The sequence below is a fragment of the Paramisgurnus dabryanus genome, chromosome 20 (genome assembly GCF_030506205.2).
Source record: "Paramisgurnus dabryanus chromosome 20, PD_genome_1.1, whole genome shotgun sequence".
Classification (NCBI taxonomy): domain Eukaryota; kingdom Metazoa; phylum Chordata; class Actinopteri; order Cypriniformes; family Cobitidae; genus Paramisgurnus; species Paramisgurnus dabryanus.
The window spans coordinates 20,614,582-20,902,939 of NC_133356.1; the positions used below are offsets into that span (position 1 = coordinate 20,614,582).

Consider the following 288,358-nt stretch of genomic DNA (forward strand, 5'->3'; position numbering starts at 1 on the left):
ATGGTAAGAAAATAGGAAAAAACAATGAGAAAACAATTCATAAAATAAAACAAAAAAGAAAGACGTGCCACAGACACAAGACACAAGAAACTATTTATATCTTTATAACTATCACAAAAATAGACATTCGTGATGAAGGCACAAAAAAAGCTGAATTTCGTGCCATGGACACCAGTAAATTAATCACATTTTGCGTGACTATAACACGACTTTCCGTGAGATCAGTCTGTCTCAGGGGGCTTTACACAAAGCCATAAATACAATAAAAATATGGTTACAAAAATTCAATAAAAAAACAGGTGAAAAGGGTAAGGGGGGACATTATTTGCTCCTCCCCCTTTTAAAATAGCCAATAGTGTTATTATACAACCTAGAATCTGAGAAGAATTGCATAATGATGCCACAAAAATCCTTGAAACCTACTGGCGAAAGTGACAGACTGTTATTTTGTATGCTACAATCTTCTAAATCTATAGATGTTTTGGAGCCCACCAGTTTATAGAAATCCTTAAGACTAACATATTCATAATATAAAAATGTCACACAAAAAAAATTAATTGTGATATTATGAAGACTTTAATGGCAGAATTCCACCCCATTCACTCCCCCTGGCTTCCGATTCCATACATGTTAACCTGCAGGTAGCACATTAGACCAACACAGAAAAATCATTTATCAAAAGCTTATTTTAAAGCTCCATGAATGTCAACATGTGTTGCCATACTTAATTGAAATGTAGTCTGCTAACTGAAGAAAATATGTAGTCATACAGATAGCGTCATGGCCTTCATGTTTTATGGTGATACTAGCAACACCTGCTTAATATTAGCCAACCCCCCTTACAGTATATTTTACATTCCATACGTCACTCTGACTTTGATTTATCCAAGGAAGGTCAAGCATAGATAAGATGGCTTATTCATAAACAATGAATCATTGGTTTTTCATTTGCTTGCTTTGTTCCAACGCACTTTGTTTTGAAGGCAAGCAATGCACTAAAATAAGTCAACTTTAGCATTGGCAAGATGCTACATTAATGATAAATAAACGTTTTATGACGCTTCGTCATCTGTGAGTGATTCAGGTTCAAGTGCTAAACCATTTCATGTGCTGAAGATCTTCAGAGGCACGTTTCATAAAGTAACACCAGGCCACAGCACCAGCTGCAATGGCGGAAATCATTAGCCTGAACCGCTGGTGTCTTTTGCCCAGCTCACTGTCAGAGTTATATTGCAATTAAATTGGGTTAATCACCAACCCTTTCTTTGTCAGTTACAAAATTGTCACACATTCTGTGAATATGTCAGTAACTGTTCTTGCTATCTTTCTGTACTTCTTGAAACCTCAATGTCAGCGATTTCAGATTCCAGAACTGGGACAAAGTGACTGAAATTGCAACCTGTGTAATTTTTTATCTCCATCATTTTATTTCCCATCCTTTCGACTGCAGTATTGGAGTGGAGGTCGCCCTTCCCCCCCTCTGGCAACCTTACCATAACCCCAGGCTCCTGAACTCACTTGTACATTTTAGTCCTCCATAATAAACCAACATCTGCAGAACTTACAAGTGCTTTACCCCAGTTAATTGAGTAAATTGAAGCAAGCTGTGGCGCAGTGGTGATCTATGAGCCCCAGTCCAGGGCCCAGAAAGGAGACAACAGATTTACTGCTAAGACAGTGGGCGGCCTTTTGTTCAGGCCCTGGTTCACGGGAAGTTTGAGGTCAGGACGGATTAAAATATCTAGAGGAACAAATGGAGTCATTTTGAGTGTAATATAAGAAACGCTGTGCCAGTTTCCACCAGCCAACAGGTGTGATTTATTTGATTTTAAGCCCCTTTTATTCTATCTGATTTTCACCATTCCCACATTCTCACCTGACCATTTCCTTATAGTCAGGCACAGATAAAAAACTAATTTTTTTATGCCTTTCTTCACAAAACATTTTAAGTTTAGAGGACAATTTTGGAGAATTACATTCAGCTTTTAAAAATAAAGTTGCTTTACAATGCCATAGAAGAATCTTTTCTGTCTAAATTGTTCTTTAAAGCACCTTTAACATCTAAATAAACTTTTCTGTTTTATAAAAGGTTATTTAAGGTGAAAAAGGTTCTTCAGATTATTATGTATGAAGAAAATTATTCTTTAAAGAACCTTTGACTAAATGGTTCTTTGAGGAACCAAAAAGGGTTCTTCTATGGCATCGCTGTGAAGAACCTTTTAAGCACCTTTAATTTTAAAAGTGTACAATTAATTTAAATATAATAATATAAATAAAAAACATAAATAAAAAACATCAAAGACTATAAGGTGCTTATTAACAAGAAACATTTAAATAAAGAAACATACAAGTTGTGATAACTGTAAAAGACTAAGTAGGTGACCAGATTTTTTAAATGAAAAGCGGGGAAATTTCCTGATTCAATAGTCAAAATATAATTGAAATTGTATTTGTTATTATCTATGAATTAAGAAACTAAGCCAAAACCTTTTTGAATGTTTTTGTTGTGGGTTTGTGGAGGAAAAAACACCAAAAAATGGGACTGTTCCCGGAAAACGGGGACATCTGGTCACCTTAAGAATAATGCACATGATTTGTTGCACTGCTTTCTGCAAAGTTCTTCAGGAGCAGTTTCCATGCAGACCTACATATTATTTAGTATATAGATAACAAGAAGATTTGACTTTATTAACTTTATTAGGCACTCAAGCTATGTTTACCATGACTAAAAGAAAGGCAAAGCTGTGTGTGTTTGTTTGTGTGTGTGTGTGTGAGAGAGAGAGAGAGAGAGAGAGAGAGAGAGAGAGAGAGAGAGAGAGAGAGAGAGAGAGAGAGAGAGAGAGAGAGAGAGAGAGAGAGAGAGCATAAGTAAATATATAGCAGTAGGGGATAGATTCCATTGAAGGATTCAATCCAGCTATTTCCTCTTGTACTTATGCCCTGGGGGTCCGTACATGGACAAGGAGTATTCATTTAAAACCATATAGACAATGGAGAGAGCATGATCTATACAACTTCCATGTCTAATGTGGTCTACTTACAGTGCATTAAATTAAGCATGCAAATAAGGTTTTGGTAAAATGTGTCTGTAAAGTGTGCATGAGATAAAAGATACATGCTAAGATTAAGTAGGTCAGATATTTTTCAAAGTGCACAGAAGTACATGGTAGCTTCTATATATTCGGACATTTACCTTCAATGAATGTCAGATATTGATTAAAAACGATCTAGCCTTATAAATATTCTTCCAGGAACATTTAGATTCTAGAGATTCAGATCTTAGTCATTTATGTGTGTTTTATTCATTTATATCATCTAGACTAATAAATATTCTCAAATCAATTCAGGCAGACAGACTGCCAAACCACACTTGATTTATCTTAAACAAAAGTGGAGGATTTGTGTCAACATGTGTCTCTAAAATGTACTTACCTATCAAATGTCAAATGGCTTGTTATTTATGACCTTCATGATCTAGGTGCAACTGAATTTAAAATATATCTTGTTTTTTAAATTATAAAATACAGTGCAAAAAGGATAAAGGAACAAATACATAGCTATAAAATGTATTTGATTAATCGCTGTTATGTGCAACAATTCCATGCAAGAAATCCATGCATAACAGCAGTAAATAAATCATCATTGATGTGTGTGATTTTGAATTTCTGCTACACATAAATAACAATTCATCATTTACAATATGAAATACATAACAATCAAGATGCAACATTGCTGTGATTTGCAACTTACATTCCATCCTACACACACACACACACACACATTCAAATAGTGACACGCACATTTAGGCTAATCTGTTTTATGAAAAATAAACTACCATTACTTACAATCATTAGCATGTTAGCGTTTATGTGACAGCACATTTCTGTATAATGATTGTCTATATAGAGAACACTAATGAATCTGGATGGCATGGATAAGATAATTATCTTAACCTGAGTAATGCCACTTAAATTCTCCTGTCTGCATCAACACTCACAGCCAAGACCAAAGATCTGTTTCTTCTCCACCTCCTCTCTCTCTCTCTCTCTCCCTCTCTCCCTCTCTCTCTCTCTCTCTCTCTCTCTCTCTCTCTCCTTTGTGATCAAGTATGAAGTCTCCCACAAAGAGAATATCAGAATGAAAGGCAGCAAGCAGGAGGGAGGGAAAAACAGTGGGCCAACCTCGTTTTCAGCTTGATGGGTTAGCTGCAGAGAATGTGCTTCGACGAGGTAAATGATTAAGGAGGGAGAGAGTAAGAGAGAGCAACAAAGAGAGAGAGAGAGAGAGAGAGACAAACCCTCGCAGCTCTGCCATTTTGCACTTCAAAGATCTAGCCAGGCAGGTTAAATGAAAAGCAAATGTGTTGCCCTGCCGTGCAAATACCTCAAATGTTTTAGCAGGTGCAAGCAATGAGGGAGGTGGGCAGTGACGGAGTTTTGACTGCACCTTGCTACAGGAACGAGAAAAAGAGACATCCACCTCCCTTCATAATGGCCATCAACAAAGGCTATAGAGAGGTCAGCTCAGTGCAGGTCTCAAAGGTCAATTGCTACAGGTTACCAAAGGATAATATGCAGCCGAGTAAATAGTGTGTGGGAATATGTTTTGTACTTACTTACATGAGCTAAAATATGCATGGTGACTGTGATATTATCCAATATCGTATGCAAAACTTTCACTAAGGTGTCGAAAAAATTGAAAAACATGAATTAAAATGCATAGTAAATTTAAGGTGATTATTCTTCTGACTTTTATAGCAAGTCACCAACAGTTGGCACTGTTTCTCTGGCCAAAGTCAGACCATGACAGCATGAGGTCCTAATGCAATATCACATCTGCGCTTGCAATGCTTTGCATTACAGCCTTGTGTAAACATGTAAATAAAACTACATTAAAGAAGCAAAGAAAGAAACCCAATTAAATCGACATCTGTATGGCAAGGCATTTATAAGGACAGCACAGATAATGTTGTTGTTTATATTTAAGTCCTGCTGCCATTTGAAAATCCACGTTCAGGGTTTCCAGGTGTTTGCAAATCCCTCGACATTTTAGCCAGACATTCTTTACTTCTCAGTGACATTATACTCATGCAGAAGAGGATGGGGGATAGTGGGTCTCTATGCTAAGGGTTTTAGGAACATCTCCCAGGGCCTTCATAAGGAGTATTGTTGGTTAATGTTTAGCGACCTAAACTTAGTTTGTTAGCACTTTGGACTGACAATTCCCACATAGAAAATGTTTGGTAGGCACTATTTAAAATGGAAAATGGTGTTATCTCACAACATTTGGAAAAATGCGAAGGTCTTGCAATAAATTATGTAAGCATTTATACGTTTATTGTGCAAAATAAAAAACTGACACGGAGATTATATTTCACAATAATAACATGATGATTTTACGTTATGCTTATTATTATATTACATACAGACCAAACTTTAAATGTAGACATGGAGTATTGACTTGCTGAGTTAATATTAGTGATATAAGACTCATTATAGCCAAGCTATTAAATTGATGCTATGGGCGGTTTGTAATGCAATGTTTTAAAGTTATACAAAAAAAAAAAACATTTAACTGCAAAATGATACAACTTTTCAATCCAGATCAAGTAGTCCACAAAAGCTGTTTGATAATAAACATATATTATGAACAAGTTCTTCAATTATAGGTATCTGTGGGGAATAAGATTATTGTTGTAAGGTTTTAATAATTACCTAAAATATATTTAAATGTATATTTACATCTATATTTAAACACATTTTCACCCTTCTAAAAGACCCATAATAAAACGTCTTCCCACTTTACAAATGATTACTAGTCCCCTACGGGACATAAGAGACAATTAATACACAATTAGTGAAAATGTTTGTCAGTTGTTCACATGCATCTCAAAGCCCAAAACAATGATGCTTGTTAATTAATTTAAGCTTAATTAGTCACTGTTGCTGGATCAGCATAAAAATGATATGGACTCAATGTAGGTTTCAGCCATCACTATATGTAAGACGATATCTTCAGATCAGCTACTACTAATGTTGGGCTTTTGTTCATGACATGGCGGTTTGTGTTTCTGTAATTACAAACTCAGCTCAAGTGTTCCCTGCTGCTGGAAAAAAAGCCAAAAAACTCAAAACGAGGGGCAAGGCATTCCCAGCACGCCTACATTTGATCTGCATTACCGCCAGATTGCTTAACACCGCACAGCTCTACTGTCAGACAGTTCAAGTCTATTTTGAGGAGGATCGATTATATTTTCCTGAGAAAATTGGGTGCAGTTGGAACCACAGTGTAGCTCCAGGCTGAACATTATGCAAAGAGGCAGTAACCCAACAAAAGAGGGGTTTTTTTCTTGTTTGAAGGGTCAGGTTGGGGAGCTCTCTGATGGAGGAGAGAGAGTGGAGAATCTTGGCTTCTGGATTTATCTGGTGAGCGAAGCGTAAGGCACTTCTCTCTCTCTCTCTCTTCCCTCCATTTTTTTCTCTATCTCTGGCACCAAACTTATCACAATAATGTTGAGTAAGATCGTTTTTGGCTTGTGCCTGACAAACTGATATAAATTTCAATCTGACTCAGACAGAAGTTTTCATTTTACCACGAGTGCAAAAAGAGTTAAGGGGATAGACCACAAGAAGCGCTAACATTGGAAGTGAAGAGGGATTTTTATGGATGACGATTTAAAGTGAACTGCGGCACTAAAATGTGACTTCTTGTATTTATAAATGTTTGGTACTTACTAACATACTTACTAACATAATAAAAAACATTTTCTGTGTAAATAAACAATGTCACATTTATGAAATGCATAACAATTCTCAAAGCGGTATGCATGTTTTCTTAGCATTCTTTAACCTACCTCTAAGTATCTCCTGACAATTCTTCTCTCCAAAAACTACAACAACATTAAATTGAATTTTTCACATGTGTTGTCTTTGGCTGTTGCATGATGGGCACCTACAGCCAGGTCCAGTCTGGCACAAACAACAGAAGGAGGAATCTTGCACCCTCATTACACAGCAGCCACTCTAATTACAAGCTGCTCAAGAGATGTTATTCTACACCTGCTGGTGACAATGACAGCACCTCTGTCCCGCGCTCGTCTTTGCTTTTGTGTAACGGGGCGCTGGGTGCAACACAACACCGTTTTAAATAAATGAAGCTTCTTCAGAAGGAAGGGCCAGCCAAGGAACAAAACAACTTCTTCAGTTGAAAGGAAAGAGAAACAAGCTCGACTAGACAAGTTGAGAAAGCAGGTGATAATTTCACCAATCAACAATTTTGTTAAATTGTGCATTTGCTATTTTAAATGGTCTGGATGCAAAAACTAGCTAAACTGTTGCAACATAAGTTTATTTAAGTATTTTTGTGAGGGATTTTTTTGCCAAAAGCTTGCTTGCACTTAGAGGGTTTTGCAGTGAAAGACAGTCAATTTGGTTAAATACCAATACATTTACTAAAGGGACATTTGTGAAAATAAGGCATTTCAGTTACTGCCCAATAACCTTTTCATTGCCATTAAAATGAAATTACTGAACCTAAACATAAATGAGCCTGATAAAAGATGACAATTTATGAACATGTTAGATCCACTTTGATGCTTTGCTATTTTAACTGGTCTTGATGCAAAAACTAGCTTAACTGTAGCAACATAACAAATTTATTTAAGTATTTTTGTTACAATAAACTAAACATCATTATTGTTGATTTCTTTCTTTTTTTATTTGATCAGTGATTCTCAAGTCCAGACCTTGAACCTAAATACCCTTTTCATAAACTCTGTACCTATCATTCTCACATTATATCATTACTAATCCAATGCTATTTTTTAGTACAATAACCTAAAAATTTAAAGAGTGACTTTTTAGTATTGAGATTTTGAACACAGAGTGTAAATTCATCATGTTGAAATCATTTAGTTTGTTCCTGCCCAATTTATATCAATTTGTGTACGCCATGAGAGATTTTTAATAAACTGCAGCATGTCCTACGTGATCGGTTTAAAAAGTGAGGACCCCTTAACCATTGTTATGCCAAAGGTTCCCCCTCAGTCTAAATAAAACATCAATGTATTACAGTGCTGAACACTTTTACACAAGTACACATTAGGCGGCATGTCTCTTAAAAGGTTTATGACATCCATTTAGCATCAGTGAAGCCAGCTTAACATGGCCATGTCAAGATAACATGCAAGCATCTAGTGGGCATTCACTGGCTGTCAGATGAGATTTTACAGTGGCCTTGAGGAAACGGAGCCTACAGTATGTTTCTCCGACAGGGATATGCGACTTAAAATAGCACCTCAGAAAGAAAGACATAGATGTGGGTTAGAGTGAAAGAGAGAGAAAGATTAAGAAACATGTATACTGTATAATAAACCAAAGTATGTTTTAAAACAGACAGTAGAGGCAACACTTTAAATCAAATTACGATTCAATTAAAATGACTTATCGTGAAGGATGTCTAATAATTGAATTTCCACTGAGTCTTTAACTTTGAATAATATAAAAACCTATAACACAAATCCAGAGCAACAAAGTATTATAAAAAGAGTCACTATTAGCATAGCATAAAATAAATCCTTTTAATGATCTTAAGAGCTATATTGGTGTATATTTTGGTGCTGGATGACTGTAAGCAGATCAGAGTAAGTATCTGTGGATAAACCGGATATTTGAGTGTGTCCAGGGGTATAATTTGAGAGGAGAGTCGTAAGAAGACACTGTGTGTGAAGAGGAGAGCGTACATGATGAAGGAAACAGAATATGGAATAGTTCTGCGCTCTATAGAACACAACAATCTTTAGTCTTAATTTATCTCATTAGCTCCGTTCCAAGCCCCAGAAGGTGAAACCAAACTGCTTATTATCTCATGAAAGCCTGTGTATTAGTGATTGTTGGGATGAAATTCACAGACTAAATAATTACTCTCTGTTTGTGTCTCTCCCTCCATCCTCCGTGCATAATAAGAGGCTTCTGGAGAGATGAGTAATCTGGTTCCAGCATGCCTCTCCCGGCGCACTCCCCTCTTCACGCGATCGTCAGATGGCAAGGCAGCTTAGTCAACCCCTCGCTATAGGCCAGGATAATAATTGCTGTATTAATTGGTGTTGTCCAAGCTCGACAGAGTATAAAAGATCCCACTGGGGCTAATAATTAATGTTTTTTCGTTCGTAGTTCCTCTGTCTCCCGCTTTTCTTTCTCGTTTTTTTCCATGTCTCTATCTCTCCCTCGCTCACCCCCATACCCCCACCGCTCCTGACTATACTGATGTATTATTAGAAAGTGGTTAGATGTTTAAGACTCATTTAATGGACTGTTGTCTACTGCCTTGCTGGTGCAATACCATGTTTATTTCGATTTTCTAACATTCCCATTAGAGATACACATGCATGCATTGGCAGAACTACATAATATTAACATTTTGGTTCTTGATTCTCAAAAGGATCTCTCTAATAAAGCCCATTGTTGAAATTTGCTCTAAATCTAGAATTGCCCAAAGAAAGTATGGGTATAGTTGCAACCCAAGATAATATCCATCATAGGTTTTTTTGAAGAGCTCCGATGCAAAAGCCACTAACACCACCTCTGTCAAAAATGCTCTCGGCTTATTTTACCTTCTTCAAATACTTTCACTTCAAATGCGCTTAATCCCAATTTGTTGGCAAAATGCATTAAACGCAACACCTTTTTTGTCATAAGGACATCCAAAAAGCCTCCAAGTAAACGGAAACAAAAATGGATGAACAAAGGCGTGCGTATGTCAGATTCCAATTGCCCAGCTGCAAAAGGTTTTACCCAGCTAATGACCAAATATTTGAGCCTTTTATCTTTATGCAGAAAGGATAGTGAAGAGTGACTAGGGATTTTTTTCCATTTAAAGATTTTTTCCCAAAAGCTTGCTTGCACTTAGAGGGTTTTGCAGCGAAAGAGTGTCAAATTAGTACCAATAAAATGACTAAAGGTGACATTTGTGGAAATTAAGGCGTTTCATTTACTGACTTATAACCTTTTCATTGCCATTAAAATGAAATTACTGAACCTAAACATATGAACCTGATTTTTAAAAAAAATGATAATTTACAATAAAAAGATGCATTTGCATCTGAGCTCTTTATTTATAACCAACCCAACAATTGGTTCTGTTCAATATTTAACCTTACCATGGGTTAAACCAAACCAATATTTTTTTAGCGTGTAGACTTTACAAAAAATATTTTAGATGAATCAACCCACAAAATATAACTGTGTGTGCATAATAAACTTAAAATAAAGTTTTTTTTAACACTGAACAAAAATTACACGCATCACCTTAGAAATCAGGTTAAAGGTTTACAGAATATATTCAGATATTGAATGAATATTTGAGCATTTTATCTTTATTCAGAAAAGATAGTGAAGAGTGACTAGGGATTTTTTTTTTAGATTTCTTCCCAAAAGATTGCTTGCACTTAGAGGGTTTTGCAGCGAACAAAAGTAAATTTGGTTAAATACCAATAAAATGACTGAAGTGACATTTGTGAAAATAAGGCGTTTCAGTTACTGACCAATAACCTGTTAATTGCCATTCAAATGAAATTACTGAACCAAAACATATATGAGCCTGATAAAAAAAATATAATTTACAAACGTTACAGTAGATGCTCTTAGATGCTTTTGTATCTGAGCTCTTTATTTATAACCAGCCCAAGAGTTGTTTGTTCAATATTTAACCCAACCATTAGTTAAACCAACCCAATATATTTTAGGGGGATCAACCTACAAAATGTAACTGTGTGTGTGCGCATAATGAACTTAAAAGAAAGTTATTTTAACATTGAACAAAAATTACACGCATCACCTAAGAAATAATTCGCTCTTAAACAAAGCCATCAAAGTTCTGTAAAGTTTTGCATTTCCTTGTGAAGGCCCTATTTGAGGTGATTCTAGAGGCACAATACAATTTCAACCCCTGTGCCAGTGTCAGGGACAAATTCACAATGCTTCATTATAACATACAGAAACAGATCCCAGAGTCAATCTCAAACATGTACTTCTAATTAAGTTGAAGTGCTTAGTGGCTGTCAATAGATTAGCCAACAGCCTTACGTCTGTATAAAGGCTGGTAATGGTCTTGACCCCCTACCCTTTACCCCCCTCTGAAAGACAGCAGTAGGACAACTAGTTCATTAAAAAGCCTCATTAGTCTTTTTCTGGTATGGAGGTTGTTCTCGAGGTAACACATTTTTGGAGGTCCATTTAAGAGCCTCTAACTGAGCGTTCATAGCCTAATCAACTGTAGCCTAAGCCTTTCTACGGATCAGTTCTTGGTGAGCACATAACTGTTTGTCTATTCTCTGAAATGACCAGATGACACATTTGTCAGTAAAGTCATGCTCTTTGTTAATCTCCCATCTGCATTGAATGTTCTCCTTAATTGTGCCCACATCCCTAGTGAGGAGGGACACGAGTCCTGGTGTTAGCAACGGGACTGTAATGATCTATTAGCGGAATAAATCCAGAGTAACAGAAGCATGTCTGACCTTTATTTTTAAAACAGGAAATGAATTGCAAAGCATTGACACCTTATGACTGGACACCTGATGATCTGTCTGATTACAGGTGCTTTCACACTTGTGAAGAAGAAGAAGGTGTCACCAATGCCAGAGTGCATGAAGGGCAGAAGAACGGCAGTCACAAAGTGGCGCAAATTTGATGCTAAAACCCTTGCAAATCACCATATAATTTTTTATATCTGATACATGAACTTTTATATATAAACTGGGATTGCAGGGTAGACAAATGTAAACACTGGCACTGGTAATCCAATACTTACTTTTTAACTGCATATTTAGGACCATTTGTGCAATTATTAATGTCTAAAGAATGGTAGAAAGATATCTTTGAGACAGACACAGATACACAGACTTCACAATGTACAGGTGTACAAAAAATGTACTCTAATTAAAAAATACACATTAGACAAACAGCGTAATTTAACATACAGATAAAAGCATAGACATAATATTCCCCTTAAGCCTCACAGAAAAAATTTACTTAACGTTCTCTACCAATTTAAATTAGTGCAATATTTTTTAGAGGTACTGATGTGGTGGACAAGGGGGAAAATAAGGGATGTTTCTGAGAAAACTGCATAAGATGCCCACAGGGCAAATCAAATGGCTGCCTTCCCAGCATGCACTGCTGCGTGAGATACTGGTAATTAACTTAATAGGGGCTTTAATTATACTGGACGGCTGATTCGTGGCATGTGTTGATGCTCCCCCACTGGCCTAAACAACCACTTGCTGCCTTGTTAAAGACAAAAACTAATGAATCTGATAGCAGGCTGCTGTCTGAAAACAGTGGGAAGCATATTTTTTCAAATGCCGCGACTGTGGCTCTCTGGTCATGTGTCATCAAATCTTTGTTTATGTAACTCTTGTTTCATGAACTCTAAAAATGACTGGGTTGCTTTTTTACCAATAATAGCTTAATATTGGACAGAACACATGCTTGGTTAAAAATGGGGTATACTATTACTTACCCAGCAGTTGGGTTAAAACAACGCATTGGGACAAATTAAACCCAGCGGTGTGTTCTGTCCAATATTTACCGATTATGGGTTGAAAATAACCCAGACATTTTTAGAGTGAATGTTCATTACTTATTGTTTGTGTATTGCAGTGGTCTTGCACGTGGACAGTTACTAACAAACTTATATTGTACATTTAAATATAGCGTAACGGTAGCTCAGCTGTACAACGAATGGATACAAAAAAATTATTGGAGTCCCTGCACAGCATTTTGGATTGTTTTTGTATATGCTGCTATTCATTATTGTTTTTGTCTCAGTAATACAAGCGATATAAGTAATAATAAGCTTAAGTGTCCTGTAGTTTGTTAGATTTAACCTATTTAGTGTAAATGTGTCATTTTATCAGATTAAATAAACAGAGGTTTTTCATTCACTGAAAAGTCCTTATTGTTTTTGTGCCAGAGACTAGGCCTTTGGTAAATTATAAATTCCATAATTGAAAAGGTATAAGCAGGATTTCGCCACTCTATTTATGGAGTGTAATTAACTTGCCAAACCCTTACATATTCATATTTTCAGCAAAATAAAAACATACTACTGTCTAAGTTAACAGTTCAGTGTCATGATTTGCTACCACAATCATTGAATCACTGCATAGCAAATGAATACAGAAAAATAATGAAAGAGACGGGTATCTTCTTCTGGGCATGTTAAAATATCACTAGCAAAATAAAAAAATAGCTGTTAGTAATTGTGGCAGATTATTTTCTATATAAGAGAATATCAAAAATTTCATATATATTCATGCATTTTAAACTATTTTTAAGTTATGAACTAATTACCTAAATTACCTAAAATCAAGTATATGAAATTGCTATTAACAGTAATATGATTTACATGTGACACAAAAAAATATTTTTTAATAATTTCAATGTTCAAACTATTAAAGTGATCCCCCAAAACATTTTGACATTATATACCCTCATGTTGTTCTAAATCTGTTTATTCTGCTGAACACAAAAACAATCATTTGATAAATGATGGTAATCACACAGTTGGCAGTACCCATCGACGTCCATAGTTTTTCCTACTATGGACGTCAATGGTTACGTCAATTGTGTGCTTACCACCATTAAAAAAACTAATACAGGTTTAGAACAAAAACAGGGTAAGTAAACAATGACAGAATTTTCATTTTTGGGTGAACTATCCCTTTAAGTGTATTTTGTGGTGAAAAGAGCATAGTAGTTAATACTTTATGTGACACTAAAAAAAATAAATTCACAAGATGTTACATTTTGTAGATTAGATAACTTCTGCTGTTTTGCGGATTCTTTGACAACAATGAATAATTGCAAGAAACGTTTTGTGTGTTTTGAGACGGTTGACAATTTAGGAAGCTATTGAAGCCGAATATGCTGTTAGTTGCCCAACCCAAGCAATAACGTGTGTTAATTAGTCTGATAAATTACGTTCAAAACAATGACGTGTTTAAATAACCCAATTTAGCTTGAATCCTAAGTGAGATATTACATCAAAAGCCATCAATTTCCTCCTTTTTTGCTCATTTGAAGAGGCGTGTTGCTTCCTGAAAGCATTTTAAAGGTTACGATTTTCTTTGACGATAAAGCAGTACCTTTTAATGAAATTCTAATTAGGAATTTCATGGACTTTGTTATTAAGCATATCTGATTAGTGCACATTTTTACAGCACAGCCCTAATGAAGAACACTTACAGTACGGTTTCTAACAATTCTAGTTTCAAAGATGGAGCACATTTGTTAAAAACCTATTTGGTAAACAATAAATGTAGCAGTTCAGAGTCCTAATTAAGTTAAAGTGTGATTTCCCTCCACATCCTCTCGTTGCATTAAAGTGTGCATGCAGTTCTCCAGAAATGGGTTTTGCTTTTGATATTTAGTCACCCTGAAACTTAATTTAAATTCTCTTAATACTAAATAAAAAATACAAAATGCTGAAACAATATTCGGAATAATTGTGGTTATGCCGTTACAAGGCCATTAAGACATATTCATGCAGTATGATAATTTGCATAGTTTTTATGATATTTCAACATGACAGCAGGTCTGGTTAAAAACGGGCACACTCTTTGTTTTATCAGCTTAAAGCGTTTCAGACATCCTACTTTCATTCGTAGATAATCTACACTTTTAACAAATGCAACAGTTTCCTGAGAATATAAATAAACCTACAAAATTTCAATTATTACCATGATTGCATGTTGGAATTTGTAATAAAATACTGTATATATTGCTCCAAAAACTACACAAGATTGATTCATTGATTCTTAATGCTACAGATCTGACATTAACTTTCCAAAGCACCGGCACTTGTGGGACTCCCATGGTCCCAAACTGCCAACGTGTTTCAACAGTGGCGATCTGTTGCACCAATGATGGACACCCCGGTACAGGAGAGCCCATTTAAAGTCCACAAAGCCCCACAGACCACCCCTCCAAACCTAAACCTTACTCCCCCTTAACATGAAGTCTACCTTGTCAAGTCACAAGCAGGACCCGTAATTTGGTCTAATAATTACCAGACATCACCACAATGAAACATCAGTGTCTGAACTTCTTTGGGCCCAAATGAATTTTAATACATTTGGAAAAGGTTGGCCGGAGGTGGGAAAGGGCCTCGCAGAGGAGGGGAGGGCTAAGCTCACATGTGGAAGCACTTTAGGAAGTGATAAATGATTTGAAATCCATTGCGTCCCCCTGAATGAAAATAAGGGCGAACAGGTGTTAAATGCTAACTGCTGGTGCATTTTTAATCGGGATGGAAAGCGGTTCCCTGGTCTTTTGGATCAGATGTGGCAAGAAAGAGATGAGGTGTCAATCTGTGAGTGACATGTTTGAAATGTTTTGCAGTTTCGCAGGCTTTACGTCTCTGCCCCCAAGACCTGGGCTCTACCTATCACCACTGCTTTTGAAGAGCTGTACTACTGTTTAAAATATCATTCTGTCCCCTAAGCAGTGTGCTCCTGCTGCTTTACAGTAAAGGGCCCATTATACTTCCACGTAGGACGTAGGCTACGCATCAGTTTTCATGCATAGTGCTTCATCGCCCGCGACAACGTGCATTTACACATGCAGACCGCTAGTAGGCAGTATCCACGCGTGTAACCCACAGTAGCAGTGCGACAGACGAAGCAGCAGCAGCTCGGCCAGTAAACCCACAAAAGAAGCATCAGTAGCTTGTTGTGAATTTTATTTGAGAATGGATGGAGGTAAATGTACAGAGACTATTTTTGCAGCTTGAGTTAAATATCGCTCCTCAACTTGGCCCATCTTCATTTTTACCATCGAAAGCAGAAATTTGTATGAGGAAATGCTATGCAGATCTTTTTGACCTGATGGGAGTGGTTCTAGCGAACCAATCGTAGCGCTTGTGGGCCGCATAAAATGGACACACTTTCAAATTTTTGTAGAGGTGCGCATCAGGCTAGAGAGAGCTACGCACAGCCTACACATAGCCTATGGCGTAGCTACGGCATAAATTGCGCTTAAGTGACAAATGGCCACTGCATACTGTATGCTACAGGTCAACCAATGAAAAGTGAATACAAAAGTAAGATGATGACACTTCCAGCTCCATCAGCTAATGTGCACACAATTAAAAAAGTAAATGTTTTTGAAGTATTTGAAGCACTGAGTCACTTAAAAAATATACAGTACAGACGTCTCTGCATTATATAATAAAATACCAACAAATTGTGTACTTTTTCAGTAAGTTTGTTAGGTTTTAAAGGGGACATATCATAAAAATCTGACTTTTTCCATGTTTAAGTGCTTTAATTGTGTCCCCAGTGCTTGTATCAACTTAGAAAAAATGTGAAAAATATCAAACAAGTAACTTAGTTTTGGTAAACGATTCTCTGCAAGTATGTGAAAAGGTCATTGAAATTTGACTCCCCTTGTGATGTCAGAAGGGGATAATACCTCCCCTTAATCTGCACTATCCAACCACGACACTGCCATTTAGTGCAGAGTTTAGCTCAAAAGGACACACCCAAAAACGGCACATTTTTGCTCATACAAATAGGCAATTTTGTCATGTTATAAAATTATCTATATGGTATTTTGAGCTAGAACTTCACATACGTACTCTGGGGACACCAAAAGATTTATTGGACATCTTAAAAAAGTCCTGTGAAATGTTATACGTATAAATGTTTTTTTATATAAAATAATAAGATGTATTTAAGAACACTTGATTTAAAGGAATAGTCAATTTTCTTAAAAGAAAAATCCAGATAATTTACTCACCACCATGTCATCCAAAATGTTGATGTCTTTCTTTGTTCAGTCGAGAAGAAATTATGTTTTTTGAGAAAAACATTGCAGGATTTCATTTTAATGGACTTTAATAGAGCCCAACATTTAATACTTAACCGGACCGGACCTAGACGAAAAGTTGTGGTTTAAAGGTGCATATTTTTTATTTTTCTTGTCAAAAATGACAATTGTTTCGCTAGATAAGACCCTTATGCCTCATTTGGGGTCGTTTATAGTCTTTTGAAACTCCATTGAAAAAAACTGTTACGTGTTGAGTTAAGTGTTAATTGTTGGTGTCTATTAAAGTCCATTAAAATGAGAAAAATCCTGCAATGTTTTCCTCAAAAAACATAATTTCTTCTCGACTGAACAAAGAAAGACATCAACATTTTGGATGAAAATTGAATATTCCTTTAAGTTGTTGGCATTTTTTAATAAACATTAAACAGATACCTAAGCAACACACTCTGCTGGTGCTGTCATGTGAAATATAAAAAAATAAAAAAATATATTTCTAGAATCCGAATAGGTTTGGCGGCTACTATATTTCAAAATGGACGCTGTGTACAAAATTAATCCAAAATTGTATGTTGGTTAACAATATCTTGTGTCCGTTTGTTGACTGTATAAAAAAGGTTTCTAAAATACTTCAACAGATACGGCTATGAGTCAACATGTATGGTAATGACACATCACATTCAGATACCAGCAGAATCTTTACAAGCACAAAGCAAAATTATCTTTTATAATAAAAAATGTCCCCTTTCAGCAATGAATTCTCTCATAACTGTAATTTGTCTGACTCTCTATCTGTCTGTTTGTTTGTCTGTCTTTTTCTATTTTCTATCGGTCCGCTGACTCTCACACACTCTCGTCAAACACTTGATTTTATGCAAAGTTTGGGAAAAGCGGGTGAATTGTCCACTTGTTTTAAGTCGAAACACTCCGGGCTTGTTTGGTGCCAGCTGTCCAAACATGAGAGGCAGAGATGATGATGGTAGTTTAGGGGGTTGAAGAGAGGGCAGCGCAATCTGATGACGATGTGTTATATTTCTCGGTGACCCCAACACATCCCAGAATGCATTATAGCCTAGCACACACTAATCAGGCAGCGCACAGTGGGAGATGTACAGCTGGTGAGACTATTCATTGTAATTCAAGTTAATTTACATCATACCTATAGGCTGGCCCTGAGCCCAGATGGAACATAATCCTATCTGTTCTCTAACACAAGTTACCGTTTCATTAGGCCCCCAAAACACTGAAGCCTTCTATGTTTTTGTTTTTTTGATTGTACCTCCCCTGCTGACAAAAACATCTCAGAACAGCATGAACTCACTGGGTTGCGCTGCATTGGTGTTGGTCTCTCTGGAAGACCAGCTCAGCCAAGATATTCACTAATAATTCAACCAGCATGGTATTTATAATAAAACTGGTTGATTTGGGTCAAGCCACAGTAGCGTACATACATGATCAGGACACATGATGCGCCGATGATCGGCTACGCTGTTCTTTAACTCGGATTTATCCATGTGATGCTTCAGGAGGCTGAGCCACACCATTGTTTTGCCTCGTTGCAGTTTTATGGGAGTTTTATTGGCTGTTACATTAATAACATGGACAAACTAATTTACCAGATCCTGTCTGCTTTAAAACTGCAGGAACAAAGGCCGGGAGGGTGGAAATCAATCTTAGTCTTGCGGCAGAGCTGCTGACCCGTTTACGCTTTGAAGACGGTCGCCTTAAAAAAGCAGAATGGGAGGGAGGGTAAAAAGAAAAGAAAAAGCATCTAAGAAGTTATTTAACTACAAACAACGCCTACCTTCCCCATTCCACCTGCATAATCAAGCATAATAAGTGGCCTGCAAAGGTCCACTCAATGTATTTCTAACACGGCAGACCAGCTAATCCTGTCAGAGAGAATAAAATGGAAGGATGTGTGTGTGTGTGTGCATGTGCATGTGTGTGCGTGTGTGCGCGTGCGTTTATGTGTGTGTGTAAGCTGTAGCATGGATTTGAATGTTTAACTCCATGAAGCCTCATATTTCTGTCCAAGTGCGGATCCATTTTTCCGCTTAAGTGGCCATCAAGGAATAGAGAAAATAACAATAACAGCAGGGGCAGAGCAGCAGCTCACGGTGGACAGAAATATGTCTGTAATGACTGCTCTTATTCGGTCTCTAAATAGAGACCTTCTCTGTCAAACATATCTGAAACTCTGTGTAATATTCATGCAAAGAGTCAAGGCATAAAAACAAATCAGAATTTTGAAGCAGAAATGGAAGAGATTCTCGCAAAACGTTTATAACTCACGTTAGTTATTTAGATGGTTCCCTTACTTAAATAACTTCTTAGATCTGCTATTTTGTTTGAGCTTTACACTCTTACTGACCTTGGTTAGTTATTCCTAACTGTTGTCATTGTATCGTAGCTTGTGCTGTGGAGCCCGAAGAGTTTGTTAAAGCGTGAAATTTAGAGATGCATGTGACGCTAGGCCAGTCAAGAGGCAAAACAAACAAAGACGTCACGGAAGACAAACAGAGATTTGAGTGCATCAGATGCCTCATTCTCTTCCCTTGGCTCTGTCAAAACACCTTTCCTGGGATCTGTGAAACAGACAGGGTCCATTAGGAGCTCAAGCATATAATCACATCTCTGTAATGAGTTATTAATTAAACCAGGGGCATTCATTGTCCCGCTAACAGCCTCATAAACAATTGACTGGAGATTTGTGATTTTTCACTCGCTGACACCATTAAACAAATCAATATTGGGTTTTGCAGCGAGCGCTTTGCCCGACTCTCCCTGGTTTTTGCCAATCAGCCGCTCTGAATACTAATAAGGGAATTAGTCGCCTCATATTCCGCATGTGTCCCATCAAACAGATCCTTATCAAGAGGGAGCAGAAGACTCATTTGCATGGAGGAAGACTTTGCTTTGTAGGTAAAGATTTCACAATATGTCATTCATTTCGCTTCGTTCTCCCATCCTCCATCATCATCCTCTCTCTTACTCACATAAACATGCGTTTAGCTCTGCTAAATGATGAAAAACCCGGAGTGCAATCGTTGGCCCCTAGGAAGCGGTTTATCCTTCGGTGACAACACTTGAAGGTTTCTTTAAACGTGTCTGCTTTCATGTGTGCACAGTGTTTATCCATTTTTTATTTATTTCTGAAGGATCCCATTTTTCTAATGATGTCCCTGTCCTTTCTTTGAAAATGCTGCCGCCAACGAGCACAGGCCTAGCCAACCCAAGCCAGCGCCCGGTTCCTTTTGATAGCAGCGCCAATCTGAGTCGATAAACATTGCACTTAGCGCACCTAATGATGTTTACCATTCAAAGCGTGGAAAGAGATGCTCTAAAGTCTGCTTTTATGCATGTTGCCTTGCATTAGACAGCTAGCTTGAGAAAATATCTTATGAGATTAGGCTGAAGCAAATCTGCACCAGAAACACATCCATAAAATACTTGAATATAACAGCACTTGAGAAGATAAATGTATGAAAATTAAAGTTCAGTCAATACTGATTTGCTTCGCCCTTATCACATAATATATTTTAGACCCAGGCTCCCTCGCCATATGTATGTATCTCTGCCTATATTTCTAAATAACTGAAATAGGTGTTTAGTTTTTTGTCCGTTTTGACGTGGGATTTTTAAAAGTACAAAGCAGACAAGACAAGTAAATCTAAAAAAAAGATACGAGTGTCATGCCGGAAATAGTCAAGTTACACTGGCTTCCAATAGTAGCCCGCATCAAATTTAAGGCTCTGCTCCTGGCCTTTAAAACCACCACTGGGTCAGCACCCCCTTACCTTCGCTTGCTTATAGCCTTATGTACCCTCTCGATCACTGCGCTCTGCCACCGAGCGATGGCTTGTGGTACCATCTCAAAAAGGGAAGAAAACACTAACTCGTACCTTCTCAGGAACTGTCCCACAACTGTGGAATGATCTGCCGGTCGTGACACGATCAGCTGACACTGTAGCTGTCTTTAAGACTCGGCTAAAAACCCATCTCTTCCACCATTACCTAACTTCCTAATTACAGATTTACTATCTTTCTTTAGTTACCCTTCTCTTTATCTCTTTCTCTATTTACCTTCCTCTTTATCTAAAAAAAAAAAAAAAAACTAACATACCCTTGGCTATGTATATTGTGTTGGACTTGATGAGACTATTTCCAGTGCACTTATGTATTGCTGTTCTTATGTTGCCATAATTGCTTCTATTGTTTACCTCACTTGTAAGTCGCTTTGGACAAAAGCGTCTGCTAAATGACTAAATGTAAATGTAAATGTAAATAGAAAGAGAAGTTGTCCATCAGTGTTAACTTCTCCCTTCTGTCGTCCGATCTTTTGCAAAGACTTCTGGGTTGGTAGAGTGCTTCGCTGAAGACCGCATTAAAGGAATAGTCTATCCATTTTCCATATTAAACTATGTTATTACCTTAACTAAGAAGAGTTGGTACATACCTCTATCACCTTAGTGCGTGCACGTAAGCGCTGGGGCGCGCTGCGACACTTCGATAGCATTTAGCTTAGCCCAATTCATTCAATGGTACCAAACAGAGATAAAGTTAGAAGTGACCAAACACATCAACGTTTTTCCTATTTAAGACGAGTAGTTATACGAGCAAGTATGGTGGTATAAAATAAAACGTAGCACTTTTCTAAGCGGATTTAAAAGAGGAACTATATTTTATGGCGGAATAGCACTTTTGGGAGTACTTCTACTCGCCTGAAAAATCCGCTCCCCTTCTCCCTCTCATAATGGGAGAGGGAGAGTGTTAAGGGCGATTTATAGTCGTGCGTAGGTGCTACGCCGTAGCTACGGCGTAGGCTATCCGTAGCCTGTGCGTAGCTCTGCGTAGCCTGACGCGCACCTCACAAAATTCCTAACAGCGCGTCGGACCTACGCGGACCGCAAGCTCTGTGATTGGTCCACCAGAACCCCTCCCGTCAGGTAAAAAAAACTGCGTCATAGGTATTTCCGGTTGAGACGGTGAAAACAAAGATGAGCCAAGTCGAGGAGTGATTTAACTAAAACTGCAACATAAGTCGCTGTTTATTTACTTACATCATTGCTGGTCTTCTCAAATTATACACAACAAGTTGCTATTTTTTCTTCGTTTGTGGGTTAACTTGCTTAGCTTCTTCTTCTGTGACGACTTCTGCTGCTACTGTGGTTACACGCGTGATTACTGCCAACCAGTGGTTTCGCGTGTCTTTGCACGTCGACGCGGACGGCGACGCACAAGTATAAATGAAAACCGACGCGGAACGTACGCCGTCGCTGCTACGCCGTAGGACCTACGCACGAGTATAAATCGCCCTTTACTGCACCGAGTCAATTCCTTTAAGGGTTCAAAGGGGGCGCTGATGAGACATCAGAGCGTAAAAGTGACAGATGGGACACCCTACGGACTCGTAGACTACGTGAGCACGCGCAATTTAAGGCCACAAGATCGAAAGTCCACATGAAGTGCACCATTTGGGACAGGGCCATTGGTGACTCTTTGGACCTTGATTAGTTGTCAAGTGTGCTTGATTAGAGCTGAAGCTAAAATCTGTAAAACAACAAGTTCTTGACAAACTTTGGCCGAACACAATCAGTTCTGACAGTAAAGACTTTTATCTGCCACATTCACACAAGCATGAACTAAAGAATATACTCCAATAATGTTCAATATTGTCTGCTTTGTAACCTTAAATAAACCCACATCAAAACAGAGAGAAAACAAGCACCTCCAGTGCCTCTAGTGGACAATCCAACCGAAAGATGCAGCGATATGTACCAGGAGCAATATATTGCACAACTTTACACAGAAATATCTAATTCCAATGAGCCTGATATTTTCTCATGTACAATTTCATATACCTAAATGTATAAATAACATTAAAAAGCATTAAACAGGTCATATATTATATATTGTGAGTGCACCTCATTACCTCATCTTGCAAAAGGAATCTCTCTTGCCCAAGTCTATGATTAAGCAATCACTCTGCACTCATTTACACTTAGTATTCAATAAACCACTCGCTTAACTCAAGTTAAGGACATAATTATGCTCTGCCTCCCCCACTTCTCTGATCCTGAAATCATTATCAAGGCCCAGGTTTAAGTTTCACCAGGTGGGCAGGGGAAGGAGAGAAGCACTCATTTACTCAAACTCAACAGTGATACTGGGTCCATCCCTCCTCTTCTCACCTGAGTGCTTCAGAGAAAGCAGTTGGCTGGGGGGAGGCTCTGCGCACTGGACCCTCGTGTGTGGTCGTGGAGAGGATCGGATCTGTGGGGCTAATGGAGGAGATTGACTCTTTAATTGAGGCAAGAGCAATGCTCATCATCTCTTATTAATGAGGCCAGTTAGAAAAGCAAAAGTGTGTGCGCGTTTCAGAAAATTAGAGAGCAAAAGAGGAAAAAAATGAGGTGAAGAGGCTTCGAGACATGCCTGGCCATCTCAGGGTGGTTATTAGTCACCGCGCCGAATCGAGCTTTTAGTCTACTTCAGAGCATCTAATGAGGCAAAAGAGAGGCTCGCTTATGATATCAGGTATCAATCACAGTCAATATGTCCAATTAAGATCAAAGCACCATGTTATTTTGAACTTCCCTGAAAAGAAAAATGATCTCCTAATTAATATAGATTATCCAGAAAAGACTGGAAGAATAGAACGAGGCCGGTCTAGACATAAAGCAGTTTGCACTTAAATTCACATGGGGCTGGTTCATTTCTCATGATGCATAACAGCAAGGGATTATGGGGACGGAGTGGGCGCCATTGAGGAGCCATTGAAAACCATCTCTTTTAGGTTTCATAGAGAAATGATTGGCGATTAGGCTTTTGAAATCCGCCATGGACCAGCATTCGACAGAGATGGGAAACTCTATCTGTACTGCTTATGCAGTCAATTTTCCTATTCTTTATCCTACTTACTGCACTAGGTTGTGTGTTCCCAGCTCGCACAACCCGCCGAGGTTGCCAAACTCATTTCACCTTTTGGACCTCAGCTTGACTCAATGCCAGACAACTCAACATGATAAGACCGCATTAAACCGTCACTCTCCTAAGGGAGGGTTATTATACAGATACAGAGAGATGCTGTTCTGCATGCGAGAACAACATGTAATGCTAAAGTACGATATCAATGGCTAAATGCATACAATCTACAACAACAAAAAAGAGAACGCTTTAGAAGGAAGTGTGTCTATATAGGCCGAGATAAAATGGTTTCTTCTGTGCACGTGGTATTTCAACAACAGACCTCAGCTATAGCAGTCTGGAAATACAAGGATACCATCTGTGACCTAAAGTTCACACATGTGTCCGCTTTCATCTCTAAAGTTAAGTCATCACCATGGCTTTTGCAGTGAAAGTGCTGACAGGTATGTTTTCACACTTACCTGCAGTACTTCATAATGACCAGTCATGAGAAAACCTGACTTCGGCCTCATCTGGCAAACTAACAACAAACTTTTTTTCTACATGCATAATGATCACATTCATCATACTTAAGCTTAACTTCGCCTGTTAAAAAGCTAATCAGATTTTGTTAAATATGTGTCAAAGTAGAGAGGAATGTTTGGTGTGTCAATGTGCATCACAATCCAGATCAAAAGAAAACCACATGTTGCCATTTCATGAAGACACTGTTGCAACTTTGTTTAAGAGTGGTAAGAGGACCTGTGTTGGGGGTATGCGGATATGTTAAGTAGTCTGTGTGGTATTAACTAAAACCTGTGGGGTGAGGCGGGTGAAGAGAGAGTCTTAGTCCACTAGACAGGTGTAGGTAAACCGATCCTGGTGCCACCCAGGTTCAGGATGAACTTGAGACGTGTCTTCACCGTCCCTCAGAAGTGGAGGTCAGGAGGATCGCCCAATCATCTGCAATCAGAGAGAGAGGACACCCCTCTATCCCTTCTCTGAACCAATGAAATGAAGACAGGTCACTGTGGTCCAATTAAGAGTCATAAAACACAATCAAAATTCAAAGGCTAGTCACTCTGGACTCCATTACTGGGCTTGGTCAAGCTTTAAAGCCAGCACTGATATCTTTGACCATGCATTAAACAAATGCATTTTGTTCAACTCTCATGTGAACTTGACACAATGGCCTGAACCTGACCATGAAAAGTGACCCATGCATGCCTGATCAAAATTCAATCAAATAAAGAAAATGAAAGGTGAAGGGTTTATCTAAACATCCTTTTGATGTTAAATCAATATTTGGCCTAACACAGAACTGACTAACCCTGAAGAGTTTATTATCTTTTTTGAAGATTAATTTTGGATGCTTTAGTTACATAGTTGCGTTTGTGTTACTGCATACTAGTGATAACTATTCTACTATTCTAAAATGTGTAAAAAAATCAATGAAGAATGACTGAAATGATCCTAAAGGCTTGGCAACAGCAACACTAGACAGCCAAAATGACAGTAAACGAAAAAAATGTTTTTTTTTGTCATTTGTCAAATTACATAGAAGCATCAAGCATTAACATTTGACATTTTTCTACTACACCTCAAAACAAAGAAATATTCTTCCGGCCCAGAGGGACGTTCTGACCTGGGGCAACACCTGTGGTTGACATCTTAACTTAAAACCTGATTAAACCTGCCCATCAACGCTGTAGGCCTCTACACCTGTCCAACAGCAAACATGTCAGGGCTTTCAATCTGTGCTTGGGGCGATTCTCTCTTGACACACACGTGTACAATTAAGATGATGTGTGACTTAAATCTGTCTGATTGTGTGTGTGTGCAAATGTGTTTGTTTGGACTGTACGTTTGCAAGTGTTTACTTGTAGAAAGTTGCAGTATGTGTGTGTGTGTGTGTGTAGTGCCTTACAATGACAGTAAAAGACTATAAAGAGTTTAAAAAGACATAAAACCAATATAAAAACGTCAGGGCTTTGTTTTTATTGATGCTTCCTTTTTCGGGTTGTGACATGTCCACTAATGACCAAACACAGGGATGGTTTATAGCCAGTGGCATTGGTTGTTCATAAAAATAGAGCCGCGTCATTACTGTTTCCTCCCCCTGCAGTGTGCTCAAAGCATATGAGGCCAGAAGGAAATTGGGTTGAGATTTGTAGTATTCCTTTCATGTATCTGACGGCCATGTTATTGTTTCAGTACAAGCTGTATATAACTTTTCTAAAGGAAATGCCAAGATATTGTGTTTAAATGTCTTGGTGAGTGGGTTGAAAGGACACTTTAGTTAAAGGTTTATGCTTCAAGCTAGCATTGTGGATTTTTGTAAAATTGAGCATATGGTGGACTTGTTTTATCTGTTTTCTTACACTGAATGGGATGGTAAAGCATAGGTGTAATTTACACTACCCAGTCTCACAAAGTTTCGTGATATAGTCACGTATTTTTTTGATTCTTTTTTCGTGCTATTATTACGAAATTTCGTGTTTTTTCGTGATCGTATAACGAATTCCTGTTTTCGTGTGATTATCACGTATTGGTTACTCAACTGCTTTTTCCTATTTTTAAACCATTGTCGCTTCGGTTTAGGGTTAGATTTGGTGCTTGCATTAGAAAGTCACTTTATATATTGGTTTATACTATTTTTTCTGATTTATTTTTTTATATGTCGCCTGGCGTTGGGGTTAGAGTTGGGTTTGGTTAGGGATGTCATTTTATGTAAATCTAACCCTAAACCGAAGCGACAATGGTAAGAAAATAGGACAAAACAGTTGAGTAACCAATACGTGATAATCACACGAAAACAGGAATTCGTTATACGATCACGAAAAAACACGAAATTTCGTGATAATAGCACGAAAAAAGAATCAAAAAAATACGTGACTATATAACGAAATTTCGTGAGACTGGGCTGAATTTACACTGGGGACGCTGGGGACATGTCCCCACCACTTTTTGAAATTGCTGATTTTGTCCCCACCACTTTTTGAAAGCATTTGGTTAAAATGTTCTGAAAAAACAAGTAATACGTGTGCGACTTACACTGCAAAAATGACTTTCTTACTTAGTATTTTTGTCTTGTTTTCAGTAAAAATATCTTAAAATTCTTAAATTAAGATTTTAGACAAAAACTATACAATTTAAGTGAATTTGTGCTTAAAACAAGCAAAGAATTCTGCAAATGGGGTGAGAAAAAAAATCTTAAAATAAGATTTCTTTTTTCTTAAACACTTAATTTAAGCAAAATTTTCTCACCCCATTGGCAGATATTTTTGCTTGTTTTAAGCACAAATTTACTTAAATTGTATATTTTTTGCTGTCTAAAAACTAGACTTATTTTCTTGCGTCATTTGGCTCATGAAGAAAATACATCTTGATTTAAGAATTTTTAGATATGTCTACTGAAAACAGGACAAAATACTAAGTAAGAAAGTCAAATTTTCAAGAAAAAAATTCTTAGTATTTTTGTCTTGTTTTCAGTAAAAATATCTAAAAATTCTTAAATTAAGATGCTTTTTTGATGAGCAAAAATCTAGTTTTTACACCAAAAGTATCAAATTTAAGTAATTTTGCGCATAAAACAAGCAAATGCCAATGGGGTAAGCATTTTTTTCTTGAATACATCTTGAATTTAGTGTTTAAGAAAAAGTTTCAAGATATTTTTGCTTACCCCATTGGCAGATTTTTTTGCTTGTTTTATGCACAAAAATCACTTAAATTTGGTATTTTTGGTCTAAAAACTAGACTTATTTTCTTACGTCATTTTGCTCATAAAGAAAAGCATCTTAATTTAAGAATTTTTAGATATTTTTACTGAAACAAGACAAAAATATGGTGTGTTTTCTTTTACATATGTAATGAATTTCATTGTAATCATTGGCTTAACGTGCTGCTGTTTTCTGGCACTGTTCGGTTGAGCTGGTGTTGCAGGGACTGTTACATGTGTGCAGTCGACATTGTTGAGGGTTTAATGCTGAGTATTTTTGTGTTGTTGACCGGCCTGCGCTATGCCCATTTTTGATGCGCCAGTATTCAATATTTTCCCGTCCTGCTGTAATGTTTTTTCATCTGATCTTTTGTCCCCACCACTTTTCAACACAAACTGACGCCCCTGTGGTAAAGTAAATTGTATTTATTGGGATTCATCCAGCCTGATCTGACAAAAATTTGTATGTATTTTAAAAAATGGCTAAAGCCCGGTATACATAGTTTAAATAGTTTTTTAGTTTTAAATAGACTTTTAGCATTGTTGCCTGCCACACCGTGTGATCAAGATCGTAGTTTAGTCCATGTCACAATATGTATGATCTCAGTTTCCATCAATGTCAGACTGTACGAGTTTAAAGACTTTTAAAAATCGGACGCGAACAAACGCGTCCGCAGTTTTACGTCATCGATCGACGACAGCTGGGCGAACACACGCTAAAGCGAAAGCTGGCAAACCGAAACAACATCTACCGTTCATTTTAATAATGACTTGTCTCGTGCATAAAAAGAAGAAAAAACGGAGTAGACGAGTACTTGGAATTTGTATTTCCAGCACGCGATATCTCCAGGCTGCTTCAATTTTATCCTATCATGGTACATTGGCGATGACACAGACACACTTTATCTTTCCATAACTCCACAAGTTTTTCCTCTTGCTGTGAAGTCTACCTGGCTCTTTTTGACATGTCTGCATTAATTTGTTGTTGTCACCGCACTAATTGCGTCATCGGGTTATGTGCTTCTATTGGTTATTGATATGCCAGTTGTCTTAAGGGAGATGTTACACAGCAGGATTGTGTCTCAAAATTTCTGACACTGCCAGAATTTTGTCTATGGATAATTTTGATCACAACGGTCATTAATCGGCTGTCTGTGAACATTTCAAACTAGTGAATAAAGACGGCAGATTTTAGCTTAGGATTCCAGAAATCTTTTAGGATGTGCACCGGGCTTAATTCGTATTATTTGTGAATCTTACAAAAATGTAGAATTATTAGAAAAAAATTATGAATCCCCGCCCCTAACCCCAACGGCAGAGTGACAAAAGCAAATCGTACAAAAACTTACAAACTTACGACTTAATGTGATTTAAGCCCTGTAGTCTGTTTTTATACACATATGTGAGGGTACCCGCACAGTCGAATGGAAAGCCTTGCAAAGCATAGTTCACTTGACTCGCATTGCAACAAAGTGCAATAACTATCATGGCCTACATAGTACATATTCCTGTACGCGCATACGCAACCTGTGCGTACTACTGTAAGTACGTGAGGTTTCAAAAATCTGGCGGTGTGCGTACATTACACGCGCACTCTTCTGACGACAAAAATTGCATCATGCGCACTGTACACGGATGTGCAAAAAACAGACAATACTTCGGCCTTTATAAATTACGTACGTTGTCATGAGATTGTGTTGGATTTATTTAGTTGTTTTTTTGCGGTTCATTACCATTGATGAACTTAGAAGAATTCAATTTGATAACATTTTTAAAAATAAAGCTGTGCAGTTCGATAAAGATCCTTCAATTACATGAAAGGTGCTTACAATTTTTGAAAAACGCTTTGGAAGAGGGAGTCGGGCTGAGTACCAAAACACACTTGTAGCCAATCAGCAGTAAGGAGCATGTCTACGTTGCCTGGTTTGCATATGTGTGGGGCGGGTCTATCAAAAGAAGGTCCAGATTCTATTGGGGTAGGGGCGTGTTTGTTTAGGTGACTAAAAATATCAACATTGGCTCTCAAAGATCATGCACCCCACCTTTAAGTGAATGGTTCTTTGGGTAACCAAAAAAAGGTTTTTCTATGGCATCGCTGTGATGAAACTTTTCAGAAACCTAATTTTTAGGAGTGTAGAGCTTTGAATATGAAGTATGAATTTGATTACACCAAAACGATTTTCACGCCAGCCATATCCCTTCTGCTTGGACATTAACTTTTAGGTTTTTCACACCATATAATTTCAATTGTTTTATTCCCCCATAAACTGAATTTCTAAAACATTTTCAGGTTTTAACCACATTACACGTGCTCTGCCGTGAGAGTGTGACTGTGTCATTTTTATTTTCTCTCTTACATTCCACCAGCTTAACACTGTCATAAGTTATTTTCTGCTTCAGCGCAAACCCTAATTGATCGCCCTCAAAATCAGCTTTACATTCTATGGGAAGATGACGCTATCTGATACCAATATTATGCACTGCACTTGCCAGCTAATGCTTTTTTTTTCTGCTCTGTTGGAACACGGCGTCTAGACAAAGTGTATGTACACAAGCACGCAGTAAGGATAAATGTTTAGACAGTCATTATTGTAATTTAAAAAATTTTAAGGTTGACTTGCTCTCGGATAGAGTTGACACAGATTGTTCGAGTGTGTGAAGCTGCCATGCCTTGGCTTGCACTCACTCGACTTTATTGCCGTTTTGCTTCAGACAGCTGTGTCTCTTTCTAACAATGGATGATCTAATTACATAAATAAAGATCTGTTTGAGCTGTCAATCATCATGCAAGCAAAGCTACATCAGAACTTTTGTTTGACAGGAACGTGTACTTTGAGACTGGCAAGATTTTGTTGACTAAATCTCGTTTTTGTTTGGTCAATATGTAACAAATGTGCCAAATGACAGCACCCAGCTTTCTTGCGTGGCAGATGGTACGACTGTAAATATTATTGCAAGTATGTCAACACTAACAGTGCGGTGCGAAAATGTACTTAATTTAGCTGTAATACCATCCCTCATCTTCTTTAAAGAAATTAATTACTTTGTCAAAGCTCTATTTAAGTCAAATACATTGTAAGATATGACTAGATAAATGGCATTTTATTCCTTTTTACGTCTTTGTCAAATCTGTTTGCATAATCTCAGCGAATGTTAATTTTTATAAATACAAACCATATTTAGACAGATAAAAAGATACTGTAGCTACAAAAATCAAATTTTGTTTCTTATTATTGATATAATTTGTGTGCTTAGCTGTGCCTTTCATATTTTATAATAAATCTTTAATGTAAATGCATAATATATATAAGACAACTGTTTTAACATACGTTTTTCAGCGATTAATCAAGTTGAAAGCAATAACACAATTTAAACATCTGGGATGAAAAGTAATTCACATGACATTAAACAGCACATGAAAATATAAAGAGCAGTGCTGTAAGATCCCTTCCAGGCTTGTAGTGGACATCTTTGTGCTATTGAAGGTGATTCTCTTACTGGTTTCCTCACTTCTCCGGTGGATAAGATAAAGGGAACCGCTAGCTGAATCAATCCAGCTTATCGCCATGAGCTCATAAATGTCCAAGAGGATGTACTAATGACAATTTAGTGAGCGGGAAGTCAGCTGAGAAACCCTAACATGCACGGGCGCACATTCTTTTCCCAGTGTGGTAGAGAGGTCACGGAGAGCCGAGGGGCGGATGGACTCACGGCTGTGAATGAAAGCTGGTTTGGGACAGCGTCTGTCGGATGGATTGAGCTGATCACTAAAGCACACCGCACAGGATGTTGTCCGGCCTAAACGACAACTGAATTATTGAGTAACAGGAAATTAAAAAATTCCTGCAATGCCGATCCACTACTCTTAGCCGCTGTGCTATGACTCGGACTGCCCCGTCTCTGAACTTCAGCCACAGAACAGGTTCTTTTTATTTTCTTTATCTATTTTTTTTCCTCATAGCCCTTATGTGGGATCTATTAGAGCAAACAAAGGATTAGTTGTTTTTTCCATCTGTTTATTCCAATCTTTTATATATATATTTCAATCAATTGCACAAAATTTTCAAGTACTACACAGATAACTAAACTTGACAATTTGGGGAGTATGTTTAGAGTAAGACGACTCTGATAGTTGCTATAGCTTCAACAGAAAGCATTTAAATGAATCCTCCAACTCTAATTCCCTAATCTGAAGGAATTATGAGGCACAGAAAACTGATCACTCATGAAAACCCTCCAAACGTAATACCTAGTCAATTACTGTCATTGCGCAAAGTGCTCGGGTTTACGATTAATACTGGTACATAAAAGTTGTGAAAACGCGTATTTGTCAAAGCTGTCATTTCGAGTCAAACCGTGAGTGGCAAAGGAAAACCTAGCCTCACACGCCGATCTCTTGAAAGCATATCTGCAAGGAGAGGAAAACCATAGGTACATTGTTTAAATATTTTTAACAGCATATGGAAGTTGTTACAAGAGTGTTTGTACTGCGCTGCTAATACAGCTAATATAGTCACTTATAGGCCCTTTTGCTATCAACATGGTTTGTTGCGATTAGCTGGAATTGTTGGGCCCATGAGTAAGCAGGAGCAGAATTTGCCAAACTTTTGAAGCAGAGATCTGCACGTGTATTTATGGGCTTGTGGGCACATTGAGAGTGGGGAATGCTCTGATGACCAACACAGGTAATGAGGTATGACTGTATTACACACACCAGCTTGAGCTGAAATCCCAATGGGACCACTACACTGATTGGCTGAAGGGGCCCTTGCCGTATTACGGTTGGCGATTAGCAATAAATATGACATCACTTAACCATAAGACTTCAGAAGTCATAAGTCATACGTTTGTGCGGTCCATTGAAGTCACGAAGAACACATACAGGTTGAAACAGATGGCATAACATACTTGTAAATCTCACAGAGTTTATATACTTTCTATATTGTAATCTACTACAAATTTGAGTTAAACATAAATCAAGAGATCAAGGCTTTCGTTTTAGCTGGGTTTTGGGTTGTCAAACAGTCTGGATGTCACACACACACACATTTCCAAAGTCACTATTATAACTCACAAAAGCTCTGTATGTTTACAGTTCGCTCATGGTAAACCCATGGCAGGTGCTGTAGTTGAACTCCTGCTCTTTCAGATGAAGGATGTTCAAAAGACTGTGTCTGGCATACGGAGTGATCACCCTCCACACTTTTATCTCTCTCTACCCACATTAGCACATAAATGAAGCTTCACTTTGTCTCTGCAGTGCTAAAACTCACTCCGAATAAACAACACTTCCTCTTATCGGTCATAGACAGATTCCTGACATCCCTCATACCATTAATATCCTGGAATTATAATATTCCGACCATGCGTCTTTGAACATCCTGTTTATCTCGGTATTAGGTGTACGCAAAGAGTTAGTTTGTTTGTTATATAAGCACAGATATTTGTTAAACTGACAGTTTATTATTCTGCTTGAAACTCATTTTCGGAAAGGTAAATTACATGTACACCTATACAGCACAACACAACAGAATTTTGTCAAAATAACTATTTTTTGGCTTTATGGTTCCATGAGGAAATTTTAACATCCCTTTTTCTGTTCCCAAAAATGGTTCTTCTATAGCAATGCTGCAGTAAAGAATCTTTTAAACAACTTTGTTTTTTAAAGAGGACATATCATGAGAATCTGACTTTTTGCATGTTTAACCTATTTGTGCCTGATGCTGCGCCGAAACATTCCATCTAACACCGGTACCATCAGGCGCAAATGGGTTAAGTGCTATAATTGGGTCCCCAGTGCTTTTATTAACCTAGAAAATGTGAAAAAGATCAACCCAGTAACTTGGTTTTGGTAAATCATTCTCTGCGAGCATGTGCAAAATAGGTAATTGAAATATGTCTCCCCCTGTGATGTCAGAAGGGGATAATACCGCCCCTTAATCTGCACTATCCAACCCCGGCGCTGCCATTTAGTACAAAGATCAGCTCATTTGGATTTTAAAGGACACATTTTTGCTCATATCTACAAAGTGTCAATTTTAACATGCTATAATAAATTACCTATATGGTATTTTGAGCTAATACTTCACATACGCACTCTGGTCACACCAATTATTTATTTGACGTCTTAACAAAAATCCCCTTTGCTGAGTGCACATCGTAGACCCACAATATTCATACAATTTCAAAATCAAAATTTTCATACATTCTTTGTATCAAGACGACTTATTTTATTAAAGTATGAACAGTCAGAGTATTTCCATTCAGTCATTCGGTAAAGTCTACTGCTCAGCGACGTCCAGTGTGAATTGCATTTGGCACACTCACACATTTTCTGATCTACATATGAGTCTGTGTTATAAACAGCATTCAGCAGGGGGTTCCTGAGCGTCAGATATATAAACACAATTTCGGGAGTGTGTCGATAATGAGCTGAAGTGCGATATAGCAAGTGGGTCTTGATAAGAGGACGGACATACGTAGATGCCTGTTGAGGGGTTAACGCTGCAGTCTGGAGACACCATTGTGATTTCAAACTGAGCTTATCACAAGGGAAGAAGCTGGCAGCCTCTTAGAAAGCATTATGTGGTCTCTGTTTCTCTCTTACTATTCAACTCTTTCTGTATGTCACTCTACTCAACATGTGGAGTATAATGTCATAATATTCAGATACATTCTGTTGCAAATATCTGTCTTGTCCCTTTGCAAGTAATTTCTTTATTTTATTTGCATCCGTGCTATGTTTTTGGCAGGATAAAAAAGACTTTCTTTTAGATATGTTTTAAAGGGGACATATCATGAAAATATGATTTTTTTCCATGTTTAAGGGCTATAATTGGGTCTCCAGTGCTTCTATCAACCTAGAAAATATGAAAAAGATAAACCTAGTAACTTAGTTTTGGTAAATCATTCTCTGCAAGCATGTGAAAAAAATAGGTAATTGAAATTCGGTTCCCCTTGTGATGTCAGAAGGAGATAATACCGCCCCTTAATCTGCACTATCCAACCACAGCACTGCTATTTAGTGCAGAGATCAGCTCATTTGCATTTAAAAGGAAACACCCAAAAACTGCACATTTTTACTCATACCTACAAGTGGCAATTTTAACATGCTATAATAAATGATCTATATGATAAACACAACTCAATTCAATGCACTGTTTAGTGTTATTGCAGGAGGCTACAACAAGGTTTCAAAGCAGTGGTGCCTTCAGAAGTGCCTTAAACACATCAATCCAGCGGAACGCGATCCATATTTTATACACAATCGCTTGAAATGCATATAGTGATCTGACTTATGACAGCATGAGCACGCAGCTCTTTGCACGTGCGAGCGAAAGAGAGACAGAGAGCGGCGCCATGATGCAGATGCTTATATTTTAAATGCGAGGGATAGTTAGTTTGCCTCAGCTCGCTTGAAATGCATAAAACTGAACAAATACATGAGGATTTGTGTTCGCACTTCGGACAGATGCGTGAGCGCGTGCACGTATGAGAGGTGCAGTGAGACAGACGTGGATGAGAGAGTGCATGTATCTTTGCGCTCACAGTGAACGGAGTGTTGACAAAACGTACAAAATAACAGTTATCCGGTCACATAAAAGTCATGTGAGACCTGCTCGGAACTAAGTGCTTAGCGTCGAATTTCTTAATTTTTTCGCTGACGAAAGCAGAGTCGTGGAGAGCCGCTTCGCCATGGTTTTAGTGTTTTGTAGGGGGTATGAAACGACGGGAGGGGGTGTGTCGCCCAGATTTACTTCCCCCGGTCTGCATTTTCCCCAGACATAAGTTCGTCTCCCACACAAAAAAAGAATTTTATTCAAAATATTTAAAATTCCGCAAAATTCCGCGTTAATACTAGATTCCCTGTTAATTAGCCAATTCCGCGATTCCGTCCGCGATTCCGTGATCGCGGAAATTATAGGGCCCTAGAGATAGCTAAGATTTATTTGACATCTTAAAAAGGTCTTGTGAAATGTCCCCTTTAAGTCTATTTGTAATTTCGGTAACAACACTACTGTGTAACATCTGTTATTGATCCATGCAGACTAGGGCCTTCATATAGTCCTTTTCACACAGAGATTATGGAAAATGCACAGACAATACGTCTGGGATTTGTCTGGGATCGTTTTATTTTAGTTCATTCACACTGCCAATGATTTTGTGGAATCTGTGTGTGCATTCACACACATACCGTAAAAAGTCTGTAAAGACAAGTGACATATATAAAGTCCTTCACTTGGTAGGGTTTATCCACAGCGTCTGAAGTTTCACACAGAAAATCACACACGTGCTTATAGAGGCTGTTTACACTTGGCATTAACATGCGTTTTCGTTGATTGGATCACAAGTGGACAACGTTACTGCCAGGTGTAAACAGTGTTGAAAAGGTTTCGAGCTCGTCCACTTTCAACCACTTTCAACCACATTCAGAGGTAATCAAAAACCCTTTCGATCGGATTGCTTTTGTAGGGTAAACGCACATGTTGTTGAATGCCTTCTCTCCGCCCATCTCCACATAGTTTAATTTCGCAAGCGTGTGAAAGTTGCGCAATCTTATTTCATCAATTACGCTGAAATATCAGAGAAAGCTCTAAAATATTCATGTACAAAACACTGTTCAGCATGTTTACTTACTTCACAAGCAGGGGACTCTGACATAATTTTAGTTCGCGTCCATATAAACGTGTCATTACTCCCGCTCGCGTTTAAATGACAGCAGAAAGGCTATTTACACTTGGCATTAACATGCGTTTTCGTCGCTCGGATCACAAGTGGACGACGTTAATGCCAGGTGTAAACGGGGTACAAAACATTTTGAGCTCATCCACTTTCAACCACATTCAGAGGTAGTCGAAAACCCTTTTAATCTGATTGCTTTTGTAGTGTAAATGCTCATGTGGTTAAATGTATTCGAACAGTCAAACGGACCACCTTCTCTCCGCCCATTTATCTAATCTGAGGTACTGAACACAATGTTTTACGTCTTTTCTGACTTCTGGTGCGAACACAAGGTCCTTTCATTGATAAAACTAAAGCGGCTGATCTCCGCAGTTTCATTTTATATTTCATATATATTGAAACTTCCACTTCATTGTATTTTAGCTATTTCAAAGCACTGGATTAATTATTTTACACACAAAGTAACGTGCATTAAACGTCCATGAAGAAATTGCACTAATGAAGACAACATTGCTTCATAATTGGTGTATGAATCATTATAAAAGTACAACACTTTCTGGAGTAAAGTTAATAGATTTCAGCTTAAATAAAAGCCTTAATTAAAATGTGGCTCTAAATCTAGCACTGCCCATGTACAACTCGATTCTTTTAATTTAAGAGAAAGAATGTGTTTAAAAAACTACACACATTTTATACGAAAGATCTCAAATCAAATTTGTTACTCTGTCTATGAAATCCAGGCTAAAGTCTCATAATCTAATTATGAGATATGCATCAAAGTTTGATTTTAATCATTGATTCTACTTTAATATCCATCTTTGACATGACCTTACTCAGTCAATATTAAAGCGATCAATGTTATATTTTCACAAAATGTTCTTTATTATAATATAGGATGATTTTATGTAAAAAAAACTCAATAACAACATGGGTTTTTAAGGCAGCGTGATATTTAAGAAAGAGATCAAGAAAAAAAGATTTAAGGAGGTATAAAACAATGTTTTAAAGGAGGTTTGTCCCAACACCTGGCACAGTGGAGATGCAAACTGCTGGCATAGAAGCAAACGAGAAGGACCTGTGCCAGAATGAGACCTGTGCCAGTAGTGGAGAGGCACAGACTTTATAACTCTTTCTGTCTGTCTGCCTCTTAAAGTCTTTCTCTCTCTCTCTGTCTCTCTCTTTCATGCATTCTTGCTCTCTCTCACTCTTTCCAAACATTGCCAGAACCCACAGATTAGATGGAGAGAGAGACATTATATAGCATTAAGGAGTTAAATGGGTTGTAGTTGGAGAGCACTGGACTGATCAGTCCATTAGAAACAGCTTCAGTTTTGAAATAATTATTGGACCCTGACAAGGTGCTTAAATGTTGACAGCAACTCTTTACAGGAATGCATTTTAAAAAGCTTTCACATGTCAGTGTTATCTTGGGTAACCAATTTAAGGCCAAATGAGAAAAGTTCATATGGTATTTGCGAGTATTGCAAGAGCATAGCTTTATAAATTATCTAGAATATGTTTGTGTGTGAGAGACGACTAGCAACTAGAATTGTGGATAAATCCCTGAAGGAAGGCACATGAGGAGGAGGCTGAGGGCTCGTGGATTAAAAACTGATTGTTTTGTTTCTCTCTCTGTGTATAGAAGCATGAGAACAACTTTACAGGCAGATTAACTCCAGTGAGTTAAACTGTTTGTGCAAATGCACATTGACTGATTTAACATGCATGGAAAAGCATGAGGTAAACTGATTACAGCTGACCACCCATGACAAACATTCAAGAGTTGAAAGAAAAGAAGCGAATTAATAACTGCAATGTTTCTCTCTCTCTTTTCAGCTTAATCATAATCATCACCTTGCGTGTGATGTGGTTAAATACAGACTGGGTTTATTACTGCAGTCATTAGGACTTGAAGTATATCTATGAAACTGTAGTTATAATAAATTCAAGGTGAGGAGCGTCACGCTTAAAGCTTGGAAAGAATCTGAAAAGACTTGATCTTGGCACTAAATATGATGAAAAAGAACTGTTGTAAATTATGATTTCAGCTTTATCTTTACAGTAAAACTGCTCAGGATTGAAATGAATTGGGGTTTTTGCACAACAAACTGCAAAACAGGTTGTACCAATTTAGTTGAGGTCTGCTGTACACTCTATATTGATGTTTTATTCAAGATGGCTTCAGTAACTAATTTTTTCTTCTTTTAAGTAAGGGATAATATAGAGGCAGTCAGCTGTTATCGCAGAAATAAGCCAGACAGTAGCTGGGTTTCCATCCAAACATGAAGTGAATCTTTAAAAAATGTGCAAAAAAAAGAAAAACACACAAATGCAAATCAGGTGTCCATCAAGTTGTTAGATTGTATTACGGTGGTATTGGCAACCTAGTAACCTAGTAAGGTTAACAAAACAAGGCATGCTTGGAAATGGAGACAGGACTGCATGTGGTCACGGTGGGGCAAGTTATTAATTTATTAGCAGTGCAGTTTGTAATTGCCAAATTAAATGCTTTGCATAGAAAAAGGAATGCGGCCTTTTAATGCAGGTACTAGCAGCAAGGGCCTTAAGATGACATCGAGCCCCATATATGGTAAAGACAACTTCAGCGGAAAGTTTGGAAACAGACGATCAGTCCCTTGGGTTTAATGTTTGCTACGTCAGAATTTATATGGCTAATGTGCTTCCATTTCTCATTATTCGGATTATTTACTCTTTTTTAAGTCAAAAACCAGTTTTTTATTCTAAATGTGGCATTTCCATCACTTGTTTTTGATGTGATACTTCAAAATACGTATAAAATCATGGTGATGGAAACATGGCTATCGTGATGGGGCTTATTTCGCCATAACAGCCGGCTGCCTGTATATTATCCCGCTTATTACACGGCTATTTACCTCATAAGTAAGGTAAAGAACATTAAATATTCATTTGAAATATTTTATTTGTTCTTTTTTTAACGAAAGCAGACCTTCTGCAAAGAAAAGTGTTGCAAATTAGCCTGAGCCACAAGCATGCATGCATCGGATGTCTGTCTTTTCAGTTTCGTCACTGTTTATTGTATCTGTCCCTATACAAATAAACTTAAATAAATAAATAACCTGTTTCCTGATATGATACGATATTAAGCAGTGCCCAAAAATAGTCCTCAGCTATTGAAAGCTACCAAGTCTATTTTTAAGACTATTTTTGGGTACTGGGTAATATCATTGTGCCTGCTGCACCCATGTTACAGCAGCAAAGTCCTTGATTTTTACGCCAGACTGAGAGTAAAGTTCCTAGTCATATCGGCCTTAAAAAAAAAATCGCAACTTTCATTTTCGATCGATCTTAGTACACAATGTAACTACAGAAGAGTCAAGTTTTAAATAAGAAAATAATCGAAACTCTTTGGTCATTTTTAAGCGCGATGCTCTAATCAGATTTAATGGATTATGCTAAGATACGCTAAAAGTGGTACCACCAGACCCAGGGATCAGCTGAATAGATTCCAAAACTGTAAAACTCATGTTTAAAACATGTTTAACTCTAGGGGAGATCTAAACAGCCACATGAATAATAAGGACCATATTATCATCAATTTTGTCTGAGATAAAACAATAAGCAGTAACCCTTTAACTTCTATTATCCATGAAGCCACAAACAGTCTGTGATCTCATACTTATTATCTTCTGTAATTTTCAAATGAACCTAGAATGTGATCCAGACACAACAGCAAAGAATTGACATCTAAATAAAACATGTTCATCGGTATAGTAATATTTACATTTTATGGCAATGCGCAAACAATTGCTTTGAAGACGGACAGTTAAGGACTTCAAAAGAAGCAGGATCAGGAATGCCAAACACTTGAAAAGCAATTGATCTTTAAACTCCTTTGATCAGATGTGTTTACCTAGGATAGTCATCTCTATTGTTCCAGGTATTGTGTTGCTTAGGGCTACTTTCAGTGACAAATTTGAGTACTGTGACAGGTAATGCAGCAATGCTTAAAACAACTTTGTTACGTGCCATTTGTCTGTGCCCCTTTGGACATACACACTGAGATGAGATACAGATCTGACTGAACTTTTTGTTAAAACCCATTTGAAGGAAAATAACTACTGCAATCACCACTTAAGCTCACTTCCTCCCAATGATATGGTCATTTTTCCACTAAAAACTTTCTTATTCACTGATAAATGAATACATAAAGAAATTCACAAGCATGCAGTGCTTTTCTCTAGATGCAATAACATCCATAGAAAATGGGAAACAAAACTGATTAAATTATCATCACACAAAGCATTATGAAGACAGCAGGAGAAGAAAACCTGAAATCATATAGAAAGAGGGCTGAAATGCCCTTAATTACCTTGAAATGAGGAACAGATGCAGGTATCACCAGCTATGCTGTCATGCATTAATCGCCTTATCAATGCTGAAAAATAACATAGATTTGTGGAAAAGAAAATGATTTAATTTCATGATCATAACAATTGAAATTATGCATGTTCACCTTAGATATTAAAAAATAATTGAAATGTTGAAACCATAGTTGATATACATTAGATCTGGCAACACTGATGCGCTGGAAGCTTTCCCTCCTCAAACAAACATATCCAATTACATCATTCACATTCAGCTAACTGAATAGTACAACTAAGTACATCCATAACTGCTGACCAATTCATTTAATCTTGTTACATTTTATACAGATTACACCTATTACGGGTGTCAAATGAAATCATTTACACAGCTAATTTCCACACCGACAATTACTTACAAAAAGTTTTTGCAGGCTGAGCCTACCGCGTCGATCGGAAAGGGTGTATAGGAATCGCCTCTAGTTCATGCATCTCATTTTGCACGCAATTCCTGTAGGTATAACAAAAAACATATAAAATTATGCATTTCACATGAAATATAACAAGCATTTACACTGACTTATAGCTTATAGAAATCTAACTAGTGTATCGCTTCCTTTCCCTCCTTACTGCTGCCTTTTCCTGAAATGAATCATTAATCTTTGTACAGTACTGTTAAAACTTAAGGATAATTTACCCAAAAAATTGAAATTCTGTCATCATTTATTCACCACAAAGAAGATATTTTTGATAAATGATTGTAACCACACAGTTGATGGTCGTCAACTGTATGCTTACCATTATTTATCAAAATATCTTATTTTGTGTTCAATAGAATACAGAAACTCAAACAGGTTTAGAACAACACAGGGATGAATAAATGATGAAGAATTTCCATTTTTGGGTAAACTATTACTTTAAGCATACTTATTATGAGCTCTGCATGTCAAACCAACTGTGAGGAAAGCACTATATCAGGGGGGGATGCAGATATATTAGGATGTGAGAACAAATTGTTTTCCAGAGTGCTTGACAAAACATTCATTGAACTAATAAGGACAATTAAGTGATTTCAGAAGTGAATGAGTATGTCAGTCTGATCAGACCAACCCTTCATTTCCTCTTTCCCTGGGGGTGTGTCTGGACCTGCCCCCTAGCCAACCAGCAGCTGTACAATACATGCCCAGGAACGCCCCTCCGTTCAAACACAATAGTTCAGAAGAAAGCAATGAAAACATTAAAGAGCTGAACAGACCGTATTTTGTGTGTGTGCGTGCGTGCGTGCGTGCGTGCGTGCAGTAAAAAGTATAAATTAAATACTTTTTTCCAATTATTACTTTTTTTAAAGGAAAGGCTTTATGCTTTATACTAAAATAATGTGTTTATATTAACAAAAAAAGACTTTCATCCCACATTTTAGTGCGAGTGATGAACATGGCGAGCACAATGATTGCTATAGGTAATAAGGTCAAATACATCTACTTTTAAAGAACAGCACAGAAACAAATGAATTTATATATTCACTCCCTCTAGAGGTAACATCAAAGGGTTTGTCCTTACTTGCGTGTTCAATTAAAAGTGAACATTAAATTAAAAGAAGCTTTACTGCATCATCACTTTTACAAATGCAGCAAAAAACTTTTCTTGAGTGAAACATTAAAATATTAAAAAATGTATCAAAAATGCTTATAAAGTATTATACTTAACAATTGTGAATGGTGATACAGAATATTACATTTCCTTAATTCAGACAAATGTTTGCCTATATTTATTAATAATAAAATTTCAGTTTTTGATGATATAGCAAATATTCAAAAAATTGTTGACAATAGTGACTAGAAACTGTCAGCCAGACACCAATTAAATGCATGTATAAAACAAAAAAGGCCATCGTTTGGATGTCTAATAATCCAAAAGCTATGTACATATACTGTGTACTGTGTATAACTATATACAGTACTGTGCAAACGTCTTAGGCTACCACCACCAAACTTGTTGTTTTAGAAGTTTTAATGTCCTTCCATATTTATTTTTTAATCTATTTTCTTAAGATACAAACAGAAAATACAGGAAATATGTACAAAAATGTAGACTTCTTTAGGCATTGTCTGTGTTTAGTGTGACCTCTCTTGGCACTTAACAGATCTTGAGAGTTTTTGAGCAGAATGAAGTAAAAAGACTAATTTCTTTAAAATTTGAATTAAAGGATGGATAGGATTTCATTTTATTTAGGTTTAAAAGATCCTGCAGTTTCCTGCTTTTGCTCAAGTGGAAGAGGAGTTTACACTTAAAACTTGACACATCAGTTTACATTTTTATACAGCTTTTAAAGGAATAGTCTACCCTTTTGCCATATTAAACTATGTTCTTACCTTAACCTAGACGAATTAATACATACCTATCTTTTTTCAATGCGTGCACTGTGCAGCGCGTTGTGAATGTGTTAGCATTTAGCCTAGCCCCATTCATTCCTATGGTACCAAAAAAAGTTTTATTTTGTGGAACTATACTTACTGGTATAACTCCTCATGTAACAGTCTTTAAATAGGGAAAACACGGAAGTGTTTGGTGGCTTCCCTGTTTGGTACCATAGGAATGAATGGGGCTAGGCTAAATGCTAACACATTCACAACGCGCTGTACAGTGCAAGCATTGAAAAAAGATAGATGTGTATTAATTCGTCTAAGTTGAGGTAATAACATAGTTTAATATGGCAAAAGGGTAGACTATTCCTTTAATACTATATACACATTTCCTGTATTTTCTGGATGTATTCTATTAAAGAGACTAAGCATCAATTATATATGATCACTATAACATTGCAAAAACAACTAATCTAATTATGGCATGATGGCTTAAGACTTTTGCACAGTCGGGCTACTGTATATTATTTGTTACAATAATGTCTACTACCTTATGATCATAAAGATCAAATTATGATCATGATCAGTATTATAGTAATAATTCTACATTTCACAAACCTTTACTGTTAAGATAAACTTTAGTGCATTTACAGATCAGCTGCTTATATACCTTCTCACTTCTCACTGTACCTCCACAATCAACCTGATCCCACGAAAGGGTAATTATATTACAAAGAGATGATGTTTTATGAATTTGTACGATGTGAATCACACAAATGCGTAAGATTATCAGAAAGAGGTTACTCAGCGTTACTGGGGCGTTGATTTCATTGCGGGTTCTCTTATTATTGCATATGCAAAAAATATGGTCAACAAAGGTAAATGTTACCGATTGTAAAGTGCAATATTCTTGAATTTCATCAACCAGAAAAACAGCTGTTGTTATTTCTTTTACTACCAAAGGTGAACTCACTGATCAGAGGGATGCATATTCTGCAATCTGAAGAAAAATCACAGCCCTGAAAGCCCTAAGCAAAGACGCATTGCTATTGCACCATCTCTTTAACGCACTACAAAACACCAGTAATTGTCTATCTATTCACCAGAGAATCTCTCGAGAATACATTTATTCCACCACAAACTCAAACTCTTTAAAAAAACACAGTTGCAGTGCATCATTAAATGGCCGTTTTTAAAGGACTCGAGGTGTGCTCCAGTCACAGAGGTGTCTCCTTTGGGAGGGTGAAGTGCTTGGGGTGTGAGTGCAGTAGTTCACTCCTTTCCCCCCTGGCACTGCAGTGGCCAGCAATAGTGGGGATAGCAGGTTTTAGCCCATTAGCCGAATGCAGCTTAATGAGAGGAAAAAGTGGGATGGAGAGAGAGTTATGGAGAGACAAAGAGAGAGCAGAGCTGGCTGACTCTTTTTAATGAGCAAAGTGTGAGTCAATAGGCGATGGACGGCCTCTGTGATTCACGGATGCTTAATGACACTGCTAATCCCTGAAGCGGGAAACAATCGGTTTTCACCTTTGTATGGTGAAATAACCCAGCAACACCTAACATCACCCAAGGCTGTTTCTCAAACAGGGCAGAGGTAGTACTAATATACCACTAAAAACATTTGATTTTAATAATAAATACAAATGTGTATCTGTTTGCAATGCCCACATGCATATTACCAAAATTTACTTCATTTGCGTTGTATTGTAACATTAAGGCAAATTCACCTATACTGAGTTGATAGTTATTCACTGCACTGTACTTCTCTAACTATATTTGTTTAAACATACCAAGAGCGTACTAAAAAAGCCAAAGTGTATTTGAGTTTATGTGGTGCTGTGCAGAGCATACTCGTGAATACCGCGAAAGCAAGATCGGTTTGTGCAGCACGGCATGAAGTCGAAGTTGGATGAGGTGCTTTCGTCTGTAGCGTATTAATACTCTTTCTTTTGAAATATTTCTTTACCTGCAGTGCAAAGTCGTTCACAGCTGCACATATCTCTCCATCTCTGTCTGGAAAACGACATATTGTGTTTTGCTAGGTAGATATTCCGCTTTATTGAGCGCTCTTTTTGTTTTCTAAAGTTTCCGGTTACCGCGCCAAAAGATATCAATCCGCGAGTGAGTGGGTTGCCCAGATGATTATAAATGAATCGATTCATATTTTCCTTCTATAAAGAGTCGACTCACAAGAGTGAATCATTCTTGAAGTCTGATTCTAAATATCGTCCAGTAGAGAGTAAAGACAACGTGAAATGTTTGAAGTAAAAGTTTTATTATCGGTATTTTGTTGTTGTTGTTGTTGTTGTTGTTGTTAGATTTTTCAGTAAAAATTAAAAATACTGGTATAAATAATATAATGATACATAATGGCCAAAGCTTTATATTTTTACACATAAATTATGCAGTGAATACACACAAAGTATTCACAGTAAAATAACCAGACCAGAGCGTAATTTTTTCATATGCCAATCTTTTATTGTTATATAATCTATTTAAACCACTAGAAACAAAAACACTGATTGCTTGCTTTATGTCCATCCGACCTTTAGACAGAATAATCTGCAGTGTAGGACACAAGTTTTGGAATTTTTTTATTGAAGGCCTTCCTACAAGGTCATATCAGACCAAGCTAAGCATTTACAATATTTAGTGCTTGTTACTTTTTACATTTGTTATTCTGTCTCATTGTTATTCATTCATTCGCACATCCAGATGTTCTGTGCCTTCAGCCCAGTCTGTCTGCCAGCGAAGGCAAGAGATGTTCCCTGGCAGAGAGAGAGATGAAAGGGAAGGAATGGACGCAGAGAGAGTTGTGAAGACATGGGAAAAGTGAAGCGGAGGAGAAAGTATGAAGATGAGATGGCAAACACAGAGAGATTCTTTGCCTCCAAGACAAATGTTTGTATCATGTCCTGTTTAAACCTTCCCATGTGTGGAAGAGGTCTGCTGGTAAGACAGATATACACTGCATCTTCAACCCAACTTTGCATTGGGCAGAGTTTGGCTGAAGTGACCTACAGTGCATTAACTAATCAGTTTGTGTGATCCTGGTAGTGAAATCCATGACGCATGACATTTAAGTGTAATTTTCTACAAATGGGCTATAGGAATACTGTATAGTGAACACACACACAGCAGGTTTGTAAGTATATGAATGTTTGCATAATTCAGGTTTATAAAGCCCCATATTATATTATGAATATATAAGGGCTGTCAAAGGATTCATCGCGATAAATTGCATACAAAATAAAAGTTTGTTTATGCTTTATATAGGTGTGTGCACTGTGTGTAATTATTTTGTATATATAAATAAACACACATGCATGTATTCTATTTCAGTGGTTCTCAACTCCAGTCCTCGGGACCCACTGCTCTGCATATTGTGCATGTCTCCCTTATTTAACACACCTGATTCAGATCATCAGCTCGTTTGGATAGATTACATGAACTGAACTGAGTGTGTCAGATAAGAGAGACATCCAAAATGTGCAGAGCAGTGGGTCCCGAGGACTGGAGTTGAGAACCACTGTTCTATTTAACAAACATTTACATGTGTATATACATTTATTTAGATTTTGATATATTTTAAATTATATATAAATAAAAACATACATAAATAACAATTTCCTTTGGGGGGTGCGAAGGAATGCACCATACACAAGGGGGGCCGCACGCTGAAAAAGTTTGAGAACCACTGTTTTAGACCACTTACTTATTCTATATTTTTTATCCACATTATAGAATAGGAGTAAACTTATTAAAACTATAGAATAACAAAAATTTAACTATATGATTAATGCTGTGACTAAAAGCATCCAAAATAAATTAAAACTCTGATATATCTGAAGTGTAGTTTACCTTTACCTAGAATTTGCTCATTCTTACTCGTGACAAATTTTCAAGCAGCTTTTTATCGAGGTCACAAATAGGGATGAATTTTAAAAAATATTGAAGGATCGATATCTATCTCATCATTCAGTTAAGTCATTTAAAAAAAATAATCTAAAAAAAATAGTTTATTGTTAAAATTGTTCATATAAAACTGTTATTTTGTGTTTTTGGTATTATACAACGTGTTCGCCTTGGTTTATGCTTAAAAAACACATTATTTTCCACATACCGTACATTTTTGTAGCTCCAGATTTCACTTTTTATCCTGAAATGCATGGATTTGAAAAGCTCTGTGTCCCTGATTGGCCGGCTAATCTGTACGTTGTGATTGGCCTCTGATGTCTGCCGGAAATATGACGCTCCTTAAAGGAACAGTATGTAAGAAATTTATATCAATGAATCATAAAATGGCCCTGATATGTTACTAGACATTAAGAAATCATTTTCATTTCAAATACTTATATCACTGACAACAGTGGTCTGGCCAGGATATTGTCATTTAAAAAGTGGAGTTGCAGCCCTCAACTGATGTTTATGTTGTCAATTTGTGTATTGGCCACCAGTTGTGTGATTGCAGTACCAGTTTTAGCCACAAGTTTTGTGATTGCAGTACCAGTTTTGGCCACAATCCTACATACTGTTCCTTTAATGACCATGTTTGAAAGATTTCGCTCACAATGCAATGCTAATAGGAGTTTACTTACAGGCTGTAAGGAATTATGATAATGTCGGTCTTGGCTACATCACCAATCCCAGGAAGTAAACTGTTGCCTACAAACGTGTGTGTTTGTTGTAGTCCAAGAAAAGAGATTTACGTTGGAGACGATAATTTGCGGCAGTGTTTACTTTGGAGTATGTACCTCTTGCATATCGTTAACATGTACTAATACACCCTTATACACAAAAGGATATTTAAAAACATGGATCGGACAATAGGTGCTCTTTAAATTATTGGTCTTTTAGCAATGTGATCACAACAGTCATTACAATTGTGACCCTGCCTGTGAAAACCAGGCTAAAGTCTCGAAATCAAATTTTGCGTTAATGAGAATTCTACTATGATTTCAATCTTTGACGTGATCTTACTCAATCATTATTAAAGATATCAAGGTAATATTTTCACAAAATGTTTTTACATTATGTAGGATGGCTTTATGTATAACAGTAAATCTAAAAAAATACATCTTTCAAATGAAATGACATGTCATCTTTAGTTACAATAGATGGACATCCACTGCCAAACACCTTTATAAGTGAGATGTTACTTACACCTTACAGGTGTGCCTGATCTTTCACCCACCCCCTGAGTCTGATTTCAAGTTTTTATCTCTTCTTCCCTTGCACGTGTGGTGTCTAGGGTGCCTAGCTCGAACATTTGGAGAAGCCTTGCAACTATCTACAGATATACACGCATCCCTCCCCTCTAGCCTTTTTCTACCCAGCTAATACATCTCCTACAACAGAGGAAATTAGGGCCAGTTTAATAGATCTCAGAGGCCAATAAACACCACCCAAGATTGCTCACTGATTGCCGGACCCGGCTCGCTGTCCACACACGTTCAAACGCACAATCTAAACCTGCACACCCTTCCAGTGCTTATCTTTGCCTTTGGCCAAAATCAGCTTATTTACTCCTCTTCACTTAGAAGGAGCTGTCCAGAGAAAATATATAAGCACTCAGCTTCTCTACAGAGCTAAGAGATTGTATCAGATGTGGGAGTTTCCCTGCTCTGGAATCAGGGTCTTGCGGCTTTTTAAAGAAACACACACAATTGGTCAGATGATGCTTTTAATTGCTTTATTGGCCACTCCGGCTCTGTTTATATAATGATGAGGGAGTACATTTCGTTTGTTTTACGTTGTTTTAACTTCTTTAACCAACAGCTCCTACACAAGCAAAGGATTATCTGTTGCTTCTTGACTAAACAAAGAAGACTTGTTATCTTAAAGCTGCAATCTGTAACTTTCTTTGATTCAAAATAAACAAAAAACAGTTGGAGCAACTATACAAATCTCAGTTACCTTACCCCTGTTCACAATGATAAGCTTATAATGATGATTTATAAGTTGTGCTGTTGGGTACGATCTCGAGGGAAATGTCAGTTTGACGTCATTTGACTTAATCCACATAAATCCACATAAAGATAAGTAATCTGCAATTTTATGTTTAAACAGAGATGTTGAAGGCAAAGGTAATAGCCAAAGGTAAAGGAAAACACATTCCCTAAATTTAAAATATGTGTATTATCCTCGCTAATCTTTTGTGTTTCACAGCAGATTTTTAGGTACTCAGTTTTTGTTTTGCAAGCACCCATTGGGGTCGACCAACCTTGGGGTAAAAATGTCAAGCTCCTTCAAATGATTAAAACTGTTATCGATTGTCTTTAATGTCAAGTTCTTGTTTTTCCTGATGTACTTTTTATAAGGGTCCGTGACCTAAGAGCTCTCCCTCCCGAGAGCACTCCTTCTTTCCGAGCATGCTCTGCGGAGATCGGGGCCAGGTGCAGTTTGCTCAACATGACTATCAAAGCAGAGTGATTTGTTTTGCCTGAGATGCAGCCAAGAGAAGAGCCCCTTTTAAATAATTCTTTATTTTTGAGTGATGCAATGTTGTTATGTGTGAAACCGCGGAAGGCAGTTCTGGCACCTGACCAAACCTTTACATACAGAGAGAGAGAAAAATATCAGCCCAGACAGCAGTTGAGGAATGCAATACATGGTGCAATTTATGACACGTATCAGTGAACAGGTTATACGCTGTGTGCCTGGGGTATGATTGCTTTGTCTCTGAGGTCTTTTTGTTTTTTACCGAACTAACCTTTATCTTATGGAAAAGGTGTATTCTGAAAGATGAACATGACACCAGGCTGTAATTTAGCAATTTGTGTCTATATTAACACACTCTGACTGGAGAGGGATTAAAAGCCTTTATATTGATGTTATTATAAACAAGACGTTGAGAATAAGCAGGCTTTCTCTAAGAATGTTATTTAATGTGATGGCTATAGGACTAGTAGATAAGAGGGGGGGGGGGCGCAGTAGCTCAGTGGGTTGCACTGTTACTTTAGAGCAAGAAGGTCCCCAGTTTGAATCTCAGCTAGGTCAGTGGCCTTTCCATGTGGAGTTTGCATGTTCTCCCTGTGTCAGCGTGTGTTTACTCCAAGTAGCCATAGATGCTGGAATGGCGAAGGAACTATATAGCATGTCTGCAAAGCTCTTTCTTTAGCATTTTTTATGTCTAAGAAAGTATGTAGAAATAACACAGATGTGTAGTTCCCAAGGTAGTCTGTATTTGTAAAGTCACAAATATACCATTTCCATTAACTCAAGGGGACATTAAAACCTCTATTAAAGATACAGACTAAATCAGCTTGCTTTCAAAGATCAGATGTTTTTTTAGATGATACAAGTGAATTTAAATTTACCCTGAATGTTTACTAGAACCCAATATTCCCTTAAAGAGATAGTTCCCTGAAAAAATAAAATGTTGTCATCATTTACTCACCCTTGAGTACTTCCAAATCTGCTAAATACAAAGAAAGATACTTTGAACAATAATTGTAACCAAGGAGATCTGGGGCACCATTGACTTATAATAGGAAGAAATAATGGCTGGGTTATTTTTGACCCATAATGGGTAAATATTGGACAGAACACAACGCTGGGTTAAAATTGACCCAATGCTGGGTTGTTTTAACCCAACTGCTGGGTTATTATACCCCATGGTTGCATAACAACAAGCCAACATTGGGTCATTTTAACCAAGCATGGGGTAATTTTTAACCCAGCATGTGTTCTGTTCAATATTTACCCATTATGGGTAAAAAATAACCCAGTCATTTTTAGAGTATATGGAAGTGAATGATGCCCCAGGTCTGTTTGGGTTATTAACATTTTTTTTTAAAACATCTTCGTTTTTAGCAAAACAAAGAAATGTATACAGGTTTGGAACAACTTAAATGATGACAGAATTGTAATTTTCAATGAACTATCAATTTAAACACAGTCTGCTGTATTTCACTGTTAGGTTGTCAGATACTTTTCAGGGCAGAAAATAATCGCTGTGTTTTTCAAAGCATTTTTGTTTTCTGGTTTCCCAGCATTTAAATAAATGTCTCCAGCACTAGATCTTCGTTCAAAAAATATGTCTAAAAACGTATATTTGCATGTATGAATACATGTTGCACCTTGTGTTCATCAATGAGTGGACATTGGCAAAAAGGCTTTTAGCTGTGAGTGTAAACAAAGGCTTTAATTCTAGATAATAGTTCACTGCACATGATGCTCTGGGAGCAGCAATGACCAGTCTCAATGGCATCATTATCACTCTAATTTGTATTAGTGAGGCCTATCCTCTGAGGAATAATTATGTATCTTGTGTGTGCTCTTTTAATGAGGTTAAACTTAAGACTTTGTACTGAATGGGGTCCAGTCGTAGCAATTTGTGAATAAAGCATGCAGCCTTTTCTGTAATTACTGTTTGTTAGTTTAACACTATTATAGCCTGTAATAGGGTGCCAGATATAGTAATACTGACCTTATTGATTTATGCACATGTTTGTAACTACAATGTTTAAGGTGCGGTTATATTTATATAATGTATGCCTCACTTTAAATCATAGGTATATAACGTGTATTTATCTCCATCATGCCATATCATATATTGTGTTGCATGTCTAGTTTTACCTGCACTAGGGAGTGGCCTTGTATCTGCTATCACAGTAGCTTATCAGTGTGTTAAGTGCATGTAAAGATCACTGCTTTAAACAGCCTGATCCTGCTCCACAACACAGTTAAACCCATTTAAACACTCTGACCTGAAGGTGATACAATCAAAGAGCAGTCTTATCAAATAGATGGGCTCCTGTCGTCAGCCTCTCTAACCTTTTCTCAAGAAGTCACTACCAGCTTACAGCCAGATCAATCACTGCATCGATGTTTGTTGCTATCTGGATTATCGGATGTCTTGCAGCTTTCTTGAGCTTAAATATTGGCCCTGTCAGCATTACAGACATCTTATACAAAGATGTAGCACAGTTAAATACTTTTGTAGTTTTCAAATAAATATGTGCTTTTTGAAAATAAATAAAAAAACAAAATTTTCAAACATCTTAAATTGACAAATATATGAAAAATAATGTCATATGTGTATGTGTTTGTGTAAAATATATATTTTGAATCAAAATGAAAAATAGCTAATGTAATAAATTAAAAATAGCTATACAGATGGGTGATTCTCATGAAATCCAGTGTCCATGCTCACGAAATCCATGTCCAGCATCAGAATAAAAAACTTTTTTGCACATATAAGATTAAGGTCTGAACTTACTATAACCATTATTTGTAGAGGATTTAAAACATATTCCTTGTAAAATTATTAAAATTTTTTAGATTATCATTATAAAAAATTATCATTGCCGCAACATGATATTACATTAAATATATGCATTTACAAACTCATGTTTCGGTAATGAGAAATAAAAAGTTGTCTAGGTACGAACAAAATTTCAACTTTTATCTGGAGAGAAAAAATACAAACTGCTTACCTGTAGCAATCTTGAGTGTCACAGTCAATTATGTCCCTTCCAACAATTGATTTATTTTTTTGAAAATGTTAGTTCTTTGAGGGCTTAAACAATGATTGAAAATTGTTGCGGAGGATGAGAACATTTTTCTTGGACACATTTATATTCCTTATTATTGTCTCTAGATTTACCAACCATCACCAAAACCACATGTTTCTTTACTGTAAATGTTTAAAGTATAACATGCACTGAAGCTTTTTATTTTTTAATTATAAATATTTCCATGTCAAAGAACCCAAATCCAGTCATGGGCACGTTGCGGTAATGAAAATGTTCCCCTTAAATGTGGAAAAACAACATAATTGGTTTGTATGATGTCATTTGAAATCATGTACAAAATAGTACATGAAGAGATGTTTGTAACTGTATGCTTCTTATTTTGATACTCTTACTTTGCATTTAAAAAGGTTCATGACACCTCATAAGTCTAATTTCATGATCATCACCCAGATGCTTAATTAGAAGAAGCTCAAATGCAAAATGCACCTTCATCATATAAGACACCAGACAAACTCTTCAACACCACCAGCTGACCCAGCCCTCTTCTGTGCCTTCACCACCTCCTTCCCAAAACACTTCTTTTTTTCTTCCTTTGCAAGGTTAGGGAGGGAAACCACCTTATCAGTGATAGAGAGGGATTTATTAGGGAGAAAAAGATAATAGCTACCCATAGGGCCATAGAGGCCTGATTTACTGCCACTAATATTTAGGATTCCTATAGCCAGACAGGCCAGGACTCTTTATCTTCCCCCCTGCCTGTAGCGCTGAGAGGTGCGGGGTCGAGGCCGGACGTTGAGGGATGAACACACGCGAAACCGATGCCCTCACTCGCTCACTCAAAGTGGTTTTGGATGCAAGAGGAGGAAGTTAAAGAGGCTGCTGGAGGCATCTGTTTTAGCACAGCCCAGGCAACTGTCAGGCACCTGCTGAGAAAAGAGACAAAGTTCTTAAAACAGCCTCTATTTCAAATCTTTCAAGCAAAGTCAAAACAGCTGACCCTGATCTTTATTTTAATCTTGACTGTGTTTATGTAAGCAGCGGAAAATTAATATAAATGAGTTGTTATTCTTAATTGGAAAGTTCTTTTATGTGCTATATAGAGCATATACTGTTCAAATATACAAACTCTATGCAGTTTAGTAGTTTTAAGTTTATTCTATTGTTTTGCTTTCAATTAAGCATAGTTTATTTCCATCAAAAAGCAATTTTTATAATCAGAGTTTAAACGTAATGCATTCACAGTGTGCGCATTTAGAAATGGATTGAATTAATACAATTAATACAATTTCTTTATTAGATTGTTCGGCCCAATATTCAAATTACTTTTTTTTACTTTTGTTATTTAGGATGTTGTTGTTTTTTAATACGCCACTAAGCTGAGCTCATGTCAATATTCTTCATGTCAAGCATCTTAGTGGAAAGTTGACTTTGTCAACAAATTGGATGGCACTTAGCCACTGTGCAAACAGCATAAGAGGCAAAGTACGCTCACACAAGCGCTTGTGTACCCTTGTCTTTTAGTTCTTGAAATATGAGATAATACAATGTTTGTGTCAAGAAAGGCAAGTATTCAGAAATAAAACATAGCACATATCTGCACATATCTCATTACAGTTGTCCCTTATAGGCTTGATTTTGAAAGAGTGTTTGAATGCACACATAAATGTGCCTATACATTCACACTTCGACTATTAAGAGCACTGCCCTTACCTGAGTGCAGGTGACATATCTTCAGGGCTGGATACAGAGTCAAAGCTAACAGGATATGAGGAGTTATGCAGCTGTCTGTCCATGCTGATCCCTGCACTGACCGGGAGGCAGTCGCACTCAGATGGGAGGTCACAGGTTCAAACCACAGGTGTTGTGCCCTCCAGCAGGACACTTCCAGTCTAAACAGTGTAAATGGTTTTCAGGAATGCAATAGTGCATGACCGGATCAAAGGAGCCAGCCAATCAGGATCTCGTTTCCACTGTATCTAAGAGAGACTTTGGTTAAGCCATCTTGGTTTAAGTGCTGAGCTGTGACAAAGGAGATGTAAGCTGTGTTATTGGTTGGGTTGTCTCAGTGTAATGAGATAATGATAACTAAAGTTTGGGGTGAAAACAATAAATGATGCAATTACCCTAACTGAAGGGTTTCTTGACCATCAACAACAGTAAAAAACACTCTTTAATTCTTTAAGACTGCATTGTACAGTTTATGACCTTTAAAACAGTGAAGGGTAATATTAGTGCTTTTTTATGTCTTTATTAACACTTTAACACTCTTAACTTCAATTAACCTTTGTGCGCTCCTATTAGAATGTGGCTAATGTACTAAAACTGTGCATTAAAACCCGTGCCACACGCTATATGTGTTTTTCCTTGTGCATCAGCTGGTAAAAGCATTGCCTCACACCCTTTAGTTGCACAAAACAGCAATGGAGCAGGTGTAGCATAGGTAACTGTTGAAAAGTGGATGTCAGAAAAAAACATATTGCCATAACAATACAGGATGTAGTTATATGGCCAGAGCCATATTTCAAAATCATACCAACCCAATCGCATGGCAGTTTGTAGGTATTTTACGAGATGGCTTATTTGTATTAATTCATATGACCAAATTTGTACATTTGCTTTTCCCCTTTTAACGTTGGGCTTGGTCCAAAGAGGGGTTTCTTTATTGTTTCTTTACACTTTTGTCGTATAATCGTACGCTTTTCACTTTGTACAACCTCATTAGCCAACTTGTAAAATATGTACGAATTCCCATGAGATCACGCTGATTATACAGCATGGCTATACCAAAGTCATCCTCAATGGAGGTTTTACAGGATTATAAGTAAATAAGTAAAGCATAGGTAATAAGTAAAAAAAAATAGCTGTTTATCCCTATTAATCTTGTAACACTAAATCACTGAAACATTGTAAGATATAAAAATAGTGTATATTAATATTTATATTATAATAATTATAATAATAATAATTATTATTATTATATATGTATAATATCTTTATAATATATTACTATTATTATTATTATTATTATTATTATTTATTAAAAAATTATTATTGTCTGTACATTTTTGGAATTCTCTTGTTGGATTTCAATCAATTAGTAAATTATATTTAGGCTTTATTTTCATTCAAATCTATTAACATGCATTAACTCTCAGGAAAAATTGGTAAGAGCACACATCTGAGTTTGAAAAACCATTTAGCTTCACTTTAAACTCTTCTTCAGTTGATTCAATTTCTAAATCTTTCATTTCTTTTTTTTTTACTCTGAAAGACATCACGTCTTCAGAACATTCATCTCGGCCGCATATCCCCACCTCTTTAAAATAATCTCTTTGCCCAGGCAGAAATCTTACCGACAGATAATCAGAGATAAATATGCTTAATTGAGGCCAAGTGAACTTTCTCTATCCGCTCCACAGTCAAGCAATCTAAAGTAAATGTGCTAATTAGAGCAAAGCTCTGTTCCTGCAGAATGCTGAGTGGGCCAGGATGCGCTAAAGATGCTTCACTGCTGCTCAGTCATTTACATACTGTAGAGAAGCTTCACATAGCCAACCTTGAAGGGTTTTTGTGGTTAGCACACACAATATACAGCACTGTGCTATATTATAAATGTTTTTTATAATAACTTCACTGTCTGGGTGAGAAAACAGCCGATGAGTGCTATTGCAAAGCAATGCTGTATTGTGGCATTTCATGCATCTTTTATTTTACCAACAACCGACCATGTGAAAACGTCTCACATGTGCATAGAGACAAAATGCATAGGTCGAATCAAACTACACCTGGTTCTTTTCTCGATTTGCTAACAAGTTTGTATCACAGCTACTGAAATTCAGAATGTGAAAAAAATGGCTGAATTGCAAGCAGGGGAGATATAACAGATTCAGGTCAGGCGGAGGTGAAAATTAGCGTTTCTCTCAGTTTTCCTAAAGGGTCTGAAAGCCCAGTGTCTCTGGTCAGACCGCAGGCCCTAGCACTGATGAGACTGGACCACTAACACCCAAGGGAAGCAAGTTCCTAATTACCCATTGTGCCTGACAGAAGCCTCTTAATTACCAACTTCATTAGCTTGCTGGTCTTTGTTTTTCTTCAGAGGAGGCCAGAAGGATGGGGGGGAGGTTGTAGAAGGGAGAAACGAGATGCAGTTTTAGCACCTTTACTCCCCTTTCTGTACAGTTCTTCTTGGTCTCTCTCTCTCTCTCTCTCTCTCTCTCTCTCTCTCTCTCTCTCTCTCTCTCTCTCTCTCTCTCTCTCTCTCTCTCTCTCTCTCTCTCTCTCTCTCTCTCTCCTCCCTTCAAGGAAATGTTAAGACCTCAGTCAAGGATCTAATTAGATTCATGGTGAGAATCAGACACCTTTTAACTAGCCTCTGGAGTCCCTAAAAGGACAGCAAGTGACTGGGCAGGAGAAAGGAAGAGCTTCTCACACGCACACACATGTATACACCACCCTTCATGTGTGAAGTGGCCTGCTTTGCTCTATTCTTCACCTAGATTAAAAAGCAACTGCCGGTAAACACAGACCTGCAAGACTATAATACAGGACCTGTACACTAAGTACACTTTCGAATATATTAACGGGGGGCTTTTCTGAGCTAATATTGGTAATTTATTATTCATTCAAACAATAAATTATAAAAGGTCATCATTTGCCTAAATGAAATGTTAATTCCCTTAAATAAAGCCTAGATGTTTGAAGGTCCTTGATGAAAGCCAGATTTTAATGATAAAATCACAGATGTTGAAATGAATGGAAATCATTCAGAATAATTTATGTCTCTCTGAGAGGAAATAATAATCTTCCTGTTCCATTCTTAATTTTTGAAGCGCATTCCTCTGTTTAATCAAAACATTTCTTTGTGCATTGTTTGAGGTTTTCTCCTTCATCTGCCACCCTTTCATTTGCTTACAGCATCCAAATATTCATAGCAGAACTTACAATATTCATTGTAGTCACTACCTAAACTGTCTAAGGGACTTCTAAATATGAATACAAAAGAAAAAACTTCCACATTCACACCTTCCCTCTAAACTGCATTAATCAATTAATCAGTAATTCATTTAAGAATGTGTTTTCTTTTTGTTTTATGAGTGTAAAAACTACTGGACAGAGACAGAGTGGTCCAGGCAATACACCAGCATATACCAGACCAGGTTAGCCAGGGATATTTACCTCTCACATTGACATTGTGATGTCACATGAGGTGGTTCTACTGTTTGTAGGCTGCGTGGGAAATGTTATTATGTAAAAAAATAAAGAAAATTTGTTTTTAAATAACATATTTAAAATATTTTTAATATCCAAGCAGGTTGAAAGTGAAAAAAGTTTCAAACTTGGGTGATGTTTCACCACATATGACTATTAACTTGATCAAGTCGTTATACAATGAAATAATCATCATGTCATACTTGAATCAGTTCTAGCATGTCACTACAATGTTCATGACACTTTGTCCATTGTCACTGTTTTTACTAAACAAGGTTTTCACTTTCAGAACTGAAGTTAAATGGTTTACTCACAGTAAGTATGTGTGTCTGCATGTATTTTTGTGTAGCCTAACTCAAAACATAGTAGGCTATCACCCACAGGCTTCCCTCAAGGGGTTATGTGTCAATCTTTTGTATTAGCCTACCTTCTGATCATCCATAAATTCTGTCTATCCTTGCATCTGACCTATATATTCTTTCTATGTTTGTTTCACCTAGAAACTCAGCAATTTCAGCAACAAGTTTGTATTTCAACCTGTAATGTATTTCTTTAAAATGCATTTTACATGAATTACAAGAGACCACCAGACAACACCATCAGACATTGTTGGCACTGCAGATGTTTTTTCTTTGTGATAGACTAAATGATTTCTGTGCGCGCAAAGTATGTTGTCTAAGTGTAAAAACTGACTTCTGTAATGATGTCTTTTCAAAGCACGTACTCTCAATGAACTAGTGTTTGAAACCATACCGTCAGTGTAAGCCACATATGAGAGGAAAGAAAACGAAGGCAGTTGACGAGGCGAATCAATATGGTAACACATGTGATATATTTAGTGAAGCCATTGTTTATTTGATTTAGGGAACGAATTGAGGATTTTCCAAACAGCGAGGCCCCAGAGGTATTTTATCAGGTGTACAGTCCTGTCATATTGAAGACATTAGTACTTTAAAGGGAAAGCCAGACAGTATTTTGTTGTTATTATCATTATTATTATTATTATTATTATTATTAAAATACAAATTATAAAAAGTTCAACAACCATAAACTAACAGTAAGTAAAAGCGATATGCATGTTAAGTTTAGAGGTATAATTTTCACAACTTCTTGTGAAGCCCTAAACAAGCGTTTGTTTTGCGTATTTATTACGGTCCACATAATTTCGGTTCACAATATAAAAATCATAACATTTTATGGAACAGGATAAACAACAGAACCGATCTGATGTAATTCTTGTCAAGGTCGTGATTGTGAGTGAACCCCAGTGTAATATAATTAGGTTTTAATCCAAATTGTGATCAGGTTCGAGGAAAAGCTAAATGCCGCATTGAAAACATTGTTTTCTTTAAACAACTACGTCTAAGCTGAAATAATCATAATTTATAAGAAATGCGATCACTATCAAATTTACAGCAGATTAGGCTATATACACTACATTGTCGTGATATGGTCCTTAAGTTATTTATATACATTAACATTATGTAGATTAACATGTCGTTGCCTATAAAAATGAATGCAGGACCTACTGTTTGTGTTCTATTTTTATGTGTTTAGTATGTTCAATCACCAGAAGTGGGGGGGGGGGGTCACAAAGCTAGAGCAAGTTTTACAGCGGCTGTATCAGTTACTAATTTTGGGATTAAATTGAGAACACAAGAAAAACGTCTGTTTATTATTGCATTGGTTTTGTATATTGGTTTGAAACCCACACTTTAAATGCAATTTTTTTTATCCATCGAATTAAAGTTATGTTTTGTTTTTTGTTATAGCTTTCTGGTAAACAAATGTACATTTTCCGTCAATAATAGTGGAGATGTTAAATAGCTTATAGAAATTGACTTTAAAAAAATAAAACAGCCTAAAAATAATTACTGCATGGGAGTAAAGGTGTGACAACTAACTAATGTCCCAAATGTTTGACGTATACATCTACCTTTCTGACCTTCCCATTGTTCTCACTCTTATAAAGAAAGCTACTCAGTACAAATTTGTTATACATTTTACATTAATGAACTTTTTGACTTTGAATCAACCTCTGCGCATAAACCTAAAAAACTAGCATGTTATGTTAACCACAGCAATGGATATTAACACATGGTAGCCTTTCTGTATGTAATATTTTTGTGACGATGTTAAACCTCACTGAACTTCACAAATCCTGTCAGATTTGTCAATGAAGTGACTCTGAAAGACTTCATTGATATTTGTTTGTTAAGTGGAGATGGGCGAAGGTGGAGATTTTATGCAAGCAAGCTAAGGTAGAAGATTTGACAGCTGCCAAAAGATACAGTGTGCTTGACAAGAACTAATTTACCATCAAAACTACACAAAAAATGTCGTTGTTTTCAATAAAGTCCCATATCTTTTCTTTATGTATGTATGTAACTTCTAAGAGTTCAACGTAAACACTCTTGTAAATAGCGATGTATCAGCGCCCCTAGACCTGCTTTATTAAAGAAATTGACACTCACAAGCTTTCCCTTCATTAATAATAAAATGAGAACCTGGATCTAAGATGTGACATTTAATTTCTAATGAAAATTATTTGATTATATTGTAATTTCTCATTAGTCTTGTATATTTATTGGTGTACCTTATGGCAAGGCCACGGGAATTGTTAGGGAGTTCATTCTCCTATTACAAGGATCAGTTTCAAAAGCAATTTGTGAAACTGGATAGATTGTGTTTGTCGTGACGTCATATTACAGTCCATCCCATAAATACAGTTTCATCTCAAACAAAATCCAGTATAGCCAATTGCAAAGGCTTTGTGAACTTTATGGAACTATAAAGCAAAAGTATAAATAGATATAAATAGACAGGTATTATTATTATTGTCCAGATGTCAGTACTTTAGTGGAACCGAGACGAAATACAAGCTGCACGTCTTACATTAAAATTATGTCATAAATTGTGTGCATTTGCAAGCCTATATTTTCCTGATCATGGCATAACTTTTTTTGCATATAAGTCCAGACCATCCACCGTTCTTTAAAACAGCCTTTTAGTAGGATCAGCGGACGTAATTAACGCTAGTAATTGCAGATTAGAGGTTTTGGGTCAGTGGGGTTATTTGATAGGAGGCCGTTTTAAATGAGGGGTAATTATTTAACATCACTCTTATGTCTCATGTTTTACACCTTAATTTTAAACCCTTAATTTCTGAAACCACTGCGAGCATTTGGAAGTTACACCAACTTTTCCGACTGTATGATGAATCATTGCAATGGCCGTCTGTGATTGATCGTTTTCCTTTTGCATAAGCGTGGCGTTGTTTAAGTTAATGTTGCTCTGAAACAAGTTATCGCACTATGGGGTTACTTAAGCAGGTCAGAAGGTTCTCAATACAGCCCCGTCCCATGGCCGATATATGGCTATTTAGAAAAGCAATTCAATTAATAGGCCTATCCAATGCAAGGTCATAATCTGCACTTCAATTTTTATGAATAATGACATTTTTGTCAAATGAGTTAGGCTTTTTATTTTTTTTAAAGTTAGGCTAATGAACAGTTTTAATAATTGTATCTTACGAATTAACTTTAAATTTCTACTTTAAATTTAGTTTGTCCACTATTTAATCCAAAACACCATGTGCATGTAAATCTGCAATGCAAAATTAATAAAGGGGTGAAAGAGGTAATGGGGGGTGTCCTGTCTTTTGAGCCACAACGAAGGGAGAAAGTGCGCCAAATTTGTTTTCAGCGGATCAAGGCTCGCCGCCTTCCCTGCACTTTCTTTATCTTAATTCCAACTTGAAAAGATATAATTATCTAGTTTGAACAGGGCTGCTATCAAATCCTTCTTTAGGCAGGGTAGGGAACAGCTCGAGTGGATTGTGGGCTCTGAGCCGCTCGGTGTTGCCCGAGATAGGAGTAATGAAGTTGTGGAGTCCGGAGATACAAAGGGCATTAACCTCATTAGCATGAAACCTTTTCTTCTAACTATTGTGGGACCCTTTCAGCCTTCTAATCCTTCTATTTCAAAGCTGGGTTTGTAATAAAGCTTTTAGGGGTTTTTCAAAGCTAATGGTATTCTCCGCAGATTTTTATTACCGTTATAGTCAACCGACTGTTCAAAAAATCTCTTTATGTAGCATGTGTATAGAAAGTCTTCTAAAAAAATTAATATTTATCAAACTACACATAAAATGTTTGGGGGAAACATGATGACGTTAAAAATAACAATTTTTTCCTGTTATTTTGATATTTTTGTCACATAATAATAAAGTACATCACGCATTAACATATTTTGTTGTATAAAAGCAGTCGAAAATTCGTGTGCAGTCCCATACTCACCGAAAATATATTTGCATACTATAATTTATCTCATCTAAAAATAAACTGAAATCGGAATGCAGGCAAGACACTTTGCAGCCGTAGCTACCGACAATGTTTTAAACAAAGCTCCTATTTTGCGGCACATTGCAAACCTCCTCTTATCGCATGTGAGAGGTAGTCAGATTGTACTAAATTATGTCCAACCAGGCCCCCTTGGATCCACGGATTAACAGATTAAAGTGGACCACTGGGCAATGCATTCCCTTTCCCCCGCATATTACTCGTATGATAATTGCCTAAACTGATTTGCACTTTCACAAAAGCTCGCAGGACTCTTTGTAGCTTGAACAGACCAGACGCTGCTCTTCTACCAATAGAAATTAAACTGGTTAATGCCAGTCTATCAGAATGAGAGGCAAGAAAAAACAAGCACTTTGCTTTGGAAAATTGAGCTTAAGACCGTTGTCAGAATTCTGTTTGTTACATTTTAACGAGCCAGTTTTCCCGTTATATCATCAGATTAATAATACATCTGGTGAAAAAATCAACTAAATAAATAAAATAAAATAAGAATAATTATGATAACCCTCTTGTTCGTCCTAATCGACAATGACACAAAGGACCCAATCAAAAGACAACTGTCAAAGCAGTTTATAGCTGTCCAGTGATGTGACTATTCGAAACAGAAATACTGCGATGCAGCCTAAACCCGGCACAAGTTTAATTTTGGCCTCTAATTGTAAAATAAAAAGCCTGTGATTTAATTCTGAGCAACATATTGATAAAACTTTATTGACAAAATATTGACAATTACATACTTCTTGGAAGTATACTTTGTGTTAAAATTGTAGCAAACTTAACACAAACACAAAATTATTTACATTCTTGTAAAAGACGATTTAACATAAACATTAGCTTTATTATCTCTATACATGGAATACGCTCAGTGCTTGAAGTTTTGCTGCCTAGGCGGCCGTCAATTCTTGCATTAATCCTTCGAGGCAACTCATTAAAAAGAGGGGCGAGTCCCGGTAATATATTTGCACCAAGATTTCGGAGTCATGGTAAAGCTTAAATTTTAAGGAATGTCATGAAAATGTTTTTATTATAATTACTATTGTCTGCGGTAAACTTTAATAAAGTTTTTTTTATATAATTTGTTTTAAATCGGTTTACTTCTTAAAAACACTAAAACGCAGAACTGCTACTTCATATTGTTGACACAATCACTTTAACACGAGAATCATAAATTCAAAGACTGCACACTGTTGTAAAAAAGGAAGAAGCACACAACATTTTCTTTTTAGAAAAAAAATCAAAACAAAGATACTTTGAAAAAAAGGTCAAATTAATTAGCCTACCAAAAAATTAATAGCTCTACCATGCAATTCAAGTTTTACAAAAACAGTCTTATATTTTGGTATCTTGATGTGGAAGGTTCACGTCTTGAAAAAATAAAATTAGAGAAAACCCCTCAGAAGTGCAAATGTCCTATGCGCATTTGAGCTATGTTTCGTTATAGTGGTGATGAGGTGGTGCGGGTAGTGTTGTGATGGGGTGGGGGCTGAATGTAATACCTGTCAATCACCTTGCCTTGGCAATGTGAAAAGTATTGACAGTTCCCTGTAGTGACAGCAGTGCCACCAACAGGATCTCTCACCCTCAAGCTGCCGATCTCGAAGAATCAAAATGTGATATTGGCTTTACCCTCTCCCTCTTTCAGTACATAGCATCCTTATCCGTGACATCCTTCAAGCCACGCCGCTGTCCTGGGTTCAAACAGTTTAAGTCTTTTAATCGTCTGAGGTGACGTCGATTTCCTCAGGGCTTCCTTGTTTTGTGGCCAATCTCCATCGGTTTATATGATGAGTTCCTTTCTTTTTCTGTTGTGAATCCGACCCTTCCTCCTCCAATTTCTGTCGCTTAAACTTCGTCCTTCGATTCTGGAACCAAACTTTTACCTGCAGGGAGAAAAAGTGTAAATAGTTAGCTTAAAAAAACAATGAAGCGAAAAAGGCTTATGTCCTTTGTCTATAAACGAGAATTAAACAAAGAGAGTTGGCCTAACAGAAGGTATCACTAACGGGCCCTAAAAATAACTACGACTGGATGGACAAAGAACTTCCAGGTATCTCACAATCTGTTCGCCAGAGTATTGGCCGTCCTTCATTCACTCTCTGTATAGACTGTATAAATTAAAACACTCCGAAGAATTTAGACGACGTAATAAATACATGCGCAAGATTAAATGTAAAGAATAGATTAAAGCATGAGCGACCCGGTGGTGTGGCTTCTCTTTTAGACTGCACCTGTTTACGAGCGGCAGGTTGAATCATCACCCATGCGCAGCTGTTACTTCACGTTCAAATGTAACTTTTTTGGAGTGAATAATGCACTCGGTCGGTACAATAGCTGCAGCCTGATGCTCTACATAATACCGGGGTAGCTTCACCGATACCGTCGCTTATTATCATAGATCATATGCTAACTGGCATATAACACCCTTATTATAATACATCGCAGAATAAAACCTTTTCTATTAGCACACATTGGAAGTTCAGTCATTAGCCTAATTCATCACCTTTATTATTCATATCATCCGTAAAGCTCACAGCAGACAACTTGGCAAGTCAGGCACATTTAATGTGCTTTAAGAGAGCTAATTGAAGCATTGAAGTGGCTCGTAGTCCATTTCTCTCATTTGCTTTTCTGAAAGGCGCAGTTCAGAAAAGGGCCGGTGCTGTCACCGGGACAATAGGCTCCGACCGGGCCACTGAACGATACGCGCAAATTCGATCTTAAATATAGTTGGGGAAATTCATAGAGTCTGTCTCTTTCTTTCAAGTGTCCATTTAAACAGGTTAACTAGTTAATTGCCAAACATTTTGCACAAGAGCCTCTCTGTCTAAAACGGAATCGTTCAACCTCACCGAAATCGCAGTGAAATGGAATGGTGGATTTAACTCACTCCAGACCATTACGCTTGAAGAACAATGCTCAGCTCTTTACGCATGCAGTGCTATGTGCTGAACAAAGCACCAACATTTTCGCATATCAGTGAACGAATGTGCAAAAAACGAATTATGTATACACAGTGCACTTAGGTACAAAAATAATAATCAATACATAAAAGTGCAAACAATGTTAAAGAGAAATAGCCAAACATTTTTATGTATATGTAAATAATCACTAATTCAAAAAGCATTTAAATGGTTAAATTCAGAATTGATTTTTACTACAAACATATATTTAAATTGAAGCATAATCATCACAACGTTTAGCCATTTAAAGACGCTTTCTTATTTACTGATATTATATAACCTACTGGTTTTAGTAGTCTAATTGTTTGGGCCGAATTATAATCATAATTATAATTAAAATCATGCAGAAATCTAAGTAAGCTCGTAGACTTTAATGGAGGCAGGTTGAATTCTTCTTACCTGAGTTTCTGTGAGGCTAAGGCTGTGAGCGAGCTGTTTTCGTTCTGCACCGACGACGTAATGATTTTTTTCGAAAGCATGTTCAAGTCGTAGTAGCTGTGATGGTGAAAAAGCTGTCCGAATCCTTTTGGGCTTTCTTGCTAGTGCATTGTGCAATAGAAAGCTTTCCGGACTCGTTTCGTTGCCTGTAACGAAAGGAATGCTAAATGTTAATCATTTGTATTACAAAATGTTGGCATTCATTCTCAATTGGTTAGCGGCTACATCCGTTGTTTTTTTTTACGAATTAATTTCAGGCTACAAGGCCTAACGTTTTTATAACATTAAATAAAATGCACTAATGATATCATATTCGGTGTGTCTCCCCAATTAAAATAATTTTGAATAATAGTAATACCGTTAAACTTTTAAAATTACACCTTTGTTGCAGGATTAAACATATTACATGCTTATGTTTGAACGTACAGTAATATGACAATTACGTTAATATGACAATTGCAGTATTATTATTCCCTGCAAAAATAAAAACATCCCACTGGAAAATAGTACGCAGATTATTAGTATTTTTCTCAAATATGTTCATGCTCTCCGTCAGGCCAATGGCCTGGAATGTCTTTTGAAATGGCGAACAAGTGTTCCCAGGACGAGTGTTTCGTTTGAATGAAAAAATATTTTCCGTCTCTTATGTTCACATTGAATCATATAAAATGTTTAATTTGATTTGCTGTAATAATATGTGCGTTATTAAGTAGTAAAAAAGTATGAATTAGTACGATAAAATGTCTACTTTATTTTGATATTTTTAAGGGAGAAAATATAATTCTCAACAGCATACGGAACCAGTAAAATTAACTTCAAGATAAAAGCTAAATTTTCTACCTACACGAAAAAACAAGCGAACTAAAATTAAACGTGTGTTCTATTAATAAAAAATGTAGGCCTATATTATAATTGTTTTCCATTAATGTTATGTGATATTATTTAAATATAAGTTTTCGTAAATATATACTACAAAATTCCATATTCTATCAAATTATTTAAAAGACAATGTTTACTTTTAAAGAAATCAAAGTAGATAATATGTACATTAAACTTTTCTAAATGTTTTAAAAAATACTTTAGAGCAATTAGAAGTAAAACTAGCGTCATGGAAATAAGCTAGACTATTATATTTGTATTTTGAGTACTTGTTTAGAATCGTTGTGTAAGGTCAAAAAATATATTTTATAGATTTAAATGGCCGTAAAAGTTTTTCGGCAGCATAGACTAATTACATTTTATCTTATCTAATAAACAACAAAAATGTATAATTTTAGCTCATTATGAAAGGAAAATATGTCTCTCCTTGGGACGTACTGTCAGCTAATATATAAAGAACAATTTTCTCCAGAATAGACGAATGGTTAAAAACATTGCCAAATATATTTTTAATTAACCTACCTTGAAATCTGTGTCCCAAGTATCTATATCTATGTATCAACCACGGGTAAAAAGTCGAAGGGTCCCTTTGCTGGCTTGCGAAAAGAGGGTGCGGACTGTGAGAGGACGACAGTGGGTGAGCAGCCAAAGCGTGAGGAGGAGGTACTGAATGGACCGGGACGGTGGAGTTTGCAGGATGTGAAACCGCCTCAGCGAACATCAAGTCCGGGTTTGAGTAGACACCCCTGCCGCTGGAATGAAAGCCGTTTAAAAATGGATTCATCTGGCTTGAGTTTGCATAGCTGAGAGCCGCTGGTCGTATGGGCTCCTCGGATCTCGACGCTGGCAAAGGACTATCCTTCGCTACCAAAGACTCTATGGTAAAACACCTCTTCGGTGTGGGTTGAAACATGGTTCACCGGTCAAGATTCCCCAGTTTAAGTGAAATTGGCACACGAGTTAGCACTAAAAAATACTCCACACCCAAGACGAAAGTTTTGTCGGCAAGTTAGTGGCAGCTAAAAGAGTAAAAAATCTTTTAAAAGCACACAGAACCACACATCGTGATGGAGGTTGCCCACTTCTCCAGACAATCCATGAATGTGATCGGTTCCTCACCAGTTGTGCTAGCGATTTGTTAGTTCATGAGCCTAATTAGCTCTGGAGTCACATAAACAGTTTCCTCTGAAGCCTGTAATGGCTTGGTGATTGGTCGCTGCCGCTCGCCTTAAGGTTGAGGGAAGAGTTTTTAAGTGCGTCAATACGGACGAGCACGGAGAGGCGGATTCAAGCAAAACGGAACGGATTCGCTCAGAACCAGACCCGTGGAGCAATTTACATACGCATCTGATCCCATTGAGAGACTTAAGGTACTTCAACATACATTTTTGTTCAAAGCAGGGGTTATTACACGTTTTTACTGCAACACAATGCCTAATCAGTGCACGTTTTGGACCAGCCTGTAACCTACACATGCTGATTTGATTGTCTACTACAAAAGTGTGCACTTGTTTCAAATAAATCAATGTAATCAATACATTTCAGTTAAATAATGATTTAAAACGGCAAATACAATGCATATCAAACTTTTATCATTTGAAGGTACTATAGCTTGTAGTCCAGTAAGGCGCGTCTAACGCACAGCTCTTCTTTCTCTCCGCGTTTTCATTTTCTCCGATGGGTTTGTGATTAGTTTAGGGATGAGAGACTCTCCTTCTCTATTGGCCAGAAGATAAGGATGAGGCTTATTAGACACAGACAATATTTTCAGCTCTGTTTGTTTGTCGTATGACTACAAGAGTCTATTACCCGCTAACTACTCATTAAGTTAGTTGAGTTCAACCACATTATGGGTTACTAACATGCATACTACATTTCAAAAGTGCAGCAATGATCAGTTATCAACACAGTCTCTGGGGTTTAGTATGTGTATTGCATAAGGCATTTCAGTTATGTTTATTAACATTTTGATTTTTAGATAGGCTATTTAAAAAAATGTACAGCGAAATATTTACCACTTATATCCTGGGCCTAAACAAAGAGTTTTTCCCCATTTCCCTTTACAAATTTAAAAGCATTATTCGTTTTCTGGAAAACAGCATAAGACTACATAACCTCTAAATTTAGATTTTTTTATTAGAGTTTAATTACACTGCAGCAAACGCATGTGTACATATATTTACAACATACTTTTGCCGAATTTTCTTGCGTTCATTGTTTACGTGAACAAACATAATATTGAGGAAAAAAATGTTTTCATTTGTGTTTTTCATGTTTCATTTTGGCTTAGTAATACAATAGAAATATTTCGAGATTGTACGCCTTACATCTTAGGACGTTTGTAATGGGACCTTTACTTAGAAGTGTTTTATATTTTAGTAATATTGTTTACTGTAATAATTGTTTATAATAATAATAATAGCCACCATAAAACAGAATTACACGCCTATTTTATTATGATTTTTGTGTTTTTCGGTTGCAGCTATTTGGTTTGCGTGGACTGCTGGATTCAAATATACTTACTTTATTATTTTTACCTCATCTCAGATATTCAAGTGATTGATAAAATATTTTTATCTTAATCCGTAGGACAAAAAAATAACAATTATCTATGCCGTCAGGGTCACACTAAGATTAGTTTCATCTCGCCAATACGCTTTAAAAAAAAAACGTTAATTATAAAGACACTAATATTTATTCCGACCTCACACTTTTAAATATTACCTGCAAAACTAGGCTACAAATTAATAAACAAGCCAAAATGTAGATTTAATCATGATAGTGGCTTTGCTATTAATTTCCTGATGTGTATACATTATAATGTTGGAGAGAAACCGCTAAATAAATTGATAAATATATTTACAGCTGTCTGATTTTATATTAGCTGCAGAGGCATTTTATAGAAGCTATAAAGACATTTTAGGTTTTACGTTATGGTTTTGATTGTGCTGCGTAAAGAAATCAGTGAGGTGTATGAAGTATAAACGTTCTGCTGCTCGTTGAAGGGGTTCGAAATGTTCTTGGCGGCTATGTGCATTAATGTGTAAGGATTGTGCGCCACCATCTGGTGTTTAAACAGAACGCTTTATAATCAGTGGTCGTATAAACAGCGTGTGCTCTTACACATTTCTATATTGATAGCCTACTTTATTTGTCGGTAAAAAAAATTACTGTGCACATTCATTATGACCTGTTATCAATATTTGCAACCCTTAGAATGACAGTCTTCCTTCATCTTTGGCTACATGTTACAGTTTAACTCGCAGTTAGGAGATTTTCCTAGATACCGTCCTTCCGCTGACACAGATGCATAAGCTCGAAGTACATTATTACCTACATTATATTTTTTGAGGTCTAAAACGCGTTTAGCCCAACACAGCCTCAACAGCATCCTATTTAACTTTTCGGCTTCTCACCGCTTGCACTTTTTGTTTACGTACGTCTAATATTTTTAATGATCTTGAACACAAAATTAAGAATTAGCAGTAATTTGTTATTTGATTAATCAAAAGAACGATTATATTATGTTATAGGAATATGAATGGCATACATTTGTATAGGTCATCCAAAGTAGGTTACAAATCTACTTAACGTAAATCGTATTTTAATCCCCCAAACCTAATTTTGTTATTTCCTAACTGTCAAGTAAAAATAATTATAAACAAACAAAAAATATATAGTATAGGCTACCTCTATGGAATCAAAATATCAAAAGCGTTAAGCTTTATTTATTTGGTCTTTCGTTCGTTTCGGATAGGCAGTAATAATATAGACTGCTTTTGAAAAGATGTTATGAAATGTAAGTGACACCCATGAACAGATCTTCGAAAGCATTGCAACAGACATGTCAGCTGAATTATGTTACACCAAACTGCAGGTTTCACATGTATTCAGTGTGCAAGGACTAGGCTATCAAATCCGGGAAATAGCCCATCATTCAGACTTATTTTCAGCCATGTAAGCAGGCCTTGATAGGCAATACATGCGGCGTCCAAAATATTTGTACATTTTATATTAGCCTTTCTACTAGTTTGTTAAACTATTTCGGTATTATTTTTCCAATGTCTCCATTTGAATTTAAATGTAATCACGTTTCACACATTTCAAAAAAAGTTAAACTTTGTAGATCATCATGCAAACAGGAATTTAATTTGAGCGTCACCACCCACATTAAAATACTTTAATATTTACTATAAACTGTAGTAAAATATCAGATACTATATTGTTTTCAACCTATAGTAAATATTAAAGTATACTACAGTATTTACTACTGTTTACTAGATTAATTACTATATTAAAAACTATCTTACTACAGTTCTTTTTTATGTGAGAACGACTGGATTAGCTTCAGGTGTTTTTTTTTTTTAAATTTTCAACAGTTTTATTTTTCATTATCAATACTTCCACAACAGTGTAAGTTTTTCTTGGTGACGAAATAAAATCGAATTCTTGCTTATTAAAATGAATTTGATCAAAATCAATGATACATTTAAACATTTCAAGTTTTTATGTGTTTTTTTTTTAAAGCATGTAGCGTCAATGCTTTAATAAATGTTTTAAGATTATTTCCTGACAAACAACCTATCTTGTTAGTTCAAAGTGAATGATACTTTAAAATTAAAAACACAAGTGATTTTTTTTCTTGGTTTTTGACACGTTCCGCATAGTCTACAAATTGTAGGTTATTATATATTGTGTTTACACGAGCTAATGATGAAATTACACCTTTTTAAATATTCATCTCGTGTTTGTTATTAAAGAATGAGTTTTTCACGTTTTAACGAGAACTTTCGTTTGTTCTGATTTAGACTTTAATATAATCAGATATTTGTGCGTGAGATTTAAATCTGTTATACTATCGTTAATATTATTATAATTGCGTTTACGAAAAATGGTCTTAAACATATGTGAACACAGCCTCTGAAACAGCATTTAAAGTAATTTTTTGTGATTTACCGTTTTCTAAAGTCGTTTTACATCATGTGCAGAACATTGCGTAAAAAACAACCTTGACAGGCCTATAGCTAGAGCATGTCAAATATTGAAATCAATAAGTGAAATCAAACATTAATGCTCATAATCTCACAATTAAATTAAAGATTTCACAGACAGGGTCACATATTTCCTAATCTTGAGTTACTTTGTGACATCAGACTAAAACGTTACGCGCTCCGTCTCTTTCGTCTGACAACTTGTCAATATTTCTAAAAAAAATCAAATTAATAAATGGCACTGGGTAGATGATGAAGAGATTCAATTAAATTCGTTCCTTTGTGAAAGCACACATACTAAATTCAGTGACCACACCGCTTGAGATGGAGGTCGCAAAAGTTTACACATGTTGACCCGTGGTCAAACTACACAAATCAAGTCTTAGCAAATGTAAGGCTCTAATCTAGTTTGGGAGTTCATAACCTCTTGCGTGGGAATTTGAGCTCCAATTGTGGGATTATTGGCCTTAATTGTGGATTTTCCACCAGAATGCAACAAAGAGCTCAAAGATAATTGTTTCTTTTCTGCATAACGATATAATGCGAGCAAAAGTTCATCACGCTAGCAGCGAGGTGAATCAGGATCCAAAAAAGCCCTAAGAAAGAGCTGGCATTGATGAGGTTTATAGAGGATTAACTCTTATCAACCTGTGTGTGCGCGTGCGTGTGTGGTCCTTCTGCCCCAGTTTAACCAAGAAGCCTATAACTTCAGTATTTTAAAAGTGTAGATTCCTGAAACTTCTGATAGTTTTTATATAATCATAACCTTGCTGTACTGAATACTGTTTTTTTAGCAGCACAAAATCCCTTCATCTAGATACAAGAAAAATGACAGTAGATTTTTAACAAACTTACTTTAGTAAACCTTTTTAAGCCTCAATGAGCATCATTAAGGACCAATATCAGATATCTCTTGTATTGAAAAAAAAACCCACCTACAAAACAGATGCTCTTGGTCGAAGTATAAAGCAGCATTTGAAAATGTTGATGAGATTTAAGTGACCCCTAGAGATGGAAAAAAGTAAAAGAGAAGGTCTAACACTTTTTGTGGTACAAAGTTCATAACACAATGAAGTAATTTTATCGAGCAAACGACTTTATTAATAAAGATTTTCATATTTCTAGAGGGCATACAACCATAGTGTAAGCAGCAACTACAGCATGGAAACTTGCTGATTGGATCTCAAAGCCTCACCGCAACATATGAGATCATGTCTTTAATGAATTTAATATCTTCGGAACATGCCTACGATGTTTGCACCCCAAAGAAAAAAGCCTACATAATTTTGTCTGACCAATTGTAATCTAAGCATGCATAACAAAAAAAAAAAAGGAATGAACTACTATTCGATGGAAGTTGAGGTTTTTAAAAAGGGACCATAAATATATAAATTGCAATGTTTGAAATCCCATTCATTATACATTTTGTAAATCTATGGCAAAGCTGTATGTATTCCATGTTAATGTAAGCAGTGACCTTACAACTCCATATTGATTAGTGAACACATCAAGGCTTAATACGACATCAAGCAACACATGATGCTTAAGCATTAGCGGCGGACAGTGGTCCATCCATCATCATCCGTCTCATTCTTGGTCCGGCGTGGGATCTCTTTATCTTTGTCTGAGCGCCAGGTGCTCTTCTCGCCACCCTCACGGTCACGTGGTCTGGGAGGAGCCTCTCTTTCATCCTTGCGCTCCTCTCCACCACGACGCCATGAACCACCTGAAGTTAAGAAATAAAATATAAAGGGGCATGTTTAGTGGTCTTTTCTTGTTTAATAGTATTGGGGTGTATACTGGCATATCATATCAGTGTGGATTATCGTGAGGTTAACCTTGCAACACTTACAAATATAGCCAACATAAACACATCCCCCTTGGAAAACCCACCACGTGTCTGATAGCTACACCTTGTTTTGGCCACTGACAATAACTCATCCTCATTGAGTGTGCTATGTAGTTATTCTCAAAAGTGTTACATTTTAAGATGATGAGTGAGAGGTGAGACTCTGACCTTCATCATGGTCTCTTTGAGGGGGTCTGTGGTCACGTTCACCATCATCTCTGCGGTCTCTCATGTCGCGGCGCTCACCACGGTCCAAGTCTTCACGGCGTGAGTCTCTCCAGCTGCTGGTCTCCTCACCGCCACCTCTTCTCCAACCACCCCCCTCTTCCCTGCAAATGCACAAACCAATACTTTCAAGTTAACAAGCTACACCCAAAAACCTGAGCCTTGCTTCAAAGGAAATAAAAGTTTTTACGTTTCAGATCTAGCACAAGAAAAATACAAATTTCACCAATGAAGTATAATAATAACAGTTTAAAGACTCAAACACAATGGTATATTATTCATTACAGAAAGCATTTATAGAAAATCAAATGTGTCAAATTTTTTCTGCACCTTGGAGGGCGGCGATCTCTGAATCGATCCACGTCAGTACGGTCATCTCCCTCACGGTCAGCATCATCATCATTATCATCATGACCAGCTTCTCGAGGAGGTCCCCAGCTATCCTCTCGAGCCTTCTCTCTCTCCCTCCAACCACCTGCAAAGAATACAGTAACACTCAAGTTTACAGGAGGAAAGCAAATAAGTATTAAAACAATGTGAATGGTAGCTGTAAATGCATTGACAGCAAGCAAGCTGTTTAAAGGGCTCATATCAAATGCTTTTTAAAACATTTGTTTATGTCTGTATATGTTAATCAGCTTGCTTCAGGAAAGCTGCAAAAGTACAGAATGAGGCATTTTGGCAGCCAAGCGTTGAAAGTTACAGCATGTTTTCATAGAAAAAAATTATTAATTTCTCCTGATCATACGCATTTATCAAGCAAGATGCATACATGGGTGATTCTCACGAAATAAGACTTATGAGGTGTCATGAAACATTTTGATAAATACAAAGTAAGAGTATCAAAATAAGCAGCATAGAGTTACAAACCTCTCTTCACGTACTATTTTGCACATGATTTCAAATGACATCAAAAACCAATGTTCATTACCGCAACGTGTCCATGACTGGATTTGGGTTCTTTGACATGGAAATATTTATAATTAAAAAATCTAAAAAATAAAAAGCTTCAGTGCATGTTATACTATAAACATTTACAGTAAAGAAACATGTGGTATTTGGTGATCATTGGTAAATGGAGAGACAATAATAAGGAATATAAATGTGTCCAAAACCAATTTTCTCATCCTCCGCAACAATTTTCAACCATTGTTTAAGCCCTCAAGAAATGAACAGTTTCAATTTCATTTTGTTTGTCATAGTACTTTTTAGTTCTCATTACCGAAACATGAGTTTGTTTAATGTAATATCATGTTGCGGTAATGATAATTTTTGATAATGATAATCTTAAAAAAATTTAATAATTCTAAAAGAAATATTTTTTAAATCCTCTAAAAATAATGGTTATAGTACGTTCAGACCTTAATCTTATATGTGCAAAAAAATTGCCTTCCTAGGACTTTCAAAATTCAGATGCTGGACACCTTCCAAGTCTGAATTTCGTGAGAATCACCCACATGTATGTACAACATAAGTTAAGTACCGGGTCTTCCCAGAGGTTTCCACGGTTTAAGGTCATCTCCACGACGTGGTCCAGACTCATCCATACCTCTGCGGCTACCCCTCTCATCATCCCCTCCTCTTCTGGGACCCCAGTCATCATCGGCCCCACGTCGAGGTCCTCTAGGTTCATCCATGCCTCGACGGGGCCCACGGTCATCATCAAAGGCTCGTCTTGGGGCACGGTCGTCATCAAAGCCTCGTCTTGGGGCACGGTCGTCATCAAAGCCTCGTCTTGGGGCACGGTCGTCATCCATTCCACGCCTCGGCCCGCGATCATCATCTCCTCTCCTGAACCCTCCTCGATCATCATCAAAGCCTCGTCTGGGCCCGCGATCGTCATCAAAGCCACGCCTGGGTGCACGGTCATCTTCACCCGCCCTGCGTGGACCTCTGTCATCTTCAAATGCACGACGGGGTCCCCTGTCTTCTGTACCACCACCACGACGGGAGCTGTCAGGTCCTTTCCTGAAGGGCATTTCCCGCTCGCGATCTTCCCGTTCAGGTTCTTCACGTGCTTCCTGACGCCATTCCCTGGTAGAGAACAAATGAGGTTAAATTCAATGCCAACACAACAACAATGCTAATGCAATCTTATTTAACCGAATTTCCACTTTTAAAGGGCCACTAATCTAAGTGTTTTCAGCAATATAAAAATATGGCATCCCTAGAATGTTTCTGTAAAGTTTTAGCTCAAAATATACCATAGATCTTTCATTATACAATATTGAACATGGCCATATGTGGCTACAATGAAAAACGTGCTGTTTTTCTGTGCGTTTCTTTAAATGCAAAGAAAGCTTCTGTTCCCCTCCCCGTATGCAAAGTATGGAGTAAAGCGCTTACACATGTGCTTTGAACTACATCAAAACATGTGTCTCCGGCAGAAGGTTGAACTATGCGCTCATAAGGCGGAGTCTGTGAGCGGTTATGGTTGGGGCGTAATCAATGTTACATCACATTGATAGGGGATCCCCAACAGGCTGTTTTGTGTGACTGTTGCAGTTTAAAGAAGATTACACAATAAAAGAATAGGTGGATTTGTATAAAAATATGATGTTTCTGCACACACAGGTGACTAATGTTTTGCTAGAAACACATTTAAAAGTGCATTTTCTAGTTTAACCCAAAATCTAAAGATTTACTTGTTTTCAGCAACAGGACGTCGCCATTCTGATTCTCCTTCAACACGCTTCCTCCAGCCACCTTCCTCTCGTTCACTCCATTCCTGAAGAGAAGTACATTTTCAATTATTTGAACCAAAATTATATCTGTATATCTTGAAACTGAACAATGATTTTAATCAACATCTCATATTTGAGTTACCTTGGCGGGCTTCTCTTCCGGCACCCTCCTTTCCTCCTCTTTACGGCGCTCACGCTCCTCAATTTCCTGTTGTCGGGCACGCTGCTTTCTTTCCTGCTCCTCAAGCTTCCGTAAACGCTCCTGGTATTCTCGTTCTTCCTCCTCTCTCTGCTCTTGTTCCAAACGTTCACGCTCTTCCCGCTCTGAAACAAAAAAAAAACACTGATCAGCCCTTGTAAGAATGAACCTGTAATTTTGGCACATTTAGAGTTCCTTTTATTGTCATTTGAATTTTGAATGTTGTAAAACGGCAAATATACGGACCTTTTTTGAGCTGTTCCTCATGGATTCTCTGAGCCTCCTCTTCTTTCTGGTTATAGTAGGCCTTTCGTCTGTCCTCTTTGCGCTGCTTCTTTCGTTCCTCGAGGCGCTTTTTCCTCTCTTCAACTAAACGTTCCTGGAATTGCTTGAGTTTTTCCTGTGCAGGTAAGAATTGTTTTAAGGTTTTTTTCTTAGTTAAAATGTCTTTAACATCCAAAAGCATCCATTAATAATTCTCATTATTAAAACATCTAATTGGATCTATTAAAATATTCAAATTTAGGGATCAACTACAACAAATTTATCATACACACATACTAGCGATTACATTAAAGGGAGAGGTCGTCCAAAAATGAAAATTCTGTCATCATTTACTCAACCTCATATCGTTCTTAATCTGTTTGAGTTTCTTTATTAACACAAAAGAAGATATTTTGATAAATAATGGTAAGCACACAGCTGACGGTACTCCTTGACTTCCATAGTATTTGTTTGTCCTACTATAGAAGTCAGTGGGCCAAGTCAATTGTGTATTTAACATAATTTATCAAAATATCTTATTTTGTGTTCAACAGAATAAAGAAACTCATACAGGTTAAGAATGACATGTGGGAGAGTAAATTAATTGGAAACTAACTCCGAATGAATGACATGTGAAAAGAAATGCTGAAAGTTTTCCTTACCTCATAGATGAAGCTTCGAGCAGCTTTGATTTTGGACAGGAAGTTTTCCTTGTCCTCCATCATCCTGGACATTCTTTGTTTGTGTTCTAGTGCCTTCTCGCGCTCCATCTTCATATTGCAGATCTGAGCAACGGACATGAACAACAACTTTCAGCTCAGACTACACTAAGCAATATTGTATCTAGACGTTATTTCATTTGGTAAAATATATGTAATTCACATTTGAGCATAATTACAACATGGTAATTCCTCAATAAATTAAAAAAAGATTGCTTGCCTTTTCACTGGTTATAACCAGTTAAAGTACAATTCATTAAGTGAAGGATTTAATTCTTTTTAATTCATAGTAAAAAAAAACAAGTGAAACAAGAACCAGCTGGTGAAGCATCCCATGCCATGTAATTTAGACAAGTGAGTAAAGAAGAATTAGGTGATGATTACCCTCTCCTCCTCCTGCAGCTCCCATAACTCCATGTCTTTGATGCGCTGCTCCTCGTAGGCTTTCTTAATCAGAGGAATCTCCTCAAGGCGCTTGGCCCTCTCGAAGTAGTCGATCTGGAAGATGCCATAAAACACATAAAAATATAACTTCATGCATATTGCATTTAAAACATCTTTTTACATAATTGTTGACAACAATAAAGTTTTAAAATTGAAGAAATAGTTTAATATGTAAGGAATGCTGTACCTTCTTTTCTTGGTTCTTCAGACGCTCCTGAAGTTCTTTCTTTTCCTTCTCCAGTTGTTCTACTTGTTTGGCCATGATGAAATCAGGATCCAGTTCCTCCAGATCCTACAACATACATAATGTATAATACGATAAGCGACAAGTAAACCTTTCAAACCTAAGGATTAAGTAGCAATTGCAGATTTAAACAGCAAGTTTAACTTCAGTATCAGGGTCACTCATTTTCTCAAATTGCATGTTCCGGTGCTCTACAGTACCTCAATATCAATGTCTTTGAAGGCCTTGGCTCCCAGTTCAGTCTTCTTGATCTGCTCCAATCGTTCACGCACAGTCTTCTTTTTAATCTGCTCGTGTTCTTGCATGATGCGCTCTTTCTCTCGCTCTTTGGCCTCCTGTTTGAGACGTTCCTCTTCGGCTTTGCGTACCTTCTGAAGCTCCGCCTCGCGCTGCTCAAGCTCTTCTTTCTCCCGCTGGATGTTGAGGCTCTCCAGACGCTCCTTTCGCTCTTCGATGGTCTGTCGGCGAGCAAGGATGCGCTGATGTTCCTTGCGGGCATTCTTCAGGTAGGCTGTGATGGCCAGTTGGCTCTGTTCCTCTTGTTCTTGCTGTGGGTGAAGTGGAAATTTAGAAATGAAACAGAAAAATGAAAACTGACTAGCAAAGAAATCTTCTGTGATAGAAAACAGCTGCTTTCTTACCAGCATGGAAGCAGGTTTGATGACTTGGATGGCTTTGCCCAAGGAGGATGACATGGCGGTGAGCTGATTCCGGATCTGTTCGGAGGGCATGTTCTGTAGGAATGGACCTACTGGGGAGTCCTCTTTAGTGGAGTAGTTAAGATCTGAACCGAAACTCAGTGTGCGAGATGTATGATCGATGCGTACCTTCAGGTTAAAAGAATATAAAGTGAAATTTAACAAAGCAAATTACAAGTCACATTTAATAACGTCATAAAACAAATTTACTTATTTTGCCAAAACACTGCACAAGTAATAGGTCTGAGCATGATTTGAGAAAGGTTATATTATTTCTTTTTTTGCAAAATTTTATAGTAAAAATTACACTAGGATAAATTATTAACATCCTTGTTAAGGAACATAAATGCGAAAATCGCTGATCAATAACCAAATTTGTTTAATTACTGTACCTGCAGGTCACAGTGGCGGGCAGCATCAACAATGGAACGTTCCAGTTGAAAAGCATCTACAAATGGGATCAGAGATGCTAGCCTGCTGAAGTCAATGCTCTGGTAGATCTGAGCCACCTGATTAAGACCAAGAAAAATGCCATGAACACACTGAAAATCTGCAGAGCCATGCATAAATTCTTCTAATTAATCTCACTCTGTGAAATCTATGGGCAGATAATGAGACTGACCTGTTGTAGCAGCCTGAGGATGGTGTTGTTCTGCAAGTGTGGCACATACTGCTGCAGGTCAGATTCCTTCTCAGCTTGATCCCTCACCCAGTTCAGCACCTAAACAACAGCAGCACAATCACATAAACAATAAACAAAACCTATCGAGGCACCACATTTTCACAACAATAGTAAAAAAATGTAAAGAGTTTAGCAATACAACATGTGTTTCTTTAAATTAGAACAGAGATGCCCTTTCTCTTATTTTGCATTATCAGATATTTGTGCAAACCCAGCTAATCAACGTGAAGTCACATTTTATTCAGTAAGAATGGTACGCAATATGGATTAACTCTTTCCCTGCCATTGACGAGTTCTCGTCAATTAAGAGAAAACATTTGCCTGAAAAAACTGTTGTGATAAGTTTTATGGTAATCTGTAATACGGCAATTATCTACTGGATGGATATTACCCAATTCATAAAAAACTGAAGCAAATTTGTTTTGTTAATTTTACACTCCATGTATGTTTAGAAAAAATTTCTGAACCTGATTTCAAAGAAATTATTATGTCTGCAATTATTTCAGCTTTTTGCTTAAAATATTAAAAATAAAAGTTTATCAACAGAGAAAAAAATAAATACAGGAAATGTTTTTTTTTTTAAAGCAGAGGGTCTGTTCTTTCATTTGATATATTTGTATGTTTATATATTTTTAAAATAAAATTTTCCTGGAAGGCATTCTGTGAAAAGCTACTTTTCAAAACAAAGCTGGCGGCGAATGAGATAATTAAGAGGTAAATTTGCAGGCTGATGTGTCAGATCATTCTCCGCTCACCCGTCAAGAGATGGACATGAAGGGTGAAGCACGCCCAGGGTTTCGGAGTGCTCGACTCGCATGACGGAGCGATTACAGAGGAAGCTAAATGTTTGCTAATATTATCACTAATACTTATTTGTGTTTTATGACATATAACTGAGTAAGCCATTAAACTTCATTATCAGACTACACAACAAAACATGTCACAATTAAAAATCAAATTAACTAATAAAACATCTTACATTTTGAGATTAAGACAACTGTAAGGTTATCCTACCTTTAAGATGTTATTTAAGACAAAATAAGAACTTTCTAGAAGCTTTTTTGAGAATACAAAATACTCTTAACTTGTTTCTTAAACTTGAATTTAAGATAAAAATAGCAGGTAAGAAGAATTTTCTTATGAATGTTTTGTAAATCTGGCCCCTGATTTATATTGGCCTTAACTGATATACATAAGCAAATATATACTGATGTCTTGTGTATGTTAAATACGGTAATAATAAGGTTATTATTTTCGGTGATTATTTCAATGTTGACTTGTTTATATCTGACTGTGATTTGTTGATTGTATTTGTTGAATGCTTACGATAGGTCAAATATGTCAAGTGTTTCTCACCTTTGTCACTCTTCCACAAAGCTTAAGAGGATGGAAGTCCACCTCCAACAAGTTGTACAGCTCCTTGACTTCAGGGACAATATACTGAAGCAGATTGAACCTCACCTATAATAAAATCAAAAGCCCAGACAATAAACAAATAGAAATGTGATGCATCTTTGAAGTATCAAAATAAAAAAAACTTCATAAAGATTTATTTGCCATCTCTTGCCAGTGCCATTAAAGGGGATTACCATGTCATTGATGAGACTCTGGCGGGTTGGTGGTGACTGTACACCAAGCAGAGTAGCCAATCGGCGGTGTTTCTCCACAATAATACCATCCATGTCCAGCAGACGAGCGATATCAGTGCGTTCAGGGGTGATGGGAATAGAGAGCGTGGCCAAGAGCACTCGAGTGGACATTCTAAACAAAAGAAAACATGGCAGTAAGATACCAATTTTAAATGTGATAAAATGCTAAACGACTATATGATTTAAAAAAAACTTTAGCCTACCGTAAAATGTCAGCAAAAACATTCCACAAAAGATAAACCCCAGAAATCCTTCATCTATAAGCTCACCTCTGCATCTCCTCCTGGGTAAGGTTCTTGCGCATTTCCCTGGAAAGGTGATAGAGTCTGTGTAGTGTACAGGCATGAAACAAGGCATTGCCAGACTTCCAGAAAACAGTGGACACCTTATTGTAATAGTTTGCCATAAGTTGAGGCTTAGGGGGCTTCTTAGACAGTGCAAACAATCCATGGATGTCTTCAACTGCTTTGAATGCTTCCTGTGTGTGGATAACAAAATATGTAAGCAACAGGAGTAATTTGTAGGCAATAGTACAGAAAGACAATGTCAAATAACTGTCCACCATAAAGGTTTATTGTGTTTAAATAAAATGTATCCTTTAAAAGAGTAAAGTACTCTCCTTTGCACTATAATAACAGCTGAAAGTTTCAAAAATGCAATCTAATGTGAACTAAATACAAATACATTGAAATCTAACAGTCTACATAACAATTCCAAGCATTGAGCACAGAGACCTGCCACAACTCCATGCTGATAGCGCTGTCCAACTGAACCAGACGTGTCTCAAGGTGCATAGACTGGCTCTCAGGGTTGTTCAGGTTAATGGCGGTGCTCTGGTTGTGATGCCGTTGGATCTGCCCAAGGTGCATTCGCAGGTTATCGCACAGCTTACGGAACTCTGCTTTACGGGTGTACTGTAGGCAAAACTTGAACGCTGCCAAAAAACATTTAAAAAAATGAGCCTGAGTACAATCTAAGAGCAGTAATATAACACACAATGCTTTTATAATATTATCGAGGAGTGTTCAAGTTAAACGCAGTAGTTTTACACCTTATCTCTACTACCAGGGAACTACACTGCGACCATTTTGGTCGCATATGCGACCTATTGAAATGCCATTGGTTCGGTGCGACGGGAAGCAAGTAGGGCTGAACGATACATCGAATTTTCATCGTCATCGCGATATGAACTCACGCGATGAACACATCGCAACAGACAGCCTTGACGCGATGAATGAAGGGAAAACAGTAAGCGCATGTAATAAACGTTTGATCTATCACGTTTAGTCCTGAAGACATGTGCTGCGTCCGAAATCGCCTACTACCATACTATATAGTATGCAAAAAGCACTACTTTGCCTACTATATATTATGGAAGTAGGCGGTTTCGGACGCAGCGATGGTTTGCGCGTTCATGCTATGAGGCCAATCAGGGGAACCCCCAAGTCAGCTACGCTCAGATTGATTTGGGAGGTGTCAGTTGCGACGCTGTGCCTGTTAGCAAAAACTATGGCAGAGGAAGGAGAGAAGAGTGAGGAAAATGTGTTGTCAGACGAAGACCTTGTGGTGAAAATGAACAGCACTTCAGCTATATCATGGAATTATTTTGGATTTAGGAGAGATGACGCCGCAAACACAGGTACTGTGGAAGCGGTGATTCTCATATTGCGTTTATTGCGCGCTCAAGTTCATTATTTCAAATGTATGTGTGCTCTTGGAGCGCCGCGGTCGCGACACGCTCGTTTTTCCAGGTATTTCAAAAACATTTTAACTTTTCAGAATGACACAAGCGCAGCGTGCAGTTCATGTGACAATAACCTACGTGTCTAGTGTTTTCCACGTGTTTTAGGCGCGACATGTGAATGGCCCCTAAAACATGAAAAAAAACTATATATATTTATCGCAACTCACATCGTCATCGCAACATTAAACAATGTCATCGCACATCGCAACTTTTCCTCACATCGTTCAGCCCTAGAAGCAAGTGTCACATTGTATCCTTCCATGTGTCTGAACTTGAGCAGAGGTCTTCACGGAATACCCGAGACCCATGCGGTTCCGGGTTTATTCGCGTCGGGGTAAAATTAAAGTAAAAGCACATCTGTATGCAATACAGTTTCATTATTGTTCATTATTATCCATAATATAATATAACTAATTTGTGCGACCAAATCATGTTTTGCACCAGTAACTGAAAAAGTTAGTAGCACAAGTGCCACCAGTGGAAAAGGTTAGTGTAGTTCCCTGACTACCTAAATAGTAACTGTTTCTGTAACACAGCCTGACTTTGTTGATTTTTTTATATGGACTCCACACTGACCTTGTTGAGCAATGTCATGGTAAAGGCGCTCTACTTTGGAGTTATTCCTTAGCAGATCCAGGCACTGGCGGTACGACTCCCACAGAAACTTGACCCAAGGGGTGAGCAGAAGTCTATCAGTACGGTCTTGGGTATCTTCACCACTGACTGCACTCAACAGAACACTGAGGAAAAACATATTTTTATTACATAAACATTTTCTTCTTAACACGCTTATAAGGTCAGACAAATGCAGACTGCTTATAAATAACAACAAAAACAAGTAGGGGTGCAAGGGGCAAAAACTAACACTGGGTTAGTGGTAACACAGACTGTTTGCATTGTTGCACAAGGTTGAACGTTTTGTTTTTCCGGCATTTTTTTACGCTGCCAAAAGACAATCTCCCGCAAATTATAGAAAATGTATAATGTTTTTCCAGAGAGTTATTGATGAACGATTGTTTTGGTGGCATGCAAGTAAATTGATCCCAATTTAGCTACAAGTGTGTACAAGGCCAAGCGGTCAGCAATTCTGAAACATGTTTACACTAAATTGCACAGATAGCATTCTGAGAAATCTGTAGTAGAGATATCATTAGAAAGCAACAGTTTAGACATTTAGGGTCCTGTACCTCTCAGGGGTCTGAATGTTGTCCAGATCTTCGATGTCCAACACCATCTGCTGAGACTCCTCTTTGGCCGTCTCAGTTTTCTCTTCGGCAAGTTTCAGGTAAGCACGGACCACATCTTCCAGTGATTTGATATTCACCTGAACAAAACCAAGACATTTGATTAAAATAATATAGACACACAACTTTTTTCCTGACATTATATGACATGTAAAATCGATATGAGGACATACCTGCTGACATATGTTCTTGTACTGATACAGTCCCTCCTTTGCCAAGTGACTCTTGCGAAGGTCCACGCAGAGCTCCAGATACTTGAGCATAATCGGCTCGTGTATCTTCTGCCATGTTCGGTGTTTTTTGCTCTTGATGACATCATAGAGCACATCCAAAGCTGGCTGCTTTTTACCAACTTCGAGAAACTCTAAGAAAGACAAAAAAATGGTGATCATGCCCCATACATATGCGGAAAGTGACTATTTCTAACATGGCACATTCTACATCCAGGTAGTTAAAACATGAACCTTTCTTAATGTTTAATGATCTCTCTGCTTAATCCAACTTAACACATATCCCCAACCAAGTTTAAACTTGGAACACAAAGACAAATTTTACAGCTGAAACACAAAGACAAATTTACAGCTGACAGCTAGTTTAGAGTACGCCTCATGTCAGGTCTACAATTCTGCTTTTCGACTAAGTTGAATTATCATTCTATTAGTGAACAAATTAAATGAGATTTTTAAAGTACAAGCTGTTCACAAATATGTCAGTTGACATTTCTAGTCGAAAAGCCGATGTCACAAGTTGCCACTGCTAAGCTAACGTACGGAATACAGCGCAACAGTGTAGCTGGCTAACGCGATTTGCTAGCATTGACAAAAGCGGCATCGCGCCTTTTCGAAAAACGTAGTAGATTATCACATTTTCTTCAACGTCTGCTTTATTGCTTTATTCGACGTTTTAACCAAAGAAATGCAGATGCTACAATATTAGAGAAGGTTTGAGATGCTGCATCATACATGACACACGCAGGCCCATTAACTGTGACATACGGCCTTGCACGGCAGCCAGTATGAAACATGGCCACTCCAGCACGCGCCATGTCAAGCTAGCAGCTATACCTAGAACTACAGAGGAAAAGGAGAGCCAACTGCGATATTTACTCACCGTTTGCTCGTTTAAGAGCATTCTCCGGTCGCTGGAAATATGCTGGCATTGTTATGGCTTGCTAGCAGGCTATTTTCTAATAGTCGAGGCTGTTTTATTGGCTCTGTATGTCCATCCGAGCCGTGACTCCTCGCCGCCCAAGCAAGAAAGGACTAGCGCACGTGTACTGCGACCGAGAGCGAGACTAGAGTTCCCGTATGTGCGCGTACACACTTCCTCCTCAAACTGATCCAGGATCTGCGTTTCGTGCAAAATAAATGAACAAATACATTTGTTTAAAAAAAAATTATCATAAATACTCAAATGGACAACTTTTCCGAAATAACTTTGATTCTTGGTTATTTTGATACGCTCTCAATTTATACCAAATGCACAAATAAAAGTCAATTTATTGCTGAACAAATAAATTAGTTATAGTCACAACTATATACAGAGGAAATTAAAATAATTAAAGTGAAGGAGTTTTTAATTTTAAAATAAAATTATATTTATTAGACAGTAAATTTAAAGTTTTTTTTATTATTTTGAAGGTTTTACTATTTTTTATTATTTGTTTATTTTTCAGCACTGCACTGCAAAAAAAATGACTTTCTTACCTAGTATTTTTGTCTTGTTTTCAGTAGAAATAAAAATTCTTAAATGAAGATGCCTCTTCTTGATGAGCAAAATGACCTAAGAAAATATGTCTAGTTTTTAGACAAAAAATAAAAAAAATTAGTGAATTTGTGCTTAAAACAAGCAAAAATATCTGCCAATAGGGTAAAATAACTTTTCTTTTTTTTAAAACACTTAACTCAAGCAAAATTTTTTCACCCCATTGGCAGATATTTTTGCTTGTTTTAAGCACAAATTCACTTAAATTGTATATTTTTTGTCTAAACACTAGACTCATTTTTATTTTGCTCATCAAGAAAATACATCATAATTTAAAAGCTTAAAGATATTTCTACTGAAAACAAGGCAAAAATACTACAAAAGAAATTCATTTTTTGCAGTGTGGAGAAACCTTCACTTCAGTTTTGAAACATATCAAAAGAAAAAGCAGTGTGAAAAAGGTCCACATTTACTAAGAAATTAAGAAAGAACTACCCTGTAACCTTCCTAAAGACAAAGTTGATGAATTTAACTTTAAATAGTACATAGTATTTCAAAAGACTAAAGGCATTGTCTTGTCTGATACTTTTATTGAATAGTTTCATAGACCCAGTTCTTTTTTAGTTCTAGACCCAGCTTTTGTTTATATCATTAGTATCAACAAATGCTTTTTTTTCTTTTTTTAGAATTTATGTTTGTGGTTGTTGGAGGATTTGCAGAATAAGAATTTCATTGTATGTTGTATAGGTTTTTAAAATGTATAGCACTTTGGACAATTGAAATTGTTAATGTGCTATACAAAAAAATAAGTTAACTTGAAGTTGTAAAACACACTGCTTCAACATCTATATGACAATAAAACTCTTAAATGTTGGTGTTTTTTTGTTATTTGTTTACACATTGAGATTATAAGCTTTTTTGCCTCGAATCCTCTCAGCCATATCAATTGTTGATTTTTGTAGACCTTCAAAAGAAATAATAACAATTTACAGCTTTTTCAAGACTTTACTTGGGTGTATTCTCCTTGACCACTCATGAGATATGGGTTCAGCTCTATATTTGCCATGCAGTCTTCTGAGTGGTTTCAGTAGACGAAAGCTGATCTCTAAGCTGCTTTTGATTGATAAGCAACAACCTACATGTAAAGACCAGATGAGAAATGGTAGATAGTGTTAAGCCACACTAACACTAGTACCTCTGTCACACGAAACAAAAGCTTTGTGCCGGGATCTCCTGTGAGCCAAACACAATGCGTCTGGCATGGGGGAGGTTGCATGATCTCTTTCCGGGGGAAAGGGAGGTGCAAGGAATGTGACGCATGACAAAGAACTGGTTCATGTCACCACTCGCTGACCAATCCCAGCTTCCAGAGCCAAATCTGCTTTGCATGCTGTGTAGTGAGAGACTAGGGTGAGAAACACATTAATATCTATAACAAAATGGTTTACAAAATGGTTAATTTTTGGGTTTTAGCTAGTGTCCCAACAAATGGATGTTTCCACCATCAGCACTAGGGGGTGCAATAAAATATATAACAGAGTATAATATGGGCTCTTTCCACTTACCAGCATTCAAAAATGTATGTGGGGCCCCATACTATAAATATACGTCTTCCGGGCCCTCAGTTCGTGCTTGCTCCGGCAGCACATATACTAAAATTGGAACGATACAGAGAAGATTAGCATGGCCCCTGCGCAAGGATGACACGCAAATTCGTGAAGCGTTCCGTCTTTTTGTTTATTATTCATAATTTGTTTGTTTTATTAATGTTTTGCTGACTTCAATGCATGCCATTGTACAATATCAACAAAATGTGCAACGCGCAAGTCAACCACTAGATGGCAGCCTTTACACGCCCAACAGCGTGCCTGGCCACTGCAGGAAAATGTCTCGATTTGTTTAAACAACATTATATTAGATTTATTCATTAATATAATCCTGCAGATACTTGCAAACGAAAACTGCGAAGCAGTTCCCAATTCTACAAATTACGAAATTTAAACATGAATTTTCAATAACAGTACTTTTAGCATTAAAAAATCGCGCAGTACTGCTAATATCCGGTAGTGCGCCCTCTTCTGTTATTACCTTCAGGTTTCGAGCAAACTAAACATGACTTCTGCTATTAGGTTTATAGTTAATTTCTGTAAACGGAAGACATTTATATAACAATACAAGTTTACACTATAAAACCAGTGTTTCCCAACTTTGTTATACAACTCCAGGCCTATGAGTAAGACCTGTCGTCAACTAATGTAAAGAATCGGGTTCCTTTTTTGCACTGAATTTAATGTATAATAATTAACTTGATTGACACACAGTACATATTTAATAAAAAATCAATAAAGTATGACTAAAGTGAAACATTTAGGGCGAAATATCAGTATTAAAGCGTGATACCACCAGGGGCGAAAATCTCATCTAAATGTTGGGGGGGACAATAAACATAAAATTTTTCAAGAACAATTTTTGAAGGGGACACCAATAATACAGGCAAAATTGTACTTGCAAGGAAATGGGTACAGATAGAAAACGTTTCTCTTTCTCTATGAACGGACGCAAATTTAATTTTAATACATATGAATGCAGAGGTGAAAAGAGTAATACAATTTTCTACTTAAGTAATAGTAAAGTTACTTTAATAATATGTTACTTAAGTAAAAGTAAAGTTACTTTAATAATATTTTACTTAAGTAAAAGTAAAGTTACTGGTCTAAAAATCTACTCAAGTAAAAAGTCATTTTAATTTTAAGAGTTACTTTTTTACAGCGGGGAGAGGTTTCTAGTATAGTTCACAAAGGAAGGATATATACATCTCAAACTATGTTTTTAATTGTAAACATCTCTACAATTAAAGTGCAATAACAAATGTTAATAAAATAAAAAGCTTTTTATAACTAAGAAACATTTATGGAATTATTTAATGATTTTTACAGGTGAGTTATGCACTTTTGAAGCAAAAATAATATGAGGTCAGCAGCTAGTAAATACAATCATTATATGAAGGTTGTAATTGATGTATTGCTGGTAACATACATTGTTATTAAACTATATACATAAATGAACATATAATGAGATGAGTGCCATGGCTATACACTATACATCCTTTACACGTTTATTAGCTCCCAGACCTGTGTACCTGATGTCTTTCAATCTATCTCTCTCGCGCTCTCTCTCTCTCTGCAATGTCTAATGATCTGCGCATTCTCGAGGACGTTCTCAAGTTGTTTGACTTGACGCGAAGCTGCTAGACCTCGGAAGATAATGCGCATGTATTAAAAATGCATCGTGCAAATTAGCGGTTAAACACGGTCGGCAATTCTCAAACTCCGTACTCAAGAGCATGAACCCTACCTGAATGAAACAATCGCTTTGCGTCAATGGCCAGGGGTTTCTTTCGTAAGAATTGAATTGAGGGTCTGCATTAGCCTGCGCCTGTCTCGTCCCTCTCCATGGTTCTTTTTGCGCGTTCCCCCGCCCATCAATCAATCATCCGACCGTGGCGCGTCTTTATCACCTTACTTTTTTATTTATTTTTACTCAGTAACGGATATGATTTAACATGTAGCGAAGTAACCAACAATACTTTAAACATACTTAAGTAAAAGTAAAGTACAGATTTTAAAAACTACTCAAAGTAAAAGTACACAAAAAACTCAGTTACAGCAAGGTGAGTAAATGTAATTTGTTACTTTCAGCTCTGCCTCACCTCTGCATGAATGCATAAAAATGTTTTCTTGATCGTTTATCTGCTTCTGTTCTCAGAAAACGAAATATGTTCATGTTTATATGTCAAAATAGTCCAGTTTTAAAACATATGAGGATAAACTGATAAGTGATGGGAAACGTTGTATTGTATATAGCTTATTAACGCGTCGGCTCCGTACACTTCTCTACCACCGGAATGTGTGGTGGTGAGGTAAAAGGGGCGTGGGCAGTGGACCAAACCACTGTGAGGCAAGGGAGGGGGAATCCAAATATTTAAAACGTTTTTTTGTTGTTGCTCCGTTTGCATTTGTATTGTTTCACTTCTTACACAACTAGTTTAAGTATTATAAATCATTAAATTATTTTCAATACACATATTCTAATGATAATTTAGGGGGGACAACCCTCAGATAGGGGGGGTCCTGTCCCCCCCGACCCCCCCGGGATTTCCGCCCATGGATACCACTGCAATTCAAGGGATTTGTACGGTGGGTGACTTGACTTCTGGTGTGACGACTGACAGGCCAACTTCATGTTCACCTGAACCGGTCCCTCCAAAAACCTATAAGACAGTTAAAAAAAAAAAATATATTAGTAATTTGCTAACAACCTTAACAAAACTGAAGGCATAAATATGCTTGGCCCGTGCAGTTTAAACAGCCATAAAGTACTTTTGCTGCTCAAGTGACGAGAAAACACACATTTTAAAAACATTCAACTACAACTTACCTAACTGATATAATGCCAAAAATAGTAAGTTGGTTATCTTCCTTTAGATATTAGCGAAACATTTGACACAAAAACTACATTAATAATCACCAGTGACACATAAAAAATGTGCATCACGTCGTTAATCAAAAATAGACCATTAAAGCTAAAAAAAATCCGTCAGGTTCAATCTTCGAAGTGATGATCTATTATAGGCCAGCATGTTTTGGCACCAGAACACTAGGTGGCGCTGTAAACGTATATATGTTTTTCAGTTGCAATAATCATGCGGAAGAATCTAGTTGATCACTTGATCAGTAGAGTACGATAACTTTCTCGTTTTATGTCTTTATTACTTTTCTCTGATAAAGATACCCGCGGTACTGATTACAACGGTATTATATAACTATATTATCCTAAACTATATTATAGAAAAACATTATTTAGTAGCACAAATATTACAAGGGTCTTAACTGTAACAGCTCAATGTGTCATTTTTCATCGTTAAACTTTTACTCTGCGAGAGCAAAAGTGTCACGCGCTTTTTGACATTTTCATGGTTTCCTGGATCGACTGTCCAGTCTTTCTTCTCTGTGCTGACTACACACACACACACACACATTTAACGTTACAAGTTCATGCCCGTTGGCAACAAAACTGTTCACAAATTAATAAACTGAACTTGGTTCTTTAAAAACGAACTATATGTGAAAACACCCTTGGAGACAGCTTAACGTGGACCAGGAATGGGAATATGGCTACATCTGAGCTGATGCTGAGTATTGGACTTATTGGTAAGTTCAAAATACATTATCAAAATAATCCCTATTAATAAAACATTTTAATGAGACATATACTTTTGATTATTATTGCAAGTAATTTTCATTGTCGCCCATACACAGAGAAAGACGTAAATGTAGACACACTTTGGGTTTGGTGCTACCCGTCCATCAGTGCTGATCTGAGAGAGGTTCTGATGCGGAAATGTTGCCTGGCTCTGGAAAATCAGCTTTTGCACACCTTTCTGTTCGGCCAGTACTGTCGAACCTGGTACTACATCAGCAGTGTAGAGGTTCAGGAGCCAACTGCCCTCAAAAAGGTCCTTTATGATTTATATACTACCAATATCAAAAAATCATAACTTACTTTTCATACACTTTTTGTGTTCTGTGATCTATATATTTTATGGAAACCTTGCCATCTTACGGCTTACTTACTGATCTTTATCACTTAAAGGTGACTCATCTTTCAGTAGCTATTACAGCTAAAGACTTCAATCCTGAAAAGTATGCTGCGTTTGGTAGAGTTCTGTGCAGGTACATTAGTATATTTATGTATAATTTATATTATATATAAATACTTAATATATAAATTATGTATTTTTTCTTAAATTATACATGCATGTGCAGATATATATATATACATACATAATTATTATACACAGCTCACACATTTATATAATGTAAACAAAAACTTTTATTCTGCTATAGATTCATCACAATTAATCATTATGCATCCCTACTTCAGATTGTTGTACTGTATGTTTGTGATGTTGCCTTCTAAAACAATGATCTTGTTCAGGATGTATATGAAACATGGAAGTCCTGTGAAGATGATGGAGGGCTACATTGCTGTTTTGACCAAAGGCATATGTCAGAGTGATGAGAATGGCTCCTTTCTCATTAAAGATTATGATGTCAGGAAAGCCTATCTGGCTGGATCTTTGAAAGGTTAACAATGCACCCACAAAAATTATATTTACGGCACCCAAGAACTGTACAGCTGAAATCCAGCTTCAATACACAATATTGGTAGCATAGCCATTTCTACATTTGCATGTAGTCATTTAGCAGAAACTTTAATCCAAAGCAATTTACAGAAGAACATTATGGTTGCAAAGTTTATGATTATTAAAACCCTTACCCTCACTGAATAAGCTCCAAGTTTGCTATATATTATTTCAGATGTTGTGTCTCAGTTTGGTATGGAGACCATTATCCTTTACACAGCACTGATGCTGAAGAAGAGAGTGGTGGTCTATCACCCACGGATTGAAGCGCTTCTGGAGTTCACAAGGTAACAATTGCAATGCCTAAATGCATCTTGCTTATTTGCAGAGCTTTTGTGTTGACCCACATGCTGTGTACTTTTTTGCACATCATCTTGAGGTTTATTGCCCAGCAATGGCTCTGTCATTCCAAAATATGTAAAGGGGACATTTCACAAGACTTTTTTTAAATGTCAAATAAATCTTTGGTATCCTCAGAGTACGTATGTAAAGATCTAGCTCAAAATATCATATAGATAATTTATTATAACATGTTAAAATTCTCTAAAATTCTACTTTGTCATTTTAAATGCAAATGAGCTGATCTCTGCATATTAAGGGGTGCTATTGTCCCCTTCTGACATAACAAGAGGAGCCAAATTTCCATAACCTATTTTTTCACATGCTTGTGGAAAATGGTTTAACGAAACTTAGTTACTGGGTTGTTATTTTTTACATTTTCTAGGTTGATAAAAGCACTGGGGACCCAATTGTAGCACTTAAACATGTGACAAAGTCTGATTTTCATGATATGTCCCCTTTAAGTTCAAGACACACATCTCTGCTATAAATGAACACTAAAAGTTTGTTTGTGGGACCTACCGTTATCATACAGTTACACCGAAAGTGACAGGAGTGCAAATGTTACAAATTACCCCATAGGTGGGGTTAATTGTAACAAACAGAGTTCAGAAGTATTTCCTTACATATCGCACCATTGGTGTAGGCTTCAAACATGAAGAATCCTAACATTCTTCCTACGCTGCTATAACAAAGATGAACTTGTGCTTTTAAATGTTTTTTTTATGTCTTTTTCTATTCAAAACCAGAGCTCTTCCTGCCTTGGTATGGCATAGGAAAGACTGGTCCATCCTTCACCCTTTTGTTCATCTGGACAATAATGAACTGGACAATCTCAAGCTATGTACAGGTATGGAAAGGCCTGTTTACTGGTGTTCAGAGTCATTATGCCAGGAAAATTGTGTAAATTTGTAAAAGTGTACTGTTTTGGGACCTGCAGTTTTAAATAAATCTCTGTTCTCTGTAGGGTATGTTGCAGGATTTGTGGATCCTGAAATTAGAGACAGATCAGACCTGTTTGATGTATATGTCAATCTTCCAGAAAGTGAGATTACTGTATCACAAAATGCCAAAGGTGAGGGAGGCAACTTTACTGGTTGATGGAGAGTGAGGTGGTTTATAATGTATCTTAAGTAGCCTAACCCCAGTGCCTTTTATAGAGTCAATGGCGATGGGGAAATTCCATAAAGAGATCGGACACTTTATTGTCCAGACTGCAGAGGATGCCGAGCGCACAGATGTGCAGGTTATTAAGGTAAGTTATGAATAAGAGCAAGTATGAAGTATGAATGTATAGCTGTAGTATTGAAACCTTAAACGGACATTCCACTTTTTTGAAAATGGGCTCATTTTCCAGCTCCCCTAGAGTTAAACATTAGATTTTTACTGTTTTGGAATCCATTCAGCCGATCTCCGGTGGTACCATTTAGCATAGCTTAGCATAATCTATTGAATCTAATTAGACCATTAGCTTCACACTCAAAAATGACCAAAGAGCTTCGATATTTTTTTATTTTAAACTTACCTCTTCTGCACTTACATTGTGTTCTAAGACCGACAGAAAATTAAAAGTTGCGATTTTCTAGGCCCATATGGCTAGGAACTAAACTCTCAGTCCGGCGTAATAATCAAGAACTTTGCTGCCGTAACATGGCTGCAGGAGGTGCAATAATATTACGCAGTGCCCGAAAATAGTCCCCTTGGTAACTTTCAATAGCAGGGGTCTATTTTCGAGCACTGCATAATATCATTGCGCCTGGGGGTGGTTTCCCAGACAGGACTTATCAACTAAGTCCCAGACTAAAATGCATGTTTGAGCTGACTTAAATTAAAAACCTTGTACTGACATATCCTTAAATATTTAAGTGCAATTTTTGTCTCAAGTTGCACACCAGTAATGTTTTTTTGTAAACTTTGTTTGTAAAAACAACTTAAATGTCCTAATATAACTAAAGCCAAGTTCTGAAATAATCTAAACCCTGTTCGGGAAACCGCCCCTTAAGGCATTTAAGAAGTAAATACCGTACTTTAAAATGTTTCTTTTACCAGTAACACATTGAAGTTTTGATAAAGTTCAAATGTCTTTCAGGATATTTCAGTAAAAACGAAAGAGATCCTGAGTAACCTGATGTCTCTTGCTGGTGAAGCAGAGAATTCAAAGTTGACTTTGGAGACATTGAAGCAACGGCACTACCCTCCAGCAACAGAAAACTTCCTCTTCCACTTAGCTGCGGCTGAGCAACTCCTGAAGATCTGACCAATTACAGCATCCCATTATGCAGCGCAACACTCACATGACACACAGCTGTCATTCTGTGAGGAACATTAACATTAGCTGTGGAATTACAAAATGAATTTATAAAAGACTTAGGGTTGTAATGGGCCAAGAGCTATGTAATACATATTTTTTATAAGGATAGGTTACATTTGTTTTTTACAAGTTGTGAATGAAACATTGAATGTGATATTCGATATCAGATTTCACGCTCAAACGTTAAGAAGTACCTTGACCCAACAAATCTAAGCTTTTCAGCGAGCATTCCTAAGGTATCCTATTCCGTTTTATATTAGTTTAGCTACAAGGATTTCACAGTGAAAAAGGACTGATAGCTGCCTAACTGAAACATGTTTGTTTAGCTGTGAAGGCTAACACTGTTACGAGGACTTTTTTCTATACAAAGTTAAACAGTGTTGAGATAAAAGATCAAAAAACCCTGAACAGTGTTACTAATAGCATTATTATTGAGTGCCAAATGATTATCTTAAAGTTATGCTGTTAATGCACAAATATATAGTTTATTCATCTAATAATACTTTATATGATTATATTCTCAAATATGTCTTTTAAAGGTCTGCACATGATATTGTTATAGGTCTTTATTCATCTCAAAAAACCCTTTTATCAAGGGCTATTCTCTGTGCCTAACCTGCTCAATAAAAATACTGATGTGTGCAATATGATGTATGGAAAAACTTGATGTTCAAAACTTTTTTATTGTCAAATTTTAAACTACACTACATGCCCTTAGAACAGACTCAGAACTACACATACCTTGGTATAAGCATCAGTAACACAGGATATCAAGATACTGATGTGTGCAATATGATGTCTGGAACAACTTAGCATTACATTTTTGTAATCCTTTCCAAAATGCTATTTTATCAGTTTACTTCATATATTCTATTTGCAATGCCATATTCCAGTCATTTTAGCATGATGAAGTGAATTTCTTAAATGAATATAAACTTATCATAACCTTATGTCTTCCTGTGGTGTTACTTATAAAAGCAAAAAATATCAATACAATGTCATCAAATGTAACACTGTTCTAATGGCCATAATCATTATGAAATTTATTTGCTTAGTATTGATTTTTATTGTCATATGTGTGAGCACAATCTGTGTCAATATACATCACACTGTAGATCTGAATTGACAACATCATAGTCCTCTGTGGTAAAACAGTTCATCAGTACTGGCCTGCGACTGAAACTCCTCTTCTAAATTCTCCTTCTTAATCTGCAATCAGAGAAATAAAACACTTATTTGATTTAGGTTCTTAGCTTTGGTGAGTGTTACTGATATTGCAGATTATTCAGAGACTTGATGTGTATTTACATAATTATTTTTTACACTGTATGCCAACCTGGCTTGTAAGCACTTTACAATTATAGAGGGCCGTCTCATTACACCCTTAAAAATGATGCCACAACTAAATAGATCAATACGAACAGCAAGTCCAATGCATATTACCTTGCCAAGCTGTGGATAAAGACTAAAGGACACAGGAATCATCAGACCAAAAACGATGGCAGTAGTGATGTGTCGAACAGGTGCGATTATCATTGGGTTTCTTTGGACGAACTTTGCCCTAAGACAAAAGCAGAGTTAATGTTTTCACACTATCAAAACTTTGAATAAAGTGTTGGATGACAAAACTTTTAAAAGGTACCTTTTGAGAAGAACTAACAATAAACTTGGAACAGTTGCAGTGGTGCCAAAGAGAGTCGCTCTTGAGAGGGTCGTCTCCTTTACAGCCTACAAATGATGCCACAATTAACATAAAAATACAGGTACATCACATGTAAAATTGAGGATTTCAAGTAGATAGGACTTTAGTCTTGCATGACTACAAAAAATGCATGAGGCATTGCCATACGGAGGGACTTCCATAAAGGGACTTTATTTTTTTTGTCAAATTCCTTTTTAATCAATTCAACAAGAAGTTTTGCTAACATGTTGTACATTCACCTTTGAACCAGCTTTTTTGGAGACTCCGACAGGATTTCCCTTAGAATCAAACACTCGTATTCCATTTTCTGCTTCTTCACTTCTCACCACCATTACACTAAATGCAGCTAGACAAGCTGGAGACCAATGTGCAAATGAAGTAACGGGTATTAAAAATCAATTGACATTAAACATACCATGTACTAACACATTACAAAGCTTGTAAGACTACTTAATACTTTGGTCAAAAGTAGTAAAACAAGTAGTAACAGTCAATGGACTACCAATAAAAATAAACTCTAAGGGGAGGTTTCCCAGACAGGGCTTATTCTAGTCCCAGACTAAAATGCACGTTTGAGCTGGCTTAACTTAAAAACATCTTGCACTGGCATATCTTAACATATACTAGTCAACATTTGAAGTGGATCAAAACCTTTAATAAAAGTTGTCTTCAAAATTTTAACAATACCTGTTTTTGTCTTAGGACCACTTTGATCAACTTTTTTGATCCACTTTAAATGTTGACTAGTGTATATCAGTGTCATTGTTTTGTCACAAGATGCAAACCAGTATTGGTTTTTGTAAGGTATGTTTATAAAAACTACTTAAATGTCCTAATGACTAAGGTCTAGTCCTGCATTAATCTAAACCCTATCAGGGAAACTGCCCCTATTGTGCAAACTGCTGCTCATACCTGAGAGTGGAATGGGCAACACAGATCTAGAGAAGGACTCAGTCACAGCACTGATCAGTCTAAAACGCTTAAGTAAAATCTGAGGAAGAGCCTGAAAAAGAGAGTCCACACAAAAAATACTGTTTTATTCATTTAAATCAGATTAAATTAATTGCTGTAATTCCTACCATCATATCATTCTCTCACCCCTGCACACGTTGAATAAGCAACTGTTCCAGTAATAAGAAGAGATTGTTTGAATGATGTTTTGTTATCCTGAGAAAAAAACAGAAATTTGTTCAAATTTGTGGTTAAAACGGACAACTTTTGAAAAGTAAATTATTTAAAGTATGTAAAAAATGTTTACCACAGTCGCTGTTGCATTTCTGTTAGCATGATTGAATCCTGCACAGTAAGTGTGTAGTAAAAACTACAACAACAAAGTCAAAGATTCTGTCACTAAAACTGTTAGTGAGTTAACATAAAAAAAAAACATAAATGAAGGATGTCCTTACCTGCCAAAACAAGGCAGGTTTAACACCTTTGTGGGGTATTAAACTTGCAACCACCTGTTGAATAAAACATATTTCATTGTTTCATGTATTTAATGTGTTGCTTAGCATAATTTGTATATTAAATATGAAGACTCACCAAAGGAGCGGATATAGGTAGAAAAACTAAAAAAAGAAATAGATAATGTAATCAGAGAACGACAAATTCAATTTATATTTAAAGTATACACAAATTGCTGTACACAATAAACAGTTTCTTAAAGGTGACATAGAATGATTGAACGGAGTATTTATCCTTGTTCTGTGATGTGGCATGTAGACAAAAATTTTTTTGTTTGGGTCTGTAATGCCTTAGAAGCTTCCTAAAACCCTCTCTCAGATAGCTCTATTAGGGTGGGGGATTTTAAACAAGTGGTTTTGCACCTATTTGGCTCCCCCTACTGGCTTAACTTGCAATCTCATTACTGATTGGCTGACTTTGCTGCCACTCAAAAAATGTAGCCAATTATTTTAAAGTGGAGGGGCAGTTAGATGCCTGTGATGTCATAAGCATCAGTTTTTCAGATTGGGCCGTTTTCTGGCTGACATTTCTAAAAGAAGAATTTCTATGAGACTGAGATGTTTAGCACTTTTTGTATGTTTGTGAATGTGGGTAGACTACCATTATTCAACAAAGACAAGGTAAAAATGTTTTTTCATTCTCTGTCCCCTTTAAAAATTACCAACAAAGATACAGTACATCAAGTGTGTTACCTTGTGGACGGAAAAATGGCGAAATGAAAGATCCAGTATCAGCATGGACAGATGACTATAGATGCAAACAACTTTTTAGTTTCATGCTAAATCAATTTGCCTACACCTTATCTGAAACTTGTCAATAAAAAATCTTATCATCTGTAGGGCATACGTAGTTTCAAAGTAAATATTTATGTAGTAACTGCAAATTCAAAGTAACTTACAAGAGATATTAACCAAGCATCAGAAACCTAGAAAGATATTAAATCATATTAATGTATTAATTCTTAAAGCCTTTAAATGGGAAGGGGAAAAGTCAGCCTACTTTGTCACTTTTACGTTGATGTCCTTCATTTTGAAGCAGAATGCGGGCTTGTTGAATTTCAGCCTATGAAAGAAAGCAAAGGCATTTTATCCAGGTCTTTTGCTATGCAGTAGGTAAAGGAGCGATGATAATAACATATGTTATACACCTGTGAAGTGCACGTGCCACTGTCAGGTTTGCAGAGAACAAATCTGACATCACTAAGCTTTTTACTGCAAGGGGATTGTTTGTGTGCACTACAGTAAACAACGGGATATACGCGCTACTCACCTCTGATGATAACACTAAACTGGGATCGAGGATTTTGAACCACAGACGAAGGCGGCTCAGAAAAGACTGAAAAGGTATAAAATAATTTGAAATGTCGCACATAAAATGATTCAAATTATGTTTACTGATAATTAACCTGTACCTTGTCATTGTTCTGCCAGTACTGCAAGTTGGGATCCATTTCAGATTCGAAAATAAAGATTTATTAAGAACATCACCGATTCATTTTCTGTTTTACTCAAAGATTAATATTTTAAGGTCAGGCAGAAAACGCATACACATGTGTGCGACACTTCCGCATGTCACGTGTTACTCAGATTGCATCCAATGACAGGCAAGGTTTTGAGCACACAGCATGATTAGTACATTTGCAATGCATTTTTTAATTGAAACATACATTTAAACATTTTGTCATATTACTATACCCCTAATTTGTCAATGCTCTTAAAACAAATATTGCTATTATGCTCTATATCTAAATTAATAAAAAATTTAAATGTTTTAATGCTCACAGTGTTGCCATGACAATTAGGCAATTTATATTTTAACTTGCATCGAGTTTTGTTCATCGAGGTTAATCTTAAAGTAAGGTGGTTTTATTTGTTAAAGCAGACGGTGTTAATTTATTCTACTATTTATTGATTTTTAAGATGAAATTGAAATTGTGTGGTATGCGCAACAATGGCAGTACATTATGTAAATATTTTAGGTGGCATATTTTTTGCTTTGTTTTGGGCGCGTGACATTGGGATGGTTTTTATTGGCCATTTGGTATGGTTTCGTTACGCAGATCTGGCAACTCTGATGCTCACACGAAGGTGCACACATACAGGCAAGATGGCAGCCACCATTGGGAGACTTCTCGCGACTTCTGTAAGTTAAACTTATCAGTATGCCACCTTAACCTCTTTCTCGAATAGTTAATTTACCACAAATAATAAACTCATTTACACTGAAGCGCATGTCTGTGTAAAATAAGTTTAGGTTTACTGCGCCATGCCGCCGCCACTGTTCGTTCGTATTTAACCTTAACGTTACCTCACCTGCCTCTTATACAACGATAATGACGGTCAAATGAACTGTCATACGCCGTGTTTCCAGTTACCAGTGCATTTATAGTTACGCACAAGTTGTTTGAATTTGTTTGTCATTAATAAATGGGCACATCTATGCATTGCAGTGCGTTATTTGACAGTTTGCACGATGTCAGGGCGTTATCTTTGTAAAACTGATAACAGCTTCTGTACAACAGACACGAAGAGCTGCAGTGAATGGACTGAGGGCCTTCATCCCTCACACTGGAGCTTCAGTGATCAGAGCCCCGAAAACCCTGTCTTGCACTGCCACACAAAAGGCTTGTTTCTCAATCAGTGAGTGTTTGAAAGAGTAATGTATTGTTCACATTTATTAAAGTTAACAGTTAAATGAAAAGCTTTACCTTTTATTTACAATAATCAATGGTTTGTACATCAGGCACGGCTAAATGGGCTCCAGCAGTAACTCAACCAGCTCCTCACTTCAAAGGCACTGCTGTTATTAATGGAGAGTTCAAGGAAATCTGCCTTGAAGATTTTAAGGGCAAATATTTGGTCCTTTTCTTTTACCCACTTGATTTGTAAGTTATTTTTTGGTTATTTCTTATTCTGTTCAACTTCACAACTTGGTGGATATTTAACATATTGGTTAGGTCTGGTATTTTGGTAATGAACTTGCATTTTGGATAAGATCATTTTAGGGAGTGTTGTACAAAAGCCTGCACATGCTTGTGCAGCATTTCATTGAAATTAATATGAGCTGGTAATGCATCTTACATTATTATTGCTAAAAAAGTAAATATATTGCTCTGCAGTTATTTTTAATGTTTGGTTTCTGCCCACTCGGCAGCACGTTTGTATGTCCCACAGAGATCATTGCCTTCAGTGACAAAGCTAATGAGTTTCGGGATGTAAACTGTGAAGTAATTGGAGTGTCTGTGGACTCTCATTTTACCCACTTGGCATGGACTAACACCCCAAGAAAGGTATATGCTGCCGGTCAGGTTCAAACTCAAACCCAGTTCAGTTTACATGTGCATAGGCAATATAATTGCAGTTTAAACATTCAGAGCAACATTCCTGATAAGTTACATAATTTATTCTCAGTCCTCTAAAGAAGATCAGGGATCAAAACTGCCTTAACTTTGCTAATATGCGAACTGAACTTTGTCCACTGTGTTTTTTTTCCTGTAGAGTGGAGGATTAGGGAAAATTCACATTCCCCTGTTGGCTGACCTAACAAAGCAAGTGTCCAGAGACTATGGGGTCCTACTGGAGGGCCCTGGCATTGCTTTAAGGTAAACCAAATAATGCTGCTAAATGTGGCCATTATGCTAAAAAGCAATGGGTATAGTAAATTATTTTATGTGTCTTTATTTTAATTATTCTTAAGGAGCTACTTTGCAAGGCTGGATTGTTTTCTTGGTTTCTACAGAATTTTCTTGGGGGAATCTATAAGAAACATCACCAAATGTTTTACTTTTTAGGGGGCTTTTCCTAATTGACCCTAATGGAATTATCCGACACATGAGTGTAAACGACCTGCCAGTTGGGCGCTCCGTTGAAGAGACTATTCGTCTGGTTAAGGCCTTCCAATTTGTGGAAACCCACGGAGAAGTCTGTCCTGCCAGCTGGACCCCAAAATCACCCACGGTAAGGTTGAACTCTTTTTAGGATTAACCCTGCCTGTGAAAACACAGTTAAAGGTGTAGCAGAGGATTTTCTCGAATTTTAGAAAAGAACCGCCTTCTTCACTTTCTAAAAAAATGCAATTTCGCAACACTCCTGATTGACAACTAGGAGGACCAATAGTTTTGATGATCCACCCAGAAAAAGAAAATCCTCCGCAATACCTTTTAAGTCTTTTATTTTGGCAATTTACTGTTTTCTACATTAAATCTTTCTACCTAAAGAACATTCTGCTAAATATAACCTTTAATGTTGACTAAGGTAATGTCAGAGATTGAAATCAAACTTTGATGCTCCAAATCTCAAAATTAGATTGAGACTTTAGCATGGATTTCACAAACCCGGTCACCAGTGGCGATTGAATAGTAAATCATTTGTAAGGTTTTTAGTTGTAGTTTTGTAGCTTTTATATAATTGCTGTTTTTTGTCTTTGTCTGCTGTTTTAGATCAAGCCAACACCAGATGGCTCGAAGGAATACTTTGAGAAAGTCAACTAAATCCCCTGAAACTACTGATACAGACAGATCATACAAACTCCAAAACAAATCTACAGATTTCATGTATGAGTATAATGACAGTAGAATCTGTTTTGATTTGATTTGCCAAGCGATGTAAATAAAAATGACATCTGTGTTAAAACACTCTTAATTTCTTGCCTTTGAAGATACTCTACATAAACCGTGCTTTACTGTCCGATGCAACATAACACTGTTTGTTTGCCATTATCAGTGTCTGCCAAATGCATAACTGTAAGTAATATAATGTTTAAGGGCAAATAGTACAAGAGGCCTTCCTTTGATCTATAGTTGGGTTCCCTGCAGCAAGTTATGATGATAAAGCAAGACTTTGATATATTATTAATTAACCAGAAGACCTCCATTATATTATATATTTAGATGTTTCAAGTTATGACTGTTGCATCTCTCTAAACATTTCCTAAGAACACACTTAACATGTTTGAGACCGACGAAGCTGCCGTCAAACCATTTGTTTATTCTATTGACCGAAATGTGCAATCATTTACTTTTGTGTGATTCTCAAAAACAGCTGTCCATGGGCAGAAATTTTTAATAATGGCAACTTACTTGCCTTCATCATGTATAAACCATGCCTACATAACCTCAAAAACAATGTTTATTTATTTTTCTCCTTTTTACAGCAAGTTAATAATCGCATTTAAAATGTCTTTTTAGACTTCACGCGAAACATGACATGAAGAACCAGAAATCAACTTCAAACTGGGAGGAATGAGGTTTAGAAAAAGGCTTTGCCACTTTCCAACCTTTTTTAGTTACATACTGTATTTACACAATGAAACATAAGGAAAAAACAACAGCTTGGTCCAAGTGTTTTTGCACTGGACCATGAAAACATCTAGTAAAGTGTACAATAACCTCACTTTATACAGTATGTCTGCAGATATTTAGCAAGTGTGTCTCAATTGTGTCGGACATTCACAATTTTGGTTCAGATCATGGATACAAAAATAAGCATGAGAGAGCCAAGACAACGAATAGCCTTTTAACTCTTTAAATAAAAAAATAACATAATAAAAAAGCTGATGACTATCTCCTCTATGAGCAGCACAAAGTCAATGAAGCACTTATTTTTGAGACTGTTCTACAAGATGCAAATGAAAGGTACTGAATGAAAGGGTAGTGACCGGGGGTTAACTAAAAGTAATGATAAAAACAATTTTGATTTGGTGAGAAAATCATGCATTACCCAGGCGAGATGTAACTGTGCCACCCAACCAATCTAAACCAAAAAAGTACAAAAAAGTTTTAACTTACGCTCCATAAATGAAAGAAAAAAAACACCCTTTAATAAATCTGTATAACCAAAATACATTTGGGACCTAGTACTACAGTTACAATATTAGAGTTATATACATGGTCACCACCTCTCCATATATTATTTTGTTGTTGTTGTTTTTTTCGAGCAGACTTCATTCAAACCCAAACCATAACATAAGATTGAACTGGAAAAAGAAAAATCACATACAACCCATTAAAACATTCTGCCACCAAACCATTGTTTTAAATTATCCATCTCACCATGATCTGTTGTGGACAGTGAACTGTACAGTATCTAATGTGCCAAGTTTTCCCACTCTGGTCTATGGATCTGAACTACAAAAAAAGCAGATGCCCCTAAAAGGTAGAATTAAAACCTGGCTGCTTCACATTGCATTGGTTTATCTATTTTATAAACAAAACAAAAACATATTTGTGTATTTTGAAACTGCAAGCCACATTATGTTTTTGGCGTGATTTATAAGTGTTTAAAACAATACAATGATGGCATTGTACAACTCTGTAATACAAAACAGACATGCAAGAGGATGGACGTCGACCCCGCTCTCCAATATTCATATAGAATAGAACAAAGGCTCTCAATACACTTTGGCCTCTTCACTGAAGAGAGCTAGACTATTGCATTAATAAAGATCTGCTCAATGGTTCTCGGGTGGGATAGCTTTATAAGAAACAGGAGCAATGCTGTGTTGTACTTTCTTTCCCCGTTTATCTGCATTTACGGCCTGCATTTCCACCAGAGGGAAAAACAAAAAGGCAGATAAAATAAAATAAAAACAAAAAAAGACCAGTTTATTTTACCTTTCATTTCACCCTTGTGTACGCATCATGTTTTGAACTTTGAATTCATTGAGAAAATGAAAAACTAGATTTTGTACAAGATACCACAATCTGTTCTTGCAAAATAAATGGAGACTTTGTGCCCGCTTCGATCGGGAGGAAGTGTCGGCTGATCCGCAACATCAATGTAGTGCGTCCTGTCAGTCGATTTTCACATTTGTGTAGATCTTCCTTACAAAGGCACTTGTTCCCATGTAACCAACCGCTCCTAAGGACAAAAAAAGATGATTTTTAATTAGTGTTGTGTATTTTTAAGGCTAACACAATCCTGAGCTAAAGTAACACATAAAAGCATATAAAAATGCGATATTCATGGGGTGAATGATGAAATAAGTTAATTATCATAAAAATGCAGTAAAATTCTTAGTCTAACACCGTGTCCTAGCTAGACGCAGAGTAATATGATTCCCGCGATGGGCAATTTGTCTGCAGAGTGCAATAAAGGGGCATAGTGCGACAGTCAATCACAAATCAAAGCCAATTTTGCTCTGTTTGAGTTTGTTCTGTTATTTGCTATCTCACACTGAAGCGGAGGAGTGAACAAACAAACACTGATGCATCCCTCTGTTTTTTTATGGCTTTCCTTGTGCAACTTGAGGGATATGTTATATATTTCTGGTTTAAACATCTATAATCAGTCTCTCCTTATCCATGTTTGATGATTAATATTCATAATGCGCAGAACTTTCATTGAATGAGATCTCTGTATAGGCATCAGCCATGACATCACAGAAACAGAACCCATTTCTAAAACAGAACTTATAGGTAAAAAGCTCTCAGATTGAGGCTTTCATATTTCATCAACAGTTTGGAAAATGAATGATGTAGGACAAGTAATTTTCAAAAAAGTCACAAGCCAACTGGTGGGCCAAAGTGTTTTTATATTTTTGTTATTAGATTTCCTATAAACTTGATATTATTCAACAAACTATATATTGTTGGAAAGCTCTAAGAATGTAGTTTTCATATTTCAAAGCCATTTGATGATGAAAATTGCATAGTGACAGTCATTTTGTTAAATGTCAGTTACCCCGTAAGGAATACATATGATTTGTTATATATTCATAATTGTAATATCCTATTATAAATCTTGACAACCTATATATCATTGGAAAGATCTAATGTAGTTTTCATATTTCAAAACCTTTTTGCATTAATAATAATGCAGTGACAGTAATTTATTAATTTGTGACAAAAGAATGCAGCAAACCGTTGACACCTAGAGGCCTTTGTTGGTAAAACCACTAAAAGTGTGATTAAAACTCATTGTTTGTGACTAGTTGAGATTTCTGACTCTATTTTTTTTAGCATTCTGGGCATAAAACATTTTCATTTTTATGGTTTTTAAATATAAAATATATACTTTATTGCACTATTTTTAATAAATTGCTAAAAAATGTTATTAATATAAGCGTCTTCTTACTCACCACACATAATACCCAGAGCAGTACTGAACACAGCCATGTATCCAAAATAGAATGACGTCTGAAATAAGCCATACATCCTGAGGAAACAAGAGTCAATGCTTATTACTGGAATCAGATCAATATCTACAAAAAAGACAATAATTCAGGAGACTGAATATAAATTTAGAGCAAAAACGTGTTATTAAATAAAAAAGTAAATAAAGTAAGCAAACAGCTTTAAAACATTGTGTACCTCAGACAAAGTTATTATATAGTTTCAGAAAAACTTATACTACTTATATTTCACTTTTTGAAGCATGACCACTGTAGGAAAAGTTACAAACTTACTTTGTTTTGAAGAAATAGTAGTAGAAGGAGTACATGTAAACATAAACTGCTGTTGATGCTGCAGAGAGAAAGCTTGTCCACTGCCTGAAAAAAAACCAAATTAATTTTATGACAGATTTACATTCCTTGAATACATCTAAACTCATCTGTGGTCTGATCTCAAATGAGTGAATTTACCTTTGGGAAGAGGATGTAGATTCTCACTTAAAGCGGAATTGAACCCTAGACATTCTAGCCTGTTATCACGGTTAATTTATTTATATTTTGCATTTTACTTGAGAAAAAAAAGAATGCACAATTTCGATAAATTAGATTGATAGTGTGTTGAAGCGGAATTTTCGTAACGGTCTTTGATGGACTCATTTAACCAGAATGCACTGCGCAAAACATTAACTGATTGATGCGGCCTTCAGGCTTGTTCAACTTCATGCGGCGCCACAAGAACTGACAGCCGGAAGATGGCAAAGTTCTGCGAGAGTGATTTAAAAGCAAACTCCTCCGTATGATTTCGCAAATCATTCTCGCGGTACTTTGACGTCATTCAGCTGTCGATTCTTGCAGCGCTGCATGAAGGCGAACAAGTGTAATAGCTTCTTTTACCGCTCAACCTGCTCTCAAATCAACTCAAGTCAACTTGAAGTTATCAAGCAGACGAACCCAACCAAAGAGTAACTCCGATTTTATAGTTTCTGAAGGGGAAATCACCAAAACCCTTGATAAAAGATGACTAGAACCTGTGCAGTATGTGGATGTAAGGACAACAAATTCAGGCCACTAGGAGTTTTTTTATTGTTTACCTCAACACAACCCTCAGTTGACACACCATTAACAGATTACTCGAAAATTAGAATATGGAGCCAGCACTTTTGTCAAAAGGACTTTGAGTACTGTTTTTCAGCACAGTTTTGTAAAATAATGTAAAATGGTCAAAATATCTAAAACATCATTTGGCTTAGTTTTTGCTTATTTTCTGTAACTACAGTAAACATTCTATGTAGAAAGTTATTATCATGTTATTATTATGAACACGGGCAAAGCAAGCTAATATTAGCTCATCCTTTCAATCAAACAACGATATCATCTACTGTCAATCATCTCGCCTCAAGACCCGCCCGCATCAAGAACGTTCAGAATATGTATGGTAGTCGTCCATTTTTCTTTGGTGATTTGATGTGTCGACTGTAGCAGTTAAAAGCTTTAATTTTTTTATATGGAGTTAGTACATTTGATGGCAGCACAATCAACTACATAAACGTGATGAAATATAGTGTTGGAGCATTATGTTGATTTAGGGTGAAGTTCTGCTTTAAAAAGTAATGCAAACAACATTGACGGATTGCTCCTTACCATCTGTAGTCTTCAGCGTTGAGTAGGAAGTATGTACAGACGATGGTAACACAGACCGTCACTATGCACAAGATCACCAGTACCAGCATCATGAATCCATAAACATAGTAAATCTTATAGGCCCAGAAAGATGTAAAAATGAAGTACCTAAAGTAGAAAGTGAAAGGGTTATTTTATCTGATAGATATTAGATAATGATTGTGGATCTAAATACATAAATAGTGTGCAAACTTACATCTCAATAAATATTGATCCGAATGGAAGGATGCCACCCAGACACACAATAACAGCTGGTTCCATAAACCTGCAAAAGACACACACAAAAAAATGGTTAATGATGTGTCATTTTATCTGTTTTAGATTAATGTCAAGAAGAAAAAAGTGATGCTGCATGGAAAGTGAAATTGTGACATTTTTCTCAATTATGGTAATAATAACCTATACTCGAAATGTGACAATCATTCACGTTTTTCCATTGTTAAATTGAATGACGGGAAAGATGGGCCTTATGTTGTGGTGGTGACAGTAGTTTAGTTGCTTTGAATAACCAGATTCTGCACTCACACAATGTATACTGCGTGTTTGTGCACCTCTCACCCACGATCAAGATCAGAGCAAGTGCCATCTTTTTAAAGTTTCTGCTAATATGACAGTTAACAGCAAACCAAAGTTTCAAAGCCAAAAGCTTCAATATTTGACTGACAGGAAAGCTGACTCGGTGATTGCCTAGTAACATAAAACCGGTCCACCTCATGTTTAGATTAACATAAGTCGAAACAGTGCGTGTTATGTGAGCTTTAAAACATTACATAATCACAGAAAACACAATGAAACATTTAAAGGCAACTACAAGAAAACCAAAGCACGATGAAGCATGGTTGATGAAATTACCATTTCTTTTCAGGTATGGGCCTGGGTACAGCGTTGACCCTGCAGGGAAAGTTGGGCTGGCCAGACAGGTTCCTGCCCAGGATTGTCCCCACCAGGTTTAGTGGCAGAATTACAAAGAAACAGATGCAGCAGACTGCAACCTAACCAAGAAAAATCATCCATGATATTTAAATATGCGCAAATTTTCTTCCAAAAGGTGCAGTTAGTGTTTTAGGACTGCCTACTGTGAAGTTCATTTGTAATTTTAAAAATGATTTATGACTAAATGACATTAATGTGCCTAAAACAAAGTTCAATAGTCATATAATAACATATAGTGAGTGCTTTTTCCTACACTAAGCAGCTGATACGAGTAATAGTTTAAAACAGCCATCTCTACAAACTTCATTAAAAAGAGGACAGATGAAAATCTTACCATGGTGCCGAATGGGATGGCTCTGGATGCATGGTAATAAATGGCAATGAAATTGATGAAGAACGCTGTGCCACACACCATGGCAGGAATCAGAAAAGCTCCAATAAACATCTGTTTTATCCATCTCCTGCCTTCAGAATTATATAATGAAAATTATCATCACTTTGCTGTGGTCATATATACATCATGCTGCTCCTACAATACTTTAAGCTAAAATAAGTTATCCACTTCCTTTATCCATTCTAATTTTGAAGAATTCAATTTTAGTTTTCTAATGCAAGAAATTACAATGATGGCACAATTATATTTTGGTCTACAAAAGTAACTTTAAAGATTTAAACCCACTTGTTTAAATTAAAAGATAACAAGTAACATTTCAGTTTTAAAGGTTTTGAATGGCAGTGTATATTACTGACACTATATATAGTGTATATTGCACACCTCCTTGTTTTGCATACAGACTTCCGCCAAAGTAGCCGTTGACTGGGGATGTAGCAGCATAAACAAATATGGCTGTACTAAGCATGGAGCCTCTTCTGCAAAGGCAAACATAAAATTTTATGAACAAGGTTATTAACATAAATAGGAAGCATTTGTCTGAATCATTGTTCCTGTAGCTCAATTGATAGAGCATATCACTATTATGATCATGGGTACATTTACTGGTGTATCCTAGATATGATTGCAATAAATGTCTTTCAATAAATAAATGTTTACATAAATGTATCGCAACTACAAGCTGCCGCTCAAGAGTATATTCAAACTACCTTCTAGAGTAAATCACAATGTAGATCGACTTTTTTCTTTCAGATCAGGGGCCGGCTGCACCAACCAGACGTAAAAAGATGGGTGTAAGCCTACGTCGGGCTTAGCTACGTCCGACGTTGTGAAAAATATTTATGCCTGTTGCACAATCTGTACCAACTTCTTAATGAAATTTACTGAAAGCTTTTAATAAGTTCTTCACTGTGCCTTTGTAAATATATATGGTTTTTTATTATATCATATATTGGTGCGGTCTCTTACTTTACATTGCATGAAAGCACACTGCTCACGTATCCTGTGCATTAGATGCGCCAATGTCTCGTCACATTTCATTATTTCTATTTTTGTCATAGAAAAAAATCAAAACTTTATACTTACGCCTACCCTTGACTAGACGTAAGATTTAATTTCATACGTGCGCTACGCCTAGATGGTGCAACAGGTGTAAATTCTACGTCGGACATAAAGCACATTTTACGTCCAGACTAGTCTTACGACAATGGCAACCGGCCCCAGGGTTGCATAAATATCCAAACAAATAGCTAATCGTCATTAAATAATTTTTTGTGCCCCATAGCAGCTAATTATATCTCAAGTTAGTGCAAATAGTTGAGCATTGTGCTGTTAGTAAGAGGACTAACTCACTCTGTATACAAGTCTTCAATCATTGCCAAAACAATAACTATAAAAGAAACAGAGAAGATCTGACATCCAGAGCCGATGAGGGAGGAGAAGATCAGTGGGTGGCTGGATGGCCTGAACACATCACCATGAACCTGCTTCCACCCATATTCATCACCAAGATCACGATCCTGAATGGAAGAAATTAAAAAAGGTAAGAAATATAAAAGATAGGAGAAGTATGATTTGTTTAAACATGGAGCTCTTAAAGGGACACTCCACTTTTTTTAAAAAATAGGCTCATTTTCCAGCTCCCCTAGAGTGAAACATTTGATTTTTACCATTCTGGAATCCATTCAGCCGATCTGGTTACTTTAAATAGCAGGGGACTATTTTTGAGGTACTGCGTAATATCATTGCGCCTGCTGCAGCCATGTTACGGCAGCAAAGTCCTTGATTATTAGGCCAGAATGAGAGTATAGTTCCTAGCCATATCGGCCTAGAAAATCACAACTTTAAATTTCTGTCTGTCTTAGTACACAATGTAACTACAGAAGAGCCAAGTTTTAAATAGGAAAAATATCAAAACTCTTTGGTTATTTTTTAGTGTGATGCTAATGGTCTAATCAGAATCAATGGATTATGCTAAGCTATGCTAAAAGTGGTACCGCCAGACCCGGAGATCGGCTGAATGGATTCCAAAACGGTAAAAATCAAATATTGAACTGGAAAATTTGCCTATTTTAAAAAAAAGTGGAGTGTCCCTTATAAAGCTTTTAATAAAATATTTCTCTCATATAAGTGTTCACCATGTCATCCATTTCCTCTTCTTTGCTGTATCTGGCGTAGTCTTTCCTTAATGTCCTCATCAGAATCATTGAAACAAGACCCACCAGGAAAATCACCATCATAAAGGAGTTGAATATTGAGAACCAGTGAATCTGTAAGGTACAAAACACATTATAAATATGTGTGCTGGTTGTAACTGTCTTCCATCTCATCCCGAGTCATTATGAGGCTGTTTACACCTGGTATTAAGATGTGTTTTTGTCAATCAGGTGGATGAGAGAAACAAAGTCTGTTTACACCTGCTATTTATATCTACATGCTACATCAAGATGCTGCACAATGTTTTGTACATGTATATATAAGAGCCTTTTCTGATATTTCAGCACAATTAATGAAATAAGCTTGTGCAACTTTCACATGCTCGCAAAATGAAACTAATGAAAGACACGGAGATCAGCCGCTTTGGTTTTATCAATGAAAGCCTAAAGTTAGTGCTGTACACTGTGTGTTTGTGCTAGAAGTCAGAAAACATGTAAAACATTGTGCTTGGTACATCACATTAGATAAATGGGTGGAGAGTAAACGCTTTTTTATGTCTGCTCGAACACATTCGACCACCTGTGCATTTACACCAAAAAAGCAATCTGGTCGAAAGTGTTTTCCACTATCTCTGAATGTGGTTGAAAGTTGATGTGAAAGTGGGTGAAGTTAGCACCTGTCTTTAGCATCGACAAAAACGCATCTTAATACCATTATAAACAGCCCCCATGTTACACCAGGATATAGACTAAGAGTAGAGGTCGACCGATATGGCTTTTTCTCTGGCCGGTGGCGATATTTAGAAATCAGGGCAGCCGATGGCCGATATGTTTGGCCGATTTTCTATATGTACATAATAATCAAAATGTTCTCATCATTAGCAGATATTTTAAATGTAAAAATGTCACTTTTTAAGTCAAAGTATTTTTTAAAAATTATGATTTGTCTTTCTGAAGAGTTTTACAACCTCCTCTGCACCATGCATTTATCAGACACAGATATTAACTGACACTCTTCTGTCATCATCTTTGATCAGTTTTTTACCATGGCTTTTATTGCTTTGTAGGATAAAATCCTTATTTGTTAGACCTGATAAATTATTTATTCATCATAAAGTTAACATAGTAAATGTCTATGATTTTTAGTTGAGACTGTTATTTAGGGCTAATCTTTCTAAACACATTTACATTCTCATTTCTGAGGCGCTATAAGTGACTGATTGTGCGGACAGTGACATCTTGTGAGTTTAGTGTTGGGACAGATCTGTTGTTTCAACCGTTCATTCAAACGAATCCGTTCAAAGGAGTCAGTCCGCGAATCGGACGCATTGTGATCTAATCCAGGCTGAGCAGCGCAAAACTGTAAACAAAGTGTTACTGTTACAACACGAAAAACATTTCCTCTGTGGATATGATTTGGTCTTCCGACCTTTCGCCATCGAGTCAGTTTTGTTTTGAGTAATAAAAGCAGGGAGACAGTGTAAAGACAGAAAGCGTGTGCGCGCGGCTCTGCTCTCTCTGTCACGCAAACAAAAATCATCATCACTCATTAATCACATGAAATGAGCCTAATCTTTGCACGGACAGTGCACCGCGAGACATAAGCCCGTCGCGCTGTTGAACTGGCTGCTTAATTTGCGCGATCCCGCCATCGTTTACTAAAGCTGTTTGTGAACAAGGCACGGCTGCACACACACGGGAGCGATCTGCTTGCAGCAAGAGGCAGCGTCACGAGTTCTACAACAACGCTTAGGTGCCCGCAGATGCGCCTGCCTATTAATCGGCCTAATTTTGCAGCAAAATCGGCCAAAGACGATTTTTAAAATATGCCAAAAATCGGCCAATTAATCGTCCGGCCGATAAATCGGTCGACCTCTAAGTAGGAGTTAATGTGCATTACTTACTCTGTGTTGAAAGAAAGATGGATCAAGGTATTTGTCAAATCTATCCTCAAATTTCACATCAGATTTTTTCCATTTAACCTGTGAGAAAAACCAAAAAGATTAGAGTCAAAGAAAGCCAACAAATGAAATCCAGACGAACAGAAATATAATACATGTAAAGTAGTCCAGAGGCCATTATTACATGACAACAATAAACTTTATATACAATACGTTTTTTTTTTTTTAAGGGCAATGTATCAATGCTAAGCAAATTGGAAAACTAAACAAATAAAAATCACATTTAATAGTCAAATGACTATTTAGTAAATTTCGTAAGTTTTTAAGAATCACTCACAGAGTAAGACATGCTAATTCTTGTGTTTGGAACAAGCTTGACTTTCCCCTCGCTGGTCAGGTTAACATCCACGATCCTATTCTCATTGTATCCGATTTCTAGCTTTTTGTAAGTCCAGAGATAATAGTCATCCCCATTCTCATCAGCTTCACCAACAATTCCTTAAATAATGTTATAGAAAGATGTTTTAGTTTACAGTAATCCACAAAAAAGCAAGAATGAAAGAAAACACTCAACAACATTTTTTTATGGATAATCAAAATGGAAATCAAGTAGTGCCCTACTTTACTGTACCTATTATAAACCTTGCTGGCATCACATTTCAATTATCTCAACGGCTGTCAACCATTAAACTATCATGCATATCAGGGTGAAAGGTAGTTATTTTTTCAGAAAATATGCGCAATAATACATACATTTAGGACACTTTGAGGAGAGCTTCCTGACCAATCACTTTAGCTTCCTGGTTTATTTCTACTCACCCCAGATGGGAAGGTCATCTATATACATTTGGTACCAGTAGTGGTTCTTGATGGCATAGACAAACGCATCTTTTTTAGCTTTGTCCAGGTCAATATCACAATATGTTCCCTGCAACACCTCATCTGCAAAAGAGAAATCCGTTTTGCAATTACTAAAAAATTTATAGAATAAAAATAATTAATTAGATTATGGTTATTAGCCATTCAACATTTGAGTGTCCTCCGACCATAAGTTAGTCATTTTCATAGTTGCCTGTTTCATGAAATCACTTCCATTCAGTAAACCTTGATCAGGTCAAATTGAAAAGGTGAACATGTTTGTTACATACAGTCATACCTTTAAATCTAATGTCCAGACCGCTGAACTCCAATTCTACCCCCTGCAGTGCTTCTCCTAATGTCTCATGATAATGGCTGATAGTTTTCTTCGTACCCACACAGAATGGTAGAGAGAAGTATTTATAAGTCTCTTGTCTGTTGTGATAAGGGCCCACAGTATTCATCCATAGAACCACCTCCTCTTTATCTTCGTACTGCAAAAGAAAGAGACCAGTCAACAATTGTTTTAAATATCACAATCTTTCCGATTGTGTAGTGGACAGTGCTGCGACATGTAGCACATAGGTGCTTCTTTGGCGACCAGAGTTCGATTCCATACCCCTCTCTCGACCCTGTAGTTTACTGTCCTCTCCTACTGTGTCTATCAAATAAAGGGAAAAATGGCCAAAAAAATATATCACAATCTCTCTCTTTCTGTAATGCTCTTAATCTTTAAAGATGACACTTAAAACATAAAGTTTTGAAACAACTATTGCTGCTGAACCTTTTCAAAAATGTACTCGTTTGCACCAAAATGGTTCATATTTATAATATCTCATAGGTGCATATTGAAAGTTTTCATGTCACTTTACGTATGTAGGGGAACACCCCGCTGGAGGGCAAGAGAGCACTATCTGCCATTGACCACTGGTTAAGAAGCAAGTATTTTTTATTTAGCCTACATACTGAATAGTGAGTTGTTGTGCAATAAAATACATTAACCAAGAAGGAGACATACCAGGGCTATGCTCCTACAGAATGCCGTCTTTTCATCTTTGCTTCATTTTCTTACCTGGATTGTTATTATACTAAGGCAACCAACTACAGTGATTAGTTACACCAATAGATAAAGAAAATGCTAAAGTTATGTGAAAATGCTATGTTTGCAAATACTTACACATTTTGTTGTACTAAAAGTATTAAACTTGTGCTCAGACTTAAAATATTATAATACAATACAATACAATTCAATATGATATGATATTAATACAATCTCAACATAACACAGAATGTCACAGTCAGGATGTACGCCCCAACATTGAATTAGACAAATTAATTACAAAGCTGTTAAAATGCTATAAAAAATTGTGACTGCTGAGTTAGCACTACATGCTAATTAATGCTATAAGCTAGTGGTTTTGAACTATTGACTTTACAGTTACATTTTGCAGGTCCATCCTGAAAAAAAAATCTCCAAACAATAAGTTATTCCTTAAAATCTGTATTTTTGTTTGATACAGGCTCAAACAGTCTGTTTACTGATGTGAGCTACTGGCATGAGCCTCAGAGCAATCAGAGCAAAGCTCAACATTATTATTCATGACCCTTCCAAATAGGGCAAATTAAAAACAGACCATTTCCTTCAAAGGACAAATCTTAAGGTTGTAAATGGATATGTAAAAACATAACTTTATAATTTTTGCACTTATTAAAGGTACATACCTTCTAAGCAAATATAAGCAACAACTGAATATATTATTTTAAAGCATTCTGTGGCACCTTTAATTTTTCTTCTGTTAAGAGGTGATTTTAATATTTGTGTGACTTGAAACAAATTCCTGGTGGATTGGGGTATCAAAGAGTTAATATTAGTACCTAATAAATAATTACTGGTACCAAATGTATACTTATCTGTTCCTGATACATATTAGGACCTTTTATATTAGTATAGTAGTACATATTAGTACGTAAGGGAACTGGGGACAGTTGGGGTTCATATTTTGACCCTTTTTTAACAGTGTACATTATTTTTATAATCTGAACCGATTTGAATACACTGGGCTATACATACTTGCCAACTTTGGTTACAGAGGAAAAACTAGCCATCATAAACTAAACTAAGGAATCGGATCACACACAAGCAGACTTCCACATCATTCCGAACACAACAAACTCACATAGAAATGTGTGTCTCATGACAGATGAAATAAACATGGATGGGGAGAGCGCAAAATCCATTTATCGAGTCACAAAAGATTAAATGAGCCAAGCACATTCTGAGGTGTTCAGTACAAATTACTAAGAAAGTCAAAAATTACAATACTGGTTCTAAAATAGGCTCAAAATGTATAAGGGATACTGTATAGGCAGCAGGTTGTTATCAGAGAAATAAGCCCTTTAAGTGTGATAAGATGTTATTTACCCATTACAACATGGCTATTTAAACATTTAGTAAGGTAGGGAGCATTAAAAATGTATTTTACAATTTTTGCTCATTTTTGACTAATAGAGACCTTCAGTGAGAAATAACATGTTTACTTTCAGTTTTAAGATAAGATGTTCAAAATCACGAATACATTATTTGGTTTACTCATTTGTAAATATAATGCCAGATATGTTAATAAAAGACATATTTATATTTAATTTTGTCTAATTAATAAACACTACCTGTCAAAATGACTAGCACCATCCGTGTTACCATGTGTTATTAGTTTTAAACGGTAGTTATCTGAAAAGAAACAAACCTTAGAATGTCGCGACAGGCCAATCAGAATCTACCATTTTAAAGAGGCGTTTAAATTGTTATAACATCTGACTGGATGTAATCATACACTGAAGCTAAAAAATCTGTGTAATCATAAGCAAGCAATACTGTGTTAAACATTGAATGCTGGTGCAGACTTTTGGCAACAATGTCCAGATGTCCAGACTGCAAAAGCAAAATTCATGTAGATGTATTCCAGCCTTAAAATGTGGATAAGTCTGTAACCTGTGACTATTAAAGTAACCAGGAACATAATAAGTATAAGCTTAACCATGGTAACATGGTAGGATGCTAAGTTACTACCAAACCAACTTTGAAATTCATTTAAAAAAAAAAATCTGTTTGCAGATATATCAAAACCAGTGCACAGCATGTGAAACCATCAATCTTACATTTCTGCCGCACAACAAACAAGACAAGCATTCTTTGTTGGGGTAGAAGTTGTTTAAGGCCATACAATTCAAGTTGATTCATGGCCACGAATGGATTCAAAATAATTGATTCTCGATTTTTAATGAATCTTGGTTCAATATATTCATAGATTTTATTCTAGTTTGCTGTTACCTTTCCTATTTGACTGCGGTAAAGTTTATTAGGTCTTAAAAAATCTAGCTGAAAATGTAAATATAACAAAAATCTTTTATCAGATGTTATAAATAGGCACTATATACATAGGGCTGCAAGATTTTTTAAAAATCATTATTGTTAAATATTGCCCTTCACTGTAATCATAATATTATTGATCAATAAACTACATTAAAAAATGTTTCCCTGCCATATACTTACAGTTTACAGAAACGCTTTTCAGCTTAGTTTGTCTATGAAGGGTTTTATTACGGTTTAATGCACTGATAAATCAAAACCTGAAAACTGAAAAAATTTAGAGAGAGATAAGAGAGGTCAGAGGCCCAAACAAAACTGACTAGACTCCTTCACCACCTTTTCACCAACCAGTTTCCCAAAAACAAACAGCAAATAATTTGCAATGGGGGATCAGACCCCTTGAGACAGATCAGACCCATAGTCACCCTAGTCATTGATCAGGTTATTAAATATAATTACATTTATCTTTAATACCACATAACATTATGTTAAGATTCAATGGATACATCCAATGTAGGCTATCAGAGACACAAAGACATGCTGCCTTGTGCTGGAAACAATACTTTTCTAAATTCAAAGAAATAGAGAGGGCGTGATCCTGTAAATCAGGTAAAGTTACACTACTACATGTATCTAAAAGCAAATAAAGGGAGCGTGCAGTAATGATGTCAAAAGAAGGCATTGACGAAGTTGACGTGTAAGTTATTACGCAACACTTGACATTCATCATTCCAAACACTGGAATTCAACACAGACAGTATCAAGAGATTTTTGGTTAAAAGGAAATGAGTGATTAATGCCCTGATCCACACATACTGGATGTACTGGACTATATTATTTAAAAAAAATAAACATGACAAAAGGATCAGTAGACATCAATCTATTTTTAACCATGCTACAAACTCCCTCTTTGTCCAATGTATTTTACCATGGTACCTTACAATAAAGAGAACATTCACAATCCCTAGATCTCTGAGATTTGACACCTGCAAGTAAGGCAGACTTGTTAACCTCAGTGTGACTGATTATTTCATTACATAACAAGGTGAACAAATGTACAATTAAAGATTTAAACCTTGTTCCATTAAGAGTAGTCTAGCAGTTTATATTAAGAGTATTCAAACTTTTTGATGGCAGGGAGGGACCCCAACATATGATGAACCGTTAGTGAGTGACCCCTTTCCAAATATATATATATCCATATTTTTATAAAGAAAAAAATAAACTCTATTCTATAAATTGTGATATTAAAAACAGCAAATTGTTTACAAACTTAAATAATTAGCTACACATACTTTTCACAATTTTTACTCTTAAACATTTCTGGGCACCCCTGGGGATCCCCGGACCCCAGTGTAAAAAACCCTTGTTTAGATGACACTGCAAAAGCTATCATACCAAACTGTAACAATGAAACGTACCAATATCTGGCAAGTTAATTCATTTTGCTGCCATCTTCATGTCATAAAAACACGGTGTGCAGCCCATGAGGAGTTAACAAATGTGTTTATTAAATGTTTGTTGGAATTCTCCCGTCAGATTTGGACACACTGCACACCTTACATAAAAACCAAACGTTGTTATGAGCAGAATTATCGCATAGCGACATAAAACCCTGGACGAACCGGATATGTGTGTACTGTGCAGAGACGGACATATTAGCTAACGACGGTTAGCCGAACCTCCTGAGAAATTTCGCACATAAACAAAAGTAAACCCCAAAACACATCGACAGTTTACAACACGAATAGTATTACACATGTAATGCATCATTACTGGTCGATATGTAAGATTGTAAGCACGGTCGTGCTGTTTGCACAACATGTAACAGGATAGCCAATGGTAAGCTAGTCAGTTAATGCTAAAGCTAGTTCGTTTTTGAGCTCGTAAATAGTGATTTCTACTACACACTAAGGACAATTAATTCCTACATTCGTGAGTGTTTTCCCCCTCGCATCTGACGTTTACTGTTATGCACATACAACCAGTCCGATATTAATCGTCTTTGAAGGCGATACACAAACTGAACACTGAGGCCCGCAATTTCTCGTACCTTGTGCTCGTGTTCATCCGCTCGAACTGTTAATAAACTCAAAACAGTCGTCAAGACAACCGATGCGATCTTCCACCTGAAGAGCCCCATTATTTCCTAAAAGTTCTCCGACTGATTTGAGACGGTATCTTTTGGGGGGCTATCCCACCTTCCTTCTTCCTGGTTCCGTGACAGTGGTTGTCTCGAGATGCTCACATAGGAGTTTGTCGTAAAACTGGTTAGCGAGTGATCAGCGCGTTTGGTTCTGATAGGTGGTCAGTGATCACGTGGGTGACTCGGGCCTATCGTTGAAGAGAGCGTTGAGTTAGCGTTGAGTTACCGCTTCGCTCACAGCGCTTCACCATCCGTGGCCACGTCATCTGAGCGCAAACACAAGACGAGCTGCTTTAACAGGATCTGAATTACGTAGCTTGACTGGTCTTTGAAAATAATGATGCATTATGTCGGCCATAGAGAAGTTACGACAAATAATCAGTACACGGATTGTTTATTTACGCTTGTTTATTTTATTAATTAAACACCAGTGTTATTTTAATCAAGAACTGTTCATTTAATTCAATAATTTATTGGTTTACATATTGAAAATAAACAAATTAAAATAAAGCAAAAAAAACAACGTGGCATAATTACAAGTAGCTGTGGGATTAAATTCAGATAGCTGTCAAATTATTTAAAAAAATGGTTATGGTGCTGCAAACGTTGGTGCTGATCTAAAACATAACACTTCAAAATGACTGTAGACCTGAGACACTAAATAACACCAAGGTTATGTGTGTATTTTACATAGTGTGGTTCTTCTTGTGAAATGGAGAGGTTAGTTTTGCATATTGGCCAAAATCTGAATACTGAAAAAAATTCCATGCAAACTATTTGCATACATCGAGAACACATGTGATGTGTGTGAAGAGCAAGTGAATTTCTTCTCAACATATATACAGCTTATATAATGCCTTAACAATATTTTATGTGCATATTTAAATATTATTATGTGTACTGTATGGCAGAGTCAGTTCGTTTATTGCAAATCCCACTCTCTGTCTCTCTGTGCTTGCCTAGTATTAAAGTTACACACTTATTTGATTGAGTCCATGAATGTTTATTGCAAAGTGAATGTAATGATTCAGAATAAATGCATGTGTGGGAGCAACCCAGCTATTAGTGCATTTCCAAAAAATCAAAGGTTTTGTACTGTCATTAAATTTCTTTCTTTCTCTTTCTTTCTTTCTTTCTTTCTTTCTTTCTTTCTTTCTTTCTTTCTTTCTTTCTGCAGCAAAACAGTGCGATTCTATTATTGCATTCTATTATACAGAATAACACTAACAATTTTATACTCATTATAATACTCATTATACAACATACAGTAAAATATAAAATAATATTTCTCTTAGGCATCTACATTATTCAATGTTAACACTTTAATTAAATTATTGTTTGTTAACCCTGCAGTGCAAAATTCTATAAACTGGGTAAAAACTGATTTTGTTCAATGTTTAAAAATTAAAAGGTTTAACTTCACAAATGAATTATTGATAAATAATATTAGTACAATAAAAAAATGCCCCTATGACAGGGTGATCAGATGACAAGATGTTACAGATTAAGCTGTATAAGCACGTTAAACAACTGTAAATTTTTAGTTACAGCTGCAGTTCAGGGCAGCTCTGATAAAACTGCTCATCATGGATCATATGTCTGTATCATACCTCCAGTGACTGTACAAACTCCCTGTAACAAAAAATGTAGAAAGCTGTCATGTGTCAATATATTTAACACATAAAAATTAATAACAGAATGTATTGCTTATTTTCAAATTTAAATTAAGCAGCTGAATTGTAAATTTGCATTAGGTAATACACTATACTTGCTACGGATGTTATGTTGTTATGTATTATGTTTTTTTCCAGCTGTGTGTATTCAAACATTTTTCAGGAGGTGATATTACCTTATTATATCAGGCAAACGAGAATCTCTATAGAGCTGATTGTGTACATATCCAAGTGATGCCTCAAATGGTATCAACTTCACTCGTTTCTCAGAGTTCTGGGCATTTTTTGCTATTCTGTACAACTAAACAAGAAAATATTATTTCAAACAAAAATGTATGAAAAGTTTTTAAACTTAGTTACAAGTTACACACAAACCTCTTGGGCCACTGCAAAGGGTGCTAATGGGTCGTCTTCAGCATGAAGAATCATAACGGGGGTTCTGATTTTTTCCAAACTATCAAAAAAACAGAAACACAGCATAAAAGAAATAAAAATGAAAGTGTACAATTTACATAGGCTACTATTACAATCAAATTTCTTAAATTATCTTATTAGTTGAATTATCCTAATATTTTGTTAGTAAAATAATGATCTGTTGTCACATACTTCTCATGAGTTGGAAAGTTCCAAATGTTGTTTTTTAATGGATTGAAAAGAAAGTACTGAATGTATGGGAACCTCCAATAAAACTGGATAAAGAGGAAAAAGAAGAGCATAAATGAGATTTACAAGACGATTGTATACAACACACAATAATGATCATGTGTAGTTTGTTCTTGTAAATATACATTTATATAAAGGTCGTTTTTATTAAAAATGCATTAGAGAAAAGATGCATCGAATCACGACCCTCTGAATTCATAATACTTATATCATACATATGAAAATGATTATCCAAATACTATGATCCTACAATCTACATGTTCCTTCAATCAAAAATAGAATAAAAAAAAAACAGCAGACTGAAGACTACTTCACTTCCAGAACCAGGAATTTTTTTTTTTCGGAATCTAGTAGCCCTAGTTTATGCAGCTGGCCACAAAACATTACTTACCCAAGTAAAGGGGTGTGGAAGTTTTCCCGCATTAGCTCCTATTACATTAGAAAATGCTCCCTCAAGTATTATTCCATCAAAATTTTTTCCTGAGAAGACATTTACAGTTATAAATAGGGCATAAATTTTAAGAAATTTACGTTGTACAGTTTAACAATATTTCTTTCTTTATGCCATTCCAGCATCTATGGCTATATTCATGACGAGAACCAGTTAATCCATAAACAAGTTTATTCACATAAGTAAATTCAGACATAAGTTGGGGAGGGACAATTTGGCATGTCCAATTTGCCTAACTTGCAACCTTCTTGCTGTGAGGCAACAGTGCTACCACCTGAGCCACTGTGCCCCCTCACAATATTTCACTACAGGTTGTATCCTGTGTATAACTGTATGTGACAAATACACAAATTGGGTTAATATTGTATTATTATTAATGGCACAAAATAACAACCCAGTAACACATATATGGTCTGGAAGAGAAATCAGTAAATTATTACCTTGCTCAAGTAATTTCACTGCAGTGTTTGTTGAAACACTATTAAAAAGAGAAACATAGTTCAGTTACAGGTTTTATAAATTTTTCTAATGCATTTGTTGTTAACACAGGGAATGAATAAAAATATTATACACACCCAGTACCAAGTGAGTGACCCCAAACACAGACCAGACTGTTTCCGCTGCGTGCCTTAACCCAGTTGTACAAGTGTATGGTATCTGTAGTCAGACCAGCCTCTGTGGGTTCACCGGTAGAATCCCCAAAACCTACGTTTTATTATTTTAGTTGAAAAAATATTGAAAATAAAGACATTAAGGTCAAGTCTGAAATGTGGTCCAGTCATTGTATTGTATACACTGAAGGGACAAAATTTCAACCCACCTCTGTAATCTAATACTAGGACGTGATATCCAGCATTACTCAAGATCTGTATGGTCAAGATATTTCCAGGCATTAGCATATTTATGCTTAAAATTAATTGTTCACCATAAAAACAACTGATAAAGTGATAAAATCACCAAAGTTGCTTACATGGGCAACTCCAATTCGATGAGGAGGGAAAGCTCTGTTTATTGAAGGTAAACAAATAAAAACAAACAGTCATCAAATAGTCATGTTAAATGGGAACAAATCATAAAACACTCTGCAACATATTTAAACAGTACAATTCACAAAACAGTGATGTATTAGCAAAATCAATGTGGTAAACTTCATTGGGACCCAACTGAACAATGACATTGGATTCAACAGTGAAGCAAAGCGACTGAATGCCCCTCCCAGTATTTACTAAGGCAAAGTGTAATGCAGTGTTAAGTTAAATAAATAGTCAATGACCACTTATCACAGAAAACCTGAGCAAAGGTTAATTAGCCACTCAAATGCATTAATACAGATCTTTCAAAAAAATAAAGAATAAAAATCAAAATATTAATGTGCTCTCTTATGTTTTATAATATTAAGATATTTAAAACTTGGTTTCCTGCCTGTTGCCTGCATTGCCATGGAGGTAAATAAAAACGGGTGATCCATCTCCCAGAGCTTTCTCATACCAGCGTAGATCTTTCCCCTGTGACTCCTTCCATTTATGTTTAGGTACTGTAAACCTGGAAGATGTTGTAATGCAAGGACATTGTAAAAGAAGGAAAACATAATATGTTAATGAAAAACCTTAACAGTTTTGCGATTACATTTAAAGTTGAGTGTGTGTGTGTGTGTGTGTTTGTGTGTGTGTACCTGGTAATTATCACGTTGTGGGGACCAATTGTCCCCACAAAGATAGGAATACCAGTTATTTTGTGACCTTGTGGGGACATTTTGATGTCCCCATGAGGAAACAAGCTTATAAATCTAACAAAATTATGTTTCTTGAAAATGTGAGGTAGGAGAAGGGTTTCTGTGATGATTGGGGTTAGGGAATGGGGTAGGTAAGGGGAATAGAATATACAGTTTGTATAGTATAAAATGCATTACGTCTATGGAATGTCCCCACAAAACATGGAAACCAGAATGTGTGTGTGTATGTGGGTGTTTCAAAACTAACCACACGCCCACTCTCACCCCTGCCTCAGGTTCTAGGTAGAAATTTATAGTATAATTGAGACCTACATCTGAAGGTCGGCTGAGGTCAACAGAAGCTGGAAAAATACACATTTAAAATTATGAAACATCACAAGACTATGAGAAATTTTCTTTATAACACACCAATATTCATTTGGAATAGAAAGGTTGTGTTATACCAGTGAAGAATTGCAGAAGAAATGGTATTGTCAGGATGCAGAGTGCAAGAATTACAACTTTAGTCCACACCGAACCCTGTGATCTATGGTGAAGAAGAACAAGAACAGAAACTGGGTATAAATATAGGAAAGCAAACTAAAAGCTACACATTTTCGTAGTCCAATGCCAAGTAAACTTAATTCGCTAACAACTGGACTTCTCATTGTCAATGTGTAATAAAGGAAGGCTATTGTTTAAAGGAACAGTATGTAAGAAATTTATATCAATTAATCATAAAATTGCCCTGATATGTCACTAGACATTAAGAAATCATTTTAATTTTAAATACTTATATCACTCACAACAGTGGTCTGGTCAGGATATTGTCCTTTAAAAAGTGGAGTTGCAGCCCTCAACTGATGTTTATGTTGTCATGTTGTGCATTGGCCACCAGTTGTGTGATTGCAGTACCAGTTTTGGCCACAATCCTACATACTGTTCCTTTAAGTATAGGCCTACTTTCCGTTCCCAATGAGAATTATGTAGCATTGCAACCACCAAGCAATCATTTCTGTAACAATATCTACTTGATATGTTAATGAAGTATTATTTTTATTTACTCAAATTTATAACACTTATTTTTCAGTTCTTCATTTTCAGTTCTGACACCTTTATCTGTTTACATCCAACGACATTTAGTCTTATGCTTATTGCATCACTGTTTCATATAGTGCTTGTTATTGTTGTCATTATCTTTATATGAGAGTAAAGTCCACTGCTGTGCAAGTAAGCCAGCCAGTCGCAGTTTTAATAAATGCTGGTGAAACCAGTCGCGTAGCCTATCAGATTCTTATGCGCGCCTACTGTATTGTTTACGGCAATTTAGGCACCCCGCTTTTAAAGCTTATCTCACTTTATCTGTTAACTTGACATAAGGGTGTATCATGTCTTGCGCCACGAATGTCAATTTGTTTAATGTTAATGTTAGAAATAAGTCATTACTCCACCTATCTACAATTTTTTTTCTATTAATTATAAATTCAGTTTTTAACACAAGTTTCACGGGTGAAATAACAATACAGCTTGAAAAGCGCGCGTGCCTAGAAATGACCGTAAACAACACATTAGGTGCGCCATGAAAAGTATATATCGCGGTTGGCTTGACAGATCGTGTTTTAAAAAGAAGACTGTGTTTTTTCAAACTGCGGCTGACCAAAGTAAAATAACATATTCTTAATTTGTGCAACAAATGTTACCTTGACTGCACATTTGAGTCCTTATGACGACCAGCGCGCTGCGGTTTTTCTGCAGATGTAACTTTGCTTTCAGTTTGATTAACTCTTCTCTTCATTTTGAGGATAGTGAACACTCCCACTGCGGTTTAGCAAGAGAAGACTCTCTACCTCTAAACAACCTGGCAACAATGTTACAAACTGTGTAACTCACGTACGCGGATGGGTGTAAAAGTTTAAAGGGCATGGACTTTTAGTCATGCATCTTAACATTAGGCAAAAACAGGGTTTCCTCCAAGTTTTGGGTTGTCACTTTGGCGTGTTTTGAATGTGCATAGCTTATATATTAAATAAAGCATAGTGAAAGCAATCTAAAAATATTTACAAAGAAAAATTTAATAAATATAATATATAAACTGAATATAAGAAATATGCTGGTAAGCTTTTATTATATATTTCGAGCTCCAAAATGACGCCACTTCCTGCTGTTGACGTCGACGAGGAAATAAACCATCATGTAGTTTTTTCTGTCGGTCACACAACTGAGGATTGCTGTTAGAAGAACATTGCACATTCCCCAAGGAAGTGTTATTAGCCCTATTCTATTTAATATTATGATCAATGATTTATTTGAAAAAGGAGGCGAAGGTTTGTTGTATGCAGATGATGCTGTTGTATGGAAAAAGGGGCGTAATGTCCCATTTATTGTCGGAAGGTTACAAAAAGAAATTACAGTGCTAGAACAATGGGGAATAGATTGGGGATTTAAATTTTCTTTATCAAAATCTAAGGTAATGTTTTTCACCAGAAAGAAGGTACCAGATAACCACAAAATAATGCTATACAATCAACCACTTGAAAGAGTGAATACGTTTAAATATCTTGGAATCTTTATGGATGAAAGACTTACATGGAAACATCATATAATGCATATTGAATCTAAATGTAAAAAAGTTTTAAACCTTATGAGGATGATTTCTGGGCAACAATGGGGAGCAGACAAACAGTCACTTATGTATATATATAGAGCATTAATCAGATCAGCCATAGACTATGGATGCATAGTATATAGTTCTGCATGTACAACAGCTATTAGGAAACTTGATAGAATACAGTTTAAAGGTTTAAGGATTGCTTTAGGAGCGATCAAAACAACTCCTACATGTGCTCTATTAGTAGAAGCTGAAGAAACTCCACTTAAAATGAGATATGATCAATTGTCTTTAACATACTGGGTGAGACTTAAAGGGAGCATAAATAACCCTGCCTTATCAGTTCTAAATGAATGTTGGGAATACCTATCAAAGGGGTCTGGTTTTGGATGGCATGTTAAAAATACAGCAGAAAAATATGGAATTCGACATTTTAATTTTAGTCCTGCACTTGTGATGAGTCCAGTTCCTCCATGGATGCTACCTATACCATCCATTGATATAGAATTGTTGAATGAAAAAGCAGATCAGCCTAATGTAAAAAGCCTTGTAGAATGCAGCCAAAGACATCTTATATCTAAATATTATGGTTTTGTTAAAATATTTACAGATGGGTCAAAAGATCTGAGAAATGGTCATTGTGGAATTGGGATATATATTCCTATGTTTAATAAAAAATATGGCTATAGATTGAACAATTTTTTATCAATTTATTCTATAGAATTAGTTGGAATAATAACTGCTTTGAGATGGATTGAAGAGATCAAACCTATTCGATCTGTCATTTGTACTGATTCCTTAGCAGTATTGATCAGTTTAGAAACTGCAAATTCAATTAGAGAGGATTTGATATTAGAGGCAAGACATATTTTATTGAGTATAAAGAACCTTGGAATTTTAGTTCAGTTTTGTTGGGTTCCAGCACATGTTGGGTTAAAAGGAAATGAAATGGCTGACAAAATTGCGAAGAAAATGTTAGAAAAAGAAAATATAGAAATAAATATTTCAATTGGGAAAGGTGAAGCCAAAGCTAAAATAAAATCAGAAATGCTTCTAAAATGGCAAAATGAATGGAAGGTAGAATACAATGCAAGGCATTACCATACAATTCAGGAAAATGTGTGGAAGAAAAGAATAACATTAGGTCTTAACAGAAGGGAAGAAGTGGTTTATAGTAGACTAAGATTGGGTCATACAGGTCTTAATGGCACACTCAGGATAATAGGGAAGAATAACGGTCTATGTACTGAATGTCAAGTTATGGAAAATGTAGATCATGTTTTGTTTAATTGCAGGAAGTACACAGAATATAGACAACAATGGAAAGAGAGAGAGGCTGAAAGTGGCATAGAAAACACCCTTAAGGAAGAAGGAATGAAGAGTGATAAGATCAAATCCCCATTTATCTTTTTGAGTGAGTCAGGTTTAATTAAGAGGATCTAGGATCCCTAATTGTTTTTTTTTTTTTTGTTTTTTTTGATAGTCTGATTATAGTCTGTTAAGTCCCTTTGCACACTCCTGTACAGTAGGTGGCGGTATGCACCAATGAGATGTGATTCGCCAATAAAGCAAAGAAGAAGAAGAAGAACATTGCACGTTTAAACAGCTTATTGCTCTTCATGTGTTAGGTTGTATATTATAAGCCCAAAGAAATTATAGGTACGTGCTTGCGCGCTAATTTTATAAAGACTTTTGAGACACTGGACTCCAGACGGTCCTGATGCTTTCTAGCCTAACATTTAACATTCAACTATTGGCAAGATGTTGATATTTGTCTTGGACTGTTATGGTCACCAGCTATATATGTAAAGAAGAATCTTATGGACCTTGAATTCATAGTCATTTGCATTGAGCTGGACTGCATTAAATATCCTTATTAACACAATAAATATCCTTATTTAAAACGTTATAAATTATAATTTATTAATGTTTAGTGTTAAATTAATGGAATTATTATATATTATTATACAAAAACAGTAAAAGGCACGTAGGGATTTGCCAATAGGTTAACACCTAAAAATAATCCAATAAAATAATGTAAAATGCATTGTTTATTTGCAAATGTAAATTAAGCAGCTGTAATATAAATTTCGTCTTCAGCATGAAGAATCATAAGGGGGGTTCTGATTTCTTTCAAACTATCAAAAAAGCAGCATATAAGGAACAAAATAAAAAAACTCTGTATTTCTGGATCTGCGTTTATGTATTTAACATATCTCTGAACATACTATTAAAATCATTTTTTTTTTATTTATCTTAATTAGTTGAATTATCTTAATGTTTTTCTTAGTGACATAATGATCTGTACTTGTCATCAGATGGGAAGATCAAAATGTTTTTCTTTCTCTGAATGTATGAGAACTTTAAATAAAACTAAAAAAAGAAGGGCATAAGTGAAACGTATATCTACAAGATGATTGTTTACAACACATACTGATCTTAAAATATGAATTTACTTAAATATTTGAAGAAGTAAAAGGATAAAATTTCAAGTGAATTTTACTTTATCCATCATATCCCAATTATAAAATTTTCTTGTTATATTTCATTCAATCCATTATTGACTAGTTTTTAAAATCCTTAATACAATAAAATGAACAATAAAATGAACACACTGTCCTCAGTATTTCTAGATGCCTCCTTTTAAAACTGCTGAACTGTAAAATGTGAAAGCTGCTAAAACTTACTTTGTCACACCTAACAAAAATAAGTTTTATAAACTAAATGTTCTCACTTTAAGTGAAAAATTTAAGGTAAAAAAACATTTTGGTGTAACTTAAATTGGTAACACCTAAAATATTTAAATATTTTCAACTTAAATGTTTAACTTAAAATAAGAAGATTTAATTTGAAATAAACCTCAAATTTTTAGGTGTTACCAACTAAAGTCATTTTATAAGTTAATCCAACTTTTTACAATGCATTAACACATTGTTCCCCAAATAGAGACTGTAGCAGATCAACCAAAGTCTGTACAGTTCGTGTTGTAGGATGGGAAAACATTGACCAGTTCCAAGTCTCCATCTGAGATTGTAACAGAGATGCAACAGTGGAGAGAAGCATCCCTCAATGCTTTTCTAAGCGGATTTAAAAGAGGAACTATATTGTATGGCGGAACAGCACTTTTGGGAGTACTTCGACTCGGCGCAGTAACACCCTCCCTCTACCATAATGAGAGGGAGAAGGGGAGCGGATTTTTCAGGCGAGTTGATGTACTCCCAAAAGTGCTGTTCCGCCATACAATATAGTTCCTCTTTTAAATCCGCTTAGAAAAGCGCTACGTTTTATTTTGTACCACCAAACTTGCTCGTATAACTACCCGTCTTAAATAGGAAAAACGTTGATGTGTTTGGTCACTTCTAACTTTATCTCTGTTTGATACCATTGAATGAATGGGGCTAAGCTAAATGCTATCGAAGTGTCGCAGCACGCCCCAGCGCTTACGTGCACGCACTATGATGATAGAGGGATGTATCAACTCTTCTTAGTTAAAGAGTAACTAAACCCCTGGTCAGAGCCTGACTCCACCCACTGCAATATTTGAAAAATGCAAGAAAAGTGGGCAGATCCCAACGGAGATAGAGGGGACGAACTAAGTGTGTGGTGAGATCGTAACAAGGGCGTGGTGAGCTTGAACCTGCTTACGTCACGAGTCATTTCTTGGACCCAACATCCAATAGGAAAATTCAACTGCAGTAGCCACCGTTCAACCTGAAGAGGGCAGCACTCAGACGTTTTTACATCATATATTGTAGTTTTGAAACACTTTATATCCAAATGTCAAAAAACTTACTAAAATCAATGCACAGCACTAATAAAGCATCATTCTTACAGATCATTAACTAAAAAAAGTTGGTTTAGGGTTTAGTTACTCTTTAAGGTAATAACATATTTTAATATTGAAAATGAGTAGACTATTCCTTTAAGCCAGTAGGGGGAGCCAAATAGGTGCAAAACCACTTGTTTAAGTGTTCCTCAGTAATGTTATTCACACTGATGCAAAATGGTATAATATTTACTTAAAATATTTATTAACATAACGTAATATTAACTGCCTACTGTTTTATATTCTGTCTGTGTGCTGGATGAATAAAAAATGTCACCCTGTTACAGAACACCCAGTCATATCAAAGATTAAAGTGAAGAGTTAGAAGAATGGTTACCAGAGTTAGATGATGGCAAAATAAAAGGTGGACAGCAGAAGTTGAAAGATGGAACGGCTGATACGAAAAAAGTCACAAAGAGGGTCGCCAAACCAAAGAGCCAAAACCTACTAAGGCTAAAAAGGAGAAGCTTAGTACAGAGCGACAACCTGAGGAGACCGATGTACCAAAGCCAACATCACAGCAGCACATGACAGTTAAAGAAGAGGTATGTTATTCATTTTTGTGCCAGGTTTTCCATGCCAACAACAGTTTGTCTGACTTTCATGCCGCTTTCATTATGAGATGTTTAATACATAATTAAAGCAACACCTGCCCATGTCATTAAAATGTGCCTAGCAGTATTGTCTGTTTCTCCTCAAACTTGAGAAGTAAGTGCATGCTGGCATTAAAGCAAAAGAGAGATATATCAGGCCCAGCTGCTTCAAAGAATTTGTCTATTTCGCACACACACAAATCACATACTGGATTTCAACCTCTTGCTTTGCTTTGCAAACAGGCGCTATCTTTACTAATCGACTGCAGATTTGAATATTATAAATATATATTCTCGACTTAACTAATCTTAAAACTACACTTTGTGACCAAGAAATTGTAATATTTAAAAACGGCGATTCCGTCCATTGAGTTATTATGAGATTCAAAACAGCCGAAAGTGTTACCTGTCATTCTGACCTTCAAGTCCGTGGCGGAAGAAAGTAGTTCCCAAACAAAGAGGCCTTTAAAATAACTCTATTGTTGTTTTCTAGTTTTTGTTTTTCAAACAGGTGCCATCAAACTGTTGTATAAAAGCAATATCGCTCTCGGAGTCGTGTGATATAGCTCTATTGAAAGTGCTTGAATCTATTTAATGCAAGAAGTTTTCTGAAAAAATCCATATTTTTCACTGTGTATTGTAAGATAATATCATAAAAATTCTAGACTTTTTAAGCACACGTGCTACACTGTTCGCTTCAAATGCTGATATCTTCTTTATGCGAATGTTGATTCATAACAAAATGCTTTTTTGCATAGTTGTGTTTGACACATGAAAACGTCCCGGGTTACGTATGTAACTGTTGTTCTCTGAGAAGGGAACGAGACGCTGCGTCTCCCTTCCTGCAGCCTGTAACACCGTCTTTGGCAATATTTCAGATAGCAATATACTTTCTGGCTCTCACTTAAAATTTATTATTTTTAAAAATAGATTATTTTTCTGTACATGCAGGGATAGGAAGTGAAAAGTTCATCCTTTCTTTTTGTTTTTGTATTGGCCATCCTCTATTGCTCCGTTCTGTGGTCCAGTCTTTGGAATAATATTCATGTCTGTTGCTTACATTCCTCATATTTTTTCCAATTATGATTTCATTGTTATTGAGGAACATGATATGTTGAATATTAAGACTAAACTTTTTCCCCATTTCTTTCCATTTCCATTTTAAAATCTCATGTCCTGGATTGGCATGAAAGTGTTGAGGCTGATTGTGTTTGAAATATGACACTTAACCATAGACCATAACCTTAATAATGGCGATTCAAAATGCAACCATTTTTTGGATCCATTTAAAGTTTTTGGTGAAAATTTGTGCTTAATTTATTTCATTAAAACTCTCTTTTGGTCTGTTTATATGTTTGTGATACACATACATATGTTGTATGTTGTCTGATGATATGTGCGTTGTGTGTGTGTTTTTTTTTGGGCAGTTATAAGGTTATGTGTCCTATATATTTATAACCTCCTGGTCACCTGGCTACACCTTTTCTTATGTTTCCTCTCAATGTATAACACGATTAAAGAATAGGATTAGCTCAACTAATCGAATCAGTGTAAAAGGAAAAGTTGGATATTTGTTTGACATTTCCCTCATCTAGAGTAAAACTTAAAATGCGATGAGCGTTGCATGAGAAAGCCCCAGTAAACAGTCGCCTTGGGGGGGGGATGCCAAACTAGGAAAATATAATTTTCATCATATTTCTGGCTGCATTAATTCACATCTTGATCAGGCCATTAGCTGTTGAGCCGTATACAGGGGGTTGCTTGCTGCTTTGTAGTGCAGGGGTGAGTAGGGATGTAACGGTATAAAAAACAAATCACGGCACGGTAGCATATCGGTATGATGCCTGCGGTATGGTAATTATTGAAACATTTACAGGAAGGAAAAAACAAATGAAGACTTGGAAAAACTGCCATAAGTGTTTATTAAACAAGACTGAACATGTCAAAATGTACAAAGTGCAGTGGGGTTTTTTTTCGCTCCACTTGTAGAGAGGCATCAGATTGGCACGCATGGGATTATGGGAATTGTAGTTCCCGTGTCCCTCCGCTCGCTCCACTTGGCTGGAAAAAAACTTACTGAATCATGTGACCACGGCGGTACCTGGAAAATTTGATACCGGAATACCACAAAATTTATAATACTGTTACATCCATAGGGGTGAGTATGTGCTTGAGTAGGGGGTTGCTGGTGTTTTTTAGCTCAGTTCTTCCGCTCCTTATAAAGGCACTTGTTCCCATGTAACCAACCGCTCCTAAAAACAAAAAAATATTATTGACACTGCATTTATACATTTTACAGACACTTTTTGACTGCGTTCAATCTATAAATTATTTATTAGTGTGCTGCATTGTTAAGCCTAACACAATACTCTATCAACTGAGCTAAAGAAGACATAAAGCATATAAAAATGCAGTATTCATGGGGTGAATGATGAAATAAGTTCATTATCATAAAAATGCAGTTGAATTCTTTAGTCTAACACCGTGTCCTAACTAGACGCAGTGCGATATGATTCCCGCAATGGGCAATTTCACTACAGAACGCAATAAAGGGGCGTAGCACGACAGTCAATCACGAATAAAAGCCAATTTTGCTCTGTTTGAGTTTGTTCTGTTTTTTGCTCTCTCGCACTACAGCTGAAGAGTGCACAAACAAACACTGATCCATCCCTCTGCTTTTTATGACTTTTCTTGTGCAACTTGAGGGATTTGTTATATATTTCTGCTTTTAAATGCCTATAATCAGTCTCTTGTTTGATTATTAATATTCATAATGCACAGAACTTTAATTGGATGAGATCTCTGTATATGTGTCAGCCGTGACGTCACAGGAATAGAACCCATTTCTAAAATAGAAATATAGCACTATCGCATCATGGGTGGTTAGGACAAAAACTCTGATTAACATGGGAAAGATATATTTTATTGTGTGTCGCTGCATCACGTCTAGTTAGGACAAGGTGTAAACAAACACTAATCTTGACAAACTATATACTGTTGAAAAGTGTTCAGAGGTTCATATTTCATCACCTTTTTGCAAAAAGAATGTATTTTTAAAAAAAGTCACGAGCCCCCAGGTAAAAAAGTAATATACTTTAGAAATATTAGAAATATAATTGAAGTTCATGAAGTATAAAAAAGTTGTTCCATTTTAGTATTAGCCTTGCTCCGCCCTCCTACGTGCTTCCGCTTAATTTTCACTTCGCTTCAGCAGTACGTCTGGGGTCCTGTCCCAAATGGCGCACTTCATGTGGACTTTCGGTCTCGTGGCCTTAAATTGCGCGTTCTCGCTTAGTCTACGAGTCCGTAGGGTGTCCCATCTGTCATTTTTACACTTTGAAGTGTGCTCATCAGCGCCTCCTTTGCCCCCTTGATGCGGTCTTCAGCGAAGCCCGCACTGCAGCAGGCTTCGCGCACTTTGTCAACCCAGAAGTCCTTGCGAAAGGGCAATCAGACCAATCAGACGACGGAAGGGAGGAGTTCACACTGACGGGCAACTTCTCTACCTTTTTCCGGTGTGATGCTCGAGTCTGTCCCAAAATACGACTCCGGTGCACCCACGTGGACTCGCATCAAGGGTCCCTAAAGTCTGGACTACATGATGTCATCAAAGTGTGGACTCTGAGGAGGACCACAAGTCCGGAGTGTGCCATTTGGGACAGGGCCTATGACTGCTCTGTAGAGTTTCGTTTTCTCCTGCAAAAATCTGCAGGTCCAATCAGCGAACAGAGGGGGGTGGCTAAAAATCATGACGTTAAAAATTCCGCCAAAGGTAAAATTTTTCAACTCCGGCGTCAGCTGGCAATTCGCAAAAAAACACCATTGACGCGAATGAGGCGGAATCATGTCTGCCAAACGCCTCATCCGTGCCGCGAGACCTCCAGACGCGCGTCAACGCGTCTTCACATTGACTTAACATTGAAATCACTCGCGCTTCACGCCTCTAACGTGGCTGGTGTAAACGCAGCATTATGGCTTTATTTTTTTGCATTTTGGGCATAAAACATTTTAATTTTTATGTTTTGTAAATATGAAATATATACTTTATTGCATTAATTTTAATAAACTGCTAACTATTTTTTATTTACCGTATTTTCCGGACTATAAGTCACACTTTTTCCATAGTTTGGCGGGTCCTGGAACTTCAGTTCAGGTGTGACTTATACGTCAAAATTATTTCACATGAACCAAGAGAAACCATTACCATCTACAGCCGTAAGAGTCCAATCTATGCTGCTCCTGTAATTATGTAATTCAATGGATTCAGTGATGCGGAATGACTTTGGGAACTTTTTGAACTTGATTTGGCTTGTCGTGTTAATTTAGCCTATTCAGCCTCCCAGGTATGTTCTGTATGCTATTGTTTAACGTGTAAATAACTGTTTATGATACTTTAACATACGGACATCTATTCAGCCTGCTGTTCTGTGAGCCTGCAGATTAAATGTCTGTTCTTCTGCTTGGATTTTGTGAAATAATAATTTATTAATATTTATTCATTTTTAATAAACACGACGACGTATAGTCCAAGGCGACTTATCTATGTGTCTTCCTCTTCAAAATGCATTTTTGACTGATGCGACTTATACTCTGGAATGACTTAAAAGTCTAGAAAATACGGTAATATTCACAACCCCAGTGAAAAACTTTTAAGTGCCTTCTTTGAAAAAAGACAAAGATTTTGCTTCTATACTAAAGAATGTTAAATTAATTTGAAAATGTGCATCACCTTTTCACCCCCACACTCAAAAAGGGGGGGGGGGGGTTAAATAAATTGGTGAATTATGATTATGATAAAAATTAAAAGGTACTCACCACACATAATACCCAGAGCAGTACTGAACACAGCCATGTAGCCAAAATAGAATGACGTCTGAAATAATCCATACATCCTGAGGAAACAAGAGTCGATGCTTATTACTGGAATCAGATCAATAACTACAAAAAAGACAATAATTCAGGAAACTGAATAGAAATTGAAAGCTTTAAAACATTGTGTACCTCAGACAAAGTTATTATATAGCTTCAGAAAAACTTATACTACTTATATTTCACTTTTTGAAGCATGACCACTGTAGGAAAAGTTACAAACTCACTTTGTTTTGAAGAAATAGTAGTAGAAGGAGTACATGTAAACATAAACCCCTGTTGATGCTCCAGAGAGAAAGCTTGTCCACTGCCTGAAAAAAACACAGATTAATTTTATGACAGATTAACATTCCTTTAATACAGTGTTTCTTAACTCCAGTCCTCGGGGTACTCCCAAAAGTGCTATTACGCCATAAAATATAGTTCCCCTTTTAAATCCGCTTAGAAAAGCACTACGTTTTATTTTGTACCACCAAACTTGCTTGTATAACTACTCGTCTTAAATAGGAAAAACGTTGATGTGTTTGGTCACTTCTAACTTTATCTCTGTTTGATACCATTGAATGAATGGGGCTAAGCTAAATGCTATCGAAGTGTCGCAGCGCGCTCCAGCGCTTACTTGCATGCACACAGATGATAGAGGGATGTATCAACAATTCTTAGTTAAGGTAATAACATAGTTTAATATTGAAAATGAGTAGACTATTCCTTTAATACTTAACTCAACACTTAACAGTTTTTTTAAACGGAGTTTCAAAGGACTATAAACTATCCCAAACGAGGCATTAGGGTCTTATCTAGCAAAACGATTGTCATTTTTAAAAATATGCACTTTTAAACCACAACTTCTCATCTAGGTCCGGTCCTGTGATACGCCAGCGCGACCTAACGTAAATGCGTAGTGACGTAGAAAGGTCACATGTAACATATATGAATCGCAAATTTGCGGACCATTGTAAACAATAACTGACACAAAGACATTAATTAATATCATTCCACATACAACAACGCCGGAACGGTCCTCTTTCAACACACTCGTAAACACTGGGGCGTAGTTTCGCGTTCTGTGACCTCTTGACGTCATGACGTATTGCTTGAGGTCACGCTGGCGTATCACAGGACCGGACCTAGACGAGAAGTTGTGGTTTAAAAGTGCATATTTTAAATTTTTCTTGTCAAAAATGACAATCGTTTTGCTAGATAAGACCCTTATGCCTCGTTTGGGATCGTTTAGAGTCCTTTGAAACTGTTGAGTGTTGAGTTAAGTGTTGAGTTAAGTATTAAGTGTTGGGCTCTATTAAAGTCCAATAAAATGAGAAAAATCCTGTAATGTTCTCCTCAAAAAACATAATTTCTTCTCGACTGAACAAAGAAAGACATCAACATTTTGGATGACATGGTGGTGAGTAAATTATCTGGATTTTTAAGAAAATTGACTATTCCTTTAACACAAAATGACACATAATGTGTTAAAAGCATAAGACACTCCGTTCTAAGAGTGTAAAGCAGAATTGAACCCTAGACATTCTAGCCTGTTATCACAGATAATTTATTTCTATTTTGCATTTTACTTGAGAAAAAAAAAAGAAATTTGCACGATTTCGATAAATTAGATTTATAGTTTGTTGAAGCGGAATTTTTGTAACGATCATTGATGGAGCCAATTAACCAGAATGCACTGCGCAAAATTGAGTCATTAGCTCCACCCACTGATTGATGCAACCTTCAGGCTTGTTCGACTTCATGCGGCGCCGCAAGAACTGCATGAGCGATTTAAAAGCAAACTCCTCCGTATGATTTCACGAATCACTCTTGCTGTACTTTGACGTCATCCAGCTGTCGATTCTTGCGGTGCCACATGAAGTTGAAAAAGCATAATAGCTTCTTTTACCCTCAACCTGCTCTCAAATCCATTTAAGTAAACTTGAAGTTAGCCAGCAGACGAACCCGACCAAAGAGCAACTGTCTCTGAAGGGGAAATCACCAAAACCCAAGATGACTAGAACCTGTGAAGTATGTGGATGTAACGACAACAAATTCAGGCCACTGGGAGTTTTTATTGTTTACCTTAACGCAACCTTCAGTTGACACACCATTAACAGATTACTCGAAAATTGGAATATGCAGCCAGCACTTTCGACAGAAGGATTTCGAGTAGGCCTACTGATTTTCAGCCCAGTTTTCCACAGACTCAGGTAATGTGAAATGGTCAAAATATCTAAAACATCATTTGGCCTAGTTGTTGCTTATTTTCTGTAACTACGGTAAACATACTATGTAGAAAGTTATTATTATCATGTTATTATTATGAACACGGGCAAAGCAAGCTAATATTAGCTCATTCTGTGCAGCTGTCAATCAAAGAATAACATCATCTACTGTCAATCATCTCGCCTCAAGACCCGCCCGCATTCAGAACTTTCAGAATATGTATGGTAGTCGTCTATTTTTCTTTGGTGATTTGATGTGTCGACTGTAGCAGTTAAAAGCTTTAATTTTTTATATTGAGTAGTACATATGATGGCAGCACAACCAACTACATAAACGTGATGAAATATAGTGTTGGAGCATAATGTTGATTTAGGGTGAAGTTCCGCTTTAAAAAGTAATGCAAACAACATTAACAGATTGCTCCTTACCATCTGTAGTCTTCAGCGTTGAGAAGAAAGGATGTACAGACGATGGTAACCCAGACCGTCACGATGCACAGGAACATCAGTACCAGCATCATGAATCCATAAACATAGTAAATCTTATCAGCCCAGAAAGATGCGAAAATGAAGTACCTAAAGAAGAAAGTGAGAGGTATTGTATTTAAGAAGCCTATGCATGTAACATTTACATACATATTGATTGTGGATCTAAATACATACACAGTGTGCACACTTACATCTCAATAAATATTAATCCGAATGGAATGATCCCACCCAGACACACAATAACAGCTGGTTCCATAAACCTGCTAGACACACACAAAAACAAAAAACACAACAACAACAAAAAAACAGTTAATAATGTGTCATTTTATCTGTTTTAGATTAATGTCAAGAAGAAAAAGTGATACTGCATGGAAAGTGAAATTGTGACATTTTTCTCAAGTATGGTAATAATAACCTATACTCGAAATGTGACATCATTCAAGTTTTTCCATTGTTAAATTGAATTTAGAGAGAGGCGGGCCTTAATGTTGTGGTGACAGTAGTTTACAGTAGATTCTGCACTCACACAATGTATCGTGTGTGTTTGTGCACCTCTCACCCACGATCAAGGTCAGAGCAAGTGCCATCTTTTTAAAGTTTCTGCTAATATGACAGTTAACAGCAAGCCAAAGATTCAAAAGCCATCACGTTTCAATATTTGACTGACAGGAGAGCTGACTCGGTGTATGCCTAGTAAGATAAAATTGGTCTGCCTCATGTTTAGATTAACATATGCAGAAACAGTGTGTGTTTTGTGAGCTTTTAAACATTACATAATCACAGAAAACACAATGAAACATTTAAAGGCAGCTACGAGAAAACCAAAGCAGGTATGTGACTATGAAGCATGGTTGAGGAAATTACCATTTCTTTTCAGGTATGGGCCTGGGTACAGCGTTTACCCTGCAGGGAGAGTTGGGCTGGCCAGACAACTTCCTTCCCAGGATTGTCCCCACCAGGTTTAGTGGCAGTATTACAAAGAAACAGATGCAGCAGACTACAACCTAAGCAAGAAAAAACATCCATGATATTTAAATGTGTGCAAATTTTCTTCCAACAGGTACAATAACTGAGTGTTTTAGGACTGCCTACTGTGAAATTCATAATTTTAAAATGATTTATGACTAAATGACATTAATGTGCCTAGAACAAAGTCCAATAGTGATATAATAACATATAGGGCCCTATCTTGCACCCAGCGCAATTGACTTTTCCATCCACAGACGCACGTCGGCAAACTAGGGAATGAACTTGCGCTCCCTGGGCGGTTCAGCGCAAAAAAAAGAGGCGTGTTCCGGCGCAAACCATTCTTGATGCTATTTGCAGTTTCAAAAAACAATTGCGCCACTGACCAGAAAAAAAGTTTAAAGTCAGTGGCGCTTTGCGCGTTGTTCATTATGCTATTTTAAGGGCGCATGCTTGACCATAATGTATAGCGTGCACAACGCGCATACAGTTTGCTTATCTAATCTACACAGATACAACAGTTATTTTTGCAAATCATAAATTGTTACACTAAAAAATATTAATACACGAGATAAGGGAAATCATAGTGGTGAGCATTGTGGTGATAGTTTTTATTTATTGTGTGGCTGCGTTAAAAAATTCTCATGCAAATAACGATTAAAATATTTTCATAAGTTTGTTGTGTGGCTGTATTACGTTTATTTTATGTAAATAATAATTAAAATGTTTTCATAAGAAACCTTAATGTATATGAACTTCATTTGTAAGAGTACTTTGGGGTTGGACCCTTGCTTGCGTTTCTTGGGTCCGATTTCAAAGCCCCCAAACCCTTTCAGCGGTGAGGGTGGAAGCAGCGATGTCCTCTGCTGGCGTCTGTGTAGAGGCAGATCCACCCGCCGTTACACGGCGTGCACGATTTATGCTGGCAAGATTGGGATTCCCCGTCTCCTGACATCATTGTAGTGCTTGGCGCAACGATGGGGATGCCAGCTGATGAGACTGTGGCTATTTCCTCTCACACCTGTTTAACCTACGCTGATTTGGGCGGGTTTCTCCCATCCCCATACAAAACAACTTCTCTGTCTTTGACTGCTCTTACAAGAACGGGGGTCTCCTCGGCTGTAAACCGCTCCTGGCGTACGCCTGGTAAATCCGTCATAATAATAGCAACCCGCCATGGAACTTGCGCCCTTGCGTTTAAAGGGAATGTTGGATAGCGTTCTGATTGGTTTATTTGATGTTACGCCCAAACCACACCTATGAATAATGAACCTACTTCAGACCAACCCCTTATTGATTTGCGCCTGGCGCAAGAGTTATTTCTCACGCTGGGAAAATAGCAACAGTGCCCAAGATCCGCCCACAAACTCACTTGCGCTTTGCGCTTCGTACTTGCGTTTCAGATCGTTAAAATAGGGCCCAAAGTGTGAGAATAAGTGATTGCTTTTTCCTACACTTAGCAGCTGATATGAGAAATAGTTTAAAACAGCCATCTCTTCAAACTTCATAAAAGAAGACAGATGAAAATCTTACCATGGTGCCGAATGAGATGGCTCTGGATGAGTGGTAATAGATGGCAATGAAATTGATGAAGAATGCTGTGCCACACACCATGGCAGGAATCAGAAAAGCTCCAATAAACATCTGTTTTATCCATCTCCTGCCTGCAGAATTATATAATGAAAATTATCATCACTTTGCTGAAAGACACTGGTCATATATACATCATGCTGCTACAACAACACTTTAAAATAAGCTAAAATAAGTTATCCACTTCCTTTATCCATTCTAATTTTGAAGAATACAATTTTAGTTTTCTAATGCAATAAATTACAATGATGGCACAATTATATTTTGGTCTACAAAAGTAACTTTAAAGATTTAAACCCACTATTTTATATTAAAAGATAACAAGTAACATTTCAGTTAACTGTTTTAAAGCTTTTGAAAGGCAGTGTATATTACTGTGACACTATATATGTATATTTGCACACCTCCTTGTTTTGCATACAGACTTCCGCCAAAGTAGCCGTTGACTGGGGATGTAGCAGCATAAACAAATATGGCTGTATTAAGCATGGAGCCTATTTTGCTAAGGCAAACATAAAAGTTTATGAACAAGGTTATTAACAGAAATATAAAGCTTTGTTTGAATCATTGTTCCTGTAGCTCAATTGATAGAGCATATCACTATTATTATGATCATAGGTATACTGGGCCTAGCTATGTCCGACACAGTGAAAAATATTTATGCCTGTTGCCCAATCTTCTTAACGAAATTAACTGAATGCTTTTAATAAGTTCTTTACTGTGTTTTTGTAAATATATATAAATTTTATGATATAATTTATTGGTGCGGCCTCTCACTCTGTTAGTAAGAGGTCTAACTCACTCCGTATACAAGTCCTCAATCATCCCCAAAATAATAACTATAAGAGAAGCAGAGAAGATCTGACATCCAGAGCCGATGAGGGAGGAGAAGATCAGTGGGTGGCTGGATGGCCTGAAGACATCACCATGAACCTGCTTCAATCCATATTCATCTCCAAGATCACGATCCTGAGTGAAAAAAAAGTTACGAAATATAAAGGATAGGAGAAGTATGATTTGTTTAAACATGGAGCTCTTAAAGGGACACTCCACATTTTTTTTAAAGGGTAATTTTCCAGCTCCCCTAGAGTGAAACATTAGATTTTTACAGTTTTGAAATTAATTTAGCCGATCTGGTTCCTTCCAATAGCAGGGAACTATTTTCGGGCACTGTGTAATATCAGTGCGCCTGCTGCAGCCATGTTACGGCAGCAAAGCCCTTAATTATTACGCCAGAATGAGAGTATAGTTCCTAGCCATATCTGCCTAGAAAATCACAACTTTAAATTTTCCGTCAGTCCTAGATTTTCAATATTTTCAAAAATATCGAAAATCTTTAGTCATTTTTAGTCATGGAGTGTCCCTTTAAAGCTTTTAATAAAATATTCAAAATATTTCTCTCATATGAATGATTACCATGTCATCCATTTTCTCTTCTTTGCTGTATCTGGCGTAGTCTTTCCTTAATGTCCTCATCAGAATCATTGAAACAAGATCCACCAGGAAAATCACCATCATAAAGGAGTTGAATATTGAGAACCAGTGAATCTGTAAGGTACAAAACACATTATAAATATGTGTGCTGGTTGTAACTGTCTTCCATCTCATGAGGCTGTTTACACCTGGTATTAAGATGTGTTTTTGTCAATCAGGTGGATGAGAGAAACACAGTCCGTTTACACCTGCTATTTATCTACATGTAGATGCTGCACAATGTTTTGTACATGTATATGTAAGAGCCTTTTCTGATATTTCAGCACAATTAATGAAATAAGCTTGCGCAACTTTCACATGCTCGCAAAATGAAACTAATGAAAGACACAGAGATCAGCCGCTTTGGTTTTATCAATGAAAGCCTAAAGTTAGCGCTGTACACTGTGTGTTTGTGCTAGAAGTCAGAAAACATGTAAAACATTGTGCTTGGTACATCACATTAGATAATAAATGGGTGGAGAGTAAGCGCTTTTTGGTGGCTGCTCGAACGCATTTGATCACCTGAGCATTTACACCACAAAAGCAATCTGGTCGAAAGTGTTTTCCACTATCACTGAATGTGGTTGAAAGTTGATGTGAAAGTGGGTGAAGTAAGCACCTGTCTTTAGCGTCGTCCACTTGTGATCTGATTGACAAAAACGCATCTTAATACTAGGGATGAACCGATAGGAATTATACAATACTATACAGTTGGTCTATTAGCTAGTTTATTTCTGCATCAAATTATTTTTACTGAACATGGATTTTATCTAATTAACATTCAACTGACCAACATAATAAGAGAGGCACAAATTAAGCTAAAACAAATATAATAAGACAGCACGACAACCTTCAAAGGTGGTTTTTGCTATTCAGCATTTATTTTATTAACAACATTAACTCATTTTTTTTTTTTTTTTACATATAATGGATTTCTTTATGCAGTTAATTAATAAACAATCGGTATCGGCCTTTCTCGTGCTATTGCCGATATGCCAATGGTTTAAAATTCATCAAAAATCGGCCGATAAATATCGGCGGCCGATACATCAGTGCATCACTAATACCATTATAAACAGCCCCGTTACACCAGGATATAGACTAGGAGTTAATGTGCATTACTTACTCTGTGTTGAAAGAATGATGGATCAAGGTATTTGTCAAATCTATCCTCAAATTTCACATCAGATTTTTTCCATTTAACCTGTGAGAAAAACCAAAAAGATTATAGTCAAAAAAGCCAACAAATGAAATCCAGACGAACAGAAATATAATACATGTAAAGTAGTCCAGAGGCCATTATTACATGACAACAATAAACTTTATATACAATACGTTTTTGTTTTTTAAAGGGCAATGTAGCTATGCTAAGCGAATTGGAAAACTAAACAAATAAAATCACATTTAATAGTCAAATGACTATTTAGTAGATTTCGTAAGTTTTTAAGATTTACTCACAGAGTAAGACATGCTAATTCTTGTGTTTGGAACAAGCTTGACTTTCCCCTCGCTGGTCAGGTTAACATCCACGATCCTATTCTCATTGTATCCGATTTCTAGCTTTTTGTAAGTCCAGAGATAATAGTCATCCCCATTCTCATCAGCTTCACCAACAATTCCTTAAATAATGTCATAGAAAGATGTTTCAGTTTACAGTAATCCACGAAAAAAGAAAGAAAAAAAGTAAACACTCAACAACATGTTTTTTATGGATAATCAAAATGGAAATTGAGTAGTGCCCTACTTTACTGTACCTATTATAAACCTTGCTGGCATATCATTTTAATTATCTCAACGGCTGTCAACCATTAAACTATCATGCATATCAGGGTGAAAGGTAGTTATTTTTTCAGAAAATATGCGCAATAATACATACATTTAGGATACTTTGAGTAGAGCTTTCTGACCAATCACTTTAGCTTCCTGGTTTATTTCTACTCACCCCAGATGGGAAGGTCATCTATATACATTTGGTACCAGTAGTGGTTCTTGATGGCATAGACAAACGCATCATTTTTAGCTTTGTCCAGGTCAATTTCACAATATGTTCCCTGCAACACCTCATCTGCAAAAGAGAAATCCGTTTTGCAATTACTAAAAAAAATTATAGATAAAAAAAGAATTACAATATATTATGGTTATTAGCCATTCAACATGTGATTGTCCTCCGACCATAAGTTAGTCATTTTCATAGTTGCCTGTTTCATGAAATTACTTCCATTTAGTAAACCTTGATCAGGTCAAATTGAAAAGGTGAATGTCTGTTACATACAGTCATACCTTTAAATTGAATGTCCAGACTGCTGAACTCCATGTCTATCCCCTGCAGTGCATCTCCTAATGTCTTATGATAATGGTCTATAGTTCTCCTCAAACTGACACAAAATGGTAGAGAGAAGTATTTATAAGTCTCTTGTCTGTTGTGATAAGGGCCCACAGTATTCATCCATAGAAGCACCTCATTGTTATCTTCGTACTGCAAAAGAAAGAGACCAGTCAACAATGGTTTAAAATATCACAGTCGATTGTGTAGTGGACAGTGCTCCGACGCACTTTTGGCAACCAGAGTTCGCTTCGATCCCATACCCCTCTCTTCACCCTGTAGTTTATTGTCCTCTCCTACTGTGAATATTAAATAAAGCCCCAAAAAATAACTTAAAAGAAATATATTACAATTCTGTAATGCTCTTAAATCTTTTAGGATGACACTTAAAACACAAGGTATTAAAACAATTATATAACAACTAGTGCTGCTGAACCATTTCAAAATGTACACGTTTGCACCAAAAGGGTGCATATTGATAGTTTTCGTGTCACAATACGTACTTGGGGGAATGCACAGATGGAGGGCAAGAGAGCACTATCTGCCATTGTCCGCCGGTTAAGAAGCTAAACATTTTTTTTTGTTTAGCCTAAATACTGAATAGTCAGTTGTTGTGAGAGACACACATGGGCTATGCTCCTACAGAATGCCGTCAGAAAAGAGAACCCAGAGAGGAGGATTTTGTGAATTTTGTGCCATAAACGTATGTCCCCAGTGAGGAGAAAACAATGGGAGCCATCAATATACACTCATATTTACAACGACCACTTCATCAAGGGTAACCTCACATAACCACTGAATATAATCATTACATTTTTAACCATAAATAATATTTTTGAATTAGGGATGCACCGATAGGAATTTTTTGGGCCGATACTGATTTAAACAGACAACTTCTGGCCGATGCTGATACCGATATTAAACACTTGTATACAATACTATACAGTTGGTCTATTAGCTAGTTTATTTCTGCATCAAATAATTTTTACTGAACATGGATTTTATCTAATTAACATTCAAGTGACCAACCTAATAAGAGAGGCACAAATTAAGCTAAAACAAATATAATAAGACAGCATGACAACCTTCAAAGGTGGTTTTTGCTATTCAGCATTTATTTTATTAACAACATTAACTTTTTTTTTTTTTTACATATAATGGATTTCTTTATGCAGTTAATTAATAAACAATCGGTATCTGCCTTTATCATGCTATTGCCGATATGCCGATGGTTTCAAATTAATCAAAAATCGGCCGATAAATATCGGCGGCCGATACATCGGTGCATCACTACTTTGAATCATTTTCTTACCTGGATTGTTATTACATATTGAGGCAACCAACTACAGTGATTAGTTTCACCAATAGCTAAGACTTGTTATGTGAAAATGAAAAAGTGATGTGAAAATGCTATGTTTTGCAAATAATTACAATTTTTGTTGTAATAAGAGTATTAAACTTGTGTTCAGACTGAGCTTTATTGTTTTTCATTAGTAGTTAGTACCTCATAGATAAATATTGTGAAAAAAGGTATAATTATCTGTACCTTATAGTACATATTAGGACCTTTTATATTAGTATAGTACATATTAGTACTTAAAGGGTACTCCCCCAGTGACAGTTAGGGTACATATTTTGACCCTTTTTTAACAGTGTACATTCTTTTTTATAATCTGAACTGATTTAAATACACTAGGCTTTACATACTCGAACCATCATAAATTAAACTAAGGAGGATCACACTCAAGCTAAATTTTACATCATTCCGAACACAACAAACTGAAATGTGTGTCTCATGACAGATGAAATAAACATGGATGTGCAGAGCGCAGATTCTGTGTCCTGAGTCACAAAAGATTAAATGAATCAAGCACATTCGAATGTGGTCAGTATGGACAAATTACTACAAAAGTCATAAATTAAAATACTGGTTCTAAAATCGGCTCAACATTTGTACAGGAAGGATAATGTATAGGCAAGAGGTTTTCATCGCAGAAGTAAGCTCTTAAACTGTGATCAGGTCTTGTATTATAATGAAGTGGCTTATTTTACCATAACAACCTTACATGGCTATTTAAACATTTAGTAAGGTAAGAGCATCACAATTTTCTCATTCTGACCTGAACAGAACTTTTGTGAGTAAAACACATTTACTTTCGGTTTTAAGATAAGACGTTCAAATGTCACGAACACACTATTTGGTTTAATCATTTGTAAATATAATGCCAGATATGCTAAGACATTTTTATATTTAATTTTGTGTAATATTAAATTGTACCTGTCAAAATGATTTGCAGCATGCACGGACGCGGTTGGTGAGAGGGAGATTTTTTAAAAGTAAAAATGTTTTGCACAATTTATATATTACTTATGAATATTTTAGAAAAATTAGTTTGGACACACGTAGGTTATTACGTGTATTTTGGATTTTAATTTAATTACTGTCTGTGCCTACCCAAATCACGTGGCCTCATCCGAGCGCACTTATTCTCCGCCTTGCGTCTTTTGAAGACATGTGTAGCACCATGACCCAGAAAAGACTTACACACCTATGGCTGATGCATGCCCACACAGAAATTCTAAACTCCCTGGGCATTCGTCCCTCATGAGAGACTTTGGACTTTATTAGGCTATACAACCGGCGCAATGCGCGACGCGAGTGTCTATTGCTAGCGCGTTGATAATATGCAGTATTAACGGGATCACAACGCGGGTTTGCTTATCACATACATATATATATATGTGATACAGCACAAAAACGCTTTTTAATATGAAAAATTAAAGGATTGATAAAAGACTATTATTGAGTCTCTTGGACATAAATGATGACCGAGACGTTAGAAGGCGTAAAGAGCTGCTTCATCTAGCTAAGTAAATAAATGCTTTGCTTTAAACAATTGTATCTATTTTTAAATGTTTTTTAAATGCTACAAATTTATTGTATATAACGACTCTGTACCTGTGGATATGGTGAGATGAGAACGTTTGTAAATTATTTATCTCTTGTTTCAAATAAAGTATTTTTAGAGTACAAACCTTATATAAAGCCTAATATATTCAAAAATGTAATTATACACCATATATTTCTTTATAAAAGTATACAATATCAGAACTAAAAGCTTTATTATTTTTGTTCAATTTATGAATTATTTATTATAAAGACAGTAATAGTACTATTTAGTAAAAAAAAAGATATATATAAAAATATACTAGTTACTGTGAATATTTTACTATTAATCGACGTGTGATCCTTAAAAACGAAAGTAAAATATGTTCGTCCGCATGGACATTGAAAATTGTGAAGTTTAATTAATATTATATGTTGTTATTATATGTTGTTAAATATATGTATGTATATCTGAAGTTGTAACGAAAGTAATTTCCCCTGGGATTATTAAAAGTATAGACCCTTTTACAGCTCACGTGATCAAATAGCCTGCGCGCGCATTTGGGCAACAGAAGTGGTGTTATTCCCCATTGGTTCTAACGTGGTAGCAACTCAGAAAGTTTATTAAAACGGTTTCTCAACATCAAAACGTTTGGTTGCACTAATATAATATACTAATATACGTATATATGTATCTGGCAACTTTATTTTTGGCCATCTGCTAACGTCTTTTATCCACTCCACTATAGTACACGGATCTGGTAGCTGTGTTGAAAATGTTGATAAAGTCAATTTTTTTAAAATAACTTACTGTTTGTGTTGCTTCACTGTTGATTCTTACGATACTTCCGTTGCCTAAATGCGCGCGCATACGCTGCCACGTCGTCATTGTGTACAAACAGTAAAAGGGTCTATTTCTGCTTCTGATTATTAGCGCATACTGTATATTCATCTGAGAACTGATGATGTCTGTGTGTTTCAGACCCTGGCTGTGTGCACTGAAGTGTATATGACCATAAAGTAGTGAAACTCAATGTATTTATTTTTAAAATGTATTTTAAATAGGCCTATAGGCTCATAGGTTTTTTGTTAAAACAATTCCCCCTGTTCAAAATGACTTTCAATCTTTGTAAGAGATTCTCTATGACTTTTGGCCACAACTGTCAAGATGTCCAGACTGCAAAAGCAAAATTCATGTAGATATATTCCAGCCTTAAAATGTGGATTAATCGGCCACCTCTGCTCTGACTTTTGAGTAACCATGAACATAATAAGCATAAGCTTAACCATGGTAACACCATTGGCAGGCAAATGGTAAGATGCTAAGTAACTACCAAACCAACTATGAAATTTGTTTTAAAAAAGAAATACTGTTTGCAGATACATCAAAACCAGTGCACAGCCAGGGAACTCTGTAAGGCCATTAATCTTACATTTCTGCGACAAGACAAGCATTCTTTGTTGGGGGTTTAAGAGGTTCTAAGGTTCTTAATTTTTTAAGAGCCCACAATTCAAATTGACTCATGGTTACGAATGGATTCAAAATAATTAATTCTTGTTTTTTAAATCAAATTTTGATTCAATATATTAGATTTCATTCTAGTTTGCTGTTATACCTTTCCTATTTGACTGCGGTAGAAAGTTTATAGGTATAAAAAATATGGCTGAATCAAATGTAAACCTTGACATGTAAATAAAACAAAAATCTTTTCTCAGATGTTGTAAATAGGTACTTATATACATAAGGATGTAAGATTTAAACAGAAATCATTATTGTTAAATATTTTCCTTCACTGTAATCATAATAATATTGATCAATAAACTACATTAAATACGTTTTTGCCTGCCATATACTTACAGTTTACACAGACAAACCAAGCTGAGAAATGTTTATGAAGGGGTTTATTGTCTAATGCACTGATAAATCAAAACCTAACTGAAAAAATATATGGAGATAAAACCCAACTGACCTTTTCACCAACCAATTGAACTGAACTTATTTGTTGAAAAGTACAAAAGTTGCCCAAAAACAAACAGCAAATCATTTGGGGTTTCAGACCCCAGCATGAGACAGATCAGACCCATAGTCACCCTAGTCATTGATCAGGTTATTGTTAGATTTATCTTTATATTTATCCACATAACATTATTTTAAGATTCTATGAATACACCCAATGTAGGATATCAGAGACACAAAGACATTCTGCCGTAGATGGGAAGATTACCGGTTTCACGGTTGACCACGATAAAATGTCATGGGTTATATCGTTTAAAATGTAATTATCATTACAACCGTGTTTGATTACCGTGATTTTGAAAACTTGCGGTAAATCCTGTCCAGCCAGAATCAGTTTGACGCAGGCGCGCACATGCAACATCGTTTTTTGCACAACAAGAAGGCATTTAAGGGATAAAGTATTGTATTCATTCACGGTAAACTTATTAGAACGATTTGTTTATTTTTTTACCACAGAAATAATTTCAGGGGCATGAAATATTAAATTGTTTTTCAAAAATAAAACCTGTTCAAATGTTTTCAGTGTGTGTATAAGTTTTTTTTTAAACATTTCCATCTCATTTTAACACAGCCATTATAATATTGATAACCGTAATAACTTTGGACACTGTACTCATGATATGAATATTTTAATATCGTCCCATCCCTAGTATGCTAGGATACAATACTTTTCTAAACTCAAAGAAATAGAGAGGGCGTGATCCTGTAAATCAGGTAAAGTTACACTACTACATCTAAAAGGAAATAAAGGGAGCGTGCAGTAATGATGTCAAAAGACAAACACTAGAATTCAACAGAGTCAAGAGATTTTTGGTTAAAAGGAAATAAGCGATTAACGCTCTGATCCACTAGACTATATTATTCAAAAAATAAACACGACAAAAGGATCAGTAGACATCAATCTATTTTAACCATGCTACAAACTCCGTCTTTGTCCAATGTTTTTTACCATGGCACCTTACAATAAAGAGAACATTCACAATCCTAGATCTCTGAGATTTGACACCTGGGAGTAAGGCAGATCTCTTGAAACTCCGTGTGATTGATTGATTTATTACGGACGAAGGTGAACAAATGTGCGGTTAAAGATTTCAACCTTGTTTCATAAAGAGTAGTTTAATCGTTTATATCAGGTTTTTTTTTAACTTTTGATGGAAGGAACCCCAACATATAATGAACCTTTAGTTAGTGACACCAGTTTCCCAAAATATATATACATATTTTTATAAAGAAAAATTCAACTTTGTTCTGTAAATAGTAATTGTGAAATTATAAACAGCAAATTGTTTACAAACTTAAAATAATTGGCTACACTGTGTTTTTTCTCTTAAAAATTTCTGGGCACCAGCGTGAAACCCCTTGTTTAGAAGACACTGCAGAAAGCTATACCAAACTGTAACAATAAAATGAACCAAATTAATACATGAAATGTATCTGGCTAATTATTTATGCTTGCATCTTTATGATATAAAACACGCTTGAGGAGTTAACAAAAGTGTTTATTAAATGTTTGTTGGAATTCTCACGTGAGATGTGGACACACTTGAGCACCTTACATTAAAAGCAAACGTTGTTATCAGCAGAATTATCCCATTGCTACATAAAACCCTGGATCAACCGGATATGTGTGTGTACTGTGTAGAGACACATACTATAAACAAAAGTAACACACAGAACACATCAATCGTCTTTGAAGGCGATACAAAATCTGAACACTGAGGCCCGCAATTTCTCGTACCTTGTGCTCGTGTTCCGCTCGAACTGGCAATAATACACTCAAAACAGTCGTCAACACAACCGATGCGATTTTCCACCTGAAGAGCCCCATTATTTCCTAAAAGATTATTTCCAGATTTGAGACGGTATCTTTTGGGGGGTATCCCACCTTCCTTCTTCCTGGTTCCGTGACAGTGGTTGTCTCGAGATGCTCACATAGGAGTTTGTCGTAAAACTGGGGCTCGTTCAAGCTCACACCGATGCGCAACGTTTTGAACGAAATGTTTCCTGGAAACGGCGTGCAACAGGTTTTACAAGCGTTCTCTCTTGTTTGGTGGGTATGTCAGAACTGCAGTCCAATCAGCAGCAACATGTAAATAAACCACGCGGACCGACGCGGTACCAAAGAGACAGCTTGCACAATATGGGTTCAAGTTGGAATGTTCTTTTTCATTCTGGAAGGAAAGGGCAGTGATGGTAACATCGAGCGTATTTTACAGTATTAAACACGCATTTATAACGATTTCATCAGGCTGCAAAAACATTTTAACACACATCCCATGTGTTCTCAATGTATCGCAGATAGTTTGCATGGAATTTTTTTCAGTATTCTGATTTTGGCCAATATGCATAACTAACCTCTCCATTTCACAAGAAGAACCACACCATGTGAAATACACGCATACTTTGGTGTTATTTAGTGTCTCGGGTCTACAGTAATTTTGAAGTGTCATGTTTTAGATCAGCACCATATAACGTTTTCAGTACCATAATCATTTTCCTAAATAATATGGCAGCTATTTGAATTTAATCCCACAGCTATTTTGTAATTATGCCACGTTGTTTGTTTTGTTTTATTTTAATTTGTTTATTTAAAATTTAAACCAATGTAAACCAATAAATTACTGAATTAAATTAACAGTTCTTGATTAAAATAACATTGGTGTTTAATTAATAAAATAAACAAGCGTAGATAAACAATCCGTGTACTGAATATTAGTCGTAACTTCTCTATGGCCGACATAATGCATCATTTTTTTTATAAAAAAAAAATTAAGAATATACATAAATTCAGGGAAATAGAAGATAAGTTACAGACAGAGTTTAACTTACAGACAATTGATTATTAATACAAAGGAAAAGAAATAAAAGTGAAAAGAGAGAGAGAAAAAAATACCAAATCAGTAATTGGTTGGTTAGACTGTGTATAACAGTTATAAACTCAACATCGGAGTAAGAATAGTGCATAATTTAAATTAAATCTTTGAATAAATCATAATAACTTAAGTTAAGTTTTTTATAAGTCTAAGAGATGTAACAATGGATCTTAATTCAGTAAGAAAAAGTGGAAAATACAAAGGCAAGGCAAGACAAGGCAACGCAAGGCAAGGCAAGGCAAGTTTATTTGTATAGCACATTTCATACACAGAGGTCATTCAAAGTGCTTTACATAGAAATGAGAAAACAATATATAAAAGAGAAAAAAGAAAATGTAAAAATAAGAGATACACGATAAAATCACAATAAAAACAAAGATACATGAGAATTTAAAATAACAATTAAAGAAAATAAATGTGATTTTAATAAAAACAGTTTAAAATGTTAAAAAGAATAAAACAGGAGTAAAAATGACTTGAGTTAAAAGTGCAGTCAGTGTGAAGCAGCACAGTGCTCACTCAGTAAATGCAGTGTTAAACAGATGTGTTTTTAATCTAGATTTAAAAGTGTTTACTGTTAAAGCACATCTGATCTCTTCTGGAAGCTTCTGGATTCCAGCTACAGGTGGCATAAAAGCTAAATGCTGACGCACCTTGTTTTGAGTGAACCCTTGGTATTTCTAACTGACCGGATCCTAATAATCTGTGTAACCTGTAAGGTTTATATTCAGTTTGCATATTTGTAATGTATTTGGGTCCTAAGCCATGAAGTGATTTATAAACGAGTAACAATACTTTAAAATCTATTCTAAATGTAACAGGAAGCCAGTGTTAGGACCTGAGGACTTGAGTAATGTGCTCAGATTTTTTGGTTCTGCTCAGAATTCTGGCAGCAGCGTTCTGTATGAGCTGCAGCTGTCTAATGGTCTTTTTGGGGATCCCAGTAAGGAGTCCATACCATTAATCCACGCTGCTTGTGATGAAAGCATGAACAAGTTTCTCTAAGTCCTGTCTTGAGACAAAACAACTAATTCTGGCAATATTTCTGAGATGGTAGAAGCTGATTTGCTTATCGCTTTCACGTGACTACTGAAATTAAGGTCAGACTCTAAAATTACACCAAGATTTCTGACTTTATTTTGTGTCTTTAGACCCCTAGAGTCAAGGTATGTGTTAACCTTGAGAGTTTCATCTGTATTTCCAAATACAATGACTTCAGTTTTGTCTTTGTTTAACTGGAGGAAGTTTTGATGCAGTTAATTTCATCAATGCATTTACATAGAGAGTCAATGGGGCTGTAGTCATTGGGTGACAGGGCTAAGTATATCTGGGTGTCATCTGCATAGCTGTGGTAAGCAATTTGGTTCTTTTTCATTATTTGTGGGAGCATATACAAATTAAACAGAAGCGGTGCAAGAACTGAACCCTGTGGGACTCCACATGTCATGGATGTCCAATCCGATTTATGGTTACCTTTGTTCACATAGTAACATCTCCCTTTTAAGCATGATTTAAACCATTTGAGGACCGCCCCAGAGAGCCCTACCCAGTTTTCCAGTCTATGTAAGAGTATGGTGTGATCTACTGTGTCAAAGGCAGCACTAAGATCTAGTAGCACCAGCACTGATATTTTACCTGAATCAGAGTTTAAGTGAATATCATTTATTATCTTTATGAGCACTGTCTCTGTGCTGTGATGCTGACGGAAACCAGATTGAAAGTTGTCCAAATAGCCATTTGAGTTTAAGAATTTGTTCAGCTGATTGAAAACAACCTTTTCAATGATCTTGCCTATAAACGGAAGATTTGAGATTGGTCTGTAGTTGCTAAGTTTTGTCTAGGTTACTCTATTTTAGGAGAGGCTTAACAACTGCTGTTTTTAATGACTCTGGAAAAGTGCCTGTGATCAGAGGGGTATTTACTATTTTTAAGAGGTCCGTTTCTAAGCAGTTAAGCACCTTTTTGAGAAAAGATGTGGGGAGCTTGTCAAGGCTGCAAGTTGATGCTTTAAGATGTTGTACTGTTTCTTCCAAGGTTTTTATATCAATTATGTCAAATTCTGAAAGAATGACTAATTTCTGAGGTTGTTGTAAATGATATCTAACTGACCACATACAATATGATGCCGTATTTATCGCCATTCTGATATTACTGATCTTCTCAGAGAAAAAGGTTGCAAACTCATTACATTTGTTGTCAGAGAGCATTTCACTAGGAACTTGATTTGGGGGGTTTGTTAGTCTCTCTACAGTAGCAAAAAGTGTGTGAGTGTTGTTTATGTTTATGTTGTTTATAATGTTTGAAAAGAAGGTCTGTCTAGCTGTGCCTTGTTCTACATTGAAAACACGAAGACTGTCCTTATAGATGCTATTATGTACTTCAAGTTTTGTTCAGCTTTTCTGCATGTTCTTTTCATGTGCTGTACTGCTGTTGTGTTTCTCCAGGCTGCTTTACGTCTGCAAGTGATCATCCTGACCTTTACTGGAGCTATACCATCAATGGCATCTTTAACTTTTATGTTAAAGTTTTCAAAGAGAACATCAACAGAGTCTGCCGATATGTTTGGCAACATTGATATAGCATTCATAAATACCCCTCTGGTGTTCTCATTTATGAACCTTTTTTTGACATAGACAGATCTAGCATCAGTGGCAGGGCAGATCAATAAATCAAAGTAAACACAGAAATGGTCAGATAGCGCTTCATCCTTGATTACAGTGGATGAAATGTCTAGACCCTTGCTAATGAGCAGATCAAGAATGTGTCCCCGATTGTGTGTAGGACTTTGCACGTGCTGGGTCAGATCAAAAGTGTTTAAAACATTACACAGTTCAATCGCAGTATTGTTTTCTGCATTGTCTATATGAATATTGAAATCTCCAGCAATAACAAAATAATCAAATTCAGAGGAAATTGTTGATAAAAGTTCTGTGAATTCATCAACAAATGCTGAGGTGTATTTGGGAGGTCTATAAATAATTGTAAACAGAATGCGTGGTGTACCTTTTAGAGCAATACACAAATATTCAAAAGACTGGTAATCACCAAGTAACACTTGCTTGGATTGAAAGGCATCTTTGAATAAAGCAGCTATTCCTCCACCTCTTCTAACAGCTCTACAGACACATATAAAAGTAAAGTTTGGAGGGGCTGAGGATTCATTGAGGACTGTAGCACTACAGCTGTCATCTAACCAGGTTTCATTTAGAAACATAAAGTCCAGGTTGTTAGTGGTGATAAGATCATTAACTAAAAAGGATTTGTTCTTTAGTGAACGAATGTTCAGAAATGCCTTCTTAACAGTAACTGGTTTTGCCACTTTATCAATCTCAGAATGACGTATAATAGGCAGTAGATTAGATAGAATTGCTGTGTGGCTGGAGAGGGCCTTCGGCTTTCTATCACATGTCAGGACACAGATAGGGAAAGCTAAAGGGACATCCGGCTCCTGCTAGTTCTGAGAATATTTATGATTGTTACTGCTGACGTAGCGGGGACCCAACACATATCAGTTACCAGTTTGCAGATGAGGGCTGGTGTGATCCCTGACATTGAGGCAGAGGTCGAAGTGCTCTCTCAGATGGAGGGGGAGGGCGGGCTGGGCCCGAAGGCTTTGGCGGTTGAGGAGCCCGCCGTTTCTTGGTTGATATTTGGGGACTCGCAGCAATAGAGTGGGAGAGCTTTGTTCCAGCAAATACCAGTTTCTCAATTTTCTCTGAAAAGCACAGAAGTGGTGATGTTTGAGAGAGGGAGGGAGATTGTGACGGCATCAGCTGTGATTCTGGTGTTCCTTAAGGCTGGGGGGGAGTGTTATCAAGGCTTCCCTGGTCGTTATCAACAGAAACGTCCTTGACTGCAGAGTTTTATCCTTGTCATCTGAATGTCCATCCAGGTGCTGGTGTAAATTCCTGTGGTCATTTCGGCTGTTCAGTAGTGGACTGGCACACTCAGGTGATGGATGATGCATGAAGAACAAGATATTGTCTTTAAGCAGTCTAGCACCTACTTTGTTTGGGTGGATACCATCTGTGTTAAAAAGTTGCCTTTGACTCCAGAAGATATTGAAATGGTCAATGTAATTCAGTCCTCTTATGGTGCAGGTTTTTTGCAGCCATGAATTTAAGCTTAGTAGCCGAGAAAACATATTTGTCCTCAGGCTGGGAGAGGTCCACTGATGAAAGATTGAACTTTCAGTCTTGCAAGTGTTTCAAAAAAGTTCATTGAAATTCCCCTTAAGGAGCTCAGACTGCTCTTTCCGAATATCATTCTTTCCCACATGTTTGACAATCCGACTGACAGACTTATGTTTCATTAGAATGTTGCAAAGTTCCTTGTTAACATCAGAAACCGTTGCCCGAGGAAACAGTATTTTTTGTTTCGAGAACTGCAATCTTTTGTAAAAGTCTGTGGCAGTTTGAGCAGCAGGTGGATTGAGATCCAAAAAAGGCATTTTTTCTTCTTTTCTTCTGTTTGAGTTTTCTTCTGTTTGAGTTTCTGTTTTAGGATTGTCAGCTGCTGGCAATAGCAGACTGGTAGACCGCTATGACAAATTCCCCAAGTTGTTGAATATTCCAAATATCAATATAGTTCCAGGAATTTGTAGTTTTAGTGTGAGTGCCCAATTGTTTAGTTTGAGCACTGTGCTGAACGGCTGGTAGTTGAATCAAAAGATAAAAGCGAAAAAGCAAAAGCGCAAAGCACAGAGCGCAAGTAAAAGCGTCCGAACAACAGTAAAACATAGGATTTAAGCCATTTTTGTTTGTGGATGAAGACTTTACCACATAAATTGTGGTATATTTTCAAGGAAAAACATCTTGGGATATTCATAATAGGGGATAATATCTTTGAAAGTGAAGTTATGGGTCATATTTACAGGGTTGAAAAGGTAGACACTTAAATCAATCCAAAATTGACTGGTTAAATTACATTCAAAAAAATTCATTTTCAGAACCACAAAAAGAACAGGGCCCGGTTCCTCGATAACGTTCACTCTTAGCGCGTTAAGAAGACTCAAAAAGATATATCTTACCAAAGTTGTTTGTGTTCCTAAGTGTGTTCCCCGAAGTGTCTCTTAGGAAGCTTCTTAACCCGCTGCCACTAGGTTCGACGTAACAATGTCGCTGTCCCAAGTGAAGGTGCTGAATTATTTGCGATCGATCTCTCAGGGATCGATTTTCCACTTCACGCGAAGGTGCATTACGGCGTTAAGAAAGACAACACGCTCTATACAAATGGAACATTACTCAAATTATTCCAGTAACATTTATTTTAACATAGTTTAAGTTATCCGTAAAATATAAACTATAAATTAAATTATCAAATTGTCAGTGATACGTGTAGACGAACCGGGTATCCCTCGTTAATCATCCACCCTCCATATACCGTTGTGCCGCTTCTTGACATGGGTTTAATGACTTTTAAAAATTATTTAATACACTTTTATACTAATGGTAAGGTACTTTACAATCAGAATTGATTGGCAAGCAGCTGCAGTTACTTCTGTTTAATGCGGTATTGCTGGCCATTGTTTAATGTTTTCAATAAAAAGCAATCTATCTACAATTAACAGAGAGAGAGAGAGAGAGAGAGAGAGAGAGAGAGAGAGAGAGAGAGAGAGAGAGAGAGAGAGAGAGAGAGAGAGAGAGAGAGAGAGAGAGAGAGAGAGAGAGAGAGAGAGAGAGAGAGAGAGAGAGAGAAGAGAGAGAGAGAGAGAGAGAGAGGAGGAGAGAGAGAGAGAGAGAGAGAGAGGAGAGAGAGAGAGAGAGAGAGAGAGAAAGAGAGAGAGAGAGATACAGAATTATGGTCTGAGAAGATCCAGCAGCTCCATAATGAGTTGTCTTGGGAGGCGAATTTTTTTAATTTAGCCATGTCAGGCAAAATGTCAAAAGGGTTGCCGATTTAAAAAAATGTCATGGACTAAACCCTTTGTTTCCCTTTAGGCTACGTTCATACTACAGTCTGAAACGACCCAATTCCGATTTTTTTGCCCCTATGCGACCTGTATCTGATCTTTTCATGACAGTCTGAACGACACAGATCCGATCTTTTCAAATGTGACCCAGGCCACTTGGGTATGTGGTCCTGAATCCGATACGTATCCGATCTTTTGAAATGCGACCTTCGTCTGAACGGCCAGGCCACATGGATCCGACCCGTACGTCACTGATAGGCTACAAACGTCATAATTCTGCATTGAAGTAGGCAAGAACGATAAGATAAACAACAACCATGGGCGACACTGCTCCACATCATTAAATTTTGGCCGTATGGGTGCACACGTTATATGATTTCACATATAACAGCGTTCTCCAAATATATTAATATATAGCATATTATTATAATGCTGCGAATAATATAAGTAGCAGCTTTCAATAAATATTTTTAAAATGCGTTTATAAATCCAACAACCCCTGTGACCGGTCGAGACGTCCATAAGAGGTTTCTATGTTTATAAACCATTGCCTCTTTGTTTCCACATTTAAAAGACAAAGCTGGCAATTCTGGCTATACTTTCGTTCTTTTAATAATTTCTTTATTTTATTTATAAATCACTCTGGGTTATCTGATTTATCTATTTGGCTTGTGTTTTGTTTCCGTGCACTTGAGGCATTTTGCACATTTGTTCTGCACTTTGTTACTTCTGACCTTATTTTATAAAAAAAAATTGTATTTATGATAAACGTAAATTCTGATCTAATTTAAGTCTGTAAATTTTGGATTGCGTTTCGTTGTATCGATGTTGCGCTATTGCGTGCTGGCCATGCTTGCGCATGCAATTTAGCCGAACAGGCTAGGTGCTCTTCGTCTCATATTTAGGAGTTCATCAAACTAAACATTAAAAAACGGATGTTTTTCGACGGGTATAAGTTTTTAAAATGTATTTAAAACAAACTGGTTATTTTGTCAAAAGTTAAACTACAAAACAGGTAAGCCGTTTCTTTAAATTTCGGTGCTGAAACGGAAAATATCTGCACCAAACCTATATTTATGCCTGACACGACTGTCTTCGTGTGTTCACTTTCAAATGATAGCAAAGAGATTCCTGAAATAAATAATTTCATCAGGTCTTTCTGTATCTAAAGTGAATACAGAGATGATCAAAGTCAAAGCAAGGAAGCAGGTATTTCTATGCTAAATAATAACGCGTAGTGTCTATAAAATCATTAATTTCAGTGTTTTTCTTGTTATAAATTAACGTTTAATGAATTGTATATAAAGCTTAGTTTTTATCATTTACAGTAACAAACACAAATTATTTGTCATTTCTCATTTGTCGTTTTTTTTGTCATGACTGCTTTGACGCGCTAAATCTCCAAATTATATAAAAACACTGAATTGTAGCCGGAGTTTCCAAGGCAGGATCTCCTTTATTTTTTTTAGGTGTAGTTATCAAAATGTTTTTTGTGTGATGTTCTGTAGATCGTGGCTTTAAAATGATATGAGGAATAATTAAACAAATGTTACCTTACATTTTACATAAAAAAACAGAAGATTGTAATTGTGCTGGCTCCGTTGGGAAAATAACTTTAATATTGCAAAAAGAGCTCCACTGTTGACTACACCGTTGTTGACATCCATGTTTAACGTTAGCTTACAAGTGATGTCCTTGACCGTGGAGTACTCTTATGCGCATGCGGGTCACTTCTGGGTCATTTCACGTTCACACAGGAGACCACAAAAGGTCGCATTTTATTGGAAATGTGAACGGCCTTGCAAAAAAATCTAATTTTTTCAAAAAATCGGAATTGAGCATTAAGCCCTGCAGTATGAACGAAGCCTTAGTGTAGTGTTTTTTATAGCGTTTTTATCACATTATACGTTTATTCTTTATATACATTGAAAGTTTTAATGGCTACTGAGATGTGTATGTGTGTGTGCATTTATGTAATGTATCTTGATTGTTCTTGATTGTAAGTAAAATTATTTTTACAGTATGAATCATATTGTATAATATATATTCATTATGTATGGAAACATAACAGTTTTAAAACAAACAGAGAGAGAGAGAGAGAGAGAGAGAGAGAGAGAGAGAGAGAGAGAGAGAGAGAGAGAGAGAGAGAGAGAGAGAGAGAGAGAAAGAGAGAGAGAGATACAGAATTATGGTCTGAGAAGATCCAGCAGCTCCATAATGAGTTGTCTTGGGAGGCGAATTTTTTTAATTTAGCCATGTCAGGCAAAATGTCAAAAGGGTTGCCGATTTAAAAAAATGTCATGGACTAAACCCTTTGTTTCCCTTTAGTGTAGTGTTTTTTATAGCGTTTTTATCACATTATACATTTATTCTTTATATACATTGAAAGTTTTAATGGCTACTGAGATGTGTATGTGTGTGTGCATTTATGTAATGTATCTTGATTGTTCTTGATTGTAAGTAAAATTATTTTTACAGTATGAATCATATTGTATAATATATATTCATTATGTATGGAAACATAACAGTTTTAAAACAAACAGAGAGAGAGAGAGAGGGAGAGAGAGATAGAAAAAACGAAAAAGACAGTCATATGTTAAAAGACATAAAACGGTCAAATATGAAATATTAAAAAAATTGTATAATAGAATACATGATATTATTGCTTTTTAGTATAACCAATTCAAATCTTTCTAAATAAATTATAAATGTAACGTGATGAAAACGCTATAAACATAGAGGGAACAGACAACGGCGCCGTCTTTGATTCATTCGTTCTGATATCAAATAAATAGCCCTGTATCCATTGCAAACATATTTTATTATAAGTTTTAAAATCTCCATAACATATATTCATTGTCAGCATACCATAGTTTGACTTGTACTGCGCAGCGCTGATTTCTAAAGAATGCGGCGATAGCGTTTTGCGCTAAAACAACGCTAAGAGAGAGCTTACGAATGGTCCAGACCAACCTTACGAAAGTGTGACTTACAGAAGATATACTTAGCGTACGAACGTTTTGGGAATCGTGCCATAGAGTTAAGAGAGAGGTTAAGGAATAGGTTAAGAACTACTTAGCGATAAGAACGTTTTGGGGAACCGGGCCCAGACTTCTTCAATAACAGAGTACTTAGAGATGAGAGAATTAACAGGTTAAATTTTTATTCTTTAACTTTATTGGATATACAAAATTTACTTGGCAAGAGCTAGGCTTTCCTCCAATTTACATTTGAAATAATTGAGCCCCAGTAGAATTTACCTCTAGGATTAATTTTCCTTTTTGATTGAAAAACTTTACGAATGTGTCCTTTGTTGCATTTTCTGTTTCAAAAGTCAATTCCATCTAGACATAGGGAGGGATTAACACAATTACCTATATTAAATTTTAAATGATTACTAACTAATTGTACTAATCCAGGGTAGCTTTAATCAAAGAATTATATTCCTTCAATGGGACTGGAAAGTTATGAAAATTAAAAAAAATGCTCATATGTTAAAATATTAAAGGCTCTCTAAGCGAATCTGCGAGACGTTAGTTATTGTTGACGTTTGAACTGTTTTAAAACAGACGGAGCGTAGCTAACTCCTCCCCCTCCCTTCCGTGCTTTCATGAACGCGCCCAACCCCCACCCCCAAATCCTTTTTGTCGTTTATTGGCTGGAATACTTTGTTTTGTTTTGTGCTGCTAGGTTTGGCCACTATGTTGATATTGCCATTTGTGAAGCCTGGGCTGTCTACAGAGATCGCGTTTTTTTTACAGTTTGATCAGCGGACAGGCAGCAAGCAGATAGTGAGGAGATGTTTCCGGTATGTAACAAAAAATGTTTTATGGTCTAAAACGCGTCAATTCGCTTAGAGCGCCTTTAACAGTATCGTCAAATAGAGATAAAATGCAATTGAAGTTATTAGTAAACCATCTAGAAAAGAGATTTGTTCTTTATAGTTATATCAGCATTGTTCCATATGAGAACTTTGTGTGGTGAAAAGTCATGTACATAGCACAGTTTCCATGAAAGAAGACAATGTTGATGAAAGTTAGATAGGGGGATAGGTAATTTACTAGGCAGATAATTTCATTTTAATAAGAAGGACAAGCCACCAAGTTTGTTGAAAATACTATTTGGGATAAAAAACCATTGGGATAAAGGGTTTATAAGACATCTTTTTAACCAGTTTACTTTAAATGTATTTACTGTATCTGCAAAATCAAAAAAAAAAAAAAAAAAAAAAAAAATCAGGGGCACCTTCACTTCTGGGATTAGAAAGCATTTTTTTTAATTTGTGAGGCCTATATCTCCAAATAAAATCCAAAAATATTTTATTGATTTCTTTTATTGTTTTATCATTAATGAATAAAGAAAGAAAGAGTATGGTATACAAAACGAGAAAGTCCTTCCAGACATAATGCATCATTAATTTCAAAGACCAGTCAAGCTACGTAATTCAGATCCTGTTAAAGCAGCTCATCTTGTGATTGCACTCAGATGACGTGGCCACGGATGGTGAAGCGCTGTGAGAGAAGCGATAACTTAACGGTAACTCAACGCTCTCTTCAACGATAGGGTTGAGTCACCCATGTGATCACTGACCACCTATCAGAACCAAACGCTCTGATTACTCGCTAACCAGGGCTGCTTTCAGCCCTGACCAAAGCCCTGTTTTCAAATTGTTTATGATGAAATAGAACGGTTTGACTGAAATTTGGACATATGATGCTGGCCCGAGAATTTTCGGGTGCTTGTTGTACCCCCCCCCACCTCCACAATGGGTGCATAGGTGCACTGGAACAATCCTTCCTAAAATGCATTAAACTTTCGTTTACAAAGACGTGAAAGTTTAATGCATTTTATGAAGGATTGTTTCAGTGCACCTACAGCCATTGTAGAGGTGGAAGGTAATACAATAAACACCCGAAAATTCTCGGGCCAGCATCATATGTCCAAATGTTTTCTTTCTTTCTTTCTTTCTTTCTTTCTTTCTTACTGCAGCAACACCATGCAATTCTATTGCATTCTATTATACAGAATAACACTAACAATTTTAAACTCATTATACAACATACAGTAAAATATAAAATAATATTTCTCTTAGGCTTCTACATTATTCAATGTTAACACTTTAATTAAATTTGTTGACCCCGCAATGCAAAAATCTATAAACTGGGTAAAAACTGATTTTGTTCAAAGTTGAACAATAAAAAAAGTTTAACTTCACAGATGAATTATTGAAAAAAAAATTTGTTAAACAAAAAATGCCCCTATGACAGGGTGATCAGATGACAATATTTTACAGATAAAGCGGTATAAGTACGTAAAACAACAGTAAATTTTTAGTTACAGCTGCAGTTCAGGGCAGCTCTGATAAAACTGCTCATCATGGATCATATGTCTGTATCATGCCTCCAGTGACTGTACAAACTCCCTGTAACCAAAAATGTAGGTAGTTGGCATGTGTCAATATATTTAACACATAAAAATAGTCTAATAACAGAATTCATTGCTTATTTTCAAATTTAAATTAAGCAGCTGAATTGTAAATTTGCATTAGGTAATACTTTACTTGCTTGGATGTTATGTTGTTATATAGTTTTACTTGTAACACATTTTCTCCAGCTGTGTGTAATATTTGAGTGAATGATTTGTACATAATTCAAAAATTTTTCATGAGGTGATATTACCTTATTATATTTGGCAAACGATGATCTTTATAGAGCTGATTGTGTACATATTCAAGTGATGCCTCAAATGGTATCAACTTCACTCGTTTCTCAGAGTTCTGGGCATTTTTTGCTATTCTGTACAACTAAACAAGAAAATATTATTTCAAACAAAAATTTATGAAAAGTCTTAAATGAATTACAAGTTACACACAAACCTCTTGAGCCACTGCAAAGGGTGCTATTGGGTCGTCTTCAGCATGAAGAATCAGAAGGGGGTTTTTGATTTTTTTCAAACTATCAAAAAACAGAAACACGGCATATAAGAAATAAAAACGAAAGTGTACAATTTCTTCACAAAAGCAGATTTTTTTATATTTAACATATATCTCTGGACATACTATTAGAGTCAAATTTCTTAAATTATCTTACTAGTTGAGTTATCCTAATATTTTGTTAGTAAAATAATGATCTGTTGTCACATACTTCTCATGAGTTGGAAAGATCCAAATGTTGTTTTTTAATGGATTGAAAAGAAAGTACTGAATGTATGGGAACTTCCAATAAAACTGGATAAAGAGGAAAAAGAAGGGCATAAATGAGATTTACAAGACGATTGTATACAACACATAATAATGATCATGTGTAGTTTGTTCTTGTAAATATACATTTACTTGAATATTTGAAGAGGTAAAAGGCTCAGATTTCAAGAGAATTTTACTTTGGGGATCGACTCCTTTTTAAAAGTCTTTATAAGAGTACAAACAAATTAACACATTCTCTTATCTTTAGTATAACATTATAATATTTCTACATGTCTTCTTGTAAAACAGCTGGTAAATAAAAATCTGTAAGGGTTTAAGGTATTCCCTTAAGAATTTTTTTTTGGAACCTATTTTTTTGGCACAGTGGCACCACGGTTTCACTACCATGATATATAAATGTTTTTTGTAACAAACCCATGGTTAAGCTTTAGTAACCATTTGTTTTAAATGTAGTAAAACCATGGTTTGTTTTCATACAGGTTGTTTTATTAAAAATACATTAGAGAAAAAGGTGCATCAAATCACAACCCTCTGAATTCATAATACTTATATCATACATATAAAAATGATTATACAAATACTTTGTTCCTACAATCTATATGTTCCTTTAATCTTTAATGAAACAAAAAAGAATAGAATAAAAATCAAAAACAGCAGACTGACGACTCCTTCACTTCCAGAACCAGGAATCTGATTTGATTTCAAAAATTTTGGAATCTAGCAGTTTATGCAGCTGGCCATAGAATATTACTTACCCAAGTAAAGGGGTGTGGAAATTTTCCCATATCAGCTCCCATTACATTAGAAAATGCTCCCTCAAGTATTATTCCATCAAAATGTTTTCCTGTGAAGACATTTACAGTTATACATACAATAATATATATAACATATATTTAAAGAAATTTCCAGCATTTACGGCTATATTCATGGTGAGAACCGGTTAATCCATACACAAGTTTATTCACACAAGTTAATCCAGGCACAGGTTTGGGAGGGACAATTTGGCATCTCCCACGCTGACACAGGGAGAACATGCAAACTCCACACAGAAAGGCCACCTGACCAAGCCGGGGCTCAAACCGGGGACCTTCTTGCTGTGAGGAACAGTGCTACCCACTGAGCCACTGTGCCGCCTCACAATATTTCACTACAGGTTGTATTCTGTGTATTACTGTATGTGACCAATACACAAATTGAGTAAATATAATATTATTATTAATTTTAATGCCACACAATAAAAACCCAACCCACTGATACATATAAGGTCTGGAAGAGACATTGTTCCATTCCCATGCTTCAAAGTCAGTAAATTCTTACCTTGCTCAAGTAATTTCACTGCAGTGTTTGTTGAAACACTATTAAAAAGAGAAACATAGTTCAGTTACAGGTTTTATAAATTTTTCTAATGCATTTGTTATAAACACAGGCAATGAATAAAGATATTATACACACCCAGTACCAAGTGAGTGACCCCAAACACAGACCAGACTGTTTCCACTGCGTGCCTTAACCCAGTTGTACAAGTGTATGGTATCTGTAGTCAGACCAGCCTCTGTGGGTTCACCGGTAGAATCCCCAAAACCTTGTTTTAGTTTAAAAAATATTGAAAATAAAGACATTAAGGTCAAGTCTGAAATGTGGTCCAGTCATTGTATTGTATATATTGAAGGGACACAATTTCAACCCACCTCTGTAATCTAATACTAGGACGTGATATCCAGCATTACTCAAGATCTGTATGGTCAAGATATTTCCAGACATTAGCATAATTATGCTTAAAGGGATAGCTCACCTAAAAAAATGAATAAAATGATAAAATAACCAAAGTTGTTTACATGGGCAACTCCAACTCGATGAGGAGGTGAAGCTCTGTTTATTGAAGGTAAACAAAAAAAACAAATAGTCATGTTAAATGGGAACAAATCATAAAACACTCTGCAACATATTTAAACAGTACAATTCACAAAGCAGTGATGTATTTGCAAATATCAATGCGTAAACTTCATTGGGAACCAATTGAACTATGACAGTTGGATTCAACAGTGAAGCAAAGAGACTGAATGCCCCTCCCAGTATTTACTAAGGCAAAGTGTAATGCAGTGTTAAGTTAAATAAATAGTCAGTGAACACTATCACAGTAAACACAGAAAACCTGAGCAAAGGTTAATTAGCCACTCTTAAAAAATATCAAATGCATTAATACAAATCTTTTAAAACAATAAAGAATAAAAATCAAAATATTAAATGTGCTCTCTTATGATTTATAATAATATTAAGATATTTAAAACTTGGTTTCCTGCCTGTTGCCTGCATTGCCATGGAGGTAAATAAAAACGGGTGATCCATCTCCCAGAGCTTTCTCATACCAGCGTAGATCTTTCCCCTGTGACTCTTTCCATTTATGTTTAGGTACTGTAAACCTGGAAGATGTTGTAATACAAGGACATTGTAAAAGAAGGAAAACATGACATGTTAATGAAAAACCTGAACAGTTTTGCTATTACTTTTAAAGTTTTGTGTGTGTGTATGTGGGTGTTTCAAAACTAACCACACGCCCACCCTCACCCCTGCCTCAGGTTCTAGGTAGAAATTTATAGTATAATTGAGACCTACATCTGAAGGTCGGCTGAGGTCAACAGAATCTGGAAAAATACACACTTAAATTTATGAAACATCACAAAACTATAAGAGATTTGCTTCATAACACACCAATATTCATTTGGAATAGAAAGGTTGTGTAATACCAGTGAAGAATTGCAGAAGAAATGGTATTGTCAGTACGCAGAGTACAAGAAATCCAACTTTAACCCACACCAACCCCTGTGATCTAAGGTGAAGAAGAGCATAAGAAACTGGGTATAAAATGTTGTGTCAAGGTCTAATAACGGAAGGTTATTTATTATTATCATTAAATATAGGCCTGCTTTGCGTTCCCATGAAAATTATGTTACATTGCAACTACCAAGCAATCATTTCTGCAATAATATCTAGAGCCCTTGATATATAAATTAAGTATTATTCTTATTTACTCAAATTTATAACACAAATTTTTCAGTTCTTCATTTCAGTTCTACAACATTAATCTGTTTACAACAAACGACATTTTAGTCTTATGCTTATCGCATCACTGCTTCATAGACGGCTTGTTATTGTTGTCATTAGCTTTATATGAGAGTAAAGTCCAATGGCTTGCAAGCAAGCCAGTCGCGGTGTTTATAAACGCGGTTGAAACCCGTCCCGTATCAGTTTCAGCTACTATGTAGTTTACAGTAATTCAGGCACCCTGCTTTTAAAGCTTATCTCGCTTTATCTATTCACTTGACATAAGGGTGTATCTTGTCTTGCCCCAAGAATGTCAATTTGTTTTGCTTTTAATTTGTGAAATTATCGTTATTGAGTGACGTACTTTCAGTTCGCATTTTGAATAATGTTGTGTTATAAATAAGTAATTACTCCACTTATCTACAATATTTTTTCTATTAATTACAAATTATGTTTTTAAGGCCTTTAAACACAAGTTTCACGGGTGAAATAACAAATAAAGCTTTAAAAGCGGCGTGCCGAGAAACGACCGTAATTAACACATTAGGCGCGCCATGAAAAGTATATATCGCGATTGGCTTGACAGATCGTGTTTAAAAAAAAAGAAGACTGTGTTTTTTCAAACTGCGGCTGACCGCAGTAAAATAACCTATTCTTAATTTGTGCAACAAATGTTACCTTGACTGTACATTTGAGTCCTTATGACGACCAGCGCGTTGCGATTCTCCTGCAGATGCAACTTTACTTTCAGTGTGATCAACTCTTCTCTTCATTTTGAGGATATTAACACTCCCTACTACACACTGCGGTCAAACCAGTGAACACTCTCTACCTCTACACAACCTGGCAACAATTTAACAAACTGTGTAACTCACGCAAGCGGATGGGTGTAAAGTTTAAAGGGCATGGACTTATGCATGCATCTTAACATTAGGCAAAAAACAGGGTTTCCTCCAAGTTTTGGGTTGTCACTTTGGCGTGTTTTGAATGTGCACTGCTTTCACTTTGCTTTATTTAATATATCAGCTATCTAAAAAGTAATTAAAAAGAAAACTACGAACAAATATAATATAATAAATAAACTACATATAAAAAATATGTATGTGAGCTTTTATTATATATTTCGAGCTCCAAAATCACGTCACTTCCTGCTGTTGACGTCGACGAGGAAATAAACCATCATGTAGTTTTTCTATCGGTCGTGAAACTGAGGATAATTTGATGCCTGTCAGATGAACATTGTAAGTTTAAACAGTTTGACATTTATAGGTGAACATCTCTCTGGCGTATTGCTCTTCGTGTATTAGGTTGTATAGATTGTAAGACCAAACAAATGATAGGTACTTGCTTGCGCGCTAAATTCAAAATGACTTGAGGCACTGGAGAATTAGCCCCTGATGATTTCTAGCCTAACATTAAACATTCAGCTAATTGAATGATTTTTATATTTGATTTTGTTTTGAACTAACACCAGCTAAATATATGTAACGTTACAGAAGGTATACCAAAATTAGGTCTCTAGACAACATTATATGATGCGTCTTCTGTACTCATCTATGTACATTGAATTTACCTTCTCTGCATCTCTTGCACTCTTCTCTTCATAAATATGCACTCCATAAAATAGTCTTTAGTTTCACATGCACATATATACTATTGCCTTATGCACTTCTGGTTAGATACCTACTGTTTTTCATTGCATTTTACCAGAATGTGTTGTCCTCCACGCAAAGATGCTTCGAAGAACAAGAACAACGAAGGTGTATAAAGAGGAGTCGACAGATGATGACTCTGAAGACATGTGAGTTTTAACTTTACTTGCTTGCTTTCTCCAACATCATTTTTATAAGAGTAACCACATATTTGATATAATGTAAACATGAATTGTCCCTCAGTAATGTGATTCACACTTATGCAAAATGGTATAACATTTACTTCAACAAACAAAAAATAAGATGTCCTCATATAAATAAAGTAAAAAATAGTGTAAAATTACTGCCTCCTGAGTCCTGTTTTATATTTTGTCTGTGTGCTGGATGAATTAAAAATGTCACCCTGTTACAGAACACCCAGTCATATCAAAGATGAAAGTGAAGAGTTAGACGAATGGTTACCAGACTTAAATGATGGCAAAATAAAAGGTGGACGCCAGAAGTTGAAAGATGGAACGGCTGATACGAAAAAAGTCACAAAGAGGGTCGCCAAACCCAAAGAGCCAAAACCTAAAGCAGAGAGGAAGCCGAGAGCAGTACGGACTACTAAAGCTAAAAAGGAGAAGCTTAGTACAGAGCGACAACCTGAGGAGACCGATGTACCAAAGCCAACATCACAGCAACTCATGACAGTTAAAGACGAGGTATGTTATTCATTTTTGTGCCAGTTTTTTCCATGCCAACAACATTTTATCTGACTTTCATGCTACTTTCTCATTATGAGATGTTTAATACATAATTAAAGCAACACATGCCCATGTCATTAAAATGTGCCTAGCAGTACTGTCTGTTTCTCCTCAAACTTGAGAAGCAAGTGCATGCTGTCATTAAAGCAAAAGAGAGATATATCAGGCCCAGCTGCTTCAAAGAATTTGTCTATGTAGCGCACATAATGGATTTCAACCTCTTGCTTTGCTTTAGAGGCTATCCATCAACTTGAACAGTGAGTTCAGTAATAATTCAGCAGTCCCAGGAGATATGCCTGGTGAGGGAACGTCGTCTAGCCGACGTCCTTCCAAGGTAAAAAAAGAGGAACCAGAAGACTTCACCTTTGATGAACCTGCTCAGAAGAAGCAGAGGACAGATGCATCCCAAGGAAGACCAGTTAAACTCAAATCAGGAAATTCCTGTTCGGAAGACCTGCAGATGAGTTGGGATCCCATTCAGGTGGGTTATTATAGGTGCCATCTCAGACTGCAGTGCTAGTGTTAGACGAAATATCTATACAGTGTTAATCTTTGTATTTGTCATTGTGTTTCAATCATTGTGATTATCTGTATTTGTGTTGTAAAGATGTAAACTGCATATCCATTTTCAGCATTTTTAAAGTATCAGTGTAATAAGCTGTATAGTGTACATTCAGCACAAAATAAACCTCTTTAAGATGATAAATATACTAAAAACCTTACTTGTGTTTGTTACGCATGTTTACTCCTCTTTAATGTACCAGTTATGTGTTCCTACGTAGGTTCTCGCTCAAAAGACGGGTGTTGAGCAGTGGGTGTGTGCAAACATTGCACAACTGTTGCAGGAGGATAACACTGTTCCTTTCATGGTGCGCTATAGGAAAGAGTTGATCAACCATATGGATGCAGATGCTGTTCGAGACGTGCAACTAGTTCTTGAAGAGTTACGGTAAGACAAAAAGGAGGTGAAGGAGGGGCACTGATCTACTATCCGTTGACGATTTCATATTTTAGGAAATGTGCTTGGTTAAGTTAAGTGTTATATATTTGTATGACATTGTATGTACCTAGGTCAGTGGCAAAGAAGAGCAAGACCATTGCTCAAACACTGAAGAAAGAAGGAATTCTTACTTCAGAGCTGGAAAAGGCTCTGAAGAACTGTACAGCAGCTGATGAAATAGACCATGTGGTGAGTACAGAACAAGAAATAAAAAATAAAAACACTAGTATTACCAGGCCCACATTGAATCTGTGCCGTGTGCTCTGCCGATTTCCTTAGATGTCAAAGTCATTCACAAAGTTACATTGCCTTCATTTAAAACGTTTAAATCCCTTCTGCAAGATTCTCTTAAAATCCAAGGAGAAAATTCTACTAAACTCCCAGATTTTGTCTGAACCTGATTATTACTGTAAAACTGATGAGCTTTAATGAGTTATTGACTGTTTATGATCTATCAATAGCTTGCACTGCTGTGTTTTCTTTAGTATGCTCCCTATAAAAAGGGCAGTAAGTTGTCCAAGGCCCGGCGAGCTAAGGAGCTGGGATTGGAACCTGTTGCACTAGCTTTGCTTCAGTCACCCCAGACACTGAACCTGCAATCCTGGATCCAGCCCAACAAAAAGGGTACTACTCCTTTGAAAACCCCTACACACACTAATAATAGGAAGCAGCAACCCTGTTATATCTAAATAATATGTAAATAATTATAAATGGCTGTGATAATTTTTTGCGTTGGTAACGATATTTTAACTATTTTAAATTAGATTTTTTTTATCTAGGTTTATATAAAAACTGGGTATTCATACTTCATCACCTTCCCAACTGGAATATTCTTAAAATACTTACTAGTACATTCATGTAACATTTCATATTAGACATTTCATCACAACTTAAAACAGGTTAATTGCCACAGGACCATTGTTATTAGTATGACTATTTTTATTCAATTTGATGTATTATTTTGTCCTTTCCCAGATCTTTTCCATCTTAATTTTTGTGAAAAACAGCAACACCCAGATATTTGGTCAGTAGAGGGCAGCAAAGTGCTTTTGTTTTTGCTGATGCATGTAGTAGTAGGTTGACATGAGGTGCCACAGCAGTGTGGCATCTAATGGAATTAGCCATAGAAGCTGGCATGGTGTTGAAAACAAACAAGTTTTAAATGCCATGTTTCTAATGATTTTATAATTTCGAGTCTGTACTCAGTGTTCATAGAGACACTTGATGGATATTTGTTTAATTGTCAAATGCCACTTAAATGGCGAAAATGCAGGCACCTAAAATTACATTATTATAGCTTGGTTATTTACACACATGCAAATAGCAAATATCTTTAAAATATGATAAAAAGTCCATAGATTGTTGTAGTATGTTGTCCAGGCCCATAGAAAAGTACATGTACATATTTTTTTATTATTTAATTAAACAAATTCTATAATAGTTAGTATAATAATGACTGAAAATTTGAATTGTAGAAGAAAATTAACCCTTTGTGACCCTTAGTGATATACAAATAGCACAAAATCTTGAATATTATGATTTTTTTTCATTCCTTTGTTTACACTTTTTATCTGTATTTTTCCAGGTTTTTAGAAAGTTTAAATCCCATCATTTCAATGTAGTCTCAGGCTTTTGGACCTCATATAAAGTCTTGATACAATGTCTCTGTAATTTATCAGCTATTAATATCTGTGTTAAAATGAATATCTATATAAACCCATAATACCAGTTCCACATTTTGGCCCAGAGAAAGTGTTGTTCTAATATTTTCTTTCAGTGTTGTCTTGTTACATTTCAGTCCTTTCTCTTGCTGTATGTTTAAAGGTTTATCTACTCTGGAGGAGGTGGCCACAGGTGTGCAGGAGATCCTGGCAGATATGATTTCTAAAGACAAAGAGACACTCACATATGTCCAATCACTGTGAGGCGCTGATGGTTTTATCAACTTTACTATTTTTCCATAGTCTCTATATATCCTCTTTCGGTCTAATAATTGAATAATCTGTTTCTTTTACCATTATATACACACATCTCTCCATGCGTTTGACTTGTTTGACTTTCCGTGTATGTTCTTGTCTCAGGTGCGACAGGGCGATGGTGACCATTCACTCCTCAGTGTCTAAAACAGCCCTTAAAGAACAGCAGGAGCAGCAGGGAAATCAGAAGAGTAAACCAAAGGACATTGCCAAGTTCAGCCTGTATAGTGACTTTACCTGCAACGTCCAGCAAATCCAGCATCATCAGGTATGGTCATTCTTATTGTGAGTCAAAGGCCAGAATTTTGTGGACGACATACTTAAAATCGCTAACCTTTGTGTTTTATATGATGTCTTTTAAAAGAGATTTAAATATAATGCAGTGTAAGTTGTGTTGTCATTATGTATGTTAATCTTTCCTTAACTGTGTTATCCTTTTTGATGTAAATGTATGAATGTCGGTTATAATAACATTACTCTATAGTGTATGTTTACACTCTAAAAAAAAGTTATTTTCAACAGTGTTAGGTCAAAGAGGGATGAACCCAACCCGTTGGGTTGTAATTTAATCTATGAAATATAAACATTTTCTGGGTTAGTTTAATCCAGCGGCTGAGTTTCTCTTTTTGACGCAGAGTGTTTTTTAAGTGTATGTTCTTACCCTATGGTCAAAACTGCTAAGTTCTTGCAAATAGGTACAAATATAATTTTATATAATTTTTTTAATTTAATTGCTTACAGTTTTATTTTAAACTTTTAAATTATTTTGCATTGGATCTAATATGAAGGCAATGCTGGCGACACATTCCCAGAATGCACTGGATCTACTTCACTACTTAGGGCATCCCAGCAAAATACTGTAGGTTATAAAGTCAATTGAGAAAAAGCCCAGGTTGTTCAGAACTATAATCTACATACATCTGTAAAAAAATTGCGATATTACGAATTTGCATATTTCTGTAAAATGATTACACTGTTTTTAAATGACTCCATACTAAACTTTTGAGGGAAAGCAATGATAACTTTATGATAAGACGTGCTGTATATGTACATACATACACAATGACAGTGTTGTGCCACATTATGTCACTCTTTATAGGTCTTCTGTCATTGATGTTTAACCGTACGTCTTTGTGTCATTATTGTCCCTCCCCCTCTCACTCACGGGTACCCGCTTACTCAGAGCCGGTTGCGGCCACATGTCACACTAACTCTGTCATCATTTTCTCCCTCTATCCATCTCTCTCAACCCCTTCCCTGTCCTCCAGTCATTCCCTATCTCCCCCTCTTAACATATGTGACACGTCCGTCTCCGCATGGCTGTGGATTAAAGGCTGGGATTGACAATCACTGCTTCATGATGACAGCCGCTCATGGGCTCCGTGAAAAGGGTGGGGGGTACGGCGCGAGGGCGAGAGACAAAGCCGGAATCAGCGAGCGAGCGTGCGGTCGAGAGATCTCCTGTGAAGCATACAGTTTAGCCGTTGTTAATCTGCTGACGTGAATTGTCAGTGAGTGTTAATTTGAGTTTGCCGTGACCTGCGAGCTGTCACACTCCGGCTAAAATGAACCTTTTCGTGGTTTTGCCGAGGAAGAGTGTGAAATGTATTTTGACAGGAGGCATGTGTATACACACGTTCTTGCTTGTTTAATTTAACACATCAGTTGCGAGAGTGCATTAAGGACAGATGTGTATGTGTGTGAGTGTGTGGGTGCTCGAGCGGGTTTCACTCATTGGTATCGTAGAGGTGAAGGGGTTGTGAAAGGTTTCGCTGATCTTAGAGGTCCCTTCATTAACAGAGGTTACATTGATGCTTTGTGTACAAATTAGACAGAACTTGTATATTTGACTAAGATGCGTATTAGATCAAACTCTGTAGTAGTGATGTGGCTGAATGTTGAAAAATATTTTTCTTTCAGCATGAAAAGATTAAAAGATTCACTAGACTACTTGAAATCGATATCGATTTGATTTCTTACGTGCGTTTAAAGTTTGCTATATCTATTTTGTCTTAGACTTGGTTGCAACTAAACTATTGAAAAGGAGATTTAAGGGATTTAATATTTAAGGTAGTGACCAGATCACGCATTAGGCACACTATTATGTAATATTTCACATTCTTGTTTAATCAGTATTTCAATAAACTATTAAGATTCAAAATTTGCTATGCAACATTAAAAACCAATCGATTATGCGATTATGCAGCATAGTGATACTAGAGGTCATATTGTTAAATAAACCACTCTTATTTGAAAATGTTAACATGTTGAGAAACTTTTTGTTATTGTTTAAAAGGCGCCAAACATTGGGTTTTATTTGTTTGATATAAGAAGACAAATATGAATTGCATAAATTGTTTCTTCTACCAGCACACATGCTAGAAAAAAAAAGAAATTTCGTTTTTACACTAAATGATATGCAGCTCCTTGTTTGTTTGAGCTGTACTACACTATTATCATTGCTAAACTATTAGAGTTTTTTACAAAACAAAGCAGCTTTCACTAAAGCATAAGATCTTGTTTATTTTGTATAGAAATACACGTTGGTGTATTTTAAGCCCCATGTTGTGTATGTTTGTTTTTCTGTACATGCAGGGATAGGAAGTGAAAAGTTCATCCTTTCTTTTTGTTTTTGTATTGGCCATCCTCTATTGCTCCGTTCTGTGGTGATGGCCTTGCCTTTATTTGGAGAAAAAATATTGATTCGGAATAGCCCAGTCTTTGGAATAATATTCATTTCTGTCGCTTACATTCCTCATATTTTTCCAATTATGATTTCATTGTTATTGAGGAACATGATATGTTGAATATTTAGACTAAACTTTTCCCCATTTCTTTCCATCTCTGTTTTAAAATCTCATGTCCTGGATTGGCATGAAAGGGTTGAGGCTGATTGTGTTTGAAATATGACACTTAACCTGAATAATGGCATTTTAAAATTCAACCATTTTTTGGATCCATTTAAAGTTTTTGGTGACAATTTATGCTTAATTTATTTTATTAAAACTCTTTTGGTCTGTTTATGTGTTTGTGATACACACACAAATGTTGTATGTTGTCTGATATCTGTGTTGTGGGTGTTGTTGTTTTTTTGAGGCAGTTGTAAGGTTATGTGTCCTATATATTTATAACCTACAGATCACCTTTGTGTGTTTTTTTTTTAAAGACAGCTGCACCTTTTCTTACGTTTCCTCTCAATGTATAACACGATTAAAGAATATGATTAACACAACTACTCGAATCGGTGTAAAAAGAAAAGTTGGATATTTATTTGACATTTTCCTCATCTATAGCAAAACTTTAAATGTGATGAGCCTTGCATGAGAAAGCCCCAGTCGCCTTAGGGGGGATGCCAAAATAGTAAAATATAATTTTCATCATATTTCTGGCTGCATTAATTTACATCTTTATCAGGCCATCAGCTGTTGAGCCGTATACAGGGGGTTGCTTGCTGCTGTGTAGTGCAGGGGTGAGTGTGTGCTTGCATAGGGGGTTACTGGTGTTTTTAGCTCAGTTCTTCCGCTTCGAGTCCAGATTGGCAGGTCATTCCTCTTGCTTCCTTTCAAAAGCTTTTCCTCAGAAAAAGGTCAGATACTTAAAACTATTTGCTTCACAGCATGTCACTTTTCCTTAAAGGGCCGGTAGGAGAAACTGAGAGAGGCTTTTCAGTGAGACAAAAGTGTGTTGAAGCACCCTGCCCTGTTTTAGGAGAGAACGGGAGGGGGTGGCACTGACGGCACGCTGCCGTGCCTCGCCTTGTGTCGGCTGTCTCTACAGGTTACTCTCTCGTTTCAGACGTTAGCCATTAACCGTGGGGAGAATCTGAAGATTCTGACAGTGAAGGTCAACATCCCCGACTGGGTGAAGAATGAGTTCTGTAGGTGGTGCATCAACGTCAGGTCAGCACGCCGCCGCCCCCAACACAACATTCAAATGCACGCACCTCATCATCTTCCTCTCATTCTTGTGTTGGGCTTTATTCTGTTGTCTGTTTGATGGGTGGTGGCAAGGTGTGAATGATGTCAGCTTCAGGTTTTTATAGTGTTATTGCTGCTTCCCATCATGCCCCAGAGTTCAGTATTTTTTATTTATTTACTGTTTTCTACAGAAAATCATCCTACATATTGTAAAGAACATTCTGTGTAAATATAATCTTGATATCTTTGTTATATTGACTGAGTAAGGCCATGTCAAAGATTGAAATCAAACTTTGATGCTTTGATGATAGGGTCACACATATAATATTAACATTAGTATTATTATAACAGTGTTATTAAGTGAGAAACAACATCTAAAATAATATGAAGGATTTTAATAATTGTCAATTTTGATGGTAATTATGTTTGATACAATTGATTTTTTATTTTATTAATGTATCGACCTGCCATAATTGTTTTGTAATTTAATCTGTATAAAATATGTCATATTGTAGGATTTAAATGACATGCACACAAATATTAATAAAGTAATGTTTTTTAAAAAAAAATTATAAAAGCAGCTGATTTTCTCTTTGAAACGTTAAAACCTATAGCTAATTATTTGTGTACATTACACAATCCCAGTTTCAAAAAATAAGTAATAATTTTTTTAAGGGGGTTATGAGTGTGTTAACTCTCTGTGGTGTGGTTTGCAGGTGGAAGCCACAAGGATTTGCCCAGCCAGAACTGATGACGGTTTTGAGGAATGCTGCTGAGGATTCCTACAAAAGACTCATAATGCCTTTTCTTAGCCGAGGCTACAGGTTTGTTCTCACCTGACAGGAAACCTTAATTTTTTTCTAAGCAGCCTTTAATATGCATAGTCTACAAAGATCAACCATTCTCTTTCACGCTCTCTTTAACCTTTGCTTCTGCTTGAGTCCTATTTTGTTTTCTGTCCTAGAACGAAGTTGACCGCGAGTGCGGAAAAAGAATCTATCGCAATGTTTGTTCGTAATCTACGTCAGCGTCTTCTCATGTGTCCTGTGCGAGGGAGGGTCATCATGGGAGTGGACCCAGGATTTCATCACGGCTGTAAACTGTCCATCCTTTCCCCCACCAGTAAGAACACCTAGCTTACTTATTTTTTTAAGGAACAAATAATAATCATTGAATAATAATAATTTAAATAAGAAACGTATAACAGTATTTAAAACTAAAAACAGTCACAGAGGAATATTACTTGGTTTTATACGTTTGGAAGAAGGAACATCTACCAAATAGTTGATGTGGAAAAATAGAGCTAATCTTCTGATATTGAAACTAATATTGAAATTCACCAGCACTGGCATCATGGACTTTTTAATCACTACAAAATGTTAAAGTTGGTAAAAAAGAGTTTGATTGGCAAGTGTGATGAGAAAGCTCACTGTATGCTCTCAGTGGGTGGAGCTGCATGCTGCGGCCTGTGTGTGCCCTGTGTCCGCCCTGTGTCCAGGCGACTGATCGGCCTGGCGGGTGTGTGTCAGGTGGCATTGCCGTGTTTTGTCTTCGGCCCTGCGGCAGCACCACACGTACACGCATACCCAGCTTGACTGTGACAGGTCTGTGGATGTAGATTCACATGACCTGCCGGGCTCTTGAGGTGTCCATTGCGATTAGACTGCCTCTCTTAGGCTGACAAAAATGCCTTCTGTGTTGTCTAAGAGTGAATAAGATGTTGAGTGCAGTGGTTGACAATATCAGTAGCCAGACAGCAGATATTTGCATGAAATAATATGATTAAAGATAAGATTGCTAAATTTAAATAAAAACTTTTGTACAATATTTATTTACTCAAAATGCACAGATAATATGCCCCATTCTATTTAAAAGTGTCAGGATAGATTAATCAGCCTATAGCATAGATTTTAGTCTATTGCTTGTTAAAGGGATAGTTTACCCAAAAATGAAAATAATGTCATTAATGACTCACCCTCATGTCGTTCCAAACACGTAAGACCTCCGTTCATGTTCCGAACACAGTTTAAGATGTTTTATATTTAGTCTGAGAGCTTGTTGACTCTTCATTGAAAATCTACGTACGGTTTACTGTCCATGTCCAGAAAGGTAATAAAAACATCATCAAAGTAGTCCATGTGACATCAGTGGGTCTGTTAGAATGTGTTGAAGCATCGAAAATACATTTTGGTCCAAAAATAACAAAAATTATGACTTTTTTCAGCATTGTCTTTTCTTCCGCGTCTGTTGTGAAGTGCATGCGCGAGACTAAGGTCACGTGACTGCAGTGACGCGGATGACACGTTTTCCTTAGACATGTTTGCGAATTTTTTTTTTTAAACTTACAGCTTGCGTCTCCCTCAGACTGTAAACGAAGCCCGGGCGCACAAAAAAAACACACAAACAAAAAACAGCTGGGGCGCACCAAATAACACGTCAGCCGTACATCATCCGCGTCACTGCAGTCACGTGACTTTAGTCAAGCACATGCGCTTCACAACAGACGTGGAAGAGAAAAAAATGCTGAATAAAGTCGTAATTTTTGCTACTTTTGGACCAAAATGTATTTTCAATGCTTCAACACATTTCAACTGACCCACTGATGTCACATGGACTACTTTAATGATGTTTTTATTACCTTTCTGGACATGGACAGGCTACCAACATAGATTTTCAATGAAGGGTCAACAACTTCTCGGACTAAATAGAAAACTTCTTAAATAGAAATCTTAAACTGTGTTCCAAGATGAACGGATGAGGTAGAGAATGACATTATTTTCATTTTTGGTTGAACTATCCCTTTATGGACATTTATTTACATTTTAATGAATTTATTTAGCAGAGGCTTTATCCAAAAAAGATAAAAGGAAATCAACTTATTGACATAATATTCAGCTTTATGTATCTCAAAAAAGACATCAGAGGAATATTGGTTATTTTAATCGAATTTTGTGTCGTCAATAAGTTATATTTCTATTTCTAATATATCCAATATTAAGATGTTTTTGCTCTGTGCTATGAGTTTTTATGCTTTTTTCAGGTCAGATACTTCAAACAGATGTGGTTTACCTGCATGGCTCTGCTAGACAAAGAGAGGCGGGAAAACTGCGCCATCTTATGCTTAAACATGGGTATTACGCTAAGAGTGATGATACAGGGTTACATGAGTATGTTTGTGGCACCCAGGAAGATCTTTGAGTAACTTTATGTTTTTTTTTTTCTTGCAGCTGCCAGACCGTTGTCATAGGAAATGGCAAAGCATGCAGAGAGACTGAGGCCTTCTTTACTGACCTTATTAAACAGCGCTTCTTCCACCCTCTTGATGTTTCCTACTGGTATGACTTACTTATTTTTTTTTTTTAAACAGACCAATGTGAACAGTTGTATTGTTGCTGTTCCTCTACTTCTATTGGTTATCTAAAAGCAGCTATGCTGTGATGATGATGATTGCAGATAAAGTCTTATTTTAATCGAAGCATGGGTTTACCTCTGTTTCTTTGAGGTCACATCAGCCTCATTTACAGTGTTAGTGTAATTACAGCTTGAAATTTGAAAGCGTTTCATCAATAAACTCTCCTATGAGAGAAAATAGCAACTGTCAGGAGGAGGAGGACAGGAAATGGTGCCGGTCTGGAATGTGTTACTCTTGCGGGTTTTAAATGGTATCTGGACCTTGTTTGACTGTCTCTAATTAAAAACAAATATTTCTCACCGTCCTTCAAACCAAACCAGGCCGACATGTTCACATCCAAGCCAAATAAAGGCTCGATCTGGGATTGTCTCTCCCTCCATCTAGCTAGACTCGTGTTTGTTGACTTTTGGTTCTGACTGGAGAGAAGCCCAGAACCGCTCTGAAGTGGCCGTTTATGGCGTACATTGATGGCGGTTTTCATTACAGCTCTCCGCATCCCTCACTGCAGCTCAGATAGGTTGCCAGGTCTGCCTCAGTAATTCTCAGCAAAGCATGATGCGTCAAAATTGACATTCATGGTGCTCCACAAGTGGATCCATTTCAACCTCCATTCTAAAACGAATGTGGAAGATATCTGCATAGGCAGTGCAACATGTACTCTGTCTGGTTTAGGGTGCTGACACATTTGAACTTTGTCCTGGTAGTCACAGACAGGTATTTATAGAAGCCAAGTGCTAGTTGAAATAAATGACATGGATCAAATTGCACGCTTAAATGGTCCTCAAAGTGGAGAATTGCACTTTTTTTTAGCTTTACTTGGGTGAAATTTTTAAACAAGAAATGCAGTTTTAAGTAAACTTTGGGTATGAAAGCATTTGAAGCATTTCACATATTACAGATTCAGAGTGTAATCTTGGTATCGTTCCAGTCACTATCATATAACTTCCATGGGCTTTTGAATTTTAGTTAAGATAACATATTTGAAGTTCACTAAATGCTTATTATTAAAAGAACCATTCATCTACAAAGGAAAATGCAGTCATATTCAACTTCAACTTTTTCCTTCTAACTGAATGTTATTGAATGACAGCCACAGTCACTGTTCACTTTTATTGCATGGAAAAAGAGCAGAAGTCTGCCTTCTTCAGAATTTCTCTTCTACTGTCTTCCACAGAAGAAAGTAATATAGGTTTCGAACAGCATTTACATTCATGCATTACATTTGGCAGATACTTTTATCCAATGCGACTAACAGTGCATTCAACTATACATTTAATCAATTTCTGTGTTTCCTGGGAATCGAAGTCCTGACCTAATTCAATGCTCTACCAACTGAGCTACAGGAACCCAACATAAGCAGATCATGACCAAATTCAATACCTTTATTGCTGGATGAGTCTCATATTCTGCAGGACATCTTCCAACTGTTTAATTGCAAAAACTTGGTCAGACCGAGGGGCAACCGCGTGATCTCTCTGATGAAGCCAACACTGAAGTGACTTAAACTGCAACTCATTGATGGGCCACTAGGGGCTGGCTCCAAAAGGGAGTCAATCTCGATAGACCCCCATGTTAAAATGCCCAACTTAACAGCAGAAAGTAATATGTTTACAGCCTGGTACAAAAGTTTTTTGGTCTGTACAGCTTATTTTGCCCTTCATGACAACTGTGAGGGGGTGAATTTGTTTTAACTCATTCTTTAAAGTTATATTATAAGCCTTAAACTTCTGCATAATTAAGGGGGTGGCTGCTTGAGTGATAGGTGGATTGCCGCTGCTGTCTGTTCAGCTCCACCCACATTCCGCCTATTTGGCCATTTTGGCGATGACGTGTTTGCCAAGATGGCGATGACCGGCTTTGCCCACTTTTGGCTCTAAAAATGCTCTTCAGAAACCTACGGTTGATGTCACGGACACTACATCCATGTTTTATACAGTCTATGGGTCAAACAACTGATACAAAAATGATTGTATAGTACAATAACACACTCTTAGAAAGTAATTGTTAGAGTAATTGAAGTGTGTTTCTTTCTTGACTGTCCCAAGTCACAAGAAGCATTTGGTCTTGCTGTTTGATCTAAAGCTGACCTATATGCCAGTCATTCCTGTGTGTGCTAGGACATATGCACTTGGACCAGAGTGTTACTTAAGCACATTATTCCCCTTTGAAACTTCATCTCTACACTGAACTCTGTATGCAGCCAGTCAATTAAACCAGCTGCTTCATTTACACCATCTGCTATCTGTCTCCGCAGCCTTCAGCATGTTCAGAAATAAAACATCATCTCTTGCCCCGACCCATCATCCCCATTCTCCCATACTTCTGTCCCAACGTCCCCGCTAGCCCGCTTTTTTCTTTCTTTCGCCTGACTGCTGCTTTGGAATGACAGGCTGGCTGTGTGCGTTAATGAGCCTGCGGGATGAGCCGCGACGCTCTCAGTGACCTGGTGCTCCTCTTTTAAACCAAGGGCCTGTTGAGTTTATGAGGTTTTTATTTGCAAAAGATTGGGATATATACATTTTCTTCCTGTTTGTTTTTGTAGATCATCACCAGGCTATTGATGATGTAATTATACTTTTTTTTGTTATGGTATTCTATTAAGGAAATCTATCTTTTAACCTTTTAAGTTACCATTTTGATTCACAAAGAAGTGAAAAGTGAAATATTTGCATTTTGAGGAGTAATATTCGTATTTTCAACTAATATACAAAAATGATTGTATAGTACAATAATACAGTACTGTTATTAATATTATTGGCAGGCATACATTCCTTTAAAATCTGCTTGCAAACGTTTTAAAAAATATGGCAAATTTATTGTCCGTTATTGACATATCTTGTTTGTCACTTCTGCCATATTAAGAAGAATCACATCCATGCAGATGTGGTGTAGTTCTCATCACCTGCCCTGTATGACCGGCTTACATGAGTGATGAAGGGTTGTCCTTTCTCTGAACTTTTATCAGTAATGTCTAATCAAATATATTCACTGTATTCTACCATGGCTAACTATTGCTTTCTAGGGCTGCAACATACCAAAATATCACAAATATGGATGTAACATCATAACTAGATGTTGATGCATATAGTAAAGAGATTGATGATTTCATCCATAATACAGTTATTAACCTATATAAATTATTGATGGCTTTAAGTTAAATTAAAGCGTAGAATACAAATGTTAACTACAAATGAATGTTATTCATTAATAATATTTCAAGTTATGAAAATAAATATACAGAAATTCTGTTAATACAAAAAGTTGCAGTTTAAATACAAGTTAAACACAACAACATACATTTTTTTTAACGAACATCTTCATGATTTAATTAAATGTATTGTATGATTTCACTTTACTTAAAGCCATCAATAATGCATTTATAAAGGTTAAAAATAACTCTACTATGACTCACAATACATGGTTATAACAACAATATAAAACAATTCAGTTATTTGACAAATAACCAAATCTGCATTACTAATAAATCGTAACTATAATATAACGACATTATAACAAAGCAGGCTGCGTCTTTAAAAATACACTCATGGAAGTATACGATAATAAAGTAAATAAATAAAAATATATTACAAATCAGTGTATAATGTATTATGGGCATGCACATTGAAAAATAAAATGCATCACTTATAAGTAGTAATAAAAATATTATAAATCTAAATACAATTGTTCTTATTATTGGGTTGTGGTGTCTTTATAAATATGTTTATAGAATAGTTATAATTACCTATACACAATTATAAACGGGGCTGTAATTCATTATAAGCATGGGCTTCATAGAAAGTGTTACCTATAATTTATGGATAGAATTTATATAATTAGACCTTAAAGTATTATCGTATCACACATTGTATATTGCACTATTTAGCAAGTTATTGCATGACCCTACTATAATTACTGCTTTCATTCTTGTTTGCTTAAATAATAAGTACAGTCACACATATTTAGCTTGAATGACTTTACAATGGGGTGGGCATGCAATGATCAGACTCATTGAGAAGTAGCATCTCTGCCTTTTCTGCATGGGTTTTATCAGGATTGTGTGTGTGCGCTGTATTCTTTATCTCTGGTCCTGTCGTCATGACTAATACATGCTCCAAGCCTCTAACATGAACCAAATCCAAAATGACCCAATAAAAGATGACCTTGGCTGTCCTGGTATCATAGCACTGCTGAAAGAAAGCATCGCAGCCTCAGATATAGATTTATCATAGTTATGTTGGCCTTAAAGTGTTAAACTTGCTTTAGGGTTCTTTTTTGAAACCCAAAAGTAAGGTGCTGCTTTTACTCAGGTCATTGCGACAATTTGGCCCTGACTTTGGTTCTTTCCCCCGAAGGATGAGATGACATGTATCTTGCTTAACGAAGGAGCCTGTAGTGTTCCTGACTGTCAGGGCAGTGATGTTGATATTGAGCTTTGGCTACAGACTGATTGGACAGCTCTGTCTGTTTTTAAGGTTGAAGACAGCAGCAGTGGCCACCCTCCTCCCCTCAGGCTGGCTCTGTGCCACCAGCCGGCCAGTCTCTGGTCATTAGAATCAGTTTACAGGCGGAGAAGGAATTACAGAAGCTTTCTTCTTCACTCTCCCATCCGTTTTGGTTTTATTCAGTGTCTGTTGCTTAAATCAGAGTTGATGTCTGTTGTAACAGGAAAGAAAGTACCACATATATGAGAAAATCAAGAATACTAGATTGGACAGTTTACATTTAAAAGAAAATGATTTAGTTTTGTTGTAGGGGATAAAACAAGAGCTTAGATGCAAAAGCTCCTAAACGCCACTTCCGTCAAAAAATTGGATAATGATATTAAATTCAATTACAAATCCTATTTAAAACAAGATACGTTAACCTAAGATGAAAACATTTTGTATGTTTAAAAAAATTCTAACCAATTTTCAACCAAACTATCTACTAAAACTAAGTTAAAAGAAAAATGGTTGTATTTTTTACCCTGTTGGCAAATAGTATTTTTTTAAACTTCACAAAGTGCTCCGACTTAATATTGTGTAAATTAATTTTGTTTTATTTGTTTTTAGATAATAGAGACAGAGACACATATATGTTTAAGTGCGCAAGGTTGTGTTTGATTATGCGGTTTGTGAGCACACAAACTTGTTTAAAAATAATGGTACTGGTATAACGAGATAACTATGGTGCATCCTCATAAACTGAACACACAAGAAGTGTCGTCATAAACAAAAAGGCTTAAACAAACAAACACATTTTTTTGTGAGAGTTTAGGGGAAGGGGATAGAAAATTTGATTAGCTCAGTATAAAAAACATGGCACCTATGGAATGTCCTTTTTAACCACATATGCCAATGTGTGTGCCAGTGTGTTGTGCTCTTTCCAGTTTGCTTCTGGTGAGGTGAGATCACTTGTGGCTGTAAGGTGTTGGATGACTAGAGTTTTGGATTCAGGGTGGTTTGGCCTCTGAGGAGGGTACTGGGTAGGGTGATCAGGACAGTAAGGAATGAGAAGGAATATTTGCCAGTCACAGGCCCTCGGCTAGTGGCTTACTGAGAGATAGATGTCCGCAGATGTCACAGAGGACATCCAGAACCACTGGCTTTATGAACAGCTGTCATGAGCTCGTAATTTGAATTGACTGATTTTTTTACAGTATAATATATTGATATATATAAACTGATTACATATGATTGATATATATTGAATTATATTACAATATTATGATAATGTATTCATTTTTTATTAATGTCAATGTGGTGTCTTAGATTTTTATGAGATATTAGCATCTATGTTGTAGAGCTGTGCAATTAATCTTTTCATTTTCAATAAAAAAAAATTATTAAAACAATTACAAAAACAAGATAAACGAGGTAAAACAATTATTGTGCGATTAAAAAATAAATTGCATGCTGTTGGACCGATGTGTTTGTAAGGCACTTCGAAGGCACCACTGCTTTGACATGTGTAGCAACACCTACTTAAAGGAACACTCCGCTTTGTTTGAAAATATACTCATTTTCCAGCTCTCCTAGAGTTAAACATTTGGTTTTTACTGTTATGGAATCCATTCAGCTGATCTCCGGGTCTGATGCTACCACTTTAAGCATAGCTTAGCACAATCTGATTAGATGTTACGCCAGAATGAGAGTATAGTTCCTAGCCATATCTGCCTAGAAAATCACAACTTGTTGGTCTAAATACACAATGTAACTACAGAAGAGTCAAGTTTTAAATAGGAAAAATGTTGAAACTCTTTGGTTATTTTTAGCGTGATGCTAATGGTCTAATCAGATTCAATGGATTATGCTAAGCTATGCTAAAAGTGCCAGCGCCATATCCGGATATCAGCTGAATGGATTCCAAAATGGTAAAAATCAAATGTTCAACTCTAGGGGAGCTGGAAAATGAGAATATTTTTTTTAAAAAAGTGGAGTGCCCCTTTAATAAAAAGGGTAAATAAATGCATGTTTTCAAAGTCATAGACAGTAATCATGTTAAATAATCAATCATGATTATGATTTTTCCCATAACCGAGCAGCCCTACTATGTTGTACATTTGTCAGAGCAGTCACAGCTTTTTTTGCATATGATTAAGTTTCCAGAAGATTGCATATGGAAATTGCAGTGTCACTCTCAATCCGCCTCGTGCCGATTGATCCTTGTCAGCCAACCTTGAGATCAAGCAAGCAGCCCCATGAAAGTTTTCATTGCCTTAAACCCAGATGCCAAATCCTCATCTGTCAATTTCTATCTTATGGCCTCTTGTGATTTCAGAACGACTGGAAGCAATTGCCACCAGTGAAGTTTTTACCACGCTGCACATTTCATGCCTCATTTACTTGTGTTTGGCCATTATAGCTCATAGTTTATAGCCCTTGGAAAACAGCAGAAGAAAAAGCTAGCAACATCAAAATACTAAAACCTCAATTCAATTTCTACATATATAACTGAACAACCTCATATGAAACCGTGATACAGATATAATATGGAAAGCTCTGGCATATCCTTTTTTATTGGCTTCACTCTGGTGTTTTAAATGGTTAAAAACAGTCCACAGTGAAAATCAGATGTCATTTTTTTATGATTTCCTTTCGTTTGTTGCAACTGGATATTCTTAAATAGTTTTGGTGTCGATTAGGTTCTTGAGATCTGGAAGCTGACACTGTCCCAACTGAATTCATGCACATGCCTGGACAGCTAACCTGCATTGGTTCTTTGAGAAGATGGGTGTTTAAGGGAGGAAGGGAAGCTGAGGGGGTGATGAACATCTGCCACTAGTTTGATGTGAGTGACTGTGAAGTTTTGCTCTTTTCAGACTTGTGTGGCGGTGGCAGCTTGAATGTGGTGTTAACTGCGCCTCTATACGAACTAGGCGTTTGTTAGCCTCTAGCACAGAGCCTGAGACTGACAGCCTTTGACACCTGCCATTCTGGCCCTTTGGTAGACAAAAAAATGTCAGAGTTTTTAGACTTGGCATTGGCCTGATGTTTGGTGATTTTCTTTGGCCAGAGTCTCTTGGATCAGCTGCCAGTAATTATCCAAGATTATTCTTTTTATAGAAATGAAAAGAGACAACATGTTTTATATTAAATGTAGCACAGTGTAGATTTGATGAAGTGATGAGTGAATGAGCTTTTTTTAACAAACATGCTTATGCACACAAGAAAGTTTGGTTACAGAAGCATTCACAGCACAGAAAATTGTCAAAAAATATAAAAATGCTAATTTTATATAAAACATAAGAACTGTTAATTATCAACCTTATGTCTAGTAAAATATATTTTCTTTAAAATAATGTCTTTTTTAGTACATTAGTACAGTTTCTGTTCAGTATAAGTATACTGTCAGAAAACAAATAGTCAGAAAACGGCCCCTAGCTGTCACTGGTGTGGTACACTTTCAAAAAGTACACCTTTGCACCTACAAAATGTATTACTCACAGTATAATGTTTATTCAAAGCAACATAAAAGTCATAATTTATCAACTATGGCCTAATCCTGCCTTAATCTAAGCCTTCTCTGTGAAACTGGGCCTTAGTTTACTCTAAATAGTTGATATGAAAGCTTTGTGAGAAATCTTTGTATGCAGTTTTACCAAGCACTGGCCTAGAGGATACAAAGATGTAAGAACAAACCAAACAATGTAATGACACAAAGAAAAACCCTGCCTGCAGATGCCTTGATGACCCTTAAGGTCTGAGAGTCATCCACTTATACACCCCCACTTTGGGAACTATCATGTGTTTATTAGAGCCCCTGGGCAAAGTCACAGCCCAGTATCCCTCGTAACTGTAACTGTGGTATTCTCCATATTTGTCATAACCCTTCAGGCTGGTCCATCTCCCCCTCTCAAAGACTCGGACCACAGGGTGACACCAAGAGATGGATACATACTTTGATACTTGCCTGTTTAACAGCCCCCTAAACACATGTGCTAATTAAAATCATTCATCAGACCCATTGGCAGGGTGAAGAGATATCATTACTACAGTAACTTGATACACAAAACCTAAGATGGACTGAAGATATAGAGCTAAGGGGAGTATATCTACTGTTCTTGTAAATTCCAGAAATATCCAGGAAATTTGGAGGTAAACAATGTGCATTTCTCTGCCAGTGTGCCGGTAGCTGCTGTACGTAATGTCCTTTATCAAGTTTAGCCATGCCCTCAATGAAGTGCAGTGATTGGTGGATGTAATGCATATTTGTGTCAAGAGTTGTTTAGTATTTTTATCCAGCAACTCTTGCAGCCCTCCTAAATAGTTCAGATAGGTACCCTAGATAAAGTAAAATCTTTCTTAATTTACATTACCTGTTCTTTTTTTATTTTCAGAGTTTATTTCCAAGAACATCGTTCTAGTTCCATTAAGCTGTAGTAATGTAACCCTTTACTTCAATTTAACTACAGTTTTTCTGTTTTTTTTTTTTTTTAGTTGGTAAAAAGTATGCAGAAACACTTTGCATAAATTATTGACTTGGTTTTGTGATAACCGAAACAAAATTAAGCAACATTAAATTATGTGTCAGTTTTAAACATTGGTTTAAAATCTATTCAAACTTCAGCTTCACGTTTTTCAAAATGATAAAAATACTAAATAAAAATAATACCTAAAGTTTTATCATAAAGCATTATATTTATGCAATCCAGTCTCCTGAAGATGCGTATAAATAGCACGAAGTGTAAAACTCGTGCAATACATACGCCAAATTCCACTTTGGCGTGATACGCCAGTCCTTCCCATTCACTTAAACGGTGCATCTTTTTTTGTCGTTTTATTTATTGGATTCTCAATTTTTTTTCTTTTTTTTAAACCATTTTCGCTTGGGTTTAGGGTTAGATTTTAAATTTGCTGAATGAGGTTATTTAATATACAGATTTCTCCATGTTTTTGTCCATATTTAAGCCATGGTCACTTGGAGTTGGGGTTAGAGTTGGGGTTTGGGTTAGGATGTCATTTTTATATAACAAAAAGTTGTTCTAACCCTAAACCCAAGCGAAAATGGTGAAAAATAGCAAAAAATTTGAGAAACCAATAAATAAAACAACAAAAAAAGATGCACCGTTTAAGTGAATGGGAAGGACTGGCGTATCATATGCACGCCATGTATTGCACGAGTTTTACACTTCGTGCTATTTATACGCATCTTCAGGAGACTGGGCTGATTTATGTGTGCACAGTTTTGTCTCTGTGTGCACTTGTAAGTGGTCTGTGCCCTGTTGGTTGTGTCAGCTGATATAGTAAGATGTCTGCTCACAGCTGCCCTCAGGATGTCACAGCACAGCCCCTGTCCTGTCACTCTCATCAGCACCAGATCGGCTGTTTAAAAAGAAATTTAAATGACTTTGGTCATCTCTTAAATTGATGTCTAACAGTCAATCAAATTGAATTGATATAATTTTACTTAGATACAATGTAACGCATTGCACTAATGTCTGCGCATTATGATAAAATCATATTCATCTCTCCGTAAGTATGAACCTCTGTTTTATTAATTTATTTTGTCTGCATGGGTTTCTGTGTTACAAAACTTTTAAATAACCTGCTTCACCTTGACCCCTCGGTCAGATGCCAGGGCTTGTTAGTTCTGTCACAAGGGACATGAGAGGAGTGAGGTTGGGAGAGGGGGTCTGTAGAAACGAGGACACCAGTCAAACTGAAGGTCCATGTCATAAAGTCTCTGTATCCTGTCATGGGGATGATGACACTAATTGGCAAAGTTAAACAAGGAAGCCTTGGGCAGCAAGAGAAAGGCAATGAATGTAATAGAGGCTGCGGTAATGAACTGCCCTATTTTTTCATTGGATACTTTAATGTGGGGAGGACATTATCAAAGGTCAATTCAAATGGAAATCTGCAATCAGTAGCGAAGAGAAGTAAATAACTGAGAATCGTTTTTAAACTTACCTTAAATATCTAGTTTGGAAAGTAATAAAAATGTAGGTTTTTCTCTGCCAACTGCATGAGCATTACTTAGAGACATGTAAAAAGAACAGAGTATCATCATTCACCTCTTATTTTACTGTTTCCAGGTAATGTTATTCAGAGGAAATGTGTTTTATTTTTACTGAACTTTCTTGCATAGAGGTAAATGGAGAAACAAGTGCTTAAATTATTTGGCTATGTGACAGACAGGCAGCTGCATTATTTATGTTTCTAGAAGCACTAATGTAGATGAAAACATTAGCAGATGTTACACACATAACATTTATTTTATGTACTGAGTGCACAACCAATGAGTTGATGATTTACTCAAGAAACTGATAAACAAGGAAGAAAATTATTATAGATGTTTAAGAATAACTCTATACATAAACAGTTATACGATTAACCATAATTATAAATATTATTTTTGTATATATTATAAATTATTATAATAATGAATAATTGTTAATCATATAATTATGGTTAAATGTTAATTGTTAAGTATTTACTATGAAAGAAGAATATATTTTCAGCCTGGTCTATTATGAAGTTTATATTTGAGTTTGTTAGAAATAATATAGAAATATATGCTTGTTTACCATTAGATGGCAGTATTGCCCCATGTTTTTATTTGCTTGTTAGATTACCAAAAACGTAAACAAAACCTTTGAATATCTTGTCATGTGTCATTAAATGTATTTGGCAAAGAAGATGTTCTTTGTAAATTGTGAGAATAATATTGATCAATAAGTATAGGTTAAACATTATAAATCAGTCAGAATTGTTTTGACTTGAAAATGATTTTATAACTGTTGTGAGATTACAGCCTACTTTATGTGATTTCTTATTGCTATAGCTTTTTGATATTTCAAAAAAAGTTATTTAATTACATTTAATAAAATATAAAAAATGCGATAATACATTGATAAAATGCATTAATCATTGACATAAAAATGCTTAAAATAAATATTATAGGCTTTATTTGGTGGTGATGCCAGGGGGAAGAACAGTAAAAATGTCAACTGCAGGCCCAAAAGAAACCAAGACAAGTCCTTGACGCAACACTGTTCTGTTTTTCTCCCCAAACATGTCTCAGCTCAAAAATATAATATGCATTAATAATTCAATAAGTAAATATAATTATTCTCATATGAATCTGTCACTGTTCTTCTGTCACATAAGTCCTCTGAAGGTCTTTTTACTTACATTTATCAAAGTGACGAGTTTCACTTAAAACTGTTCATATTATGTTTATTAATATGAGTTACAATGAATTCATTTTTTATCTGATGTTAATAATGTCGATTCCCAAGCCTGACAGATGTGACTGTGAAGGTACATAAAACATTGAAAACACTGGTATATACCATGACAATGCTTTATTATATAAAACTGCATATAGATATCAAATATTTATCACGTTGTTAATCAATTTCTATGTTTGAGTTTCATTTAGTACTTGTTTTGTAAGACCATAACATAATCTTAAGACACCATGGTTCTTCACCAGAATAACAGGCACAAGAGATTTTTCAGTCAATGATCCATAACTTTAACACTTGTTATCTTCATTATTATCAAATCTTGTTTTTCTCTTCACACCACTCACGTCTCATAACTTCTTTTGTTTTGGAACATGCTGTATGATTCAATTCCTGTGACTTTCATTTAATAAACACCCAGAGCCAGAGACCCAAACTTTATCATCCATGTGTCTGAGCTTAGACGATGTCCAAAATAAACAGCTATATTGAGTATCTGTGTGTTGTAGCGTATGTCATCTGTGCAAGCTTTGGGTCCTGTGTGCTTTCTATGGAAATGTATTTAAATGGGCTCTTTGGTCTGTGCTCCTAGACTTACTGGGGAGTGAACTTATGAAGGTCCCACATCATCTAGTGTCTTGAGTTTATCTTGCTGATTCCCTTGGAAACCTTCTTCAGTCTGTCTGTCTTTATTATTATTTTCAGCATAACAGATGAAGCAGGAGCGTCCATCTACAGTGTAAGTCCTGAGGCTGTAAAGGAGATGCCTGACTTGGATCCCAACTTAAGGAGTGCAGGTGATAGCATGTTCCTTATTTTCATGCAAAAACTAGTGGCCGATCAATACGTTTAAAATAATATATAAATATGAGTTTATGATCAATAGGATAAATCTGAAATCAAACATTGTTTTACACCAGATTTACACAAAATATAACAATAAAGTACATACTTTTTTAATATTCCAACAGAGTAAAGATGCTGCAATATAGATTAATTTTTTATTAATTTTTTTAACAAATGGAAACATCAATGTCTTCAGTGGAAAGGATACTAACAGTGAGTAAAAATCTGTTCCTTTAAATGATAGGTTTGTAATGTTCTCTAGCGCCAAGACCCAAATCTCTAGTCAAATGTACTGGCCCTGAACAGCTAAATTAACCTCACCTGTCAGTCTAACTTGGCTCCAGCTAAATCAGACCAGACATGCCATTTCAGTCAACTTTGTCTCCCTAGTCTAAAGCAGACTCTATTGTTATCCTGTATTCTACATCCATATCTCTATTTTTCAAGGTCAATACATTGACTTCAAGCGGAGTGCAGTGATGGACAGTTGCCCTGGTAGACCTTAAGGTATAAAAGGCATTTTGTTAATGCAGCATGGCTCTTACGAAACATCAAACCAATAAAAAAAAAAGTTAGGGCTTTCATGTGTTTAGACCACACAACTCTCTCTGCTATACATAAAGCATAGTAAAAAGTTTGGAAATCTCTCCACTGTTCTTAAAAACAGGATGTGGAAATTATAACAGACTTCCTCTATAAAAGCAGTAAATCAGTGTGGGATTTATCATAAATTCTCCTCTGGTCAAGTGCAAAAGAAAGCTATATTAGTCCACGTTTATGAAAGGCATAAGAAATTGGATTGTCTTGTGTGTAAATGTGTGTAGGGCTCTGCATTTTAAATATTAAGGTCAAGTTTTTTATTTATATAGCCCTTTAAAACAGCATAAATGCTGACCAAAGTGCTGCAAGTATAAAATTACAATGTATTAAATACACAGCAAAGTATAGAAACATGAGAAGTGTTTTTTTATAACAAAGACATCTATTTATTATGTATTTAGTACAATTTGAATAAACAGTACAATTATGCGATATCGTGTAAGAAAAAAACTGGACCCTCTGATCTGATTTTATTACAGTGTTTTTACTAAGGAGACCTTATGGCAGTGGCAGGCGCCATTTTTGTATGCCACCTCCTGCGCCATGTGTTTTTAAAGGAGTGCTCTGAGCGAAAAAGCGCCTGACGTCGTTCGCGTTTTTTTTCATTGTCCAATCGAATGAGGGAAGAGGTGGGCTTTCTGTTGTGGTGACAGAAGTTTACAGTTGACAGCTTGATTGTCCAGTTCTCAATCTCGATCAAGTTCAGAGCAAGCACACTCTTTTTAAACTTTTATGCTAATTTGACACTAAACAGGAGAAGACAGCGCACGCTTCAATATTTTAGTGACAAGACAGCTGCCTCGGTGGTTGGCTAGCAATTTAAAAAACATACCACAATGTTTTTTTTCTAAAGGGCAACTAGATAAAGGTTTTGTGTGATCGGCCTCTTAACTCTTTCCCCGTCATTGACAAGTTAACTCGTCAATTAAGAGAAAACACTTCCCTGCCAATGACGAGTTTTTCTGGCAATCCATATTTTCGCTTTTATCCAACTCGTCTTACCCAACTTATAAAACCTGGAAGCAACCCTTTAGGTAAAACAGTAAGAACTCCATGTATGTTTTGAGGATCGCTCTGAATCTGAATGCAATTATCTCAGCATTTTCTCAAAATTAGGTATTTTTGGAGAAACCTACCCAAAATTGAGACGTGATTAAAAAGAGAACTAATGAAGGTAGAATGAAAAGGTTTTTTGGGGTTTGAAAGCAGAGGGTCTGTTCTCATTTGATGTATTGTATGTTTATATTTTTCCAAAAGATTTTCTAGAAGACATTAAACTTCTGTGAAAATAATAAAAAATGCTGGCGCTGGCTGGCAACTTTAAAAAAATAAACGCTGGCAGGGAAAGAGTTAATGTGTGTGACCACAAATATTAACGACCTCTAGTGTTAAGACATGGTGGAGCATTACTATAGACAATGAAGACTTATATAACTGCTGTTCTCCCTGTTAAAAGATTAATTTAATAAATATATAGTATCTGTTATTTATGGGTTTAACCTGAGATTTGAAGTCACTGTTAAACTGAAGTAGTGATGATCCTCTTTTCCGTATCCATATGTACATATATCTGAGTGAAACGGGCCATAAAAATAAAGTCTCCGATAACCCAATCCTCGTGTCATTCCTTGTGACAGGAAGTGAAGAGAGGATGTTTCGAGGAGGTTTACGTTTTTACGGTTTATTTTAAGATTTTATGAGCACATAGATAAAAAACAATAATAATAAAGAGCACCGATAAGCCATTTATAAAAAACATTACAATATTATTCCATTTAAGTTAGGGATGCATAACGATTAATCGCGATTAATCTATAGCAGAATAAAAGTTTTTCTTTACATCATATCTGTGTGTGAACTGTGTACAATAATTATGTATATATAAATATGCACACATGCATGTATAATTTGAAGAAAAAAAATTTATTTATTAAGTATTTATATTTATATATAATATAAATTATACATAAATATACAAATGTATATTCACCTGTAAACATTTATTAAATATATACATGCATGTGTGTGCATTTATCTATACAAAGTTATTATACACAGTTCACACACATATATGATCTAAACTTTTATTCTGCTATAGATTAACCGCGATTAATCGTTATGCATCCCTAATTTAAATGTTTTAAGTTTTCAATTTCATGGTGACTTTTATTTTTACACAACCTGTAGAAATGTTATAATTTTCATGACTGTTTCACAAGTCATTTTTTCCTGTTGCACCTTTTAAATTTTTTATAAGTGTTCCTTCCCCTTGTGCAATGAGTCAGAGCATCAGTTTGCTGGTTTTCTGCAGGCTGTGTGTTTGCTGACCACAGAGAAACTTGCCACTCGAGCTGTTAAGGTCAGACTGAGATGATCAGAGACGTTTTCTTCCTCTGTGGCTTGTTGATGTGTAAATTGTCTTTTTGAACTGGAAAGAAGTATTGAGTTCTTGTTTTTATAGTACAATGAACAACATTTCAAGCGATCAAGAACATTTTTGTTTTTATTATCTGGGCCTTAAGACCTACTCTAAAGGAGTGCATATGTTGAATGAGAGTAGTCTGTGGAGGTGGTCGTCTCTCTGTAATACCTGAAAGATCAAGGTGTCTGCTCTTGCTAAAGTGAGTGACCGTTGAAGGAGGTTTTGAGGTGGGCTGTCGAAGCGTGATCGCCAAGCCTCACTCGCTGCGTCTCCACGTTGAACTCTGTGGGAAATTGCTGCCTGTAATAATATTTGGACAGGGATGGAGTTACAGCTCAGGCCTTGTACAGCGCACACAAAAGCACTTCTCTCCACTCTCTGTAATGTGGAGCTTGAAACCACGTACTGTCTCACAATCTGTCTCAAGTTTTCGGTGCTGTTTTCTGTCTGAGTGTCTTTCTCTCTCTCCCCCCTCACCCTCTGACACTCACACACCCGACCACATGAAGCTGAAAATCTGATTTTCATTTGCTGACCTTCAACAAGACTAGATAAAGCTAATGGAACAAGTGCTCCACACTGCTTATGTTCATTTCATTTTATAATATTGTCTTTGGCCTGCTCACAGATGATATTTCCAGGGACATGTTAGATTCAACATTTTCTAAATTGAGTTTTTATTTACTTTAATTGAGTTCTTATTTGACCAGACCTCTCTTTGTTGGCTCATTCCTTTGCCTGTCTTACAAAATTTACTGGGGATACGGGACTCGTATTGCAAAAGTGAATGTGTCTGTCAGTATGTCTCTCTCTCTCTCTCTCTCTCTCTCTCTCTCTCTCTCTCTCTCTCTCTCTCTCTCTCTCTCTCTCTCTCTCTCTCTCTCTCTCTCTCTCTCTCTCTCTCTCTCTCTCTCAGACAGAATGATGTCACATTTATTTGTAGCTAAGGCTTTAACATGATCCTGTCATCCCTTTAAAGTAATAATTTTTGTCTGGTCTCTTGGACTAATAACATTTTCAAGTTTCAGACTGTCAGAAGTGTTTTTGTTTTGAGCTTCGGTAAAACAGTGGTGAATTTTAGGTGAGCTCTATAGGTCTGTGTGTTTTGAACATGGGCTTGCTTGATCTAAAGTTTGTTTTATTAAAACTTACTTAGCCACTGAAATAGTCTGCATCATACCTTCAACCTCAAACGTCTCCCTTAATCCTTGCCCTCCAAAGACATTTTGGCGAGCCTGAGTGTTACTCAAAGAGGGACATTTAATGTGTGGTTCATCCCCCAAAACCACACTTTGTGAAATCTCACAGTATTTAAAGCAGTGGTCTCCAACAGATTGCTTGCACGGAGTTTGTGATTTGCCCGCTAAAGCACATTTTATTAACTCTTTCCCTGCCATTGAGAAAATGCTTCCCTGCCACTTTTTCCGCTATTATCCATCGTTATTCCGTTATTACCCAACTTAAACAACCCGGAAGCAATCCCTCAGGTCAAACAGTTCAACCTCAGTGTATGTTTTGATAATCGCTCTGAATCTGATCTCTAACAGTCCTTAACAAAAATGCAATTATCTCAGCCTTTTGCTCAAAATTGAGTATTTTTAAAGAAACCTACCCATATTTGAGAGGTGATAAAAAGAGAACTAATGAAGGTAGGATGAAACAATTTTTTTTTTTTAAAGCAGAAGGTCCGTTTTTTTATATATTGTAAGTTTATATATATTTAAAGAAAAACATCTTCTGAAAGGCGTAAAATTTTATGAAAATCATAAAAAATGCTGCTGTTGGCTGGCAACTTAAAAAAAAACACTGGCTGGGAAAGTATTAACAGCCTTAATTTTTTTTTTTTATTACATACTTTTTATATTAGCTTGGCTTCTTTTATGTATGTCAACATTTGAAACAATAATAAAACATATCAGCAAAAAAAAAAAAAATCAACAAGTAAAACAAAAGCTTTTAAGTAGACTATATCAAAAAAGTAGTAACCCTCTAAGTGACATATTTTCTTATAAATTAGCATTTTTTATCAGGCTCTTAAAGGTGGGGTGCACGATCTCTAAAGCCAATGTTGACATTTAAATCACCCAAACAAACACGCCCCTACCCCAACAGAATATGAACCTTCTTTTGATAGACCCACCCCACACATATGCAACCCAGGCAATAATGTTGGTTAGTAGCCACACCCCTTACTGTTGATTGGCTACAAGTGCGTTTTGGTACTCGGCCCGACTCCCTTTCCAAAGTGTTTTACTAAAAATTGTTTACCCCGCCTTTAATGGGTTCTGCCAACAAACTGGTATTTCTGAATGATCTTACTCCCTGGGATTAAGCAGATTTGAAGTGAAAGTATTTGATAGACATTTGGTTAATATCATTCTCATTTTTTGACAGATCAGCAAATTTTATTTAAATAATTTTATTAAATAATTAATTTTTTTTATAAATATTTCTTTATTTTCTTATTATTGTATATAAATAAGTGTAGGCGGCTAGCAGATATTTCACCATATGATGTCTCACAAACTTTTTGCTACAGTCCTTGTTGCTTGTTACACAGAACCCAAGCTTAAGAGCTAAGCTACTAAACCACAGTTCTTTGTTGCCTTGCAATCACAGGAATTCCCTTTAGTAAATGCAAATCTATTTTATTTATATAATCATGATGAAAGCCATTTGTGTGGGCTTAATTTATTCTTAATTAAGTCTGTTGGTTTATTAAAGTGTAAATATTGCTTTTCTCTTGAGACAGGCATTATTATATTTGAGAGTAAACTGTGCATGGTGAGATAATTTCCTCCCTGATGGTTGATGTACTCGTCTTTCGTTTTCTCAGTGTCCATTGGGAGGCGTGTTCAGGACCCTTTAGCAGAGCTCATTAAGATCGACCCCAAACACATTGGTATTGGCACCTATCAGGTGAGTCACATGGTCTCTTCTTATCTCTCAGAGTTATGTCACAACCATGACAAATATGATTTGCTAGTTTATGTGTTTATAGTGCAACTTTTTTTGTCTTTATTAAACAAACTGTTGATAGTAAAAAGTCCTGCCACGCATTGCTGTATTTGATATGTTTGGCTATGCTCTTGATGTACTCGGATGTTGAAATTGTAGGCTTCTTCCCAACTTTCTAGCCAAGCTTTGGTTTTTACATTTGAGTAATAGCAGTTTCAAACAGAAGTCAGCTGGACCTGTGAACTAATCCTGTCTCTGACTGTTTGCTTTTATAGTCTTGTGTTATGAGTAATTCATTTCTCTCATGAAATTAATTCAGCTGCAATTCCCAGTAGCATCATATGTTGACTCGAGGCTGTGCCTGGTTTGTATTTTTTCTTCTTCCTCTCACTATTCAACTTTCGCTTTTTTTCTCTAGCTTATGCTACATGCTATCTTTCTCCTACCCGACTGACCTTGTCGTCATACTGATGACAACATTATTTGGACACTTAAAGGAATAGTTTACCCAAAAATGAAAAGTCAGTCATCGTTTACTCACTCTCATGTTGTTACAAACCTGTATAAATGTCTTTGTTCTGATAAACACAAAGGAAGACATTTTAAGAATGTTTGTAACCAAACCGTTCATGAGCCCCATTCACTTCCATAGTATTCTTTTCCTAATTTGGAAGTGAATGGGGCCTCTGATTTGGTTTGGTTACAAACATAACCTCAAAATATCTTACTTTGTGTTTATCAGAACAAAGACATTTATACAGGATCATAACAACATGAACGTAAGAAACTGACCGAATTTTCCTTTATTGTGTGAACTATTCCTTTAAGATGCACTTGTAAATCATGGCATTAGATAAGAAAATATGAAACTAATTAGCATCCGCAAGCAAACGATTCCAGACTGAGGTCACTTTACTTTTATGGTCCTTTGTGTGATTTTTGTGTGCTCTGAGCTTGATATGCTGCTCATATTACCTCTTCAGCTGGTTGATTAGCTGTACAAGGGAATTGTAAACCAAGTCCGTTGCACCCTTGGAGCCATTTCCCAAATAAGGAGAGGAAAGAACATCTTGCATCTTTGCAAAAGTCAAGGATCAATATCATATATCACATATTTCTCTCTGAAAACTTTTGACCCAGAGAACATATGCATATGTGCACAGGTTTAGGTTAGCAGAGGATCAGGGTCACCTCTCGTTGCCCTTGCACAGTGTGAGAGTTGTCCTGTGTGCATCACGGCGTCCCCATGCACGTCTGTCAGCACTTTGTGTTTATTTACCCTGTTACATAATCTCAGCAACAAAGATAGGCATGTGTGTGTGTGTGTGTGCGTGAGAGAGGTTCACATGTTTGTGTATTTGTTTGTGTTACAAATAGACTGGACTGTTTACCTTGATATTGCAAATGCAAGCATGTCCTCCCATATTTTAAGGGTTCTTAAATTGTTACATAAGTCAATTTAACATTTAATATAAGTTTAATATTCTTATCCCCACTTTGAAAAACAAACATGTACTGTTTAAGTTGAATTGCTGTCTGTACAGTACAAGTTTTTTAGATTACACATTGCCCTCTGTTGTTGGTTGTACTGTCATGACATGCCCCTTGTGGGTGGGTGGGTGGGACCTCCAGAGTTTACATTTATATAGTTAACTGTCAATCATTGAGGCAGAGTAGGACTGTTGTTCAGGTTTCCCAACTGCTTAAAGGTCCCAGAGGGCACATTTTACCATTTTACCCAGCTGCGAGAGAAAACAGCACACGCACACCCGGATATTAAGAAAACTGTCACTCTCCTTTATACACTTTCCCATGTGTGTATTAAGTCCGCTAATAAGTCTGCATCTATTTTATTAAATAATCAGTTTTTATTAAACACATTTTTCAGTTTCCCTGAAGGGATATTTCTGTTAGTTACTTAATATGTATTTAATTTTAGTTCTTTAAAGTTTAGTGCTTACTTTGAAGTTGTTTACTGCTTCTGTTTATTATTTGAGTAAAAGTCTGTGAATTGAAAATATTATTTAAAGGGGCAGTTCAGACAAAAAAACAAAAAAAATGTTCTTTTGGCAGTCCAAACCTGGACTTACTCTCTCCCATTGACCACATGAAGATACATTTCTTTCTCAAACAAAGTAAAATGAGACTGACAATGCTAATTTCTAACTTTTTAATGGAAGGCTTTGTTAAATGAAGGAAATATATAATATATAATGACACTTTGTGGATGGACTGTGCCTTTAAGGACAAGTATAAAAATTAAAGTTGTGGTGATGTCACTGTAGTTTCCTGACAGCTTTCTCTTTTTAATGGGCCTGCTGAGACTGTTCCCTCAGGGTGAAGCGGAAGAGACTCAGTGAAGGTGTGAGCAATGACTGACAGGAAGCTGATTGACGATGATTGATAGCGCAGCCCATTTTCGCGTGGGAAAATCGTATGTGCTCCTGAACACCTTCACTTATATTCTGATTCATACTAATACTCTAGTTGTGAATGATGTTGTGTGACTCATTTTTCTATGTATAACCAATAAAAAGAATCACTTGTAGATGGATAAAGTCTATAATTAGCATTATCTCTCTTGCCTAATGGATGCTTATATTTAATAAACCAATGAATAGAGCAATATCTGAGTTTTTGCTGGGTGGGTCCTGTTAGCGCACTGTGGGATAAACTCTAATGTCCTGTCTGACAGGTGTTTACTGACACCAACCTGAACTTCACCTGAGGTATAGGAAAGATGGAGGAATGTCTAGGTGAGACAAGCGTCAGAAGAAGCCATTAAAATGTCATCTCATTGCCAGGAAACTGCATCACCTGATTTGATGCCAGAACCTCTCAGAGTCTCAGTTTAAAGGTTGTTTTAATTCATGCAAAGGTGTTTTCCAGACCTGGAAAGTAATTGAAGTTATTTAGTTTCTCTTGTGTAAAGTTTGTGAGGAGGTTTTCATTTAAAGGTCCCGTTCTTTCTGTGTTTTTAAAGCTTTGATTGTGGTTACAGTGCACAATATAACATGTGTTCATGTTTCACATCTATAAAAACATGGTATTTTTCCACACAATTTGCTTATCTGTATACCGCTGTTTTCACTGTCCTCAAAACGGCTGATATCTTCCTTGTTTTATGAAGTCCCTCCTTCAGAAATACGTATAGAGTTCTGATTGTGTAGCTTGTTTTAGAGATTGACCGATATGGATTTTTCAGTGCCGATGCCGATTTTTGTTTCATCAGCCTTAACCGATGACCAATACAGGCTGCCGATTTTCTTAAGCCGATATTTGGAGCCGATACTGCTTTTGCTCACTCAATTTACATCATAAAAATGACACAATGATGATGCCAAATGTCACAAGTCTCAATTTAAAAAAAGTAACATTTATAGAACTTTAAATAAAAAAAACTATATTTAAATGTAAAAACAGGGTGAGGGTGTTGTCATGGAAAGGTTGGTTGTTTTTAGTCACATGACCTGCAATTGCTTGCGGCTTCCAGCACTCTGTCTGTAAATAATGCCGGAAAAAAATCGACGAACATGGCAGCCACATATCGGCCAATGCTGATACAAATAAAACTCGCAAATACTGGCCCAATATATTGGCCGGCCGATATATCGGTCTATCACTAGCTTGTTTAGTGTGTTGTGATTCGATAGCAGTTTAGCTTGCCGATAGCTTAGCTTGCCGTTAGCTTAGCTGGTGACTGATGTAGTGGGTGGAGGTTAGTCAAATAAACTGTTCTACTGACGTCATTAAAGCAGGAAGTAGAGGGCTGTAGTCCAAACCGGTTGTTCGCTGTAGGCTTTAAAAGGGGAATTCTGATAAAGAAAATATATCGCCTGGCAGTGAACCTTGAGCTTTATCATTTTACAGGTATTAATAATACTATTATAGCAACATTACACACTTACTAGGGTTTAAAAAATGGGATCAAAAAGAATGTGACCTTTAATGGTCATTCAGAAATTTGTTGGAAGTGCATAAAAATAAAAAAATGATCTCGTCTCGGAGTCACAAAGGAAAGGTATCCCCACAGAGATGCACTGGTCAGAATGTGTGCCCATGCTATGTATATTATTTTGGTAACATGTTACAATAAGGTTGGTTTTATGTAATGAAAACACAGTTTTTCAATATTTTACTATGTTTTTACCTCAACTTAGATAAATTAATACATACCTATCTTTTTTCAATGCGTGCATTTTTAATCTTTGTACATCTTTGTACTGTGAATGTGTTAGCATTTAGCCTAGCCCCTTCATTCCTATGGCTCCAAACAAAAGTTTTATTTTGTGCCACCATACTTACTTGTGTAACTACTCATGTAACAGTCTTTAAATAGGGAAAACATGGAAGTGTTTGGTGGCTTCTAAATTCATCCCTGTTTGGAGCCGTAGGAATGAATGAGGCTAGGCTAAATGCTAACACAATTACGAGGCGCTGTACAAAGATTAAAAGTGCATGCATTGAAAAAAGATCAATTTAAGTTGAGGAAAAAACATAGTAAAATATTTAAAAACGTTTCCCTTTAACAATTAGTTCATGCATTAGCTACCAATGAACTATCAATGAACAGTACAACATTTGTCAATCTTGGTTCATGTTAATTTTAGCATTTACTAATATATTATTAAAATCGAACCTTTAAACTATTAACATTAGTTAATGCACCATGAACTAACATGAATAACTGTTTGGACATTAACTAACATTAACAAGAAATAATAAATGCTGAAAAACTATATTGTTCTTTGTTTGTTCCTGTTAGTTAATGCATTTACTCATGTTTAATAACCTTACAGTAAATTGTTACCATTATATTTATATTTAGTTCATTTGTTGTTGTTTCTGGTTATTGTGTATCATGAAGCATAACATATTTATACAATAAAACTATCAAAACATTCATGCATGACTTAAGCTGCACTTATAGAGTGACAGGCCGCTGTATTTTCTCATAGGTAAAATAGGTTCAGCAGTGTCAGTCATTGCCGTTTCTTAGACCTCTGTCAGGATGTCTTCGGCAGTTTTCAAATGCCTCGTTTGGAGCGTTCTTGTTTTTCTGAAAAACGCGAGGCTCTGGTTTCTCATGAGGCAGAGGTTTGGGAGGTATGTAAAGGGATCTCCCCATCAAACATCTTTGTGTTTTCAACTCTCTCTGGGAAGTGTGTTTTCAGAGCCTGCAGCTGGTTAGATGTACACTGGGTCATGAGGGTGGGGAGAGGAGAGAAGAACTGATTGACATCTCAGAGTGGCAGCTTTTCATAAAAAATAGCTGTTAACTGGGCTGAGTGTGGACAGACACACTTTGTTCTAGCGCTGGGGCCTGTCCAAGCCAAACAGGACCTTGCACCTGAATTTAATCTCGGCGGTTTGTGCGAGTGTGTATTTGGGACGGAGCGTATGTTTTTGTGTGTGCTTGACTTGGGTCGGAGACCTCGCTTTGGCTCTGCTTGGTGAAGGTGAGGCAACGTTGCCACTTTGGCCTATCATCTGGCCTTACCTCTGAATTTGGAGCAGAAGGAGGTTCTGGGTGTGTGTCTGTTCACACTTAAACAGGTTTAAAAAGCTGTGTGAACTCACATCAAATTTCTTCGCCTGTTCCTCAATGCTTTAATTGAGTTTTGGTTGTTTTGTCTTCGAGGTTACCGCCATGTCAGAGCTCAGCTGCCAGTCGCTCTTCCTACTGTGAGCGAGAACCAGAGGGTGGCACAGCGTGTGTTTGAAGACAGATGGAGAGCTTTATATGAGCTTTAGGCGAACATGGTCTTTGTTATTCAAGAGTGGAGGGCTTCTCCAAGACATAAGTTTGATTCTAAGCTTCTGCTCTACCAGATGTAGCTTGGTTTAACACTCACTAATTGAAATGGTTATGCAGTTTTAGATATATCCACTAGGATTGACAAGAGCTTGGAAAGATGTTATGGGTGAAAGCTGAAGCCTTTTTCAAAAGCGCCTACTGGAAGGCTTGATGGTTCACATTGTCTTGGCTGATTTTTCATATAGTCACACATGTCGACCACAACGATTTCTGCCTGTTATTACTTTCTTGTTCAGCTTTGTTCAATTTGTTCACAGTGACTGATCTGTCTTTTGAAGCCCTAATTTCCTCTCTCTTGACCCAGCCGTAGCTTGCAGCCCGACAGTTGATATGGATCATCGAATGTTCTCTTGTCCCATCATATGCCATTCATTTCTGTCTTCCTCCCAGTATGCGAGTGCTAATATCACAGCAGTGGCGTCTCGCCTCATAAATTAATGTATCCACGCATATATCTTTCTGGAAACGCCTTAAAACTAGATCTGGGGGTGGCTGTAAAAATTGATGGCCTTCTAATGAGTGTGCATTCCATCAGCAGAGCCCCAGAGTGCCCGGAGGCCATACTTTTTTGGTGTCTTTCTCTATCAGTACGCTCATGGACTGTGAGAATTTTCGCTTCATCCGAGCTCCAGGCGTTCTGTGCAGCCGACTGCCTGCCAAATACTCAAAAGCTAACCTTAGGGTTTGGGAGCAGCTACATGGGAACCTGTCCTCGTACTTCTCAGGTTGCATCCGGCTGTTATGCAGCAGCAGGTTTTTGGAGGCTAAAAATAAGGAGTTATTTGTTGTTCTCTATGAAAATGTATTTATTAAAGGGTTAGTTCACCCAAAAATTAAACCCTTGAGTCGTTTGAACCCCCAGAGCATTTTGTTGTTCTTCAGAACCCAAATACAATTTTTTTATAAAGAGTGTTGCTTGAGGTTTTCCTAAAGCTGGACCCAAAACTTCAAACTGACCCAAAAGTGTTAAATAAATAACTCCACTTGACTTGTGCTGTTTGAGTTACACGTAATTCAAAACTAAACATCCTAATCCGGCCCAAACAACAGTTCAGTCAGAATTGTCAATTAAAGAGATGCAACACTTTAAAAAAAATTGAGTAATGTGTCTGAAGAACAGCATTAAGGATTTAAACAAGATGAGAGTGAGTAAATAATGACAATTTTTTTCATTTTTTGGGTGAACTATCCCACTAACAAGTGTTGTCAGAGATTGTGGAAGCACAAATTGTTTATTCGCAATTGTCCTACTTCTAAAAAAAAAGGGACCATTTTGTAATCACTTCAAATACTTTAAGCATCATATAAACTTTTGTACATCTGGGAATTTTTTGATAATAAATTAGAAAAGAGGATTTGAAATGATTGATGTGCAGTTGATAGATTTCTAATGAAAGCATTTCCCCTTAGGCACTCTTGTTTATTGTTTAGATATCTTGCGTCTTTTTTACGCATGCATTCCTGAAGCATACATATTTCTCACCTCTCTAAGGTTACAAAGGACAAGTGTGAGACAGTCTGAATCATTGTTTTCACAGGTAGGGTTTTCCCCGCTTGATGCCTGTATCTATGCAGTAAACTTTTAGCTGTATAACATTACAGTTTCTTTCTAACGCTCATGTATTTCTAGCTAGTATTAGGAAGTGATACTAAAATAACGTTCCTTTTAATTTCTCATGAACTACGGCAGCCGTCTGGTGTAATTGATGCTTTACTTTTACAACTCTAGACGAGTTTCAATTACTTGCATTTTCCACTAGAGGCATTATTTTAAAAGTGTGCCGGACACCTGAGAGGGGACGTTTCCCAGATTCCCAAGGGACATCTAGCGCTGAGATCTTAATGCAGCTACTGTAGTTTAGAAACTGTAAGTAGTGATGCTGGCTTAAGTGAATGAGAACATGACATGAGGATATCACAAGGTGTGATATATCTGTGATAAACAATACTTTTCTGGGGTAAGATTACTCTCTTGTAAATGTTCAGACAGTATTTGGTATCACACAGACGGACTTATTTCAGTAGCAGTCATCCACATCCTGTCAGGTCAACACAAACATACAGCTAATTGCTGTAAGACAGACGGCTCACCCAGCCCGCATCGGCTAGCAGTCATTTAATCTTACGGCCGGCCTTAAGCTTTTTTGATGTTTCTTTTCTATTCCTTTGATCAGTCTCTGTTTGTGATGATTTTTTTATCCTTTTATTTAAAAAAAAATTGAGGTCTGTGTATTCATATCTAATTTGATACTTTTCACCTTGTGTTATACATATGTTTTTATGTCTCCCTCTATTCTTGGCCAATGTTCCCCTTTACCATGTCTATTAACACCTTTTATTTCAAAACACACGAGCCCATGGGACAGTTTTGTGGTACTGTTCAGTAATTAGTAGCTACTCCGTCACAATTCCATCTGCCAGCCTTTTTAAGACCGAACATTAAAACATCATCACTTTTGCACTGAAAGAAAGCACCTTTATATGAAATGCCTCTGCTTACAGGAGTCTATGTAGTTCCTGTTTAAGTTATTTTTGTTCTTATATAGGTAACGGTTCATGTTCTCCTCAATTATTTTCATGTTCGCCTTTTTGGGTACGTGCGTATATGTAAAGATTTATTGTACACCACAGCCGTAACCACATAGACATTGAGGGGGACATGGATGGCATCCCCCCAATAATCAGAAAAGGCCAAGTTGTTCCCCCAGTATTTGATGTTTATAATATACATGCATATAACCCTGCATTTTTTGGTCCTCCCCAATGTTTAAGGTGTGGTTATGGCCATACCTGTCAACATTGGAATTTGAAAATAAGGGAAATTTCCCGAACCCTAACACCACAACTCCACAACAAATATATGACAGTCCTTAAATCAATATATATTTTCTTGAGCAAAATGACCTGAGAAAATAAGTCTAGTTTTTAAACAAAAAAATCAAACTTTAAACTTGCTTACAACAAGCAAAAAAAAATTGCCAATGCACTGTAAAATACTTTGCTGCCTTAAAATTTTTTGTTAAATCAACTCAGATTTACAAGTCATGTCAACAGAGATGAGTTGTCACAACTTATAAAATATAGTTGAGAAAAGTCAACTTAATTAAAGTTACAACAACTCACCTGTAGTTATAACAACTCATCTTTAGTCAAGATAAATAATAGTAAGTTGAAATGACTTGTAAATCCAAGTTGATTCAACAAAAAATTTTGTGCTTGTTGTAATTACAAATTCACTATATTTTTGTCTGAACAGTAGACTTATTTTTTTAGGTCATTTTGCTCATAAAGAAAATACATCTTGATTTAAATGGATAGTTGACCTTAAAATGATGAACACAAAGGAAGATATTTTGAGAAATTACGGTAAACACACAGCAGATAGTGACCATTGACTTTTATAGTAGGAATAAAAAATATGATGGAATTTAATGGGTACCGTCAACTGTGTACTTACCATCATTTATCAAAATATTTTCTTCATCATTTATCACAATGCTTCCAAAATTTGTTTTTCTACTATGGAAGTCAATGGTCACTATCTGCTGTGTGTTTACCATCATTTCTCAAAATATCTTCTTTTGTGTTCATCAGAAAAAAAAAATTCATACAGGTTAAGAACAACATGAGGAGGAGTAAATGATGACAGAATTTTCCTTTTAAGGTGAACTATCCCTTTAAGAATATTTAGATATTTGTATTGAAAACAAAACAAAAATACTAAGTTAGAAAGTCATTTTCGGCAGTATATACCTTGTAGTATTGTTTGTAAAGCACAAACAGCAGTGTTTCCCTACACGGCAGAAGTGTGCGTTAAAGGTACAGTATAATGCATGTGGCGTTTGTAGCTTTGCACGCGGCTTGTCATCCCCCACCCATCCTCGGGAAGCTTTTCTTCTTCTTGTTTTATTGCCGGGTGTCGTTTGAGTGATATGTTACATGCCACCTGCTTTATCAGAGGTTAATGTAGCAAACATCAAATACGGCTAGTGGGATTTTTTTATAGAAGGATAAAAATACGGTAGAAATACGGGAAATTGTTTAAACGGGGTAATGGCGGCAAAGAATGGTAAAATACGGTAGAATCCCGGGAAAAATTTGATGATTGACGGGTATAGTTCTGGCCTTGTATTACATATTTTATTAAATGTCTGTAAAATCCAGGCCGAAAGTTTGAGGTTTGGAGCATCAAAGTTTGATTTCATTCATTGATTTACATTTTTTTACATGACCTTCCTCATTCAATATTAAAGATATCAAGGTTATATTTTTACAGAATTTTCTTTACACTGTGTTGGATGATTTTATGTAGAAAACAGTAAACAAACCACTAAAATGACTTTTGCTGGGTTTTCACAGAATGGGTAATAATTTTCCTTTTTATAGAGTATTCATTTTAGTCAACTTATGTACAGAATTCCGAGTAGTCTCCTTAATAAATCTCATTGTATGTGTCGAACCTCACCTTTTCTTTCTCTCTATGTGCATGTGTTTTCTGGACAAACAGTTGTGCTAATGAGTTTACAAGATCAGCTTTCACTGAAAAACAATATTTGTTTTCAGAGTGTTTTTGTGTTGACAGAACATCTGCTTCTAAGACCTCTTTGACATCGGTTGTGCCCTGTTGAGTGCATTTTACATTCCAAATGTCCTGTGTTTTATTAAAGTGAATAACAGTGATTTAACTTACACATTGATTCTGTCTGTTGTTAATCTGAAACATAATTGCTGTGGGATGCTAACAGTTAGCCTTTGTGTGACTGAATGTAATTCAACATATGTGAATGGTATAGAAACCAAATAGAAGGATATCTGTAATTAGCTGTAGTTTATATAAAGAAAACATCTTCCACATTTTATATTCTTGGTTCTTCGAAACCCACGAAATGGGTCTCTTGCTAAAGTAGGTTAATACAAATTAATGTAACGTATCCCAGACTGAGTAACACAAAAGACGTTAGGGTCGAGTTTCTCAGTCGACACCATCTCCGGCCTACCTACTTCTTTTCCCAATTGGTCATTTAGTTTTTAAACATTAACACTCTCTCAAAGTAAACCACTGTGCCCAAAATGAGGGAAATATATTGTCTATGTCTTTGTTTATTATTTCTGCCTGTTCCTGTGTTAGTGTTTGAGTTGGACTGTGTGTTTTTGTGTGCTTGAAGGAAGTCGAATGTGTATATTGAATTAACCGTGGGCTTTTCATTCTGTTTAAATAGTGAATTTGTATTCACACAAACACAAAAACACAGTGGCACACGTAAAGAAAGATTTAGAGCGATGGAGCAACTCTAAACGTAAATTTACATGTGGAAAAGTACACAGAACAAGCAATGCATGTGTTACAGCTACCCTTTTAATAACTGAAGGTAAACTGTTGGGTTTTCCCTTAATGAAAAAGAAAATCTAATCTTTTGACCTTCTGATGTTCCCCTTTTTGGATGTTACCCTTTTATGTAACTATAAAACTGGCATGTGATGCACAAGTTAACCTGCATGCTTAACACTTTGAAGAGCTTTGAATCTTTTTATCTTTTGTAGATGTAATTTAGGTTGGTAAGCTTCTTTAATAACAGTGCCGTTTTTGTAAACATGTATTTTCCTCCATGTTCAATTACTATCATTCATTTCTGCTTAAATGGTTTAATGCTTGTTTTTACCTATAAAATCATGTTTTGATGGACAGATTTGCTTATTTTGATTGAATTATGCTGCCCAGTTTTTCCCCACAAGCCCCCACAGGGGTTCTTAGTCATTACCTAAATAGTGTAGAGCGCTCATCGTAATGAGTCCACCCAAATTAAGCATTGCACATTTTTCTTACCCGATCCCAAGCACCGGTAACATCTTCCATATGATTCCCAGTCCCAATGCCAGATAGACAAAGGCTTGTCAGAATTCCCTGCTTGCTTTCGGTCAGTTTTGGATTTTGCCTGTGGTTTTCTTTGCTTTGAATTCCATCTCCATTTTAGAAAACCGCCTCCAAAGTGTGAAAAGTTCGGCTGGATTAACTTTATCAATTCCCTGCTCTTAATGGAAAACCCCTGTGAGAGGACTTTGAAGTGCCACAGATTCTTTCCAATGAAAACAGCCTCAGACCTTTTCGCCGCGTCTCTCGAGGCGAAGCGATCCACCGATTGCTTTTTTATATTGCTATTTGTCTTTTCTCAGACCAGAATGAACGCCGCAAAGTATTTAAGGTTACCGTTTGATTGCCAGTAACACAACATTGGCCTTGTTTTGGGAAAATGACTGAGACATCTCAGTTGCTGATATATCAGAGGTTTTGGTTTTCTTGACATTTAAACATACAGTCGGTAATACAATTTTTACTGTTTGAATAAATTTGAAATTGAAGTAACCGTAGATTTAGTGAACTAAATGCCAGAACAATATCGTCAAGGTGCTTGATTCTGAATTTTTTTGTGGCACACACTTTTTATGACCTTGGTCACTCTTTCCAGCACGACGTGTCACAGAGTTTGCTGAGGGCAGCGCTGGACGGAGTGGTGCAGGAGTGTGTGAGCTTCGTGGGAGTGGACATCAACATCTGTTCAGAGACGCTGATGAGGTAGGGGCCAAATACTTTCCAGCAGGAGTCACAACATGGCAACTTCTCACTCGCCTCCCCACTACTGCTTAACGCTCTGTTTAGTCTGACACCATACACATCATGCACACACACTCAAAATCATGCACCGTAACTTTTCTTCACGTCCCCACTACACACAAACATTGTGATCTACATACACAAACATTGCCGTTCCCCAACATATTCTCAAATTGAGATATATAGCTTTAAATATTAGTCGCATAAACTTACAGAAACAGCCAAATGTGAACGTAAATTAAGCCGTTCTGCCTAATTCCTTGTAGGATTTCATGAGTGATTCCCTGGGGAAAACAATGGCGTTGAATGCATTTACTGTGCTGTACACAATGTAATCTGGATCATTTTTACATGCCACTTGAAAATGTTCGTTTTTGCTTACACAGATTATTCCTAAGTCTATAGAGGTTACTGTGTTTACATGAGTAAGTTTAAAAAAAGAAATTGATGACGGCAGGCAGACTTTCTTCTTTCACCAATACACTAAATTCAGATATATGTAAGCAGTAGTTTGAAACACGATCGCTTTATTTAACTCCATAGGCTTATGAATTATTGCACACACACTCACACATCACTAGTCTGAGCCGTAAAGCAGTACGATGCCATTAGGAGGCAGGGTTAATGCTAGTGAGGTAGGCTGGGATCAGGTCATCTGTTTACCTGACTTTAAATGAGCTCTCAGTACCAGAACTCCAGACGAAGTGTTCATGGCTCCGGCATTATTCAGCCCTTATTTATGTGTGATGACATATAGTGTTTACATAGCTGCTTTCGGGGAGCTGCCACTCCGAATTGGCCATACTGTGTCGCGAAAAAACTTCTCAATGCCTGTCTGTTTCGTATGAAAAGGTCAAAAAGATTATGAGATTTTAGGGAGCCATTCGGTAATTCTTCTGGAAAATGTTCACAATATTTTTACTAATATCTGACCTCTCGCTTGTGAATATGTAGGGATTACATCAGTATGAAAAGGAATTTCCATGGCCTTGGGTGGACTCCTAAAGTTAAACTTTTCATCCAGGTTATGTGGTTAATGCAGGATATTGACATATAAAGCAGCGAGTAATTCCAAACGCAAACGGCTATTGAATATGTGTGGTTAAATGCGAAGATACGACAGGTTAGGATGAGGATTTTTTTGAACAAAATATCTGCCACTGAGAACTTGTTGTAACCTCAAATTAGCTTCATCAATTACAGCGTAGAATGTAATATTTATATAGTAAAAAGTTCAATGAAAAATAGCAAAACAAACTTGCCCGCTAATACAAAGTTAACTTTTAATGAATCCAGACTGAAAAGCCTACAGCATTTCTACGAAATTCATTAAAGGGTTTATTTGACATAAGGAGTACATAAGATCATAAGACGCAGACCTCTGAGACGCAAAGAGAAAGAGTTGTGTTTCTTGTGCTTTCAGGCATGTAGCCGGCCTGAATGCAGGGCGCGCTCGCAGCATCATGGAGTGGAGAGAAAAAAACGGACCATTTCTGAACAGAGAGCAGCTAAAACTGGTGAAAGGCCTGGGCCCTAAGAGTTTTCAGCAGTGTGCTGGGTTCATCAGAGTCAACCCAGAGACAGTGCACAGGTATACTTCTAACCTGTTTTTGTTGCAGGATATATTTATATAATGTGCTGTAATGTTTGACTTTCCTCTGATGTAATGGTTAAAGATTTTGCGGGGTTTGCTTTCAAAAAGACGCAAGTTTTGCATGTATATTACATGTTAAGTCTGAAGGCATGAACTAAGACTTGACAGGACTAGGCCCCGTTGACTTCCATAGTTAACATAAAGAATACTTTTGAAGTCAATAGTGCCTCTAATCAATTTGGTTACAAACATTCCTCAAAATATCTTCCTTCGTTTTCATCAGAACAAAGAAATTTATACAGGTTTGTAACATCATAAAGTGAGTAAATGATGAAAGAATTTTCATTTTTGGGTGAACTATCCCTTTAAATTTTTGCAATAAATTTTGCAACATTATAGTTAGGGGTGGGCCGATACTATATTCAGTATGGATATTAGTCTGATATTGGCGAAAATCGGCGGATCGAAGATTGTATAAGTCGGGGAGTACAATCCGATCCAACACGGACCTTGTCATGGCAACTTGGCGTAAAGCGCGACTTGCTGAGCAACATGAATTTGCACTTTAAATTGTTACACATTAAATTTCATTTTAAATTTTTGTGCTGACTAACTAAAAATGTTGCTACTTGTCTGTTTGAAACATTTAAATAAAAATGAAGCAGCAGTATTGCACAATGTTTCATTTATTCTTGAATTTTCACTGTCATTTGTTGCACAGTAAAACATTTGAGTTCTGTAGCTCTGTTTAAGCTTTTTGTAGGGCTAACAAATGTGTTATTTGCACCTTAATTGATTTAAAGGGCTATAGAAATGGTATTGGGTCCTTATCAGTATTGACAGAGACTCAAGGTTGTGATATCGACATCGGAATCAGACATGAAAAAGTGGTATCGGCCCATCCCTAATTATAGTACATGGTCACTTGTAATAATAAGCTTTACTCATCTTCTGTTCAAATAAAATTGCTCTATGGTTTTTACCGTCGTGATTGTTTGTATTTATCGCTCTTTGGAAGAATGCATATGTTTTGCAGGTAGACACGTAGTTTCTTTACAAAGTAACATTGCCAACTATTAGCCTGGTATGCATAAACTGAGATTGTTTTGACAATGTGAAGTGTATAAGAAAATTGTTCAAAAACGCAGAAAAGAATGACTATTCAGTTTTTAGTACAATCGTTCATGTGTAAACGTGTCTTTAAAATAATCCGATTTACGCATTCTCTTTACATCATGTTACTCTCACCTGTTTTATTTCATACCATGCATCCAACAAAAACCTGTGTGCAGTATGCCTAGCTTATCTTAAATTTCAGATGTTTTACTCTGTATTTGTACTTGTGGTTTATGCAGTTACACCCCTGGAGGAAAGCAAGAACTGGATGTTCCCCAGAAACAGACAGTTGAGAAGAGAAAAGTCAAGGCCTCTGGTAGCATCTCTAACCAGTTTAACCCATTGGACCAAACCTGCATCCACCCAGAGTCCTACAGTATCGCCTTGAGGTGAGAACAGAGCGTGGCATTGAGCTATCGCATTACTTTACCACTGCGGATGATCATTGAATCTGCTTAAGGCTTGCGGTAGCGTGCGCGTGTGTTTACATCAAATGGGAGCATCTGTTCTTGTGTTGCTCGATGCGAAAGGGCCGAGCTGCAAGCTGCTGCCACTTATATGAAAAGCACATTCAGCGTGTGCTCTCGACTCTCTGGCAGTCAATGAAGTTCTCCCTGCAGCTGTGCTGCTCAAGTCTGTTTAGACTACTCCAATCTGACACTTGCGCCTGTTGCTTCCAGAAGATGTGCGCACGGATGCCCTGTGGTTTGGATGTGGCTGCGTGCATGACAGCTGCGAGTTAAATTGAAATCGGTGTGTGAATGTGAAAGAGGCTTTTTGCTTTAAATGTACGAGTATGAAATGTGGGCAAAGCAATCTGATGCTGTGGAATTCGGAGGATTCATTGCTGAATGGCAACTGTAATTTAGGAAAAGACATTCATTCACTGCTTATTACTTACTTCTTTCATTTCTACTAAACAAGAGGTGCTGTTGTTATATTGGATGTAGCACAGTGTATCTGCTCATTCAGATATGCTTTACTTGAGTGTAGATGCAGTTGGGTCTTCAAAATGCATTGCTTTTAAAAAATATAGAAAGTTTTAGGATTTCAGAAAATACTCTTAAGATTTTTTTTAATTAAAAGAAAATATATTTTCTAAGATGAATCTCTTTGTTGTTTTTCTCAACTTAAGTTGCAATGGGAAAAAATCTTCTAAATGCCCAAAAGTTAAATGTTATTTTTTCAATTCTGTGTCAACTAAAATTTTATGATGAGCAAATTGATGTTATTGTTAAATGTATGACTACTGTATTTTAATCCTTTTGTACAAAAGGTAATTTTCCATGCTTCCATGGCAACACTTAAGATCACATGGGATTACATGTATCATTACGTTTTGCACAAACAGCTTAAAAATGTGCTCTCTCATTAATGGGAGACTTCACTTTCTTTGAAAATATACAAATTTTCCACCTCCCGTAGAGTTAAACATTTGATTTTTACAGTTTTGGAATCCATTCAGCTGATCTCCGGGTCTGGCGGTACCACTTTTAGCATAGCTTAGCATAATCCATTGAATCTGATTAGACCATTAGCATTGCGCTCAAAAATAACCAAAAGGTTTCGATATTTTCCTATTTAAAACTTGACCCTTCTGTAGTTACATCGTGTACTAAGACCGACAGAAAATTAAAAGTTGCGATTTTCTAGGCAGATATGGCTAGGAACTATACTTTCATTCTGGCGTAATAATCAAGGACTTTGCTGCCGTAACATGGCTGCAGCAGGCGTAGTGATATTACGCTATGCCCGAAAACAGTCCCCTTAGTATTTTTCAATAGCTGGGGACTATTTTCTTATCCAAACTCTTTTATTTAGTTAGTTATTTTTTAACGCAATTCTAATGGTCTAATCAGGTTAAATGGATTGTGCTAAGCTATGCTAAAAATGGTAGCGCCAGACCCGGAGATTAGCTGAATGGATTCGCAAACGGTAAAAATCATATGTTTAACTCAAGGGGAGATGGAAAATGAGCATATTTTAAAAAAAAGTGGAGTGTCCATTTAAACATGCAAATAAAAGCACTTTCACTATTGGTCTTAGACTTTTGGAGCCCACTGTATATGCACGTGTGACCCATGTGTAAGTGCGTGTGCGTCCGTCCACCCATTCACTGTCCAATCTGTCGTCAGAGGCGCCTGCATGGGTCATAGGTCTAATAAAGCCACTTAGGGGCATGGAGTGGGGGAATAATCACCCTGTCATATCCTCCCTCCTCTACACTCCTTCTGTTTGTTTTTATTTCTCTCCGTTAGGCTTCATTTCCGACTAAACCAGGCAGAAAAGCCTCCCTTGCAGTCCCCTGTATTATCACCATTCTCTATCGTTACCAAATGCTGTGCTAATGGATGTTGCTCCACTCAATTGTCATCATGAGCCCAGGCATATTTTTCTTGGAGTAACAGGATTTGATTAAACATGGCCACCAGCAGTGCTGAGATGGTAATGTAGCGGCCAGCTAATGTAGCGGCCTTAAAACAAGGGTTTCTAGGGGGCTTGGGAGGAATTCTGGGTATTGCTAATAAATTGGATCAAATATGTTGCAGGGCTGAAATCATGAAGCTAATGATGCGAGCGAAACATCTGAGCGATGACCTTATAATGATGATGACAAGCCTGACAGATTCCCAACAATCTGTAACCCATTTCTGAACTGGGTTCATCACTTGTGTCCTCTATTTCACCAGCTCGTTTGCTTTTCCACGCATATTATTGAGTAGGGGAATCTCTTTTTTTACTGTCCCCTCCCCAAAAAGGGAGGGGACAGTCTATTCACTATTGCAATTTTTTTAAAACCATATTTTTTAACAGTTTGGTTATGGAAGTGTGCACCGAACAAACCGCCGTCTCTTCAAAAATGACACAGTGTATCACATGATCTGAAGTGGAGCATACTTGTGCACAGCTAAAGTAAACAGGGCGAGTGCTGATTGACACTGACAAAGTTTAAATACGGTCCGATGGGACAAACACACCTCTGGTACTACAGTAGGTTATTGTACCTATTGTATTCAGTGAAGTGATCCGAGCAGATTTACTACAGATGTAGTCGAGTTTTATATGAAATATTTACATCGAATTTGTAAAACTAGGTCCTCTGTAACATTTTCGCACCAGTAACTGTTTGGTCCATGCGTACGTTCGTGTTACTGTAGTCGGTACAGAAGGTGGCTTAAATCAGTCACACATTTTGCCTGTGAAAACACGCAGCTTGTCTTCCTCCATTTTGTGATTGATTTTGTTGCACGATGGGCGCTTTGCGAAGCGTGGGCCAGCAGACGGTAATGGTGGATCATGTTGCTCTAATGTGATGAACTTGATATCCTAAGCCCCACCACTTGGAATCACTTCCCACACATACACACACAAATACGCATTCACGAAATGCAGCGCAGACCCCCTGATGGATTATCTATAGAATTTAAGTATTAGCCGTGGAACGAAGGCACTCCCTGGATATGTAAATAATCTCCAAAATATCCAAGTTGAAATATTTTCTGCTTCAGGATTATAAATCACTTCTTGAGAAAATTTAAGAAAGAGATTGTGCCATGTTGCGCAGCGATAAATAGGATTTTATTTACTAGTGTAATTGATATAAATTGATTTCATCTTCTGGCCATTGCATCAAAAACCTCTTTATGTGATATGTGATTGCATACTGTAAAGATGTTGAATCTAATAACTGTATATGTTTAAATATCTCCTTAAAAACTTACACAAACAAAGTCCGCAGTGTGCTATGTTTGGGCAGGTTATGCAGTATAGTCTGTCTTGTCATCGCTAGGCTCTTAAGTCAAAAGTAGTTTACAGATCTCTCAGCCAAGCACCACATCGAGCAAAAAACAGCCGCATTTCTGTGGAAAAGATGTATCAGAGTTGTCATCTTGTAATTGCGGTTATACTGTCACGATGTGAACGCACCATTTGTCGCGTTAGATTTTTCCAACCGAACGAAATCTCTAAATCAGCCGAGAATTCGTATCAAATGTCATCAATTTTACGTTTTACATTTACCAATGATAAAAATTGTACTTGAGGAGACCACACAGCAAAGCAGCCCTTATTATGTCTGGATAGCTTTTATCTGTGGGCCCACCCAGCAGCTTATGTTGTGTGGAACCGAGGTCTCCTCTGCGCTGCTCCTCGGCAGAGCTGCTTTTCATTATGCCCAGAGGATAAGGCAGACTTCACTTTCTACGATCCAATAGAGCGGCAGCCTTGGTACCCCCTAAACACTAACACACCAGAGGGAAACATAAGCCCAGCTGAGACCCCCTCCAGAAACCCGAGCCCTTAGGCCAATCACCCGCCACCACCACACTTACTGTGTAGCTGTTCATAAATCACTCATAGTTCAGCTCTGCTCCCTCCTCTCTTTTCCTCTTTCTTCCTCTCTTTTCTCTCCTCCTGCCCACCCTGGCACAGCTAAGGGACAGCTGGAGAGCGAGCGGCACAGTGTCCCTTATGAATATCACGGAAATCTTGGGAGGACCATATGTAGTTGGTTTTGGATAGCATGAGTGCTTGAGTAATTTGTTGAAATTGGTACAAGCAGTGGGCACAGGTATAAGTGTGAAAACCTTTAAATGCAGGTGAAGGCGTGCGCCTGTTTAAGAGAATGTGGGCTGTGAAATTTGATTTCAATACAGCTGGATTGTCTGTGTTGGTTTGGCCTTCAGAACATGCAGCATTAATCGAATGACTCAGTTCTGCAGTTCTTGTCGAATTACTGATGCTTCCAAATTGACCCGCGAGACAAGCTGGAATTCATCAGCCGAACGTGCGTGTCTGTTACCCTTTGCGTTTTCATCACCTCATAACTCTAAGACCCAACAGAGAGAGTCTGTGATTATTTTTTTGTTTCACTAGACCAAGTTCTACTCCAAAACTGTTGCTTGTTTGAGCATGAAAGCCATTAAACTTCTGTATCATCTCGGGTTACTACTGAAATATGTACTGCTAACCAAATCAGTGGTGCTTGCTAAGGCCAGCAAACTCTAGCGTTTGGTTGGTCTAAGTGTTAAACATCGACACGTAACTCATCTTTCATTGTTTGTGCTCAAGACACCGATCGTACCTCAAATCGTGCAGCTTGTCAAGAGATGGTGTGATATTACTGTGCTTTTTAAGAGATCAGATGTATGGTTTTCACTTGGTGCATGATCAAACAGCTGAAAAATCCCATAGACATAATGTATACTATCTGCGACCTTGGCCATATCTAAGGAACAGAAAAGAGAGTTCACGGATAGCTTCTTATTTGGCCGAGAAATGTAATGTAGCAACAGCCTAGCACCTACCCACTTCACCTAGGAACCTCGTAGCAATCAGGTTTTGACCACTCAGAATAGACCAATTTCACAAAAATCGAAATACGTCATCGCTAGGCAGGGCCGTAACCACAATATAATAGACGTGCCCCCCCAATAATCAGCCTGTGACTCAGAAAGACTTCATATCACCCGTTGTGCTTGACATCTCTGCTCCTGATAGCGCTGCCCTGTCCGTTTGATCACCGCCCAACAGACATACAGGACGCAAGCATGAGTAACAAGAGGCATGTTCGCGATCACTGGTGCTCGCCTCATCATCACTGTTATCGCTGCTGTTAAATGTTAAACATATTTTTAATTTTTAAACACTTCGTTGGTGCCTGTTATTAAACTCTATTAAATTAATTTCGGCAGTCGGCAGCACATAGCCCCTTAATTTTCAAAATTTTTTATTTTTTGATCAGCTGCACATTATAAACTTAGCATTTAACATACAACATTCACCAACATTTTAATATTTTTTTTACATATATTTGAGAATATTTTAGCGGCAATCATATACAGTTAGTCACATGTCACTATATGTTGTTTTATCATTTAATATCATTATTAATACTAATACACAAATTTGGGCAAAGAGCACTAATGACTTGTTTAAGACTTAAATCTTTAAGTTGATGACTTGTTACTCGACTTCGACTTGCCTGTTTTGACTCAGGACTTGACTTGGGACTTGTCCGTTTTGACTCGAGACTTAAATTCCAAGACTCGAGACTTACTTGTGACTTGCAAAACAATGACTTTGTCCCATCTCTGCCTGCGAGGTGGTCTAAGCCATGGTCAAACTAGATTTTAGCATGCAAAATGTTTATGCACAGATCCTTGCAGCAAGCAGATGTATCAATATGCTAAAGTGTTGTTTTTATTCACAAATGGATTCGGACATGCTTGCTGCAGCCCTATGCTTGCACAGTTATGGTTGCTTTTATTATTAAACACACAATACACACAATAATATACAATGGTACCCTGTGGGGTTTTCTGCTGTTGTAGCTCATTTGCCTCAAGGTTGTGCGTGTTGTGGCTTCACAAATGCTTTGCGGCATACCTCGGTTATAACGAGTGGTTATTTCAGTCAAAGTTCTCCTCTATCAGTTTGAATCAGTTGGCCCATTGTCCTCTGACCTCTAGCATCAACAAGGCATTTTTGCCCACAGGACTGCCACATGCTGGATGTTTTTTCCTTTTCACACCATTCTTTGTAAACCCTAGAAATGGTTGTGCATGAAAATCCCAGTAACTGAGCAGATTGTGAAATACTCTGACCGGCCCGTCTGGCACCAACAACCATGCCACGCTCAAAATTGCTAAATCCCCTTTCTTTCCCATTCTGACATTCACGTTGGAATACAGGAGATTGTCTTGACCAGGACCACACCCCTAAATGCATTGAAGCAACTGCCATGTGATTGCTTGATTAGATAATTGCATTAATGAGAAATTGAACAGGTGTTCCTATTAATCCTTTAGGTGAGTGTATAAGTAATGTTGCACAAAGTAGGATAGGGCAATACTGTTATTTTCCTCCAACTGAAAAGGTCACGCTTTGACGTATCGATTATATATTGCTCAACTGCCTTTACGTGATGCGCAGGTCAAAGTTCATCAAACTTAAACTTTAGCACTCAGCGAAATGCAAAACCTTTCGCACAAGCTTGCGATTTTGGTTTGACGCATTCATATGAATTAAAGTCAATGGAACGAAAAGTGCAGAGTGACCACACACACCTTAACACTGGTCCGCTTTATTTATAATCATATAAATATTAATCTGTTCTCTTTGCGCAGGCGACAATCATGTTAACATTAATAATATGAAGATAAATACCAATCTTCTTAGATTCTGCTATTGCTGTGACCAAAAAAAATTTTTTACCCTGTGACAGGAAAATCTGGAAATCAAAAACCCAGAAGTGTGAAATTGTTCTTGGAACATCTCCAGAAGTTAAAAACCTGGAATTAAATCCGGAAGTCAAAATCCCAGAAGTGTAATATTTTATGCAATGCCTTGGATATGTAAAGTTTAGTTTGCATTTGCGTGCATAATAATTTCTACTAGAGATGCATCGATATATAGCAGCCAGCCAAACATCGGTATCAACCGATAAAAGCTATTTTTTAAACAATAGTTTATTAACAGCTGATAGTCATGACCAATGTAATCCTGTCAATCAAAAGAGGACAGGAAAGTGCAATGAATTTGAGCTCTGTGTATAGAAAATATAAAGAACCATCATTAGTTTAATATTCGATAATAATGGTCATTATATGAATGAATAACATTCAGAAAATGTATCTTTTCAGTTTAGTTAATGCAAGTTAATATAACCACCAAACTATCATTATCTGCAGATATCAATTTGAATAGTCTGCTATCAGTAACACTGGATTAAAACTGTGTTGAAAAAATCAATGTAAGAGAAATCTTGCAGAAGTCACTGGTGAGCTGTTGACGTGGATCTGTGTAAATAGATAAGGCAACAGGCATGTACAGCCACAGCTGCAGCAGTGTTTGTACACAGACAGTTTAGAGTTACACATTACCCATCAGCATCCCTCCTGTCAAGTGTACACTTTTTCAGGAGGGTGAGTCAGGGAGAAACAATGATCCAAATGTCTGTGCATCATTCTGCAAGCTTGGGACAGTGCCGATTTGTCTGTGTACATACAAAAGAGTGAGTGTGAGTTGATTTGCATTGCAATGTTTCTGTCAAGCCCCCTGTCTGCAGCAGGAAATGGGTGGAGCTTGGGCCCACCTGCCCTGTCAGTCACACAGAGGACAGCTGCTCTGGCTGGCTGGCGTCAGGCTGTCACGGCGACGACCATCTATCAGCAAGTTGGCTCAGCAGGTCCGCCTCCACCCCTTGCCAAAACTCACATTCCAATAATACCCTGGACCCCAGCATTCCTCAGCCACCTCTGGACAGTTTTTGACCTATCGCTCTGTCCCTTCCACAGGCTTGTTGCACACTCCAGGACATAATGTATGTCCTCGTATAGGTTTAATAGCCTTTTTGAAGAATTTGAAAACGTGCCTCAAGATTTTATCTAGGCACTTTGAGGAATAATGAACTGGCTTTTGGTCTATGCACATGTAATCACTTATATTTGAGTCTGAATGACTGGATTCTGACATTTACTATAATTAGGCTTTATGTAGTCTGTATTTTTGGGCAGTTTAAAGGTGAAATCTGTTGAGGTTAAAATATAAGTGTATAAAGTGCATTGAAAGCTCTCCTTACCTTACCCTTATTCACAAAGGTAAGCTTTTAATAATGATTTGTAAGTTAAAATGTCAGCTATGATTTGGTTATGAAGTCATTTGTCAGTTTGTGTCATTTGATTGTAAACCAACCTGCAATTTTATTTTAAACAGAGATGCCAACTAGAGTTACAGATTGAGGCTTTAAAATTATATGGGCATTATTTTATGCAATAGCGATATATGATTAAACTGTAATGCTTTAAAGCTGCAATCCCTAGGTTTGATCTTTCTATCGCCATCTCAGTTTGAACTATAAAATTTTAGATATTCACGGAGTGATTTTCTGTACATTCGTCGTGCTTTGCCCCTTTATTCTGCGTGGATTAATCTGATATCTGCAGCATTTGTTCTGACTTACGGTACATTCACATGGGGCGAAAGCGTTAACGCTTGACGGAAGGAAGCGTGGCCAACAGCCAATCACAGTGGCCGCAACCTATGCTTAAAACTGAATAGGAAGCGTTAACCCTTACACCCCGTATGAATGCACCGTTAATGACAACGTAAATGCTTCAGCATAAATGTTTCAACATATATGCCTTACCTGTTCAGAGGAAAATCTTAGTATTTAATCCCTGCAGATATTAATATAAATTTGAGCTCTGTCACGTTCCCTTTTTAACTGGGGACTCTTCGCAGTCTGAGCTTTTTCTTTGATTCCCTAGATGTAAGAACGTAATAAATGTACATTTACATAATGTTACCCAGATGATCATCTCATAAAACATTACAGATGAAATTTCGCCATCTATAAACAAGCTAATAGTGTATAAACAAGCTCGTCCCCATACATCAAATGGATGTGATGAAGTAGCCAGTTCCTCTTTTTTCTTTTACGGACGTGACGTAATCACACAACGATGAATGACTTTTTCATCTTTTTCCTGTTAAAAAAAACCCGGCCACTCTTATGAATCATTATTATAAGCTTACCACTGTGACCCGTTGCCAGCATACATGTTTTACATTATTTCGGGGAAGCATCGCCAGTCACTCTGCTATAGAGTGCTGCAGGAATGACGTATTTTGGTTGGCCAACCCGGGAAGTTAGCGGGACACTGGTTCTCTGGCCAAAAAGCCCATTCATTTTTCCCATAGACTTTTGGTTTATTGCAAAAAATAAGATCTGTGTTTAACAAAAGCTTATGACACTTACACGTTTTGCGTTAACTAGAAATAAAAAGCTTACCTTAAAGGGGGTCACACACTTGACGTGCAGCTCAGTGCGGCGCAGCGCCACATCATTCTAAAGAAATCGAACACATTGTTTTCTATGAGTATATGCACACCAGCACCGACAGGTGGCGCCTGTCCGCCGTGCCCAGCTACGACTTAGGAAGTTGCTCAAATCCCTGTTGCACCACAGAGCACCACTCACATAGTTTAACATTAAATAACATCATATTTGTTCTGAATCATTAACGATTAACATTGGCTGCTAATATATATTTTGCATTTTGAAGTAGACGCTATCTGACCAAGCTCGTGCTATTTAATGTGCACTTCCGGTGTACGATACCTCCGAGTTGTCCTAGACGCGCAGCTCAGCGCCTTTCGGCGCCCGTGTGCGTATACCTACAGAAAACAATGTTTTCTATTCTTTTAGAACGGCCCGGCGCTGAGCTGCGCGTCCCCCTTTGGGCTACAAGCAGTAGTCCCATGTAGCAACTTGTTAGCAACCACACATTTTAAGACACGTAAAAGCTTTAAAAAGTCAAAAGTTAGTGTGTATTGTAGAATAAAACATGAAATATCTTAGGCTTGTGTTAATCAAAGATCTTATTTAAGGCGTTTAGCAGTTAAAAAACATAGACTTTGGAAAGATGGAATCGGAATGCTAAATGCTAACTACCTTTCGGGTTTTGCCTACAACAATCAGCAGTCTATTTAAAATCACCTAAAAATTTAACTTTTAATAAGTTAAATTAAAGTAATTTTGTCATTGCAAAACATTGCAATCTGTGTATTGCAGTATGCGTATTTGCGTTTCTATAATATTAATATATCTAGCAGCCCGTGTGTGTGTGTTTGTGTGCCTCCCCACAACTTACATTGATTATTCAACAAACTAAATGATATTTTTTTAAATATACAAAAATTTTCTGCCAGTTAAGAATATGGGTTGGGTTAAGAGAAGGGCATAGAATATAGATCTATATAAATTCCAACTTAAAATCACAATTTGAATTTAATTTACATTGTCTAGTCATTTTATTTTTAAATGTGTCTAACAGCCTCCCTTTAAAAAACACAAGGATAAAGGCTAAAGTCTTCAGTGCTTTATCACTGTTCATGAATATATAGACTCATCCTGAGACAGAGCTTATGGCTTATGCCAAATAATTGACCCTGTCTGAATGTGTTTGGTCTGTAAGAGTTGCTGGTTCATTGCTCAAACCTCAGCAGCACTAACCCTCTCCTCTAACGTATGATATTTGCAAAGCAGTTAGATTTATGAAGGGAGACATAGTCTTCATCTCTGGGACTCTAGAAATGAAGATTTAGGACATAATTAGTCTCACCTCCTCCCCTCCCTCCTCACCTCTCATCTGCTCTGTGTGTCGGCCTTCAGACTCCTCACCGGCATTGGGGGAGTTCCTCCACGTGTACCGAGCTCTGGGAAGGGCTATTAAAAAACCATTCATTAAGACACCACCTCCCATGGACCTCAGCAGACCTCCCTACCTTACCACAGTATCTGAATTTGTGTGTGTGTGTGTGTGTTGCTGGATAGGATAAGCTTTCAAAAGCCACAATGAGGTTTCATATGAACAAGCCGCCCATGCTAATCAAATGCACCTTTTTCATTTTATTTTTTCACTTGTCAGGATTGTACTTTATAGTTCTTTCTCTCTTAATTCAGGTTCTTGTCTCAAATTGGAGGCAGTTTGGATCAGATGGGCAGTGCTGAACTCAGGGACAGTGTTAAGAGCAGTGTTGAGAGCAATGGTCTGGATGTCCTGGCCAAATCTCTGAACACCACACCTGAGACTCTACAACTTATAGTGGATGGACTCACCCAACCACCCGGTTTTGACATTCGACAGGGTAAGAATCCATTAGTGAAATATCCACACTGACACACAGCTTATCCTTAGTATTGGGTTACATAAAGAAGGGACTTTGATTATTTAAATGCTTTTCACTTTAATTAGAAAATAACTAAACCAACAAAGAACATTTAAGAAACTTGTCATATATTATCAATAGGGCTGTCAAAAGATTAATTGCGATTAATCACATACAAAATAAAAGTGTGTTTTTGCATAATATATGTATGCACTGTGTGTAATTATTTTGCAAATCGATAGATAGATAGATAGATAGATAGATAGATAGATAGATAGATAGATAGATAGATAGATAGATAGATAGATAGATAGATAGATAGATATTGATAGATAGATATTGATAGATAGATATTGATAGATAGATATTGATAGATAGATATTGATAGATAGATATTGATAGATAGATATTGATAGATAGATAGATAGATAGATAGATATTGATAGATAGATAGATATTGATAGATAGATAGTTCCCTTTCAGTCGGTCACTACGACGTCACGTCGTGACCGACGAATTGGGAACCGCTTCGCGGGTGACCTATCTGCTTCGAGAAACCTTTAAAACGCCAATGAACTTGGCATGCAGATAACTGCATCTGCCGGCGCCGCCCCGCCGCACAGGTATTTAATGAGCGGCAGGTGCAGTTATCAAATCAGCTTTTTAGCTTCGAAAGCTGGCAGACTGACTGCTCACGAGAAGCTACTCTCTGCTCTTTGGAGAACTCTGCGTGTTTGATTTGGTTGGGCAAAGGCATTTCAGCGGAGGCTCGCGGGTGTTCCACCTTTCTTTTTAAATTTTTTTCTCACTCTTAGTTGAGTGTGTGCGTAGCCGTTCCCCTGTGTGCTTCATCAACATCAGCACATTAAAAGAGTGTTTCCTCTAAAAGAGTATTGCGGTGTTCTGCGTCTTTTTAAAGACAGCATTTCACTTGCACTGAGGCAGGAGCGTCTTTTTAAAGATGTCTTTCTGTCCGTGTTTCTGGATGCGGCAAATGTATGGGTCCCCGGGTGGCCACGATCGTCCTCTCTCGTGCGCAAGAGTGCATGCTGAGGCGGCGTTCGTGGAGGGTTCATACTCCTAAGAGAGCGTGAACCTCTTGGATGGCGGAGACGGGTTTCGTACCTCCGGGAACGTCACCCCCTTTTTTCCGTTGCGGAGCCCCGTTAAAGGTGCGGTGGCAAAACTCCGGAAATCTTATCTCCGTATAAACGGTGCTGAATCGGTTAGCTGGTTCGTCCAGTGACTCTCAGCACCCCCATCCACAGCCAGAGGTGCCGTAAGAGACGGGTGGCGCGTGTTCTACGTGCTCTCGTCCTCTTTCAGTCCTCACGAGGATTCTATGTCTGTCACAGCATCGGAGAGGGGGTCGTCTATTCGGTCGCCGACTCGGACCCACTCCCGCCTTCGGGTTGGGTAGGGGCTCCCGTGCTCGACCCCGAGTGGCAGCCATGTACGCTCGGGAGCGCGGAGACGGTCTGTGTGGAGCGGAGAGCTTCTCCCCCACCCGCACCGTCCCGCCTAGATGACTGGCACTTCAGGACTGCAAGAACAGCCCCAACCTTCTGTGCCTTTCTTCCCGGGGTGCATGTTGGTTGACACGGTCGTGGAAAACTCGTTTTCCTCCCGGAACCGACCGTTCAGCCATCACCTCTCACCTCTCCTGACGGCGGGGCCGCTAAGGGTTATGCTGCTCCAAGAGACCAGCCTCCCTCCCCTCACAGACCCACGGGCTTGTGAGAGGCGGCCTCTGCCGTGCGCACCATGGCGCGATGCAGGTCCGCCAGGCTACGGCACTGAAGGATCTGCACAGGCGAGGTCACGGTCCGGCAACTAAAGAATCCTGTGTGGCTCTGACCTGGCGCTACGAGCGACTGGGTTCACCCCACAGGCCGCCGGACGTGCTATGCCCACCCCCCGGTGGTCCAGGGACGCCATCTCTGGTTGTGTCTTGCGGGCATTAAGTAGGTCATTAATAATCGCCCTAATGTTCCTTTTTAGACCAGCCATTTCGGCGACACGGCTGAGAGTGTCCAACAATGATCGGCCGCTTTAGAGCAGACTGAGGCTTCATGCCACGTCGGAGCCTAGCTGCCCCCTCCGTTACGTCAGTATATTGGTCTGCTTTTCGCCGAGGGTGTCCTGCTACGGCTTTTTCGTTCCTTCATCCCGGCAGCTCTGAGGAACCTGTCGTAAGCTGTTCACCCGCCCACTCAGCCCGCTACAAAGGTGGAAAATGAAACTTAGCGGCTCTGAGTCGGGCGACCTGAAGATGGAGAGGATCGCTCGTCAGGAGATGGTGAAAATATCACTCTCCCCCCCACCCCGTAGGAGGGCCGGGTGGGGAATCCTTGGTTTCGTTTTGTGTTACGCCGACTTCAATCGGCACCCACTAACCTCAAAGAGCGAATTCCTCTTCTTTCTCCAGGTCCCCGGAGGCACATAGGAGCTTCGGACGGGCTCAAAACCCTACGTTCTCCTCTTCCTCATTCGCCAGCGGATGTATCGAGCGGGACATCTACAAGGGAGCCCCTTTGCTCAGCATCCATCAGCGGTTTCGGGTGAGTGTTTCATTACACACATCTCACAATGCGGCCAAAGAGCACGCGTCGTTGAGTTCCCCGTCTCCGCTCGCCACGGGTACACATCGTGCCGTTAATTTCCTCTCGCTCGGTATCTGGGGGCCTGGAAAGAGCTTCCCAGCCCGTCGCGTTGGCTTTTACGCACGATCCGTCTCGGTTATACATTCAATGTGCCCGGCTACCTCTCAAATATTCAGGCTTCACCACGGTGAAGGCTGCCGATGCGCACGTACTGCGTGCGGAAGATTGCTGTCCTATTGGCGAAGGACGCGATCGAGGCGGTCCCTCCAGCCGAGATAAAGTCGGGGCTTTACAGCCCTTACTTCATTGTACCCAAGAAGAGTGGCGGGTTGCGTCCGATCCTAGATCTGCGTACTGAGTCGAGAATTCACAGAATTCACATTCACAGAATGCTGTTCAAAATGTTTACGCAGAGGAGCATATTTTAATGCATCCGCCCACAGGATTGGTTTGCAGCCTTCAACCTGAAGGACGCGTACTTTCATATCTCCATACTTCCCCGACACAGGCCGTTTCTCCGCTTTGTGTTCGAGGGGTGGCCATATCAGTACAAAGTCTCACCGTTCGGGCTTTCTCTCTCTCTCCCTGTGTCTTCACGAAAGTTGCGGAGGGCGCACTGCAGCCCCTGAGAGAGAGAGAGCAGTGTTGGCGTTTTGGCGTATTGGCTCATAATAGCTCAGTTTCGTCAGATGCTGTGCACACACATAAATCGTGTACTTAAACACCTCGCTCGTCTCGGTCTTCAGGTCAACTGGGAAAAGAGTAAACTTTGCCCCGTGCAGAGGATCTCTTTTCTCGGAATATAACGGGATTTGGTCGATTTAACAACACGTCTCATAGAAGCGCGTGTTCAGTCAATTCTGACTTGCCTAAACATTTAAAGGCAGGGTTGCGGTTCCACTAAAATAATTTTAAAAAACTTCTGGGGCATATGGCAGTAGCTGCGGCTGTGACACCGCTCGGGCTGCTCCATATGAGACCGCTTCAGTGTTGGCTTTATGACCGAGTCCCGAGGAGAGCGTGGCTCACCGGCTTTCACAGTATTATAATTACATCGAGATGCCGTCACACTTTCACCCCGTGGTCAGACCCAGCGTTTCTCAGGGTGTGGATGCCACTGAGATAGGTCTCCAGGCATGCTATTGTTGGCAAAAATGTCTCTACAACGGGGTGGGGAGCTACGTACGGCGGGCTCGTCGCTTCGGGGGTCTGGTCGACATTCCAGCGACATTGGCATAAATTGCCTCGAGCTGTGCACTGTATATCTTGCGCTCGTCCGTTTCATCAACGTGATTCGATGCTTAAGATGTATTAGTGCGCACCAACAAAACTGCGGCTGTAGCGTATATCTATCACCAAGGCGGTCTGCGCTCTCATCACCTGTCGCATCTCGCCCGTCTCTCCTCTTCTGGAGTCAGAAGTATCTGAGGTCTCTTCGTGCCATTCACATATCGGGGTCGCTGAACACAGCGGCAGACGCGCTCTCATGAGCAGCGCGCCCCGGCGAGTGGCGGCTCCACCCCCGGTCGGTTCAGCTGATTTGGAAATGTTTCGGCAGAGCAGTTAGATCTGTTTGCTTCTTCAGAGACAACCCATTGTCGCCTGTTTTATTCATTATCCGAGGGAACACTCGGCGTGAATGCACTGGCACACAGCTGGCCGCGGGGTTTTCCCCCAGTAAGCTTTATTAGCGCAGACACTGTGCAAGTCAGGGAGGACGAGGAGCGCATTCTATTAGTTGCGCCGTACCGGACAACTAGGAATTGGTTTTACAGAATTCACTCTCCTCGCGACAGTCCCTCCCTGGCTGATTCCCTGGCACATTATGGCACCCTCGCCCCAATCTGTGGAACCTCCATGTGTGGTCTCTGGACGGGGCGCGGAGGTTTTAGGTGATTTACCCCAGGCGGTATCTAACACCATCACTGTAACGCGAGCGCCGTCTACGAGGCAGGCGTATACGCTGAAATGGAACCTGTTTGTTGTATGGTGTACTTCTCAACGAGAGGACCCCCGGGAATGCTCGATCAGTATTGTGCTTTTATATCTCCAGCACCGCTTGGAGAAGACACTTATCATTAAAGTAGATATCGCGGCAATATCCGCGCATCACGTACCCATAGACGGTAGATCTGTGGGTCAGCACGATCTGGTCATTAGGTTTTTAAGAGGTGCACGGAGGCTGAATCCTTCGCGCCCTCCCTCTATTCCTCCTTGGGACTTGTCCATGGTGCTGAAAGCCCTTCAGCACTGCCCTTTCGAGCCTCTGCGGACTGTGAGCGTCAGGTTTCTCACTATGAAAACTTTGACGCTCCTCGCATTGGCTTCTATTAAAAGGATAGGGGATCTTCATGCATTTTCGGTCAACGATTCGTGCCTTCAGTTCGGGCCGGTTGAATCCAGCGTTACACTGAGACCCCGGCCGGGCTACGTGCCTAAAGTTCCCACCACTCCCTTTAGAGATCACGTGGTGAATTTACAAGCGCTGCCTTTGGAGGAGGCAGACCCAGCCATGGCTTTGTTATGTCCTGTGCGTGCATTACGTGTGTATGTGGATCGCATTCAAAGCTTTCGGACCTCAGAGCAGCTCTCTGTCTGTTACGGTGGTCAGCAGAAAGGGAAAGCTGTCACTAAACAGAGGATGTCTCATTAAATTGTAGACACAATCGCCCTGGCTTATGAAAAACAGGGCATTCCTTGCCCTTTTGGGTTGAGAGCCCATTCAACCAGAAGCGTGGCTTCATCTTGGGCTTTGGCTCGTGGTTCCTCACTTTCAGATATTTGTAGAGCTGTTGGCTGGGCGACACCTAATACGTTCACTAGATTTTACAGTGTTCGTGTTGAGCCGGTATCCTCTCGAGTTCTCTCGTCAGATCAGTGAGAACATCGAGGAACGGCTCCTGTGTCGGCTTGGTGCCTTTCTTTTCGGTGCTGCACGACCGCACCATTATGGAAGGCAGTTAAGGCAAAAACGTTACAAAAAGCTGTTTTTTGTCTCCTCCACCGCTTGGTGGCCGATGTTGCGGAGCATCGGCTGCCAGCCTCTCACTAGATGTATCCTTGACTATCTGGGTGAGGCTAGCGCCCACATTGCGCCCCCTAGTGGTTTCTTTGTGAGTATTTCCGTGGAAAGTTTCTGATTTACCATGTTTCCCTTAGCGGAGTTCGTTCCGCGCCTCTCTAGTGTTGCTAAGAGAGTGTATTTTTTATAGACCTCGTGTCTTTTTATCCATCACCTTAGTGGTAGACCCCTAGAGGGTTTTCTTTCCGCAGCGATCTTAGTCCCGCCTGACGAGTTTGCTTCCCAGTTCGCCTAGTCACTATCGTGGGTTAAGGAACAAGTAGTGACCGGCCTCTGCTTCAACCCCATTTCCGTTCCCTTAAAGAGGAGAGTCGGAGGGTTTATGCAGGCACTGGAAGGGTCAGCTTCAGTGGCGCTTTGGTAGGGATTCCCAATTCGTCGGTCACGACGTGACGTCGTAGTGACCGACTGAAAGGGAACGTCTCGGTTACATATGTAACCCTCGTTCCCTGAAGGAAGGGAACGGAGACGTCACGTCCCGTCGCCACAGTTTGCTGTTCCACTGCTGATATCGGCCGGACCCTTTCCTTCTGTCCAGCTTTCTCAGCAAAAAATAGCTGATTTGATAACTGCACCTGCCGCTCATTAAATACCTGTGCGGCGGGGCGGCGCCGGCAGATGCAGTTATCTGCATGCCAAGTTCATTGGAGTTTTAAAGGTTTCTCGAAGCAGATAGGTCACCCGCGAAGCGGTTCCCAATTCGTCGGTCACGACGTGACGTCTCCGTTCCCTTCCTTCAGGGAACGAGGGTTACATATGTAACCGAGACGATATTGATAGATAGATAGATAGATATTGATAGAATTTTATATTATATGTTAATAAATAAAATTATACATAAACAAAACATTTTCTTAATGTTATACATGTATGTGTGTATTTATATATACATAAAAATTTCACACAATAAATACAGAAATATATTATGCAAACACAAACTTTTATTTTGAAAGCGATTGATCACAATTAATCTTTTGACAGCTCTAATTATCAACTCATATTCGAGTAATAGAATATTCAACTTAAAGTAAGTTACCTGGTTGCCTCAATATCTTAAGTTAATTCAAATTTAAAAAAATATTAGTTAGCTCAAAACAAATTGTGTAAAAATTGTTTTGTCAACTTAAGTTGGATTAACTCAAAATTTTAAGGCAACCAATTTTTTCGTTTAACCAACTTTTTGTACAGTGTAAGAATGTAAACGTAATACTCTACTACACTTTAAAGTTAATACCAACTAATGGGGCGTACACACCAAACACGCATTCAAAGATTTGGTGAGTAGATTACATAAAAAATCAATGCAAAGATGTAAATACGAACTTGCACGGGGTGATGCGAATGATGCAAATTGGGCGGCACAATTAATTCGCCTCAAACTCATCTTCGCACAAGTTGAAAATATACAACACAAGCGAAAAACTTGCATGAGACTTGAATCTACAGTGAGGAATTTAATGCTTTGCGATTGGTGTGTATGCAGCATAAGAGTCTAATACCAACTAAACATAGTACAAACCAATACACACACAGACAGATCTGAGACAATGCTGGCATCTTTTGCACTTTCCTGTTTTTCCTTTTCCTCCCTCACTCCTAATGATTCCCCTCTTGTCTCCCTTGAGTCCGTCTCTTGTCTGTGAGATGACTGGGCGGCACTCCAGGTTTTTGAAGTCTTGCCGCGTAAACCGGGGGAAGACCCGCGTTATTGAAGCAGACCTGCCGACAGATATATCATTAATGAGAGAGAAATCTGCTTTAAAAATCAAAGCAGAACAGCCTTGATCCCAGCCCTGAAATCCCCCAGCGACTCTCTCGGAGTGAATAAAAACTACCGAACAACAAACGCCTCTTCTGGTTTTAATGTTACGTTCAGACATCTGAGAAGATATTGTTTTTCTTCTGCGGGTGTTGATAGTAAATGTTATGTTTCATTAAAGATGACAGGATCGTAATTAAGACGAATGCCTTAACGTGTTTTAAGGGTTGGGGAACAGAGTTCATTATATGCGGAGGGAAGGTTTTCTTTGGGAACGGGATGGGGTTTTATTTTCCAAACTTGGAAAGATGATGATTGCACTGTTCGTTAAAGTCGAATTAACAATGAAACTCTTTTAGAGAAGAAAAGGCTTTTTGTAGATATTGTAGGCATAATTCAATCTGAAAATGTTATGTGGTTAGTTAGTCGAGTGTAAAAGAAAAAGTTGTCTTATGTCGCAGAAACACTTTGATCAGCTGAATAAGGTGGTTTTCAAGCATGCCTTATTGTGCATTTGAAGACATCATTGATCGAGACGGTTTGCAGGGCGTTTCAGAGGATGAAATGTCACTTGGGGAGGGTCAGGGTGTTGTGCACTAGATAGGACACTAGCTTTCTCATCATAGGGCAGTAGGCTCACTTCCATTGGAGTCCTGGTGTTCTGTAGCCAGCTGTATAAATAAATGCCATGTGAGCTGTGCTCTTAAGGTAAGGTGTCCCGGATAAGAATAATCAGAGATGAATGTTTCCTGGACTGCAGAGCCTGCTGAGAGACCGTGTTTATGTAAAAAGCACCTCCCAAAAAAATCTTTCAAAAAACAGACGAGGAAGAGGTTTGAGAGGCCTGGTAATTCAGTTTGGTTTAAACCTTTAACCAAGGCTTGTCTCTGATTTCTAGCTTTAGAGGTCTTGGATGAGAGGTTTGTAATATCTAGTACTGTGTAGTAGTAGAAGGAAGTCAGGATGTGAGTCTCGCTCATTGGAAAAAAAGGCGAAATCTGTTGAAACATTCATTCTTTTTTTCATTATTTCCATTCGTCTATGTAGATTTCGAGCAGGCGGACTTTAAGAGAGAAGTCGTGTCTATGAATGACCTGTATGAGGGGATGGTGCTAACAGGTCGTGTAACAAACACTGCGTTATTCGGAGCCTTCGTGGACATTGGAGTCGGACGATCTGGTCTCATCCCGAAGCGTTACATCACTCCTGATAAACTTCCTGCTGACCAGAGGAGACGCAGTCTAGCCCTTGGTCCAGGTGAACGGGTGGAGGTACTGGTCAAAAATGTGGATCTTCAGAGGAATCGGATCACTCTGGATCTCATTAAGGTTCTCCGATAATTTGAATAAGGATTTAAATAACAAAAAGTTAGTGTAATGAAGATGAACCATTTGTAAAGTATGCTTTAATGCCACAATTTTTGTATTTGTTCATGGGAATGAAACGTTTTCCATTTAGCTGCTATGTTCTTGAATGTTATAATAGATAACTGTTGAAATGTGTAATGTTGGGTAAAAATAGTTTTTGTAATGAATATATATTGTTTTTTTCCATGTCTGACTCCATTTATTTGAATCTTTCGTTTTATAATATCTTTATAATATCTGTCTTTTGTTTTGCATGTACAATAACATTCACTGTAGAAACATCATGTTTCATTAAAGATGATGTTAGAAAAGATGCTGAAGGTGCTTGCAGTTAAATTCATTTTGAATGAGTCCAGAGGAAATTGATTTTAAAAATATTTAAACCATAATGTGTATTGGATCTGATTATTAATATTAATTAATTAATGTGATAAAGAGTATTTATTCTTAGTTCTTGTAAGACAGTTTATCAGCTTGTACTCTTAGTGCTCAAATCCTCCAGTTTAGCATCATGGATGCCTGAAGCGTACGTGATTGAGGTGAATGATTGACGTGAACTGGTTACTGTTGCTATGGAGCGCACGGTCAGATGTTACCCCACCAAACTCGAACTAGTTTGATTGACAGCCACTTATCAGGCAGAGAGGAGGGGGTTGTAAAAACAGCTGCCACACTCCAATATGACTAGAGGCCATGGGGATAAACTAAACCTAATTACCATGGCTAGCCACGTGCTAATGAGCTACTTCAAAATTAATCCCATACTCCCTCCTCTCTATTATCTAATCTGTTCGTGTTTAAATGACACAAATCAAAAAATGGGTAAATAAGAAACCTGATGTGCCCTGAGCACTTAATTTAAACCACAGGGAGAGAATTCCAAGTGAGTGTTTGTATTTACGTTTGGGACGTTGCTGTGTATTACAAGGAAGTCTCATCACATCTAAGATGAAGCATATGAGGTCTGGTGTAGTATCATATCATAAAATGGCAGTTTATAATTTTTTTTATTATTATTTAACTCAAAATGGCTAGCTAATATAGTGTCTTCGATCTTTTTCCTGGACTTTTTCCTGTGATTCTTAGCAGGAACAGACTTAATGTTTTACATATTAGCTTATACAGTACACTGTACAAATGATATCAAATCAACATATTTTTATAATAACAAAATAAGTTAAAGAATTTAAACTTTTTTATAAGTTATGTCAACTTATCAAAGTCAAAACTTATATTAGTGGGTTGAATTGACTTGCAAAACCAAGTTATTTTAACTTCATGCTGAATTTTTCCAGTGTAGATGTTTAAGTTTGTTGTTTTAATTTATATACATGCCTTAGGTGATAAATCCTTAATTAAACATCTCTGGAAAAGAAATGCGAAACAAAATAGTTTACCTGATAAGTCGCATGATTTGTGGAGGGTGATTATAACTCAGCTACACAGTAGCTCCAAATCACTGTGCAAGTATGTAAATGTCTACAGTGTGGTTCCTAAATCTTAACTTGTAGTGTATCATGCTAGCGACACTATTTAATGGGTCTTGATTTTCAGTGAACATGCTGTGAACATTTTTTCTATAGTGAAAATCTGTATACATGCGGTTAATTCAATGCATCTGCCAAATGCATGGATATAAACGTTATCAAAATGGACAACACATTCCTATGCTGTTTTTAGATGACATTTTAATTAAAAACTCATGCCAATTTTCACAAAATGTAATGTTTGTGTCTGTGAAGTTTTAGCTCAAGATACCCTACAGATCATTTATTATAGCATGTCCAAAATGCCCCTATATTGGCAAGAGCAAAAAGTGCTGTTTTGATGTGTGTACATTTAAATGCAAATGAGCGCATAGCTCATTTTGATAAAAATAGATCTGATTCTTGTAAATACAGTCTGGGAAAATAGTATTTTTAGCCACATTAGTGCTACAACGTGCGAATAAACTAATTTCCAAACACCTTGTAAAAGTGGATTTTTAATAATAAGGGCCTATTTAAAGCAGCAAACTGTGTTGACCTATTTATTGTATTGATATCTGTCATTTTACAAATATTCACTAATATTTTGGGTAACCAATCAATCTTTAATTTTATTTGGCAATTCAAATGGTTACAGTTCACTGTGTGTGCGTGCATGCGTGCTTTCTACAATGTTTTTTAATGAGACCAAATGAGAAAACAGGCAAATGGAAACAACAGTCGTTCAAGAATCTTGGATCAAGCACTTTCCTTTAAATGGATCATTTTGGATGGTCTCATATTTTTATGATGACAGTCAGTGATCTTGCATGTATAATCTAGTTTCAGTTGAAACTTTCATCTCTTTAATAGTTTGGATTTCTCCATTATATAACAGTTTTTAAAGTATATGTTTGGCTACTTTCTTAGTCACCGTAATATAAATTGCAGCAGTCAAAAATGCGTTTTGAATAGGAAAAAAACATAAAAGTCGCACTGGACTATACGTTGTTTATTTAGGAAATGATTTCACAAAATAAAAATAATAATTTTTAATAAATAAAAAACAAAATAATTCAAGGCACTGGGAAGTTTTTGAAAATATACATACATAGATACAGGTAATTGAAAATGCTTAAATCCATATTATTCCCTGTGTAGTGTAGGCTAATATAAAATGTCTAGCCTTTTAAGCACACAAGTGCTAAACTGTTCGCTTTAAATGTTTATATCTTCTGTATGCGAATGTTGTTTCATACCAAAATGCTTTTTTTGCGTACTTGTGTTTCACACATGAAAACGTCTCAGGTTACCTATAACTGTGATTCACCGAGAAGGGAACGAGACGCTGCGTCTCCCTTGCCATACATCCTGCGTCCCTGTAACGCCGTCTTTGGCAATATTTCATAGCAATATACTTCCTGGCTCCCGTGTCACCCTGTCTTTGTCGTTAAGCCTCACCATTGGTTGAATTTGATATACACATTCAGATGCACTTACCCCTGCAAGCGTCCCCAAAGTGTCACCACAGTGACGCAGCGCAAGTTCCCTTGAAAGGGAACTGTAACAATGTAAACTTGCTTTCACTTGAAATGTGTCCCCACATTTAGTCCTTGAATTTGAGGGTATTGGACCTGGAAAGTCCTTGAAAGGTCCTTGAATTTGAACTTAACTAAGGAGTGGGATTAGAAAAACAAAACAAAAAACTTTTGTTAAATGTAGCTTAAATAAACTGATTGCAACCACTAACCTTAAAAAAATTGAGTTAATTGAATGAATTATTTTTTCAGTGCATTCTAGATAATTATGTGCTTGTGTATATGGCGTTGTTCTAAATCTGAATTTAAAGTCCTACTCAAACATTCTAACTTTGTCCTTACAGAAAATACTGAAATAGCCAAACCTGATGTGTTTACATATTTTTTCTATTTTTATCTATTGAGGTCATTAGCAGATTAGTATACACCATGGCTTGAAAATGGTGTGTGAAATAAAAAGCAGTTTCAAAAGCCCCTAATTCAGATGGACCAACTTTTCGGACACCACAAGCTTCTTCAAAAATAAGGGTGTCCAATGTCAACCACAAACGTGAGTCAACCGGAGTTACAGGCAATTATGTGGAAAGAACAGCACCACCTCCACGCAGAACCCATTGAGTTCATTGGTAGGGCCAATACTGTTGCCCTGAGGACTCCATAATGACCGTGTAGGTGGCCTCGCTCTGCAATGGGCTATCAAAACGCTCTGCTGATTTTGGACACAGGTTCGAAGCCATGCATTCACTTCTCTCGTTTGTTTCTGAACAAAACCATGCGTTGCTCTGTTATTGTGATTGGCAATGCGGAGGTCTCACTGAGAAAGGCTGAGGGGGAACCGGCTGGTCTACGCTGATGTCTTTGGGGGGCATGTGTTTGCCTGCTCTCATTTACAGCTGTGATCTCAATTGTGACAGAGGGATCTCTCGGCTCTCATCTGACTTCATGAACCTCACCGATCTATATCTTTGGATTTTATCAGGAAGCTGCTTGTTTTAAAGTTAGATAAAGGACATGATTGTGATTATGTGCTGACTTTTATTTGTCAGAAAAAGCATTTCTTAGTCTTTCGGAATTACGTGGTTGTTTGTTCATTAGCTAAATTAAGGGCTCAGACATTATTTAAACATCTGGGCCCGGTTGCATAAAACACGTTAAGTTTTTCCCTTAAGTATGACATTATTAAGTATGTAAATTCCCCTTACCTACTGTAGGAGAATAATTTAAGGATGTTGCATATAATCCCTTAAATGGTCTCTTAGGTAAGGGTAATTGTTAAATGTTTCATGACAGCGACCCAGGTTTGTTGTTATAAAATACTATTGTTGCCATAGAGATGAAACAGAAAAAAATGTAGGTTTTTTTCTGCAAAACACTTAAGTTTAAGGGAAACATAAGGGTGAACTTAAGGGAAAATGACACTTAGGCTTCAGTCACACCAAAAGCGCTTTAAACGCTTGCAAACGCAAGGCGCGACGCACTGCCTTTTTTAAAAAAAAGAGCAGTGCGACGCGGCTTTTCATATTGCTAAGCAACCACCGAGTCAGCTGTCTTGTCAATCAAATATTGAAGCGTGAGCGCTCTTTTGCTGTTAACTGTCATATCAGCAGAAACTTTAAAAAGAGGACGCTTGCTCTGACCTTGTTTGAGGATGAGAGGTGCACAAACACGCAGGAGAGAGTGAGCGAGTGGAGTCCGGTTCTTCAAAGCAACTGTAAACTTCCCTCGCCACAACGTAAGGCCCGCCTCTCCCCTCATTCGATTGGACAATGGAAAGACACGAATGACGTCGGGCGCTTCTCCGCTCTCAGCGCTCCTTCAAAAACGCGTCCGCGGCAGGCGGCAAAAAACCGTAAGGCGCTCGGCGCGCATAAACAGCGCGCAAACGCGCCCTGCCCATAGAATATCATTCAAAAAAGGCGCCTGCAACTGCCATAAACGCTATTGGTGTGACTGGCCCCTTAAGGTGCTTTATGCAACCGGGCCCTGGCCTTGCTATGCAATGTTTTTGGCAATGACTAAATGTGGAGCAGGAGTTAAGCTTCAGGCTCTTGATGATGTGATGAATGCAAAAACCCAGGGCAATGTACAGTGCCACTGTACCCAAGGTCCAAAATTAACACTTCCCAAGTGCCAAATGCAAGTAAAATTTAGCTTTGGCAAGTGAATAAAATACATTTACTTGCCAGTTGGCCAGTAAGCTTATTAGGAACTGCAACATAATACATAGCGAAATTGTGAATCTAAGCTAATGTAGGTGACGAAATTCAGGAAATATGGGGTGGTTTCCTGTCCCAGTCACAGACTAAAATGCATGTTTGACCTGCCTTAATTTAAAAACATCTTGCACTGACATATCTTAACATATATTAGAGCCATTTTTTCGTCTCAAGATACACACCAGTATTGTTATTTGCAAGGTGTGTTTGTAAAAACTGCTTATCTTAGTTCTCCCTAAACCAAACTGTGAAGAGTCTGACATGGTGTAACTTTGTATCTTCAAGACCTAAACTAACGCTTTCTTTTCTCTTAAATCTTTCTTTTCTGTTTTATCTTTTATCTTAGCACCTTTTGTACTATTGCCTCCCTATGACACATCGCTTTTATTGTTTCCTAATCTATGTAATTTGCTTTGGACAAAAGCGTCTGCTAAATGCCTAAATGTAATGTCCTACTGTAATATAAGTTGTGAATTTAGTTAGCATTAGTCAACTTCATTAGTTAACATGAACTAATAATGAACTGCACTCATACAGCATTTATTAATCTTTGTTAATTTTAACATTACTGATACTTTATGCAAAATCTAACGTTAGTTAATGCACTGTGAACTAACATGAACGAACAATTAAAAACTGTATTTCTATTAACTAACATAAACAAAGATTAATAAGTACTGTAACAAATCTATTGCTCATTGTTTGTTTGTTTAAGTTAATACATTAACTAACTAATGTTAACTAATGAACCTTGGTGTAAAGTGATATTCTAAACCTTGTCCTGGAAATTGCCCAATGGCCTACTAATTTTTTTTTGTTGTGAGCCCTGCATCTTCTGCAGCATTAACTTCACTTTAATCTAGGATGCAAGTTTTATCGGTTAATAAGAGTGTCCAAATAAGATCACACATAATAAAATTAATTCAGATGTCCTGAATTTTAAACAGTGAATTTGGTTGTAGAATGCAGTTGTCACTCCTGTACATACAGTAAAGGACTATGCTTTTGTCCGATGCCTCTGTGGTACACTGTGTTCTCTGGGTATTGAACCAATGACGTTTGCACTACAAATGCACTGTCCTACCAAATGAACTATGTGAACATTAATTTTGCTGTCCATGTGGTAAAAGAGACGTGACACAAAGTTGAAGAAGAGTTTTGTAGATAAATTAAAAAGCCATTTCATATATACTCCAGCCAAGAGTGTACAATTTCTCTCTTTTTAGTAAACGAAAGTCACTTGCCACAACTTCCAGAACCAAAGACAACTTCCACATCTGAAGAGTTTTAACAGTGCAAAATATACCTCTAATGTACATTGAACTTGATTTAACTATTAAAACCCCTTGTAAAAGCTTCATACTGGTTGGGTGTACAGTATTTCTCATAAGAAGTAATACTGCGGTAGTACCAGTGAAATCTAATTAGGCTACCATTCTGTAAAAGCAAAACAAGATCTGGAATCTTGCTGCAAAAGTACTTGGTGTTGCCTGTGAGGAGTAAGTTTATATGTCTCTTTAGAGATCTCACTATGTTCCCACTGTTAGTTTTTTAATGAGTTTTCATTACACCACTGGGAGAAAGATGGTTTGTACTTGTCTTGTTATGGAAATGAGAGTGAGTGGCCAGACGTTTGTGGTGATGTTCAAGGGTAATGGGTTTTAGCTTGTTCATCGTGTTGACAGTGAGCAGTAAATGATGACTCCCCAGATGGCCAGATGACAGGATGAAGTGGAAGATTAAAGAAAACATTGATGTACAATATCGATTAAAAAAACCAAAAAAGCTACTTATTTTGCCTCACCTGCTACTGGTGAGTCAATTAAGAAAATCACTGGCCATAAATACTTCATATCAGCCATTAAACTATACAGTATGTTGCATTATTTGTTGTAAAGAAATATAATTTACACATTTTTCTTGCCAAAACCAACACGTTTACTCATGTTTGTCACTTGGCTCAACTACCTTTGGATGTAGTTTACTTGTCCAATACATAATTATTTGAATTCGTATTTGTAACTCAAAAAAACGTTCAGTGCTACACGGCACATTAAAACAAATCCCTATTCTTCCATACGCAGTTTTTACTCATCAGCTCATCACTGAATGCCTAAGGGCAGATGAATGGCTGTTTGCATTAGGCTGCACCTTGTCAACAGAGCTTATAAAAGCTGTTGTCACCAAATGAGTGTGATATCAAAACCTCAACACAAGCATTAGATTAGCAGGCCCATGGGGAGCCCCCTTTCTCCCCAGAGCCGCCCTCATCCTCCAACCCTACTGAAACTCATCTCGGTCCCTCTTTGGAGGCCATTAGACTAACTCTGTTACCCAGTCTGCGTATCCCCTGCAGCCCCTCAGCTCATCTCCACTAAGTGGATAATGCCTTTAGACTGATTATGAGAGTGAAGGATGCTATTGAAATGGGGCCCTGCAGCAGTGAACCCTTTGCAGGCCAAATATTTTCACAGCGGTCCAGGTGTTTCACTCTGAGGAGGGAGAAATATATATAAAAGTGGGTGGTGGCTCACCACAAAATGATTGGTACAAATACGAGGAAAGACATTTAAGACGGTTTGAAGATGAATTTGATGGCAGAATGGTACAGTAATAATCACCCCAAAAATAGAAATTGACTCGATTGCGTTGCTTGAACTATATTTTCTTGTTTTCTTTTGAGTAGAGCAATATACAATATTAAAATCTGCTGCTGTTATGCTAATATTTCCTCAAAATTGTGTCTTCCATTTTAGCTTTTTTACTTTACTGCACAATCAAAACCCATTTGCAGACCCAGAGGAAAATTATATAGCAGGAGGTTTTATGGTGAAAAGCCCCCAAATTTGAGAGATTCTTTTAAAATTGCTTGGAAAAAAATTTAAATAAATTTGATATTAAAAATTTAAATTCTATCATAAATATATTATGCGCTATACAAATTTAAATGACATAAAAGTTTGTTTTTCAAGAGTCCAACAGTTCGGTGAATTCCCTGTGAGAAAAATGCATAGACTCAGTAGACCTCTTCCTTTGCTTAGGTCATCACCACTGTAGACCCCTAATTCAGTGTGATTGACAGGCCCGGGTAGGAAGTTGTGTTTCCACTTGCCCTCACCTCACTGGTCCCCTGTAATGGGAAGCCTTTATCAGGGAGACTTTCTGTAGACCTTCTGACTTTCTCACGTCTCTCATTTTGTATGCTTATTTCATATCCACAGATCACATTCAGCCACCGGAAGGAAAAGGGGGTGTGCACACGGGGAAAATACCCATAATGCCCATGTAAACTTGCAGCCCTATGACCCATAATTGTATACGCCGGCCAATGCAATCACTAATCACAAAATAAAGAGTACTAAAAGTCTCTATTGTAATTGTCTGCTTTCATTTTTATTTACATTTTGGTTCCTAAATTAGATTCTTATACAATTTAACCATGGTTAATTGGTTTTCATTTTTACAGTCAAAGTGTAGTAAGCATTCGTTTTTTCAGTATAGTAAAACAATTGTTCACTTTTGTAAGCAGATAAAAATATACATCATTTAAGTACACAGCTCTGTAAGTAGGCTATACATTTTCTTTTGAACATGACAAGATGGCTTTAATCTCCATTATTACACGATCGTTTCCCGTCATTCAGCATTAAGACACAGGCCTTAGGTGATTTATGCTGAAGAAGAATCAGATACGTTAAGATTGAAAAGATCTCGTATGTTTTTAATGTTAAATCCTGTCCAAGGGCTATAGGGGCCATGTATCAACCAGTTGATAATAACATAAACGTTTTATTAACCTCGAATCTCCTAAGACATTTCAAATTGTCATTCAATTACTCGAAGTTTTCTTAAAGAGAGTTTTTTTTAGTGTCTGCAAGATAAATTGTGAGCGTCGCATTACTTTCCCCGTTAATATCGTGAAATGTTTTGTATTTTTGTCAACCGTTTAGCGTGAGAACTAATGGCTCGGTTCTTTCAAACTTTTTCAAAACGGACCGTTATGATTCACGATTCAGTCGGAGTTTGACCACTCGCGCACTGAATCATTTGAGCGGTTTCTCACTCAAGATGTCAGTAATGAATTGATTTATGACATTTAGGAAACAAGAGGAGCACTGTGTATGAGCTAATAATTCATTTTCAAACAGTCAAAAATATCCATGCAAGTACCACGGTATTTATATCAATGGATATTACGTTACATCGTGTTGGTAAGTGTTGATTTTTGTTCTTTTGACAGTATGCACCTTGCTTTTTTGTTTATTTTGTTATCACAACTGGATAACAATATAATTTTTCTGTTGTACTTCTTTCGGTGTTTTTTGATTTTATAATTTAAAACATTCAGTTACAGCTGACATTTTCATATTAATAAAATATGCTTAATAACTGCACGCATATTAATAAAATATGCTTAATAACGGCACGCTATGTATGTAGCTTTAGTGCAAGTAACGTAGCTTAGCTTGGCTTAGCTTAGCTTAGCTTAGTTGTTAGGTCCTGTTTTTTGTTTAGTTTGTTTATACCACACCAGCCCGTGAGAAATTATTTTATTTACTTTCTTAATGACATTGTTTAACCAGATTTCTATATTATGAGGGGTGCCTGTCTGTGTAAAACCACCTGCCACAATGCTAAAGCTGCCAAACTGGCTTTTTGCCAAAGACGTTGCTATGCTGTAGCTAAGGTGTTCTGAGTAGTCATAAGTGCATGGCTATGCGTTTTTCAGTGGTGTTCTGGGTTGTTGACATATTGGCCTAGATCAAAAATGCTCATTTCAAAGTTTCTAATATTTTGATTCTTGAATATTTTGGTGTCCAGGTGGCTCTGGCCTGTCATTAAACAGGCAAAAAGAAAGTAGAAGGGAAGGAAATTACAGGGCGGAGAATAGAATAAGATCCAAGATGGAGATCGAACTCAGGTGGCTGGAGGCGCACTTCTTGTACTATCAGCTCCTGTGGCTTTTGGCTCCAGGTATGCGTTAAATTTAATTGCAGCTACTGTAAGTGACACTCTAATGCAGAGGATTATGGGATTGACAGCATAGCAAATTGGGAGAGTTTGAATAAGTTTAGAAATGGAAATGACAGGTGACATTTAGAGTGAGATAAGGGCAAGCCACTGTCACATCTTTAAAATGGAAGATTTGAGAAAGCCCTAACAACCCTACGTAGGAGCAAAAGTGGTGATGCTTGCCTTAGTAAACAACATACTGTAAATAAGTCCCGTGTTGCCTGTAGGCTTTTTTTGTGAGTTGTAATGACAAAGGAGAGCGTGCCCCGACCCGCCTATGACATGCTGATGGTTGTTGCCAGGACGTGAGACATGCTGTGTAATTACCTTTCATTTAAGATATTCAACTTCTAAACAATGAGGAATAATAGTACCTTATTAATGTCAGACTGGCTTGTCAAATTATGACAGATTTACCGTTTAAACCGTACCACTGACGCTCGAAATCAGACTTGCCCTTAGACAAGCCTTCGGCATACGGCCTGTGTTTCAACTACCGTAAGTCACACTGCATAATCCATTCACATGTCACATCTCCACAAACCCCAGTGCTTCCCTGATCTCATATCACTTTAGTCTTAAAGCATTTTTGATTGTTTGATTTTGAATTGTTGTTAGCACATTTTGCTTTGAGAACAGCATGTACTGTATGCTCTTTGCTCCTTTTGATAAGATTTGTGACTCAGTCACAATCTGTCTGGTTTTAATTGTGATGCTGTCATTTTAAAAGCATTTAGAATAATTGCAAACTTTTTGGTTGATTTTTATCTTTTTCGAGCAATTTGCTGAGCAATGAAAAAATTATGCATATGCAGGGGATAGTGTGGGTATGCTTGGCCTATTGTTTTTAGGTGTGTGAGCCTGCGTTGAGTCTGGGAAGTAGGAAGGAAGGAGATAGTCTATATAACAGTAGTGCTACTTGGCCCCTAACACCTTTAAGACAGCTGATGATAATCTGTTTTTCCTGATGGCCAGCAATTCAGGAACAGGAGGAGACAAGTCTGTCATCAAGAGCTTTCAATCATTTTCACACTGAGCTGTGCCACTGGCTCAGCAAAGCCCTTATTTAAGCACTCGCTGTGTCCACCAGATGAAAGGAATATCTGTTAAGTAATGGATTCTTACCTTTGAAAGTGGCATCCAGGCTAAAATAACATCCACTGTCATTGCTTCCTCCTTTTGTAAATATGTTTTTACTCATAATTTTGTGTTAACGGCTATCCCAAAATACTTTTCAGGTAATAGCTAGATTTGTAAGAATCAGAGTTCAAGATGTTAAACTCTAAATAATGTTCTGTTGTTTTAACTCATAGTTGGGTCAAATATGCACAAACCCAACATTTAGGTTAATTTCAACCCAAGTGCTGGGTTGTTTCAACTCAAAGTTGGGTAACAGCAACCCAGAATAGAGAGATTACCCCCACAGTTAGGTTTGTCCATATTTGACCCAACTTAAAACAACCGACTTTCTTTTAGAGTGTATGTTAAAGGAAAACACCACCGTTTTTCAATATTTTACTATGTTCTTACCTCAACTTAGACAAATTAATACATACCTATCTTTTTTCAATGCATGCACTTAATCTTTGTACAGTGCGTTATGAATGTTTTAGCGTTTAGCCTAGCGCCATTCATTCCTTAGGATCCAAACAGGGATGAATTTAGAAGCCACCAAAAACTTCCATGTTTTCCATAGTGAAATGGATTTGACTAACAGCGCTCTGACAAGTGAACAGACAAATGCGCTAAATTAAAGGTCCAATATCATTGGTCTTAAAAGTGGATGGATCCTGTCCCACCCACATATAGTGGTTCCGACGCCCATGAGTAGCATTGAAGAAAATAATTACACTGTATTTTTAATGCATAATTTAAAGGTAGGGAATCACATTTTGAAAAATGCTAACGGTAGCTGCCTAGCAATGAAATCACGATCCCACCCTCCAGTCAAATCGCCATTCAAAGTCACGCCTCTTTCAAAACACATGAACATCTGCAGATCAGACGGTCACATCTCATGTCTCATTCAGCAGTGAGAAAACTTTGCAGTACAAAGTGAATAACTTTTCCAAAATAACCAACATAAACAACTGGTTTACATCAGAATTAGTTTAAGTACACTTTCGGTTGTGTAGACATAGTAACTATATCGTTACGCAAATCCGTAAATGCACACAAATTTCATAAGCAACACTATGTTTCATCAAAGTAGAATATCTGAATCCATCTCAATACAAACATATCGCATACCTACCTTACCAAAATAAACAGTGCAATGACCCTTTCAGACCCTTTGCCTCCTGCAGCTGTTTGCATCTCGTGGTAAAGCAGTAAAGTTACTGATGTTAGTTTGGGTTTTTGCTCTTTGCTGATCCAGACAGTTTTTGCTGTTGTTGTTATAAAAGATGTCTTTCGTTTTCTGGCTCCTTTGCAGGTTGTCAATTCAGCAGAAAAGTTTGCCATTCTCCCTGTTTACAGACAGGAGGTGAGCGCACATGAACGCCGATGACGTATGGTGTTTGCGTGGACTAGCTGCGCGGTGGCCGGTGGGCATTCAAATTACGCTTATGGAAGAGGGACAAAAAATGCAACGTCCGTTTGGACCGAGATCTTTTATTGGTTGACATAAATTTCTACAAATAAATTTAAACAACTTAACATAGTGATTGCTATCAGGATGTGAGGAGACTTTTAACCAGCATAACTAAAAATGTTTCAGGATCAAATCTGTTAGCCTACCTTTAACTAACTTTTGCATTTAAAAACCCACAGACCTGATGATATTTGATGTGATTTCGTTTAAGTGAAAAGTCCTTTTCATTAAAAAACATGCATGTTATGTTACTGGTTGCTCATGCTCAAGCTTCAGGCTAAATAACACAAAAAACATGAATGGAATATGAAACTGCAACATACATTTACACTGGAATAAATAAGCCAAACCCACATGAAGAAAAGGGGGTTGGACTCCTGCTCCTTAATTTCACTCTTCTCATAACAGATTAGTGGAGGTGTTTGAGCTGTTGTTTGTGTTTGGCTTTGTAACAGAGATTCTTCTGAAGTATTTGCCTGTGTTCTGTGTCTATGTCCTTCTGTGTTCTGGCTTGTTCCGTTTACATGGCCAAGTAATGACAACTTCAGAAACTCCACCTAACATTAACAGTGTGTGATGCCTTTGCTGTCCAGCACTGAAGAGAGCAAAGTTTCTAAGCCAGCAAACCGTCAACATAGCTTTAAGTGAGCCAGGGTTTTACACCAAATGCATATAGCTGATCTTGTCTCGGGCCAAGCACAACACTGTAATGTATCTTAACTGTAATGTGACTTAAAAGCATGACAACTTTAAAAGCTGTGAACCAGTTGACCGACTTTTTGGTGCCTTTTCAGTGGGGCTCAACATCAGGTACAGATGTGGCCTTTAAAAATGCGCGTCTCTGAGACCAGAATGCCGCGGAGACTTCCGAAATTCTGCGAGATCCCGCAAAAGGGGGGTTCGGTGGGGGACGCAGGAAATATAAAAACCTGTAGAGGGCAGGCGTGTTTCTTGTAGGCCATACTGACGACAATGTGTGTGCTCGACTTCATGCTGAGCGTATACTGTATGATATTGAAGTAACATGACACGGACTTTGATGTCATACAAATGCATGCTTTTTGGCAAACATTTTGTTGGCGAAGTTTTCTTTTGCCAGTTACATAAACAGTCACATATTCTTCATAAAAATCCGACTCAAACGCGGATCATTTGTCTTATTTTTTTCCGTGTACTTACAGTAGAAGAGACGTGATGTATGATAATCGAGTCTTATAACAAAATAATTCGCGAAGACCTTTGAAGAGACCGAGCGCATTTACGCAATATCATTAACTAGTTTATCTAATTTTACATTTAGTTCATTTTTGCATCTGAACGTTTTAATAGCTTTAACATGGTTGTGGTGCGCTTTTCTGCATTTCTGAACAGTAGGCTACTTTTTATATTATTATGTTTCCCTTTACATGGTATGAAACACGATAAAAAGTATGCATTGGTGTTTAATACATTTCACTGAGAATTTGTATAATATGTTATACTTTTGTACTAAGAAAATAAAATCATATTGTGAGTGTAAATATTCATAAATTCGAGGAGTTTCTGATGTGTTTGTCATCGGCAAAATGCGCAGTTTCTTTGTTGCTGATTAAAAACCGTTGGCTATGTGATTGTTTAAAATTGACATTTTTTCTACTTATTATTAATTTATTTTTTGCCTACATTTACTCAAATAATATCAATGTGAAAATATAAGTAAATCATACTTCAAGTTAGGCGTAAAACTTACACATTTTTGATGTCAAATAGAAATAATAATAATTTGAAATATGCAATTATTACAGTTTTAAAAACTTAAATATATTACTCTGACCTTTTTAAATATATTGACTAAAATAATCTGTAAATGTAATACTTATATTATTAAGGCGTATACATCAAATAATATATGTACATTTTACACAAAATATCTGTTCTATTTTTAGTAATTTATTTTCCAACTAAAAAAATCGCATAACTGCATTAAGAGATTTTATTAAGTTACTTTAATCATTTATTTTAGAGATATTTACAAAGCCACTGAATCATTTTTAACAGTGTGTACATTATGACCTTATTATTAAATGCATATAAATAAAAATATGTAAAACTAAATAAAAAAGATATCATACACGGACTGTTTGTAAGCATACGTTTTCTTGTTCGGTGCACGTGGGTTTAAATGCCGTTTTTCTAAATAAGAATTTTAAAACTTTATTGGTGGTAGTTGAGAAGAATTCCTTTTTCCATTTCTAAATCATTTTGAGCGCAATATAAATATATCATATTGTTATTCTTATTATATAAGAATACGCAATTTTTACAAACTTTTTAACATATAGAAAATACACGTTAAGCATGTTGTGTGTATTTCCTAATTACAAGCTTTTGATGAAATTGCACCAAAACTAAACGTGCATAAAAACATAAAAAGTCATTTAAATAAGCGAAAAATATTTTTTATGAGCTCAAAAATTTGAATATAATGTGCTATTGCTGAAAATTGCCCATCTCTAAAGGAGAATATTCATCTTTAAAGTTTAAGAAACAAAAAAGAACTGATAAGCATTCTCAAATATATATATTCTGTAAGCACTCATTTATCCATAATGATGTAATTTATTTTTTAATAACATATTGTCGCTGTCGGGCAAAGATACTCTCTGGACACCAAGACCATGTCTATGGGTTCAAGAATAACAGAATATTGGCCATTTGAAACTCGAAAGTCATCACTTTATTTTGTCCCATTGTTTTCCATTTTGCGTGTGGTAAAACTCCTGTGCGCGTCGTTCAAATTCATTGAAATTTCGTACACTTGTAGTTTAGCAAGTATGTATAATACAATCAGTCTGCACATCGTCTGAGGAAATCCGAAGTTGCGTCGAGGGGAACCAAGCTGACAGCCGCGACAGCAGAGATTGTCACGTACCTACAGAAGGGTATTGGAAAAAGCTTGCATCTGACCTGCAGCGATATCATTCTGGCTTGTTGGGATGTCAGCCAGCGAGAGTCATCTGATTCTGACCTTGTTCTTTTAGTCCTTAGAGTCTAAAACCAGGAGGGCATATTAAGTATTCATTGTATTTTCATTTTAACAGAGCAGCTATGGTTGCGCGTTTCACACACCTCTCCAAACCACGTTGTTAACACTATGCTTGTTCGACTTCATGCGGCGCCGCAAGAACCGACAGCCGGATGACGTCAGAGTACCGCGAGAATGATTCAAGAAATCATATTTCGCCTCGCTCTCGCGATACTGTGACGTCTTCTGGCTGTCGATTCTCGGGGCGCCGCATGAAGTCGAACAAGCCTATTGACAGCAGCAAAAGCTACGCATGCGCTTTTAACTTGTAAAACTCAAAGGTGAATGGGTAATGTAGTCTCTGCTCTCGTGGGACGAATTAGGTAGCTTGCATTGTGAAGGGCGCTTTGAAAAGCGGCAGCGCAGCCAAATAATTAAATTAAGCCTCTGATTTAAACAGATGTGCAAACGAGCGTTCTGGTACGTTAGAAGTAGGTTCTGGGCGCAGGGAGAGGCGGTGGTACGCTCAAGAGCTATATTTGGAAGTGGCGGTACTGGCCCACATTAAAGCACTGGCGGTAGCAAAGGTAGACGGCCCTTTGAAAAGCAAAAGAAAGCTGATAAAAATGAGAAACCTACACTGAAATAAATTGGAGTAGGATTTAGGCTACTTAACAAAATCTAAACATTTTTCACTCAGAAAATGCTAGTAAATATAAACAAAATTATCAGCAGCTTTAACTTTATTACTTTTTTAATTTTAATTCACTCTTTGTTTCAGCGATGTTTATAAATGTGCTATATTTTTGCATTTTGATTACAAACTGTTCTACACTGAAAAGAAACTAATGTAACCTGATTTAATCACGTAAAACATGAGTCTAAACACAAGCACCACTTTTCTGAATGATGATAATCACAAACATCCCAGAGTTTGTAAATCAATTGTTTGTAAAACATATTTAATGCTAACTTTACTTAAAAATTCAGAAAATATTTTTTACAGTGTATAAATAAAAAGACATGAAGGAAGTTAATTCCAAAATGTAATTAATTGTACATGGTTTAGCTGCTTGTTTTAGCAGCTACCAGTGACAGAAAGTCAAGAAATTAAAAACCACCCACCCCTAGGTCTGCCAATTCTTTGCCAACCCCCAATGCTAATCGATCACCTCATCAAAGAAAACCGGTTTATCCAGTTTTCACCAGCGTGTTGGGTTTTAATATCAACCTTTGCAGTTTCTTTGTTAAAATGTAATTTAAGCAAATAGGCCTAATACATAAGCTGTATGTTATTTTAAATGAATGTTTATAACTTATAAAATTAAGTGGATATCAGGTAACTTAATTTGACATATGTTGATATAACCTAGGCTCTTAAGTCCCACGCAATCGCCATGAGACACACGCATTTCTGTCAGTTCACACGCTCACACACCAAACCTTGTAAGCTATTTATCACGCTGAGAAGTAAAACAGAACTTTTCCTGCTATACAAATTAATAAAGGAGGTGCTGGTATACAGAGCATTTCTGTCGAGTTTAGCAGTACATTTTTTAGGTGTGGTCAACTTTACGCAGCGCCACAAGAACCGACAAGCAGATGACATCAGAGTACCGCGAGAAATAAAGCGGAGGAGGTTGGTTTTAAATCGCTCTCGCGGTACTCTGATGTCATCCACTCATGTTTGAGTCTGTATCAGATGAAAATACAGATTTTGAGGAACAACTTATTGTTTGGAGATTGTCAATGGACGTTTCTGAGTGGTATGTTTGTTTTTTCAGTGTAGACCTGCAAAACGCCAAATGCATAAAAATTAATTAATATGGTAATGTCTTAGCATGATATGTTTTCTAAAATGTTTAAAAATGAACAAATCAGTTGTGCGAGACTACACAGAATTTTTTTTTAATGAAACATATTCAATGGTTACAGTGCCTCATGGTGGGGTTTAATCCCTGGTTCAGTTTACCCCATCTGTTTCACTTTGCCCCACAGCCACCGTTCTGGGAAACTGCCTAGCTTAGTAATTCAGGCTAATCTTTAGCTAAATCATTCACATGGTTTTATACATAGCCTATCACAAATATTTATGGTATGAATATTTAGACCTGGATAAATCTACTGTAACATAACAGCCTTTATACCTGGTATGTATAAATTTTACTTTGATAGGATAAAAACTGTTTTTTTTTTTTTTTGTTAAAAAAATCATACTTTAATCATAACTCTTTAATTTGTCCTTCTCTTTAACATATAAATTATGGTTGCTACCTGTATTTGTGGTCACACGGCTACAAATCTGTATGGTTGCCTAGATAAAGGGGGTGGGTCAACTTACCCACTGGCTCACTTTGCCCCACTCTCCCCTACTTGGTATTGAGAAACGGTGTTTATCGAAGCCGGAGCGCGAGCTACAAACTACAGAGAGAGTGCGCGGGTGCACAATGGTGAAAGAGCAACACACGATGTAAATAATTATACCAGTGCTCGCAGTACAGACGCTTTATATTTTAGCGTACTGCGTACCTTCACTTTCTTTTGCGTGCCACCACTTCTCATGTTGCTGGTACTTTGCCTTAAAGAGTCAAAGGGCGTTTCTATGTGGCGCTGCGCAGACAGTTCGGCAACGAAGACATCAAAGTACCGCGAGAGCAAGTCGAAATGTTACAAATGGTCCGACTTTACCTTTGCTCTCGCGGTACTCTGATGTCATACGCCGACCAGTCAGCGCCGCACCATTTAAAGTCGAAAAAATATTTTTGAAAAAAAATGCACTAATAAAGATATTAGACAAGTTTTTCATGAAAGGAAGAGAGTTACTCCAAGAGGAAAATTTTATTGGAATTCCATTCTAAGAGATGTAATTTGGTGTAAAGCATGGTTGCTGCCCTATAAATTTTGTATTTCAAATAAAGTGAGAGAAATTCATTTGAAGATATTACACAAAATATACCCAACTAATTTACTACTTTCTAAATTTATGGACATTGGGAACGAATGTTCATTTTGTAATAATACTGAGGAGTCTTTATGTCATTTATTTTTTGATTGCCAAAATGTTCAGGCATTTTGGAATGAATGTTTTTCTGTCCTATCAACTAAAACTAACACAGTCATAACATTTAATATGAAAGATATTATTTGTTACTTTGAGAATGATGAAAAAAACATTTACAATTTGGTAAATTTCTTCATTTTGTATGGCAAATTCTTTATTCATAAATGTAGATTGTTAAAATCTTATCCTTTACACCTGGTTTTCTTAAAAGAAATCACTCTTTTAATGAAGTCTCTTAAACTTGTTAAAAATGTAAAAGGTACATGTATTGTTAATGTCTATGAGTCTGTATTTGGCGTCCTGTGAATGTCTTCTATTTTATTTTTATAACTATTTTGTTATTCAACTTTGGAAGTTTCTATTTTGATGCCTGTTTTCTGTATTAATGTTCATATGTTCTCTAATAAAAAAAAAAAAAAAAAAAAAAAAAAACATTTAAAGTCGAACACACAAAGCGTCAAGGCAGGGCCGCTGGAAGTCATTTTGAACAGGGGGTGCTGTGAATTTTTTAACCAAAAAACCTATGAGCCTATAGGCCTATTTAAAATACATTTTAAAAATAAATACATTGAGATTTACTACTTTATTGTCATATACACTTCAGGGCACACAGCCAGGGTCTGAAACACACAGACATCATCAGTTCTCAGATGAATATGCGCTATTAATCAGAAGCAAAAATACTTATCCCAGGGGGAATTACTTTCGTTACAATTTACATACAACATATAATATTATAACAACATATAATATTAATTAAACTTCACAATTTTCAATGTCCATGCGGACGAACATATTTTACTTTCGTTTTTAAGTTAGAATCACACGACAGATGTAAAATATTCTCACATTAACATACCTAGTATATTTTTATATAGATCTTTTTTTTTACTAAATAGTACTATTACTGTCTTTTTTAAACTTATAAATAATTCATAATTTGAACAAAAATAATGATGGGTTTAGTTCTGATATTGTATACTTTTATAAAGAAATACATGGTGTATAATTACATTTTTAGAATAGGCTTTATATAAGGTTTGTACTGTAAAAATACTCTATTTGTTACAAACAAAAGATAAAGAATTTACAAACGTGTGGAGAGCCATTTCAGCACTTGGACAGCGAAATGTTTTTTTTAAAAGCATTACTTAAAATGTTTTCTCATCTCACCATATCTACAGGTGCAGAGTCATTATATACAATAAATCCGTTGGGTAGCATTTAAAAAAAACATTTAAAAGTAGATGCATTTGTTTAAAGCAAAGCATTTATTTACTTAGCTACAGATGAAGCAGCTATTTAAGCCTTCTAACGTCTCATAATTGATCATCATTTATGTCCAAGAGACTCAATAATAATCTGTTACATTTTAATCCTTTAATTTTTCATATTAAAAAGCGTTTTTGTGCTGCTGCGCATCCATGTATGTAATAAACAAACCCGCGTTGTCATTCCGTTAATACGCATATTATCAATGCGCTCTTTACTCGCGCAGAAAAAACTCGCGTCGCGCATTGCGCCGGTTGTATAATAGAAATTCCAAAGTCTCTCATGAGCTAGAGGACGAATGTCCAGGGAGTTCAGTATTTCTGTGTGGGCATGCATCAGGGAAAGGTGTGTGAGTCTTTTCTGGGTCATGGTGCTGTACCAATGTCTTTAAAAGACGCAAGACAAAGAAAGTGCGCTCGGATGAGGCCACGGATAGGCACAGTAATGAAATTAAAATCCAAAATACACGTAATAACCTACGTGTGTCAAAAATAATTTCCTAAAATATTCATAAGTAATATATCAATTGTGCAAAATATTTTTACTTAAAAAAAATATATTTCTCGCTTTTCCGCGACCATGCGTCAAGGTCTGGAGGAAAAGGATACCCGCCCGGTGCCGATTGAGCATGTAAGCATATGTTTTCTTGTTCGCTCCACGCAACACGGTTTTAAACGCCGTTTTTTTTTCTAAAGAATAATGTTTAAACTTTATTGGTGGTGGTTGAGAATAATTTATATTGCAGAATAATGTATATTGCATTTTAGCGCAATATAAATGTATCATATTGTTATTCTTAATATAAAAGAATACTAATATATTTTTTACAACATTTTTAACTTTAAAACATACATATAAAGATGCTTTGTACAATAGCTTTGCTTCTGACAACAATTTTCTGTAATAAATCAGTAAATCAATCACAAAATGTGTTGAAAGTGGCGAATAAAATGCTTGTCAATTCAAACAAAGGTGTATAAAACCGCTTTAATTAACAATAACTAAACTGTGCTCTTTTGCATACCTCTACTTTTCTCATGTCTTTCTTTATGCCACCTTTATCTTTTTAAAATCTTGCCACTTTTAGAAATAATTTGTTTGCATTTTTTGTATACTGCACACTTTATTTGCATCAACTATACCCATAATAACATTTTCTACGTTTTTCTTTCAATAAAAATAAACATATTTATTATTGTCTTAACTTAAAACTTTGTTTTTTAATTTATAAATTAGATTTTATATAAATAAGTTTTAAAAGTGTTGACTGCGAACGTCTGAGATAAGATATCTGGAAGGACAATAATAACAAGGATAATATACGCCTATAATATATGTACATTTTAAATTAAAATGTCTGTTCTATTTCTAGCAATTTATTTTGTTTTGACCAACTAAAAAATACATAAGTGACATTAAGAGATTTTATAAAGTTACTTTAATCCATTATTTTAGTAATATATTTACAAAGCCACTGAATATTTTTACTGTTATGAATAACGGCTGAAAGGATAAAAAAAAACCATAACACTGACTGCCTATATGCGCAAGAAAGGTATTATTAAAGTTTTAAATATGTAAAACTAAATAAAGATATCATATGCCCACTGTACAGTATGTAGGCCCATGTTTTCTTGTTCGCTCTGCGTGGGTTTAAACGCCGTTTTTAAAGAATATTTTTTAAACTTTATTGGTGGTGGTTGAGAAGAATTCCTCTTTCCATAAAGCAATTTAGCGCAATATACATGTGTCATATTATTGTTCTTAATATATTAAGAACAATAATACTACTATATTTTTACAACATTTTTAACTTTAAAACATGTATTTTTATACCACATGAATCTCTTTAAAATATTAATACTTTTAGAAAAACGGACATAATTATTAATATTATGAACAAACAATGAAACGGTGTCAAAATTCGACAACACAAATAATTAAGATATACATTGTAAATAGAGTTAAGTGTATTAGGCTCACACTAAATTCTTTGTTGCATTTAGTATAAATGCCCATTGCACGTACAGTCATCTTTATATATGTATGCGCTGTTATGCTGGCAAGAATTGGTTGACGTCACTTTGCTGTTTTAATAGAAATGTTAAATATTCAGCAATGCCCTTATTAACTTCTGGAAACAACCGCAATGACAACGCATATAAAAATGTAGTTTTTTATGCGCCACCTGGTGGATTTTCTGTGAAGCGAAACACATTAAGGGAAAAGGGAAAGTAGCCCCCCCGAAAACACTTGCAGAATTCTGCGTGACTCCGCGAGACGATTTGGCGAATGCCGCGGGAGAAAACGCGCGTTTTTAAAGGCCACATCTGAGAGCAAAGTTTCTAAGCCAGCAAACCGTCAACATAGCTTTAAGTGAGCCAGGGTTTTACACCAAATGCATATAGCTGATCTTGTCTCGGGCCAAGCACAACACTGTAATGTATCTTAACTGTAATGTGACTTAAAAGCATGACAACTTTAAAAGCTGTGAACCAGTTGACCGACTTTTTGGTGCCTTTTCAGTGGGGCTCAACATCAGGTACAGTATAATCATGTTAAGTACAACAGGAGGATTAAAATAGCACATAGCCAAAGCCCGTGTTATGTTAAATGAGATTAATATTTTAACCCAAATATTGTGTAATTCTTATATATTTTTTGAACAGTGTAACTGTGGCGTACTTGTGGTGTTAGCTTAGTGGTGGTAAGCCGTTTATTTATGCATGAACAAACCATGAACAAGCTTACATGGCAAAGTTTAAAAATACAGATTACTGAATGCTTATTTTGGTAATGCTGTTTATAAAGTTGGTGAATTTCTATTTTCTTGGCACCAAAGAATCAAAATATAATTTTACATTTTTATGAAAGTTGTTTTTAGTTTGCAACTGAACCTTTCAATACTTTTCTACAAATGTTTAGAATAATTTTCAAGAGATAGATGCCTTATACAGTTGGGAATTTTGTATAGATGCCTAATGTATACTAATATCTCCACCACTGGAGAGTTTTGTGATTTTTGCCTTCATTATATCCTTTCACTACACTCGATAAATGGTTGGGTTATTTTTGACCCATGTTGACTTAATATTGGATAGACTAACACACCGCTGGGTTAAAATTGACCCAATGCTGGGTTGTTTTAATCCAACTTCTGGGTTATTATAACCAATCGTTGCATAACAACAACCAAACTTTGGGTAATTTTTAACCCAGCATTGGGTAATTTTTAACCCAGGATATGTTTTGCCCATTTTTTTAACCCAACATGGGCCAAATATAACCCAGCCATTTTTAGAGTGTATTATAATTTATTTGTTATCTTTAAAGATAAGATTTTTATTTTGAAAAATGCTACATGCTTCGATACCGCTTTACCATGAGGTTGTATTAGTAAACATTAGTAAATGCATTAACTAACATGAACAAACAATAAACAATATAGTATTTAATTACCTGAAGGATTTATATAATACAGTTATCTATCATGTAAATATTACAGAAAAACCGAAAACACTGCCTCTTTCATCACTCCTGAATCAAATATTTATTTGAACCCTTACAGAAAATCTCACAAATTCCTTATACATGTATGTACTTTTATACAAGCGATCATTAACATTGACTGTGATCATTACGTTTTCCTTTTTTAATAATTTTTCATTAGTTTTCCCATGGAGGAATGTTTGTGTTTTTTAGGGAAAACTGGTTTCTCATGCTTTCAACATGTCCAGGACATCAGAGATGACAAATAATGTTATATTGGTTAGAATATACAGTATAATGTTGGATGATTTGTTTACCTCTTTCTTTGCTTTTCCAGATGTTTTTGTTTGTCCTCTCGATTCCTATGAATTGGAGAGAATACCGGTCAATGCATTTTTCTTTGATTATTATATGGCTGTTGTGTGGCAGAAGAGGTTTGTTCATATATTATTAAAATATACACAAAATATTTTAAGGGAATAAAAGCCTGTATATGACTATAAAGCTAATTTTCATAAAACTTTGAACAACCATAAATAGCCATTTCTTATATCGCTTCAGTACTTCTTATAAATTGTAATGCCCAAACACACAATCTACTATAATGTGAGATGCAGATACTGGTCTGTGATCGTTTTTACATGTGCGCAGAATGCCATTTTCTTGGACAGAAGAATTATTTGGTGTACGAATGAATATGTTTGATGCCTATTGCAGCAAGTGTAGTACACAGTGGTACCTTGTGTCTGAGCTCTGTTCAGGAGCCCATCATTTCCTGCATTTCCCATAGTACTGAGCTCGAGACGCAGCTGGCATGATCTGACGTGCATCTCAGCCATTGTTTCTGCAAGGGATCAGTTCCCAGCTGAACTCACATCCTGTCTGCGGAGGAAGCAACACGAGGGACAGCGCAAGAATGTGCGCATGAGGCTTTTTTCAGAGTTGGGAAGTTTAAAGAAGCCTAATGAAGATGTATTTGAGCGCAAAGTGGGTTTGACCGTTCTGTTAAATGAGCGTGGTTGTTAGCATTCCTTGAGAAGCAACAGATTCCCAAAGTTAGCCAGACTTGGCTCACGAAAGTGTTCAGGTCAGGCCTAGAATGTGTTTGCCTTGCTTGTTTGCGGAAGCAATATGAGTGCTTGGAAAACTGACAGAGATTTTGTTGAACACATCGGGTACTGTGTATGAGATCAAAAATGTTGCTTTGACCTAAAGGTCCTTCACCTGCTCGCTGATCTCTCCAAATCTCTATCGCAAACATTTACAGAACACAATGCGCTGGTATGAAAAGAGAACTGTTGAATATAATTTGAGCGTGCAAAATGCAAGCAACCATCAGATCCACACAGTTTAGTACAAGGGTATGAACATACTTCATCCATGGCTTCCAACGCAAACATCGGGGGAAATGTTGGCAGCGGGCAATGTGCTTTGCTGATATACAGCTGTTAATTGTCATATAAGAGACTTGGTGAAATCCACGTACTGTGCGGTGAGGAGGTGTGCGGTCTTGCTTCTTGCGATAGTACAGACCTCCTTGCATAAGTCTGAGTAGCACTTTTTGGCACACGTGGGATCAGGTATAATGATGTCTTTGGCTGGCGGGACACTGTAAACGAACTCAAAGCGCTTGTGTTTATGAGCGATCAGGCCGCTTGGGGACAGATCAGAAGCAGGCCCGTGGCTTAAGCTAGGGTTACATTATATGTTTAGTCAACTGATCTCATATTTTTAACTAAAATTGTATGGAAAAGAATGTCAAAACCAACCAATGAAGTGAATGATCTTTCCTGAAGATTTGAGTCTAGTGGTGATAAGGAGGAAAGGTATGAGATATTTTCACAAAATACTGCAAATCTTGAGTATGTCAAGATTTTTGTAATGAACCTCGTGGAAGGAAATACCTGCTTAAAACATTTTCCAGTAATACTGTACATATGCAGCCAGGGATTTCTAGTTGCTATATTGAGGACATGCTGGTGTGTAGATGTTCTATACACCTGGAATATCGTGTTTCACATCTTTTCTATTTTCTGTCTATTGGTGTTTTTCTTAGCCTTGCGAGAAGTATATTTTCCCTAAAATAACAGCAGATTTCGAGTCTTACTTCTAATACACCAGATTAATGTTTTGCGAACCCTTGTGAAGAAACCGAGGAAATGATGGCATTTATGAAAAGCGTGTGAGGTGGAGTAGTTGGTGAAAAGAGCGAGGGAGGAAAAAGACAAAAAAGAGAGCGGGGCGGTTTTTGTCATCATATCTCCAAAGCTTCAGTTCTGCATTACGCTCATGGAAAACTACTTAGAACTCCAGACGTGCTAGGCTTGCCAGAATCAGCTCCCATTCCAAAAGGAATTAATATTAATATTAGAAAGAGTCGACTCTGACATGTGCAATTTAGGCCAGAACCTGTATAAATCTATCCCAGAAGCCCTTGCTTCCGGTCGGCCTGGACCTGGAAAGCTGGAACTTATGCTGGGTCCCAATTCGCCTACTTATACTACGACCTAAAAGTATGTACTGTTTTTGTGAGGAAAATGTACGTACTTTTGAGTGTGTAGCAAAAGAGTATGCACGTTCTGGGACGTACTTCGATGACGTCATGCAAAGTGAACGACAACGTGGTTGCTTAGTTACGCACACCAAACGCAGGTCGTTTGTGAGGCGGCTGGTTATGATGTTCATGTGCAACAATGTGTGTAATGAAAGCTACTTATTTTAAAGTCAAAATAGTTAAAGTTTATAGTATAACTATTGTTTAACGTATTTTATGCTTATTTTATACTTATGTTTGCAAATCAGAAATACCGCGATGAAAATGAACCATGCTTTTACTATAGTAAAAGTTTAGTAACCATATTTCTTAATAAAGTTAACATTTGTACAGCCACAGTATTACTACAAATAAGTCAGTGTGGTTAAACTATGATTATTGTAGTAAAAGGTGTTTTTTTCATAAGGGTTTATAGTAAGGTATAAATCTAAGACAGAAACATAAAAAGAAATACATAAAAAAGACACATGCATGACACAGTACTACAGCCATGGTACTTTATTTTCACAACATCAACCGAATATTACGAGACAATGAAAGATAACTTTAATTAGGGTTAAACATTTAAATTCTTACACTTAAAAGCTGAGGGCGCATCTCCGCTGCTGCGTCTGGCTGCCATATTTACATCACCACAAAGCTCCTCCCTCCCGCACGCAATGGGTTGTGGGCAATATTAGCCGTTAGAGTGTGGATCGATCTGCACTTCGAAATCTAACCGGAAATAGTAGACCATCCGGGTATCTTTGGGATACTCATTTCAACATACTACGTTTTGGGACGTACTAATTCTAGTTTCGAATACTATTTGGGACGGATAGTATGCGAATTGGGACTCAGCATTAGAGAGCTGAGAGTCTGAAATATCCATTGGCCAATTATCTCCCTTGCCCTGTTTGGGCTCTATAAAAACTAGTCTGAGATGGACTCCAAGACATTTTTGTTCTTTTTGTGGATAGGGCTCTGTGCCTGTATATCCCTTCTGACAAGCACTTAATGTGAAGGACAACATGAATTCAGCAAATCATCTATCACCTGTTATAAATTTGGGTTGTGACTGAGAACTTCAATAGTGTAATGTTACCCCAGCTAGAAAAAGATTCAGTAAGTCTGTAACTGAAACCTTTTTAATGATGGCCTACAAACTGTACTGTTTTCATACGTGGTTAGACATACACTACGGTTCAAAGGTATTGAAATTCTTACTCGTACAATTTTTTACATTTTAGAACTAGGGGTGGGCGATAAACCGGTAGACAAAATTAACCGGTAGAAATTTGTCAACCGGTAGAGATTTTGGACTATCGTTTCTATCGAGGTTACGTGCCCACGTCACGCTCCTGTGCGTGTGGTCGCGAAAACGTAACATTTGTACACGTATTTAAGCACTGCAGTTTTAAAACAAGTTATTTTAAGCCATTGAAACACAGACAACAGATCTGTATGCGTGCGTTCTTTCTGTGTGTCAGGAGCGGACAATTCGCGCAACCGCTGCTCTTTCTGTCTGTGAGGAGCGCGCAAGTCGCGCGACCTCTGCTTATTAAGCTCGTGAGCATTTTTCCCGCTTTATTGGCCTTAAATACACATATGCGTCAAAATTCCCGTCTTTGCAAGCATCATCATAAACACGACCAGTAAGGTCTTAAGAGAAAGTAAACAGCTAAAAGAGAAAGCGCATGTGTAACAGTGTATTGGATCCGGACTTTGGTCTTAAAGGGGAAGTTACCTAATTTTGCTCCTGTCTGTCACTCGTGTTAATCAAACAGCATTGAGAAAAAAATCTCTCGCTCCTGATTAAATCACTTTTCTACCTTAAATAAAAATATATATAGGCCTATACATACATGCATAATTATTTATTATCATTCTTATTGACTGTGTATCTTCAGAGAGCTTGAGTTTTGTTTGTTTTTATCTTCTTTCTATGCTTGTATATGTTTTTTGTGAGAATTATGAACATTTCTATGGTATTAAAGATTTAAACCTTATTAAAACATAAAAAACTCTACCGTGATACATATCGTTATCATGATATAAAATTAATCCTATCGTGATAGAAGATTTTGGTCATATCGCCCACCCCTATTTAGAACAATAGCAATCTCATCTCTCAAAAATTAAATAACACAAATGTAACTTTGGGAAATATGTTGTGACTAAAAGCATGCAGAACAAATGAAAACGATGTGACCCTGACCATAAAACCAGTTATAAGTAGCATGGGTATATTTGTAACAATAGCCAAAAATACATTCTATGGGTTGAAATTATCAATTTGTTATCATCAATAATTATATTGATATTGAAAAGCAACACAACTAAGTGGCACTGTGTGAACCACAGGTAGACTACAGGCATAATGACAATATGATATTAATAAATACCACTTACCATTTATAAGTTAAATGGACTTCGTCGACGACGATGCGTAGCAGGTTGGCCCTATAAAACTTTGTGGCTATCATGTCTTGCCATATCCAAACATCCTTCTTGGATATGAAATTGTTTTACGCCAAAAGTTGCTCTTTTTTTAAATAAACTTGCGTTCAAAACTACTTAGAACACTCAATTTAATTTACTCAATTTTTTAAGGTAAGTGGTTGCAATCAATTTATTTAAGCTACATTTAAACAAAAGTTTTTTGTTTTGGTTTGCCTTTCTAATTTTTTTGTTTAATTGTAGCTTAAATAAATTGATTGCAACCACTTACCTTAAAAAAATTTAATCTAAGGCTCGAAAAGTAACTTTGCATCTGCTGCCATATTGGATAAACAAAACTGCTTCGGTGTGTTGCATATATGTCGTCATCTTCTTGCTGCCCCCTCCCTGTGATTGGTTCCCTATTTCAGGGGAAAAATAGGTCCATGGTTTCCATGCTAGACTTGCAGCGTAAGAATAAATTTGCTTACGTTGATCATGCTTTTAAACAAAATAAGCAAAAAACATGTAGTACAGTCTATATCCATCATTCTAAATATATTACAATTTTATTTTACGTCTTAAAATTTGTAAACAGAATGAAAGCGCTGCATTTGAAAACTGGGCATGTGCCAGCCCTACGAGCTTAAAGACCCTGGGGAATCCCTGGGAGGAGTGACGTAAGAGGGAACTTGCGCGTGAATTAAATATCTTGAAAATAAACAACAGATAACTAAATCACGATAACAAAATCAGTCTTCCGATGCAATATATGTTATTTACAGCAATAATCTGACATTAAATCAATTTGCACAGATTAATTAGTCCTTCACTTCCCACGTGACATCATCAACTATGTTGTTAAACCAACATCATTCAAATGACGAATGTGCGACAAAGTTTCTATGCTTTCGGGAAACAGTCGTGACAAGGTAGTTCGTTTCTCCAACGATGCATCGTACTATGGTCTTACAGCAACGAGTTACGCCGTCAACTTCAGATTGAAAGGTTTTAAAGGTCATGAGAACGTTATATGTTTCAAAACATTTGAACAGTAATATAAATGTGTATACAGTATAGTGTTTATGTATACATATTAATGTATGATATTGCAATTAAATTTTTATTTGTGTTTAAATTCATAATTAGCAGTGCTATACTAGTACTGACACCAGGACACCAACGTTGCTTTTACAACCCAAAAGTTAATTGTGTGTAAAGGTGGTCTGTTATGAGTCTTTTGGTCACACTATGGTAGAAAATATAAAACGTGTATTATTTTTGCGCAATGGCTGGTTAGTAAGTAAAGCACTATGTAGTCTTTAAATTCATTCTTGTAGACTCCCTTAAGAGACTTTAGAAACGGAACATCTAGCTGTTGGAATGACACTTAAAAGATCCGTTTCCACTGGAGTGTTATGAGAATGGGATTTTCATTTCCAGATTTATCGAACCTAATAGATAATATTTGGAACCTAATACTACATATATAAAATCACTTGACTGAGCCACCAATGTTAGTCATTCGTATAGCCCAGTCAAGACCTACTGTTCCCGGGCCTTCTTCCATTGGCTCACAGCAGGTACAGTGTCAAGCCAATGCTAATAATCTCTGCACCTGTGTAATGTGAGCTAGAGATTGGACTGCATAAGTTAGCCATGTCTGTCATGCTAGCTGTTTTCATCTCGCCGTTCATTTATTTCTCTTTGCCTCTGGCATGAAACCGCCTGTGGTGGGAGAACTTGAGGGTGTTAATGTTTTTTCTCTGGTGCGGCAGAACTGGTTGCTAGGGAGGAAAGCTGTCCGCCTTAAAAGTCAAAATGACTAAGTATGACAAAGTGAATCAAGTGAGCTAATATTTGAACTTTGTGAGGCGTGATGGATTGGCTGTGCAACACTGAGAAATATCTTAATAATATTTACTCAAATACCCCAGGAAATGAATGCCTCCAAATGGCAGTTTCAATTTACACCCTCTAAAAAGTTCCCTTTGCTCTCTTCACACGCTCTTCTCTTTACATCAATTTTTTTTACATCTTGTTACTTTTTATAAAATGTATACATTTTGGGTCTGGTGCCATGCAGTTGACACAAAGTTGAGTATAGATGATAGATGTCCAACTTGAGGTGCAAAACATCAAACTGAAGTTGTGATTTTTAATGCCTACACCACCAGTGGTTCTTAATCCTTTGGATGAACAGCACTGCAAATGTCGTATGTATGTCTCACTTTTCTTACACATTTTAAAATCTGACCTAAGCTGACCTAATAACATAAGTGAGAATAGAAAAACATTAATTTAACGCCGAAAAAAGCTTTTCTTAAAAAATGTTGTGCTTGAAATGACTGCAATTGTTTCTAAAAAAGGTGGATCCCAGAGAGCACATGATACATTGCAGAGGATTGTTTTAACATGTAACAGTTTATTTGGAATACCAGAGGAAAATATTAAAAATATTGTTTGCCAACAATGTTATTTTTTATTTGCTGAAGTAAATAAAAGAGGAGTCAAAAGGAAGGGTAACACAATACCAGACGTTTCAAAACATCTTGTAAACCTTCATTTTTTGTCTTCCAGTTCTTTTCAGTGTACAATGGCTTTGTTAGCTGGGTTTACACACCACAAATTTTCCGCTGCAATGTCCGTGGTGCTGAATTCAAGCACTTCATCAGCTTATTTGCTGAAATCATTTGTGCTGCTCTTAGAAGATTGAGTTGATTTAGTAAATCTGGCCATTAATGTTTTATAATGACCTTCATAAAGAGAGTTGATAAATGTATATAAATATATTTACAGATATATATATATACATATTAGGGGTGGGCGATATGACCAAAATGTTCTATCACGATAGGATTAATTTTATATCATGATAACGATATGTATCACGGTAGAGTTTTTTATGTTTTAATAAGGTTTAAATCTTTAATACCATAGAAATGTTCATAATTCTCACAAAAAACATATACAAGCATAGAAAGAAGATAAAAACAAACAAAACTCAAGCTCTCTGAAGATACACAGTCAATAAGAATGATAATAAATAATTATGCATGTATGTATAGGCCTATATATATTTTTATTTAAGGTAGAAAAGTGATTTAATCAGGAGCGAAAGATTTTTTTCTCAATGCTGTTTGATTAACACGAGTGACAGACAGGAGCAAAATTAGGTAACTTCCCCTTTAAGACCAAAGTCCGGATCCAATACACTGATACACATGCGCTTTCTCTTTTAGCTGTTTACTTTCTCTTAAGACCTTACTGGTCGTGTTTATGATGATGCTTGCAAAGACGGAAATTTTGACGCATATGTGTATTTAAGGCCAATAAAGCGGGAAAAATGCTCACGAGCTTAATAAGCAGAGGTCGCGCGACTTGCGCGCTCCTCACAGACAGAAAGAGCAGCGGTTGCGCGACTTGTCCGCTCCTGACACACAGAAAGAACGCACGCATACAGATCTGTTGTCTGTGTTTCAATGGCTTAAAATAACTTGTTTTAAAACTGCAGTGCTTAAATACGTGTACAAACGTTACGTTTTCGCGACCACACGCACAGGAGCGCGACGTGGGCACGTAACCTCGATAGAAACGATAGTCCAAAATCTCTACCGGTTGACAAATTTCTATCGGTTAATTTTGTCTACCGGTTTATCGCCCACCCCTAATACATATATATGTGTCTCCACATACATTTGCAGTTATTTTTTAGTAGTATATTTTATTTTAGCAAATTTACAATATATACCCCATAACACAGAATAACAACTGATTTTACAAAAAATACTGTAACCCCGGTCAAATATACGCATTATAATACTATATGATGTTACCTGGATGACCAATGACTGTTTTGTGACAGTTTTTGTTCATCATACAATGCATCACTGATGCTCAAAAAGGCAACACGATATGTATGTTATGTAAACATCTTCAAAATAGGTTATTCAGTGCCATTCTCAACAAAAACATGCAATTTAGATGCAAAACACTATTGAAGGGATAGTTCACCCAAAAATGAAAATTCTGTCATCATTTACTCAGCCTCATGTTGTTACAAACCTGTATAAATTTCTTTGTTCTGATGAACACAAAGAAAGATATTTTGACATGTCCGTAACCAAACCGTTTGTGGACCCCATTCACTTCCATAGTAGGAAAAAAGAATACTATGGAAGCAAATGGGGTCCATGAACGGTTTGGTTACAAACATTTCTTAAAATATCTTCCTTTGTGTTCATCAGAACAAAGAAATGTATACAGGTTTGTAACAACATGAGGGTGAGTAAATGATGACAGAATTTTCATTTTTGGGTGAACTATTCCTGTAATGCGTCTGACATTTTTTCTTGTAAATGAGCATTTTTTATCAGGCTCTTATTTTTAGATTCAGTAATTTCAGTTTAATTAATTTAGTTATTAGTCAGTAATTGAAATTCTTTGTTTTCACAAATGTCACTTTAGTCATTTTATTGGTATTTAATAATTGGACTTTCTTAAAACACAGATTTTTTGGCTAAAACCTTTAAAACACTTTAAAAAAATGTTTTCAAACATTTTCAAAATCACTAAAGATGCAATAGAAATATTGCAAAGAAATGAATGTAAAAATAAAGAAACTAAATCACACATTAGGGAGCGCTCTGATGCATGGCTGCAACATGCTATTGAGTTTGATATGTTCAGGTCATTACTGGCTCTTCTCTAAATTGCTATAGACTTTCAGTAAAATAAAACCTGTTCTGTTACGTTGCGGTGTGTTCTGCTTGTCCTGTGAGCTTGGGTACACATTTTAGTGATCCTAGCTTAGGTTTAAGGCCGAGGAGTAGATCCCGAGCAGAAACGAAGCGGTTTAACTAAATGTGTAACCTTGAGTGTTCGGCTAGAATTACAGGTGTACTTCCTTTCCCAGGCTCACAGGAGAGCGAGTGTGGCTGAGAAGAGATGCAGTCCGGCCTGCTTTTGTCATACATGCTTTCGAGCACGTTCGAGTGAGGCAAGTGAATGAGTCTTGAGATTTTGGCGCGGGTAAAGGAGAAAGTATGAGAATTGAAACCAGAGTCGTCTGGTTGAGAAGATCACCTGAGGTATGGAACATCGTTCAGGTGAGAGGAGGGGTTTGTTTCTTCACCTTCACACACACAGATATGATACTTCCTCTGGTCCTGCATCCCAGCATGCCTTATTTCATACAGTAGGCTATGAACATCATTATGCAGAAGCATTAATATGCTGGTTAGGTCTACTCAGACCTGAATTCTGTATGTCTTTATAAAGAAAGATTATTTGGTTAACACCTGACCATTTACAGGCTTTGTGTAATTTATGTAAAATTGAACTAAACCATATTGTTTGATGTTGTTTTGTAATATATTTACTTGACTTGGTCATCAGTATATCCACCAATCTGTGGCAGTGATCATGTGAATGTGCACACTGTTTTCAGATGCAAAGCAAAATGTGCTAAACCCTAGTAGGAGTGCTTAAGTCAGTAAGTAAAGTTAGACTGTTTGTCAGTGTTATTGAAAGTTAGATCCGTGTGGAGACGAACAAGCATGATTTCAATAGTTTTGATTTCAAAAGATTGTATTTTTGTACTTGCTCATATCCAGGCATTTTTAATTGATGTTATTCGCTTCCAAAAAGGAATAATTTTCTCCTTGCTTTATACACGTGCTTCACAGAGCTGTGGCTAAATCCTTTGTGTTATCTCCTGGCTGCTGTTTGCAGTCTTCATGTGGATTGATTTCAGCAACAACGTGATTATCCTCATCACTTTACCATCCACAGCCTCTATGAGCGACCTCCCTTTTCTCAACGCTGCAACCTTACACCAATATAGCTTGAGTTTTTTCTCCTGTTTATTTTTACTAGCAGATCTCTTCCTTCTTCATTCCTCCCACTAGTTAGCCTTGTTGGAGGGGAAGAAAGCAAAAGATAAGAGTTTGCTAAATATGTGCAAGATTGCATTTTCTTTAAATTATTTATCTTTTTTTTTTCAAATAGTGTGCTGCTGTCTGAAACGTAGGAAAATATTTTAGGTGACTTACAATATGTTTGATTTTGTGCCACCAAACATTTTTAAAAAGGTTTCCTGAACACTGTCTGTCATTGGTTGAGGAAAAAATAGGCCTGCTCTAAACTCACGCGATCAGTTAAAGAAATAGTTCACCAAAATATGAAAATTCTCTCATAATTTACTCACCTTTATGAATAAATTATGTATATTACTAATGATTAATTTACAAACTTACTATAATTTACTTACTAATTAACTTATAATTAACTCATGTAAAAAGATGTATATGACTTCCTGTTTTCATTTGAACACACATTAATAAATTATTAAAATGCCATCATGTTATCTTATTATATGAGGCTCAAAATGATGAGGCATAAGTGCCACAGGAATGACATATTTTTGTAGGCAATCCCCAGATTTTTCCAAAAAGCCCATTTATTTTCCCATAGACTTTTATGATTTTTTGAAGTCTAAAAGAAACAAATTTAGACTTTGAAAATCATAAAAGTTGAAATCATAAATGAAGATTATCATGTTGGACAAAACGTGTACATGTCATAAACATTTGTTAACAGGGATTGTTTTTTGTGATAATCCAAAAGTCTATAGGAAAAATCAATGGTCTTTTTAGCAAGGGAACCAATGTCCTGCTATCTTCTGGGGTTTGGCCTACAAAAATATCTCATCCCTGCGGCACTCTATAGAGCAAAATATTAATCTATTAATCAAAATAACTTAAGTGTATAATGTATGTCTTCTGAAGTTAAACAATACATTTGTGAGAAAAAAAACTATTTTCCATCCTATTTAGCAATTGTGATAAAAGAATTTTCACTTGAAACTATTCAAGGCAATGGCCACCAACCATGTTTTTGGAGATCTACCTTCCTGCATACTTTAGATAGGGTGACCATACTGTACGTGCCTTTCTTCCCGGACGCGTCCTGGCCAGGATTTCGGTGCGGAAGGATTCGGGCCAGGATTTTCTTTCGGAAGTCGTATTTGTTGACCGCATACGCTATTCAAAACATAAGACATAGAATTGTAGTTTCATTCTTACCTTAAAATGTAACGGTTGCTTTTCTGTTATAATAATAATAATCCTCTATGACGTATGTGGTCGACAAATACGACTTCCGGAAGACGCACCCGAAATCCTGGCCAGGACGCGTTCGGGAAGAATGGCACGTATGGTCACCCTACTTTAGATCCAACCCTGCTTCAGCACACCTGCCTCTAATTTTTAGGTGCCACGAAAAGCTTGATTGGCAGGTTCAGGTGTGTTTGATTGGGGTTGAAGATGAACTCTGCAGGAAAGTAAATCTCCAGGAACAGGGTTGGTGACCACGGCTTTAAGGTGTCTGACTGGTTATGATGCTCAAAAATAAAAGAGCAATGTTGTAATAGTGATACAGTCAGTGTTTTTACAGTAAATTATTGGGAAATTAACTCTTAATGTCTCTAAGGGGCTGGACACACCAAAACTTTTAAACGCGGCTGAAAACGCCTTGAGGACGCCGAATGCCAGCTGTTTTTTAGCCGAGTGCCAGCTTTCTTCAGCTGAGCGCTTTGGTAGCTGTGATACTTCAGCTGCGAGCCGGTTGGTTGCTGTGGTAATGTCCCGCCCCTCTTCCACTGTGATTGGGCAGCCGTGTGAGAACTGACATTGACGAGCAGAGCTTTTCTCCCAAAGTTGAATCTCTTTCAACTCTCGACGCTCAGCGCCGGTTTTCAGCACGGAAAATACCGCTAGCTGCTGGCTTATTTGAAAAACGCTGAGCTTCCATTGGAAACAATTGAAAACATGCGCCGGCCGCGGGCGTAAAAGTTTTGGTGTACACAACCCCTAAATGTTAAGCTAGGATAGGAAAACATATTTAACACCAGTAAAAAAGTCAGTGCCAAAAAAGTTAATTTCATATTTAATTGTTTGTTGTGTTCTCATTAAGTAACAATCTGATTTACAGACTGTAACAATTTGATTTAAGCAGTCCACATCACATTTTTATGATTACACAGCAAGCAATATGTGATCATTTGTATCTAGGTTACTGTCAAAAACAACCTATATATACACCATAGAACGGGGTCATCAGCGGAACCCTGAACTTTCGGTTGATTAACTTAAAACAGGAGTCGGTTCTGGGGGAACTGATAAGAGTTAGTTTAATTAAGAGTTAGTTTAATTAACCTTCTACTGATAACTTAGAGTTAATGCATGCACATGGGGAATATATAAAGACTTTTTCAGTTTCAAACATACCCAGGTATGTCACATAACCAGCTTTCTGAAAACCCCCCGATATAATCTGGCTATTATTAACCCACTTCTAGACAAACTTGCATTGAATTTGTTCACGTGTCGTTTTTTGTGAGATGTATGATTTTCCATCATGTTTTTCATTTAGGTTTGGGTTATGTTTAGACGTGTATTACATTTTCACAGACAGGCAAACTTTTGCCTCGTTTTAGCCTAGCCGTCTTTGTGTTTGGACAACTTTTAAATGCAAAATTGCTTGCTGGGTATAGCTTTTCACAGTAATAGGCCAGGTGCCTGCTTCTTGCATAATTTTTTCTTCCATATTAACAAGACATGACTTAGTATGTTTTATATTTTCTGTGATACATCTTCCCTGCGTTCAATCAAGATGTTTAGGTTAGCTATAGAGTTGCTGTGTTGAATTTTGTGTTAATTTAAACATTTATATTAATGGATACTGTAGATGTCCCTCAGTAAAAACAACACACTTGTGCTATCAGTTAATCAAGCTTTTCAAGATAAAGTTCAATGTCTATGTGTTTTACTTTTGTAACCAGTAGAGGGAGATAAAGTAGACAGTCTCTGGGGAGTTCAACAGTAGCTGAATCTTAGAAAAGTCAATGCTTTAATGCCAATGTTTTGCATCCATACATGAGTACACTAAATTGACTTCAAGAGAGAGTTGTTGAGTGATCATTCAAAAGTCACTTTTTCCATACCGAGCTAAAGACCACCGATTAATAAGTAAAAACAGGACAAAATGGGTTTGGCAACCTGATGTTCATATGGGCAACTCAAAAAGCATCTGAACCGCATGAAAGAAGCTCAAGGCTTTAGTGTGTGTTCAGACTTGACTGTTTTGGAAGATACTCTCATTGGCTTGTATGAACTCTTGCTGACATTGTAAAGTCTACTATGACAGCATCCTAAGATGGATGCAGGTCAGAGGAGAGCCTGGAGGTGTGAAGGTTGACAGTAGCAAAATGATTGCAGACTTTGGTCTATTCACACAAAGATTCACCCTTGTAGGTGGCATAGACCACAAAGATTTTTATGTTTAGTGATTTAGGTATTCATCTGTAAAAAAAAAATAGCTTCCACCAGTCACTTTTTTTCCAACGAGGTCAAGAAATGTCATGCTCACTGTAAAACACAACAGAACAAAAATTGTGCGCTCGTGCCCAAAAGTTGTTTCCAAATCTTGGTTGCAATGAATACGACATACCTGATGTAGTGACAATTTTTAATTACTGTAAGTGAAATCTTGCAAAGCCTGCTAGACCTGTTAGATCAAACAGTCACTAAAACAAGGAAGGACGTGAGACTGTGTTTTCCCCTTGTGTCAACCAGAGTCGTGTAGAGGTAGTATGTATGTCTGGAAGCAGATATTTGTACAATGAAGGTACTGTATATGCGTGTGTAAATGCTCTTCTCGTGTTTCTCATTCAAATTACTCAAATGACCCATTCAGTGTCTGTTTCCCAGCAAGTGACAATGTCTGCAATAACAATGTCTTTGTCTAGGATGTGTAATGTATGCATGTGTGCTGAGTGTTCAAATTTGATTTCTCATAAGTTTCATTACCTGGGTGAGCGTGTAGCCACAATGTTCCACGACAAATGCACAAAATAAAAAACACAAGGTGGCTTATCAAATTACCCTGCCATATGTCCACAAAAGTTTAGCTTGGGATTAGCAGCACTTGAGGATATCAGGGTGAAGAGTTCAAAAAGCCTGAGAGAGCTTTTAGGCTCCCGGATTAGAGGTGCTGACAGGGCAGAGCTCGGTCGTGTGTTGGAGGATTTAATGACTACCTGTACAGGTGAGAACAGCACCTACTGTGAAACCAGTCTAAAGGTTCTGTCACTGACAGCTCCGCTCTGATTCTCAAAGAAGGGCGGGCCGAGGCCGACAGACCCAAAACTTCCCCTGAAAGGCGAGGTAAACAGCAGGGTTAGTATGACTGAGCAGGAATGTGAAAAATGCACTTTAATGGAATCTACGGTGTTCCTCGGGGCAGGTCATCGAGTGAGAACAGAGAGGTAAAATTGGTGGGTTGAACCGGGAAAGAGCTATAGAGAGCAAGAGAGGGCAAAAGGGTGTGATGAGAGAGTAGAAGGTTGTCAAACGGACGTAGGTGAGAAAGGAGAGGAGCCGCTAGGTATGGACGGGACTCCGTACACAGTTATTTATTGTTCAAAGGAAAATGGCTTTCAGTAGGCCTTCCTCACACAGTCATGCTTGCTTTGTAATGCTGACAGATTTATGTTGGAGGACGTTAGCAAAAGGCTTAAGCTTTTGAACCCTGATGCTGTGCCAAAAATATTCCTCAACTGGGGCATTACATCATCATTAAAACTTTATATTTTAGATAGTTGCGATGACATTATGCTGGCTGCCCATCAGAAACATGACCTTGTGTTTTAAGTGTTTTATCATGTGATTTTTAGTATGACAACGTTATCAAAATATTTTGTATATTTGGTATACTATATTCATTTACTACTGTTTATACCACGGGGCAGTTGTATGCTTTATTTTGATTGGTTGAGAAATGTTCCTCGGGTATGCATTATTTTTTGATAAACACACTTGACCTGTCAAATGTCTTAAAATGCCCACCAGAGCAATATCTTAGCAATGTTTGTGGTAACCGTGGTATAATCAGAATAATTGACTCCGGTCCTTTGAATTATTTGAAAATAATGAAAATTATAATGCACTTCGCATCATGCTGCATTACCACCTTGAATATGCATTATTTTTGAATAATTCAGTGGCACGTCATGAATTATTCCTTACATATTCCAAACAAATCTGCCTTAACATTGGTGTCATAATAAATGTAGTTGGCATTGTTGCACAGTGGGTAAGACAATTGTGTCCTTGCTGACACCTAACCCATGACAATGGGTTGTGTTACTCAATGGTGGCCCTTAACATGTTATGTTTGGTGCTGCTTACAAACTGACAAAGTAAACAGATATAACTGTTACTTAATGGGGCGTTTTCCCGGACAGGGATTAGACTAATACTAGACTAAAATAAATCTAAGAGCTGTCCTAATTGAAAACAACTTGCACTGACATATCTTAAAGTACATCAGTGCTCTTTGTTTTGCCTCAAAATGCACACAAGTAATGTTTTTGTAAGGCATGTTTGTTTAAAACTTGCTATAGTTCAAAATTAAACTAAGGCCTAGTCCTGGTTTAAGCTAATCGCTGTCCGGGAAACCCACCCCAATAATGTATAAACTTTATGAATTTCTACAGTACATGGAATAAAGAATGAGTTAATTTTTTTAGGTTTACACAGTATTTTGGTGTAACTGGTTTTGGTTTCTCTGACCTTTAACTTTTGCCCACAGAGGTTAAGAGGCACCTGCAACTGTGTGTCATGACCCGTGTAACCTCAGACAGATAGACTTCCCTTCAACATCCAAATACTGTTTAAGAGACCAGGCAGACCATAAAACAAAAATAGTTATAATGTCTGTCTGTAAGGCTATAAAATGACAATCAGGTTTAAGTGTGTGTTAACCTCTAAGGTTTTGTGTGATTAACCTTATGTTGGGGCAGTTTGTTTGGGGTCACTTAGCCCATTTAAAATCATTAATAATGATTTGGAAGTTTTTCCTTGCTTTTTATATTTTTGGCCTTACTCAAAACACAGTGGGAAAATAATCTGGAAGCTTTACAGAACTCTTCTGTTGACACATGCACTTTTGTTAAGGGTCAATTCTAGAAATACAAGAAATAGTATTTATGTTTTATATTCTTTTCTCAAATGACTCCAGACAGAACATAAGGTTTAATTCATAAAACAGACCCCAGGGTTGTATTATCATGTGAAAACAGCAGCAGACATGATAGCACAGATTATGAGCAGGCAAGGAAGTTATTTTCAGAGAGATTATGTTTATGGTGTGAGTGTTTGATAGATGAAGAGCGCGAGTGAGTGTTTGAGAGGTATCGGTTGATACTTCCATGTGTGCGAGTGTGTTTATGTGAGATTGGGGTGAGCGAGAGCAGGCGAGATGTGGAAGTTGATGTTCCTTTCCCTCAGGGATGTGACATCCCTGCAGAGAAACAAAACCAGCCCTGTATTAGTAACAGGATACGCTGCTAGCGCAAACTGGAAACTTGTACCTCCTTATCTAGAGGGCAAGTAAGTTGCTTTGTATCTTTTTCCCATACATACCTGATCAACCCGATAAGGTCTTGTTTGTGTCTGTGAGCGCTCGATTTACCAAAAAATTCCCCAATGATCAGCTAGCACATGATATGACGTTCAACCTCGAAATGTTCGTTAAAAACAAGTTCAGGCACTAATTATCAACTAACGATCATCAACAATTTTTAGGCAATTTTTAAATGCAGAATAACAATGTTAATTATTAACAAAGAACAACACAAAATATGATAATAATGTTTATTATTAATGCAGAACAACTGAAAGTATGATGATTCTTTAGGTAAGTATATAATAAGTCGTCTTGCAAATTGATTATTTGTTGTTGCTATATCTGATAAAGTGTTTTTCAAGGCTGTATCCGAACAGTTTGTGTGTGGTTGCTTACATTGTTCAATGTAAATATCTTTCTTATTCTTTGCAGTATTATGTGCTATCTGTGCACAGACCTTCACAATTAGTTTTTTTTTTATTAAATACACAGCACATAAAAAAGATTGGACGTTTTGGCGGTGGTCATCATGGCACACACCTAAGAACAAAGAGAATATATATATATTTTTTTTTTATAAATGTATGATAAAATATAATAAATAATTTATTTTAAAAATAGGCATGTTTTAAATAACAAGAGAATGTGTAAGACTGTAAACTAACAATTATACAACACTTAATTGTCAAAGTAGTTAATTTATTATTAATTTAATTTGTATTATTGTTTTTATGAGTAAAAATGTCCTTTATGCACATTGCACACGCAATGTGCTGACACAGCACAGGCACAATGATATTAGATTAATGTCCTCAGTGTTCATTTTAAGGTGGATGTTGCTACTGATATTGATAAAAGAAATCAAATTTTAGTAGTGTTAAGACTGTGATAGGACACAAACTAAGGCAAATTTGATAGGTTGCTCTGCCCAACATGAAGGCTCATTTCTCTCCTTCACTGTCTTTGTTCGTTTTCTCGCACACAGAGTTCCGAAGAGTTTTAGGTTGCGTGTTGTTTCACCTTTTTCCTGAAAAAGTAAGATGATCCCACTTTCACTTTTTGTAGCCCTTACAATTGCCGAAGGTCTGTGCAAGTGCAGACGACGGGCTGAGACAGTGATAGAGTTCAGGGCTCACAGCCTCATCTGTGAAATCTGCCTCCGCTGGAGGACGTCCATCTGCCTGGTATCCGGTTGCAGAGCAGAGAAAAAAATTGGCAGTTTTGATGGGGAATTTCACTTTAAGTTAGTAATAAATGTGCTCTTGGTCAGCTAGAGCTTCATGGTCAGACATCTGAATTTATTTGAGGTGTTCATGACATGCTTCTTCAGAACCCGAGCCCCAGGGTGCTTTTCAGAGCAGATTTTGTTGTGGTTCAAATTAATTTCAGAGGTCGGCTAGCCTATATATCATTCACGACTCTGACGATGCGATGCCAGTACTTGCTTAGTTGTAATGGAAAGTAAGTGGTCGCTGTTTATGTAATTTTCATTGAGGATAAGAACCACTTTTGTGTGAAGTGGATTGTTTATTACACTGAATATTTCATATTTAGTATTTAAAGAGTTTGGTTCCAAAACCAGATAACTTAAGTTTTTTTTTCAAGGATCTTGTTTTTTGATGGTGCATTCCAATTATTCTCAATCAAACTGCATTGATTTAAGCCTTCATAACTAAAAAAGTACTGCTAAGTAGCACAATAAAACATAATAATTATAAACATGTTTAAAAAAAACGTATTGGTTAATCTAGTTTTGGAACCAAACTTTTCATTTGTTTGTCTAATATGGTTATCCTAATGTTGTGGGAGACTGTTGACAAGTTGAAGTGGACTCTCAACTTGACCTTTTTTCTTTTAGTCATTTTTAGTTCTGTGAAATCCAGGCTAAAGTCTCATAATCTATTGAGATTTGAATAATCAAAGTTCGATTTCAATTATTGATTTATCTTTCATTTCAATCTTTGACATGACCTTACCCAGTCAGAAATAAATATATAAAGGTTATATTTTCAAGAAATGTTATTTACATTTTGTAGGATGATTTTATTAAGAAAACTGTAGGGAGAGCAGGGCACAACCTAACGCTTATTTGGTTTTGGCTCAATCATTTAAAAAATATTTGAGTTTGATTAATTATATTTTTACACAAGCAACACACACATCTCTGCTACAAATGAACATTTGAAGTTTGTTTCTAGTACTTACTATTCTTGGACAATTACACTTAACGTGACAGAAGTGCAAACGTTACAACTTACCCCATAGATGGGGTCAATTGTAACAGGCAGGGGGTTAGTTGTAACACTTACTAAAAATTAAGTTTGCAGGTAAATTTTTCAATACTATTTTGCCTATATACTTGAAGTGGATATTGTTTATATATCTGTCTATAATAGATGGGTATCCTCACTGTATTCATTCATCCAGCCCTTTTCTAACAATAGTTCAATTATAAACCGATACAAATGTCTAAATATGTGAGAAAAAGCAGCACAATTATGACAAAACATTTTTTTTATATATATATGACCCTGTAATAACCATACTACAGTTTCAAAAATCAAATTGTGAGATAATGAGCATCAAAGTCAGATTTTAGCCATTCATTTCATTATGATTTCAAAAAAAAAAAATATGATGAAAAATGTACTTACATGCCACCAAAACACTCGTTCATCAATAACTCTCTGGAAAAACATTATACATTTCCAATAATTTACCGGATAAACAAAACGCTCAACCTTGTGCAACAATGTAAACGGTCCATGTGACAACTAACCCTGCGCACCCCTAAACCACAAAAATTGAATTAAGATTAATTTTTGCATGCAGTCTCACATTTGTAAATATCAAACAGATTAACTTATTGTGCCCTAGGTTTTTTATGTAATGTATTGTTTTAAGCAACTACAAATGTGACTATACTAAACTAGATTCTTTCAAGTATAAAAACGGAGCTAGCATCTTTAATTTCTTAAACATTATATTTAAATGAATGAGTTTTTATCATCTTAATCTAAATGATCTGCCATACCACACTTTAACACTGACATAGCTTGTCTGTTGTTCTCATCTGTGAGAGTATGTCAAAATTAGATTTCTGCAGTGTTTATATCCAAAATAACCCATTGCCTATACAAAGTGGCTATGCATAGAGTCCCAGAGATTTGTATAGCTCAGCTTCTAAATGGCAAGGTTTATTCTGTAAGTGAATGAAGCAGTGGTTAGCATCATGATAAAATATAAGACCCTCTTGGCCAGCGTGCAGGCTACACAGACAGACAGCCATGACTCATTGCTACTGGAGCCAACCTGTCTGCTAAAGTACTCAGAACCTGGACCTTGGGTCAGACGCCCCCCTTTGCCTTCTCCTCTGTCCCCCAGCTGCTGGCCCTTGACAGGGCCACAGGCGGCCCCGTGCATGGGGTGTTATGTGGGCTGTTTGATTACCACTATTTTTTTTTCTTTATTTTCTTGTGAAACGGAAAGTGGGTGTGAGAAAGAGATGTAATATGCCTCATAATCTCTGCTGTGCTGTTTTTTCTCCTTTACACTTTAATTATATACATTTTTGGCAACTTACTGTATAAATATATCCCTTTCATATACACACATTAGTCTGCTTTTCTTTAGTGCACTGAAGTTAGGTGTTGGATCACAAACCTCCATGTCCCATAGAGTCGTGAGTAATGCTTCTATTTTAAACCACAGCTATAAACAACATGCATATTTTCTTACAGTGCAAACAAATAGGCCAGTCTTGTGCAATCAATAGTTTCTGTGTAAAATTTCAATGTTGTTTTTTTTAAAGCCATTGGGAGCAGCCCGCTATCAGCTTAACCCAGCATTATAAACTAATATGAAACCTGTTCCTCATCTAACACAGTCAGTTTGATTTGCATAACCAACGTTATTTTGATGGACATCGATATCACATTTAGGGCTTACGTTTTTCTTACTCCGACACTAAAGTCAAGCCTAAAATAAAAAATAAAAAATTGTGCAATGTTTGGTTTGTTGGTATAGTATCATAAACCATTGTTTTTACAAGAAATGTAAATACGTTCTGATGCATTGTTTTGTACCTTCAAAAAAATTGAAGAAACTGAGAAGTCAGTCATGTAATGTTGTAGACAAATACAATGTGTGTGATGAATATTTATTCATTCACCAAACATCTGGCCAGACCCAGTCTCAGTCCAAACTGGCAGGACAATAGAAAATATACATTAAAATATACAAAAGCATTAAGAGAATAAGTAGATTAGGCTTGGTGTTTATGTTAGACCGACACAAAGTTAAGTTTGTTTGTATTTTGAATGACTGTGTGTTCAACACATCAAAACATTGTTAAGGCCTAGATTTGAGGCTGTTTATGATGAAAAAATAAGCAATGCTATGACGGTAGCATGAAAACGTGCACGTCCATACTGCATTTGCAAGGAGGAGGAATAGCCAATAAGGAGGTAGTCAAAATGCGGTTTCCGCCATTGAGTGCTAAAATCACAATTTTTTTCTTTTTTTTTCTTACTCTTTACCCTGCATTAGAAATTCCAGGCTGGAAAATCTGAACATAATCCGAAAACATGAAAAGGAAATGAGTGTAAATGTGAGACGATGAATAAACAGGCTTGGTGTATTTCCATAGGGCTCAACATCGTAGTGCAGGGCTGCTGGAGTCAAGCCACATATGTTGGGAATAATTAAAGCTCAGTCTCAGTCCACTGTGTCTTTCTGCCTGATAAAGCTATGCAGAGTGTCCCTGATCATGACCCTTGACCCCTGCCTGACCTCTTACCTCCAAATGTCACCGTCACGCAGCTATTCAATACTCGTAAACTTCTGTCAGTTTTTTACCTCAGTTGGATCTGATTAGTTTTGTGATTATGACAGTTTGGTATTATAGAGGCAGCAGTTATGTACAAACTTACAATTTAATGGGAGGTGCTTTTTTCAAACTGAACTGAATCTGTCTTGCTATTTTAATCATATGGTTGTCTCGGGTTCAAAACATCACTTCATAATGTGGACCAGATTTTTTGTACTGCACCCCACCCCACTTCACTTGCTGTTTTGACATCTCTTCCTTCTTAAAAAAAGTATGATTTTAGATGTAATGATGACTTTGGCATTAGATGCTGTAACAGCCTCATGACTGGCAAATGTTTTGTTTATGAGTAACACACTGAACCTCCATTTAGATGATGGGAACTTGTCAACAGCACACTGCCATCCAGTGCAGTGGACGCTCATTTCATGTGATGATGTGGGCGAAGTTCATCACTAGGTCCTGTAACACCCATCAGCACCTTGGCTCTTGAAATACTGGGGGCTTCCCTCTCGCTGAAAACAAGAAACCCGATCACCAGGCATTATCACCTTATAATTACAGTCCTTTTGGACATATTAGCGTAGGTGCTGCGATCTGGTTTCAATGCGGAACCCAATTCCTCAACGCATTTTTTTACAGATGCCTTCTGAACAAACAATCTTTGTGTTAAAATATCCCCTGGCAGTAGTGGATCTCCAATTCAGTTGTGAATAGAGACAACGTGGGGTTAAATTGTGTTAGGTTACCCGAGCCGGGCATGATGATTTAGCATGTTGATGTTATTTTTATCATCAGTGAAAGTGTCATGTCGAGAAGGTCAGAGGCTTGGGCAAATACACGAGTGCGTCCTATCAGAGAGAACGCTCGGCTTGTTAAACGTGCAAGGCCCACCCCTTACACACATCACATGTTCCTAACACTTGTGGTTTTCTCATATCAAGAGGTCTGTCTGACTCGATGAGATCACTCAAAGAGAATCGAGAGTTACATTCCCCCACTTCTTTATGGCGCAGTTTATGTCGATTGAAATTGAGTGGAACTAAAATCAAATGTACTGAGTCGGACTGAGGTGATAAAGTGCATTTTTCCCCAGTGTAGTAATACAGTAAAGTTTCTTTTACACTTTCACACACACACACACTTGCATGGACACTTAATGTTTAAAGGAAGTCAACAAGTCACACACACAGTGGCCCCAAAAATATTTGGACAATGTTAGACATCACTATATTAAGTCAGTTTTAAATCTGCAAACAAATGATGTTAGATCTTTATTTAATTAGGCTACTTTTGACCAACTTTTATTTTATGCACATTGATGCTGTAGCAGTGCAACAATGTCCGTGATGTGATAATTTACCGATTTTGGACATGTTTCACAATGTTTAAGAACCAGAAAATATGCTAATACAATAACTTTTATCCTTATTTAAAACAATGTGTTGCTTTAATCAGGGTTCCCACGGGTCCTTGAAATCCTTGAAAGTTTGTGAATCTGGGGGGAAAATATTCAAGGCCATGGAAGTTTTCAAAAATATACATACATGGATACAGGTCATTGAAAGTGCTTGAATCTATTTTATGCAAGAAGTTTTCTGGAAAAAATCCATATTATTCTCTGTGTAGTGTAGACTTTTTAAGCACACGTGCTAAACTGTTCGCTTTAAATGCTTATATCTTCTGTATGTGAATGTTGATTCATACCAAAATGCTTTTTGCATAGTTGTGTTTGACACATGAAGACTAGGGCTGAGTATCGATTCAGATGTTCCAGATCGATTCAATTTCGATTCACAAGCTATCGAATCGATTCGTTTTCGGTTTTCGATCCGATTTTCGATTCCGATTCTCGGCTCGACTTTTATACTCGATTCTCGATTCAACTCAATGAATACAGATTATATAGAATATTATATTTAAGCAATATCGCTCGAGTAGGAGTGTGATATAGCTCTATATCATCACGGCTGTGATTAGGCCAGAGGCACGAGGCCCTAGGCCGAGTGCCGGAGGCAATCACAGCCGTGATGATATAGAGCTATATCACACGACTCCGAGAGCGATATTGCTTTTATACAACAGTTCGACGGCACACGTTTGAAAAACGAAAACTAGAAAACAACAACGGAGTTATTTTAAAAGCCTCTTTGTTTGAGAACTACTTCTTCCGCCACGGATTTGAGGGCGGCCAGAATGACGGGTAAAACTTCCGGCTGCTTTGAATCTCATAATAACTCAATGGACGGAAAAGCCGTTACTTTATATTACCGTTTCTTGGTCACAAAGTGTAGTTTTAAGATTAGTTCAGTCGAGAATGTATATGTATTATATTTAAATCTGCAGTCGATTAGTAAAGATAGCGCCTGTTTGAACGTTTGCTTACTGAGATTCGGTACGAATGAGAACCAAAGCATGAACGGACGTCTGTGTTCACTCGCCCCCCTGACCACCGCCCTCTCTGGGCTACATCTCTGACTGGGATTCCCTGGCTCTCGTGTTGGCCTTGTTTGTTTATGAGCTTCAAAATGAGACCAAATCAGCAGTATTTGGTGTCATGATCAAACTATTACTTGTTTTTTTATTCATATTTAGTGTCTTTTGTGTTGTTATTGTTTTGCCGCGAGGTAAAAGTTAATAAAACTATACTTGTATAACGTTACTATTGCTTTCTCATTTAATCTTAACGCGATACGAGCACTCGATTATTATTAAACTTTGTTCTTGTCAGTACTATACAAAACGGTTTTTTATAAGTGTCAGAGAGATGTTTTTGCATGCTGCTTATAAATATACCAGTGGCGATATCTCATAACATGTTTTAATAGTCACGTCACGATAAAGTAAATGATCAATGTCCACATTTAAAAGCTGCGGTGCTTACCTGCAGTTCCACGGTGTTTTCGCGTTCTGATAAAAGATATAGCTCCAGAAAAAAACGAGTGTTTATATTCCTCTTTCCAAGTGTTAATCGTCCACACGATGTGACAAGACTTTTCTCCCATTAACTTTAACGTAACATCCAAGAGCGCTGATCTTTGACAGAATAATTACTTCCGATTGGGGATTCACAGACTGATTTATGAGCTAGTAAACTAATGAGACACACGGAGAGTGATTCAAAACAGCGCGTCTGTGTTTTTCCATTCAGAGATGAGCCTGCTTAGGACCTCCATTCACTAGGTGGCGGAATGATACGAAAGGTGATGCGGTTACAGTGCCGTTATCAGCACAATATCGCATAGCTCTTAGCCAATCAGATTCGAGAACCAGAAAGAACTGTTGTATAATATAATATATTAGAATATAGACTGAATGAATGACAGGCTCGCCTCTCGCTCCCTGGTAACATCGTGCAAGGCAAAAAAATAGGTTGACATCTAGTGGAGAAGACTAGTAATAAGATTAACGTTAATCTTACGTTCAATGTTTGCTGAAATAAAATTGGAAAAAAATCGATTCATGGCCTGTGAGAATTAATTTTGAATCAACCACGGGAAAAAAACGATTAATCAAAAAATCTGTTTTTTTGCCCAGCCCTAATGAACACGTCTTGGGTTATGTTACTGTTGTTCCATTAAGGAACAAGACACTGCGTCTCCCTTGCCATATGCTGTCTTTGGCAATATTTCAGATAGCGATATACTTCCAGGCTCCTGCGTCTCCTTGTTTTTGTTGTTAAGCCTCACCATTGGTTGAATTTGATATACACATTCAGACGCACTCACCCCTGGAGTGTCACCGCAGTGACGCAGCGCGAGTTCCCTCGAAAGGAAACTGTAACCATGCATCTTAAAAGGTAACACGATGTAACCTTGCTCTCGCTTGAAATATGTCCCCACATTTAGTCCTGGAATTTGGGGGTATTGGACCTGGAAAGGTCCTAGAATTTGAAATCAACTAAGGTGTGGGAACCCTGTTTTATCATTTGAAACCTGACAAATTTAGTTTTATGACACATTTTCGGAAGAACTCTGTGCTATATTTTATTTAAACTTGGTTTAATAATTTTGTTTTATGATGCAAAACATTAGGCAGTCAGTGACTAAAGCCCTGGGTATAATCAGTTTTTTACACAGTCGGACGCTTGCAAAGTTTATTTGACTCATACGTGTACACAAACGTTTGACGTATGCACATTGCGACAAAATGCAATGCATCTCCTGGCTACATACTACATTCTGCTGTACACACAACCTACGCATACAAAGTACTCGTGGGTTACAAAATGCGGTGGTGCGCGTACATTGCGCTCGTACTATTCCATTGCATATGCATAAAAACGGGACTATACTTCTAGCTTCATAGTGTCCAAAGTAAGCCCCTGTTGTATAACTATCCTGCATGTTGGGAATAAAATAAAAGCATGAGAAAGTGGCAGGTGATCCTCCTGCTCTCTGGTTAGCATTTCTTTCTGTGTGCCTCCCTTGCATATCGCTTTCAAATGACAACATCAGCGTAATTGCACTATTCCAATGTGTGATAGATGAAACCCTGCTGTATTCCCTCAGTTATATGATGGGATGAAAGAAAAAAAAAACTCTTAATTTTTTCCAGACGGCCTTCATGTCTCAAATGAAAACCATCACCTGAAGATGTGTTGGGCCAAACAAATATCTATTAGAGTGGAATAATAAACTAACGTAGACTGTGAAAAAATACTAGCGCCCAAAATAGTGATTCTGAACTCTAGTCATGCAGTGTTGGAGTGAAAAACAGACCTTGGATTCCAGAGCTGAGAAACGCATGTGTGTCAGCAGTGTGTGAACAATCGCCTCCTTTTAAAACTAATTGCTACAATCTATTACCAAAAGGAGATTTATTGATGTTATTACTTATATTTTCAGGCATAAATCATGGGTGAGTTTCCAAGTTTTTCTGATTTAACTGTTTTAAGCTCCCATGCCCTCTTCTTCCAAGACCCCATATCATTCCATACATGGCTCCCATAATTGTCGAGTTAAACGTGTCAATCCTCATTCAAGCTCTTGAACTCGCTGCAAATGCGGGGCTCTAGGACACCTGTGTGTACTGTATCAAATGTGCCACTCAGTTTCTCTGACACACTTACTGTATACATAGACTCCTGTTTTATTTATGCATATGAGATATTTTATAATTTTTCCTTTTATGCTTTTGAATGTAATTGTGAAAAATAACTGAATAATAATAATACACATAAGTGCTTTTTAAGTGTAAAATTATTTACATTCATAATAGATCAATACTATAGTCATTAATATCTTAAAGGTGCAGTGTGTACATTTAAGAAGGATCTTTTGAGAGCAATGCAATATAATATAGATAACTATCTTTTCAGTGGTGTATAAAGACCTTACAAAATTAACTGTATTGTTTTTATTACCTTAGAATGAAACATTTTATAAACATACACTGCAGGTCCCCTTACATGGAAGCCGCCATTTTGCCCCATCATGTTTCTACAGTAGCCCTAAACAGACAAACTGATCTACAGAGCGGGTTTGTCACTATCTTGTCTCACCAAAGTACATGTTTGTCCTGTGACGGCTACCGTAGCTTCTCTATGTGCTTCGAAATAGAGGGGTGCAATTCGCAAACTCCCCACTAGATGCCGCTAAAATCTACACACTGCACCTTTAAAAAGTATGTATTAGGGATGTCAATTTATACAATTTACAGTATTTAATGATCATTTAAATTAACGATAAGTCAGTTGAATAATCGTTAACTGTAATAGTGCAATAAGCCTTTACTGCAGTGGCATAGGCTATAGCCAATGACATAAAAGTGTGCGTAAAAACACTAGCTTCCTCACACGAAATATAAGATTTTATTTTGTCTAAATAACATGCTGGTGGGATTGTTAAATGAGTCAATGTAGTTGATGTTTTAATAAAAAAATCATCAATTTAATCTTGTAATGAAATATAATAACTAATAGACACAGTATAACTGATTAAAGTGACTAATAATGACAAAATAAAAGTTTTTATTATCATCAAGTGTTATTTTTCTTGTTGTTTACCTCGCTTTCCGAGTCGTTGATACTCTGTTTGTTGTAATTATATCCAAGAAGAAACAAAGGGCAACTTTCAGACCTGTGGCATACTTTCTTATATTATGAAGATTTCAACCTTCCATTAGAAAACCCCAACAGTGTTTAGCGTGCTTTTATCAATTTAATTCTTATCGACAATTAATCGAAGATTGTTTTTCCTCAGAGGTGGACAAATAAAGCTATCTCCTTCCCACAGTTACAAACTGTGACTAACTCATCTTAATGGAGTGTTTTTTCCTGTTCCATCTCTCTTGATAACATCATAACATTTTCTTTCCCATCCACAAATGTGAGAGTTGACATGGTATTACTTAAACCCTGATGTCAGAGTCCGGCTGTGCAAATTCAGGCGCAGGTCTTCGCCACCTGTCAATCAAGACTGCAACACTGTCCAAGTCTCGCCACAACCGTACTTGCACACCATCACCACAGCTGTTTCGACAGCCTCTTCCTCCTCACCACCTCCCAGCCATCGCAAATGGTTGCATTATATTAGCCGAATCAGTCAGTTAAACCGGTTAGCCGATATTTCTGTTAGCTGATATCAGCTGAGGTCAGGTGTCAAGTTCATGTTAACGTCTGAAATGAATATGTTGGGTGAAAAAAACTTTTATTATTTTATCCAGTTCTGAGTGGACACCTGAATATAATCTCTGTGACGGCAGTACTGTATATATTACAGGAACATTTGTAATATTTTTTGGTTGCTCCCCTGTTGTTCTCCTTTTGGTTGCAAATGTTCTTTTACTACTTAAATAGTTCCATCTTCTCCCACCAAGCATCTCATATGGTCTTCCTATTGTTCCAACTTCTCTACTCCCTGGTGTCATGCCTCGTCACTGTTATTATAGGCTTACATTCACAAGACACCGTGATTTGTTGTCCTCTTCTGGCTTTGAAGATCTGAAGAGCTGGGCAGTGTGAGATGTGGAGATAGAAGATGAAGTCGACAGCCGTGGCCTTTTCCCAAACCTCATAAGGCCGCACACATAAACGCACGGCGAAGCATGACTGTACACAAACTTTGACAACCCTAAGTCAAGAGGCGTGGGTCAAGTTACGATTTCCCCTTTGCGTCTTTAAAAACCTGCAGATGACAATTACGGCGGATTTGATTAACTGAGAGGGTGCTGCAGATAGCCATGCTTTTTTACAAAGGGCCGGCGGCTCGAGTTTCACTAGCTGTCATTTATATGGCCAAAGAAAGGCAGGGGGAGTCCCTTTACTGCTGAGCTGGGGCCTGGGCCCAGACTTCAAACACTGCTCTCCAGCATAGCGCTTCACTTTTATAATACATGGGGAATAAGTAAGAAACCTCATACAGAGCACTTAAAGGGCACCTATTATGCAAAATCCACTTTAATAAAACACCCCACAACAACACATTCACCCAAATCCTTCTTTTTTAATCTCTATTCAACCAAAGCCAACGTCTTATTAAACATACCATTTTGATTCTCTTAATAATGTGATGTCACACTGATAAAGCCCTGCCCACTGCAACTGACTGACGGTCCTACATTACCAAAGTTTGCCTCAGCGAGGTGTACACTGTCCGCCATATCTCAATAGTGTTGTCTCAGACTGTATTCAAAGGAATCAAATCTACTTTAACTGAAAGCGCGCACTCTTTTACTAAGGGAGTGAGGGGCAGTAGTTAATTTGCATTTAAAGGAAAATACACAAACAGTGCGTTTTTGCATCTCCCAAATAGGAGTTTTTTGGTAACGCTTTAATAAATGACCTGTGGGATATTTTGGACTGTAACTTCACAAAAACTTGAGACTTACATTACATCTTGCAAAAATTGGCATAATAGGTGCCCTTTAAAATGTTACATTAGGGCAGTTTAGAGGAGCGTTTTGCAAGCTCCAGCAGTTTTCTTATACTTGTAGCATTCCACAGTGTGATTTTATAAGACAGGGCTATATGAAGGCTTAAAGGAATATTCCACTTTCTTAAAAAAAAATCTTGGTAATTTACTCACCCCATGTCATCCAAAATGTTTATGTCTTTCTTTGTTCAGTCAAGAAGAAATGAAGTTTTTTGAGAAAAACATTCCAGGATTTGTCTCAATTTAATAGACATTTTTTGGACCTCAACAGTCTACAGTTTAAATTGGCAATTTCAA

At 37.0% G+C, this 288,358-nt stretch overlaps 9 protein-coding genes and 1 non-coding gene across 13 annotated transcripts; 4 read left to right on the plus strand and 6 right to left on the minus strand.

Moving 5' to 3' along the window:
- Window positions 1-62,584: 62,584 nt before the first annotated feature.
- emx2 (empty spiracles homeobox 2) lies at window positions 62,585-67,494 on the minus strand. The gene is made up of 3 exons (XM_065296973.2): window positions 66,689-67,494; window positions 65,249-65,433; window positions 62,585-63,769 (listed from the first exon to the last, which is right to left on the minus strand). The coding sequence occupies exons 1-3, from the start codon at window positions 67,077-67,079 to the stop codon at window positions 63,602-63,604; spliced, it is 744 nt and encodes a 247-aa protein (XP_065153045.1). The 5' UTR covers window positions 67,080-67,494; the 3' UTR covers window positions 62,585-63,601.
- A 4,738-nt stretch (window positions 67,495-72,232) lies between these two features.
- eif3s10 (eukaryotic translation initiation factor 3, subunit 10 (theta)) lies at window positions 72,233-85,081 on the minus strand. Its single transcript, XM_065296962.1, has 22 exons — window positions 84,913-85,081; window positions 83,976-84,166; window positions 83,746-83,882; window positions 83,135-83,298; window positions 81,549-81,748; window positions 81,084-81,292; window positions 80,755-80,926; window positions 80,522-80,626; window positions 79,106-79,204; window positions 78,876-78,992; window positions 78,427-78,612; window positions 77,986-78,333; window positions 77,729-77,833; window positions 77,482-77,595; window positions 77,041-77,163; window positions 76,361-76,514; window positions 76,058-76,239; window positions 75,877-75,959; window positions 74,715-75,265; window positions 73,562-73,706; window positions 73,175-73,335; window positions 72,233-72,883 (listed from the first exon to the last, which is right to left on the minus strand). The coding sequence occupies exons 1-22, from the start codon at window positions 84,959-84,961 to the stop codon at window positions 72,708-72,710; spliced, it is 3,771 nt and encodes a 1,256-aa protein (XP_065153034.1). The 5' UTR covers window positions 84,962-85,081; the 3' UTR covers window positions 72,233-72,707.
- Window positions 85,082-87,134: 2,053 nt separating this feature from the next.
- LOC135787701 (U6 spliceosomal RNA) lies at window positions 87,135-87,241 on the plus strand. The gene has a single exon (XR_010547170.1). It is a non-coding gene; the product is annotated as a U6 spliceosomal RNA (small nuclear RNA).
- Window positions 87,242-90,210: 2,969 nt separating this feature from the next.
- On the plus strand, window positions 90,211-94,986 carry dennd10 (DENN domain containing 10). The gene is made up of 9 exons (XM_065296966.2): window positions 90,211-90,716; window positions 90,825-91,021; window positions 91,159-91,238; window positions 91,504-91,652; window positions 91,887-91,998; window positions 92,800-92,900; window positions 93,018-93,125; window positions 93,211-93,305; window positions 94,140-94,986. Exons 1-9 carry the CDS (start codon window positions 90,677-90,679, stop codon window positions 94,305-94,307), a joined length of 1,050 nt encoding a protein of 349 aa, XP_065153038.1. The 5' UTR covers window positions 90,211-90,676; the 3' UTR covers window positions 94,308-94,986.
- A 79-nt stretch (window positions 94,987-95,065) lies between these two features.
- Window positions 95,066-99,540, minus strand: sfxn4 (sideroflexin 4). The gene is made up of 14 exons (XM_065296971.2): window positions 98,939-99,540; window positions 98,797-98,862; window positions 98,527-98,589; window positions 98,426-98,452; window positions 98,220-98,274; window positions 97,606-97,631; window positions 97,470-97,523; window positions 97,322-97,384; window positions 97,162-97,230; window positions 96,976-97,066; window positions 96,303-96,418; window positions 96,004-96,089; window positions 95,805-95,922; window positions 95,066-95,570 (listed from the first exon to the last, which is right to left on the minus strand). Exons 1-14 carry the CDS (start codon window positions 98,975-98,977, stop codon window positions 95,493-95,495), a joined length of 951 nt encoding a protein of 316 aa, XP_065153043.1. The 5' UTR covers window positions 98,978-99,540; the 3' UTR covers window positions 95,066-95,492.
- On the plus strand, window positions 98,759-102,158 carry prdx3 (peroxiredoxin 3). The gene is made up of 8 exons (XM_065296972.2): window positions 98,759-98,870; window positions 99,587-99,669; window positions 100,049-100,166; window positions 100,270-100,411; window positions 100,681-100,816; window positions 101,025-101,128; window positions 101,318-101,483; window positions 101,966-102,158. Exons 2-8 carry the CDS (start codon window positions 99,601-99,603, stop codon window positions 102,014-102,016), a joined length of 786 nt encoding a protein of 261 aa, XP_065153044.1. The 5' UTR covers window positions 98,759-98,870; window positions 99,587-99,600; the 3' UTR covers window positions 102,017-102,158.
- Window positions 102,159-102,635: 477 nt separating this feature from the next.
- On the minus strand, window positions 102,636-119,201 carry LOC135787168 (transmembrane 9 superfamily member 3). The gene is made up of 15 exons (XM_065296965.2): window positions 118,976-119,201; window positions 113,854-114,049; window positions 113,517-113,639; window positions 113,035-113,195; window positions 112,701-112,778; window positions 110,779-110,910; window positions 109,994-110,160; window positions 109,025-109,119; window positions 108,584-108,714; window positions 108,169-108,308; window positions 107,513-107,581; window positions 107,278-107,424; window positions 105,931-106,014; window positions 105,604-105,680; window positions 102,636-104,384 (listed from the first exon to the last, which is right to left on the minus strand). Exons 1-15 carry the CDS (start codon window positions 119,063-119,065, stop codon window positions 104,317-104,319), a joined length of 1,758 nt encoding a protein of 585 aa, XP_065153037.1. The 5' UTR covers window positions 119,066-119,201; the 3' UTR covers window positions 102,636-104,316.
- Window positions 119,202-119,443: 242 nt separating this feature from the next.
- LOC135787170 (lysophosphatidylserine lipase ABHD12-like) lies at window positions 119,444-168,352 on the minus strand. Of its 3 annotated transcripts, none has more exons than XM_065296969.2 (13): window positions 168,124-168,352; window positions 167,148-167,230; window positions 166,952-167,045; window positions 166,704-166,823; window positions 166,239-166,272; window positions 166,092-166,137; window positions 165,856-165,985; window positions 165,721-165,758; window positions 165,159-165,247; window positions 121,348-121,430; window positions 121,117-121,195; window positions 120,918-121,042; window positions 119,444-120,700 (listed from the first exon to the last, which is right to left on the minus strand). In XM_065296969.2, the coding sequence occupies exons 1-13, from the start codon at window positions 168,216-168,218 to the stop codon at window positions 120,673-120,675; spliced, it is 1,044 nt and encodes a 347-aa protein (XP_065153041.1). In that variant the 5' UTR covers window positions 168,219-168,352; the 3' UTR covers window positions 119,444-120,672. The 3 variants fall into 3 exon arrangements, with proteins under 3 accessions (XP_065153041.1, XP_065153042.1, XP_065153039.1); XM_065296970.2 differs by lacking the exons at window positions 165,159-165,247; window positions 165,721-165,758; window positions 165,856-165,985; ... (4 more) ...; window positions 167,148-167,230; window positions 168,124-168,352 and adding exons at window positions 121,796-121,884; window positions 122,296-122,333; window positions 122,431-122,560; ... (4 more) ...; window positions 124,031-124,113; window positions 125,267-125,448; XM_065296967.2 differs by lacking the exons at window positions 119,444-120,700; window positions 120,918-121,042; window positions 121,117-121,195; window positions 121,348-121,430 and adding exons at window positions 162,504-163,623; window positions 163,880-164,004; window positions 164,077-164,155; window positions 164,345-164,427 and having other exon boundaries at window positions 168,124-168,345.
- LOC135787166 (transmembrane 9 superfamily member 3-like) lies at window positions 132,530-151,426 on the minus strand. 2 transcript variants are annotated; one of them, XM_065296964.2, is made up of 15 exons: window positions 151,156-151,426; window positions 144,471-144,666; window positions 144,133-144,255; window positions 143,649-143,809; window positions 143,317-143,394; window positions 142,134-142,265; window positions 141,520-141,686; window positions 141,122-141,219; window positions 140,661-140,791; window positions 139,026-139,165; window positions 138,353-138,421; window positions 138,102-138,248; window positions 135,690-135,773; window positions 135,409-135,485; window positions 132,530-132,845 (listed from the first exon to the last, which is right to left on the minus strand). In XM_065296964.2, exons 1-15 carry the CDS (start codon window positions 151,243-151,245, stop codon window positions 132,727-132,729), a joined length of 1,812 nt encoding a protein of 603 aa, XP_065153036.1. In that variant the 5' UTR covers window positions 151,246-151,426; the 3' UTR covers window positions 132,530-132,726. The 2 variants fall into 2 exon arrangements, with proteins under 2 accessions (XP_065153036.1, XP_065153035.1); XM_065296963.2 differs by having other exon boundaries at window positions 138,353-138,424.
- A 251-nt stretch (window positions 168,353-168,603) lies between the features above and the next one.
- On the plus strand, window positions 168,604-234,580 carry srbd1 (S1 RNA binding domain 1). Its single transcript, XM_065296974.1, has 21 exons — window positions 168,604-168,686; window positions 169,156-169,246; window positions 169,510-169,801; window positions 170,079-170,324; window positions 170,626-170,792; window positions 170,915-171,032; window positions 171,329-171,467; window positions 172,668-172,764; window positions 172,925-173,087; window positions 176,615-176,718; window positions 177,453-177,560; window positions 177,701-177,858; window positions 179,777-179,867; window positions 179,964-180,071; window positions 192,525-192,616; window positions 198,524-198,606; window positions 210,928-211,034; window positions 212,497-212,664; window positions 214,023-214,172; window positions 225,251-225,435; window positions 233,948-234,580. The coding sequence occupies exons 2-21, from the start codon at window positions 169,179-169,181 to the stop codon at window positions 234,238-234,240; spliced, it is 2,937 nt and encodes a 978-aa protein (XP_065153046.1). The 5' UTR covers window positions 168,604-168,686; window positions 169,156-169,178; the 3' UTR covers window positions 234,241-234,580.
- Window positions 234,581-288,358: the final 53,778 nt, after the last annotated feature.

Coding starts and splice junctions, on each gene's coding strand:
- emx2 (XM_065296973.2), bottom strand. CDS start 67,079: ATGTTTCAACCCACACCGAAGAGGTGTTTTACCATAGAGTCTTTGGTA. Junction 65,434..66,688: donor CTTGGGACACAGATTTCAAG/GTAGGTTAATTA, acceptor CTTTCGTTACAG/GCAACGAAACGAGTCCGGAA. Junction 63,770..65,248: donor TTAGCCTCACAGAAACTCAG/GTAAGAAGAATT, acceptor TTCTCCCTGCAG/GTAAAAGTTTGGTTCCAGAA.
- eif3s10 (XM_065296962.1), bottom strand. CDS start 84,961: ATGCCAGCATATTTCCAGCGACCGGAGAATGCTCTTAAACGAGCAAAC. Junction 83,883..83,975: donor ACAAGAACATATGTCAGCAG/GTATGTCCTCAT, acceptor GGTTTTGTTCAG/GTGAATATCAAATCACTGGA. Junction 77,834..77,985: donor TCAAAGACATTGATATTGAG/GTACTGTAGAGC, acceptor TGTATGTTGTAG/GATCTGGAGGAACTGGATCC.
- dennd10 (XM_065296966.2), top strand. CDS start 90,677: ATGGCTACATCTGAGCTGATGCTGAGTATTGGACTTATTG. Junction 93,126..93,210: donor TGTATCACAAAATGCCAAAG/GTGAGGGAGGCA, acceptor TGCCTTTTATAG/AGTCAATGGCGATGGGGAAA. Junction 93,306..94,139: donor CAGATGTGCAGGTTATTAAG/GTAAGTTATGAA, acceptor AATGTCTTTCAG/GATATTTCAGTAAAAACGAA.
- sfxn4 (XM_065296971.2), bottom strand. CDS start 98,977: ATGGATCCCAACTTGCAGTACTGGCAGAACAATGACAAG. Junction 98,590..98,796: donor GTTTAGTGTTATCATCAGAG/GTGAGTAGCGCG, acceptor TTTCTTTCATAG/GCTGAAATTCAACAAGCCCG. Junction 96,090..96,302: donor CCAAAAAAGCTGGTTCAAAG/GTGAATGTACAA, acceptor CATCATTTGTAG/GCTGTAAAGGAGACGACCCT.
- prdx3 (XM_065296972.2), top strand. CDS start 99,601: ATGCTCACACGAAGGTGCACACATACAGGCAAGATGGCAGCCACCATT. Junction 101,129..101,317: donor GGCCCTGGCATTGCTTTAAG/GTAAACCAAATA, acceptor TTTACTTTTTAG/GGGGCTTTTCCTAATTGACC. Junction 101,484..101,965: donor GGACCCCAAAATCACCCACG/GTAAGGTTGAAC, acceptor CTGCTGTTTTAG/ATCAAGCCAACACCAGATGG.
- LOC135787168 (XM_065296965.2), bottom strand. CDS start 119,065: ATGGGGCTCTTCAGGTGGAAGATCGCATCGGTTGTCTTGACGACTGTT. Junction 114,050..118,975: donor CGGATGAACACGAGCACAAG/GTACGAGAAATT, acceptor TTTCTTTTGCAG/TACGAAGATAAAGAGGAGGT. Junction 109,120..109,993: donor ATTGAAGACTTGTATACAGA/GTGAGTTAGTCC, acceptor TTGCCTTTGCAG/AAGAGGCTCCATGCTTAGTA.
- LOC135787166 (XM_065296963.2), bottom strand. CDS start 151,245: ATGGGGCTCTTCAGGTGGAAAATCGCATCGGTTGTGTTGACGACTGTT. Junction 144,667..151,155: donor GAGCGGAACACGAGCACAAG/GTACGAGAAATT, acceptor TTTCTTTTGCAG/TACGAAGATAACAATGAGGT. Junction 135,486..135,689: donor TACTATTTCTTCAAAACAAA/GTGAGTTTGTAA, acceptor TTGTTTCCTCAG/GATGTATGGATTATTTCAGA.
- LOC135787170 (XM_065296969.2), bottom strand. CDS start 168,218: ATGAAGAGAAGAGTTGATCACACTGAAAGTAAAGTTGCATCTGCAGGA. Junction 165,248..165,720: donor AGTGAAATTACTTGAGCAAG/GTAAGAATTTAC, acceptor ATGTCTTCACAG/GAAAACATTTTGATGGAATA. Junction 121,043..121,116: donor CCTTTGCAGTGGCCCAAGAG/GTTTGTGTGTAA, acceptor TTTCTTGTTTAG/TTGTACAGAATAGCAAAAAA.
- srbd1 (XM_065296974.1), top strand. CDS start 169,179: ATGCTTCGAAGAACAAGAACAACGAAGGTGTATAAAGAGGAGTCGACA. Junction 170,325..170,625: donor TGAGTTGGGATCCCATTCAG/GTGGGTTATTAT, acceptor GTTCCTACGTAG/GTTCTCGCTCAAAAGACGGG. Junction 198,607..210,927: donor TTGGTATTGGCACCTATCAG/GTGAGTCACATG, acceptor CACTCTTTCCAG/CACGACGTGTCACAGAGTTT.